Source organism: Bombina bombina, chromosome 3 (assembly GCF_027579735.1).
Source record: "Bombina bombina isolate aBomBom1 chromosome 3, aBomBom1.pri, whole genome shotgun sequence".
NCBI lineage: Eukaryota > Metazoa > Chordata > Amphibia > Anura > Bombinatoridae > Bombina > Bombina bombina.
The window spans coordinates 9,303,792-9,592,149 of NC_069501.1; the positions used below are offsets into that span (position 1 = coordinate 9,303,792).

At 40.8% G+C, this 288,358-nt stretch overlaps 2 protein-coding genes across 3 annotated transcripts in view; both read left to right on the plus strand.

Moving 5' to 3' along the window:
• Positions 1–51,535, plus strand: part of PWP2 (PWP2 small subunit processome component) — a 215,214-nt gene extending 163,679 nt beyond the window's left edge. The window contains exons 19-21 of the mRNA XM_053705710.1: positions 20,398–20,548; positions 50,548–50,622; positions 50,896–51,535. Of these exons, the coding sequence (XP_053561685.1) occupies positions 20,398–20,548; positions 50,548–50,622; positions 50,896–51,043 (374 nt within the window). The 3' untranslated portion in view covers positions 51,044–51,535. The remainder of the gene's footprint in view (positions 1–20,397; positions 20,549–50,547; positions 50,623–50,895) is intronic.
• Positions 51,536–77,680: 26,145 nt separating this feature from the next.
• Positions 77,681–212,024, plus strand: GATD3 (glutamine amidotransferase class 1 domain containing 3). 2 transcript variants are annotated; one of them, XM_053705712.1, is made up of 7 exons: positions 77,681–77,835; positions 83,957–84,009; positions 144,224–144,334; positions 145,459–145,578; positions 146,818–146,910; positions 175,274–175,430; positions 211,646–212,024. In XM_053705712.1, exons 1-7 carry the CDS (start codon positions 77,728–77,730, stop codon positions 211,772–211,774), a joined length of 771 nt encoding a protein of 256 aa, XP_053561687.1. In that variant the 5' UTR covers positions 77,681–77,727; the 3' UTR covers positions 211,775–212,024. The 2 variants fall into 2 exon arrangements, with proteins under 2 accessions (XP_053561687.1, XP_053561688.1); XM_053705713.1 differs by lacking the exon at positions 146,818–146,910.
• Positions 212,025–288,358: the final 76,334 nt, after the last annotated feature.

The window sequence follows — 288,358 nt, forward strand, 5'->3', positions numbered from 1 at the left end:
CGGAGCTGTACGTAGAGCTAAGTAAAGCTTGTGTATAAGGTTGATGCTGTATATCTCTAGTTGCTGTTCTCTGCTAGTCACTGCGGAGCTGTACGTAGTGCTAAGTAAAGCTTGTGTATAAGGTTGTGCTGTATATCTCTAGTTCTCTGCTAGTCACTGCCGGAGCTGTACGTAGAGCTAATTAAAGCTTGTGTATAAGGTTGTGCTGTATATCTCTAGTTCTCTGCTAGTCACTGCCGGAGCTGTACGTAGAGCTAAGTAAAGCTTGTGTATAAGGTTGTGCTGTATATCTCTAGTTCTCTGCTAGTCACTGCCGGAGCTGTACGTAGAGCTAAGTAAAGCTTGTGTATAAGGTTGTGCTGTATATCTCTAGTTCTCTGCTAGTCACTGCCGGAGCTGTACGTAGAGCTAAGTAAAGCTTGTGTATAAGGTTGTGCTGTATATCTCTAGTTCTCTGCTAGTCACTGCCGGAGCTGTACGTAGAGCTAAGTAAAGCTTGTGTATAAGGTTGTGCTGTATATCTCTAGTCTCTCTGCTAGTCACTGCCGGAGCTGTACGTAGTGCTAAGTAAAGCTTGTGTATAAGGTTGTGCTGTATATCTCTAGTTCTCTGCTAGTCACTGCCGGAGCTGTACGTAGTGCTAAGTAAAGCTTGTGTATAAGGTTGTGCTGTATATCTCTAGTTCTCTGCTAGTCAGCTGCCGGAGCTGTACGTAGTGCTAAGTAAAGCTTGTGTATAAGGTTGTGCTGTATATCTCTAGTTCTCTGCTAGTCACTGCCGGAGCTGACGTAGAGCTAAGTAAAGCTTGTGTATAAGGTTGTGCTGTATATCTCTAGTTCTCTGCTAGTCACTGCCGGAGCTGTACGTAGTGCTAAGTAAAGCTTGTGTATAAGGTTGTGCTGTATATCTCTAGTTCTCTGCTAGTCGCTGCCGGAGCTGTATGTAGTGCTAAGTAAAGCTTGTGTATAAGGTTGTGCTGTATATCTCTAGTTCTCTGCTAGTCACTGCCGGAGCTGTACGTAGTGCTAAGTAAAGCTTGTGTATAAGGTGTGCTGTATATCTCTAGTTCTCTGCTAGTCACTGCCGGAGCTGTACGTAGAGCTAAGTAAAGCTTGTGTATAAGGTGTGCTGTATATCTCTAGTTCTCTGCTAGTCACTGCCGGAGCTGTACGTAGAGCTAAGTAAAGCTTGTGTATAAGGTTGTGCTGTATATCTCTAGTTCTCTGCTAGTCACTGCCGGAGCTGTACGTAGTGCTAAGTAAAGCTTGTGTATAAGGTTGTGCTGTATATCTCTAGTTCTCTGCTAGTCACTGCCGGAGCTGTACGTAGAGCTAAGTAAAGCTTGTGTATAAGGTTGTGCTGTATATCTCTAGTTCTCTGCTAGTCACTGCCGGAGCTGTACGTAGTGCTAAGTAAAGCTTGTGTATAAGGTTGTGCTGTATATCTCTAGTTCTCTGCTAGTCACTGCCGGAGCTGTAGTAGTGCTAAGTAAAGCTTGTGTATAAGGTTGTGCTGTATATCTCTAGTTCTCTGCTAGTCACTGCCGGAGCTGTACGTAGTGCTAAGTAAAGCTTGTGTATAAGGTTGTGCTGTATATCTCTAGTTCTCTGCTAGTCACTGCCGGAGCTGTACGTAGAGCTAAGTAAAGCTTGTGTATAAGGTTGTGCTGTATATCTCTAGTTCTCTGCTAGTCACTGCCGGAGCTGTACGTAGAGCTAAGTAAAGCTTGTGTATAAGGTTGTGCTGTATATCTCTAGTTCTCTGCTAGTCCACTGCCGGAGCTGTACGTAGAGCTATGTATAGCTTGTGTATAAGGTTGTGCTGTATATCTCTAGTTCTCTGCTAGTCACTGCCGGAGCTGTACGTAGAGCTAAGTAAAGCTTGTGTATAAGGTTGTGCTGTATATCTCTAGTTCTCTGCTAGTCACTGCCCTGGAGCTGTACGTAGTGCTAAGTAAAGCTTGTGTTATAAGGTTGTGCTGTATATCTCTAGTTCTCTGCTAGTCACTGCCGGAGCTGTACGTAGAGCTAAGTAAAGCTTGTGTATAAGATGTGCTGTATATCTCTAGTTCTCTTGCTAGTCACTGCCGGAGCTGTACGTAGAGCTAAGTAAAGCTTGTGTATAAGGTTGTGCTGTATATCTCTAGTTCTCTGCTAGTCTCTGCCGGAGCTGTACGTAGAGCTAAGTAAAGCTTGTGTATAAGGTTGTGCTGTATATCTCTAGTTCTCTGCTAGTCTCTGCCGGAGCTGTACGTAGAGCTAAGTAAAGCTTGTGTATAAGGTTGTGCTGTATATCTCTAGTTCTCTGCTAGTCACTGCCGGAGCTGTACGTAGTGCTAAGTAAAGCTCTGTGTATAAGGTTGTGCTGTCAATCTCTAGTTCTCTGCTAGTCACTGCCGGAGCTGTACGTAGAGCTAAGTAAAGCTTGTGTATAAGGTTGTGCTGTTATCTCTAGTTCTCTGCTAGTCACTGCCGGAGCTGTACGTAGTGCTAAGTAAAGCTTGTGTATAAGGTTGTGCTGTATATCTCTAGTTCTCTGCTAGTCCCTGCCGGCGCTGTACGTAGAGCTAAGTAAGCTTGTGTATAAGGTTGTGCTGTATATCTCTAGTTCTCTGCTAGTCACTGCCGGAGCTGTACGTAGAGCTAAGTAAAGCTTGTGTATAAGGTTGTGCTGTATATCTCTAGTTCTCTGCTAGTCACTGCCGGAGCTGTACGTAGTGCTAAGTAAAGCTTGTGTATAAGGTTGTGCTGTATCTCTCTAGTTGTCTCTGCTAGTCCACTGCCGGCGCTGCTAGCTAGAGCTAAGTAAAGCTTGTGTGTATAAGGTTGTGCATGTATGTCTCTAGTCTCTGCTAGTCGCTGCACGGAGCAGCCTCTACGTAGAGCCTAAGTAAAGCTCTGTGTATAAGGTTGTGTGTATACTACTCTAGTTCTCTGCTAGTCACTGACCGGGAGCTGAACGTCGAGCTAAGTAAAGCTTGTGTATAAGGTTATGTGCTGTATATCTCTAGTTCTCTGCTAGTCGCTGCTCGAGCTGTACTTAGAGCTAAGTAAAGACTTGTGTATAAGGTTGTGCTGTATCTCTCTAGTTCTCTGCTAGTCGACTTGCCGGTGCTGCTCACGTAGAGCTAAGTAAAGCTTGTGATAAGGTTGTGCTGTATATCTCTAGTTCTCTGCTAGTCACTGCCGGAGCTGATACGTAGAGCTAAGTAAACGCTTGTGTATAAGGTTGTGCTGTATATATCTAGTTTCTGCTAGTCGCTGCCGGAGCTGTACTGTAAGAGCTAAGTAAGCTTGTGTATAAGGTTGTGCTGTCATCTCTCTAGTACTCTGCTAGTCGCTGCCGGAGCGCTGACGTAGAGCTAAGTAAAGCTTGTGTATAAGGTTGTGCTGTATATCTCTAGTTCTCTGCTAGTCACTGCCGGAGCTGTACGTAGAGCTAAGTAAAGCTTGTGTATAAGGTTGTGCTGTATATCTCTAGTTCTCTGCTAGTCACTGCCGGAGCTGTACGTAGTGCTAAGTAAAGCTTGTGTATAAGGTTGTGCTGTATATCTCTAGTTCTCTGCTAGTCACTGCCGGAGCTGTACGTAGTGCTAAGTAAAGCTTGTGTATAAGGTTGTGCTGTATATCTCTAGTTCTCTGCTAGTCACTGCCGGAGCTGTACGTAGAGCTAAGTAAAGCTTGTGTATAAGGTTGTGCTGTATATCTCTAGTTGCTGTTCTCTGCTAGGTCACTGCCGGAGCTGTACGTAGAGCTAAGTAAAGCTTGTGTATAAGGTTGTGCTGTATATCTCTAGTTCTCTGCTAGTCACTGCCGGAGCTGTACGTAGTGCTAAGTAAAGCTTGTGTATAAGGTTGTGCTGTATATTCTCTAGTACTCTGCTAGTCACTGCCGGAGCTGTACGTAGTGCTAAGTAAAGGCTTGTGTATAAGGTTGTGCTGTATATCTCTAGTTCTCTGCTAGTCACTGCCGGAGCTTTATGTAGAGCTAAGTAAAGCTTGGTATAAGGTTGTGCTGTATATCTCTAGTTCTCTGCTAGTCACTGCCGGAGCTGTACGTAGTGCTAAGTAAAGCTTGTGTATAAGGTTGTGCTGTATATCTCTAGTTCTCTGCTAGTCACTGCCGGAGCTGTACGTAGTGCTAAGTAAAGCTTGTGTATAAGGTTGTGCTGTATATCTCTAGTTCTCTGCTAGTCACTGCCGGAGCTGTACGTAGTGCTAAGTAAAGCTTGTGTATAAGGTTGTGCTGTATATCTCTAGTTCTCTGCTAGTCACTGCCGGAGCTGTACGTAGTGCTAAGTAAAGCTTGTGTATAAGGTTGTGCTGTATATCTCTAGTTCTCTGCTAGTCACTGCCGGAGCTGTACGTAGTGCTAAGTAAAGCTTGTGTATAACGTGCTGTATATCTCTAGTTCTCTGCTAGTCACTGCCGGAGCTGTACGTAGAGCTAAGTAAAGCTTGTGTATAAGGTTGTGCTGTATATCTCTAGTTCTCTGCTAGTCACTGCCGGAGCTGTACGTAGTGCTAAGTAAAGCTTGTGTATAAGGTTGTGCTGTATATCTCTAGTTCTCTGCTAGTCACTGCCGGAGCTGTACGTAGTGCTAAGTAAAGCTTGTGTATAAGGTTGTGCTGTATATCTCTAGTTCTCTGCTAGTCGCTGCCGGAGCTGTACGTAGAGCTAAATAAAGCTTGTGTATAAGGTTGTGCTGTATATCTCTAGTTCTCTGCTAGTCACTGCCGGAGCTGTACGTAGTGCTAAGTAAAGCTTGTGTATAAGGTTGTGCTGTATATCTCTAGTTCTCTGCTAGTCACTGCCGGAGCTGTACGTAGTGCTAAGTAAAGCTTGTGTATAAGGTTGTGCTGTATATCTCTAGTTCTCTGCTAGTCACTGCCCGGAGCTGTACGTAGAGCTAAGTAAGCTTGTGTACTAAGGTTGTGCTGTATATCTCTAGTTCTCTGCTAGTCACTGCCGGAGCTGTACGTAGAGCTAAGTAAAGCTTGTGTATCAGGTTGTGCTGTATATCTCTAGTTCTCTGCTAGTCACTGCCAGGAGCTGTAACGTAGAGCTAAGTAAAGCTTGTGTATAAGGTTGTGCTGTATATCTCTAGTTCTCTGCTAGTCACTGCCGGAGCTGTACGTAGTGCTAAGTAAAGCTTGTGTATAAGGTTTGTGCTGTATATCTCCTAGTTCCTCTGCTAGTCACTGCCGGAGCTGTACGTAGAGCTAAGTAAAGCTTGTGTATAAGGTTGTGCTGTATATCTCTAGTTCTCTGCTAAGTCACCTGCCGGAGCTGTACGTAGAGCTGAAGTAAAGCTTGTGTATAACGGTTGTGCTGTATATCTCTAGTTCTCTGCTAGTCCACTGCCGGAGCTGTACGTAGAGCTAAGTAAAAGCTTGTGTATAAGTGTGGTGCTGTTATCTCTTAGTTCTCTGCTAGTCACTGCCGGAGCTGTAGTAGTGCTAAGTAAAGCTTGTGTATTAAGGTTGTGCTGTATATCTCTAGTTCTCTGCTAGTCACTGCCGGAGCTGTACGTAGTGCTAAGTAAAGCTGTGTATAAGGTTGTGCTGTAATATCTCTAGTTCTCTGCTAGTCACTGCTGGAGCTGTACGTAGAGCTAAGTAAAGCTTGTGTATAAGGTTGTGCTGTAATATCTCCTAGTTCTCTGCTAGTCACTGCCGGAGCTGTACGTAGTGCTAAGTAAAGCTTGTGTATAAGGTTGTGCTGTATATCTCTAGTTCTCTGCTAGTCAGCTGCCGGAGCTGTACGTAGTGCTAAGTAAAGCTTGTGTATAAGGTTGTGCTGTATATCTCTAGTTCTCTGGCTAGTCACTGCCGGAGCTGTACGTAGAGCTAAGTAAAGCTTGTGTATAAGGTTGTGCTGTATATCTCTAGTTCTCTGCTAGTCCTGCCGGAGCTGTACGTAGTGCTAAGTAAAGCGTGTGTATACGGTTGTGCTGTATATCTCTAGTTCTCTGCTAGTCACTGCCCGGAGCTGTGTAGCTAAGTTGCTAAGGAAAGCTTGTGTATAAGGTTTTGCTGTATATCTCTAGTTCTCTGCTAGTCACTGCCGGAGCTGTACGTAGAGCTAAGTAAAGCTTGTGTATAAGGTTGTGCTGTATATCTCTAGTTCTCTGCTAGTCACTGCCGGAGCTGTACGTAGTGCTAAGTAAAGCTTGTGTATAAGGTTGTGCTGTATATCTCTAGTTCTCTGCTAGTCACTGCCGGAGCTGTACGTAGTGCTAAGTAAAGCTTGTGTATAAGGTTGTGCTGTATATCTCTAGTTCTCTGCTAGTCGCTGCCGGAGCTGTACGTAGAGCTAAGTAAAGCTTGTGTATAAGGTTGTGCTGTATATCTCTAGTTCTCTGCTAGTCACTGCCGGAGCTGTACGTAGAGCTAAGTAAAGCTTGTGTATAAGGTTGTGCTGTATATCTCTAGTTCTCTGCTAGTCACTGCCGGAGCTGTACGTAGTGCTAAGTAAAGCTTGTATATAAGGTTGTGCTGTATATCTCTAGTTCTCTGCTAGTCACTGCCGGAGCTGTACGTAGTGCTAAGTAAAGCTTGTGTATAACGGTTGTGCTGTATATCTCTAGTCTCTTGCTAGTCACTGCCGGAGCTGTACGTAGTGCTAAGTAAAGCTTGTGTATAAGGTTGTGCTGTATATCTCTAGTTCTCTGCTAAGTCACTGCCCGGAGCTGTACGTAGAGCTAAGTAAAGCTTGTGTATAAGGTTGTGCTGTATATCTCTAGTTTCTCTGCTAGTCACTGCCGGAGCTGTACGTAGAGCTAAGTAAAGCTTGTGTATAAGGTTGTGCTGTATATCTCTAGTTCTCTGCTAGTCACTGCCGGAGCTGTACGTAGTGCTAAGTAAAGCTTGTGTATAAGGTTGTGCTGTATATCTCTAGTTCTCTGCTAGTCACTGCCGGAGCTGTACGTAGTGCTAAGTAAAGCTTGTGTATAAGGTTGTGCTGTATATCTCTAGTTCTCTGCTAGTCACTGCCGGAGCTGTACGTAGAGCTAAGTAAAGCTTGTGTATAACGTTGTGCTGTATATCTCTAGTTCTCTGCTAGTCACTGCCGGAGCTGTACGTAGTGCTAAGTAAAGCTTGTGTATAAGGTTGTGCTGTATATCTCTAGTTCTCTGCTAGTCACTGCCGGAGCTGTACGTAGAGCTAAGTAAAGCTTGTGTATAAGGTTGTGCTGTATATCTCTAGTTCTCTGCTAGTCACTGCCGGAGCTGTACGTAGTGCTAAGTAAAGCTTGTGTATAAGGTTGTTGCTGTATATCTCTAGTTCTCTGCTAGTCACTGCCGGAGCTGTACGTAGTGCTAAGTAAAGCTTGTGTATAAGGTTGTGCTGTATATCTCTAGTTCTCTGCTAGTCACTGCCGGAGCTGTACGTAGTGCTAAGTAAAGCTTGTGTATAAGGTTGTGCTGTATATCTCTAGTTCTCTGCTAGTCACTGCCGGAGCTGTACGTAGAGCTAAGTAACGCTTGTGTATAAGGTTGTGCTGTATATCTCTAGTTCTCTGCTAGTCACTGACCGGGAGCTGTACGTAGAGCTAAGTAAAGCTTGTGTATAAGGTTGTGCTGTATCATCTCTAGTTTCTCCTGCTTAGTACTCGCCGGAAGCTGTACGTAGAGCTAAGTAAAGCTTGTTATAAGGTTGTGCTGTATATCTCATAGCTTCCTCTGCTAGTCCACTTGCGCGAGCTGATACGTAGAGCTAAGTAAAGCTTGTGTATTAAGGTAGTGCTGTATATCTCTAGATCTCTGCTAGTCACTGCCGGAGCTGTACGTAGTGCTAAGTAAAGCTTGTGTATAAGGTTGTGCTGTATATCTCTAGCTTCTCTCGCTAGTCACTGCCCGGAGCTGTCACGTAGTGCTAAGTAAAGCTTGTGTATAAGGTTAGTGCTGTATATCTCTAGTTCTCTGCTAGTCCACTGCCGGAGCTCGCTACCGTAGTGCTAAGTAAAGCTTGTGCTATAAGGTTGTGCTGTATATCTCTAGTTCTCTGCTAGTCCTGCCCGGAGCTGCTACCGTAGAGCTAAGTAAAGCTTGTGTATAAGGTTGTGCTGTATATCTCTAGTTCTCTGCTAGTCACTGCCGGAGCTAGTACGTAGAGCTAAGTAAAGCTTGTGTATAAGGTTGTGCTGTATATCTCTAGTTCTCTGCTAGTCACTGCCGGAGCTGTACGTAGTGCTAAGTAAAGCTTGTGTATAAGGTTGTGCTGTATATCTCTAGTTCTCTGCTAGTCACTGCCGGAGCTGTAGCTAGAGCTAAGTAAAGCTTGTGTATAAGGTTGTGCTGTATATCTCTAGTTCTCTGCTAGTCACTGCCGGAGCTGTACGTAGTGCTAAGTAAAGCTTGTGTATAAGGTTGTGCTGTATATCTCTAGTTCTCTGCTAGTCACTGCCGGAGCTGTACGTAGTGCTAAGTAAAGCTTGTGTATAAGGTTGTGCTGTATATCTCTAGTTCTCTGCTAGTCACTGCCGGAGCTGTACGTAGTGCTAAGTAAAGCTTGTGTATAAGGTTGTGCTGTATATCTCTAGTTCTCTGCTAGTCACTGCCGGAGCTGTACGTAGAGCTAAGTAAAGCTTGTGTATAAGTTTGTGCTGTATATCTCTCGTCTCTGCTAGTCACTGCCGGAGCTGTACGTAGTGCTAAGTAAAGCTTGTGTATAAGTTGTGCTGTATATCTTAGTTCTCTGCTAAGTCACTGCCGGAGCTGTACGTAGAGCTAAGTAAAGCTTGTGTATATGTTGTGCTGTATATCTCTAGTTCTCTGCTAGTCACTGCCGGAGCTGTACGTAGTAGCTAAAGTAAAGCTTGTGTATAAGGTTGTGCTGTATATCTCTAGTTCTCTGCTAGTCACTGCCGGAGCTGTACGTAGAGCTAAGTAAAGCTTGTGTATAAGGTTGTGCTGTATATCTCTAGTTCTCTCTGCTAGTCGTGCGGAGCTGTACGTAGAGCTAAGTAAAGCTTGTGTTATAAGGTTGTGCTGTATATCTCTAGTTCTCTGCTAGTCAATGCCCAGGAGCTGTACGTAGTGCTAAGTAAAGCTTGTGTATAAGGTTGTGCTGTACATCTCTAGTTCTCTGCTAGTCACTGCCGGAGCTGTACGTAGTGCTAAGTAAAGCTTGTGTATAAGGTTGTGCTGTATATCTCTAGTTCTCTGCTAGTCACTGCCGGAGCTGTACGTAGAGCTAAGTAAAGCTTGTGTATAAGGTTGTGCTGTATATCTCTAGTTCTCTGCTATTCACTGCCGGAGCTGTACGTAGAGCTAAGTAAAGCTTGTGTATAAGGTTGTGCTGTATATCTCTAGTTCTCTGCTAGTCACTGCCGGAGCTGTACGTAGAGCTAAGTAAAGCTTGTGTATAAGGTTGTGCTGTATATCCTCTAGTTCTCTGCTAGTCACTGCCGGGAGCTGTATGTAGTGCTAAGTAAAGCTTGTGTTATAAGGTTGTGCTGTATATCTTAGTTCTCTGCTAGTCACTGCCGGGAGCTGTTCGTAGTGCTAAGTAAAGCTTGTGTATAAGGTTGTGCTGTACTATCTCTAGTACTCTGCTAGTCACTGCGGAGCTGTACGTAGTGCTAAGTAAAGCTTGTGTATAAGGTTGTGCTGTATATCTCTAGTTCTCTGCTAGTCACTGCCGGAGCTGTACGTAGTGCTAAGTAAAGCTTGTGTATAAGGCTTGTGCTGTATATCTCTAGTTCTCTGCTAGTCACTGCCGGAGCTGTACGTAGTGCTAAGTAAAGCTTGTGTATAGGTTGTGCTGTATATCTCTAGTTCTCTGCTAGTCACTGCGGAGCTGTACGTAGAGCTAAGTAAAGCTTGTGTATAAGGTTTGTGCTGTATATCTCTAGTTCTCTGCTAGTCACTGCCGGAGCTGTACTGTAGAGCTAAGTAAAGCTTGTGTATAAGGTTGTGCTGTATATCTCTAGTTCTCTGCTAGTCACTGCCGGAGCTGTACGTAGAGCTAAGTAAAGCTTGTGTATAAGGTTGTGCTGTATATCTCTAGTTCTCTGCTAGTCACTGCCGGAGCTGTACGTAGAGCTAAGTAAAGCTTGTGTATAAGGTTGTGCTGTATATCTCTAGTTCTCTGCTAGTCACTGCCGGAGCTGTACGTAGTGCTAAGTAAAGCTTGTGTATAAGGTTGTGCTGTATATCTCTAGTTCTCTGCTAGTCACTGCCGGAGCTGTACGTAGTGCTAAGTAAAGCTTGTGTATAAGGTTGTGCTGTATATCTCTAGTTCTCTGCTAGTCACTGCCGGAGCTGTACGTAGTGCTAAGTACAGCTTGTGTATAAGGTTGTGCTGTATATCTCTAGTTCTCTGCTAGTCACTGCCGGAGCTGTACGTAGAGCTAAGTAAAGCTTGTGTATAAGGTTGTGCTGTATATCTCTAGTTCTCTGCTAGTCACTGCCGGAGCTGTACGTAGTGCTAAGTAAAGCTTGTGTATAAGGTTGTGCTGTATATCTCTAGTTCTCTGCTAGTCACTGCCGGAGCTGTACGTAGTGCTAAGTAAAGCTTGTGTATAAGGTTGTGCTGTATATCTCTAGTTCTCTGCTAGTCACTGCCGGAGCTGTACGTAGAGCTAAGTAAAGCTTGTGTATAAGGTTGTGCTGTAATATCTCTAGTTCTCTGCTAGTCACTGCCGGAGCTGTACGTAGAGCTAAGTAAAGCTTGTGTATAAGGTTGTGCTGTATATCTCTAGTCTCTGCTAGTCTCTGCCGGAGCTGTACGTAGTGCTAAGTAAAGCTTGTGTATAAGGTTGTGCTGTATATCTCTAGTTCTCTGCTAGTCACTGCCGGAGCTGTACGTAGTGCTAAGTAAAGCTTGTGTATAAGGTTGTGCTGTATATCTCTAGTTCTCTGCTAGTCACTGCCGGAGCTGTACGTAGTGCTAAGTAAAGCTTGTGTATAAGGTTGTGCTGTATATCTCTAGTTCTCTGCTAGTCACTGCCGGAGCTGTACGTAGTGCAAAGTAAGCTTGTGTATAAGGTTGTGCTGTATATCTCTAGTTCTCTGCTAGTCACTGCCGGAGCTGTACGTAGAGCTAAGTAAAGCTTGTGTAAAGGTTGTGCTGTATATCTCTAGTTCTCTCGCTTAGTCACTGCCGGAGCTGTACCGTAGTGCTAAGTAAAGCTTGTGTATAAGGTTGTGCTGTATATCTCTAGTTCTCTGCTAGTCGCTGCCGGAGCTGTACGTAGTGCTAAGTAAAGCTTGTGTATAAGGTTGTGCTGTATATCTCTAGTTCTCTGCTAGTCCGCTGCCGGGAGCTGTACGTAGAGCTAAGTAAAGCTTGTGTATAAGGTTGTGCTGTATATCTCTAGTCTCTGCTAGTCACTGCCGGAGCTGTACGTAGTGCTAAGTAAAGCTTGTGTATAAGGTTGTGCTGTATATCTCTAGTTCTCTGCTATGTCACTGCCGGAGCTGTACGTAGTGCTAAGTAAAGCTTGTGTATAAGGTTGTGCTGTATATCTCTAGTTCTCTGCTAGTCACTGCCGGAGCTGTACGTAGTGCTAAGTAAAGCTTGTGTATAAGGTTGTGCTGTATATCTCTAGCTCTAGCTAGTCACTGCCGGAGCTGTAGTAGAGCTAAGTAACGCTTGTGTATAGGTTGTGCTGTATATCTCCTAGTTCTTGCTAGTCACTGCCGGAGCTGTACGTAGTGCTAAGTAAAGCTTGTGTATAACGTTGTGCTGTATATCTCTAGTCTCTGCCTAGTCACTGCCGGAGCTGTACGTAGTGCTAAGTAAAGCTTGTGTATAAGGTTGTGTGTATATCTCTAGTTCTCTGCTAGTCAATGCCGGAGCTGTACGTAGAGCTAAGTAAAGCTTGTGTATAACGGTTGTGCTGTATATCTCTAGTTCTCTGCTAGTCACTGCCGGAGCTGTACGTAGAGCTAAGTAAAGCTTGTGTATAAGGTTGTGCTGTATATCTCTAGTTCTCTGCTAGTCACTGCCGGAGCTGTACGTAGAGCTAAGTAAAGCTTGTGTATAAGGTTGTGCTGTATATCTCTAGTTCTCTGCTAGTCACTGCCGGAGCTGTACGTAGTGCTAAGTAAAGCTTGTGTATAAGGTTGTGCTGTATATCTCTAGTTCTCTGCTAGTCACTGCCGGAGCTGTACGTAGTGCTAAGTAAAGCTTGTGTATAAGGTTGTGCTGTATATCTCTAGTTCTCTGCTAGTCACTGCCGGAGCTGTACGTAGAGCTAAGTAAAGCTTGTGTATAAGGTTGTGCTGTATATCTCTAGTTCTCTGCTAGTCACTGCCGGAGCTGTACGTAGTGCTAAGTAAAGCTTGTGTATAAGGTTGTGCTGTATATCTCTAGTTCTCTGCTAGTCACTGCCGGAGCTGTACGCTAGTGCTAAGTAAAGCTTGTGTATAAGGTTGTGCTGTATATCTCTAGTTCTCTGCTAGTCACTGCCGGAGCTGTACGTAGTGCTAAGTAAAGCTTGTGTATAAGGTTGTGCTGTATATCTCTAGTTCCTTGCTAGTCACTGCCGGAGCTGTACGTAGTGCTAAGTAAAGCTTGTGTATAAGGTTGTGCTGTATATCTCTAGTTCTCTGCTAGTCACTGCCGGAGCTGTACGTAGTGCTAAGTAAAGCTTGTGTATAAGGTTGTGCTGTATATCTCTAGTTCTCTGCTAGTCACTGCCGGAGCTGTGTGTAGTGCTAAGTAAAGCTTGTGTATAAGGTTGTGCTGTATATCTCTAGTTCTCTGCTAGTCACTGCCGGAGCTGTACGTAGTGCTAAGTAAAGCTTGTGTATAAGGTTGTGCTGTATATCTCTAGTTCTCTGCTAGTCACTGCCGGAGCTGTACGTCGAGCTAAGTAAAGCTTGTGTATAACGTGCTGTATATCTCTAGTTCTCTGCTCGTCACTGCCGGAGCTGTACGTAGTGCTAAGTAAAGCTTGTGTATAACGTGCTGTATATCTCTAGTTCTCTGCTAGTCACTGCCGGAGCTGTACGTAGAGCTAAGTAAAGCTTGTGTATAAGGTTGTGCTGTATATCTCTAGTTCTCTGCTAGTCGCTGCCGGAGCTGTATGTAGTGCTAAGTAAAGCTTGTGTATAAGGTTGTGCTGTATATCTCTAGTTCTCTGCTAGTCACTGCCGGAGCTGTACGTAGAGCTAAGTTAAAGCCTTGTGTATAAGGTTGTGCTGTATATCTCTACTTCTCTGCTAGTCACTGCCGGAGCTGTACGTAGAGCTAAGTAAAGCTTGTGTATAAGGTTGTGCTGTATATCTCTAGTTCTCTGCTAGTCACTGCCCGGAGCTGTAGTAGTGCTAAGTAAAGCTTGTGTATAAGGTTGTGCTGTATATCTCTAGTTCTCTGCTAGTCACTGCCGGAGCTGTACGTAGAGCTAAGTAAAGCTTGTGTATAAGGTTGTGCTGTATATCTCTAGTTCTCTGCTAGTCACTGCCGGAGCTGTACGTAGTGCTAAGTAAAGCTTGTGTATAAGGTTGTGCTGTACTATCTCTAGTTCTCTGCTAGTCACTGCCGGAGCTGTAACGTAGAGCTAAGTAAAGCTTGTGTATAGGTTGTGCTGTATATCTCTAGTTCTCTGCTAGTCACTGCCGGAGCTGTACGTAGAGCTAAGTAAAGCTTGTGTATAAGGTTGTGCTGTATATCTCTAGTTCTCTGCTAGTCACTGCCGGAGCTGTACGTAGAGCTAAGTAAAGCTTGTGTATAAGGTTGTGCTGTATATCTCTAGTTCTCTGCTAGTCGCTGCCGGAGCTGTTGTAGTGCTAAGTAAAGCTTGTGTATAAGGTTGTGCTGTATATCTCTAGTTCTCTGCTAGTCACTGCCGGAGCTGTACGTAGTGCTAAGTAAAGCTTGTGTATAAGGTTGTGCTGTATATCTCTAGTTCTCTGCTAGTCACTGCCGGAGCTGTACGTAGTGCTAAGTAAAGCTTGTGTATAAGGTTGTGCTGTATATCTCTAGTTCTCTGCTAGTCACTGCCGGAGCTGTACGTAGAGCTAAGTAAAGCTTGTGTATAAGGTTGTGCTGTATATCTCTAGTTCTCTGCTAGTCACTGCCGGAGCTGTACGTAGAGCTAAGTAAAGCTTGTGTATAAGGTTGTGCTGTATATCTCTAGTTCTCTGCTAGTCACTGCCGGAGCTGTACGTAGAGCTAAGTAAAGCTTGTGTATAAGGTTGTGCTGTATATCTCTAGTTCTCTGCTAGTCACTGCGCAGCTGTACGTAGAGCTAAGTAAAGCTTGTGTATAAGGTTGTGCTGTATATCTCTAGTTCTCTGCTAGTCACTGCCGGAGCTGTACGTAGAGCTAAGTAAAGCTTGTGTATAAGGTTGTGCTGTATATCTCTAGTTCTCTGCTAGTCACTGCCGGAGCTGTACGTAGTGCTAAGTAAAGCTTGTGTATAAGGTTGTGCTGTATATCTCTAGTTCTCTGCTAGTCACTGCCGGAGCTGTACGTAGTGCTAAGTAAAGCTTGTGTATAAGGTTGTGCTGTATATCTCTAGTTCTCTGCTAGTCACTGCCGGAGCTGTACGTAGAGCTAAGTAAAGCTTGTGTATAAGGTTGTGCTGTATATCTCTAGTTCTCTGCTAGTCACTGCCGGAGCTGTACGTAGTGCTAAGTAAAGCTTGTGTATAAGGTTGTGCTGTATATCTCTAGTTCTCTGCTAGTCACTGCCGGAGCTGTATGTAGTGCTAAGTAAAGCTTGTGTATAAGGTTGTGCTGTATATCTCTAGTTCTCTGCTAGTCACTGCCGGAGCTGTACGTAGTGCTAAGTAAAGCTTGTGTATAAGGTTGTGCTGTATATCTCTAGTTCTCTGCTAGTCACTGCCGGAGCTGTACGTAGTGCTAAGTAAAGCTTGTGTATAAGGTTGTGCTGTATATCTCTAGTTCTCTGCTAGTCGCTGCCGGAGCTGTACGTAGTGCTAAGTAAAGCTTGTGTATAAGGTTGTGCTGTATATCTCTAGTTCTCTGCTAGTCACTGCCGGAGCTGTACGTAGTGCTAAGTAAAGCTTGTGTATAAGGTTGTGCTGTATATCTCTAGTTCTCTGCTAGTCACTGCCGGAGCTGTACGTAGTGCTAAGTAAAGCTTGTGTATAAGGTTGTGCTGTAATCTCTAGTTCTCTGCTAGTCACTTGCCGGAGCTGTACGTAGTGCTAAGTAAAGCTTGTGTATAAGGTTGTGCTGTATATCTCTAGTTCTCTGCTAGTCACTGCCGGAGCTGTACGTAGTGCTAAGTAAAGCTTGTGTATAAGGTTGTGCTGTATATCTCTAGTTCTCTGCTAGTCACTGCCGGAGCTGTACGTAGAGCTAAGTAAAGCTTGTGTATAAGGTTGTGCTGTATATCTCTAGTTCTCTGCTAGTCACTGCCGGAGCTGTACGTAGTGCTAAGTAAAGCTTGTGTATAAGGTTGTGCTGTATATCTCTAGTTCTCTGCTAGTCACTGCCGGAGCTGTACGTAGTGCTAAGTAAAGCTTGTGTATAAGGTTGTGCTGTATATCTCTAGTTCTCTGCTAGTCACTGCCGGAGCTGTACGTAGTGCTAAGTAAAGCTTGTGTATAAGGTTGTGCTGTATATCTCTAGTTCTCTGCTAGTCACTGCCGGAGCTGTACGTAGAGCTAAGTAAAGCTTGTGTATAAGGTTGTGCTGTATATCTCTAGTTCTCTGCTAGTCACTGCCGGAGCTGTACGTAGTGCTAAGTAAAGCTTGTGTATAAGGTTGTGCTGTATATCTCTAGTTCTCTGCTAGTCACTGCCGGAGCTGTACGTAGTGCTAAGTAAAGCTTGTGTATAAGGTTGTGCTGTATATCTCTAGTTCTCTGCTAGTCACTGCCGGAGCTGTACGTAGAGCTAAGTAAAGCTTGTGTATAAGGTTGTGCTGTATATCTCTAGTTCTCTGCTAGTCACTGCCGGAGCTGTACGTAGTGCTAAGTAAAGCTTGTGTATAAGGTTGTGCTGTATATCTCTAGTTCTCTGCTAGTCACTGCCGGAGCTGTACGTAGTGCTAAGTAAAGCTTGTGTATAAGGTTGTGCTGTATATCTCTAGTTCTCTGCTAGTCACTGCCGGAGCTGTACGTAGTGCTAAGTAAAGCTTGTGTATAAGGTTGTGCTGTATATCTCTAGTTCTCTGCTAGTCACTGCCGGAGCTGTACGTAGTGCTAAGTAAAGCTTGTGTATAAGGTTGTGCTGTATATCTCTAGTTCTCTGCTAGTCACTGCCGGAGCTGTACGTAGTGCTAAGTAAAGCTTGTGTATAAGGTTGTGCTGTATATCTCTAGTTCTCTGCTAGTCACTGCCGGAGCTGTACGTAGTGCTAAGTAAAGCTTGTGTATAAGGTTGTGCTGTATATCTCTAGTTCTCTGCTAGTCACTGCCGGAGCTGTACGTAGTGCTAAGTAAAGCTTGTGTATAAGGTTGTGCTGTATATCTCTAGTTCTCTGCTAGTCACTGCCGGAGCTGTACGTAGAGCTAAGTAAAGCTTGTGTATAAGGTTGTGCTGTATATCTCTAGTTCTCTGCTAGTCACTGCCGGAGCTGTACGTAGTGCTAAGTAAAGCTTGTGTATAAGGTTGTGCTGTATATCTCTAGTTCTCTGCTAGTCACTGCCGGAGCTGTACGTAGAGCTAAGTAAAGCTTGTGTATAAGGTTGTGCTGTATATCTCTAGTTCTCTGCTAGTCACTGCCGGAGCTGTACGTAGTGCTAAGTAAAGCTTGTGTATAAGGTTGTGCTGTATATCTCTAGTTCTCTGCTAGTCACTGCCGGAGCTGTACGTAGTGCTAAGTAAAGCTTGTGTATAAGGTTGTGCTGTATATCTCTAGTTCTCTGCTAGTCACTGCCGGAGCTGTACGTAGTGCTAAGTAAAGCTTGTGTATAAGGTTGTGCTGTATATCTCTAGTTCTCTGCTAGTCACTGCCGGAGCTGTACGTAGTGCTAAGTAAAGCTTGTGTATAAGGTTGTGCTGTATATCTCTAGTTCTCTGCTAGTCACTGCCGGAGCTGTACGTAGTGCTAAGTAAAGCTTGTGTATAAGGTTGTGCTGTATATCTCTAGTTCTCTGCTAGTCACTGCCGGAGCTGTACGTAGTGCTAAGTAAAGCTTGTGTATAAGGTTGTGCTGTATATCTCTAGTTCTCTGCTAGTCACTGCCGGAGCTGTACGTAGAGCTAAGTAAAGCTTGTGTATAAGGTTGTGCTGTATATCTCTAGTTCTCTGCTAGTCACTGCCGGAGCTGTATGTAGTGCTAAGTAAAGCTTGTGTATAAGGTTGTGCTGTATTTCTCTAGTTCTCTGCTAGTCACTGCCGGAGCTGTGTGTAGTGCTAAGTAAAGCTTGTGTATAAGGTTGTGCTGTATATCTCTAGTTCTCTGCTAGTCACTGCCGGAGCTGTGTGTAGTGCTAAGTAAAGCTTGTGTATAACGTTGTGCTGTATATCTCTAGTTCTCTGCTAGTCACTGCCGGAGCTGTACGTAGTGCTAAGTAAAGCTTGTGTATAAGGTTGTGCTGTATATCTCTAGTTCTCTGCTAGTCACTGCCGGAGCTGTACGTAGAGCTAAGTAAAGCTTGTGTATAAGGTTGTGCTGTATATCTCTAGTTCTCTGCTAGTCACTGCCGGAGCTGTACATAGTGCTAAGTAAAGCTTGTGTATAAGGTTGTGCTGTATATCTCTAGTTCTCTGCTAGTCACTGCCGGAGCTGTACGTAGTGCTAAGTAAAGCTTGTGTATAAGGTTGTGCTGTATATCTCTAGTCCTCTGCTAGTCACTGCCGGAGCTGTACGTAGTGCTAAGTAAAGCTTGTGTATAAGGTTGTGCTGTATATCTCTAGTTCTCTGCTAGTCACTGCCGGAGCTGTACGTAGTGCTAAGTAAAGCTTGTGTATAAGGTTGTGCTGTATATCTCTAGTTCTCTGCTAGTCACTGCCGGAGCTGTACGTAGAGCTAAGTAAAGCTTGTGTATAAGGTTGTGCTGTATATCTCTAGTTCTCTGCTAGTCACTGCCGGAGCTGTGTGTAGTGCTAAGTAAAGCTTGTGTATAAGGTTGTGCTGTATATCTCTAGTTCTCTGCTAGTCACTGCCGGAGCTGTGTGTAGTGCTAAGTAAAGCTTGTGTATAAGGTTGTGCTGTATATCTCTAGTTCTCTGCTAGTCACTGCCGGAGCTGTACGTAGTGCTAAGTAAAGCTTGTGTATAAGGTTGTGCTGTATATCTCTAGTTCTCTGCTAGTCACTGCCGGAGCTGTACGTAGTGCTAAGTAAAGCTTGTGTATAAGGTTGTGCTGTATATCTCTAGTTCTCTGCTAGTCACTGCCGGAGCTGTGTGTAGTGCTAAGTAAAGCTTGTGTATAAGGTTGTGCTGTATATCTCTAGTTCTCTGCTAGTCACTGCCGGAGCTGTGTGTAGTGCTAAGTAAAGCTTGTGTATAAGGTTGTGCTGTATATCTCTAGTTCTCTGCTAGTCACTGCCGGAGCTGTACGTAGAGCTAAGTAAAGCTTGTGTATAACGTGCTGTATATCTCTAGTTCTCTGCTCGTCACTGCCGGAGCTGTACGTAGTGCTAAGTAAAGCTTGTGTATAACGTGCTGTATATCTCTAGTTCTCTGCTAGTCACTGCCGGAGCTGTACGTAGAGCTAAGTAAAGCTTGTGTATAAGGTTGTGCTGTATATCTCTAGTTCTCTGCTAGTCGCTGCCGGAGCTGTATGTAGTGCTAAGTAAAGCTTGTATATAAGGTTGTGCTGTATATCTCTAGTTCTCTGCTAGTCACTGCCGGAGCTGTACGTAGAGCTAAGTAAAGCTTGTGTATAAGGTTGTGCTGTATATCTCTAGTTCTCTGCTAGTCACTGCCGGAGCTGTATGTAGTGCTAAGTAAAGCTTGTGTATAAGGTTGTGCTGTATATCTCTAGTTCTCTGCTAGTCACTGCCGGAGCTGTACGTAGAGCTAAGTAAAGCTTGTGTATAAGGTTGTGCTATATATCTCTAGTTCTCTGCTAGTCACTGCCGGAGCTGTACGTAGAGCTAAGTAAAGCTTGTGTATAAGGTTGTGCTGTATATCTCTAGTTCTCTGCTAGTCACTGCCGGAGCTGTACGTAGAGCTAAGTAAAGCTTGTGTATAAGGTTGTGCTGTATATCTCTAGTTCTCTGCTAGTCGCTGCCGGAGCTGTATGTAGTGCTAAGTAAAGCTTGTGTATAAGGTTGTGCTGTATATCTCTAGTTCTCTGCTAGTCACTGCCGGAGCTGTACGTAGAGCTAAGTAAAGCTTGTGTATAAGGTTGTGCTGTATATCTCTAGTTCTCTGCTAGTCACTGCCGGAGCTGTACGTAGAGCTAAGTAAAGCTTGTGTATAAGGTTGTGCTGTATAGCTCTAGTTCTCTGCTAGTCACTGCCGGAGCTGTACGTAGAGCTAAGTAAAGCTTGTGTATAAGGTTGTGCTGTATATCTCTAGCTCTCTGCTAGTCACTGCCGGAGCTGTACGTAGAGCTAAGTAAAGCTTGTGTATAAGGTTGTGCTGTATATCTCTAGTTCTCTGCTAGTCACTGCCGGAGCTGTACGTAGAGCTAAGTAAAGCTTGTGTATAAGGTTGTGCTGTATATCTCTAGTTCTCTGCTAGTCACTGCCGGAGCTGTACGTAGTGCTAAGTAAAGCTTGTGTATAAGGTTGTGCTGTATATCTCTAGTCCTCTGCTAGTCACTGCCGGAGCTGTACGTAGTGCTAAGTAAAGCTTGTGTATAAGGTTGTGCCTGTATATCTCTAGTTCTCTGCTAGTCACTGCCGGAGCTGTACGTAGTGCTAAGTAAAGCTTGTGTATAAGGTTGTGCTGTATATCTCTAGTTCTCTGCTAGTCACTGCCGGAACTGTACGTAGTGCTAAGTAAAGCTTGTGTATAAGGTTGTGCTGTATATCTCTAGTTCTCTGCTAGTCACTGCCGGAGCTGTACGTAGTGCTAAGTAAAGCTTGTGTATAAGGTTGTGCTGTATATCTCTAGTTCTCGGCTAGTCACTGCCGGAGCTGTACGTAGTGCTAAGTAAAGCTTGTGTATAAGGTTGTGCTGTATATCTCTAGTTCTCTGCTAGTCACTGCCGGAGCTGTACGTAGTGCTAAGTAAAGCTTGTGTATAAGGTTGTGCTGTATATCTCTAGTTCTCTGCTAGTCACTGCCGGAGCTGTACGTAGAGCTAAGTAAAGCTTGTGTATAAGGTTGTGCTGTATATCTCTAGTTCTCTGCTAGTCACTGCCGGAGCTGTACGTAGTGCTAAGTAAAGCTTGTGTATAAGGTTGTGCTGTATATCTCTAGTTCTCTGCTAGTCACTGCCGGAGCTGTACGTAGTGCTAAGTAAAGCTTGTGTATAAGGTTGTGCTGTATATCTCTAGTTCTCTGCTAGTCACTGCCGGAGCTGTACGTAGAGCTAAGTAAAGCTTGTGTATAACGTTGTGCTGTATATCTCTAGTTGTCGTCCTCTGCTCATCGCTGCCGGAGCTGTACGTAGAGCGGTTATTGGTGTTTGTTGCAGCTCAGCTGGAGCGATCACGCCATCTGCAGTTCTACTTGACATGGGCTCATCAGTTGCTCATGCAGCACGGACAGAAGATGAAAACACGGTGAGTGTCCAACTGGATTTGAGGATCAGTCGCCCCTGGACTGACCAGTGTGTCGTGAGCACCATTACTTTAGTCTGTTACAGCTCCTCAATATGCTCAACCATCATTACTGCCTTTATGCCTTTGTCACTACCCCCCTAGCACTTAGTGTCCCCAACTCTACTTGTCACTAGCCCCTCCCACACCAAGTGTCCCCAACATCACTTGTCACTATCCCCACCACACCTTGTGTCTCCAACTTTACTTGTCACTATTTCCCAGCACCTAGTGTCCCCAACTTTACTTGTCACTCTTTCCCAGCACCTAGTTTCCCCAACATCACTTGTCACTATCCTCCCCACACCTTGTGTCCCTAACTTTACTTGTTCCTATCCCCCCAGCTCCTACCATCTCAGTCTTCCCCTCTCAGTAGCCCTCAGCGCCTACTGTCACTGTCTTCCTCTCTTAGTTGTCCTCAGCACCTACTGTCACCGTCTTCCTCTCTTAGTAGCCCTCAGCACCTACCATCACCGACTTCCCTTCTCAGTTGCCCTCAGCACCTACTGTCGCTATCTTCCTCTCTCGGTAGCCCTCAGCCCCTACCATCTTCCCATCTCAGCATCCCTCAGCACCTACCGTCACCGCCTTTCCTTCTCAGTAGCCATCAGCACCAACCGTCACCGTCTTCCCCTCTCAGTAGCCCTCAGCACCTACCACCACCGTCTTCCTCTCTCAGTAGCCCTCAGCACCTACCGTCTTCCCCTCTCAATAGCCCTCAGCACCTACCGTCTTCCCCTCTCAGTAGCCCTCAGCACCTACCATCACCGTCTTCCCCTCTCAGTAGCCCTCAGCACCTACCGTCACCGTCTTCCCCTCTCGGTAGCCCTCAGCACCTACCGTCACCCTCTCTCAGTAGCCCTCAGCACCTACCGTCGCCGTCTTCCCCTCTCACTAGCCCTCAGCACTCACCGTCTTCCCCTCTCAGTAGCCCTCAGCACCTACCGTCTTCCCCTCTCACTAGCCCTCAGCACCTACCGTCTTCCCCTCTCCGTAGCCCTTCACCACCTACCATCTCCCCTTCTCAGTAGCCAGTATCTTCTGCTGTCAACACTTATACCACTGACTATCAACTGCAGTTATGTTTTTGTCTTTATAAGTACTTGGAGAAGATAGTTTGAATATCTTAGGCTGTAAAGTCATCAAAAAACAAACCTTTATTTCATGTAATTGGCAAGAGTCCATGAGCTCGTGACGTATGGGATATACAATCCTACCAGGAGGGGTAGTTTCTCAAACCTCAAAATGCCTATAAATACACCCCTCACCACACCCACAATTCAGTTTTACAAACTTTGCCTCCTATGGAGGTGGTGAAGTAAGTTTGTGCTAAGATTTCTACGTTGATATGCGCTTCTCAGAATTTTGAAGCCTGATTCCTCTCAGAGTACAGCGAATGTCAGAGGGTTGTGAAGGGAGTATCACCTTTTGAATGTAATGGTTTTCCTCACGGGATATCTATTTCATAGGTTCTCTGTTATCGGTCATAGAGATTCATCTCCTACCTCCCTTATTCAGATCGATGATATACTCTCAGATACCATTACCTCTACTGATAACCGTTTCAGTACTGGTTTGGCTATCTGCTATATGTGAATGGGTGTCCTTTGGTAAGTATGTTTTCATTACTTAAGACACTCTCAGCTATGGTTTTGCACTTTATGTATTATTATAAAGTTCTAAATATATGTATTGTACTTATATTTGCCGTGAGTCAGGTTTATGTATATTTCTTTTACAAGATACGACGAGTCCATGGATTTCATCCTTATGGGATATCGCCTCCTGGTCAGCAGGAGGAGGCAAAGAGCACCACAGCAGAGCTGTATATATAGCTCCTCCCTTCTCTCCCACTCCAGTCATTCTCTTTGCCTGTGTTAGTGATAGGAAGAGGTAAAGTTAGGTGTTAATTTAGATTCTTCAATCAAGAGTTTATTATTTCTTCTGTTAAGTGTGATCAGTCCACGGGTCATCATTACTTCTGGGATATTAACTGCTCCCCTACAGGAAGTGCAAGAGGATTCACCCAGCAGAGCTGCATATAGCTCCTCCCCTCTACGTCACTCCCAGTCATTCTCTTGCACCCAGCAACTAGATAGGTCGTGTGAGAGGACTATGGTGATTATACTTAGTTTTATATCTTCAATCAAAAGTTTGTTATTTTAAAATAGCACCGGAGTGTGTTATTACCTCTCTGGCAGAGTTTGAGGAAGAATCTACCAGAGTTTTGCTATGATTTTAGCCGGAGTAGTTAAGATCATATTGCTGTTCTCGGCCATCTGAGGAGTGAGGTAAACTTCAGATCAGGGGACAGCGGGCAGATGAATCTGCATAGAGGTATGTAGCAGTTTTTATTTTCTGACAATGGAATTGATGAGAAAATCCTGCCATACCGATATAATGTCATGTATGTATACTTTACACTTCAGTATTCTGGGAGAATGGTACTTCACTAGAATTACACTGTAAGAAAGACATAAAGCTGTTTAATAACTAGAGATTATGTTTAACGTTTTTGCTGGAATGTAAAATCGTTTTCATTTGCTGAGGTACTGAGTGAATAAATGTTTGGGCACCATTTTTCCACTTGGCAGTTGCTTAAATCTGTTTTTTCTGTCAGTTTCTGTTCTCCCTCACTGCTGTGTGTGTGGGGGAGGGGCGCTTTTACTATGCATCAAATATTTCAGTCAGCAACTCATTGTATTCCCTGCATGATCTGGTTCATCTCTACAGAGCTCAGGGGTCTTCAAAACTTATTTTGAGGGAGGTAATTTCTCTCAGCAGAGCTGTGAGAATTATAGTTTGACTGAAATAAAAACTTTTATTCTGTAATTTGTTTCCTGCTTTCAGAAATTGTTATCTTTGCTAATGGGATTAAACCTTTGCTAAAGTTGTGTTGTTTACAAGGATTGAGGCTATAACTGTTTCAATTTATTAATTTTTAACTGTCATAGATCTTCTGTGCTTCTTAAAGGCACAGTACGTTTTAATATTATTCTATTTGAATTGTATTTCCAAGTTGCAAGTTTATTTGCTAGTGTGTTAAACATGTCTGATTCAGAAGATGATACCTGTGTCATTTGTTGCAATGCCAAAGTGGAGCCCAATAGAAATTTATGTACTAACTGTATTGATGCTACTTTAAATAAAAATCAATCTGTACAAATTGAACAAATTTCACCAAACAACGAGGGGAGAGTTATGCCGACTAACTCGCCTCACGTGTCAGTACCTACATCTCCCGCTCAGAGGGAGGTGCGTGATATTGTAGCGCCGAGTACAGCTGGGCGGCCATTACAAATCACATTACAGGATATGGCTACTGTTATGACTGAAGTTTTGGCTAAATTACCAGAACTAAAAGGTAAGCGTGATCACTCTGGGGTGAGAACAGAGTGCGCTGATAATATTAGGGCCATGTCAGACACTGCGTCACAGGTGGCAGAACATGAGGACGGAGAACTTCATTCTGTGGGTGACGGTTCTGATCCAAACAGACTGGATTCAGATATTTAAAATTTTAAATTTAAACTGGAAAACCTCCGTGTATTACTAGGGGAGGTGTTAGCGGCTCTGAATGATTGTAACACAGTTGCAATACCAGAGAAAATGTGTAGGTTGGATAAATATTTTGCGGTACCGACGAGTACTGAGGTTTTTCCTATACCTAAGAGACTTACTGAAATTGTTACTAAGGAGTGGGATAGACCCGGTGTGCCGTTCTCACCCCCTCCGATATTTAGAAAAATGTTTCCAATAGACGCCACCACAAGGGACTTATGGCAAACGGTCCCTAAGGTGGAGGGAGCAGTTTCTACTTTAGCTAAGCGTACCACTATCCCGGTGGAGGATAGCTGTGCTTTTTCAGATCCAATGGATAAAAAGTTAGAGGGTTACCTTAAGAAAATGTTTGTTCAACAAGGTTTTATATTGCAACCCCTTGCATGCATTGCGCCGATCACGGCTGCAGCGGCATTCTGGATTGAGTCTCTGGAAGAGAACATTGGTTCAGCTACTCTGGACGACATTACGGACAGGCTTAGAGTCCTTAAACTAGCTAATTCATTCATTTCGGAGGCCGTAGTACATCTTACTAAACTTACGGCGAAGAATTCAGGATTCGCCATTCAGGCACGCAGGGCGCTGTGGCTAAAATCCTGGTCAGCTGATGTTACTTCTAAGTCTAAATTGCTTAATATACCTTTCAAAGGGCAGACCTTATTCGGGCCCGGGTTGAAAGAGATTATCGCTGACATTACAGGAGGTAAAGGCCATGCCCTGCCTCAGGACAAAGCCAAGACTAGACAGTCTAGTTTTCGTTCCTTTCGTAATTTCAAAGCAGGAGCAGCATCAACTTCCTCTGCACCAAAACAGGAAGGAGCTGTTGCTCGCTACAGACAAGGCTGGAAACCTAACCAGTCCTGGAACAAGGGCAAGCAGACTAGGAAACCTGCTGCTGCCCCCAAAACAGCATGAATTGAGGGCCCCCGATCCGGGATCGGATCTAGTGGGGGGCAGACTTTCTCTCTTCGCCCAGGCTTGGGCAAGAGATGTTCAGGATCCCTGGGCGCTAGAGATAATATCTCAGGGATACCTTCTGGACTTCAAATACTCTCCTCCAAGAGAGAGATTTCATCTGTCAAGATTGTCAACAATCCAGACAAAGAAAGAGGCTTTTCTACGCTGCGTACAAGAGCTCTTGTTAATGGGAGTAATCCATCCAGTTCCACGATCGGAACAGGGACAGGGGTTTTACTCAAATCTGTTTGTGGTTCCCAAAAAAGAGGGAACTTTCAGACCAATCCTGGACTTAAAGATCCTAAACAAATTCCTAAGAGTTCCATCGTTCAAGATGGAGACTATTCGGACAATTTTACCTATGATCCAAGAGGGTCAGTACATGACCACTGTAGATTTAAAAGATGCTTACCTGCACATACCGATTCACAAAGATCATTACCGGTACCTAAGGTTTGCCTTCCTAGACAGGCATTACCAGTTTGTGGCTCTTCCATTCGGATTGGCTACAGCGCCAAGAATCTTCACAAAGGTTCTGGGTGCTCTTCTGGCGGTACTAAGACCGCGGGGAATCTCGGTAGCTCCATACCTAGACGACATTCTGATACAAGCTTCAAGCTTTCAAACTGCCAAATCTCATACAGAGTTAGTGCTGGCATTTCTAAGGTCACATGGATGGAAGGTGAACGAAAAGAAAAGTTCACTCGTTCCACTCACAAGAGTTCCCTTCCTGGGGACTCTTATAGATTCTGTAGAAATGAAGATTTACCTGACAGAGGACAGGCTATCAAGACTTCAAAGTGCTTGCCGCACTCTTCATTCCATTCAACACCCGTCAGTGGCTCAATATATGGAGGTAATCGGCTTAATGGTAGCGGCAATGGACATAGTACCCTTTGCACGCTTACACCTCAGACCACTGCAACTGTGCATGCTAGGTCAGTGGAATGGGGATTACTCAGACTTATCCCCTTCTCTGAATCTGGATCAAGAGACCAGAAATTCTCTTCTATGGTGGCTTTCTCGGCCACACCTGTCCAGGGGGATGCCATTCAGCAGACCAGACTGGACAATTGTAACAACAGACGCCAGCCTTCTAGGTTGGGGTGCCGTCTGGAATTCCCTGAAGGCTCAGGGACTATGGAGTCAGGAGGAGAGTCTCCTGCCAATAAACATTCTGGAATTGAGAGCAGTTCTCAATGCCCTCCTGGCTTGGCCCCAGTTGACAACTCGGGGGTTCATCAGGTTTCAGTCGGACAACATCACGACTGTAGCTTACATCAACCATCAGGGAGGGACAAGAAGCTCCCTAGCTATGATGGAAGTATCAAAGATAATTCGCTGGGCAGAGTCTCACTCTTGCCACCTGTCAGCAATCCACATCCCGGGAGTGGAGAACTGGGAGGCGGATTTCTTAAGTCGTCAGACTTTTCATCCGGGGGAGTGGGAACTTCATCTGGAGGTCTTTGCCCAAATACTTCGACGTTGGGGCAAACCAGAGATAGATCTCATGGCGTCTCGACAGAACGCCAAGCTTCCTCGTTACGGGTCCAGATCCAGGGATCCAGGAGCAGTCCTGATAGATGCTCTGATAGCACCTTGGGACTTCAGGATGGCTTACGTGTTTCCACCCTTCCCGTTGCTTCCTCGATTGATAGCCAGAATCAAACAAGAGAGAGCATCAGTGATTCTAATAGCACCTGCGTGGCCACGCAGGACTTGGTATGCAGACCTGGTGGACATGTCATCCTGTCCGCCTTGGTCTCTACCTCTGAAACAGGACCTTCTGATACAGGGTCCCTTCAAACATCAAAATCTAACTTCTCTGAAGCTGACTGCTTGGAAATTGAACGCTTAATTTTATCAAGACGTGGGTTTTCTGAGTCAGTTATTAGTACCTTAATACAGACTAGGAAACCTGTTACCAGAAAGATTTACCATAAGATATGGCGTAAATACCTACATTGGTGTGAATCCAAAGGTTACTCTTGGAGTAAGGTTAGGATTCCTAGGATATTGTCTTTTCTACAAGAAGGTTTAGAAAAGGGTTTATCTGCTAGTTCATTAAAGGGACAGATCTCAGCTCTGTCCATTCTGTTACACAAACGTCTGTCAGAAGTTCCTGACGTCCAGGCTTTTTGTCAGGCTTTGGCCAGGATTAAGCCTGTGTTTAAAACTGTTGCTCCACCATGGAGTTTAAACCTTGTTCTTAATGTTTTACAGGGCGTTCCGTTTGAACCCCTTCATTCCATTGATATAAAGTTGTTATCTTGGAAAGTTCTATTTTTAATGGCTATTTCCTCGGCTCGAAGAGTCTCTGAATTATCAGCCTTACATTGTGATTCTCCTTATTTGATTTTTCATTCGGATAAGGTAGTCCTGCGTACTAAACCTGGGTTCTTACCTAAGGTAGTTACTAACAGGAATATCAATCAAGAGATTGTTGTTCCTTCTTTATGCCCAAATCCTTCTTCAAAGAAGGAACGTCTACTGCACAACCTGGATGTAGTCCGGGCTCTAAAATTTTACTTGCAGGCAACTAAGGAATTCCGACAAACGTCTTCTCTGTTTGTCATTTACTCTGGGCAGAGGAGAGGTCAAAAAGCTTCCGCTACCTCTCTTTCTTTTTGGCTTCGTAGCATAATTCGTTTAGCTTATGAGACTGCTGGACAGCAGCCCCCTGAAAGAATTACAGCTCATTCTACTAGAGCTGTGGCTTCCACTTGGGCCTTCAAGAATGAGGCCTCTGTTGAACAGATTTGCAAGGCTGCAACTTGGTCTTCGCTTCATACTTTTTCCAAATTTTACAAATTTGACACCTTTGCTTCATCGGAGGCTATTATTGGGAGAAAGGTTCTTCAGGCAGTGGTTCCTTCTGTATAAAGAGTCTGCCTATCCCTCCCGTCATCCGTGTACTTTTGCTTTGGTATTGGTATCCCAGAAGTAATGATGACCCGTGGACTGATCACACTTAACAGAAGAAAACATAATTTATGCTTACCTGATAAATTCCTTTCTTCTGTAGTGTGATCAGTCCACGGCCCGCCCTGTTTTTAAGGCAGGTAAATATTTTTTAATTTATACTCCAGTCACCACTTCACCCTTGGCTTTTCCTTTCTCGTTGGTCCTTGGTCGAATGACTGGGAGTGACGTAGAGGGGAGGAGCTATATGCAGCTCTGCTGGGTGAATCCTCTTGCACTTCCTGTAGGGGAGCAGTTAATATCCCAGAAGTAATGATGACCCGTGGACTGATCACACTACAGAAGAAAGGAATTTATCAGGTAAGCATAAATTATGTTTTTTAAATGGTACCAGTGTGTGCTATTTTTCTCAGGGCTAGAGCTACAGGCTTTTCAGCAATGGGGACTGGGGAGATTTTCATTCTTTCTGCGACTCCCATACTATTTGCTGCCCTGCTGATGGTCTTAGCAGATATTATCTAAGACCCTGTTTGTTCCCACAGATCTGCTGGAGGTGATGAAAAGAACTTCTTCATTGTGTGGGACAAGTCATGCTGCGCTCAGCATTAAGGTATGTACAGTCGTTTTGCTTCTGGGGAGACTGAGTATCTCAGAACAGACTGGCATTTGTTCCCTATACCGGGAAGGGGTAATCAGTTTGCACAGGATACATAAATTGTGTACATGGGTCTACCCTTTTTATCAGTCAGCTGTGCTATCAGTGGGCTATAATAATTAATTAGCCCGGTGGATACACATAGATTGTGGGAGCTCTTACTCAAGTGTCCTAGCCTTAACTGTTGCTAAGCTAACAGCAGGACAGGGTTGTGTTTTGTTTGTTTGATGGGGCACATTGGTGGTCACGGTACGCTTTCTAAAAGTTTGCGTGGGGACAGGTATTTTATTACCAACATTTTAATTCCCCATGCTGTCTCTACTTTTCTGGAGTTAGTTTCCGCCCACGATGGGCGGGGCTTAGCGTTTCGCGCGCTTAGCCGCGCAGTTGATATCCAGATCCTGACGATTACGGCAGCATGTCTAGAGGCTCCGGTGTGGCCTAAGTCAGCTTGTGTCTGTAATACTCACAAGCGGTCTTAGACACGCCGTTCATGGAGTACTATTAAGGCATTCGTGGGGACAGGTAGGCGCCGCAGCAGAGCTGTGGCGAGGTGCAAGTGCTAATTTGTCCCTAAGGCGTTATGCATAGTTAGAGTGTACATTTATAAGACAGTTGTGCTTTCAAAGACCCCATGGATAAGAAGTTGGAATGTTTTCTCAAAAAACTATATATTCATCAAGGGTTCCTATTGCAACCGGCGGCCTGCATTGTAACAGTCACGAGTGCGGCTGCTTTTTGGTTTGACGCCCAAGAAGAGTCTTTTAGGACTGAGACTTCTTTAGAAGAAATACAGGATAGAATTAAGGCTCTTAAGCTGGCTAATTCTTTTATTACGGATGCCTCCTTTCAGATCACCAAATTGGTGGCTAAGAGTTCAGGATTCTCCATCTTAGCACGAAGAGCCTTATGGTTAAAATCTTGGTCTGCGGATGTGTCCTCTAAATCCAAGCTCTTGGCTATTCCTTTCAAAGGAAAGACCCTGTTCAGGCCTGACTTGAAGGAAATCATTTCTGACATTACGGGAGGTAAGGGTCACCTCCTCCCTCAAGATAAAACATCTAAGCAAAGGGGACGACAGAGTAATTTTCGTTCCTTTCAAAATTTCAAGGGAATCCCCTCTTCCTCTTCCGCTAAACAGGAAGGGACTTTTTCTCAAGCCAAGTCCACCTGGAGACCCAACCAGGCTTGGAACAAGGGTAAACAACCCAAGAAGCCCACTGCTGCTACCAAGACAGCATGAAAGGGAGGCCCCCGATCCGGGACCGGATCTAGTAGGGGGCAGACTTTCTCTCTTTGTCCAGGCTTGGATAAGAGACGTTCAGGATCCCTGGACACTAGAAATCGTGTCTCAAGGGTATCAGTTGGAATACAAAAATTCCTTCCCCAGAGGAAGGTTTCTTCTTTCACGATTGTCTGTAGACCAGATAATGAGAGAGGCGTTCTTACGCTGTGTAATAGACCACTCCTCCATGGGAGTAATTTGCCCCGTTCCAATACAGGAATATGGGCAGGGGTTTTACTCAAATCTCTTTGTAGTTCCCAAAAAAGAGGGAACGTTCCGACCCATTTTAGATCTCAGAAGTCTACACAAGTTTCTCAGAGTTCCATCCTTCAAGATGGAGACTATTCTTCCATTGATCCAGGAGGGTCAATATATGACTACCGTGGACTTAAAGGATGCATATCTTCATATTCCTATCCACAGAGATCATCACAAGTTCCTGAGGTTTGCCTTTCTGGACAAGCATTTTCAGTTTGTGGCCCTTCCTTTCAGGCTGGCCACGGCACCCAGAATTTTCACAAAGGTTCTGGGGTCTTTGCTAGCGGTTCTCAGGCCGCGGGGCGTTGCAGTGGCACCTTATCTGGACGATATTCTGATCCAGGCGTCTTATCAGCTAACAAAGTCTCATACCGACATTGTTCTGTCCTTTCTAAGGACTCACGGGTGGAAGGTGAATCTAGAAAAGAGTTCACTAATTCCACAGACAAGGGTTCCTTTCCTGGGAACTCTAATCGACTCTATCCATGAAAATATTTTTGATGGAAGTCAGAAAGTTAAAGATTCTGAATACATGCCGAACCCTTCAGTCCAATCCTCGGCCGTCAGTGGCTCAGTGCATGGAGGCAATTGGATTGATGGTGGCAGCAATGGACATCATTCAGTTTGCTCGTTTTCATCTCAGACCTCTACAACTGAGCATGCTCAGACAGTGGAATGGAGATTATGCAAATTTGTCTCCTCAAATAGATCTGGATCAGGAGACATGGGACTCTCTTCTTTGGTGGTTGTCGCCAGATCATCTGTCCCAAGGGACGTGCTTCCGCAGACCCTCATGGGTGATAGTGACAACAGACGCCAGCCTGATAGGATGGGGTGCAGTCTGGAACTCCCTGAAGGCTCAGGGTGTGTGGACTCGGTTGGAGTCTCTACTTCCCATCAATATTCTGGAGTTGAGAGCAATATTCAATGAGCTTCAGGCTTGGCCTCAGTTGGCTTCGGCCAAAATCATCAGATTCCAGTCGGACAACATCACGACTGTAGCTTACATCAATCATCAGGGAGGAACAAGGAGTTCCTTAGCGATGACAGAAGTAACCAAGATAATTCAGTGTGCGGAAGCTCACTCTTGTTATCTGTCGGCTATCTACAACCCAGGAGTGGACTACTGGGAGGCGGATTTTTTGAGCAGACAGACGTTTCATCCGGGGGAATGGGAACTCCATCCGGAGGTCTTTGCCAACCTGGTTCTCAGATGGGGCAGACCGGAGCTGGATCTTATGGCGTCTCGTTAGAATGCCAAGCTCCCGAGATACGGATCCAGGTCCAGGGATCCTCAGGCCGAACTGATAGATGCCTTGGCAGTGCCTTGGTCGTTCAACCGAGCTTATGTGTTTCCTCCATTTGCTCTCCTTCCCCGGGTGATTGCTCGAGTCAAACAGAAGAGGGCTTCGGTGATCCTCATCGCTCCTGCGTGGCCTTGCAGGACTTGGTATGCCGATCTGGTGGACATGTCATCTCTGCCACCGTGGAAGTTTACATTGAGGCAGGACCTTCTCATTCAAGGACCTTTCCATCATCCGAATCTAATTTCTCTGCAGCTGACTGCTTGGAGATTGAACGCTTGATTTTATCTAAGCGAGGGTTCTCTGATTCGGTCATGGATACCTTGATTCAGGCACGTAAACCTGTTACTAGAAAAAATTACCATAAGATATGGCGTAAATATCTTTATTGGTGCGAATCCAAGGGCTACTCATGGAGTAGGGTTAGGATTCCTAGGATTTTATCTTTTCTCCAAGAAGGATTGGAGAAAGGGTTATCAGCAAGTTCCTTAACCCCTTAACGACCAAGGACGTACGCCACACGTCCTCAAAAAAAATACAGTTAATGACCGAGGACGTGTGGCGTACGTCCTTGGTCTGGAAAGCAGCTGGAAGCGATCCTGCTCGCTTCCAGCTGCTTTCCGGTTATTGCAGTGATGCCTCGATATCAAGGCATCCTGCAATAACCCCCCTTGGCCATCCGATGCAGAGAGAGCCACTCTGTGGCCCTCTCTGCACCGGACATCGGTGGCCGGTATCGTTGGTGGGAGCAAGTCTGGGAGGCGGGTGGGCGGCCATCGATGTGCCGAGTGGAGTGGAGGGGGGCGGGATCGGGGGCAGGAGCGCGCACAGGAGCGCGCGCGTGCACGGGGGGCGGCAGGTGGGCGCGTGCACGGGGTGGGAGCGGGTGGGAACCGCTGCACTACAGAAAACTAAACTTTCAAAAGTAAAAAAATTAAACGTTTTGAAAGCTGTAAATAAACAGCTAAGAGATCTGGAAGGGGTGGGGGGTTGATCTTGGGGGGGGGGGGAAGCTACACTACACTACAGGAAAGGGCATTTTTTTTAAAAAAAGGCACATTTTTTCACTAAACTGGGTACTGGCAGACAGCTGCCAGTACCCAAGATGGCGCCCATTAAGGCAGAGGGGGAGGGTTAGAGATCTGTTTGGTGGGGGATCAGTGAGGCTGGGGGCTAAGGGGGGATCCTACACAGCAGCATATGTAAATATGCTAAAAAAAACACAAAAAAGCCCAAATATAGCTTTTATTTTAGTACTGGCAGAGTTTCTGCCAGTACTTAAGATGGCGGGGACAATTGTGGGGTGGGGGGAGGGAAGAGAGCTGTTTGGGAGGGATCAGGGGGTCTCGTGTTTCAGGTGGGAGGCTGAGCTCTACACTAAAGCTAAAATTAACCCTGCAAGCTCCCTACAAGCTACATAATTAACCCCTTCACTGCTAGCCATAATACACGTGTGAAATGCAGCGGCATTTGGCGGCCTTCTAATTACCAAAAAGCAACGCCAAAGCCATATATGTCTGCTATTTCTGAACAAAGGGGATCCCAGAGAAGCATTTACAACCATTTGTGCCATAATTGCACAAGCTGTTTGTAAATGATTTCAGTGAGAAACCTAAAATTGTGAAAAATGTAACGTTTTTTTTCATTTGATCGCATTTGGCGGTGAAATGGTGGCATGAAATATACCAAAATTGGCCTAGATCAATACTTGGGGCTGTCTACTACACTACACTAAAGCTAAAATTATCCCTAAAAGCTCCCTAAATGCTCCATAATTAACCCCTTCACTGCTGGGCATAATACACGTGTAGTGCGCAGTGGCATTTAGCAGCCTTCTAATTACTAAAAAGCAACGCCAAAGCCATATATGTCTGCTATTTCTGAACAAAGGGGATCCCAGAGAAGAATTTACAACCATTTAAGCCATAATTGCACAAGCTGTTTGTAAATAATTTCAGTGAGAAACCAAAAGTTTGTGAAAAAATTAGTAAAAAAGTGAACGATTTTTTGTATTTAATCGCATTTGGCGGTGAAATGGTGGCATGAAATATACCAAAATGGGCCTAGATGAATACTTTGGGATGTCTACTAAAAAAATATATACATGTCAATGGATATTCAGAGATTCCTGAAAGATATTAGTGTTCTAATGTAACTAGCGCTAATTTTGAAAAACAATGGTTTGGAAATAGCAAAGTGCTACTTGTATTTATGGCCCTATAACTTACAAAAAAAGCAAAGAACATGTAAACATTGGGTATTTCTAAACTCAGGACAAAATTTAGAAACTATTTAGCATGGGTGTTTTTTGGTGGTTGTAGATGTGTATCAGATTTTGGGGGTCATAGTTAGAAAAAGTGTGTTTTTTTCAATTTTTTCCTCATATTTTATAAAAATTTTTATAGTAAATTATAAGATATGATGAAAATAATGGTATCTTTAGAAAGTCCATTTAATGGCGAGAAAAACGGTATATAATATGTGTGGGTACAGTAAATGAGTAAGATGAAAATTACAGCTAAACACAAACACCGCAAAAATGTAAAAATAGCCTTGGTCCCAAACGGACAGAAAATGGAAAAGTGCTGTGGTCATTAAGGGGTTAAAGGGACAGATTTCTGCTTTGTCTATTCTGTTACACAAGCGTCTGGCCGATGTTCCAGATGTTCAATCCTTTTGTCAGGCTCTGACTAGACTCAGGCCTGTGTTTAGACCAATTGCTCCTCCGTGGAGTTTGAATTTAGTTCTTAATGTTCTTCAAGGGGTTCCGTTTGAACCTATGCATTCCATAGATATTAAGTTATTATCTTGAAATGTTTTGTTTTTGCTATTTCTTCTGCTCGCAGAGTTTCTGAGCTCTCTGCATTACAATGTGATTCTCCTTATCTTATTTTCCATGCAGATAAGGTGGTGTTACGTACCAAACCTGGTTATCTTCCTAAGGTTGTTTCAAAGGTTGTTTCAAATAAGAATATTAATCAGGAAATTGTTGTTCCTTCCTTGTGTCCTAATCCTTCTACTAAGAAGGAGCGGCTGTTACATAATTTGGACGTGGTCCGTGCTTTGAAGTTTTACTTACAGGCAACTAAGGATTTTCGTCAATCTTCTCCCCTGTTTGTTGTGTTTTCTGGGAAGCGTAGGGGTCAGAAAGCTACGGCTACCTCTTTCTTTTTGGCTGAAGAGTATCATCCGTTTTGCATATGAGACTGCTGGACAGCAGCCTCCTGAACGAATTACGGCTCATTCCACTAGGGCTGTGGCTTCCTCATGGGCATTTAAAAATGATGCTTTTGTTGAACAAATTTGCAAGGCTGCAACTTGGTCTTCTCTTCACACTTTTTCCAAATTTTCCAAATTTGATACTTTTGCCTCGTCCGGGGCTGTTTTTGGGAGAAAGGTTCTTCAAGCAGTGGTGCCTTCCGTTTAGGTTCCTGTCTTGTCCCTCCCTTGCATTCGTGTCCTATAGCTTTGATATTGTATCCCATAAGTAAGGATGAAATCCGTGGACTAGTCGTATCTTGTAAAAGAAAAGGAAATTTATGCTTACCTGATAAATGTATTTCTTTTACGATACGACAAGTCCACGGCCCACCCTGTTTTCTCTAAGACAGGTCTTTATTTTTGTTAAACTTCAGTCACCTCTGCACCTTGGCTTTTCCTTTCTCTTCCTAACTTCGGTCGAATGACTGGAGTGGGAGGGAAGGGAGGAGCTATATATACAGCTCTGCTGTGGTGCTCTTTGCCTCCTCCTGCTGACCAGGAGGCGATATCCCATAAGTAAGGATGAAATCCATGGACTCGTATTGTAAAAGAAATAAATTTATCAGGTAAGCATAAATTTCCTTTCTTCTATAAGGTATGACGAGTCCACGGATTCATCCTTTACTTGTGGGATATTATCCTCCTGCTAACAGGAAGTGGCAAAGAGCACCACAGCAGAGCTGTCTATATAGCTCCTCCCTTAGCTCCATCCCCAGTCATTCTCTTTGCCTACTCTAAGTACTTGGAAGGGTAAAGTGAAAGAGGTGATAAAATATTAGTTTTTTATTTTCTTCAAGCAAGAGTTTGTTATTTTAAATGGTACCGGTGTGTACTATTTACTCTCAGGCAGCAGATGGATGAAGACTTCTGCCTGGAGGATGATGATCTTAGCATTTGTCACTAAGATCCAGAGCAGTTCCCACAGAGGCTGAGGGGTACAAGAAACTTCAGTGTGAGGAACGTTTTCATGCTATATAGCAGTGAGGTATGTTCAGTCATTTTTTCTGGAGAGACTGTGTATTTCAGAAAGGCTGACAGTATCCCCATGAGGGTAAGGGTAAGCAGTAATCCTAAAAGCTATAGAAGGGCATTACTAAGCTTGCATAAGGGGCTAATTAAAAAATGGTTGACACTAAGTTTTTGAATGTTTGTGGGCAAACGTTTTGTGAACTGGGAGTGCTGCTAACGTTTTTTGGGCAGTAATGTTTTTTGGCAACTTTATTGAGGGTACACTTGGCTTATTTTTTGGGTCTCAGAACCCACATGGCTAGTTTAAAACCGCTCTGGTGCGGTTCTTTGAGGCTGTAAAAACATCGAGGGAGATGGGCGGGCCTATTTTTCGCGCTTCAGGTGCGCGGTTGTATTCACTTAGCAAGCAGCAAGCTCCTACTCCAGAGGACCCTTGTGGAAGTTTTGGGCCAAATCGAAGCTTTAACCCCATTTCTTCTGTTATGTGTGATCAGTCCACGGGTCATCATTACTTCTGGGATATAACTCCTCCCCAACAGGAAATGCAAGAGGATTCACCCAGCAGAGCTGCATATAGCTCCTCCCCTCTACGTCAGTCCCAGTCATTCTCTTGCACCCAACGACTAGATAGGATGTGTGAGAGGACTATGGTGATTATACTTAGTTTTTATGACTTCAATCAAAAGTTTGTTATTTTAAAATAGCACCGGAGCGTGTTATTACTTCTCTGGCAGAGTTTGAGGAAGAATCTGTCAGAGTTTTTTACTATGATTTTAACCGGAGTAGTTAAGATCATATTGCTGTTCTCGGCCATCTGAGGGAGGTAAAGGCTTCAGATCAGGGGACAGCGGGCAGAGGAATCTGCATTGAGGTATGTAGCAGTTTTTATTTTCTGAATGGAATTGATGAGAAAATCCTGCCATACCGTTAAAATGACATGTATGTATACACTTCAGTATTCTGGGGATGGTATTTCACCGGAACTACTCTGTTAAAGGTCACTAATCCTTTTTAATAACTATTTATCATGTTAAACGTTTTTGCTGGAATGTAGAATCGTTTACATTGCTGAGGTACTGTGTGAATAAATATTTGGGCATTATTTTCCACTTGGCAGTTTTTTTGCTTTATTTGTGACAGTTTCGTTTCTCTTCACTGCTGTGTGGGAGAGGGAGGGGCCGTTTTGGCGCTCTTTGCTACGCATCAAAAAATACCAGTCAGTTACTTTTATTTTTCCTGCATGATCCGGTTCATCTCTGATAGATCTCAGGGGTCTTCAAACTTCTTTGAAGGGAGGTAAATTCTCTCAGCAGAGCTGTGAGAATTCTTATAGTGACTGTGAATAAAAACGTTGCTTTGTATTTTTTATGTCAAATTTAATTATTGTTATTTTACTAATGGGAACAAACCTTTGCTAAAAGTTTTGTTGTTTTAAAGTTTGATGCTATAACTGTTTTTTTCAGTTCACTATTTCAACTGTCATTTAATCGTTAGTACCTCTTTGAGGCACAGTACGTTTTTTGCTAAAAAAGATTATAACCAAGTTGTAAGTTTTTTGCTAGTGTGTTAAACATGTCTGACTCAGAGGAAGATATCTGTGTCATTTGTTCCAATGCCAAGGTGGAGCCCAATAGAAATTTATGTACTAACTGTATTGATGCTACTTTAAATAAAAGTCAATCTGTACAATGTGAACAAATTTCACCAAACAGCGAGGGGAGAGTTATGCCGACTAACTCGCCTCACGCGGCAGTACCTGCATCTCCCGCCCGGGAGGTGCGTGATATTTTGGCGCCTAGTACATCTGGGCGGCCATTACAGATAACATTACAAGATATGGCTACTGTTATGACTGAAGTTTTGTCTAAATTACCAGAACTAAGAGGCAAGCGTGATCACTCTGGGGTGAGAACAGAGTGCGCTGACAATGCTAGGGCCATGTCTGATACTGCGTCACAGCTCGCAGAGCATGAGGACGGAGAGCTTCATTCTGTGGGTGACGGTTCTGATCCAAACAGATTGGACTCAGATATTTCAAATTTTAAATTTAAATTGGAGAACCTCCGTGTATTACTAGGGGAGGTCTTAGCAGCTCTCAACGATTGTAACACCGTTGCAATACCAGAGAAACTGTGTAGGTTGGATAAATACTTTGCGGTACCGGCGAGTACTGACGTTTTTCCTATACCTAAGAGACTAACTGAAATTGTTACTAAGGAGTGGGATAGACCCGGTGTGCCGTTCTCACCCCCTCCAATATTTAGAAAGATGTTTCCAATAGACGCCACCACTCGGGACTTATGGCAAACGGTCCCCAAGGTGGAGGGAGCAGTTTCTACTTTAGCTAAGCGTACCACTATCCCGGTGGAGGATAGCTGTGCTTTCTCAGATCCAATGGATAAAAAATTAGAGGGTTACCTTAAGAAAATGTTTGTTCAACAAGGTTTTATATTACAACCCCTTGCATGTATCGCGCCGATTACGGCTGCGGCAGCTTTTTGGATTGAGTCGCTTGAAGAGAACCTTAGTTCATCTACGCTAGACGACATTACGGACAGGCTTAGAGTCCTTAAACTAGCTAATTCCTTCATTTCGGAGGCCGTAGTACATTTAACCAAACTTACGGCTAAGAACTCAGGATTCGCCATACAGGCACGTAGGGCGCTGTGGCTAAAATCCTGGTCAGCTGATGTTACTTCTAAGTCCAAATTACTTAATATACCTTTCAAGGGGCAGTCTTTATTTGGGCCCGGTTTGAAAGAGATTATCGCTGACATTACAGGAGGTAAGGGCCACGCCCTACCTCAAGACAAAGCCAAAGCTAAGGCTAGACAGTCTAATTTTCGTCCCTTTCGGAACTTTAAAACAGGAGCAGCATCAACCTCCACTGCACCAAAACAGGAAGGAGCTGTTGCTCGTTACAGGCAAGGCTGGAAGCCTAACCAGTCCTGGAACAAGAGCAAGCAGGCCAGGAAACCTGCTGCTGCCCCAAAGACAGCATGAACCGAGAGCCCCCGATCCGGGACCGGATCTAGTGGGGGGCAGACTCTCTCTCTTCGCCCAGGCCTGGGCAAGAGATGTTCAGGATCCCTGGGCTCTAGAGATCATATCGCAGGGATACCTTCTAGACTTCAAATTATCTCCCCCAAGAGGGAGATTTCATCTGTCAAGGTTGTCAACAAACCAGATAAAGAAAGAAGCGTTTCTACGCTGCGTACAAGATCTGTTATTAATGGGAGTGATCCATCCGGTTCCGCGGTCGGAACAAGGACAAGGGTTCTACTCAAACCTGTTTGTGGTTCCCAAAAAAGAGGGAACTTTCAGGCCAATCTTAGATTTAAAGACTCTAAACAAATTCCTAAGAGTTCCATCGTTCAAAATGGAAACTATTCGGACAATCTTACCCATGATCCAAGAGGGTCAGTACATGACCACAGTGGATTTAAAGGATGCTTACCTTCACATACCGATCCACAAAGATCATCACCGGTATCTAAGGTTTGCCTTCTTAGACAGGCACTACCAGTTTGTAGCTCTTCCATTCGGATTGGCTACGGCTCCAAGAATCTTCACAAAGGTTCTGGGTGCCCTTCTAGCGGTACTAAGACCGCGAGGGATTTCGGTAGCTCCGTACCTAGACGACATTCTAATTCAAGCTTCAAGCTTTCAAACTGCCAAGTCTCATACAGAGTTAGTTCTGGCATTTCTAAGGTCGCATGGATGGAAAGTGAACGAAAAGAAGAGTTCTCTCTTTCCTCTCACAAGAGTTCCATTCTTGGGGACTCTTATAGATTCTGTAGAAATGAAGATTTACCTGACAGAAGACAGGTTAACAAAGCTTCAAAATGCATGCCGCGTCCTTCATTCCATTCAACACCCGTCAGTAGCTCAATGCATGGAGGTGATCGGCTTAATGGTAGCGGCAATGGACATAGTACCTTTTGCACGCCTACACCTCAGACCGCTGCAATTATGCATGCTAAGTCAGTGGAATGGGGATTACTCAGATTTGTCCCCTACTCTGAATCTGAATCAAGAGACCAGAAATTCTCTTCTATGGTGGCTTTATCGGCCACACCTGTCCAGGGGGATGCCATTCAGCAGGCCAGACTGGACAATTGTAACAACAGACGCCAGCCTACTAGGTTGGGGCGCTGTCTGGAATTCTCTGAAGGCTCAGGGACTATGGAATCAGGAGGAGAGTCTCCTTCCAATAAACATTCTGGAATTGAGAGCAGTTCTCAATGCCCTTCTGGCTTGGCCCCAGTTAACAACTCGGGGGTTCATCAGGTTTCAGTCGGACAACATCACGACTGTAGCTTACATCAACCATCAGGGAGGGACAAGAAGCTCCCTAGCAATGATGGAAGTATCAAAGATAATTCGCTGGGCAGAGTCTCACTCTTGCCACCTGTCAGCAATCCACATCCCGGGAGTGGAGAACTGGGAGGCGGATTTCTTGAGTCGCCAGACTTTTCATCCGGGGGAGTGGGAACTTCATCCGGAGGTCTTTGCCCAAATACTTCGACGTTGGGGCAAACCAGAGATAGATCTCATGGCGTCTCGCCAGAACGCCAAACTTCCTCGCTACGGGTCCAGATCCAGGGATCCGGGAGCAGTTCTGATAGATGCTTTGACAGCACCTTGGAACTTCAGGATGGCTTATGTGTTTCCACCCTTCCCGCTGCTTCCTCGATTGATTGCCAAAATCAAACAGGAGAGAGCATCAGTAATTCTAATAGCACCTGCATGGCCACGCAGGACTTGGTATGCAGATCTAGTGGACATGTCATCCTGTCCGCCTTGGTCTCTACCTCTAAGACAGGACCTTCTGATACAGGGTCCATTCAAACATCAAAATCTAACTTCTCTGAAGCTGACTGCTTGGAAATTGAACGCTTGATTTTATCAAAACGTGGTTTTTCTGAGTCGGTTATTGATACCCTAATTCAGGCTAGGAAGCCTGTTACCAGAAGGATTTACCATAAAATATGGCGGAAATACCTATACTGGTGCGAATCCAAAGGTTACTCCTGGAGTAAGGTTAGGATCGCTAGGATACTGTCTTTTCTACAAGAAGGTTTAGAAAAGGGTTTATCAGCTAGTTCATTAAAGGGACAGATTTCAGCTCTGTCCATCTTGTTACACAGACGTCTGTCAGAAAATCCAGACGTCCAGTCCTTTTGTCAGGCTTTAGCTAGGATCAAGCCTGTGTTTAAAGCTGTTGCTCCACCATGGAGTTTAAACTTAGTTCTTAACGTTTTACAGGGTGTTCCGTTTGAACCCCTTCATTCCATTGATATAAAAATATTATCTTGGAAAGTTCTGTTTTTAATGGCTATTTCCTCGGCTCGAAGAGTCTCTGAGTTATCAGCCTTACATTGTGATTCCCCTTATCTGATTTTTCACTCAGACAAGGTAGTTCTGCGTACTAAACCTGGGTTCTTACCTAAGGTAGTCACTAACAGGAACATCAATCAAGAGATTGTTGTCCCATCCTTGTGTCCAAATCCTTCTTCAAAGAAGGAACGTCTTTTACACAATCTGGATGTAGTTCGGGCCCTAAAGTTCTACTTGCAGGCAACTAAAGATTTTCGCCAAACTTCTTCCTTGTTTGTCGTTTACTCTGGACAGAGGAGAGGTCAAAAAGCTTCTGCTACCTCTCTCTCTTTTTGGCTTCGTAGCATAATACGTTTAGCCTATGAGACTGCTGGACAGCAGCCTCCTGAAAGAATTACAGCTCACTCCACTAGAGCTGTGGCTTCCACTTGGGCCTTTAAGAATGAGGCCTCTGTTGAACAGATTTGCAAGGCTGCAACTTGGTCTTCACTTCATACTTTTTCCAAATTTTACAAATTTGACACTTTTGCTTCTTCGGAGGCTATTTTTGGGAGAAAGGTTCTTCAGGCAGTGGTTCCTTCTGTATAATGAGCCTGCCTTTCCCTCCCGTCATCCGTGTACTTTTGCTTTGGTATTGGTATCCCAGAAGTAATGATGACCCGTGGACTGATCACACATAACAGAAGAAAACATAATTTATGCTTACCTGATAAATTCCTTTCTTCTGTTGTGTGATCAGTCCACGGCCCGCCCTGTTTTTAAGGCAGGTAAATATCTTTTAAATTATACTCCAGTCACCACTTCACCCTTGGTTACTCCTTTCTCGTTGATTCTTGGTCGAATGACTGGGACTGACGTAGAGGGGAGGAGCTATATGCAGCTCTGCTGGGTGAATCCTCTTGCATTTCCTGTTGGGGAGGAGTTATATCCCAGAAGTAATGATGACCCGTGGACTGATCACACAACAGAAGAAAGGAATTTATCAGGTAAGCATAAATTATGTTTTTTCGCAGGGCTGTGGCGAGGTGCTGGGGTGTTTTTTTCCGGATTTAGGCCTTATTTCAATCCGGTTTGCACAGTAAGGGGTTACATGTTTATTTTTCTTGTGGGGCAAACTTATCTACACAAATTGAGTCTGATATCAAAATTTTGAAAAGTTTGGTGCATTTTAAAGCAGTTTTGCAGAACGTGTATGCTTTTTTTCTCTTAAAGGCGCAGTACCGTTTTTTAAGATTGTTATTTTTTCACTAAATAAAGTGTTTTCAAGCTTGTTTGTAGTCATTACTAGCCTGTTCAACATGTCTGACATTGAGGAAAGTCAATGTTCAATATGTTTAGAAGCCATTGTGGAACCCCCACTTAGAATGTGTCCCACATGCACTGAAAGGTCAATAAATTGCAAAGAACATATTTTAGCTACTAAAAGTATGTTGCAGGATGATTCTCAGTCAGAAGGAAATCAGGTTATGCCATCTAATTCTCCCCAAGTGTCACAACCATAAACGCCCGCACAAGCGATGCCAAGTACTTCTAGTGCGTCTAATTCTTTCACCCTGCAAGATATGGCTGCAGATATGAATACTACCCTCAAAGAGGTTTTATCTAAGCTGCCTGGGTTGCAGGGGAAGCGCAGTAGGTCTGGTATGAGAACAAATGCTGAGCCCTCTGACGCTTTATTAGCCATCTCCGATGTACCCTCACAATGTTCTGAGTTGGGGCTGAAGGATTTGCTGTCTGAGGGAGAGGTTTCTGATTCAGGAAAGATGTTCCCTCAGACAGACTCAGATATGACGGCTTTTAAATTTAAGCTAGAACACCTCCGCTTGTTGCTCAGGGAGGTTTTAGCGACTCTGGATGATTGTGACCCTATTGTAGTTCCAGAGAAATTGTGTAAAATGGACAGATTTCTATAGGTTCCTGCCTACACTGATGTGTTTCTGGTCCCTAGGAGGATTTCGGACATTGTTACTAAGGAGTGGGATAGACCAGGTATTCCGTTCGCTCCCCCTCCTACTTTTAAGAAAATGTTTCCCATATCAGACGCCATGCGGGACTCGTGGCAGACGGTCCCTAAGGTGGAGGGAGCTATTTCTACCCTGGCTAAGCGTACAACTATACCTATTGAGGACAGTTGTGCTTTCAAAGATCCTATGGATAAAAAATTAGAGGGTCTCCTAAAGAAAATATTTGTTTATCAGGGTTTTCTTCTCCAACCTATAGCGTGCATTGTTCCTGTAACTACTGTAACTGCTTTTTGGTTTGAGGCTCTGGAGGAGGCTCTTCAGGTTGAGACCCCATTAGATCAAGCTAGCTAATTCTTTCATTACAGATGCCGCTTTTCAACTGGCTAAATTAGCGGCAAAGAATTCAGGTTTTGTCATTTTAGCGCGTAGAGCGTTATGGCTTAAGTCCTGGTCTGCTGATATGTCATCAAAATCTAAGCTTTTAGCCATCCCTTTCAAAGGTAAGATCCTATTTGGGTCTGAACTGAAAGAGATCATTTCAGACATCACTGGAGGGAAAGGCCATGCCCTTCCTCAGGATAAGACAAATAAGATGAGGACCAAACAAAATTTTTGTTCCTTTCGAAACTTCAAAGGTGGTCCCTCTACCTCTTCCCCTGCTGCAAAACAAGAGGGGAATTTTGCTCAATCCAAGTCAGTCTGGAGACCTAACCAGACTTGGAACAAAGGTAAACAGGCCAAGAAGCCTGCTGCTGCCACCAAGACAGCATGAAGGGGTAGCCCCCGATCCGGGACCGGATCTAGTAGGGAGCAGACTTTCTCTCTTTGCTCAGGCTTCGGCAAGAGACGTTCAGGACTCCTGGGCTTTAGAAATCGTATCCCAGGGGTATCTTCTAGATTTCAAAGATTCTCCTCCAAGAGGGAGATTCCATCTTTCTCAATTGTCTGCAAACCAGACAAAAAGAGAGGCGTTCTTACGCTGTGTAGAAGACCTATATACCATGGGAGTGATCCGCCCAGTTCCGGAAACAGAACAGGGGCAGGGGTTTTACTCCAATCTGTGGTTCCCAAAAAAGAGGGAACCTTCAGACCAATTTTAGGTCCTAAACAAATTCCTCAGAGTCCCATCTTTCAAGATGGAGAGCATTCTGACTATTTTACCTATGATCCAGGAGGGTCAATATATGACCACTGTGGACTTAAAGGATGCGTATCTACACATCCCTATCCACAAAGATCATCACCAGTTCCTCAGGTTTGCCTTTCTGGACAAGCATTACCAGTTTGTGGCTCTTCCCTTCGGGTTGGCCACAGCTCCCAGAATTTTCACAAAGGTGCTAGGGTCCCTTCTGGCGGTTCTAAGGGGCATAGCAGTGGCGCCTTATCTGGATGATATTTTAATTCAGGCGTCAACTTACCAACTAGCCAAGTCTCACACGGACATCGTGTTAGCTTTTCTAAGATCTCTCGGGTGGAAGGTGAACGTAAAAAAAGAGTTCACTTATCCCTCTCACAAGAGTTCCATTCCTGGGAACTCTGATATATTCGGTGGACATGAAAATTTTTCTGACGGAGGTCAGGAAATCAAAGATTTTAACCACCTGCCGAGCTCTTCATTCCATTCCTCGGCCATCAGTGGCTCAGTGTATGGAGGTAATCGGACTAATGGTAGCAGCAATGGACATAGTTCCGTTTGCTCGCTTGCATCTCAGACCACTGCAACTATGCATGCTGTGGAATGGGGATCAGTGGAATGGGGATTATGCAGATTTATCTCCTCAGAGACTCTCTTCTTTGGTGGTTGTCACAGGATCATCTGTCCCAGGGAATGTGTTTCCGCCGGCCAGCGTGGGTCATAGTGACGACGGACGCCAGCCTATTGGGCTGGGGTGCAGTCTGGAATTCCCTGAAAGCTCAGGGTTTGTGGACTCAGGAGGAGGCTCTCCTCCCGATCAATATTCTTGAACTGAGAGCAATATTCAACGTGCTTCAGGAGTGGCCTCAGCTGGCTTCGGCCAGATTCATAAGGTTCCAGTCGGACAATATCACGACTGTAGCATATATCAATCATCAGGGGGGAACAAAGAGTTCTCTTGCGATGATAGAGGTTACCAAAATAATTTGATGGGCAGCGACTCACTCTTGCCATCTATCAGCAATCTATATCCCAGGGGTGGAGAACTGGGAAGCGGATTTTCTAAGTAGTCAGACTTTTCATCCGGGGGAGTGGGAACTCCATCCGGAGGTGTTTGCACAATTGATTCAGCAATGGGGCACACCAGAATTGGATCTGATGGCATCTCATCAGAACGCCAAACTTCCTTGTTACGGGTCCAGATTAAGGGATCCTCAGGCAGTACTGATAGATGCTCTAGCAGTACCCTGGTCGTTCAACCTGGCTTATGTGTTTCCACCATTTCCTCTCCTTCCTCGTTTGATTGCCAGAATCAAACAGGAGAGAGCTTCAGTGATTTTGATAGCACCTGCGTGGCCACGCAGGACTTGGTATGCAGACCTGGTGGACATGTCATCTTTTCCACCATGGACTCTGCCACTGAGACAGGACCTTCTGATTCAAGGTCCGTTCCAGCATCCAAATCTAGTTTCTCTGCGGCTGACTGCCTGGAGATTGAACGCTTGATTTTATCCAAGCGGGGTTTCTCCGAGTCGGTCATAGATACCTTGATTCAGGCTCGAAAGTCTGTCACTAGGAAAATTTATCATAAGATATGGCGTAAATATCTTTATTGGTGCGAATCCAAAGGCTACTCATGGAGTAAGATCAGGATTCCTAGGATTTTGTCCTTTCTCCAAGAAGGATTGGAGAAGGTGCTATCAGCTAGGTCCTTAAAGGGACAGATATCTGCTTTATCAATTTCACTGCACAAGCGTCTGGCAGATGTTCAATCGTTCTGTCAGGCTTTAGTTAGAATCAAGCCTGTGTTTAAACCTGTTGCTCCGCGGTGGAGTTTGAATTTAGTTTTTAAAGTTCTTCAAGGGGTTCCGTTTGAACCTATGCTTTCCATAGATATTAAGCTTTTATCTTTGAAAGTTCTGTTTTTAGTTGCTATCTCTTCGGCTCAAAGAGTTTCTGAACTATCTGCATTGCAATGCGACTCGCCTTATCTTGTTTTCCATGCTGATAAGGTGGTTTTGCGTACCAAACCTTGATTCTTTCCTAAGGTTGTTACTAATAAGAATATTAATCAGGAAATTGTTGTTCCTTCTCTGTGTCCTAATCCTTCCTCTAAGAAGGAGCATCTGTTGCACAACTTGGACGTGGTTCATGCTTTGAAGTTTTACTTGCAAGCGACCAAAGATTTCCGTCAAACATCTTCTTTGTTTGTTGTCTATTCTGGAAGACGTAGAGGTCAAAAGGCTACGGCTACCTCTCTTTCTTTTTGGCTGAAAAGCATCATCCGTTTGGCATACGAGACTGCTGGACAGCAGCCTCCTGAAAGAATTACAGCTCACTCTACTAGAGCGGTGGCTTCCACATGGGATTTTAAAAATTATGCTTCTGTTGCGACTTGGTCTTCGTTTCATACCTTTTCCAAATTTTACAAATTTGATACTTTTGCTTCTTCGGAGGCTATTTTTGGGAGAAAAGTTCTTCAAGCAGTGGTGCCTTTTGTTTAACCATCTGTCTTGTCCCTCCCGTTCATCCGTGTCCTGTAGCTTTGGTATTGTATCCCACAAGTAAAGGATGAATCCGTGGACTCGTCATACCATAGAAGAAATTAATTTATCAGGTAAGCATAAATTTACTTTTTCCTTTTGCAGACTGTCAGTTTCATATTTGGGAAAAGCATATTTAGGAAAATATTTTTTCTTACCTGGGGTATAGTCATTTTTCTATTGACTGTTTTCTCATTAAATTTCACGGTCAAAATTAGGCTCGCCAGGGCGCAAAATGACGAAGTTTATTGCGTAATTTTTGACACAAAGTTACATCCGATGACGCAAATTCGTAATTTCCGGCGTCTTGGTTGACGCCGAGTTCCTTGCTCAAGGTTGCGTCGTCAATGACGCGAGTGTGTCATTTCCGGATGTTGTTAGCGCCAAAAAATTTTCAGTTACGTTGTGTGTCATACTTGGCGCTAAATAATTTCATTATTTAAAACCCCATTCCTATGTGCCTCTTGCCTTTTTCTATGTTAGAGGGCTATGCTGTTTGCATTTTTTTCCCATTCCTGAAACTGCCATGTAAGCAAATTGATAATTTTGGCTTTATATGTTGTTTTTTCTCTTACATTTGCAAGATGTCTCAATTTGTTCCTGTCTCAGAAACGACTGTTGGAACCATGGTGCCTGATAACAGTTCTACCAAAGCTAAGTGCATTTGTTGTAAATTTGTGGAGATTATATCTCCAGCTGTGGTATGTAATAGTTGTCATGATAAGCTTTTACATGCAGAGAATCTGTCCATCAATAATAGTACTATGCCTGTTGTTCTTTCAACATCTAATGTACAAGATATACCTGTAAATTTAAAAGATTTTATTGCTGATGCGATTCAGAAGGGTTTGTCTGCCATCCCGCCTTCTAATGAACGTAAAAGGTCTTTTAAAACTTCTCATAAAGTTGATGAAATTTCAAATGACCGACAACATACTGAATTATCCTCTTCTGAAGAGGATCTATCTGATTTAGAAGATCCTTTTTCAGATATTGACACTGACAAATCTACTTATTTATTTAAAATGGGAGTATATTCATTCCTTGTTAAAAGAAGTGTTGATTACATTGGATAATGAGGAAACTAGTCCTCTTGATATTAAAACTAGTAAACGTTTAAATTCTGTTTATAAAACTCTTGTGGTTACTCCAGAGATTTTTCCATTTCCTGATGCTATTTCTGATATGATTTCTAAGGAATGGAATAGGCCTGGTACTTCGTTTATTCCTTCTTCAAGGTTTAAAAAAATCGTATCCTTTGCCAGCAGTTAGATTGGAGTTATGGGAAAAGATCCCCAAAGTTGATGGGGCTATCTCTACTCTTGCTAAACGTACTACTATTCCTATGGAAGATAGTACTTCTTTTAAAGACCCTTTAGATAGGAAACTTGACTCTTATCTAAGGAAAGCTTATTTATATTCTGGTCATCTCCTCAGCCCTGCCATTTCTATGGCTGATGTTGCAGCTGCATCAAGTTTTTGGTTGGAAAGTTTAGCGTAACAGGATACGGATCCTGATTTTCTAGCATTGTTCACTTGCTTCAACATGCTAATCATTTTATTTGTGATGCCATTTTTGATATCATCAAAATTGATGTTAAATCTATGTCTTTAGCTATTTTAGCTAGAAGAGCTTTGTGGCTTAAAGGTACAGTTCACCCAAAAAAATGTCTCCCCTTTAAATTATTCCCAATGATCCTTTTAACCTGCTAGAGTGTATTAAATTGGTTACAAGTAGCTCCTTTACTCCTATTTCAGCATTTGAAATAGCTGATTTAGCCTGAGGTATCGCCACCTATACTGGAGTATAGGCTATTGAATAGCCTAAGTATACACAGCCAGCAGAAGAGATTACACTCTCATTGGGATGCAGGATAGTTAAGTAATAAAATTATCATTTTCCATTGTTCTCTCTATGTATTGAAAAGATAAGGAAGCAAGTCTGTTTACACAAGCTTAGAACAAAATGAGATCTGATATCACCTTTAAGTTCAACCCATTGTAATAGGCTGTGGTTTCAAAGCACAAAATCAGCTACTTCATATACACAAATAAGCATGAAAATGGAATTTCTCAAAAATTTTATACTCTGCAGTTGGTATAACAAGTCATTTAAAATGCATTAATGGAAAAACAATTTTACAGTGTACTGTCCCTTTAAATATTGGAATGCTTACATGGTATCTAAGTCTAGATTACTATCTCTTTCTTTCCAAGGTAATGATTTATTTGGTTCTCAGTTGGATTCAATTATTTCAACTGTCACTGGGGGGGAAGGGAGTTTGTTTTGCCTAAGGATAAAAAATCTAAGGGTAATTTAAAGCTTCTAACCGCTTTCATTCCTTTTGACAAAATAAGGAACAGAAACCTAACCCTTCCCCCAAAGAATCTGGTTCCAATTGGAAACCTTCTTCAAGTTGGAATAAATCCAAACCATTTAAGAAATCAAAGCCAGGCCCCAAGTCTGCATGAAGGTGCGGCCCTCATTCCAGCTCAGCTGGTAGGGGGCAGATTAAGATTCTTCCAAAACATTTGGGCAGATTCTGTCCAAAATCATTGGAGTATTGTCTCTCAAGGGTACCGAATAGGATTCAGATTAAGACCTCCTGTGAGAAGGTATTTTCTCTCACGCATCCCAGTAAATCCAGTAAAGGCTCAAGCTTTTCTGAAGTGTGTTTCAGACCTGGAGCTTTCAGGGGTAATCATATTAGTTCCGTTTTCTGGAACACGGTCTGGGGTTTTATTCAAATCTATTCATTTTCTTTCAGGCCAGTTCTGGTTCTGAGAATTTTGAATCATTATGTAAGAGTGCCACCTTTCAAAATGGTGACTATAAGGACTATTCTGCCTTTTTGTTTTGCAAGGGCATTATATGTCCACAATAGACTTACAGGATGCTTATCTTCATATTCCGATTCATCCAGACCATTATCAGTTTCTGAGATTCTCTTTTCTAGACGAGCATTACCAATTTGTCGCTCTTCTGTTTGGCCTAGCGACCGCTCCAAGAATCTTTTTGAAGGTTCTCGGTGCCCTACTCAATGTAATCAGAGAACGGGGTATTGCGGTATTTCCTTATTTGGACAATATCTTGGTACTAGTTTAGTCTTTACATTCTGCAGAATCTCACACAAATCAACTAGTGTTGTTTCTTCAGAGACATGGTTGGAGGATCAATTTACCAAAAAGTTCTTTCATTCCTCAGACAAGGGTCACCTTTTTAGGTTTCCAGATAGATTCAGTGTCCATGACTCTGTCTCTGACCAGAGACATTTAAAATTGGTTTCAGCTTGTAGGCACCTTCAGTCTGTCATTCCCTTCAGTGGCTATGTGCATGGAAGTTTTAGGTCTCATGACTGCAGCTTCCGAAAAGTTAATTTCTTTCATATTGGCAAGAGTCCACGAGATCCAACCTTTTTATGGTGGTTATGATTTTTTTGTATAAAGCACAATTATTTCCAAATTCCTTGTTGATGCTTTTTACTCCTTTCTTTTTCACTCCACTACTTGGCTATTCGTTAAACTGAATTGTGGGTGTGGTGAGGGGTGTATTTATAGGCATTTTGAGGTTTGGGAAACTTTACCCCTCCTGGTAGGATTGTATATCCTGTACGTCACTAGCTCATGGATTCTTGCCAATTACATGAAAGAAATGAATTTATCAGGTTAGTTCTTACATAAATTATGTTTTTCCTGTTTTGTGTAAGTGGACAGAAGAAGGTCCTGTTTTACATTAGTATTCCATAAAAGAAATGTGAGTCTAATATAGAATGTTATGGTTTCTTATACTCTTTACTATATTTCTTCAGGTCCATCTCATTGCTCCCAGCCATTCACTCACTACAGAAGAGTCTCCAGAGTCACTTTACACATGTCTCTAAACTGTAAGTATTCATTACATAATCCATTCTTCCCTATACCACACCTGTCTCATGCTATGCTTCTCAGTCACCTCTAACTTGCATCTGCTGTCTCTCCATTGCACACTTGTGCATCACTGAGCTTCCCTCCCTCAACCCGTTGGGCCACCTCTCACTTGTCCAATATCACTGTGATCCAACCCTTGCATGTCTAGCGTCACTCTTGGCCAACCCTCACTCGTCCAGTGTCGTCATGAGTCCTGGGCTTAACCAGTTTAACTGTATTTTCTTTTTCAGATGTGACTGGAATCGATACAACATGAAGTTTGCCGTATGTTTGTCAAAGCAGCGAGGAGTGAAGCACAAACTAGAGGATTCTGACACTTCAGAGTCTGACTCAGAGCTTCTTACTGACAGCCAAGGAGAAGCAGACATGCAGCTTTAAATAACACTTATTAAGCATGGCTCTGCACAATGAACACGGAGTAGTTGCCCAGCAAAGTGCCTCGTGTATGGCAGGAGGGTGATGGGCAGTGAGTGAGACTTCCAGGAACTTATGCTTTGTGATATTTGTTACTTATTCCAACATTTGCTGTTCCAAACATCTCCAAGGGTTTTTAGGTGTAAAAAGGAAGCAATGTGTGGTTGGGCCCAGCCACAGATGTAATAAAACAGAGTAGGATATGTGGGTGCTACTCAGGGCACAGGATGGCTCGCTGAGAAGTATCTGTCAAGCACCTGCTGATCTGCATTCCCAGAATATAATTAGCTGCCACAATAATAATGAGATGTTGATCTATCTGATTCATAAGGTAGAATAACAAATAAAGGTTTATATTTTCACAGACGTTGTTCTTCTGTTATATATTGTGTGGACACCTATGATAGCTATTGTAAAATCGGCTTTTAATAAAAAAAGTAATGTCTGTCTCTGTTACAGATTTGTCCCCTAGTTGGTCACTCGTTAGTCTCTCATCAGTCAAACATCAGTCACACATTAGTCTCACATCAGTCATACATTAGTCTCACATCAGTCATACATTAGGCTCACATCAGTCAGTGACAGTCACACATTAGTCTCTCATCAGTCACACATTAGTCTCTCATCAGTCACACATTAGTCTCACATCAGTCATACATTAGTCTCACATCAGTCATACATTAGGCTCACATCAGTCAGTGACAGTCACACATTAGTCTCTCATCAGTCACACATTAGTCTCTCATCAGTCAAACAGTCACACATTAGTCTCACATCAGTCATACATTAGGCTCACATCAGTCAGTGACAGTCACACATTAGTCTCTCATCAGTCACACGTTAGTCTCACATTAGTCTCTCATCAGTCACACATCAGTCACACATCAGTCACACATCAGTCACACATTAGGCTCACATCAGTCAGTGACAGTCACACATTAGTCTCTCATCAGTCACACGTTAGTCTCTCATCAGTCACACATTAGTCTCACATCAGTCACACATTAGTCTCACATCAGTCACACATTAGTCTCTCATCAGTCACACGTTAGTCTCACATCAGTCACACATTAGTCTCACATCAGTCACACATTAGTCTCACATCAGTCACACATTAGTCTCACATCAGTCACACATTAGTCTCTCATCAGTCACACATTAGTCTCTCATCAGTCACACATTAGTCTCTCATCAGTCACACATTAGTCTCACATCAGTCACACATTAGTCTCGCATCAGTCAAACATCAGTCACACATTAGTCTCTCATCAGTCACACATTAGTCTCACATCAGTCATACATTAGTCTCACATCAGTCAGTGACAGTCACACATTAGTCTCTCATCAGTCACACATTAGTCTCACATCAGTCACACATTAGTCTCGCATCAGTCAAACATCAGTCACACATTAGTCTCTCATCAGTCACACATTAGTCTCACATCAGTCATACATTAGGCTCACATCAGTCAGTGACAGTCACACATTAGTCTCTCATCAGTCACACGTTAGTCTCTCATCAGTCACACATTAGTCTCTCATCAGTCACACATTAGTCTCACATCAGTCACACATTAGTCTCTCATCAGTCACACATTAGTCTCTCATCAGTCACACATTAGTCTCACATCAGTCACACATTAGTCTCACATCAGTCACACATTAGTCTCACATCAGTCACACATTAGTCTCTCATCAGTCACACATTAGTCTCTCATCGGTCACACATTAGGCTCACATCAGTCACACATTAGTCTCTCATCAGTCACACATTAGGCTCACATCAGTCACACATTAGGCTCACATCAGTCACACATTAGGCTCACATCAGTCAGTGACAGTCACACATTAGTCTCTTATCAGTCACACCTTAGTCTCTTATCAGTCACACATTAGTCTCTTATCAGTCACACATTAGTCTCTTATCGGTCACACATTAGTCTCTTATCAGTCACACATTAGTCTCTCATCAGTCACACATTAGTCTCTCATCAGTCACACATTAGGCTCACATCAGTCAGTGACAGTCACACATTAGTCTCTCATCAGTCACACAATCTCACATCAGTCACACATTAGGCTCACATCAGTCACACAATCTCACATCAGTCACACATTAGGCTCACATCAGTCACACATTAGTCTCTCATCAGTCACACAATCTCACATCAGTCACACATTAGTCTCACATCAGTCACACATTAGTCTCATCAGTCACACATTAGTCTCTCATCAGTCACACATTAGTCTCTCATCAGTCACACATTAGTCTCTCATCGGTCACACATTAGTCTCACATCGGTCACACATTAGTCTCACATCAGTCACACATTAGTCTCACATCAGTCACACATTAGTCTCACATCAGTCACACATTAGTCTCTCATCGGTCACACATTTGTCTCTCATCAGTCACACATTAGGCTCACATCAGTCAGTGACAGTCACACATTAGTCTCACATCAGTCACACATTAGTCTCTCATCAGTCACACATTAGTCTCTCATCAGTCACACATTAGTCTCTCATCAGTCACTCATTAGTCTCTCATCAGTCACACATTAGTCTCTCATCAGTCACACATTAGTCTCACATCAGTCACACATCAGTCACACATTAGTCTCATCAGTCACACATTAGTCTCACATCAGTCTCACATTAGTCTCTCATCAGTCACACATTAGTCTCTCATCAGTCACACGTTAGTCTCACATCAGTCACACATTAGTCTCTCATCAGTCACACATTAGTCTCTCATCAGTCACACATTAGTCTCTCATCGGTCACACATTAGTCTCTCATCAGTCACACATTAGTCTCTCATCAGTCACACATTAGGCTCACATTAGTCACACATTAGTCTCATCAGTCACACATTAGTCTCACATCAGTCACACATTAGTGTCTCATCAGTCACACATTAGTCTCTCATCAGTCACACATTAGTCTCTCATCAGTCACACATTAGTCTCTCATCAGTCACACATTAGTCTCTCATCAGTCACACATTAGTCTCTCATCAGTCACACATTAGTCTCACATTAGTCTCTCATCAGTCACACATTAGTCTCTCATCAGTCACACATTAGTCTCTCATCAGTCACTCATTAGTCTCTCATCAGTCACACGTTAGTCTCACATCAGTCACACGTTAGTCTCACATCAGTCACACATCAGTCACACATTAGTCTCATCAGTCACACATTAGTCTCACATCAGTCTCACATTAGTCTCTCATCAGTCACACATTAGTCTCTCATCAGTCACACATTAGTCTCTCATCAGTCACACGTTAGTCTCACATCAGTCACACATTAGTCTCTCATCAGTCACACATTAGTCTCTCATCAGTCACACATTAGTCTCTCATCGGTCACACATTAGTCTCTCATCAGTCACACATTAGTCTCTCATCAGTCACACATTAGGCTCACATTAGTCACACATTAGTCTCATCAGTCACACATTAGTCTCACATCAGTCACACATTAGTGTCTCATCAGTCACACATTAGTCTCTCATCAGTCACACATTAGTCTCTCATCAGTCACTCATTAGTCTCTCATCAGTCACACGTTAGTCTCACATCAGTCACACATCAGTCACACAGTCTCTGATCAGTCACACATTAGTCTCTCATCAGTCACACATTAGTCTCACATCAGTCACACAGGCTCACATCAGTCACACATTAGTCTCTCATCAGTCACACATTAGTCTCTCATCGGTCACACATTAGTCTCACATCAGTCACACATTAGTCTCACATCAGTCACACATTAGTCTCACATCAGTCACACATCAGTCACACAGTCTCTGATCAGTCACACATTAGTCTCTCATCAGTCACACAGTCTCTGATCAGTCACACATTAGTCTCTCATCAGTCACATATTAGTCTCTCATCAGTCACACATCAGTCACACAGTCTCTGATCAGTCACACATTAGTCTCTCATCAGTCACACATCAGTCTCACATCAGTCACACATCAGTCACACAGTCTCTGATCAGTCACACATTAGTCTCTCATCAGTCACACATCAGTCTCACATCAGTCACACATTAGGCTCACATCAGTCACACATTAGTCTCTCATCAGTCACACATCAGTCTCACATCAGTCACACAGGCTCACATCAGTCACACATTAGTCTCTCATCAGTCACACATTAGTCTCTCATCGGTCACACATTAGTCTCTCATCAGTCACACATTAGTCTCTCATCAGTCACACGTTAGTCTCACATCAGTCACACAGTCTCTGATCAGTCACACATTAGTCTCACATCAGTCACACATCAGTCTCACATCAGTCACACATTAGTCTCACATCAGTCACACATTAGTCTCACATCAGTCACTCATTAGTCTCTCATCAGTCACACATTAGTCTCTCATCAGTCACACATTAGTCTCACATCAGTCACTCATTAGTCTCTCATCAGTCACACATTAGTCTCTCATCAGTCACACATTAGTCTCTCATCGGTCACACATCAGTCACACATCAGTCACACATTAGGCTCACATCAGTCAGTGACAGTCACACATTAGTCTCTCATCGGTCACACATTAGTCTCTCATCAGTCACACATTAGTATCATCAGTCACACATTAGTCTCACATCAGTCACACATTAGTCTCACATCAGTCACACATTAGTCTCACATCAGTCACACATTAGTCTCATCAGTCACACATTAGTCTCACATCAGTCACACATTAGTCTCACATCAGTCACACATTAGTCTCACATCAGTCACACATTAGTCTCACATCAGTCACACATTAGGCTCACAACAGTCACACATTAGGCTCACAACAGTCACACATTAGGCTCACAACAGTCACACATTAGTCTCTCATCAGTCACACATTAGTCTCTCATCAGTCACACATTAGTCTCACATCAGTCACACATCAGTCTCTCATCAGTCACACATTAGTCTCACATCAGTCACACATTAGTCTCACATCAGTCACACATTAGTCTCACATCAGTCACACATTAGTATCTCATCGTTCACACATTAGTCTCTCATCGGTCACACATTAGTCTCTCATCAGTCACACAGTCTCTCATCGGTCACACAGTCTCACATCAGTCACACATTAGTCTCTCATCGGTCACACATTAGTCTCTCATCAGTCACACATTAGTCTCTCATCAGTCTCACATCAGTCACACAATCCCACATCAGTCTCTCATCAGTCACACATCAGTCTCTCATCAGTCTCTCATCAGTCACACATTAGGCTCACATCAGTCACACAGTCTCACATCGGTCACACATTAGTCTCTCATCGGTCACACATTAGGCTCACATCAGTCACACATTAGGCTCACATCAGTCAGTGACAGTCACACATTAGTCTCTTATCAGTCACACATTAGTCTCTTATCAGTCACACATTAGTCTCTTATCAGTCACACATTAGTCTCTTATCAGTCACACATTAGTCTCTCATCGGTCACACATAAGTCTCTCATCAGTCACACATTAGGCTCACATCAGTCAGTGACAGTCACACATTAGTCTCTTATCAGTCACACATTAGTCTCTCATCAGTCACACAATCTCACATCAGTCACACATTAGGCTCACATCAGTCACACATTAGTCTCATCAGTCACACATTAGTCTCATCAGTCACACATTAGTCTCATCAGTCACACAGTCTCTCATCAGTCACACATTAGTCTCTCATCAGTCACACAATCTCACATCAGTCACACATTAGGCTCACATCAGTCACACATTAGTCTCATCAGTCACACATTAGGCTCACATCGGTCACACATTAGTCTCTCATCGGTCACACATTAGTCTCACATCAGTCACACATTAGTCTCTCATCGGTCACACATTAGTCTCACATCAGTCACACATTAGTCTCTCATCAGTCACACATTAGTCTCACATCAGTCACACATTAGTCTCTCATCGGTCACACATTAGTCACACATCAGTCACACATTAGTCTCTCATCAGTCACACATTAGTCTCTCATCGGTCACACATTAGTCACACATCAGTCACACATTAGTCACACATCAGTCACACATCAGTCACACATTAGTCTCTCATCGGTCACACAGTCTCACATCAGTCACACATTAGTCTCTCATCGGTCACACATTAGTCTCTCATCGGTCACACATTAGTCTCTCATCGGTCACACATTAGTCTCACATCGGTCACACATTAGTCTCTCATCAGTCACACATTAGTCTCACATCAGTCACACATTAGTGTCTCATCAGTCACACATTAGTCTCTCATCAGTCACACATTAGTCTCTCATCAGTCACACATTAGTCTCTCATCAGTCACACAGTCTCTGATCAGTCACACATTAGTCTCTCATCAGTCACACATTAGTCTCTCATCAGTCACACATTAGTCTCTCATCAGTCACACGTTAGTCTCACATCAGTCACACGTTAGTCTCACATCAGTCACACATCAGTCACACAGTCTCTGATCAGTCACACATTAGTCTCTCATCAGTCACACATCAGTCTCACATCAGTCACACATTAGTCTCACATCAGTCACACATTAGTCTCACATCAGTCACACATTAGTCTCACATCAGTCACACATCAGTCACACAGTCTCTGATCAGTCACACATTAGTCTCTCATCAGTCACACATCAGTCACACATCAGTCACACAGTCTCCGATCAGTCACACATTAGTCTCTCATCAGTCACACATTAGTCTCTCATCAGTCACACATTAGTCTCACATCAGTCACACATCAGTCTCTCATCAGTCACACATTAGTCTCACATCAGTCACACATTAGTCTCACATCAGTCACACATTAGTATCTCATCGTTCACACATTAGTCTCTCATCGGTCACACATTAGTCTCACATCGGTCACACGTTAGTCTCTCATCAGTCACACGTTAGTCTCTCATCAGTCACACATTAGTCTCTCATCAGTCACACATTAGTCTCTCATCAGTCACACATTAGTCTCTCATCAGTCACACGTTAGTCTCTCATCAGTCACACGTTAGTCTCTCATCAGTCACACATTAGTCTCTCATCAGTCACACATTAGTCTCACATCAGTCACACATTAGTCTCTCATCAGTCACACATTAGTCTCACATCAGTCACTCATTAGTATCATCAGTCACACATTAGTCTCACATCAGTCACACATTAGTCTCTCATCAGTCACACATCACTGTCTCATCAGTCACACATCAATCACACATTAGGCTCATATCAGTCAGTGACAGTCACACATTAGTCTCTCATCAGTCACACATTAGTCTCACATCAGTCACACATTAGTCTCACATCAGTCACACATTAGTCTCACCTTAGTCTCTCATCAGTCACACATTAGTCTCACATCAGTTACACATTAGTCTCTCATCAGTCACACATTAGTCTCACATCAGTCACACAGTCTCACATCAGTCACACATTAGTCTCACCTTAGTCTCTCATCAGTCACACATTAGTCTCTCATCAGTCACACATTAGTCTCACATCAGTTACACATTAGTCTCACATCAGTCACACATTAGTCTCACATCAGTTACACATTAGTCTCACATCAGTTACACATTAGTCTCACATCAGTCACACATTAGTCTCTCATCAGTCACACATTAGTCTCTCATCAGTTACACATTAGTCTCTTATCAGTTAGTGCTAGTCACACATTAGTCTCTAATCAGTCACACATTAGTCTCACATCAGTTACACATTAGTCTCACATCAGTCACACATTAGTCTCACATCAGTCACACATTAGTCTCACATCAGTCACACATTAGTCTCACATCAGTCACACATTAGTCTCTCATCAGTCACACATCAGTCTCTCATCGGTCACATTAGTCTCACATCAGTCACACATTAGTCTCTCATCAGTCACACATTAGTCTCTCATCAGTCACACATTAGTCTCACATCAGTCACACATTAGTCTCACATCAGTTACACATTAGTCTCACATCAGTTACACATTAGTCTCTCATCAGTCACACATTAGTCTCTCATCAGTCACACATTAGTCTCTCATCAGTCACACATTAGTCTCTCATCAGTCACACATTAGTCTCTCATCGGTCACACATTAGTCTCTCATCAGTCACACAATCTCACATCAGTCACACATTAGTCTCACATCAGTCACACATTAGTCTCATCAGTCACACATTAGTCTCATCAGTCACACAGTCTCTCATCAGTCACACATTAGTCTCTCATCAGTCACACAATCTCACATCAGTCACACATTAGGCTCACATCAGTCACACATTAGTCTCATCAGTCACACATTAGTCTCTCATCGGTCACACATTAGTCTCACATCAGTCACACATTAGTCTCTCATCAGTCACACATTAGTCTCTCATCGGTCACACATTAGTCTCACATCAGTCACTTATTAGTCTCACATCAGTCACACATTAGTCTCTCATCAGTCACACATTAGTCTCACATCAGTCACACATTAGTCTCTCATCGGTCACACATTAGTCACACATCAGTCACACATTAGTCTCTCATCAGTCACACATTAGTCTCTCATCAGTCACACGTTAGTCTCTCATCAGTCACACGTTAGTCTCACATCAGTCACACAGTCTCTGATCAGTCACACATTAGTCTCACATCAGTCACACATCAGTCTCACATCAGTCACACATTAGTCTCACATCAGTCACACATTAGTCTCACATCAGTCACACATTAGTCTCTCATCAGTCACACATTAGTCTCTCATCAGTCACACATTAGTCTCACATCAGTCACTCATTAGTCTCTCATCAGTCACACATTAGTCTCTCATCAGTCACACATTAGTCTCTCATCGGTCACACATCAGTCACACATCAGTCACACATTAGGCTCACATCAGTCAGTGACAGTCACACATTAGTCTCTCATCGGTCACACATTAGTCTCTCATCAGTCACACATTAGTATCATCAGTCACACATTAGTCTCACATCAGTCACACATTAGTCTCACATCAGTCACACATTAGTCTCACATCAGTCACACATTAGTCTCATCAGTCACACATTAGTCTCACATCAGTCACACATTAGTCTCACATCAGTCACACATTAGTCTCACATCAGTCACACATTAGTCTCACATCAGTCACACATTAGGCTCACAACAGTCACACATTAGGCTCACAACAGTCACACATTAGGCTCACAACAGTCACACATTAGTCTCTCATCAGTCACACATTAGTCTCTCATCAGTCACACATTAGTCTCACATCAGTCACACATCAGTCTCTCATCAGTCACACATTAGTCTCACATCAGTCACACATTAGTCTCACATCAGTCACACATTAGTATCTCATCGTTCACACATTAGTCTCTCATCGGTCACACATTAGTCTCTCATCAGTCACACAGTCTCTCATCGGTCACACAGTCTCACATCAGTCACACATTAGTCTCTCATCGGTCACACATTAGTCTCTCATCAGTCACACATTAGTCTCTCATCAGTCTCACATCAGTCACACAATCCCACATCAGTCTCTCATCAGTCACACATCAGTCTCTCATCAGTCTCTCATCAGTCACACATTAGGCTCACATCAGTCACACAGTCTCACATCGGTCACACATTAGTCTCTCATCGGTCACACATTAGGCTCACATCAGTCACACATTAGGCTCACATCAGTCAGTGACAGTCACACATTAGTCTCTTATCAGTCACACATTAGTCTCTTATCAGTCACACATTAGTCTCTTATCAGTCACACATTAGTCTCTTATCAGTCACACATTAGTCTCTCATCGGTCACACATAAGTCTCTCATCAGTCACACATTAGGCTCACATCAGTCAGTGACAGTCACACATTAGTCTCTTATCAGTCACACATTAGTCTCTCATCAGTCACACAATCTCACATCAGTCACACATTAGGCTCACATCAGTCACACATTAGTCTCATCAGTCACACATTAGTCTCATCAGTCACACATTAGTCTCATCAGTCACACAGTCTCTCATCAGTCACACATTAGTCTCTCATCAGTCACACAATCTCACATCAGTCACACATTAGGCTCACATCAGTCACACATTAGGCTCACATCAGTCACACATTAGTCTCATCAGTCACACATTAGGCTCACATCGGTCACACATTAGTCTCTCATCGGTCACACATTAGTCTCACATCAGTCACACATTAGTCTCTCATCGGTCACACATTAGTCTCACATCAGTCACACATTAGTCTCTCATCAGTCACACATTAGTCTCTCATCAGTCACACATTAGTCTCACATCAGTCACACATTAGTCTCTCATCGGTCACACATTAGTCACACATCAGTCACACATTAGTCTCTCATCAGTCACACATTAGTCTCTCATCGGTCACACATTAGTCACACATCAGTCACACATTAGTCACACATCAGTCACACATCAGTCACACATTAGTCTCTCATCGGTCACACAGTCTCACATCAGTCACACATTAGTCTCTCATCGGTCACACATTAGTCTCTCATCGGTCACACATTAGTCTCACATCGGTCACACATTAGTCTCTCATCAGTCACACATTAGTCTCACATCAGTCACACATTAGTGTCTCATCAGTCACACATTAGTCTCTCATCAGTCACACATTAGTCTCTCATCAGTCACACATTAGTCTCTCATCAGTCACACAGTCTCTGATCAGTCACACATTAGTCTCTCATCAGTCACACATTAGTCTCTCATCAGTCACTCATTAGTCTCTCATCAGTCACACGTTAGTCTCACATCAGTCACACGTTAGTCTCACATCAGTCACACATCAGTCACACAGTCTCTGATCAGTCACACATTAGTCTCTCATCAGTCACACATCAGTCTCACATCAGTCACACATTAGTCTCACATCAGTCACACATTAGTCTCACATCAGTCACACATTAGTCTCACATCAGTCACACATCAGTCACACAGTCTCTGATCAGTCACACATTAGTCTCTCATCAGTCACACATCAGTCTCACATCAGTCACACATCAGTCACACAGTCTCTGATCAGTCACACATTAGTCTCTCATCAGTCACACATTAGTCTCTCATCAGTCACACATTAGTCTCACATCAGTCACACATCAGTCTCTCATCAGTCACACATTAGTCTCACATCAGTCACACATTAGTCTCACATCAGTCACACATTAGTATCTCATCGTTCACACATTAGTCTCTCATCGGTCACACATTAGTCTCACATCGGTCACACGTTAGTCTCTCATCAGTCACACGTTAGTCTCTCATCAGTCACACATTAGTCTCTCATCAGTCACACATTAGTCTCTCATCAGTCACACATTAGTCTCTCATCAGTCACACGTTAGTCTCTCATCAGTCACACGTTAGTCTCTCATCAGTCACACATTAGTCTCTCATCAGTCACACATTAGTCTCACATCAGTCACACATTAGTCTCTCATCAGTCACACATTAGTCTCTCATCAGTCACACGTTAGTCTCACATCAGTCACTCATTAGTATCATCAGTCACACATTAGTCTCACATCAGTCACACATTAGTCTCTCATCAGTCACACATCACTGTCTCATCAGTCACACATCAATCACACATTAGGCTCATATCAGTCAGTGACAGTCACACATTAGTCTCTCATCAGTCACACATTAGTCTCACATCAGTCACACATTAGTCTCACATCAGTCACACATTAGTCTCACCTTAGTCTCTCATCAGTCACACATTAGTCTCACATCAGTTACACATTAGTCTCTCATCAGTCACACATTAGTCTCACATCAGTCACACAGTCTCACATCAGTCACACATTAGTCTCTCATCAGTCACACATTAGTCTCACATCAGTTACACATTAGTCTCACATCAGTCACACATTAGTCTCACATCAGTTACACATTAGTCTCACATCAGTCACACATTAGTCTCACATCAGTTACACATTAGTCTCTCATCAGTCACACATTAGTCTCACATCAGTTACACATTAGTCTCACATCAGTCACACATTAGTCTCACATCAGTTACACATTAGTCTCACATCAGTTACACATTAGTCTCACATCAGTCACACATTAGTCTCACATCAGTTACACATTAGTCTCTCATCAGTCACACATTAGTCTCACATCAGTTACACATTAGTCTCACATCAGTCACACATTAGTCTCACATCAGTTACACATTAGTCTCACATCAGTTACACATTAGTCTCACATCAGTCACACATTAGTCTCTCATCAGTCACACATCAGTCTCTCATCAGTCACACATCAGTCTCTCATCGGTCACATTAGTCTCACATCAGTCACACATTAGTCTCTCATCAGTCACACATTAGTCTCTCATCAGTCACACATTAGTCTCACATCAGTCACACATTAGTCTCACATCAGTTACACATTAGTCTCACATCAGTTACACATTAGTCTCTCATCAGTCACACATTAGTCTCTCATCAGTCACACATTAGTCTCTCATCAGTCACACATTAGTCTCTCATCAGTCACACATTAGTCTCTCATCGGTCACACATTAGTCTCACATCGGTCACACATTAGGCTCACATCAGTCACACATTAGTCTCTCATCGGTCACACATTAGGCTCACATCAGTCACACAGTCTCTCATCGGTCACACATTAGTCTCTCATCGGTCACACATTAGGCTCACATCAGTCACACATTAGGCTCACATCAGTCAGTGACAGTCACACATTAGTCTCTTATCAGTCACACATTAGTCTCTTATCAGTCACACATTAGTCTCTTATCAGTCACACATTAGTCTCTCATCGGTCACACATAAGTCTCTCATCAGTCACACATTAGGCTCACATCAGTCAGTGACAGTCACACATTAGTCTCTTATCAGTCACACATTAGTCTCTCATCAGTCACACAATCTCACATCAGTCACACATTAGTCTCACATCAGTCACACATTAGTCTCATCAGTCACACATTAGTCTCATCAGTCACACAGTCTCTCATCAGTCACACATTAGTCTCTCATCAGTCACACAATCTCACATCAGTCACACATTAGGCTCACATCAGTCACACATTAGTCTCATCAGTCACACATTAGTCTCTCATCGGTCACACATTAGTCTCACATCAGTCACACATTAGTCTCTCATCAGTCACACATTAGTCTCTCATCGGTCACACATTAGTCTCACATCAGTCACTTATTAGTCTCACATCAGTCACACATTAGTCTCTCATCAGTCACACATTAGTCTCACATCAGTCACACATTAGTCTCTCATCGGTCACACATTAGTCACACATCAGTCACACATTAGTCTCTCATCAGTCACACATTAGTCTCTCATTGGTCACACATTAGTCACACATCAGTCACACATTAGTCACACATCAGTCACACATCAGTCACACATTAGTCTCTCATCAGTCACACATTAGTCTCTCATCAGTCACACATTAGTCTCTCATCAGTCACACATTAGTCTCTCATCAGTCACACATTAGTCTCACATCAGTCACTCATTAGTCTCATCAGTCACACGTTAGTCTCTCATCAGTCACACGTTAGTCTCTCATCAGTCACACGTTAGTCTCTCATCAGTCACACGTTAGTCTCACATCAGTCACACATCACTGTCTCATCAGTCACACATCAGTCTCTCATCAGTCACACATTAGGCTCACAGTCTCTCATCGGTCACACATTAGTCTCACATCAGTCACACATCACTGTCTCATCAGTCACACATCAGTCTCACATCAGTCACACATTAGTCTCTCATCAGTCACACATTAGTCTCTCATCAGTCACTCATTAGTCTCACATCAGTCACTCATTAGTCTCTCATCAGTCACTCATTAGTCTCTCATCAGTCACACATTAGTCTCACATCAGTCACACATTAGTCTCACATCAGTCACACATTAGTCTCTCATCAGTCACACATTAGTCTCACATCAGTCACACATTAGTCTCTTATCAGTCACATTAGTCTCACATCAGTCACACATTAGTCTCTCATCAGTCACACATTAGTCTCTCATCAGTCACACATTAGTCTCTCATCAGTCTCACATCAGTCACACAATCCCACATCAGTCTCTCATCAGTCACACATCAGTCTCTCATCAGTCTCTCATCAGTCACACATTAGTCTCTCATCGGTCACACAGTCTCACATCAGTCACACATTAGTCTCTCATCGGTCACACATTAGTCTCTCATCGGTCACACATTAGTCTCTCATCGGTCACACATTAGTCTCTCATCAGTCACACATTAGTCTCACATCAGTCACACATTAGTCTCTCATCAGTCACACATTAGGCTCACATCAGTCACACATTAGTCTCTCATCAGTCACACAATCTCTCATCAGTCACACATTAGTCTCACATCAGTCACACATTAGTCTCTCATCAGTCACACATTAGTCTCTCATCAGTCACACATTAGTCTCTCATCAGTCACACATCACTGTCTCATCAGTCACACATCAATCACACATTAGGCTCATATCAGTCAGTGACAGTCACACATTAGTCTCTCATCAGTCACACATTAGTCTCACATCAGTCACACATTAGTCTCACATCAGTCACACATTAGTCTCACCTTAGTCTCTCATCAGTCACACATTAGTCTCACATCAGTTACACATTAGTCTCTCATCAGTCACACATTAGTCTCACATCAGTCACACAGTCTCACATCAGTCACACATTAGTCTCACCTTAGTCTCTCATCAGTCACACATTAGTCTCTCATCAGTCACACATTAGTCTCACATCAGTTACACATTAGTCTCACATCAGTCACACATTAGTCTCACATCAGTTACACATTAGTCTCACATCAGTCACACATTAGTCTCACATCAGTCACACATTAGTCTCTCATCAGTCACACATTAGTCTCTCATCAGTCACACATTAGTCTCTTATCAGTTAGTGCTAGTCACACATTAGTCTCTAATCAGTCACACATTAGTCTCACATCAGTCACACATTAGTCTCACATCAGTCACACATTAGTCTCACATCAGTTACACATTAGTCTCACATCAGTCACACATTAGTCTCACATCAGTCACACATTAGTCTCTCATCAGTCACACATCAGTCTCTCATCGGTCACATTAGTCTCACATCAGTCACACATTAGTCTCTCATCAGTCACACATTAGTCTCTCATCAGTCACACATTAGTCTCACATCAGTCACACATTAGTCTCACATCAGTCACACATTAGTCTCACATCAGTTACACATTAGTCTCTCATCAGTCACACATTAGTCTCTCATCAGTCACACATTAGTCTCTCATCAGTCACACATTAGTCTCTCATCAGTCACACATTAGTCTCTCATCGGTCACACATTAGTCTCTCATCAGTCACACAATCTCACATCAGTCACACATTAGTCTCACATCAGTCACACATTAGTCTCATCAGTCACACATTAGTCTCATCAGTCACACAGTCTCTCATCAGTCACACATTAGTCTCTCATCAGTCACACAATCTCACATCAGTCACACATTAGGCTCACATCAGTCACACATTAGTCTCATCAGTCACACATTAGTCTCTCATCGGTCACACATTAGTCTCACATCAGTCACACATTAGTCTCTCATCAGTCACACATTAGTCTCTCATCGGTCACACATTAGTCTCACATCAGTCACTTATTAGTCTCACATCAGTCACACATTAGTCTCTCATCAGTCACACATTAGTCTCACATCAGTCACACATTAGTCTCTCATCAGTCACACATTAGTCACACATCAGTCACACATTAGTCTCTCATCAGTCACACATTAGTCTCTCATCAGTCACACGTTAGTCTCTCATCAGTCACACGTTAGTCTCACATCAGTCACACAGTCTCTGATCAGTCACACATTAGTCTCACATCAGTCACACATCAGTCTCACATCAGTCACACATTAGTCTCACATCAGTCACACATTAGTCTCACATCAGTCACACATTAGTCTCTCATCAGTCACACATTAGTCTCTCATCAGTCACACATTAGTCTCACATCAGTCACTCATTAGTCTCTCATCAGTCACACATTAGTCTCTCATCAGTCACACATTAGTCTCTCATCAGTCACACATCAGTCACACATCAGTCACACATTAGGCTCACATCAGTCAGTGACAGTCACACATTAGTCTCTCATCGGTCACACATTAGTCTCTCATCAGTCACACATTAGTATCATCAGTCACACATTAGTCTCACATCAGTCACACATTAGTCTCACATCAGTCACACATTAGTCTCACATCAGTCACACATTAGTCTCATCAGTCACACATTAGTCTCACATCAGTCACACATTAGTCTCACATCAGTCACACATTAGTCTCACATCAGTCACACATTAGTCTCACATCAGTCACACATTAGGCTCACATCAGTCACACAATCTCACATCAGTCACACATTAGTCTCTCATCAGTCACACATTAGTCTCTCATCAGTCACACATTAGTCTCTCATCAGTCACACATTAGTCTCTCATCAGTCACACATTAGTCACACATCAGTCTCACATCAGTCACACATCAGTCTCACATCAGTCACACATTAGTCTCACATTAGTCACACATTAGTCTCTCATCAGTCACACATTAGTCTCACATCAGTCACACATTAGTCTCACATTAGTCACACATTAGTCTCTCATCAGTCACACATTAGTCTCTCATCAGTCATACATTAGTCTCTCATCAGTCATACATTAGTCTCTCATCAGTCACACATTAGTCTCACATCAGTCACACATTAGTATCATCAGTCACACATTAGTCTCTCATCAGTCACACGTTAGTCTCTCATCAGTCACACGTTAGTCTCACATCAGTCACACATTAGTCTCTGATCAGTCACAGAATCGCACATCAGTTACACATTAGTCTCTCATCAGTCACACATTAGTCTCACATCAGTCACACATTAGTCTCTCATCAGTCACACATTAGTCTCTTATCAGTCACACAATCGCACATCAGTTACACATTAGTCTCTCATCAGTCACACATTAGTCTCTGATCAGTCACAGAATCGCACATCAGTCACACATTAGTCTCACATCAGTCACACATTAGTCTCTGTTCAGCCACAGAATTGCACATCAGTCACACATTAGTCTCTCATCAGTCACACATTAGTCTCTCATCAGTCACACATTAGTCTCTCATCAGTCACACATTAGTCTCACATCAGTCACACATTAGTCTCACATCAGTCACACATTAGTCTCACATCAGTCACACATTAGTCTCTCATCAGTCACACATTAGTCTCTCATCAGTCACACAATCTCACATCAGTCACACATTAGTCTCTCATCAGTCACACATTAGTCTCTCATCAGTCACACATTAGTGTCACATCAGTCACACATTAGTTTCTCATCAGTCACACAATCGCACATAAGTTACACATTAGTCTCTCATCAGTCTCACATCAGTCACACATCACTATCTCATCAGTCACACATCAGTCTCTCATCAGTCTCTCATCAGTCACACATTAGTCTCTCATCAGTCACACAATCTCTCATCAGTCACACATTAGGCTCACATAAGTCACACATTAGTCTCTCATCAGTCACACATTAGTCTCACAACAGTCTCACATTAGTCTCTCATCAGTCACACATTAGTCTCACATCAGTCACACGTTAGTCTCTCATCAGTCACACATTAGTCTCACATCAGTCACACATTAGTCTCTGATCAGTCACACATTAGTCTCACATCAGTCACACATTAGTCTCACATCAGTCACACATTAGTCTCTGATCAGTCACACATTAGTCTCACAACAGTCACACAATCTCACATCAGTCACACATTAGTCTCTCATCAGTCACACATTAGGCTCACATCAGTCACACATTAGGCTCACATCAGTCACACATTAGTCTCTGATCAGTCACACGTTAGTCTCACTTCAATCACACAACCTCACATCAGTCACACATTAGTCTCACCTTAGTCACACATTAGTCTCTCATCAGTCACACATTAGTCTCTCATCAGTCACACAATCTCCCATCAGTCACACATTAAACTCTCATCAGTCACACATTAGTCTCACATCAGTCACACATTAGTCTCTCATCAGTCACACATTAGTCTCTCATCAGTTACACATTAGTCTCTCATCAGTTACACATTAGTCTCTCATCAGTCACACATTAGTCTCACATCAGTCACACATTAGTCTCTCATCAGTCACACATTAGTCTCACATCAGTCACACATTAGTCACACATTAGTCTCACATCAGTCACACATTAGTCTCTCATCAGTTACACATTAGTCTCTCATCAGTCACACATTAGTCTCACATCAGTCACACATTAGTCTCACATTAGTCTCTCACCAGTCACACATTAGTCTCACATCAGTCACACATTAGTCTCTGATCAGTCACACATTAGTCTCACATCAGTCTCTCATCAGTCACACATTAGTCTCACATCAGTCTCTCATCAGTCACACATTAGTCTCTCATCAGTCACACATTAGTCTCTCATCAGTCACACATTAGTCTCTCATCAGTCACACATTAGTCTCACATCAGTCTCTCATCAGTCACACATTAGTCTCTGATCAGTCACACATTAGTCTCACATCAGTCTCTCATCAGTCACACATTAGTCTCACATGAGTCACACATTATTCTCACATCAGTCACACATTAGTCTCACATCAGTCTCTCATCAGTCACACATTAGTCTCACATCAGTCTCTCATCAGTCACACATTAGTCTCACATCAGTCACACATTAGTCTCTCATCAGTCACACATTAGTCTCTCATCAGTCACACATTAGTCTCACATCAGTCTCTCATCAGTCACACATTAGTCTCTCATCAGTCACACATTAGTCTCACATCAGTCTCTCATCAGTCACACATTAGTCTCACATCAGTCACACATTATTCTCACATCAGTCACACATTAGTCTCACATCAGTCACACATTAGTCTCTCATCAGTCACACATTAGTCTCACATCAGTCACACATTAGTCTCACATCAGTCTCACATCAGTCTCTCATCAGTCACACATTAGTCTCTCATCAGTCTCACATTAGTCTCACATCAGTCACACATTATTCTCACATCAGTCACACATTAGTCTCACATCAGTCTCTCATCAGTCACACATTAGTCTCACATCAGTCTCTCATCAGTCACACATTAGTCTCACATCAGTCACACATTAGTCTCACATCAGTCACACATTAGTCTCTCATCAGTCTCACATCAGTCACACATTAGTCTCTCATCAGTCACACATTAGTCTCACATCAGTCACACATTATTCTCACATCAGTCACATAGTCTCTCATCAGTCAGTGACAGTCACACATTATTCTCTCTTCAGTGTTCACACAGGCTCTCATCAGTCAGTCACACATTAGTATCATCAGTCACACAATCACATTAGTCTCTCATCAGTCACACATTAGTCTCTCTTCAATTTTCACACAGGCTCTCATCAGTCAGTCACACATTAGTCCGTCATTAGACACAATAATTATTTTATAAAGATAAAAACTTACCAGCTAAATAAGACAAACAAGTTATTTTGCCACACATTAGTCTCACATCAGTCTCTCATCAGTCACACATTAGTCTCACATCAGTCTCTCATCAGTCACACATTAGTCTCACATTAGTCTCACATCAGTCTCTCATCAGTCACACATTAGTCTCTCATCAGTCACACATTAGTCTCTCATCAGTCACACATTAGTCTCTCATCAGTCACACATTAGTCTCACATCAGTCTCTCATCAGTCACACATTAGTCTCACATGAGTCACACATTATTCTCACATCAGTCACACATTAGTCTCACATCAGTCTCTCATCAGTCACACATTAGTCTCACATCAGTCTCTCATCAGTCACACATTAGTCTCACATCAGTCACACATTAGTCTCTCATCAGTCACACATTAGTCTCTCATCAGTCACACATTAGTCTCTCATCAGTCTCTCATCAGTCACACATTAGTCTCACATCAGTCACACATTATTCTCACATCAGTCACACATTAGTCTCTCATCAGTCACACATTAGTCTCACATCAGTCACACATTAGTCTCACATCAGTCTCACATCAGTCTCTCATCAGTCACACATTAGTCTCTCATCAGTCTCACATTAGTCTCACATCAGTCACACATTATTCTCACATCAGTCTCACATCAGTCTCTCATCAGTCACACATTAGTCTCACATCAGTCTCTCATCAGTCACACATTGGTCTCACATCAGTCACACATTAGTCTCACATCAGTCACACATTAGTCTCTCATCAGTCTCACATCAGTCACACATTAGTCTCTCATCAGTCACACATTAGTCTCACATCAGTCACACATTATTCTCACATCAGTCACATAGTCTCTCATCAGTCAGTGACAGTCACACATTATTCTCTCTTCAGTGTTCACACAGGCTCTCATCAGTCAGTCACACATTAGTATCATCAGTCACACAATCACATTAGTCTCTCATCAGTCACACATTAGTCTCTCTTCAATTTTCACACAGGCTCTCATCAGTCAGTCACACATTAGTCCGTCATTAGACACAATAATTATTTTATAAAGATAAAAACTTACCAGCTAAATAAGACAAACAAGTTATTTTGCCACACATTAGTCTCACATCAGTCTCTCATCAGTCACACATTAGTCTCACATCAGTCTCTCATCAGTCACACATTAGTCTCACATCAGTCACACATTAGTCTCTCATCAGTCACACATTAGTCTCTCATCAGTCACACATTAGTCTCACATCAGTCTCTCATCAGTCACACATTAGTCTCTGATCAGTCACACATTAGTCTCACATCAGTCTCTCATCAGTCACACATTAGTCTCACATCAGTCACACATTATTCTCACATCAGTCACACATTAGTCTCTCATCAGTCACACGTTAGTCTCACATCAGTCACACATTAGTCTCTCATCAGTCACACATTAGGCTCACATCAGTCACACATTAGTCTCTCATCAGTCACACAATCTCACATCAGTCACACATTAGTCTCACATCAGTCACACATTAGTCTCTCATCAGTCACACATTAGGCTCACATAAGTCACACATTAGTCTCTCATCAGTCACACATTAGTCTCACATCAGTCTCACATTAGTCTCTCATCAGTCACACATTAGTCTCACATCAGTCACACGTTAGTCTCTCATCAGTCACACATTAGTCTCACATCAGTCACACATTAGTCTCACATCAGTCACACATTAGTCTCTGATCAGTCACACATTAGTCTCACATCAGTCACACATTAGTCTCACATCAGTCACACATTAGTCTCTGATCAGTCACACATTAGTCTCACATCAGTCACACATTAGTCTCACATCAGTCACACATTAGTCTCTGATCAGTCACACATTAGTCTCACAACAGTGACACAATCTCACATCAGTCACACATTAGTCTCTCATCAGTCACACATTAGGCTCACATCAGTCACACATTAGGCACACATTAGTCTCTGATCAGTCACACGTTAGTCTCACTTCAATCACACAACCTCACATCAGTCACACATTAGTCTCACCTTAGTCACACATTAGTCTCTCATCAGTCACACATTAGTCTCTCATCAGTCACACAATCTCCCATCAGTCACACATTAGTCTCTCATCAGTCACACATTAGTCTCACATCAGTCACACATTAGTCTCTCATCAGTCACACATTAGTCTCTCATCAGTTACACATTAGTCTCTCATCAGTTACACATTAGTCTCTCATCAGTCACACATTAGTCTCACATCAGTCACACATTAGTCTCACATCAGTCACACATTAGTCTCTCATCAGTTACACATTAGTCTCTCATCAGTCACACATTAGTCTCACATCAGTCACACATTAGTCTCACATTAGTCTCTCACCAGTCACACATTAGTCTCACATCAGTCACACATTAGTCTCTGATCAGTCACACATTAGTCTCACATCAGTCTCTCATCAGTCACACATTAGTCTCACATCAGTCTCTCATCAGTCACACATTAGTCTCTCATCAGTCACACATTAGTCTCTCATCAGTCACACATTAGTCTCTCATCAGTCACACATTAGTCTCACATCAGTCTCTCATCAGTCACACATTAGTCTCTGATCAGTCACACATTAGTCTCACATCAGTCTCTCATCAGTCACACATTAGTCTCACATGAGTCACACATTATTCTCACATCAGTCACACATTAGTCTCACATCAGTCTCTCATCAGTCACACATTAGTCTCACATCAGTCTCTCATCAGTCACACATTAGTCTCACATCAGTCACACATTAGTCTCTCATCAGTCACACATTAGTCTCTCATCAGTCACACATTAGTCTCACATCAGTCTCTCATCAGTCACACATTAGTCTCTGATCAGTCACACATTAGTCTCACATCAGTCTCTCATCAGTCACACATTAGTCTCACATCAGTCACACATTAGTCTCTCATCAGTCACACATTAGTCTCACATCAGTCACACATTAGTCTCACATCAGTCACACATTAGTCTCTCATCAGTCACACATTAGTCTCACATCAGTCACACATTAGTCTCACATCAGTCTCACATCAGTCTCTCATCAGTCACACATTAGTCTCACATCAGTCACACATTAGTCTCTCATCAGTCAGTCACACATTAGTCTCACATCAGTCACACATCAGTCTCTCATCAGTCACACATTATTCTCACATCAGTCACACATTAGTCTCACATCAGTCTCTCATCAGTCACACATTAGTCTCACATCAGTCTCTCATCAGTCACACATTAGTCTCACATCAGTCTCTCATCAGTCACACATTAGTCTCACATCAGTCACACATTAGTCTCTCATCAGTCACACATTAGTCTCACATCAGTCACACATTATTCTCACATCAGTCACATAGTCTCTCATCAGTCAGTGACAGTCACACATTATTCTCTCTTCAGTGTTCACACAGGCTCTCATCAGTCAGTCACACATTAGTATCATCAGTCACACAATCACATTAGTCTCTCATCAGTCACACATTAGTCTCTCTTCAATTTTCACACAGGCTCTCATCAGTCAGTCACACATTAGTCCGTCATTAGACACAATAATTATTTTATAAAGATAAAAACTTACCAGCTAAATAAGACAAACAAGTTATTTTGCCATCAGTAAAGATGGCGGATTCATCTTTGTGAGGTTACGCGTTTGTAATTCACTATTAAGGCAATATTAACATTTTATCACTAGATGTCGCTGTAGCTGTCAGACTAAAGGTTGCGTTACGTAATTAACTTAAGCTTAGTGAGTCTACATACCAAGTTACGCACACATTTTATGGGGACGATTTCAAAGTTACGAAGTTTACGTGCTCGCGTTATTCGGCCATGCAAGTGTCTGTGCTCGGTGTGAGAGGGTCCCGACTCCTGGGAACCCTTCTGGGGACAAGGGCCCTGCATGTTACTCCTGAAAATGCCTCGGCCAGAGTGGCAGTGGTACATATTGCAGTAGCATTTTATATACCGTTATTTAGCATTAATAGTTTTATATAGGTGTGTGTATAACATGAGGTGTGTGTGTGTGTATAAAATGAGGTGTGTGTGTATAACATGAGGTGTGTATAACATGAGGTGTGTGTGTGTGTGTATATAACATGAGGTGTGTGTGTGTATAACATGAGGTGTGTGTGTGTATAACATGAGGTGTGTGTGTGTATATAACATGAGGTGTGTGTGTGTATAACATGAGGTGTGTGTGTGTGTATAACATGAGGTGTGTGTGTGTATATAACATGAGGTGTGTGTGTGTATAACATGAGGTGTGTGTGTGTGTATAACATGAGGTGTGTGTGTGTGTATAACATGAGGTGTGTGTGTGTATAACATGAGGTGTGTGTGTGTGTGTGTATACCATGAGGGGTGTGTGTGTATACCATGAGGTGTGTGTGTGTATATAACATGAGGTGTGTGTGTGTGTGTATAACATGAGGTGTGTGTATAACATGAGGTGTGTGTGTGTATAACATGAGGTGTGTGTGTGTATAACATGAGGTGTGTGTGTGTATAACATGAGGTGTGTGTGTGTATAACATGAGGTGTGTGTGTGTGTATAACATGAGGTGTGTGTGTGTGTATAACATGAGGTGTGTGTGTGTGTATAACATGAGGTGTGTGTGTATAACATGAGGTGTGTGTGTATAACATGAGGTGTGTGTGTATAACATGAGGTGTGTGTATATAACATGAGGTGTGTGTGTGTGTATAACATGAAGTGTGTGTGTGTGTGTGTATAACATGAGGTGTGTGTGTATAACATGAGGTGTGTGTATATAACATGAGGTGTGTGTATATAACATGAGGTGTGTGTATATAACATGAGGTGTGTGTATATAACATGAGGTGTGTGTATATAACATGAGGTGTGTGTATATAACATGAGGTGTGTGTATATAACATGAGGTGTGTGTATATAACATGAGGTGTGTGTGTGTCTCACATTAGTCTCACATCAGTCTCTCATCAGTCACACATTAGTCTCTCATCAGTCACACATTAGTCTCTCATCAGTCACACATTAGTCTCTCATCAGTCACACATTAGTCTCTCATCAGTCACACATTAGTCTCTCATCAGTCACACATTAGTCTCACATCAGTCACACATTAGTCTCACATCAGTCACACATTAGTCTCACATCAGTCACACATTAGTCTCACATCAGTCACACATTAGTCTCTGATCAGTCACACATTAGTCTCACATCAGTCTCTCATCAGTCACACATTAGTCTCTGATCAGTCACACATTAGTCTCACATCAGTCTCTCATCAGTCACACATTAGTCTCACATGAGTCACACATTATTCTCACATCAGTCACACATTAGTCTCACATCAGTCTCACATCAGTCTCTCATCAGTCACACATTAGTCTCACATCAGTCACACATTAGTCTCACATCAGTCACACATTAGTCTCTCATCAGTCAGTCACACATTAGTCTCACATCAGTCACACATCAGTCTCATCAGTCACACATTAGTCTCACATCAGTCTCTCATCAGTCACACATTAGTCTCTCATCAGTCACACATTAGTCTCTCATCAGTCACACATTAGTCTCACATCAGTCACACATTATTCTCACATCAGTCACATAGTCTCTCATCAGTCAGTGACAGTCACACATTATTCTCTCTTCAGTGTTCACACAGGCTCTCATCAGTCAGTCACACATTAGTATCATCAGTCACACAATCACATTAGTCTCTGATCAGTCACACATTAGTCTCTGATCAGTCACACATTAGTCTCACATCAGTCTCTCATCAGTCACACATTAGTCTCACATCAGTCACACATTAGTCTCACATCAGTCACACATTATTCTCACATCAGTCACACATTAGTCTCTCATCAGTCACACATTAGTCTCACATCAGTCTCTCATCAGTCACACATTAGTCTCACATCAGTCTCTCATCAGTCACACATTAGTCTCTCATCAGTCACACATTAGTCTCTCATCAGTCACACATTAGTCTCACATCAGTCACACATTAGTCTCACATCAGTCTCACATCAGTCTCTCATCAGTCACACATTAGTCTCACATCAGTCACACATTAGTCTCTCATCAGTCAGTCACACATCAGTCTCACATCAGTCACACATCAGTCTCTCATCAGTCACACATTAGTCTCACATCAGTCACACATTAGTCTCTCATCAGTCAGTCACACATCAGTCTCTCATCAGTCACACATTATTCTCACATCAGTCACACATTAGTCTCACATCAGTCTCTCATCAGTCACACATTAGTCTCACATCAGTCTCTCATCAGTCACACATTAGTCTCACATCAGTCTCTCATCAGTCACACATTAGTCTCACATCAGTCTCTCATCAGTCACACATTAGTCTCACATCAGTCTCTCATCAGTCACACATTAGTCTCACATTAGTCTCACATCAGTCACACATTAGTCTCTCATCAGTCACACATTAGTCTCACATCAGTCACACATTATTCTCACATCAGTCACATAGTCTCTCATCAGTCAGTGACAGTCACACATTATTCTCTCTTCAGTGTTCACACAGGCTCTCATCAGTCAGTCACACATTAGTATCATCAGTCACACAATCACATTAGTCTCTCATCAGTCACACATTAGTCTCTCTTCAATTTTCACACAGGCTCTCATCAGTCAGTCACACATTAGTCCGTCATTAGACACAATAATTATTTTATAAAGATAAAAACTTACCAGCTAAATAAGACAAACAAGTTATTTTGCCATCAGTAAAGATGGCGGATTCATCTTTGTGAGGTTACGCGTTTGTAATTCACTATTAAGGCAATATTAACATTTTATCACTAGATGTCGCTGTAGCTGTCAGACTAAAGGTTGCGTTACGTAATTAACTTAAGCTTAGTGAGTCTACATACCAAGTTACGCACACATTTTATGGGGACGATTTCAAAGTTACGAAGTTTACGTGCTCGCGTTATTCGGCCATGCAAGTGTCTGTGCTCGGTGTGAGAGGGTCCCGACTCCTGGGAACCCTTCTGGGGACAAGGGCCCTGCATGTTACTCCTGAAAATGCCTCGGCCAGAGTGGCAGTGGTACATATTGCAGTAGCATTTTATATACCGTTATTTAGCATTAATAGTTTTATATAGGTGTGTGTATAACATGAGGTGTGTGTGTATAACATGAGGTGTGTGTGTGTGTATAACATGAGGTGTGTGTGTGTGTATAACATGAGGTGTGTGTGTGTATAACATGAGGTGTGTGTGTGTATAACATGAGGTGTGTGTGTGTGTGTGTGTATAACATGAGGTGTGTGTGTGTGTGTGTGTATAACATGAGGTGTGTGTGTGTATATGACATGAGGTGTGTGTGTGTATAACATGAGGTGTGTGTGTATATAACATGAGGTGTGTGTGTATATAACATGAGGTGTGTGTGTATAACATGAGGTGTGTGTGTATATAACATGAGGTGTGTGTGTGTGTGTATATAACATGAGGTGTGTGTGTATATAACATGAGGTGTGTGTGTATATAACATGAGGTGTGTGTGTGTATAACATGAGGTGTGTGTGTGTATAACATGAGGTGTGTGTGTGTGTATAACATGAGGTGTGTGTGTGTATAACATGAGGTGTGTGTGTGTATATAACATGAGGTGTGTGTGTGTGTATAACATGAGGTGTGTGTGTGTGTATAACATGAGGTGTGTGTGTGTATAACATGAGGTGTGTGTGTGTGTATAACATGAGGTGTGTGTGTGTGTATAACATGAGGTGTGTGTGTGTGTATAACATGAGGTGTGTGTGTGTGTATAACATGAGGTGTGTGTGTGTATATAACATGAGGTGTGTGTGTGTATATAACATGAGGTGTGTGTGTGTATATAACATGAGGTGTGTGTGTGTGTGTATAACATGAGGTGTGTGTGTGTATAACATGAGGTGTGTGTGTGTATATAACATGAGGTGTGTGTGTGTATATAACATGAGGTGTGTGTGTATATAACATGAGGTGTGTGTGTGTATATAACATGAGGTGTGTGTGTGTATATAACATGAGGTGTGTGTGTGTATATAACATGAGGTGTGTGTGTGTATATAACATGAGGTGTGTGTGTGTGTGTATAACATGAGGTGTGTGTGTGTATAACATGAGGTGTGTGTGTGTGTATAACATGAGGTGTGTGTGTGTGTATAACATGAGGTGTGTGTGTGTATAACATGAGGTGTGTGTGTGTATAACATGAGGTGTGTGTGTGTGTGTATAACATGAGGTGTGTGTGTGTATATAACATGAGGTGTGTGTGTGTGTGTATAACATGAGGTGTGTGTGTGTATATAACATGAGGTGTGTGTGTGTGTGTATAACATGAGGTGTGTGTGTGTGTATAACATGAGGTGTGTGTGTGTATATAACATGAGGTGTGTGTGTGTGTGTATAACATGAGGTGTGTGTGTGTATAACATGAGGTGTGTGTGTATATAACATGAGGTGTGTGTATATAACATGAGGTGTGTGTGTGTGTATAACATGAGGTGTGTGTGTGTGTATAACATGAGGTGTGTGTGTGTATAACATGAGGTGTGTGTGTGTGTATAACATGAGGTGTGTGTGTGTGTATAACATGAGGTGTGTGTGTGTATAACATGAGGTGTGTGTGTGTGTATAACATGAGGTGTGTGTGTGTGTATAACATGAGGTGTGTGTGTGTGTATAACATGAGGTGTGTGTGTGTGTATAACATGAGGTGTGTGTGTGTATAACATGAGGTGTGTGTGTGTATAACATGAGGTGTGTGTGTGTATAACATGAGGTGTGTGTGTGTGTATAACATGAGGTGTGTGTATATAACATGAGGTGTGTGTGTGTATAACATGAGGTGTGTGTGTGTATAACATGAGGTGTGTGTGTGTGTGTATAACATGAGGTGTGTGTATATAACATGAGGTGTGTGTATATAACATGAGGTGTGTGTGTGTATAACATGAGGTGTGTGTGTGTATAACATGAGGTGTGTGTGTGTATAACATGAGGTGTGTGTGTGTATAACATGAGGTGTGTGTGTGTATAACATGAGGTGTGTGTGTGTGTATAACATGAGGTGTGTGTGTGTGTATAACATGAGGTGTGTGTGTGTATAACATGAGGTGTGTGTGTGTGTATAACATGAGGTGTGTGTGTATAACATGAGGTGTGTGTGTGTGTATAACATGAGGTGTGTGTGTGTATAACATGAGGTGTGTGTGTGTATAACATGAGGTGTGTTTATAACATGAGGTGTGTGTGTGTATAACATGAGGTGTGTGTGTGTATAACATGAGGTGTGTGTGTGTGTATAACATGAGGTGTGTGTGTGTGTATAACATGAGGTGTGTGTGTGTGTATAACATGAGGTGTGTGTGTGTATAACATGAGGTGTGTGTGTGTGTATAACATGAGGTGTGTGTGTGTGTATAACATGAGGTGTGTGTGTGTGTATAACATGAGGTGTGTGTGTGTGTATAACATGAGGTGTGTGTGTGTGTATAACATGAGGTGTGTGTGTGTGTATAACATGAGGTGTGTGTGTATAACATGAGGTGTGTGTGTGTATAACATGAGGTGTGTGTGTGTATAACATGAGGTGTGTGTGTGTGTATAACATGAGGTGTGTGTGTGTATATAACATGAGGTGTGTGTGTGTATATAACATGAGGTGTGTGTGTGTATATAACATGAGGTGTGTGTGTGTGTGTGTGTATAACATGAGGTGTGTGTGTGTATAACATGAGGTGTGTGTGTGTGTGTATAACATGAGGTGTGTGTGTGTGTATAACATGAGGTGTGTGTGTGTATAACATGAGGTGTGTGTGTGTATAACATGAGGTGTGTGTGTATAACATGAGGTGTGTGTGTGTATAACATGAGGTGTGTGTGTGTATAACATGAGGTGTGTGTGTGTGTGTATAACATGAGGTGTGTGTGTGTGTGTGTATAACATGAGGTGTGTGTGTGTGTGTGTATAACATGAGGTGTGTGTGTGTATATAACATGAGGTGTGTGTGTATAACTTGAGGTGTGTGTGTGTGTGTGTATAACATGAGGTGTGTGTGTGTGTATAACATGAGGTGTGTGTGTGTGTATAACATGAGGTGTGTGTGTGTATAACATGAGGTGTGTGTGTGTATAACATGAGGTGTGTGTGTGTGTATAACATGAGGTGTGTGTATATAACATGAGGTGTGTGTATATAACATGAGGTGTGTGTATATAACATGAGGTGTGTGTGTGTATAACATGAGGTGTGTGTGTGTATAACATGAGGTGTGTGTATATAACATGAGGTGTGTGTATATAACATGAGGTGTGTGTATATAACATGAGGTGTGTGTATATAACATGAGGTGTGTGTATATAACATGAGGTGTGTGTGTGTATAACATGAGGTGTGTGTGTGTATAACATGAGGTGTGTGTGTGTATAACATGAGGTGTGTGTGTGTATAACATGAGGTGTGTGTGTGTGTGTGTGTGTATACCATGAGGGGTGTGTGTGTATACCATGAGGTGTGTGTGTGTATACCATGAGGTGTGTGTGTGTATACCATGAGGTGTGTGTGTGTATACCATGAGGTGTGTGTGTGTATACCATGAGGTGTGTGTGTGTATACCATGAGGTGTGTGTGTGTGTATAACATGAGGTGTGTGTGTGTATAACATGAGGTGTGTGTGTGTGTATAACATGAGGTGTGTGTGTGTATATAACATGAGGTGTGTGTGTGTGTATAACATGAGGTGTGTGTGTGTATATAACATGAGGTGTGTGTGTGTGTGTATAACATGAGGTGTGTGTGTGTGTATAACATGAGGTGTGTGTGTGTGTATAACATGAGGTGTGTGTGTGTGTATAACATGAGGTGTGTGTGTGTGTATAACATGAGGTGTGTGTGTGTGTATAACATGAGGTGTGTGTGTGTATAACATGAGGTGTGTGTGTGTGTATAACATGAGGTGTGTGTGTGTGTATAACATGAGGTGTGTGTGTGTGTATAACATGAGGTGTGTGTGTGTGTATAACATGAGGTGTGTGTGTGTGTGTGTGTGTATAACATGAGGTGTGTGTGTATAACATGAGGTGTGTGTGTGTGTGTGTGTATAACATGAGGTGTGTGTGTATAACATGAGGTGTGTGTGTGTGTGTGTATAACATGAGGTGTGTGTGTGTGTATAACATGAGGTGTGTGTGTGTATAACATGAGGTGTGTGTGTGTGTATAACAGGAGGTGTGTGTGTGTATAACAGGAGGTGTGTGTGTGTGTGTATAACAGGAGGTGTGTGTGTGTGTATAACATGAGGTGTGTGTGTGTGTGTATAACATGAGGTGTGTGTGTGTATAACATGAGGTGTGTGTGTGTGTGTATAACAGGAGGTGTGTGTGTGTATAACAGGAGGTGTGTGTGTGTATAACATGAGGTGTGTGTGTATAACAGGAGGTGTGTGTGTGTGTGTATAACAGGAGGTGTGTGTGTGTGTGTATAACAGGAGGTGTGTGTGTGTGTGTATAACAGGAGGTGTGTGTGTGTGTGTATAACAGGAGGTGTGTGTGTGTATAACAGGAGGTGTGTGTGTGTGTATAACATGAGGTGTGTGTGTGTGTATAACATGAGGTGTGTGTGTGTGTGTATAACATGAGGTGTGTGTGTGTGTGTATAACATGAGGTGTGTGTGTGTGTATAACATGAGGTGTGTGTGTATAACATGAGGTGTGTGTGTATAACATGAGGTGTGTGTGTATAACATGAGGTGTGTGTGTATAACATGAGGTGTGTGTGTATAACATGAGGTGTGTGTGTATAACATGAGGTGTGTGTGTATAACATGAGGTGTGTGTGTGTGTATAACATGAGGTGTGTGTGTGTGTATAACATGAGGTGTGTGTGTGTGTATAACATGAGGTGTGTGTGTATAACATGAGGTGTGTGTGTGTGTATAACATGAGGTGTGTGTGTGTGTATAACATGAGGTGTGTGTGTGTATAACATGAGGTGTGTGTGTGTATAACATGAGGTGTGTGTGTGTATAACATGAGGTGTGTGTGTGTATAACATGAGGTGTGTGTGTGTATAACATGAGGTGTGTGTGTATATAACATGAGGTGTGTGTGTGTGTGTATAACATGAGGTGTGTGTGTGTGTGTATAACATGAGGTGTGTGTGTGTATAACATGAGGTGTGTGTGTGTGTATAACATGAGGTGTGTGTGTGTGTGTATAACATGAGGTGTGTGTGTGTGTATAACATGAGGTGTGTGTGTGTGTGTATAACATGAGGTGTGTGTGTGTGTATAACATGAGGTGTGTGTGTGTGTATAACATGAGGTGTGTGTGTGTGTGTATAACATGAGGTGTGTGTGTGTGTATAACATGAGGTGTGTGTGTGTGTATAACATGAGGTGTGTGTGTGTATAACATGAGGTGTGTGTGTGTGTGTATAACATGAGGTGTGTGTGTGTGTGTGTATAACATGAGGTGTGTGTGTGTGTGTGTATAACATGAGGTGTGTGTGTGTATAACATGAGGTGTGTGTGTGTGTGTATAACATGAGGTGTGTGTGTGTATAACATGAGGTGTGTGTGTGTGTGTATAACATGAGGTGTGTGTATAACATGAGGTGTGTGTGTGTATAACATGAGGTGTGTGTATAACATGAGGTGTGTGTGTGTATAACATGAGGTGTGTGTATAACATGAGGTGTGTGTGTGTGTGTGTATAACATGAGGTGTGTGTGTGTGTATAACATGAGGTGTGTGTGTATAACATGAGGTGTGTGTGTGTGTATAACATGAGGTGTGTGTGTGTATAACATGAGGTGTGTGTGTGTGTGTATAACATGAGGTGTGTGTATAACATGAGGTGTGTGTGTGTGTGTATAACAGGAGGTGTGTGTGTGTGTGTGTATAACAGGAGGTGTGTGTGTGTGTGTGTATAACAGGAGGTGTGTGTGTGTGTGTGTATATAACATGAGGTGTGTGTGTGTATAACAGGAGGTTTGTGTGTGTGTATATAACGCGAGGTGTGTGTGTATGTGTATAACGCGATTATGTGTGTTAATAAAATGAGACGTGCGTGTGTATAGCAGGAGGTGTGTGTGTGTATAACGTGATTATGTGTGTTAATAAAATTTTGGGGGTGCGTGATTTATGTGACATTTTTATAAAATGTGTTTTATCTGTAGGTTCTCTCTGGCTGTGGCGTTTATGATGGGACAGAGATACATGAAGCGTCCGCGTGAGTCACATTTGTGTAGTGTCACATGGTTGGTTGTTCGTGGATGTCATTTGTTTTTTTTTATTGACGTTTTGTGTGATTGTGTTCAGAAAACATTACTTGAATTAGCCATCAGTTCTGCTGGTGTAACCCGCTTCTTTATTGAAATTAAATTGTTAGGTTTGGTTGGTGGCGAGTGGATGTTGAGTTCCTGAGATAGCAGTATGTCACTCTCACATTTGCTTAGTAAGTGTCTCTTTGTGCAGAGCTCTATATCCTGTAGGCATTGGAGCCAGATGACCAGACACTGGGACAACTGAGGGCCACCGTATAGGCATCATCACCCAAGTAATACCAGAAATCGCAGACAAGACAGGTTTTTATAGGTTTGCTTTCTTTGTTCTCTCTCGCATTTCCCTGATCAGGCATGAAGCGAGCCGGAGAATAAACAGGTGAGCACTAGCTCTAGAGAAAGAAGGGAGCCTGGAGAATAAACAGATGAGCACTAGCTCTGGAGAAAGAGAGCCGGAGAATAAACAGGTGAGCACTAGCTCTAGAGAAAGAGAGCCGGAGAATAAACAGATGAGCACTAGCTCTGGAGAAAGAGAGCCGGAGAATAAACAGGTGAGCACTAGCTCTAGAGAAAGAAGGGAGCCTGGAGAATAAACAGGTGAGCACTAGCTCTGGAGAAAGAGAGCCGGAGAATAAACAGGTGAGCACTAGCTCTAGAGAAAGAGAGCTGGAGAATAAACAGATGAGCACTAGCTCTGGAGAAAGAGAGCCGGAGAATAAACAGGTGAGCACTAGCTCTAGAGAAAGAGAGCCGGAGAATAAACAGATGAGCACTAGCTCTGGAGAAAGAGAGCCGGAGAATAAACAGGTGAGCACTAGCTCTGGAGAAAGAGAGCCGGAGAATAAACAGATGAGCACTAGCTCTGGAGAAAGAGAGCCGGAGAATAAACAGGTGAGCACTAGCTCTAGAGAAAGAAGCGAGCAGGAGAATAAACAGATGAGCACTAGCTCTGGAGAAAGAGAGCCGGAGAATAAACAGGTGAGCACTAGCTCTGGAGAAAGAAGGGAGCCGGAGAATAAACAGATGAGCACTAGCTCTGGAGAAAGAGAGCCAGAGAATAAACAGGTGAGCACTAGCTCTGGATAAAGAAGCGAGCCAGAGAATAAACAGGTGAGCACTAGCTCTAGAGAAAGAAGGGAGCCTGGAGAATAAACAGATGAGCACTAGCTCTGGAGAAAGAGAGCCGGAGAATAAACAGGTGAGCACTAGCTCTAGAGAAAGAAGGGAGCCTGGAGAATTAACAGATGAGCACTAGCTCTGGATAAAGAAGGGAGCCGGAGAATAAACAGATGAGCACTAGCTCTGGAGAAAGAGAGCCAGAGAATAAACAGGTGAGCACTAGCTCTAGAGAAAGAGGGGAGCCTGGAGAATAAACAGATGAGCACTAGCTCTGGAGAAAGAGAGCCGGAGAATAAACAGGTGAGCACTAGCTCTGGAGAAAGAAGGGAGCCTGGAGAATAAACAGATGAGCACTAGCTCTGGATAAAGAAGGGAGCCTGGAGAATAAACAGATGAGCACTAGCTCTGGATAAAGAAGGGAACCTGGAGAATAAACAGATGAGCACTAGCTCTGGATAAAGAAGGGAGCCTGGAGAATAAACAGATGAGCACTAGCTCTGGAGAATAAAAAGGTGAGCACTAGCTCTGGAGAAAGAAGGGAGCCGGAGAATAAACAGATGAGCACTAGCTCTGGAGTAAGAAGGGAGCCGGAGAATAAACAGATGAGCACTAGCTTTGGAGAAAGAAGCGAGCAGGAGAATAAACAGATGAGCACTAGCTCTGGAGAAAGAGAGCCGGAGAATAAACAGGTGAGCACTAGCTCTGGAGAAAGAAGGGAGCCGGAGAATAAAAAGATGAGCACTAGCTCTGGATAAAGAAGGGAGCCGGAGAATAAACAGGTGAGCACTAGCTCTGGATAAAGAAAGGAGCCGGAGAATAAACAGGTGAGCACTAGCTCTGGAGATAGAAGGGAGCCGGAGAATAAACAGGTGAGCACTAGCTCTGGAGTAAGAAGGGAGCCGGAGAATAAACAGATGAGCACTAGCTTTGGAGAAAGAAGCGAGCAGGAGAATAAACAGATGAGCACTAGCTCTGGAGAAAGAGAGCCGGAGAATAAACAGGTGAGCACTAGCTCTGGAGAAAGAAGGGAGCCGGAGATTAAAAAGATGAGCACTAGCTCTGGATAAAGAAGGGAGCCGGAGAATAAACAGGTGAGCACTAGCTCTGGAGATAGAAGGGAGCCGGAGAATAAACAGGTGAGCACTAGCTCTGGAGATAGAAGGGAGCTGGAGAATAAACAGATGAGCACTAGCTCTGGATAAAGAAGGGAACCTGGAGAATAAACAGATGAGCACTAGCTCTGGATAAAGAAGGGAGCCTGGAGAATAAATAGATGAGCACTAGCTCTGGAGAATAAACAGGTGAGCACTAGCTCTGGAGTAAGAAGGGAGCCGGAGAATAAACAGATGAGCACTAGCTTTGGAGAAAGAAGCGAGCAGGAGAATAAACAGATGAGCACTAGCTCTGGAGAAAGAGAGCCGGAGAATAAAAAGATGAGCACTAGCTCTGGATAAAGAAGGGAGCCGGAGAATAAACAGGTGAGCACTAGCTCTGGATAAAGAAAGGAGCCGGAAAATAAACAGATGAGCACTAGCTCTAGAGAAAGAAGGGAGCTGGAGAATAAACAGATGAGCACTAGCTCTGGAGATAGAAGGGAGCTGGAGAATAAACAGATGAGCACTAGCTCTGGAGATAGAAGGGAGCTGGAGAATAAACAGGTGAGCACTAGCTCTGGATAAAGAAGGGAGCCAGAGAATAAACAGATGAGCACTAGCTCTAGAGAAAGAAGGGAGCCGGAGAATAAACAGATGAGCACTAGCTCTGGAGATAGAAGGGAGCTGGAGAATAAACAGATGAGCACTAGCTCTGGAGATAGAAGGGAGCTGGAGAATAAACAGATGAGCACTAGCTCTGGAGATAGAAGGGAGCTGGAGAATAAACAGGTGAGCACTAGCTCTGGATAAAGAAGGGAGCCAGAGAATAAACAGATGAGCACTAGCTCTAGAGAAAGAAGGGAGCCGGAGAATAAACAGATGAGCACTAGCTCTAGAGAAAGAAGGGAGCCGGAGAAGAAACAGATGAGCACTTGCTCTGGAGATAGAAGGGAGCCGGAGAATAAACAGATGAGCACTAGCTCTGGAGAAAGAAGGGAGCCGGAGAATAAACAGGTGAGCACTAGCTCTGGAGAAAGAAGGGAGCCGGAGAAGAAACAGATGAGCACTAGCTCTGGAGAAAGAAGGGAGCCGGAGAATAAACAGGTGAGCACTAGCTCTGGAGATAGAAGGGAGCTGGAGAATAAACAGGTGAGCACTAGCTCTGGATAAAGAAGGGAGCCAGAGAATAAACAGATGAGCACTAGCTCTAGAGAAAGAAGGGAGCCGGAGAATAAACAGATGAGCACTAGCTCTAGAGAAAGAAGGGAGCCGGAGAAGAAACAGATGAGCACTTGCTCTGGAGATAGAAGGGAGCCGGAGAATAAACAGATGAGCACTAGCTCTGGAGAAAGAAGGGAGCCGGAGAATAAACAGGTGAGCACTAGCTCTGGAGAAAGAAGGGAGCCGGAGAAGAAACAGATGAGCACTAGCTCTGGAGAAAGAAGGGAGCCGGAGAATAAACAGGTGAGCACTAGCTTTGGAGAAAGAAGGGACGTCCTCCCACCTCAGGCAGCATCATGGTTCTTCTGTCGTGTGTGCTCATTAACACCTATCTGTGAGCATAAGTACAGACATATTACTGTTTTTTAATTACCACAGTGATGTAGTTTCTTCCCACTGGTTATTAACCCTGTGTCTGTAAGTCTGGCGACTATACACAAGACCTCATGTCACTTATATTGGAGCATCTTAAGTGCTTGGGGCTAGTCTTCTCTCTCGCGCCTTATGGTGCAGGGGAAAGCTGCTCTTTGATTTTATTATTGGAGCATAAGTAGTAAAAAAAAAAAGTACTTAACATTACTTCTCCCCTGTCGGGGGAATCCTTATCTAAGCCTTTGCACCAGCAGCACGGGGTACAGCACCAAGGTCAAAACAGGATAGTAAGAAAAAGTTTTTTGATGCACTCGAAGTTTTGAAATGGCTGCAGTTTGCAAATGTTTACCTGTGCATTTTATGGCCACACCCAACACCTGTATAGCAGGCACCCATCTATGTACGTGGTCTAGGCATGTACAGAGTGACAAAAGGACACCTATGGAAATAAACAGATGAGCACTAGCTCTGGAGAAAGAAGGGAGCCGGAGAATAAACAGATGAGCACTAGCTCTGGAGAATAAACAGATGAGCACTAGCTCTGGAGAAAGAAGGGAGCCGGAGAATAAACAGATGAGCACTAGCTCTGAAGAAAGAAGGGAGCCGGAGAATAAACAGATGAGCACTAGCTCTGGAGAAAGAAGGGAGCCGGAGAATAAACAGATGAGCACTAGCTCTGAAGAAAGAAGGGAGCCGGAGAATAAACAGGTGAGCACTAGCTCTGGAGAAAGAAGGGAGCCGGAGAATAAACAGGTGAGCACTAGCTCTGGAGAAAGAAGGGAGCCGGAGAATAAACAGATGAGCACTAGCTCTGGAGAAAGAAGGGAGCCGGAGAATAAACAGATGAGCACTAGCTCTGGAGAAAGAAGGGAGCCGGAGAATAAACAGGGGAGCACTAGCTCTGGAGATAGAAGGGAGCCGGAGACGAAACAGATGAGCACTAGCTCTGGAGAAAGAAGGGAGCCGGAGACGAAACAGATGAGCACTAGCTCTGGAGAAAGAAGGGAGCCGGAGAATAAACAGGTGAGCACTAGCTCTGGAGAAAGAAGGGAGCTGGAGAATAAACAGATGAGCACTAGCTCTGGAGAAAGAAAGCTGGAGAATAAACAGATGAGCACTAGCTCTGGAGATAGAAGGGAGCCGGAGAATAAACAGGTGAGCACTAGCTCTGGATAAAGAAGGGAGACGGAGAATAAACAGATGAGCACTATTTTAGATCTAAAGAGTCTAAACAAATTTCTCAGGGTTCTGTCCATCAAGATGGAAACTATTCGTTCCATTCTTCCTTTAATCCAGGAGGGTCAATTCATGACCACTGTGGATTTAAAGGATGCATACTTACATGTTCCTATTTACAGGGATCATCACAAGTTCCTAAGATTTGCCTTCCAGGACAAGCACTTCCAGTTCGTGGCTCTTCCTTTCGGACTGGCCACTGCTCCCAGAATCTTCACAAAGGTTCTGGGGTCTCTGTTGGCGGGACTTCGGTCACGGGGCATAGGAGTGGCGCCTTATCTGGACGACATTCTAGTCCAGGCGCCATCTTTTCAACAAGCAAGATCCCACACCAACATAGTGTTATCTTTCCTAAGAACTCACGGGTGGAAGGTAAATTTGGGAAAGTGTTCCCTAGTTTCAGATACAAGAGTCACTTTCTTGGGAACCATAATAGACTCCTTGTCCATGAAGATATTTCTGACAGAAATCAGGAAATCAAAAATTTTCGATACTTGTCGAGTACTTCAGTCCACTCCTCGACCGTCAGTGGCTCAGTGCATGGAGTCAATAGTGCTGATGGTTGCAGCGATGGACATCATCCCGTTTGCTCGTTTCCATCTCAGACCTCTGCAGCTAAGCATGCTCAGGTATACCCTTCAACCACCAGGGGGCAATGAAGAGGTATTTATATATTCACATATTTAACTCTTTCCTGAATATGTCATACAAATCAAGGATTTGTATGACATATTCAGGAAAGAGTTAAATATGTGAATAGGTAAATACCTCTTCACTGCCCCCTGGTGGTTGAAGGGTATATTCGGATACATTGTACCACTATATTTTATGCATGATTACGGTAAGGAGTTCCCGAAACGTCGCATGTTTGCTGTGCTCAATAAAGTAATTTAACTTCACCATTGCTGCCACATTATTTGGAATCTTTTTGGAATTATTGGTAGGGTGTGGTGGTACACCTACGTGGCTTGCAAGTGACCTGGGTGCTGGATGATACTCATTGTTTTGCTGAGATGGCATCTCTACCACCATGGAGACTTCAGTTGAGGAAGGACCTTCTGATTCAGGGGCCCTTCCTTCATCCAAATCTAGTTTCTCTGAAGCTGACTGCTTGGAGATTGAACGCTTAATTTTATCCAAGCGAGGGTTTTCTGATTCGGTCATAGAGACCATGATTCAGGCTTGTAAGCCTGTAACTAGAAGGATTTACCATATGATTTGGCGTAAATACCTTTATTGGTGTGAATCCAAGGGCTACTCATGGAGTAGGGTTAGGATTCCTAGAATTTTGTCTTTTCTCAAAGTGGGTTTGGAGAAGGGTTTATCGACGAGTTCTCTAAAGGGTCAGATCTTGGCTTTATCTATTTTGTTACACAAACGTCTGGCGGATGTTCCAGATGTTCAATCATTTTGTCAGGCCTTGGTCAGGATCAGGCCTCTGTTCAAACCAGTTACTTCTCCATGGAGTCTTAATTTAGTTCTCAAAGTCCTTCAAGGGGTACCATTTGAGCCTATGCATTCCCTAGATATTAAGTTGCTATCTTGGAAAGTTTTATTTCTTGTGACTATTTCTTCCACTCGGAGAGTGTCAGAACTCTCAGCATTACAGTATGAGTTGCCTTAATTTTCATTCAGATAAGGTAGTTTTACGTACAAAATTAGGATTTCTTTCTAAGGTTGTTTCTGATCGGAACATTAATCAGGAGATTGTTGTTCCTTCCTTGTGTCCTAGTCCTTCTTCTCAGAAGGAAAGACTTCTACACAATTTGGACGTAGTCCGTGCTTTTTTTTTTACAGGTGACTAAGGACTTTCGCCAATCTTCTTATTTGTTTGTGGCTCGGGGAAATGTAAGGGACAGAAAGCTACGGCTACTTCTCTTTCTTTTTGGTTGAGGAGTATAATACGCTTTGCATATGAGACTGCTGGACAGCAGCCTCCCGAGAGAATTACGGCTCATTCCACGAGGGCTGTTGCTTCCTCATGGGCGTTCAAAAATGAAGCTTATGTTGAACAGATGGTCCTCTCTTTACACTTTACTCTTTACACTTTTTCAAAGTTCTACAAATTTGACACTTTTGCCTCGGCTGAGGCTGTTTTTGGGAGAAAGGTTCTTCAAGCAGTGGTGCCTTCCCTTTAGGTTCCCTGTCTTGTCCCTCCCGTATCATCTGTGTACTCTAGCTTGGGTATTGAATCCCATCAGTAATTAAAATGATCCTTGGACTTATTGTGTCTTAAAGAAAAGAAAATGTATGCTTACCTGGTAAATTTATTTATTTTTTGACACAATGAGTCCACGGCCCGCCCTGTTCTTTTAGACAGGTTGTGGATATGTTCTAAACTTCAGACACCTCTGCACCTTGACTTTTCCTTTCTCTTCCTAACTTCGGTCGAATGACTGGAGTGGGAGGGAAGGGAGGAGATATTTAACAGTTCTGCTGTGGTGCTCTTTGCCTCCTCCTGCTGACCAGGAGGTGAATATCCCATTAGTAATTAAGATGATCCGTGGACTCATCGTGTCAAAAAAGAAATAAATTTATCAGGTAAGCATACATTTTCTTTTTTTTCCAACGGCAGTCATTTTATTGTTCCAGAATTCATATAGGAAACACAGAAGTGTATATTCAATACTACAAATGTAAAATATAATATATATAATAGTTATACTTTTGATTAAAATTAATTGACATCATATAGTTATTTAAGTCCTATAGCATTACCTAAAACGTACATTTGATCTAAAGGATTAATAGACAACGTTTTAGAAATAAAAGTATGAGTGATTATTAAAACTAATGCAACAAAAGGATTTACTGTACTATAGCACCCTGCTGCATACATCATTTTTATGCATTCTGGTCAGGTATCAGTTACATATAAAAAGCTTAACATATCACATATAAATTATGTTTTTTATGCATTCTGGTCAGGCATCAGTTACATATAAAAAGCTTAGCATATCACATATAAATTATGTTTTTTATGCATTCTGGTCAGGTATCAGTTACATATAAAAAGCTTAACATATCATATATAAATTATGTTTTTTATGCATTCTGGTCAGGTAACCGTTACATATAAAAAGCTTAACATATATAAATTATGTTTTTTATGCATTCTGGTCAGGCATCAGTTACATATAAAAAGCTTAACATATATAAATTATGTTTTTTATGCATTCTGGTCAGGCATCAGTTACATATAAAAAGCTTAACATAACATATATAAATTATGTTTTTATGCATTCTGGTCAGGTATCAGTTACATATAAAAAGCTTAACATATCGTATATAAATTATGTTTTTTATGCATTCTGGTCAGGTATCAGTTACATATAAAAAGCTTAACATATCGTATATAAATTATGTTTTTTATGCATTCTGGTCAGGTATCAGTTACATATAAAAAGCTTAACATATCATATATAAATTATGTTTTTTATGCATTCTGGTCAGGTATCAGTTACATATAAAAAGCTTAGCATATCATATATAAATTATGTTTTTATGCATTCTGGTCAGGTATCAGTTACATATAAAAAGCTTAACATATCATATATAAATTATGAATGAAACTCATATTTTATTTATAAAATAAAGATGAGGATGAAAAATGTTTGCAAATGTAGTTTGATTACTCGGAACGATTGTTACAATAACAAGGATCCAGTAGCACTGCTTTCTCTAACTGCGATGTTCAGGAAACATCAGCTGAGCTACGTAACCAAAAGGGAGTTCCTAGCAGTGTGAGTATCCACCTCTTAGCCCAGCCCCTCCTGCAGCCTGCTTGTACACAGTAACACCCAGCCTGGAACTACTTGACCGTTACTGTGACGTAGTAGTGGGCATGTGCAGGCAGCCATATTTAGAAATGCTAATATGTGCGTACGAACGCACTTATTGGTGCATATCCGCTCATTTTCAGAGGGCTTGGGCTAGATTAAAACCTTGAAGGTAATATATATTTCAAAGCGTACATTTAATTTAATAAATGTCTATGGCAATATATTTTGAAATTTGAGGTTCTGTATGTAGATTAAATAAAAATGAGCAAGTTTACTATCCCTTTAATTCGCTGCTGGAGACGGGGGGGGGGGGGGGGCGAGTCTGCGCATGCATTGGCAATACCTTTGTTTTAATGTGCATGCGGGCGGCCATGATGTTTCTACCTAGGTAGAACATTGTACTAGGCACATATAATGAGCAGAAAATGGGTTTGGAGCAGTATTCATTTTTAAATAGTAATTACAAGGAATGTAAACAAAATTATACAAAGGTACCAATTACAAATGTACTTATTATATAAAGATGTTTTGATTGATTTAAAAATATTTTTTGGGTTTACTATCCCTTTAACCTCTTAAGGACATATGACGGAATTTTTCCGTCATAAAACAATTGAGCAAACTGAAAGCTGTGTCCTTAAAGGGTTAAAGAGCAGGGGTCTTAAGACCGGCGAGCCTGAAGTCGGGGAAACAGATGTATTTAAATTAATACGGGGCTTGATAAATCGGCCCCTTAGCCTTTATAGGGCATCCTGAGTTTATAAAATGTTCAGTTCTCTGTAATGAAACAATTGCAATATAGTTTAATTATTTAGTTTGACCCCTTTTCATGTAATTTAGCTCTGAAAAGAGCTGCACCTGCTGACTTATCAAGGATAACCCTGCTACATATGTGTCCCTAAATTGATTTAACTGATTACAGCTGCAAAACAATTCACTTTACACTGACTGTGACTCAAGTCCTTTCTGACTCTTCCTAATAAGGCAAATGGTGGGTAGGGTTTGGCTATTGAAACGCAGCAAACACGATTTTAAACATGTTAGGACTTGACTGCTATAGTATTCTATGGGAGCACACAGAACTATCTTGTAATTACACTGTTTACTGTCCCTTTATTCAGCGGTACAAGCAGAGGTTGTGGCTTTTCTGCCATATTATATACAACAGTCTGCAGACGGTACAGTGCTGAGCAGACAAACTGGTCATTGTCACCTCATATGGGTTATTATGTAACAGATGAGACATTCAGCGGTACAAGCAGACGTTGTGGCTTTTCTGCCATATTATATACAACAGTCTGCAGACTGTACAGTGCTGAGCAGACGAGCTGGTCATTGTCACCTCATATGGGTTATTATGTAACAGGATGAGGCATTCAGCGGTACAAGCAGACGTTGTGGCTTTTCTGCCATATTGTATACAACAGTCTGCAGACGGTACAGTGCTGAGCAGACGAGCTGGTCATTGTCACCTCATATGGGTTATTATGTAACAGGATGAGACATTCAGCGGTACAAGCAGACGTTGTGGCTTTTCTGCCATATTATATACAACAGTCTGCAGACGGTACAGTGCTGAGCAGACGAGCTGGTCATTGTCACCTCATATGGGTTATGTAACAGATGAGGCATTCAGCGGTACAAGCAGAGGTTTTGGCTTTTCTACCATATTGTATACAACAGTCTGCAGACGGTACAGTGCTGAGCAGACGAGCTGGTCATTGTCACCTCATATGGGTTATTATGTAACAGGATGAGACATTCAGCGGTACAAGCAGAAGTTGTGGCTTTTCTGCCATATTATATACAACAGTCTGCAGACGGTACAGTGCTGAGCAGACGAGCTGGTCATTGTCACCTCATATGGGTTATGTAACAGGATGAGACATTCAGCGGTACAAGCAGACGTTGTGGCTTTTCTGCCATATTATATACAACAGTCTGCAGACTGTACAGTGCTGAGCAGAAGAGCTGGTCATTGTCACCTCATATGGGTTATTATGTAACAGATGAGGCATTCAGCGGTACAAGCACAAGTTGTGGTTTGTCTGACATATTATATACAACAGTCTGCAGACGGTACAGTGCTGAGCAGACGAGCTGGTCATTGTCACCTCATATGGGTTATGTAACAGGATGAGACATTCAGCGGTACAAGCAGACGTTGTGGCTTTTCTGCCATATTATATACAACAGTCTGCAGACGGTACAGTGCTGAGCAGATGTGCTGGTCATTGTCACCTCATATGGGTTATTATGTAACAGGATGAGACATTCAGCAGTATAAGCAGACGTTGTGGCTTTTCTGCCATATTATATACAACAGTCTGCAGACTGTACAGTGCTGAGCAGACAAGCTGGTCATTGTCACCTCATATGGGTTATGTAACAGGATGAGACATTCAGCGGTACAAGCAGACGTTGTGGCTTTTCTGCCATATTATATACAACAGTCTGCAGACGGTACAGTGCTGAGCAGACGAGCTGGTCATTGTCACCTCATATGGGTTATGTAACAGGATGAGACATTCAGCGGTATAAGCAGACGTTGTGGCTTTTCTGCCATATTATATACAACAGTCTGCAGACGGTACAGTGCTGAGCAGACGAGCTGGTCATTGTCACCTCATATGGGTTATGTAACAGGATGAGACATTCAGCGGTATAAGCAGAAGTAGTGGCTTTTCTGCCATATTATATACAACAGTCTGCAGACGGTACAGTGCTGAGCAGACGAGCTGGTCATTGTCACCTCATATGGGTTATTATGTAACAGGATGAGACATTCAGCGGTACAAGCAGAGGTTGTGGCTTTTCTGCCATATTTATATACAACAGTCTGCAGACGGTACAGTGCTGAGCAGACGAGATGGTCATTGTCACCTCATATGGGTTATTATGTAACAGGATGAGGCATTCAGCGGTACAAGCAGACGTTGTGGCTTTTCTGCCATATTATATATAACAGTCTGCAGACGGTACAGTGCTAAGCAGACGAGCTGGTCATTGTCACCTCATATGGGTTATGTAACAGGATGAGACATTCAGCGGTATAAGCAGAAGTTGTGGCTTTTCTGCCATATTATATACAACAGTCTGCAGACTGTGCAGTGCTGAGCAGAAGAGCTGGTCATTGTCACCTCATATGGGTTATTATGTAACAGGATGAGGCATTCAGCGGTACAAGCAGAAGTTTTGGCTTTTCTGCTATATTATATACAACAGTCTGCAGACGGTACAGTGCTGAGCAGAAGAGCTGGTCATTGTCACCTCATATGGGTTATTATGTAACAGGATGAGGCATTCAGCGGTACAAGCAGACGTTGTGGCTTTTCTGCCATATTATATACAACAGTCTGCAGACAGTACAGTGCTGAGCAGACGAGCTGGTCATTGTCACCTCATATGGGTTATGTAACAGGATGAGACATTCAGCAGTACAAGCAGAAGTTGTGGCTTTTCTGCCATATTATATACAACAGTCTGCAGACAGTACAGTGCCGAGCAGACGAGCTGGTCATTGTCACCTCATATGGGTTATTATATAACAGGATGAGGCATTCAGCGGTACAAGCAGAAGTTGTGGCTTTTCTGCCATATTATATACAACAGTCTGCAGACAGTACAGTGCTGAGCAGACGAGCTGGTCATTGTCACCTCATATGGGTTATTATGTAACAGGTTGAGACATTCAGCGGTACAAGCAGAAGTTGTGGTTTTTCTGCCATATTGTATACAACAGTCTGCAGACGGTACAGTGCTGAGCAGACGAGCTGGTCATTGTCACCTCATATGGGTTATTATGTAACAGGATGAGACATTCAGCGGTACAAGCAGAAGTTGTGGCTTTTCTGCCATATTTATATACAACAGTCTGCAGACGGTACAGTGCTAAGCAGACGAGCTGGTCATTGTCACCTCATATGGGTTATTATGTAACAGGATGAGACATTCAGCGGTACAAGCAGACGTTGTGGCTTTTCTGCCATATTTATATACAACAGTCTGCAGACGGTACAGTGCTGAGCAGACAAGCTGGTCATTGTCACCTCATATGGGTTATGTAACAGGATGAGACATTCAGCGGTATAAGCAGAAGTTGTGGTTTTTCTGCCATATTATATACAACAGTCTGCAGACGGTACAGTGCTGAGCAGATGAACTGGTCATTGTCACCTCATATGGGTTATTATGTAACAGATGAGGCATTCAGCGGTACAAGGAGAAGTTGTGGCTTTTCTGCCATATTATATACAACAGTCTGCAGACGGTACAGTGCTGAGCAGATGAACTGGTCATTGTCACCTCATATGGGTTATTATGTAACAGATGAGGCATTCAGCGGTACAAGCAGACGTTGTGGCTTTTCTGCCATATTATATACAACAGTCTGCAGACAGTACAGTGCTGAGCAGACGAGATGGTCATTGTCACCTCATATGGGTTATTATGTAACAGGATGAGAGATTCAGCGGTACAAGCAGACGTTGTGGTTTTTCTGCCATATTGTATACAACAGTCTGCAGACGGTACAGTGCTGAGCAGACGAGCTGGTCATTGTCACCTCATATGGGTTATGTAACAGGATGAGACATTCAGCGGTACAAGCAGACGTTGTGGCTTTTCTGCCATATTATATACAACAGTCTGCAGACGGTACAGTGCTGAGCAGACGAGATGGTCATTCTCACCTCATATGGGTTATTATGTAACAGGATGAGACATTCAGCGGTACAAGCAGACGTTGTGGCTTTTCTGCCATATTATATACAACAGTCTGCAGACGGTACAGTGCTGAGCAGACGAGATGGTCATTCTCACCTCATATGGGTTATTATGTAACAGGATGAGACATTCAGCAGTACAAGCAGACGTTGTGGCTTTTCTACCATATTATATACAACAGTCTGCAGACGGTACAGTGCTGAGCAGACGAGCTGGTCATTGTCACCTCATATGGGTTATTATGTAACAGATGAGGCATTCAGCGGTACAAGCAGACGTTGTGGCTTTTCTGCCATATTATATACAACAGTCTGCAGACTGTACAGTGCTGAGCAGACGAGCTGGTCATTGTCACCTCATATGGGTTATTATGTAACAGATGAGGCATTCAGCGGTACAAGCAGAGGTTGTGGCTTTTCTGCCATATTATATACAACAGTCTGCAGACTGTACAGTGCTGAGCAGACAAGCTGGTCATTGTCACCTCATATGGGTTATTATGTAACAGGATGAGACTGTCATGAGCGCTTCCGTTCATCGCCGTGTCGCCGCGGCTCCCGGAACTCCTCTGTGTCTCTGACGTCATGTTGCTTAGCAACATGACGCTTTCTCTCACACCCCTCTGATGACGGTTACGCTCCTGCCCTTTAAATCTCGGCGGGAGATCTGAATCTGGGCCCGTTTGTTTGTTTCCCTGGATTGTGAGTACCATATCAGTTTTATTCTTCTGTGTACCGACTTCTGCCTGCCTGACCAAGCCTCTTGCCTAATCCCTACTTGCTGATATTTGGACATTGACTTCTGCCTGCCTGACCTTGCCTGTAGCTATTACCCTTTTGCTGTCTCTTGGATGCCGACTTCTGCTTGCCTGACCCTGTCTTTTGCCTATACCTTTTGCTGATATTTGGATGCCGACTTCTGCCTGCCTGACCTTGCTTTGGCCTTTACCTTTAAACCTATTCTTTGTTAAACAAGACCTGCTTAAAGGGACATTTTACTTTTACAAGCTGCAAAAGAGAACTTTGCCTTTCTGTTTGTTATACACCTGCTTAAAAGGGACATTTACTTTTACAAGCTGCAAAAGAGAACTTTGCCTTTCTGTTTGTTATACACCTGCTTAAAAGGGACATTTACTTTTACAAGCTGCAAAAGAGAACTTTGCCTTTCTGTTTGTTATAAACCTGCTTAAAGGGACATTATACTTTTACAAGCTGCAAAAGAGAACTTTGCCTTTCTGTTTGTTATACACCTGCTTAAAAGGGACATTTACTTTTACAAGCTGCAAAAGAGAACTTTGCCTTTCTGTTTGTTATAAACCTGCTTAAAGGGACATTATACTTTTACAAGCTGCAAAAGAGAACTTTTCCTTTGTTTTACAAGCCTGCTAAAGAGGACCTTTTTCAGAAGCTTCAAAGTAAGAGCATTTCCTTTTTGTTCTTTGTACTACTTAAAGGGACGTTTTATCCTTTGTGGCTTTCCTGCATTCTGGAACAATATTCATTTTTGTTATCTTCTAATCTGCTTCCTGAGTGGGTCACGTCCTGGATATTTCTCAGTGTGCTAGCGTGTGCTTTCAATTCACGCTAGCAGTTGGGTTACATCCCGGATTGATTCCAGAGCGGCTGACATTACAAACGGGCCATAAAAATGGACCCCACTGAATTATCTATGGCCGTGGCTCACCAGGGACAGCTCTTGGGTTCTCATGCCACTCACTTGCAGTCTCTGGACACTAAACTTGATCAAATTACTGCTCTATTACAAAATTTGGTTGCTACCGCACCTCCCAATCCTAATCCCAATCCAAATCCGATTGAGGCATTACCTCCTCCGATTCCTAACAATCAGTCTCAGGTACAACTAAGTCCCAGGATTCCTCTTCCGGATAAATATGATGGGAATCCTGAAGAATGTAGAGGCTTTTTGAATCAATGCCGTCTTCATTTCCGAAATAGCCCTACTCTCTTTGCTACTGCCTCTTCTAGAATCACGTTTCTTATTTCCTTAATGAAAGGAAAAGCCTTGGCTTGGGTGTCACCTTTGCTAGAAAAGAATGATCCTATACTGTTGGATGTTGATACATTTCTATCTACATTCTCAAACGTATTCGATAAACCTGGAAGGTCATCCGCTGCTGAAGCAACTCTCCTGGATTTACGTCAAGGAAATCAACCAGTCTCTCAATATGCAATTGAGTTCCGCACCCTTGCCTCTGAAACCACTTGGAATCAGGGAGCACTCAGAGCCGCTTTCCGTAAAGGACTTTCTGAGCGTCTCAAGGATGAATTGGTGTATCGTGAACTTCCAGAGTCCTTAGAAGCCTTAATAAATCTCTGTATCTGTCTCGACGCCAGGTTTCGTGAACGCCAACAAGAAAAGGATAGAACACAGAGGACTGCCACTCGAACTCCTTTTCGTTTAGCTCCTCGTTTTTCTAGTCCAGTCACTCCAGCCTCTCCTACTACTGATCAGGCTGAACCCATGGAAGTAGGAAGTATAAAATTAACTGAGACTGAACGCTTAAGAAGACGGACTCTTGGCTTATGTCTGTACTGTGGCCTTAAAGGACATTTATTAAGGGATTGTCCTACTAGGCCAGTAAAAGCCAGGGCTTAACTCTAGTCCAGGGAACTGAGTTAAGCCAAAATAGTGGTCATTCCCTATACAAGAAACTCTTTGTTCCAGTAACTCTTCTAATTGGACAAAAGAAGATCTATACCCAAGCCCTAATTGATTCCGGTGCTGGAGGTGTGTTCATTGACTCTACATTTGTTTCTACTCTTTCTATACCCTTACTAAAGAAGGAGTATTCCATTTCAGTCTCTACGGTCAGTGGAGATCCTTTGGGTTCTGGATACATTCAGTTTTCTACTCAACCCTTAATCCTCACCGTAGGAATACTTCATTCTGAGACAATTTGTTTCGATGTCATTCCCACTCCGCAATTTCCCATTATCTTGGGATTACCCTGGCTCCAGATTCACAATCCCATTTTTTCTTGGACTTTCGGTGAACTCACTTCCTGGGGATCTACATGCCAGACTAAATGTCTTCAAGAGATTACTAAGTTACCACTCACTATTGCTCTCACAGTTGAAACTCCGGAATCCTTACCTATGCATTACCATGACTTTGTGGATGTCTTCTCCAAAAAAGAAGCGGAACGTCTTCCTCCTCATCGCCCTTTTGATTGTCCCATTGACCTCCTTCCTGGGGCTGCCTATCCTCGAGGCAAAACATATCCACTTTCTAAACCAGAAAACATGGCTCTGGAAGAATATATAAAAGACAATCTGGCTAGAGGATTTATTCGACCCTCCTCTTCCCCTGTAGGGGCTGGTTTCTTTTTTGTGGGAAAAAAGGATGGCGGATTAAGACCCTGTATTGATTATCGTGGATTGAATCAGATTACCATCAAGAACAGTTATCCTCTGCCCCTTATTCCTGAACTTTTTACTTATCTTCAGGGAGCCACCATTTTCACCAAACTCGACCTACGTGGTGCATACAACTTGATCCGTATACGCAAAGGAGATGAGTGGAAGACTGCCTTTAACACTCGATTTGGGCATTATGAATATTTGGTCATGCCCTTTGGGCTATGCAATGCTCCGGCGGTTTTCCAGCATTTTGTAAATGAGATCTTTCGTGATTTTTTGAATATTTTTGTTATCATATACCTGGACGACATCTTAATTTTTTCTCAGAACCACCAAGATCATGTGCACCACGTCAAGAAAGTACTTCAACGTCTAAGAGAATTCCATCTGTTTGCTAAACTGGAGAAATGTTCTTTCCATCAAAAAATCATACCCTTTCTGGGTTATGTAATATCGGCATCTGGATTCGAAATGGACCCTACTAAACTTTCTGCCATTTTGGATTGGCCTAGACCTGATTCTTTGAAGGCTTTACAACGTTTCCTAGGCTTCGCCAATTATTACAGAAAGTTCATCAAGAATTTTGCTACTATTACTTCTCCTCTTACTTCTCTCACAAGAAAAGGACAAAACTGTAAAGTATGGCCGTCTGAGGCTATAGAAGCTTTTGAATCTCTCAAAGAAGCTTTTTCCTCAGCTCCTATCCTTCGTCATCCAAATCCTGAGTTTCAATTTATTCTGGAGGTGGATGCTTCCTCTGTTGCTGCTGGAGCGGTTCTGTCTCAACGAATACCAGAGACTGGAAGGATTCATCCTGTTGCTTTTTTCTCTAAAAAATTCACTCCTTCCGAATTTAACTATGACGTAGGGAATAAAGAGTTACTTGCCATCAAGATGGCATTGGATGAATGGAGACATTGGCTGGAAGGTACTTCTTTGCCATTTACTATACTTACTGATCATAAGAACCTTCTGTATCTCCAAACAGCCAAACGACTAAATTCCAGGCAAGCACGCTGGTCCTTATTCTTCTCTCGGTTTCACTATAATTTGTCTTACATACCTGGTTCAAAAAATATTAAAGCAGACGCACTTTCCAGACAATTTCAAGATACCCCAGTTCCTGAGTCTGGTACCATTCTCCAACCTCATGAAGTCATTGCCCAGTTAACAACTTCTTGGTTACAAGAATTACAGTCCGCTCAAGAGCGTCTTCCTTTGTCCTGTAAACCTCCCAATGGTTTACTCTTTGTTCCTGAACGCCTTCGTTCCAAGATTTTATTTTGGGCTCATGATAGTCCCCTTTCTGGACATCCTGGCATCAGTATTACCACTCGAAACCTCAAACAACATGTCTGGTGGCCTACACTCTCTCAAGATGTGAAGGATTACGTCTCAGTATGCACACAATGTGCCATGAACAAAACTCCACGCCAACTTCCTTCAGGATTACTCCAACCATTGCCTATACCTCACCAGCCTTGGACTCATGTATCCATGGACTTTATTACCGATCTTCCCTTGTCCACTGGGAACAATACTATCTGGGTGGTGGTCGACAGGTTCACTAAGACGGCTCATTTTGTACCCTTGCCAGGATTACCATCTGCCAAAAGACTCTCTGAACTTTTTATTCTACATATTGTAAGAATCCATGGATTTCCTCTTGATATTGTTTCAGATAGAGGGGTACAATTCGTTTCTCGATTTTGGAGGTCACTTTGTAAACATTTTGGTACTACTATATCTCTCTCTACTTCTCACCACCCACAATCGAATGGTCAGACTGAAAGAGTAAACCAGTGTCTTGAAACATATCTTAGACATTATGTGGATCATTATCATTCTAACTGGACTTCTTACCTTCCTTTGGCTGAATTGGCCCATAATGCCCGGTACAATTCCTCCCTTCAGACTTCTCCTTTTCATGCAGCTTACGGATATCAGCCTAGGACGTTCCCTTTGCATACTTCCTCCACAGTGAATCCTGCTTCTGATCTTACAGCCCGAAGATTAACTCGACATTGGCAGAAGATACATCGTATTCTTTCTGTAACTTCTAGACGTTACAAGTTCTTTTCGGATCTTCGACGGAAAAAGGCTCCCAAATATCGCCCTGGTGATAAAGTTTGGATTTCCTCTCGATTTCTTCGCCTGAAACAACCTTCTAACAAATTGGGACCACGATATGTGGGTCCTTTCCGAATACTGGGTCAGGTATGTTCCACTGCTTATCGGGTAGCTTTACCCAAGTCTCTCAAAGTCCATCCGGTATTCCATGTTTCTCTTTTAAAACCTGTGATGATTAACAGGTATTCTAAGCCTTTTTCTAAACCTCCACCGTTATTGGTGCATGGACATCCTGAGTTTGAGATCAGCCATATTCTAGATTCCAAATTGCGGGGCAAGAAATTGTATTATCTCATTCATTGGAAGGGTTATCCAGTCACGGAACGTTCTTGGGAACCTGCTCATCAAGTAAATGCTCCAATATTGGTCAAGACCTTCCACAAGACTCATCCTGATAGACCTGGTCCTGTCCCCCGGAGGGGCCCTTGAGGAGGGGGTGCTGTCATGAGCGCTTCCGTTCATCGCCGTGTCGCCGCGGCTCCCGGAACTCCTCTGTGTCTCTGACGTCATGTTGCTTAGCAACATGACGCTTTCTCTCACACCCCTCTGATGACGGTTACGCTCCTGCCCTTTAAATCTCGGCGGGAGATCTGAATCTGGGCCCGTTTGTTTGTTTCCCTGGATTGTGAGTACCATATCAGTTTTATTCTTCTGTGTACCGACTTCTGCCTGCCTGACCAAGCCTCTTGCCTAATCCCTACTTGCTGATATTTGGACATTGACTTCTGCCTGCCTGACCTTGCCTGTAGCTATTACCCTTTTGCTGTCTCTTGGATGCCGACTTCTGCTTGCCTGACCCTGTCTTTTGCCTATACCTTTTGCTGATATTTGGATGCCGACTTCTGCCTGCCTGACCTTGCTTTGGCCTTTACCTTTAAACCTATTCTTTGTTAAACAAGACCTGCTTAAAGGGACATTTTACTTTTACAAGCTGCAAAAGAGAACTTTGCCTTTCTGTTTGTTATACACCTGCTTAAAAGGGACATTTACTTTTACAAGCTGCAAAAGAGAACTTTGCCTTTCTGTTTGTTATACACCTGCTTAAAAGGGACATTTACTTTTACAAGCTGCAAAAGAGAACTTTGCCTTTCTGTTTGTTATAAACCTGCTTAAAGGGACATTATACTTTTACAAGCTGCAAAAGAGAACTTTGCCTTTCTGTTTGTTATACACCTGCTTAAAAGGGACATTTACTTTTACAAGCTGCAAAAGAGAACTTTGCCTTTCTGTTTGTTATAAACCTGCTTAAAGGGACATTATACTTTTACAAGCTGCAAAAGAGAACTTTTCCTTTGTTTTACAAGCCTGCTAAAGAGGACCTTTTTCAGAAGCTTCAAAGTAAGAGCATTTCCTTTTTGTTCTTTGTACTACTTAAAGGGACGTTTTATCCTTTGTGGCTTTCCTGCATTCTGGAACAATATTCATTTTTGTTATCTTCTAATCTGCTTCCTGAGTGGGTCACGTCCTGGATATTTCTCAGTGTGCTAGCGTGTGCTTTCAATTCACGCTAGCAGTTGGGTTACATCCCGGATTGATTCCAGAGCGGCTGACAGAGACATTCAGCGGTACAAGCAGACGTTGTGGCTTTTCTGCCATATTTATATACAACAGTCTGCAGACAGTACAGTGCTGAGCAGATGTGCTGGTCATTGTCACCTCATATGGGTTATTATGTAACAGGATGAGGCATTCAGCGGTACAAGCAGACGTTGTGGCTTTTCTGCCATATTATATACAACAGTCTGCAGACAGTACAGTGCTGAGCAGACAAGCTGGTCATTGTCACCTCATATGGGTTATTATGTAACAGATGAGGCATTCAGCGGTACAAGCAGAAGTTGTGGCTTTTCTGCCATATTATATACAACAGTCTGCAGACGGTACAGTGCTGAGCAGACAAGCTGGTCATTGTCACCTCATATGGGTTATTATGTAACAGGATGAGGCATTCAGCGGTACAAGCAGAAGTTGTGGCTTTTCTGCCATATTTATATACAACAGTCTGCAGACGGTACAGTACTGAGCAGACGAGCTGGTCATTGTCACCTCATATGGGTTATGTAACAGGATGAGACATTCAGCGGTACAAGCAGAAGTTGTGGCTTTTCTGCCATATTATATACAACAGTCTGCAGACGCTACAGTGCTAAGCAGACGAGCTGGTCATTGTCACCTCATATGGGTTATTATGTAACAGGATGAGACATTCAGCGGTATAAGCAGAAGTTGTGGCTTTTCTGCCATATTATATACAACAGTCTGCAGACGGTACAGTGCTGAGCAGATGAGCTGGTCATTGTCACCTCATATGGGTTATGTAACAGGATGAGACATTCAGCGGTACAAGCAGACGTTGTGGCTTTTCTGCCATATTATATACAACAGTCTGCAGACTGTACAGTGCTGAGCAGACAAGCTGGTCATTGTCACCTCATATGAGTTATTATGTAACAGATGAGGCATTCAGCGGTACAAGCAGAAGTTGTGGCTTTTCTGCCATATTATATACAACAGTCTGCAGACTGTACAGTGCTGAGCAGATGAACTGGTCATTGTCACCTCATATGGGTTATTATGTAACAGATGAGGCATTCAGCGGTACAAGCAGACGTTGTGGCTTTTCTGCCATATTATATACAACAGTCTGCAGACGGTACAGTGCTGAGCAGACGAGCTGGTCATTGTCACCTCATATGGGTTATTATGTAACAGGATGAGACATTCAGCGGTACAAGCAGACGTTGTGGCTTTTCTGCCATATTATATACAACAGTCTGCAGACTGTACAGTGCTGAGCAGACGAGCTGGTCATTGTCACCTCATATGGGTTATGTAACAGATGAGGCATTCAGCGGTACAAGCAGACGTTGTGGCTTTTCTGCCATATTATATACAACAGTCTGCAGACGGTACAGTGCTGAGCAGACGAGCTGGTCATTGTCACCTCATATGGGTTATTATGTAACAGGATGAGACATTCAGCGGTACAAGCAGACGTTGTGGCTTTTCTGCCATATTATATACAACAGTCTGCAGACTGTACAGTGCTGAGCAGATGAACTGGTCATTGTCACCTCATATGGGTTATGTAACAGATGAGGCATTCAGCGGTACAAGCAGAGGTTGTGGCTTTTCTGCCATATTATATACAACAGTCTGCAGACGGTACAGTGCTGAGCAGACGAGCTGGTCATTGTCACCTCATATGGGTTATGTAACAGGATGAGACATTCAGTGGTACAAGCAGAAGTTGTGGCTTTTCTGCCATATTTATATACAACAGTCTGTAGACGGTACAGTGCTAAGCAGACGAGCTGGTCATTGTCACCTCATATGGGTTATTATGTAACAGGATGAGGCATTCAGCGGTATAAGCAGAAGTTGTGGTTTTTCTGCCATATTATATACAACAGTCTGCAGACGGTACAGTGCTGAGCAGATGAACTGGTCATTGTCACCTCATATGGGTTATTATGTAACAGATGAGACATTCAGCGGTACAAGGAGAAGTTGTGGCTTTTCTGCCATATTATATACAACAGTCTGCAGACTGTACAGTGCTGAGCAGACGAGCTGGTCATTGTCACCTCATATGGGTTATGTAACAGGATGAGACATTCAGCGGTACAAGCAGACGTTGTGGCTTTTCTGCCATATTATATACAACAGTCTGCAGACTGTACAGTGCTGAGCAGACAAGCTGGTCATTGTCACCTCATATGGGTTATTATGTAACAGGTTGAGACATTCAGCGGTACAAGCAGAAGTTGTGGTTTTTCTGCCATATTGTATACAACAGTCTGCAGACGGTACAGTGCTGAGCAGACGAGATGGTCATTGTCACCTCATATGGGTTTTTATGTAACAGGTTGAGACATTCAGCGGTACAAGCAGAAGTTGTGGTTTTTCTGCCATATTGTATACAACAGTCTGCAGACGGTACAGTGCTGAGCAGACGAGCTGGTCATTGTCACCTCATATGGGTTATGTAACAGGATGAGACATTCAGCGGTATAAGCAGAAGTAGTGGCTTTTCTGCCATATTATATACAACAGTCTGCAGACTGTACAGTGCTGAGCAGATGTGCTGGTCATTGTCACCTCATATGGGTTATTATGTAACAGGAAGAGGCATTCAGCGGTACAAGCAGAGGTTGTGGCTTTTCTGCCATATTATATACAACAGTCTGCAGACTGTGCAGTGCTGAGCAGACAAGCTGGTCATTGTCACCTCATATGGGTTATTATGTAACAGATGAGGCATTCAGCGGTACAAGCAGAAGTTGTGGCTTTTCTGCCATATTATATACAACAGTCTGCAGACGGTACAGTGCTGAGCAGACAAGCTGGTCATTGTCACCTCATATGGGTTATTATGTAACAGGATGAGACATTCAGCGGTACAAGCAGACGTTGTGGCTTTTCTGCCATATTATATACAACAGTCTGCAGACGGTACAGTGCTGAGCAGACGAGCTGGTCATTGTCACCTCATATGGGTTATTATGTAACAGGATGAGACATTCAGCGGTACAAGCAGACGTTGTGGCTTTTCTGCCATATTATATACAACAGTCTGCAGACGGTACAGTGCTGAGCAGACGAGCTGGTCATTGTCATCTCATATGGGTTATGTAACAGGATGAGACATTCAGCGGTACAAGCAGACGTTGTGGCTTTTCTGCCATATTATATACAACAGTCTGCAGACGGTACAGTGCCGAGCAGACAAGCTGGTCATTGTCACCTCATATGAGTTATTATGTAACAGATGAGGCATTCAGCGGTACAAGCAGACGTTGTGGCTTTTCTGCCATATTATATACAACAGTCTACAGACAGTACAGTGCTGAGCAGACAAGCTGGTCATTGTCACCTCATATGGGTTATTATGTAACAGGATGAGACATTCAGCGGTACAAGCAGAAGTTGTGGCTTTTCTGCCATATTATATACAACAGTCTGCAGACTGTACAGTGCTGAGCAGACGAGCTGGTCATTGTCACCTCATATGGGTTATGTAACAGGATGAGACATTCAGCGGTACAAGCAGACGTTGTGGCTTTTCTGCCATATTATATACAACAGTCTGCAGACGGTACAGTGCTGAGCAGACAAGCTGGTCATTGTCACCTCATATGGGTTATTATGTAACAGATGAGGCATTCAGCGGTACAAGCAGACGTTGTGGCTTTTCTGCCATATTATATACAACAGTCTGCAGACGGTACAGTGCTGAGCAGACGAGCTGGTCATTGTCACCTCATATGGGTTATGTAACAGGATGAGACATTCAGCGGTACAAGCAGACGTTGTGGCTTTTCTGCCATATTATATACAACAGTCTGCAGACGGTACAGTGCTGAGCAGACAAGCTGGTCATTGTCACCTCATATGGGTTATTATGTAATAGATGAGGCATTCAGCGGTACAAGCAGAAGTTGTGGCTTTTCTGCCATATTATATACAACAGTCTGCAGACGGTACAGTGCTGAGCAGACGAGCTGGTCATTGTCACCTCATATGGGTTATTATGTAACAGGATGAGGCATTCAGCAGTACAAGCAGACGTTGTGGCTTTTCTGCCATATTATATACAACAGTCTGCAGACGGTACAGTGCCGAGCAGACAAGCTGGTCATTGTCACCTCATATGGGTTATGTAACAGGATGAGACATTCAGCGGTACAAGCAGAAGTTGTGGCTTTTCTGCCATATTATATACAACAGTCTGCAGACTGTACAGTGCTGAGCAGACGAGCTGGTCATTGTCACCTCATATGGGTTATTATGTAACAGGATGAGACATTCAGCGGTACAAGCAGAAGTTGTGGCTTTTCTGCCATATTATATACAACAGTCTGCAGACAGTACAGTGCTGAGCAGACAAGCTGGTCATTGTCACCTCATATGGGTTATTATGTAACAGGATGAGACATTTAGCGGTACAAGCAGAAGTTGTGGCTTTTCTGCCATATTTATATACAACAGTCTGCAGACGGTACAGTGCTAAGCAGACGAGCTGGTCATTGTCACCTCATATGGGTTATTATGTAACAGGATGAGGCATTCAGCGGTACAAGCAGAAGTTGTGGCTTTTCTGCCATATTATATACAACAGTCTGCAGACGGTACAGTGCTGAGCAGACGAGCTGGTCATTGTCATCTCATATGGGTTATGTAACAGGATGAGACATTCAGCGGTACAAGCAGAAGTTGTGGCTTTTCTGCCATATTATATACAACAGTCTGCAGACGGTACAGTGCTGAGCAGACGAGCTGGTCATTGTCACCTCATATGGGTTATTATGTAACAGGATGAGGCATTCAGCGGTACAAGCAGAAGTTGTGGCTTTTCTGCCATATTATATACAACAGTCTGCAGACGGTACAGTGCTGAGCAGACAAGCTGGTCATTGTCACCTCATATGGGTTATTATGTAACAGATGAGGCATTCAGCGGTACAAGCAGAAGTTGTGGCTTTTCTGCCATATTATATACAACAGTCTGCAGACGGTACAGTGCTGAGCAGACGTGCTGGTCATTGTCACCTCATATGGGTTATGTAACAGGATGAGACATTCAGCGGTATAAGCAGAAGTAGTGGCTTTTCTGCCATATTATATACAACAGTCTGCAGACGGTACAGTGCTGAGCAGACGAGCTGGTCATTGTCACCTCATATGGGTTATTATGTAACAGGATGAGACATTCAGCGGTACAAGCAGACGTTGTGGCTTTTCTGCCATATTATATACAACAGTCTGCAGACTGTACAGTGCTGAGCAGACGAGATGGTCATTGTCACCTCATATGGGTTATTATGTAACAGGATGAGACATTCAGTGGTACAAGCAGAAGTTGTGGCTTTTCTGCCATATTATATACAACAGTCTGCAGACGGTACAGTGCTGAGCAGACGAGCTGGTCATTGTCACCTCATATGGGTTATTATGTAACAGGATGAGACATTCAGCGGTACAAGCAGAGGTTGTGGCTTTTCTGCCATATTATATACAACAGTCTGCAGACTGTACAGTGCTGAGCAGACGAGCTGGTCATTGTCACCTCATATGGGTTATGTAACAGGATGAGACATTCAGCGGTACAAGCAGACGTTGTGGCTTTTCTGCCATATTATATACAACAGTCTGCAGACTGTACAGTGCTGAGCAGACGAGCTGGTCATTGTCACCTCATATGGGTTATTATGTAACAGATGAGGCATTCAGCAGTACAAGCAGACGTTGTGTCTTTTATGCCATATTATATACAACAGTCTGCAGACGGTACAGTGCTGAGCAGACGAGCTGGTCATTGTCACCTCATATGGGTTATTATGTAACAGGATGAGGCATTCAGCGGTACAAGCAGACGTTGTGGCTTTTCTGCCATATTATATACAACAGTCTGCAGACAGTACAGTGCTGAGCAGACGAGCTGGTCATTGTCACCTCATATGGGTTATTATGTAACAGGATGAGACATTCAGCGGTACAAGCACAAGTTGTGGCTTTTCTGCCATATTTATATACAACAGTCTGCAGACGGTACAGTGCTGAGCAGACAAGCTGGTCATTGTCACCTCATATGGGTTATGTAACAGGATGAGACATTCAGCGGTACAAGCAGAAGTTGTGGCTTTTCTGCCATATTTATATACAACAGTCTGCAGACGGTACAGTGCTGAGCAGACAAGCTGGTCATTGTCACCTCATATGGGTTATTATGTAACAGATGAGGCATTCAGCTGTACACGCAGACGTTGTGGCTTTTCTGCCATATTATATACAACAGTCTGCAGACGGTACAGTGCCGAGCAGACGAGCTGGTCATTGTCACCTCATATGAGTTATTATGTAACAGATGAGGCATTCAGCGGTACAAGCAGACGTTGTGGCTTTTCTGCCATATTATATACAACAGTCTACAGACAGTACAGTGCTGAGCAGACAAGCTGGTCATTGTCACCTCATATGGGTTATTATGTAACAGGATGAGACATTCAGCGGTACAAGCAGAAGTTGTGGCTTTTCTGCCATATTATATACAACAGTCTGCAGACTGTACAGTGCTGAGCAGACAAGCTGGTCATTGTCACCTCATATGGGTTATTATGTAACAGGATGAGACATTCAGCGGTACAAGCAGAAGTTGTGGCTTTTCTGCCATATTATATACAACAGTCTGCAGACTGTACAGTGCTGAGCAGACGAGCTGGTCATTGTCACCTCATATGGGTTATGTAACAGGATGAGACATTCAGCGGTACAAGCAGACGTTGTGGCTTTTCTGCCATATTATATACAACAGTCTGCAGACGGTACAGTGCTGAGCAGACAAGCTGGTCATTGTCACCTCATATGGGTTATTATGTAACAGATGAGGCATTCAGCGGTACAAGCAGACGTTGTGGCTTTTCTGCCATATTATATACAACAGTCTGCAGACGGTACAGTGCTGAGCAGACGAGCTGGTCATTGTCACCTCATATGGGTTATGTAACAGGATGAGACATTCAGCGGTACAAGCAGACGTTGTGGCTTTTCTGCCATATTATATACAACAGTCTGCAGACGGTACAGTGCTGAGCAGACAAGCTGGTCATTGTCACCTCATATGGGTTATTATGTAACAGATGAGGCATTCAGCGGTACAAGCAGAAGTTGTGGCTTTTCTGCCATATTATATACAACAGTCTGCAGACGGTACAGTGCTGAGCAGACGAGCTGGTCATTGTCACCTCATATGGGTTATTATGTAACAGGATGAGGCATTCAGCAGTACAAGCAGACGTTGTGGCTTTTCTGCCATATTATATACAACAGTCTGCAGACGGTACAGTGCCGAGCAGACAAGCTGGTCATTGTCACCTCATATGGGTTATGTAACAGGATGAGACATTCAGCGGTACAAGCAGAAGTTGTGGCTTTTCTGCCATATTATATACAACAGTCTTCAGACTGTACAGTGCTGAGCAGACGAGCTGGTCATTGTCACCTCATATGGGTTATTATGTAACAGGATGAGACATTCAGCGGTACAAGCAGAAGTTGTGGGTTTTCTGCCATATTATATACAACAGTCTGCAGACAGTGCAGTGCTGAGCAGACAAGCTGGTCATTGTCACCTCATATGGGTTATTATGTAACAGGATGAGACATTTAGCGGTACAAGCAGAAGTTGTGGCTTTTCTGCCATATTTATATACAACAGTCTGCAGACGGTACAGTGCTAAGCAGACGAGCTGGTCATTGTCACCTCATATGGGTTATTATATAACAGGATGAGGCATTCAGCGGTACAAGCAGAAGTTGTGGCTTTTCTGCCATATTATATACAACAGTCTGCAGACGGTACAGTGCTGAGCAGACGAGCTGGTCATTGTCATCTGATATGGGTTATGTAACAGGATGAGACATTCAGCGGTACAAGCAGAAGTTGTGGCTTTTCTGCCATATTATATACAACAGTCTGCAGACGGTACAGTGCTGAGCAGACGAGCTGGTCATTGTCACCTCATATGGGTTATTATGTAACAGGATGAGGCATTCAGCGGTACAAGCAGAAGTTGTGGCTTTTCTGCCATATTATATACAACAGTCTGCAGACGGTACAGTGCTGAGCAGACGAGCTGGTCATTGTCACCTCATATGGGTTATTATGTAACAGATGAGGCATTCAGCGGTACAAGCAGAAGTTGTGGCTTTTCTGCCATATTATATACAACAGTCTGCAGACGGTACAGTGCTGAGCAGACGTGCTGGTCATTGTCACCTCATATGGGTTATGTAACAGGATGAGACATTCAGCGGTACAAGCAGAAGTTGTGGCTTTTCTGCCATATTATATACAACAGTCTGCAGACGGTACAGTGCTGAGCAGACGAGATGGTCATTGTCACCTCATATGGCTTATTATGTAACAGGATGAGACATTCAGCGGTACAAGCAGACGTTGTGGCTTTTCTGCCATATTATATACAACAGTCTGCAGACTGTACAGTGCTGAGCAGACGAGATGGTCATTGTCACCTCATATGGGTTATTATGTAACAGGATGAGACATTCAGTGGTACAAGCAGAAGTTGTGGCTTTTCTGCCATATTATATACAACAGTCTGCAGACTGTACAGTGCTGAGCAGACAAGCTGGTCATTGTCACCTCATATGGGTTATTATGTAACAGGATGAGACATTCAGCGGTACAAGCAGAAGTTGTGGCTTTTCTGCCATATTATATACAACAGTCTGCAGACGGTACAGTGCTGAGCAGACGAGATGGTCATTGTCACCTCATATGGGTTATTATGTAACAGGATGAGACATTCAGCGGTACAAGCAGAAGTTGTGGTTTTTCTGCCATATTATATACAACAGTCTGCAGACGGTACAGTGCTAAGCAGACGAGCTGGTCATTGTCACCTCATATGGGTTATTATGTAACAGGATGAGACATTCAGCGGTACAAGCAGAAGTTGTGGCTTTTCTGCCATATTATATACAACAGTCTGCAGACGGTATAGTGCTGAGCAGACGAGCTGGTCATTGTCACCTCATATGGGTTATTATGTAACAGGATGAGACATTCAGCGGTACAAGCAGAGGTTGTGGCTTTTCTGCCATATTATATAAAACAGTCTGCAGACTGTACAGTGCTGAGCAGACGAGATGGTCATTGTCACCTCATATGGGTTATTATGTAACAGGATGAGACATTCAGCGGTACAAGCAGAAGTTGTGGCTTTTCTGCCATATTATATACAACAGTCTGCAGACGGTACAGTGCTGAGCAGACGAGATGGTCATTGTCACCTCATATGGGTTATTATGTAACAGGATGAGACATTCAGCGGTATAAGCAGAAGTAGTGGCTTTTCTGCCATATTATATACAACAGTCTGCAGACGGTACAGTGCTGAGCAGACGAGATGGTCATTGTCACCTCATATGGGTTATTATGTAACAGATAAGGCATTCAGCGGTATAAGCAGAAGTAGTGGCTTTTCTGCCATATTATATACAACAGTCTGCAGACTGTACAGTGCTGAGCAGACGAGCTGGTCATTGTCACCTCATATGGGTTATTATGTAACAGGATGAGGCATTCAGCGGTACAAGCAGAGGTTGTGGCTTTTCTGCCATATTATATACAACAGTCTGCAGACGGTACAGTGCTGAGCAGACGAGCTGGTCATTGTCACCTCATATGGGTTATTATGTAACAGGATGAGACATTCAGCGGTACAAGCAGAAGTTGTGGCTTTTCTGCCATATTATATACAACAGTCTGCAGACGGTACAGTGCTGAGCAGACGAGCTGGTCATTGTCACCTCATATGAGTTATTATGTAACAGATGAGGCATTCAGCGGAACAAGGTGAAGTTGTGGCTTTTCTGCCATATTATATAAAACAGTCTGCAGCTCCTCCTTATTCCTCAAACCACAAGGCTAAGATTGTCAAAACTAAGATCTGGAAGTCAAAATGTGTTTCTCTTATGAATTTTATCAGCTTGTCCATACTAGAAACTGTATGGAGAGAACGGATGGCAGCAAATAAACACTGAGACATGATCCCATATCCACTTCTGTAATACACAGGGTAATGATAGAACATGCACTGATAAAGCACACGTTTGTCCCTGATGATCAATGACAATATCATACATAAGAAAGAAATACAGAAAACCCAGAGTGGTAAAGCTAAGCTGGGTGAGGTTTATCTGCAGTTGTGCAGTTACAGTGACAACTGCCCATGAACTACCACTGAAGATGACTTGTATAGTTACTAGTGGAAGGTAATAGAGAGACGTATGCTCATATTTGTTTGTAATTAACCTCTTCAAAGTAATAATCAGCCAATTGTTAGCACAGCAAAGATAATTACTCATAACTGAAATGTTAAAGTGATGGTAAAGTTTCCAATTCGTAAAATCAGATCCAGAATGGAAAGAATATTTTAGATGGGCTTTTATTCATCCATTCTAATGAATATGCGTTATAACGTACTTTTTAATATAACAATTGGAAAACAGTTCAAACAGTTAACTCACAAAACAAAAATACTCTTGAATTTCATCACTTTATTAAAAAGTTATTTATTGCTCATCTTCATTAGAATGGAATTATTAAAGTCCAGCTAAAATATCTTTTCCATTTTGATTATACGAGTTTGAAACTTTACCATCACTTTAACATTACATTTATGAGCGTCAAACTTTTGCACGTAGCAACGCACGGGGAGCTTATCTGCAAGAAACTATAGATTCCTTAAAATGTTTTGTTGGCCAGTCTATAACCTCCTTTCCTTGCTCAGATGAGATTGGATATAGGAAAGCTGGTGGCTGGGAAGCACTTTGTCTTTACATACTGTTTCATATCTCCCTGTACTGACACTGTTGGTGAGCAGTAAATCTGTATAAAACAAAAAGAGAAGCGCAGCTTCAACTCAAGTGAGTTTATTACACCAATCAAGTGAGCCCAACACCTAAAACTACTCACAAGAACACAATTTAAAAACGCAGATCAGTCCTTAAAGCCAGTAGGTTGCTCACTGTTTCTAGAGACTGTCCTCTCCCACGGTTATATCAACGTGTTTTCTTTCCAATGGCATGGAGAGTCCACGATTCCATACAATTACTAGTTACTAGTGGGAATTTAACTCCTGGCCACCAGGAGGAGGCAGACACACCCCAGCAAAGCTTAAGTATCCCTCCCACTTCCCATACTCCCCAGTCATTATTTGCCTCCGTACAAGGAGGAAGCGAAGATAGTGCTCTGAATAAAAATTGAACTTAGTCCTTTAATGGGTATTTTTCCTTCAAGTAGGACTGGGGTAATGCTGTGTCCATGTAATCCTCTTGAGTAAGAGTTTTGGTAGCTGTTGGAGGTCGCAGGGAGGTTTCTCTGTTCTCTCTCCAACAACCTATGCTAACCCCCAACCTGGAAACCAAGGTTAGTTACACTGATTTCCTTCTACTTCAGGTCCCTGTCAGAAGTCTGGATGGATCTGTCAGACCTGAACGACTGTGCCTGCCCCACAGCAGATGTTCCAAGGTAAGTGCTCTTTCCCTTCACAGGTTGGAAGGTATAAGGCACCTTGCGGGTTAAATAGCCCTCTTATTTCCTAATGGAGCCTGGGGACTTGTTAAGGATTCCTTTTAATAGCTGGGAATTGTACAGGGCATGATTATTTCTGGGGCACTGCTGTCTAGGGACTGAGGCTGTCAGGGTTAACGTTTAGGAAATTTACAGATTCTGTATGCTCATTATGTGTGTAAGTAGAATATCCCCTAATACATTGTATTTTTCTTTATGGTATGATGGATCATGTTGTTTTTATTTGCGAAGGGTATGTTCTTTACACGCTGTACATCGCATGTCAGTTCCCTTTCTGTCAGAGAAGCGCCGCAAGTTTTCGCATGCTTCTCTGTGTATATTCTTCTCTCCTCTATTGCGGTCACGTGAACGGCCACATGGCTCTCTTCCTCCGATACTCTGAAGTGTGGCAAGCCGTGTGCTGCTAGGCGTTCAGATTCTTGCTGTCTAGGAGGTGGTGAGTGTCCCAGCACTAGCTGGGTTATAGAGGTGCCTTTTTATTTTTTCTTGGGAGTTTTTTTCGGTTTTTATTTAGTGTGTCTCCGGATTCAGCCTCCTTAAACTTAAGCAACATTTTTTCTAAGTATTTTTTTATGTGATCCGGTTTGACTTGCTCTGGATTTCTTAGTTACAATATTTCATTACAGTTTTATAGAAATAGATATTGTGGTGTGTTTTTTGTGTGGGGATTTTTCCTTTACTCCAGTATGGAGGACAGTTTGGAAAGGGGCTCTAGTTTATCTTTACATTTAGACAAATGTTTATTTTGTGAAGAGGCCCATTTGATTCAATGATGTTCCTCCCATGTTACAGATAAAGTCTGCTGTTGCTAAAAAAGTTAACCCCTCAGAGCCCTCTACCTCCCAAGACACCATTGTTCTTGACATGCCTCAACTTTCTCCTTAGTCCCTAGTAATTACGCCGGCAGTGCCCTGCGGCTCAGCTCAGTCTTTTTCTGGGGGTGTATTTTTACCAGGAGACTTTGCAGCACAGCTTAAAGGGCCACTAAACCCAAAATCTTTCTTTCATGATTCAGATAGAGAATACAAATTTAAACAACATTACAATTTACTTCTATTATTTATTTTGCTTCATTTTTTAGATATCCTTAGTTGAAGAAAAAGCAATGCACATGGGTGAGCCAATCACACGAGGCTTCTATGTGCAGCAACCAATCAGCAGCTACTGAGCATATCTAGATATGCTTTTCAGCAAAGAATATCAAGAGAATAAAACAAATTAGACAATAGAAGTAAATTAGAAAGATGTTTAAAATTGCATTCTCTTTCTAAATCATGAAAGAAAAAATGTGGGTTTCATGTCCCTTTAACTCAGCCGTTTCTGCTGCGCTGAGTACCTTGCCTATTGCAGGTAAGAGAAAAAAAAAAAGACTAAAGATATTTCCTCTGAAACAGGAATATCGTCTAACGCCAAGGCTGCTTTAGTCAGTTTATCTCAAATATCTGAGGATGACCATTCTTCTGCGGCCTCTAAAGGTGAGATCTCTGATTCTGATCCTGCTTCAGACAGTCCTGTAGAATCAGAGGACGTTAGTTTCAGGTTTAAGCTTTAGCACCTCCATTTACTACTTAACAAGGTTCTAGCTACTCTGGATGTCTCAGAGCCCACAACAACTGAGGCTCCTAAAGCTTCTAAGCTGGACAGGGTTTTTGATGTCAAGCTAAAGTCTCTGGAGGTTTTTCCAGTTAAGACTCGTATTTCTGATATTTCTAAGAAATGGGAGAAGCCAGGTTTTCCCTTTTCCCCCGTCTCCTATTTTTAAGATGTTTCCAGTCTCTGACTCTGCCTTGGATCTATGGATTACCGTTCCTAAGGTGGATGGAGCTATCGCCACCCTGGTCAAGAAAACTACTATTCCTCTGGAGGATACTACCTCTTTTAAGGGCCCCATAAATAGGAAATTGGAGGGGTATTTAAGTCTCATCAAAATTTGTTATGGATGCCTGTGGCAGGCATAGCGGCGGTCGCTAGAGCGGCTTCATATTGGTATGACTCCTGATCTGATTATAGAGGAGACTCCCTTGACAGAGATTCAGGACAGAATTAAGGCTTTCAAATTAGCCAATTCCTTTATTTGTGATGCCAGGATGCAGGTTGTGCGTCTAAAAGTGCAAAGACCTCGGGTCTTGCTTTTCTGTCTAGCAGAGCCTTGTGGCTAAAGTCTTGGTCAGCAGACATGGTTTCCAAATCTAGACTCCTTTCCTTACCTTTCAAGGGAAAGACTTTATTTGGTCCTGGACAGGATTCTATTATCTCCACTGTGACTCGAGGGAAGGGGGCCTTCCTAAGTCTAGGCCTAAGCAGGACCAATCTAATTTCTTTCATGTAATTAGCAAGAGTCCATGAGCTAGTGACGTATGGGATATACATTCCTACCAGGAGGGGCAAAGTTTCCCAAACCTCAAAATGCCTATAAATACACCCCTCACCACACCCACAATTCAGTTTTAAAAACTTTGCCTCCCATGGAGGTGGTGTGGTGAAGTAAGTTTGTGCTAGATTCTACGTTGATATGCGCTTCGCAGCAGGCTGGAGCCCGGTTTTCCTCTCAGAGTGCAGTGAATGTCAGAGGGATGTGAAGAGAGTATTACCTATTTGAATTCAATGGTCTTCCTCTAGGGGATCTATTTCATAGGTTCTCTGTTATCGGTCGTAGAGATTCATCTCTTACCTCCCTTTTCAGATCGACGATATACTCTTATATACCATTACCTCTACTGATTCTCGTTTCAGTACTGGTTTGGCTGTCTACTATATGTAGATGAGTGTCTTAGGGTAAGTAAATCTTATTTTTTATGACACTCTAAGCTATGGTTGGGCACTTTATATGTAAAGTTCTAAATATATGTGTTCAAACTTATATTTGCCATGATTCAGGATAATCAGTATTCCTTATTTCAGACAGTCAGTTTCATTATTTGGGATAATGCATATGAAATATTTTTTTCTTACCTTAAAAGAATTTTTTCAATTGACTTTTTTTCCCTGTGGGCTGTTAGGCTCGCGGGGGCTGAAAATGCTTCAATTTATTGCGTCATTCTTGGCACGGACTTTTTTGGCGCCCTAATTGACGCCGGAACTTTGTGCATGGTTGCGTCATTTTTGACGTTCAGATGTTTTTTTGCGCCAAAATTGTGGGCGTCGTTTTTTTCGACGTCACAGGATGTGGCGTCATATTTGGCGCCAAAAAATATAGGTGTTGTACTTGGCGCCAATAATGTGGGCGTCATTCTTGTCTCCACCTTTTTTTCACATTATTTCAGTCTCATTTTTCATTGCTTCTGTTTGCTAGAGGCTTGTTCATTTGGCATTTTTTCCCATTCCTGAAACTGTCATTTAAGGAATTTGATAATTTTGCTTTATATGTTCTTTTTTCTATTACATTTTGCAATATGTCTCAACATGACCCTGGATCCGAATCTACTTCTGGAAAGACGCTGCCTGATGCTGGTTCTACCAAAGTTAAGTGCATCTGTTGTAAACTTTTGGTAACTGTTCCTCCGGCTGTTGTTTGTGATAACTGTCATGATAAACTCTCTAATGCAGATTGTGTTTCCATTAGTAATAATCCATTACCTGTTGTTGTTCCTTCAACATCTAATGTTCAGGATGTCCCTGTTAATGTAAAAGAATTCGTTTCTAAATCTATTAGGAAGGCTCTGTCTGTTATTCCTCCTTCCAGTAAGCGTAAAAAGTCTTTTAAAACTTCTCATATTTCAGATGAATTTTTAAGTGACCGTCATCATTCTGACTTATCTGTTACTGATGAGGATCTATCTGGTTCAGAAGATTCTGCCTCAGGTATTGACACTGATAAATCTTCATATTTATTTAAGATGGAGTTTATTCGTTCTTTACTTAAAGAAGTGTTAATTGCATTAGATATGGAGGAGTCTAGTCCTCTTGATACTAAATCTACTAAGCGTTTAAATTCGGTTTTTAAACCTCATATAGTTATTCCTGATGCTATTTCAGAAGTAATTTCTAGGGAATGGAATAGTCTGGGTACTTCTTTTACTCCTTCTCAAAGGTTTAGGAAATTGTACCCTGTGCCATCTGATAGATTAGGGATTTTATCCCAAAATTCTAAAGTTGATGGGGCTATTTCTACTCTTGCTAAACGTACTACTGTTCCTACGGCGGATAGTACTTCCTTTAAGGATCCTTTAGACAGGAAGCTTGAATCCTTTCTAAGGAGAGCTTATTTATGTTCAGGTAATCTTCTTAGACCTGCTATTTCTTTGGCTGATGTTGCTGCAGCTTCAACTTTCTGGTTGGAGGCTTTAGCGCAACAAGTGTCAGACCATAATGCTTATAGCATTGTTAAACTTCTTCAACATGCTAATAACTTTATTTGTGATGCCATTTTTGATATCATTAGAATTGATGTCAGATATATGTCTTTAGCTATCTTAGCTAGAAGAGCTTTATGGCTTAAATCTTGGAATGCAGATATGACTTCTAAGTCAACTTTGCTTTCTCTTTCTTTCCAAGGTAATAAATTATTTGGTTCACAGTTGGATTCTATTATTTCAACTGTTACCGGGGGGAAAGGAACCTTTTTGCCTCAGGACAAAAAATCTAAAGGTAAATACAGGGCTGCTAATCGTTTTCGTTCCTTTCGTCAGAATAAGGAACAAAAGCCTGACCCTTCCCCTAAAGGAACGGTTTCTGTTTGGAAACCTTCTCCAGTCTGGAATAAATCCAAGCCTTTTAGAAAGTCAAAACCAGCTCCCAAATCCGCATGAAGGTGCGGCCCTCATTCCAGCACAGCTGGTAGGGGGCAGGTTACGATTTTTCAAAGATATTTGGATCAATTCGATTCACAGTCTTTGGATTCAGAACATTGTTTCACAAGGGTACAGAATAGGTTTCAAGGTAAGGCCGCCTGTGAGAAGATATTTTTCTCTCACGCATTCCAGTAAACCCAGTGAAGGCTCAGGCATTTCTGAAATGTGTTTCAGACCTAGAGTTGGCTGGGGTAATTATGCCAGTTCCAGTTCTGGAACGGGGTCTGGGGTTTTACTCAAATCTATTTATTGTACCAAAGAAGGAGAATTCCTTCAGACCAGTTCTGGATCTAAAAATATTGAATCGTTATGTGAGAATACCAACATTCAAAATGATGACTATAAGGACTATTCTGCCTTTTGTTCAGCAAGGGCATTATATGTCCACAATAGATTTACAGGATGCATATCTTCATATTCCAATTCATCCAGATCACTATCAGTTTCTGAGATTCTCTTTTCTAGACAAGCATTACCAGTTTGTTGCCCTTCCGTTTGGCCTAGCAACAGCTCCAAGGATCTTTTCAAAGGTTCTCGGTGCCCTTCTCTCTGTAATCAGAGAACAGGGTATTGCGGTATTTCCTTATTTGGACGATATCTTGGTACTTGCTCAGTCTTTACATTCTGCAGAATCTCATACGAATCAACTTGTGTTGTTTCTTCAAAAACATGGTTGGAGGATCAATTTACCAAAGAGTTCTTTGATTCCTCAGACAAAGGTAACCTTTTTGGGCTTGCATATAGATTGTGTCCATGACTTTGTCTTTAACAGAAAAGAGACGTCTGAAGTTGGTTTCACTTGTCGAACCCTTCAGTCTCAATCATTCCCTTTGGTAGCTTTTTGCATGGAAATTCTAGGTCTCATGACTGCTGCATCGGACGAGATCCCCTTTGCTCGTTTTCACATGAGACCTCTTCAGCTTTGTATGCTGAACCAGTGGTGCAGGGATTATACAAGGATATCACAAATAATATCCTTAAATCCCAATGTTCGATCTTCTCTGACTTGGTGGTTGGATCACCATCGTTTAATTCAAGGGGCCTCTTTTGTTTGTCCAACCTGGACTGTGATCTCAACAGATGCGAGTCTTTCAGGTTGGGGAGCTGTATGGGGATCTCTGACAGCGCAGGGGGTTTGGGAATCTCAGGAGGCGAGATTACCAATCAACATTTTGGAAATCCGTGCGATTTTCAGAGCTCTCCAGTTCTGTCCTCTTCTGAAGAGAGAATCGTTTATTTGTTTTCAGATGGACAATGTCACAACCGTGGCGTATGTCAATCATCAAAGTGGGACTCACAGTCCTCAAGCTATGAGAGAAGTATCTCGGATACTTGTATGGGCGGAATCCAGCTCCTGTCTAATTTCTGCGGTTCACATCCCAGGTGTAGACAATTGGGAAGCGGATTATCTCAGTCGCCAGACGTTACATCCGGGCGAATGGTCTCTTTACCCAGAGGTATTTCTTCAGATTGTTCAGATCTGGGGACTTCCAGAAATAGATCTGATGACCTCTCATCTAAACAAGAAACTTCCCAGGTATCTGTCCAGATCCAGGGATCCTCAGGCCGAAGCAGTGGACGCGTTGTCGCTTCCTTGGAATTATCATCCTGCCTATATCTTTCCGCCTCTAGTTCTTCTTCCAAGAGTGATTTCCAAAATTCTAATGGAACGTTCGTTTGTTCTGCTGGTGGCTCCAGCATGGCCTCACAGGTTTTGGTATGCGGATCTCATCCGGATGGCCAGTTGCCAACCTTGGACACTTCCGTTAAGATCAGACCTTCTTTCTCAAGGCCCATTTTTCCATCAGGATCTCAAATCATTAAATTTGAAGGTATGGAAATTGAACGCTTGATTCTTAGTCATAGGGGTTTCTCTGACTCAGTTATTAATACTATGTTACAGGCTCGTAAATCTGTGTCTAGGAAGATTTATTATCGAGTCTGGAAGACTTACATTTCTTGGTGTTCTTCTCATAAATTCTCTTGGCATTCTTTTAGAATTCCTAGAATTTTACAGTTCCTTCAGGATGGTTTGGATAAAGGTTTATCTGCAAGTTCTTTGAAAGGACAAATCTCTGCTCTTTTCTTTTTCACAGAAAGATTGCTAATCTTCCTGATATTCATTGTTTTGTACAGGCTTTGGTTCGTATCAAGCCTGTCATTAAGTCAATCTCTCCTCCTTGGAGTCTTAATTTGGTTCTGAGGGCTTTACAGGCTCCTCCTTTTGAACCTATGCATTCTCTGGATATTAAATTACTTTCTTGGAAAGTTTTTTGTTTCTTTTGGCCATCTCTTCTGCTAGAAGAGTTTCTGAGTTATCTGCTCTTTCTTGTGAATCTCCTTTTCTGATTTTTCATCAGGATAAGGCGGTGTTGCAGACTTCATTTCAATTTTTACCTAAGGTTGTGAATTCTAACATGTTATATAATAAAGATAGGGATAGTGGTAATGGAAGTTGTATTTAATGATTCCCCGTCAAGTATTAGCTTACCACAATTTAACCAATAAAGGTAGTCACCCAAATTGGGGACAATAATACTAATATCTGATATAATGAAGTATAGACTAGTAATACCAGGGGAGGGTGCTCACTGTTCAAGTAAATGTAGAAAAAATAGGAGACAAGCGAACAGAAAGTAGAGCACTCGCAAAGGGAGACTAGTATAAGTGGCTATTCAGTGGGTATATAATATTAAAACTTAACATTTATTATTCAAAAAAATGATAAAAAAACCTACTATATAAGTAGTGATTAATACTTAGATTAAAACACAAACAAATAGTAAACGGCTGTATATCCACAATGACCCCAGAATGTATACCATAGAAACTCAGAATAGAGTAGGAGGGATTTTTAGGCAGATATACACCAAAAAATGGTTCACGGATTGCACCAAAATCTATCTAAAAAAGAGGATTGACCTCAAACAAAATTATACTATCTAGTGCAATACTGGACCGGTGTAGGTCTGTCCAAAATATTCCCTATGACAAAATTAGTATAGTGACTAAGAGGGGAAGTGTAGGTAGCAAGATTCACATAGTCCATACATTCAGCATATTACACAGACCCATTTGTATAGGCAAGAGTGAAGTGTTCACAAACACAAATTAAACCAAAAATATGATCAATGAAAGGTAATATGATTCTATAGATATGTTAGAATAAACACATTGACTAGTGAAATGTGACTTGCATAGTTACACTTAGTGGTTGATACAGCCATAGGAAGAGTGCCTGATGTACATTTCGCCTGGCTTGGCTTTCTCAAAGGCCGTTGAGAAAGCCAAGCCAGGCGAAATGTACATCAGGCACTCTTCCTACGGCTGTATCAACCACTAAGTGTAACTATGCAAGTCACATTTCACTAGTCAATGTGTTTATTCTAACATATCTATAGAATCATATTACCTTTCATTGATCATATTTTTGGTTTAATTTGTGTTTGTGAACACTTCACTCTTGCCTATACAAATGGGTCTGTGTAATATGCTGAATGTATGGACTATGTGAATCTTGCTACCTACACTTCCCCTCTTAGTCACTATACTAATTTTGTCATAGGGAATATTTTGGACAGACCTACACTGGTCCAGTATTGCACTAGATAGTATAATTTTGTTTGAGGTCAATCCTCTTTTTTTTAGATAGATTTTGGTGCAATCCGTGAACCATTTTTTGGTGTATATCTGCCTAAAAATCCCTCCTACTCTATTCTGAGTTTCTATGGTATACATTCTGGGGTCATTGTGGATATACAGCCGTTTACTATTTGTGTTTTAATCTAAGTATTAATCACTACTTATATAGTAGTTTTTTATCATTTTTTTGAATAATAAATGTTAAGTTTTAATAGTATATACCCACTGAATAGCCACTTATACTAGTCTCCCTTTGCGAGTGCACTACTTTCTGTTCGCTTGTCTCCTATTTTTTCTTCTTGTGAATTCTAACAACATTAGTAGAGAAATTGTTGTCCCTTCATTGTGTCCTAATCCTAAGAATTCAAAGGAGAGATCTTTACATTCTTTGGATGTAGTAAGAGCTTTGAAATATTATGTTGAAGCTACTAAAGATTTTAGAAAGACTTCTAGTCTATTTGTTATATTTTCTGGTTCCAGGAAAGGTCAGAAGGCTTCTGCTATTTCTTTGGCGTTTTGGTTAGAGTCTTTGATTCATCATGCTTATATAGAGTCGGGTAAGTCCCCGCCTCAAAGGATTACGGCTCATTCTACTAGGTCAGTTTCTACTTCCTGGGCTTTTAGAAATGAAGCTTCTGTTGATCAGATTTGCAAAGCAGCAACTTGGTCTTCTTTGCATACTTTTACTAAATTCTGCCATTTTGATGTTTTCTCTTCTTCTGAAGCAGTTTTTGGTAGAAAAGTACTTCAGGCAGCTGTTTCAGTTTGATTCTTCTGCTTATGATTTCAGTTTTTTTCATTATCAAGATTAAAACTTTTTGATTTGGGTTGTGGATTATTTTTTCAGCGGAATTGACTGTCTTTATTTTATCCCTCCCTCTCTAGTGACTCTTGCGTGGAAGTTCCACATCTTGGGTATCTGCTATCCCATACGTCACTAGCTCATGGACTCTTGCTAATTACATGAAAGAAAACATAATTTATGTAAGAACTTACCTGATAAATTCATTTCTTTCATATTAGCAAGAGTCCATGAGACCCACCCTTTTTGTGGTGGTTATGATTTTTTTGTATAAAGCACAATTATTCCAATTCCTTATTTTTGATGCTTTCGCTCCTTTCTTATCACCCCACTTCTTGGCTATTCGTTAAACTGAATTGTGGGTGTGGTGAGGGGTGTTTTTATAGGCATTTTGAGGTTTGGGAAACTTTCCCCCTCCTGGTAGGAATGTATATCCCATACGTCACTAGCTCATGGACTCTTGCTAATATGAAAGAAATGAATTTATCAGGTAAGTTCTTACATAAATTATGTTTTTCATTCCTTTTCGCAATTTCAAGGGACAGAAATCTTCGGCCCCCTCCAAGTCCGACCAGACAAAGAGTTCCTGGAAACCTAACCATCACTGGATCAAAAGCAAACAGTCCAAAAAGCCTGTCTCTGAAAATAAGTCAGCATGAAGGATCGGCCCCCGATCCGGGACTAGATCGTGTAGGGGGCAGACTTCCCTTCTTTCAGGATGCCTGGATTTGCGATGTTCCGGATCCTTGGGCAGTGGATTTTGGCTCCCATGGATACAAGATAGATTTCAAGTCTTGTCCTTCAAAAGGTAGATTTCTCTTATCAAGATTATCATCAAACCCAGTAAAAAGAAAGCCATTCTTAAAGGGACAGTCCACACCAGAATTGTTTTTGTTTAAAAAGATAGATAATCCCTTTATTACCCATTCCCTAGTTTTGCACAACCAACACAGTTATATAAATAAACTTTTTACCTCTGTGATTACCTTGTATCTAAGCCTCTGCAAACTGCCCCCTTATTTAAGTTATTTTGACAGACATCCATTTTAGCCAAACAGAGCCTGCGCATCTGAACTCCACGTGCGTGAGCACAGTTCTATATGACACACATGAACTAACACCCTCTAGTGGTGAAAAACTGTAAAAATGCCCTGAGAGAAGAGGCTGCCTTCAAGGTCTTAGAAATTAGCATATGAACCTCCTAGGTTTAGCTTTCAACTAAGTATGCCAAGAGAACAAAGCAAAATTGGTGATAAAAGTGCAGGGGTTAGGGTTTTATTCCAACCTTTTCATCGTTTTCAAGAAAGAGGGAACCTTCCGCCCTATCTTGGATCTAAAGTGCCTCATCAAATTCCTCAAGGTTCCGTCCTTCAAGATACTATCTTATCCATTCGTCCTTTGGTCCAGGAGAGTCAATTCATAACCACTATAGACCTGAACAACACTTACCTCCATGTTCCTATACGCAGGGAACATTTTAAATTTCTATGATTTGCCTTTCTAGATGAACACTTTCAATTTGCAGCCCTTCCTTTTGACCTGGCTACAGCTCCCAGAATCTTAACAAAAGTGTTGGTAGCTCTTCTAGCGGTGGCCAGATATCAAGGAATCGCTGTGGCCCCGTACCTGGATGATATCTTGGTTCAGGCTCCATCTCTTCTTTTGGCGAAATCTCACACAGACTATGTTATCCCTTCTTAGCTCTCACGGGTGGAAGGTGAATCTATGAAGATCTTCCTAACCGATGTGAGACAGTCCAAACTTCTCTCTGCCTGCTTTTCCCTCTAGTCCTCTGTTCGCCCCTCAGTAGCGCAGTGCATGGAGGTAATTGGTCACATGGTGGCCTCCATGGACATTAATCCTTTTGCTCGCTTCTATCTGAGACCTCCAACTATGTATGCTCAGACAATGGAATGGAGATCATTCAGACCTATATAAACGCATCATCCTAAACAAACGTGAGATATTCTCTCTTTTGTTGACTGTCAGGATCATCTGTGCTTTTTGAGACCATCTTGGGAGATTGTGACTACGAATGCCAGGCTTTCAGGCTGGGGAGCAGTTTGGGGTCCCTTAAGAGCTATGGGATCCTGGTTACTGAAGGAACAATATTCAGGAGTTGGGTGGCGGAGCTAGCGAGCCTCAAGTATGGCCGCATGATCTTAAAGCTCCGTAACACACTGCAGAAAAAATCGTCCACACCAGAAGATAAAGAGCAACAGAGGGGCGAAAAGATTCAGGAGAATGCTGGGGAAGGATCGATCGTTGTCCAAGGGCAATATAAAGGCAAAAGGCAGTAATTTTAAAAAGAAACCGGCGCCGCACATATAGGCCTACAGCTTCACTTATTTTTTTACTGCGCAACAGGCGGCTAAAACCTCTCACCTCACGGAAGTGGGGGAATTGCTGAAAGTCGCAGAAAAAGACCCAGCACTGCACCAGATCACTATAGAAGGAATGTGAGTACTATACTCCTGAATTAAAACCTTTCCCTGTACAGCAGGATAAGAAACACTTAGGTTAGTGCTATTTACACACAATCGAACAGGGAGATAGTGACACCATCTCAAGTAACCAGCCCTACACGTAACCCTCAAAGGACAGCTCTAAGAAAGGGTCACATAAAGAAACATACCGCATCTCTAAAGAATACTAAAACATACATTAAGATAAAGGCAGTGTTATAGCAACACACAAATTGCCATATACAGCTAATAAATTTTGGACTCAAAAATATTGAAAGGCAAATTTTTTCACTCTTCCAATAGAGGAAACTGTTGGACTGACTGGAACTAATACCTTTTAAGCACCTACTGAGCATTGAAGGCACAATAGACCAAAGGTGCTATATTTTTCAAGTTTGCAAATCCCCTCACTGGAGCTCATTAACTACCTCTCTGCCTGGTCTATAGTACCATCACTTCAATGGCAACTAGAAAATCAGTTAAATCTGACAATACAAACAAACCGGTGCATCAAACAACCCTCAAGCACTCCCATAATGAACTCATTTTTCAAGACCCTGGAAAATACAGCAGATACTTCTGTACCCTTACCTAACAGGTTGATCATACAAATGACCAAAAAGATACCTCTGCACCACTAACAAAAGCAGACCTTATGCACCTTCCAACTAAGGAAGATTTTTCTCAGTTAATCACCCAAGTTTGAAAACTTATAAAAGATGGACTAGCGGAGGTAAAAGCGGATGTATAACAGCTAGGATACAGATTGGAACAATTAGAAGAAGATACAGAAACACTGACAACAGACCGTGATTTGCTGACAGAACTGCAATCTCAAAGTGAGATAATTTACCAGCTACAAACTCAAATAGAGGACCTTCATAATACAGGGTGCAGACAGAATCTCGGAATAAGGGGCATCCCTGAAAAAATAACTCAACCTCAATTAAATGAATATCTACAAAATCTTTTTCTCTCAGTGGTGTAAGACACTGCTGAGAAAAGATTTATTCTAGATAGAGCCCATAGAGCTTTGCGACAGCCACCTAGAAACACAGCTCCCCCGAGAGATGTCATTCTCTGATTTCATAGATATGAAGATAAAGAGAAAGTACTAACAGCAGCCAGAAAGATAAAGCAAATCACCTTTGAGGGAGACCCGATTCAAATATTCCCCGATCTCAGTCTCCAAACCTTAAACAGAAGAAGAGAGGCTAGATACCTCACACTACACCTACAAGAATTGGGGATTGTCAGGGTGCCAGGAATCAGACTGAGACAAGAAGTGCAAAAATAATCACACCTTAATTTATAGCAAAAAATAATAAAAAGTCCACAAGTCAAATAACAAGCCAGGAATCATAACCAGAACTGGTAGTCAGACGAGCCGAGTCAGTAGCCAAAGCGAATAGTCAGATGAGCCGGAATCAGGAAGAAGGAGAACAGCAGAGTCAGGAACAAGCCAGGGATCAGGAACCAGGAGGGACGTCAGACAGCCAGGTAATACACAGGAGCTCACACTAACAGGTCTGAGACAACGCAAGGGCAAAGCTTACTGAACAGAGGCCCTTTAAATAATAAGTGATGACATCACAATTCTGAGACTGCATCCTGTCTCACACGGATGATGTACACCAGTCTGGCCATAAAAGGAAGTGCAGGAAATGAGCAGCATCACACAGTATGCACCAGAGTCGGGAAGAGAGGTGAGTAAAATGGCTGCCAGCAGCACATGTCAAACAGATCAGGGAAAAAACCCTGACAGGGATAAAATACAGATGGGGCTTTCCTTTCTGTCTTAAAATTGAAAAAGATAATCAGACTGCCATCTACCAGCCCCCATCCGATTTGGAGGACTTTTGCAAAAAATTAAACATTGATGCACCTTCTCTTCCATCGATGTTTGATGAGGAACTAACTACAGATCAATCATCAAGCCGCCCTAATCCTCAAAGACCCAATTAGACCAAAGTGACAAGAAAGAGACCCAGGAATCAAGTGGACGCCTCCACAAAGCCAACTCTAAGCTCGGAACCAGCAACATGAAAGTATACAGTAATGACTTGTTAGCTATATACCAGTAATAGTTGTTACTATTAAAGTTTCTAAATTTAACCACTAATGACTATAACAACCTAGCCCCTACTCTTAGGGCAGTATATATATATATATATTCCAGACAGTGTGCACTCCTGAACAACGTAAGGAACAGCCTTGGGTGCAGCCAAACAACAACAAATAGCTCCGCACTCCACAGGTCTTAGCAAACAAGTAGTCACTTTATTGTGAATGTTTTCGGTTTTAACAAACCGTCCTCAGACAAATAGTGAGAAAAGAAAGAGCACTTACGCACCACCAGACATATACCCTCTAGTGTAACAAACTGTCCGACACTACGTTCTCCCCAGTAGCTCCGCCCCTTCCATGCGCGCGAACATCCAGGGCAGCGTATGTCGGTTCTGGAAACTGTTAAAAACATAAAAAACAGCAAAACTTAACAAGTATTTGAATACACAGAGATAATATCATACACATTGTGCTTGTAGTAACAAGCACACAGGGGACCGGTGTATCATATTGGTAGCGCAAGGTCTCAAGGGTTACTATGGTAATGCATACAACAAATGCCAATAGGCAGAGACAACAAGTGCAATCGATATGATCAGCCAAAAGACTGTGCCAAGGGGTTATAGTAGAAAAGCACAGTAATATAACATAAATAAAGCAATAATAAGCAGCAATAAACCATTTAGATCTGTGTTAAGGTAAGCCATATATGGGAGATCTATTGAAACTAAACCCCACATTATCAAATGTCATTTATTCTTGGCTACAGCAGCAAGATAGAGATTACTGCCTGTGCTTAACCCTTAAAAAGCACAGATATACATGGATCCAAAACACTAATTGCTCTCCCAAGCAACAGGTGTTGTCCACTAGAAACAATGAACAGTTTTTTTTAGGCAGTAAATCTTCAAATATAAGTTATATGCATAACGATTTCTTACTCCTTGTCAATTCTGTGATTGTCTGTGAGCTGTTAATCCGACTTGTAACAATGAATAGTTCAAACACTCTGGTCTTTTAACAGTAAAACATAACCTTTATTGGATAAAAAGTAGATAAAAGTTCACAGACCTTGGTGTTGTCGGTGCATATAGCGAATAATGCAAAACTTTACCTCCGACCCCCTTAGACGCGTCAATGGTATCACCATCTATAAAGCTGCGGCGAAACACGTCTGGTGACGTGTCTAAGGGGGTCGGAGGTAAAGGTTAGCATTATTCGCTATATGCACCGACAACACTGAGGTCTGTAAACTTTTATCTATTTTTTATCCAATAAAGGTTATGTTTTACTGTTAAAAGACCAGAGTGTTTGAACTATTCATTGTTACAAGTCGGATTAACAGCTCGCAGACAATCACAGAATTGACAAGGAGTAAGAAATCGTTATGCATATAACTTATATTTGAAGATTTACTGCCTACAAAATACTGTTCATTGTAAACCCCACATTGTTAGAAATGGAATAATCCAATAACTGTCAAGTTGGATCCCTAACAAAAAGGGACAGATAAGATAATTACATCTACCAATTCCTAAGTATAGAAATAAGCACGTATGTATCGTTGGTCTCATTAAATATATATTGTTATTTACAAGAACACCTGCCAATCAAGATGGGTGTTCAAACCCTTGGGTATCAATGTGTCCAAATAAAAGGTCCATTTAGCTTCTCTCTGTAATAGAATTCTATTACGGTCACCCCCCCTAGGCATAGGGGGAACGTGATCAATGATAGTATATTTTAAGTCTGTTACTTTATGTTGTAAATCCACAAAATGCCGTGCCACAGGCTGCTCGGAAGTTCCATTCTTTAGGGCCGTCCGGATGGCAGAACGATGGTTCGCCATTCGTGTCCGTAAGTCGTCGGAGGGCTTTCCTACATAGTATAGGCCACAAATGCAATGTAGAAGGTAAATAATGTGGGTAGTAGTACAGGTCAAACGGTACCGGTGTTTGTACATTTTTATCTTATGGGGATGCGTGAAGGAGGTGCCTGTGATAAGACCCCCACAAGTCACACACCCCAAGCAGCGGAAGACCCCTGGTTTGTTAATGTCCATCCATGTAGTCTTTCTATAGCACTGTACTGGATCAGTTTTTACAAGAAAATCCCTTACGGATCTGGCCCTCCTATATCCCATCCATGGAGGTGATGTCTGTAACAACGGTAGAGCTTTATCCGTGTTGATAATCTGCTAGTGTCTATTAATAATATCAGGTAATGCCTTCTTATTGCTGGAATAAGTAGTCACAAATGTCATCCTATTGGTATCAGGGGCCCTCACAGTTTTTTTGTCCCCCAGCAGTTCAGCACACCGTCTGTCCAGAAGCTTATTAGGATAGCTACGTGTCTGGAACCTTTCTTTCATTTCACTCATTTGTTCTTCTCTGTTGCTTTCCTCCGTATTATTCCTCAGTACTTCTAAGAAATTGAGACTTGGGTAGTACGGTTTTAAGTGTTGGTGGGTGACAACTTGAAAAATGTAGGAGTGCATTACGGTCAGTATCTTTGCGATACAGAGTTGATTGTAATCTGTCCATGTTCTTATACAGCTTCACATCCAAGAAATCAATCTGTTGGATATTAGATTGCATCTTGAATTTTAATGCATGGTGTGTGGTATTCAACTTTGCGAACCAAACTTCCAATTCCTCCATAGATCCTGTCCATAATAGAAACAGGTCATCAATGTACCTTTTGAAGAAGATGATATTCTCCACCCTAAACAGTTCGGTACCAAACTCCTCAAAAAAGGCCATAAATAAGTTTGCATAAGATGTGGCCACATTGGACCCCATCGCTGTCCCGGTTAGTTGTAGAAAGAATTGTTGTTCAAATTTGAAATGATTTGTAGTAAGGCAGATTTCCAACAGCTGTAAAAGTACTTCAGCAGGAGGTCCCACATATGGGTATCTGTTGAGATAGAAAGCAACAGCTTGTATCCCCTCCTGATGGGGAATTACAGTATATAGACTCGTCACATCCAACGTGGCAAGTAGGACATCTTCACCGGTCTCTTCTATGTCTGCTAAAAGCTCAAGTAGGGTTGCGGAGTCTCTTAGATAGGAGGACATATGCATCTACATAAGTAGCTACAGGTTGTTGTAGAGAACCAATGGCTGACACTATAGGCCGACCTGGAGGGTGTCTGAGACTCTTATGTATTTTAGGTAATGCATAAAAAACGGGAATGCGGGGATGTTTGACTGTCAAGAAGGCCAAGACATCTTTATCAAAAAAGCCTTCATCATAACACAAGAGTTTTGCAATCAATCTGTTGCTTAAAGATTGTTATTGGATCCATATGTAACGATCTATACGTACTTTTGTCTGAGAGTTGGGACATAATCTCATTTTTGTAATCCACATAGTTCAACAAGACTACTGCTCCACCCTTATCCGCTTCGCGGATGACAATCTCAGTATTCTTGCCCAAATTCCTTAGAGCAGACCATTCCTTAGATGTGAAATTAGGCTTTTTTGATAAAGATGTCTTGGCCTTCTTGACAGTCAAACATTTTCACATTCCCGTTTTTTATGCATTGCCTAAAATACATAAGAGTCTCAGACACCCTCCAGGTCGGCCTATAGTGTCAGCCATTGGTTCTCTACAACAACCTATAGCTACTTATGTAGATGCATTTCTGCAACCACTTGTAAAACATATGTCCTATCTAAGAGACTCCGCAACCCTACTTGAGCTTTTAGCAGACATAGGAGAGACCGGTGAAGATGTCCTACTCGTACGTTATGGACAGGATCTATTGAGGAATTGGAAGCTTAGTTCGCAAAGTTGAATACCACCCACCCTGCATTAAAATTCAAGATGCAATCTAATATCCAACAGATTGATTTCCTGGATGTGAGGCTGTATAAGAACATGGACAGATTACAATCAACTCTGTATCGCAAAGATACTGACCGTAATGCACTCCTACATTTTTCAAGTTGTCACCCACCAACACTTAAAAGCGCACTTCCCAAGTCTCAATTTCTCAGAGTACTGAGGAATAATACGGAAGAAAGCAACAGAGAAGAACAAATGAGTGAAATGAAAGAAAGGTTCCAGACACGTAGCTATCCTAATAAGCTTCTGGACAGACGGTGTGCTGAACTGCTGGGGGACAAAAAAACTGTGAGGGCCCCTGATACCAATAGGATGACATTTGTGACTACTTATTCCAGCGATAAGAAGGCATTACCTGATATTATTAATAGACACTGGCAGATTATCAACACGGATAAAGCTCTACCGTTGTTACAGACATCACCTCCACGGATGGGATATAGGAGGGCCAGATCCTTAAGGGATTTTCTTGTAAAAACTGATCCAGTACAGTGCTATAGAAAGACTACATGGATGGACATTAACAAACCGGGGGTCTTCCGCTGCTTGGGGTGTGTGACTTGTGGGGGTCTTATCACAGGCACCTCCTTCACGCATCCCCATAAGAGAAAAATGTACAAACACCGGTACCGTTTGACCCATACTACTACCCACATTATTTACCTTCTACATTGCATTTGTGGCCTATACTATGTAGGAAAGACTTCCGACGACTTACGGACACGGATGGCGAACCATCGTTCTGCCATCCGGACGGCCCTAAAGAATGGAACTTCCGAGCAGCCTGTGGCACGGCATTTTGTGGATTTACAACATAAAGTAACAGACTTAAAATATACTATCATTGATCACGTTCCCCCCCCAATGCCTAGGGGGGGTGACCGTAATAGAATTCTATTACAGAGAGAAGCTAAATGGACCTTTTATTTGGACACATTGATACCCAAGGGTTTGAACATCCATCTTGATTGGCAGGTGTTCTTGTAAATAACTATATATTTGATGAGACCCACGATCCATCCGTGCTTATTTCTATACTTAGGTATTGGTAGATGTAATTATCTTATCTGTCCCTTTTTGTTAGGGATCCAACTTGACAGTTATTGGATTATTCCGTTTCTAACAATGTGGGGTTTAGTTTCAATAGATCTTCCCATATATGGCTTACCTTAACACAGATCTAAATGATTTTTGCTGTTTATTATTGCTTTATTTATGTTGTTATATTACTGTGCTTTTCTACAATAACCCCTTGGCACTGTCTTTTGGCTGATCATATCGATTGCACTTGTTGTCTCTGCCTATTGGCATTTGTTGTATGCGTTACCATAGTAACCCTTGAGACCTTGTGCTACCGATATGATACACCGGTCCCCTGTGTGTTTGTTACTACAGGTGCAAGGTGTATGATAATATTATCTCTGTGTATTCATATGCTTGTTAAGTTTTGCTGTGATTTATGTTTTTAACAGTTTCCAGAACAGACATACGCTGCCCCGGATGTTCGCGCCCACGGAAGGGGCGGAGCTACTGGGGAGAACGTAATGTCGGTTTGTTACACGAGAGGGTATATGTCTGGTGGTGAGTAAGTGCTCTTTCTTTTCTCACTATTTGTCTGAGGACGGTTAAAACCGAAAACGTTCACAATAAAGTGACTACTTGTTTGCTAAGACCTGTGGAGTGTGCTTTATCCGGAGATATATAGAGATATATAGATATATATATATATATATATATATATATATATATATATATATATATATACACACAATTCTGAACACAGCTACATCCCCAGTTATAAAAGGGTGTTCACACTTATGCAACCATATTATTTTAGTTTATTTTTATTTCCCTTTTACCTAAAAAAAATCAGTTTGTTATTCAATTGAGTTGTACAGTTTATAGGTCACATTAAAGGTGGAAAAAGTTCTGAAATGATTTATCTTTGTCTCATTTTTTTACATCACAGAAACCTGACATTTTAACAGGGGTGTGTAGACTTTTTATATCATATATATATATATATATATATATATATATATATATATATATATATATATATATATATATATATATATATATATATATATACACACGTTATCTTCCCTAGATATATTCACGACTGCCGGTCGTGTTTTTCCTAAATTCAGATAACCCCATTGACTTACCACCCACAAGCCCCCATATTGCATTCTACAATGTAATAGTGTCTAATAAATTGAGTATCATCCTTCTAAGCATAGCTAACACTAGAGGGGTTTTATTGTTCTCAAGTTTGTTATATAATGTTTTTGAATTATATTGTTTCTCTTATTATTTTTACTTAGATGGTCATGGCTCCAGCATTTTAATACATATTCACGACTCTGTCTCTCTCCCTCTAATGCCCCTTCTATCCCTGTCCCCTTCCAGATGGATGACCCACCCAACTGATTCGGTGAGTGACTGGTATCCAGCTAACCTTGCCCTGCCCCACATGGAAACACCCCAATATTTTAGGAAACCACAACACCAAATAAGACTAATTTTCATATACAATGCATACACAAAGACTTAAAATCTTGACACAGAATGTCAAAGGACTAAATTCACCCCACAAGAGATCAATAGCCCTTAATTGGTTTAAATGCTACCACAGAGATATATTGTATTTATGCAAGAGACACACTTTGCTCTAAACTCTCAACCTAGATGTAGCTCCAGGGATTACCCACTAGGGTACTTAAGCTTGGCACAAACGAAACATAATGGAGTAGTTATTCTTTTCCACAGAAAAATCCCTTTCCACCTCATCCACAAAGAAATAGATGACGAAGGCAGGTTCATCATTCTAGTAGGCCTGTTATACAGCAGACCAATAACCTTAATAAATGTATACAGTCTGAACACGAGGCAAATACCATTTATTAGCAAAATATTACAAAAAATCTGGACTGTTAAGAAAGGCACAATAATTTTAGGGGGAAACCGTAATGTAGCACTCGAACCCTTGCTAGACTGCTCCCACCAAAGGAATGCACTAACACAAACAGCCCTCTCTAACTTGAAAAAGAAACTATGGGAACTAACACTAATAGATACCTGCAGAATTCTGCACCCCAAAATAAAAAATTATACGTTCTATTCATACCCGTGTCAGGTGTAATCTATAATTGATTATATTCTCATAGACCAAAATAGCCTATCTATGACACTAGCGACGGACATAATTCATACGTCTTGGTCAGATCACTCCATGGACTTGACTTGGTCCTCAATACCTATTACTCCATACTAGTGGAGGTTGAATGAAGCTCTGCTTCACAAAACTGAAGTGAATAATAAGATCTCCCTAACACTACAGGACTACTTCTCACATAACACCACAGAATTGCATAATCCACAACTGATCTGGGATGCCCATAAATCAGTGAGGGGAGAATTTATTAAAATACAAGCTACTACTAAAAAAAAACAAATAATAAAAAAATATGATCAACTCTTACTACAACTTAAATATCTAGACATAGCACATAAAAAAGATCCTACGAACATAAGCCTACAAACAACCCGGACAGAAGCAAGAGAGTCACTTAACCACCCTTTGAAGGAAGAGGCCTATAAAAAAGCTTTTTATTTAAATAAAACTTACTTTGTAGAAGGCAATAAGGCAGGCACCCTTTTAGTTAGTGTTAAAACAAAAATAAAACGTAATTACCATGTACAAAAAATAGAACCCAAAATTGGGGAACCCACTTCTGATAGCGATAAGATAGCTGAAACGTTCCGCACATATTGCAAAGAATTATATCAATTGCCCAATAACTTATGAACAGATACACAAGAAGAAATGTTAACATACGTCATTAAGGCTGAATTACCTAAAATAGAACAGGAACAGCAAACAGATCTAGACTCAACGATCACCTTGGAAGTCCTACATACCATAGAATAACTGCCACCTAGGAAGAGCCCAGGACCAGATGGTCTTAGTAATAAATATTACAAAACATTTAAACAAATGTTCTCTTTTTAATTACATTGATGATCCCTATGCCTAACAAACAAACATTGCGTAATTATAGACCCATTTCCCTATTAAACACGGATTTAAAAATATATTCTAAAATACTAGCCACAAGAATCAACAATATTCTTCCAGAGGTGATACATGTTGACCAGGCAGGATTTGTTCCCCATAGAGAGGCCAGGGATAACCCTATTAGGGTGCTTCAGTTAATTGATTATATAAAACTTCAAGATATCCCCGCCATCATGATCTCAACTGACACTGAAAAAGCAATTGATAGGCTTAGTTAGGGTTTCCTATCAATAGTTTTAAAACAAATCAGAAATGCTTAATATTCAGAAATGCTAAATATTACACTATGCCCAAAAAACATTTCCAAACATAGCCAATATATGCACATATAAAAGGAACAACACTTTAATTCAATATTTGGGCATTGAGCTAACAGCACAACTATCCACATTTTTTTACCTAAATTATAGGAAATTATTGAAAACCATTGACTCAGACTTCTTTTGTGGTGGGAGAAAATACAAAGGTAAAAATAAATATATTACCTAGAATACTATATTTACTCCAATCGGCACCAACCCCACTGTCACCAATATTCCTTAAAAATATGCAAAAAAATATTAATACATACATCTGGGGAAACACTATACCACGAATTAATAGCACTACAATGGATAGATCCTTAGATGAGGGTGGCCTGGGAGTTCCTAAATCACATTGTTACGACAAGTCTTTCGAAATTGGGATAAACTAATTACTAATTTTAAAGGCCTATCTACACTCAAATCCCCATTGTCCCCTTTAGCAATATAAGCAGAATTCACTGGTGGAATAGATATTGGGGTGGGAGTAGGCGGAGGAACTGGATGGTCAATACCAATACATTCTCTCATAGAAAACCACAAGTTAAAACCCAGACAAGAATTAGAGACCGTAGCAGGTGGAATTTTCACTAAATGGCTGAAATACTCCCACAATATTTTTTAAAATATGTACCATTGGGTCCCCAATACCAAAAACACTCTCAATTGCTAGGAAATTACTGATTGGTCTCAAAAGCTCGCTACTCCCCACTTACACAGAAAAATGGACAAAGGAATTGAGTGAAAATAGACAATAAAACCTGGAAATACATATTTCAACGCACACATAAATCATCGGTTTCGGACCAAATTTTAGAACTAAACTTCAAAATTTTGACAAGATGGTATCTTACACCAAATAGACTACGGCCATCTTTAAACACAATAGACTATGCTGGTGAAATTGTGGGTCGGCAGGTAACATGACACACATATGGTGGAAATGTAGTAAGATTAGAACTTTGTGGGAGGAGGTGGAAAAATTGGGGAAGAAACTATTTGGAGCAGAATATGTAATACACCCTAACCATGCTCTCCTCAACATGAAACCCAGTAAACAATGCAAAATCAGAATGGCAGTGTTTTAAATAGCAATTAATGGAGCTAAATCCATCTTCTCCCAAAACTGGAAATCCCTCACCACACTTACAAAACAGATGTGGTTGGCACAGGTAGACAAATTGTTCACACTAGAGGGTTATGGGTACTATAAATAACAGAAAATGGAATTATTTTCCATCTCATGCAATTCTATTCGGATGAATATAAATTTACCCCCTCACAAATGAGATAAGAAAGTGTAACAAAATCGGAAATGGGTCCTCCATTATATCAACATACCATCAATCCTTCATTTACTCATGCAACACTTATCAATTATCATTTCCAAATCATCTCACATCTTTTTACCATTCCTCCATCACATGCCCATCCTTGCCCCACTCCGACATTCCCTACCTCTCACACCCATAAATAACAAAACCCTAAGAACCTAATATCCTATCTGACAATTCAGAATGCCTTCTCTGACACTATGAATATCTATAAATTTCCTGAAATGTCAGTTCCCTTTTTAGTCCCTGAAGAAGATGATCTATCATTTTATGGATAAACCATGACCTATTTCATTTTATTTTACTTTGTTGTTTTTATTTTATTTTTACTTTAATTTTAATTTATTCCATTTTATATTATTATTATGTTGTTCAATTACTTGTGTTCATATATTTGTTAGTTTACTATTGTTGAATGCAGTTTAAATCAGACAAAGAAATTAAAAAAAGGCACATTTCAGTATCATTAATAGTTTTTTTTTCCAACAATGCATAAACAGGACTTATTAGGATATAGTTCATACAAGGAAATTCCGACGGACTGAAAACTCAATGTATCCTATTGCTTGGCTTTATACTGTATATTTCATGTTAATACTATGTTTTACAATGTCTTGAAAAAAGATAAATAAAAAATATTCTGGAGTTGAGAGCAATCTACACTGCCCTGGTAGTGTGGCCTCAACTGAGTTCTGTTCGGTTTATCAGATCAGACTACATAACATCTGTGGCTTATATCAACCATCAGGGAGGAACGAGGAGTTCCTTAGCCATGAAGGAGGTCTTGCACATCCTTCAGTGGGCAGAATCCCACAATTGCCACATTTCGGCCATTCATATCCCATGTGTGGACAACTAGGAAGCTAACTGAGCAGACAGACGTTCCACCCAGGGGAGTGGGCTCTTCATCCGGAGGAGTTTTCTGAGTTAACCCTCAGGTGGGGTGTCCCAGGAAATAGATCTAATGGCGTATTCGATCTGATGTATCTGTTTCCTCCGTTTGCCCTTCTTCCCAGAGTCATAGCCCACATCAAGCAGGAGTGGTCCGCTGTTATGCTATTTGTCCCGGCTTGGCCCCGCAGGACCTGGTTTGCGGACATGTTGAAGATGTCGTTGTCCTCCCCTCCGTGGAGGTTTGCCGCTGAGGAAGGACCTTCTACTTCATGGTCCGTTTCTTCATCCAAACCTAGATTCTCTGAGGCTGACTGCATGGAGATTGAACGCTTAGTTTTGTCTAAACAAGGTTTTTCAGATAGGGTCATTGACACTTTGATGCAGGCTAATAAGCCGGTGACTTGCCGGATATTTCATAAGGTCTGGCACACTTATTTAGTCTCGAGGTTTCCCTTGGCACAAGGTGAGAGTTCCTTGTATATTGTCTCTCCAGGAGGGTTTGGAGAAAGGTGTGTCAGCCAGTTTTCTGAAGGGACAGATCTCTACCCTTTTGGTTTTGTTGCACAAGAGGTTAGCTAATCTGCCAGCCGTTCATTCCTTTGTTCAGACCCTGGTTAGAATCAGGCCTGTGTTTAAACCTGTTACTCCTCCTTGGAGCCTTAATTTAGTTCTTAGTGTTCTGCAGCAGGCTCCGTTTGAGCCTATACATTCTATTGATTAGGTATCTTAGAAAATGTTATTTTTGTTAGCTATTTCTTCTGCTCATAGAGTTTCAGAATTATCTTGCAGTATTTTTCTCCTTATCTTATTTTCCATGCGCATAAGGCGGTTCTATGTACTAAATTGGGATTTCTTCCCAAGGTGGTTTCGGACCGCAATATCAATCAGGAAACTTTAGTTCCTTCCTTGTGTCGTAATCCTTCTTCTCAGAAGGAACGTTTGCTACACAACCTGGATGTGGTTTGTGCTCTAAAATTCGTGCTACTAAGGATTTCAGACAATCTTCTGCCCTTTTTGCGGTGCACTCCGGTAGGCACAAGGGTCAAAAGGCCACTGCAACTACTCTCTCTCTTTTTGGTTGAGGAGTGTCATTCATTTTTCTTATGAGACAGCTGGAACAGCCTCCTGAGAGGATTACGGCTCACTCTACCCGTGCTGTTTATTCTTCCTGGGCTTTTAAGAACGAAGCTTCCATAGGACAAATTTGCTAGGTGCCAACTTGGTCCTCTTTACATACCTTTTCTAAATTTTACAAATTTGATGTTTTTGCCTCGGCTGAGGCTTCCTTTAGGAAAAAGGTGCTTCAAGCTGTGGTGTCCTCAGTTTAGGTCCACCTGCCTCTAGTTCTCCCTCCCTTTCCATTCTGTGTCCTGGGTATTGGTTTTCCACTAGTAATTTAATGGAATCATGGACTTTCCATGCCATTGGAAAGAAAACAAAATTTATGCTTACCTTGTATGATTTTTAAGGTGTTTTTTGTTTTTCCCTAAACTTCAGGCACCTATATACCGCTTGAGTTCCTCTTTCTCTTTCCTTATTCCCTTGACTGAATGACTGGGGAGTATGTGAAGTGGGAGGGATACTTAAGCTTTGCTGGGGTGTCTTTGCCTCCTCCTGGTGGTCAGGAGTTGAATTCCCACTAGTAATTGAATGGAATTGTGGACTCTTCATGTTAGAAAGAAAATAATTTATCATATCAATACACATATTTACCTACATACCCACCTCCCTCTGGATGTTCACCTATCCGCTTTCAAACATTATTGCAGAGGGGACTTCCTGTGATTTATGTCTTAGATCGTATCTTACGCTTCACTTGGCTAATATTTAGTGCCTGTTAAACATCTGTTCCACTATCTTTATATTTGTGTTTAAATAAAAATTTCTAAAGTTTGATCTTTGGCCATCCAAGTGAAAAAACTCCTGTGTGTTCTGACTGGACCACTGATAAAATGTATAGGTATAGGGGTCCATCTATCAAACATCCGCAATATGGGCATTTGATTGTACAGTGATAACTGCAGGCAACCGAGAAGTTGTGGTTTGTCATTGCTCTGTAACTCATGTGCTCTCAATAGCTACACCGTCCTTGCTCTCTGACACATGTGCTCTCAATAGCTACACAGTCCTTGCTCTCTGACATGTGCTCTCAATAGCTACACCGTCCTTGCTCTTTGACACACATGCTCTCAATAACTACACTGTCCTTGCTCTCTGACACACGTTCTTTTAATAGCTACACCGTCCTTGCTTACTGACACATGCTCTCAATAACTACACCGTCCTTGCTCTCTGACACATGTGCTCTCAATAGCTACACTGTCCTTGCTCTCTGACACATGTGCTCTCAATAGCTACACCGTCCTTGCTTACTGACACATGCTCTCAATAGCTACACCATCCTTGCTCTCTGACACATGTGCTCTCAATAGCTACACCGTCCTTGCTCTCTGACACACGTGCTCTTAATAGCTACACTGTCCTTGCTCTCTGACACGTGCTCTCAATAGCTACACCGTCCTTGCTCTCTGACACATGTGCTCTCAATAGCTACACCGTCCTTGCTCTCTGACACATGTGCTCTCAATAGCTACACCGTCCTTGCTCTCTGACACATGTGCTCTCAATAGCTACACCGTCCTTGCTCTCTGACATGTGCTCTCAATAGCTACACCGTCCTTGCTCTCTGACACGTGCTCTCAATAGCTACACCGTCCTTGCTTTCTGACACATGTGCTCTCAATAGCTACACTGTCCTTGCTCTCTGACACGTGCTCTCAATAGCTACACCGTCCTTGCTCTCTGACACATGTGCTCTCAATAGCTACACCGTCCTTGCTCTCTGACACGTGCTCTCAATAGCTACACCGTCCTTGCTCTCTGACACGTGCTCTCAATAGCTACACCGTCCTTGCTTTCTGACACGTGCTCTCAATAGCTACACCGTCCTTGCTTTCTGACACATGTGCTCTCAATAACTACACCGTCCTTGCTCTCTGAAACATGTGCTCTCAATAGCTACACCGTCCTTGCTTACTGACGTGCTCTCAATAGCTACACCGTCCTTGCTCTCTGACACATGCTCTCAATAGCTACACCGTCCTTATTCTCTGACACGTGCTCTCAATAGCTACACCGTCCTTGCTCTCTGACAAATGTTCTCTCAATAACTACACCGTCCTTACTCTCTGAAACATGTGCTCTCAATAGCTACACCGTCCTTGCTCTCTGACACATGTGCTCTCAATAGCTACACCGTCCTTGCTCTCTGACACGTGTGCTCTCAATAGCTACACCGTCCTTGCTCTCTGACACGTGTGCTCTCAATAGCTACACCGTCCTTGCTCTCTGACACGTGCTCTCAATAGCTACACCGTCCTTGCTCTCTGACACACGTGCTCTCAATAGCTACACCGTCCTTGCTCTCTGACACACGTGCTCTCAATAGCTACACCGTCCTTGCTCTCTGACACACGTGCTCTCAATAGCTACACCGTCCTTGCTCTCTGACACATGTGCTCTCAATAGCTACACCGTCCTTGCTCTCTGACACACGTGCTCTCAATAGCTTCACCGTCCTTGCTCTCTGACACGTGCTCTCAATAGCTACACCGTCCTTGCTTTCTGACACATGTGCTCTCAATATCTATCCTGCCCTCGATCTCTGATGCGTGTGATTTCAGTTGCTTGTTTGTATTTGCTCTGTGATGTTTATGCTCTTCATAGCTGCCCCCTGACAGCCCTAACTGTTTTCAGGATGCTGGTTCATCTGAGTCGTGCAGGAGCTGAAGTGAAGATGTTTGCTCCGGATGTCGCTCAGATGCATGTTATAGATCACAACAAAGGCCAGCCTGCAGAAGAGAGCAGGTACTACGACTCTTAGGTCCCCCTGTAGGTGTGTGAAGTAAACCTATAATATTACCCCTGCTAATCACAAACACCACATGTGCCACTGTTCCCAGGATGAGCAGATACCCTACACAGCTCTTTGATTGAGAATGTAGTTACTGTGTGTGTATGTATATGAGTCCAAGAAAGTTCGCTTTCACCCATTATATAAACATCCACCAGGGTGCCAGCCTCTTTATATAAAATGAAGACAATTAGGTACTTGCTAGTCCTTTTAAAGTGGTAGATTTAATGTGAGTTATGTTTTGAGGATACTCTCCCCTTCATCAGACCTGGTCTTAACAAAAAGCAAAATGGAAGAGTTAGTTATAGCATTTGGCCAAATGGTGAAAGGCCCAGGACCACGTCAAGGTCTTTTCCTCCCTGGGTTCCTAACCTACAGCCACATAATGCATCCCTTCAACTAAACACACTGAGATACAAGCAAGGGGGACAGCTGCACAGCTTTTAGGGACGCAGTTAATACCTGACAAGCCTAGCAATGCATGCCTTCACCTAAACACACTGAGATACAAGCAAGGGGGACAGCTGCACAGCTTTTAGGGACGCAGTTAATACCCGACAAGCCTAGCAATGCATCCCTTCACCTAAACACACTGAGATACAAGCAAGGGGGACAGCTGCACAGCTTTTAGGGACGCAGTTAATACCCAACAAGCCTAGCAATGCATCCCTTCACCTAAACACACTGAGATACAAGCAAGGGGGACAGCTGCACAGCTTTTAGGGACACCTGACAAGCCTAGGGATAATTACAAAGCAAAATTATTAACACAATACATAGAAAGTCTGGCACTCTTGTAAGCACACAGCTAGACTAAAAGCAACATAGAAGAGTTAGTTACAGCATTTGGCCAAATGTAGGCTAATTGGGTCCTTAGCTTACAGCCATGCAATGCATGCCTTCACCTAGGACTGTGAGGCTTGCAGGGTGAAATAACCCCCCCCCCCCCCCACGTCCCTAAAAAACACTACACTAAAACTAAAGTAACCTCACAAATAAAAATAAAAAAATATTCTAAAACACTTTTCTAAAATAAAATTAATATATATAATGTGTGAAGTCCATTTCTCTCTCTTAGGAATGTTCTTGTGGAGTCAGCCCGGCTTGCAAGAGGTGACATCACGGCCTTGTCACAGCTGAAAGCACAGGATCATGATGCTGTCATATTCCCTGGCGGGTTTGGGGCAGCCAAGAACCTGTAAGTCTGTATTGGGGGTTTGTTTCATGTAATGAAGTCTGCATGATGGTGCATGGATTGTTTTAGTTTTACTTTCTGTAACGGGGTAATTCTGTAACTGGGAGTATGTGTGTAGCTTGGTTTCTTGATGCCTTTGGTGAGTTGGGTGTGTTTGTGTACCACATGTTTGTGTATTTTTACTTTCTGTAACTGGGAGTATGTGTGTAGCTTGGTTTCTTGATGCCTTTGGTGAGTTGGGTGTGTTTGTGTACCACATGTTTGTGTATTTTTACTTTCTGTAACTGGGAGTATGTGCGTAACTTGGTTTCTTGATGCCTTTGGTGAGTTGGGTGTGTTTGTGTACCACATGTTTGTGTATTTTTACTTTCTGTAACTGGGAGTATGTGCGTAGCTCGGTTTCTTGATGCCTTTGGTGAGTTGGGTGTGTTTGTGTACCACATGTTTGTGTATTTTTACTTTCTGTAACTGGGAGTATGTGCGTAGCTTGGTTTCTTGATGCCTTTGGTGAGTTGGGTGTGTTTGTGTACCACATGTTTGTGTATTTTTACTTTCTGTAACTGGGAGTATGTGCGTAACTTGGTTTCTTGATGCCTTTGGTGAGTTGGGTGTGTTTGTGTACCACATGTTTGTGTATTTTTACTTTCTGTAACTGGGAGTATGTGCGTAGCTCGTTTTCTTGATGCCTTTGGTGAGTTGGGTGTGTTTGTGTACCACATGTTTGTGTATTTTTACTTTCTGTAACTGGGAGTATGTGCGTAGCTTGGTTTCTTGATGCCTTTGGTGAGTTGGGTGTGTTTGTGTACCACATGTTTGTGTATTTTTACTTTCTGTAACTGGGAGTATGTGCGTAGCTTGGTTTCTTGATGCCTTTGGTGAGTTGGGTGTGTGTGTGTACCACATGTTTGTGTATTTTTACTTTCTGTAACTGGGAGTATGTGCGTAGCTTGGGTTCTTGATGCCTTTGGTGAGTTGGGTGTGTTTGTGTACCACATGTTTGTGTATTTTTACTTTCTGTAACTGGGAGTATGTGCGTAGCTTGGTTTCTTGATGCCTTTGGTGAGTTGGGTGTGTTTGTGTACCACATGTTTGTGTATTTTTACTTTCTGTAACTGGGGAGTATGTGTGTAGCTTGGTTTCTTGATGCCTTTGGTGAGTTGGGTGTGTTTGTGTACCACATGTTTGTGTATTTGAGTGGTAGGTGTTTATGGCCTGTGACATTATTGTGTGTCTGTGTTGCAGATCCTCATTCGCTGTAGATGGGGAATCTTGTTGTGTTCACCAGGATGTTGAGCGTGTTCTACAGGAGTTTAGCAAAGCTAAGAAACCTATTGGGTGAGTGACCCCCGTGGGGACTCAAGTAGTCACATGTCTGTCTGATTATAATTCTGTTTCCGTTTATTTGCATGTTTATTGTTTATCAGATGTGTAAAACAATATGTGCTTGTTCATGGGTTTAAATAAAATATTTTTAATTAAAATGTCACTTTCTTTCATACAGGTGGTGAGAGTCCACAATCCATTACTCCTGTAAATTACTCTTCCCTACCACTAGGAGACAGCAGATTTCCAAACCTTAAGAGCTCTATAAAACCCCTCTCACCTCACTGGTAAACTAGTCTTGTCTTTCCCTCTACTGGAAGAAAGTGAAGAATGAAGATGTTATTCTTCAGAGATAGGGGTTCTCAGACTGAGTTGAAGGCCGTTTTCCTTCAGATTACAGTGCTTGTCAGGGGGTTGTGTATGGAGTATGGTAGTGTCTTGTTTTTCACCTCATGGGAAATTTGTCACAAGCCTTCCACAGGTGTTGCAGGGACTTGTCCTTTGCCTCTTCCTGCTGGGTCTTTAGTATACTCCTATTCTATATCCTCTGCTATGTTTCAGCACTGGTTTGGCTTTCTACTGTTTTTTTCAGTAGATGAGTGTCTTTTGGTAAGTAGTATATGCTTCTTTTTTTGCACTCTATAAGCCCTTTTGGGTATTAAAGTATATATGTTCTTATTTTTTTCCAATGGCATGGAGAGTCCACAATTCCAATCATCACTGTTGGGAAATTCACCACCTGGCCACCAGGAGGAGGCAAAGACACCCCAGCCAGAGCTTAAGTATCCTCCCACTACCCATACTTCCCCAGTCATTCTTGGCCTCTGTAACTAGGAGGAAGTGAAGATGGTGCTCTGAAGAAATGTAAGTCCTTTAATGGGTAGCTTCCCTTCAAGATAGGACTGGGGTAATGCTGTGTCCATGTAATCCTCTTGAGTAAGCGTATTGGTAGCTGTTAGCTGCTTTCCTTGTACTTCAGGTCCCTGTCAGAAGTCTGGATGAAGCTGGCAGACCTGGGCGTGCTGTGACTGCTCCATAGCAGAGAGCCTGGAGGGTAAGTCTTTTTCTTATATATTTCTGGACACTAATATCCTTGAGAACACACAAGAAGAAAATGACTAATATTTAATTCAGGGACCTGGTGGGACCTGCTAACCCTCATAAGGTGTGACTCTTAATTTTCTATATATCCGCATGTCTGGGATATTTGGCGGCTGGTGCAGATACCTGGTCTTTTGAACAGAGTCAGGGACTTTGCTGTGATAGACAGCCATTCCCCGGTTCTCCTTTGTAAGACCGGGTCAGACCTGATATGGTTAGGAAAGGGGAACTCTGTTTTTTTAAAGCCCGGCTGCAGCCTGTTAGCGGCGCATTTTCGTGCTCTACACTACCGCTGCACACCTCTCCACTCTGTCAGGTTCGTTCACGGGCTTTAAAGGCCTTTATTTGTGGACCGGAGAGTAGTATGTGGCGAGTAGAGGCAGAGTGCGACAAACTGTAAGCGCTTGGGCTTTGGAGTTTGTTGTGAGGTTCCTTCCATCCCTCTCTTTCTGAGAGGGAGTTTTCTCGTTTCCCGCCTGTCTGTGGACACCTGAGAGGTAGAACGAATTTGGCGGGAGTGAAGGAGAATGTCTCTGTTGGGGCATTTTTGAGCACGATTCTGTACAGGAAGGCAGTGTAAAGAAAGCAGTGGTGGCTGAGGAGCTGAGTGGTGACAGCAGGTACCCATCTCCTTGTCTCACTATTATTACACGCTCTGTAATCTGGCACTTTCCGTTTAGGTGTGGGTTTTTCTCATTGTCCCGGGCCGCCTACACACTTGATTGTGCGTCTCTCTCCACTTCGAGGCTGCTGAGCTCAAGGAGAAACGTGTATGCTTTTTCGAGGAGATATGTCTATTGAGGCTGCATGTTCGGCTCTTTGAGCTTTTTTGAGGCTGGGCGTGACATGGTGTAGAGCAAAGTGCGAGTTAAGGGATTGCAATTTTTACCACCGTGGGAGGTTAGATTTTATACCATTAGCACTGGTGGGAGGTTAGATTTTATACCGTGGGAGGTTAGATTTTATACCGTTAGCATTGGTATAGGAGTGGATGAGGCTAGGATATATATATAATATATATTTATGCCTCTTTGGAGTCTCCCTTAGCTCTTGGGTTGTTTAGATAGTCTTGCATATCTTATTTTTATATATTTGTGGGATTTCTGTTTTCACTTGCCCCTTTCATCTTAGCAATAAACATATTTTTAAAAGCCTAATCAGACTGGGGGTATATTTACCACTTGGGATTTGCCATTATTGGATCATTAAAGTCCTGTCACCAGTGTGAGTCATTTTCTCTGAGACATTTTATCCTATGTTCTAGAGCAGGGGTGAGCAATTATCAACCAGATGTTATGGACTACATCTCCCATAATGCTCTTTCAGCCATAATGCTGGCAATGCATCATGGGAGATGTAGTCCATAACATCTGGAAGGCCGATTGTTGCCCACCCCTGTTCTAGGGGATCTGGACAAATGGGTATATTTGTCCAGTAGTGGCATATTTTCAGCTAGTGATGTATATATCTGGGTCTCGTGGTAATTGCCTTTACCTGGTAATTCAGAGAACCAGTTCAATCCCTCATTGGAATATTTAAGTGGCAGCATATCTTTGTTCTATGTAACATACATATTTTATTGCTGATTCTTATGTCCCCAGTATGTTTATTTCATACTTGCATCTTTTATGTACATGGGTTCCATAACTGATCTCTCTGAGTGAGGAGATTTTTAGCATGTTGCAAGTGTGTGTTAACAATTATACACAGATCTGGTGATATTGCTGTATATAGTATATATCACATATATAAATGTGTTTTTATTTATATGTACCATTTAATTTCTAACCTTATAAATCTGCTCGCCATGCCGTGTATTTAGTTCTGCTCTACAGTGTCATTCTTATAGTGATATTCACTAGAGTTATGTGTTTTAGTCCTCTTTTTTTTTTTCAGATGCTGACACAGATGGGGTTTGAAGCAGTGTGTGTATAGGGACTTATTCTATATAATTCTCCCTCTGGCTGTATTGTGTACTTATCTTTTAGCTGATATGGGTTATCCCAGTGGGTGAGGTTTACTCACTTTATCAGTGTAGGGTTTTGCAGTTTATTCATTATGAGAATCGTTCTGTTGTCTCTAGAATTCTCTAGACAAGTAAATCTGCATGGCACTGAGAAAAGCTATTGATGTCATTTTTTCTCCAGACTTAAAGGGACACTCAATCAAACTTAAACTTTCATTATCCAGATAGAGCATGCCATTTTAAACAACTTTCCAATTTACTTCCATTAACAAAATGTGCACATCCTTTTTATATTTAAAAGTTTTGAGTCACCAGCTCCTACTGAGCATGTGCAAGAATAAGTGTTTATGCATTTGTGAATGGCTGATGGCTGTCACATGGTATGTGTATGCATTTGTGAATGGCTGATGGCTGTCACATGGTACAGGGGGAGTGGAAAAAGACACAACTTTTAAATTGTCAGAAAAAAAATCTACTACTCATTTGAAGTTCAGACTAAGTGCTATTGCATTGTCTTATCTTGCATTTGTTAATTATGCAAATCTACTGTGTTGACTGGTCCTTTAAAGGGACAGTCTACCATAGAATTGTTGTTTTAAAAGATAGATAATCCTTTTATTACCCATTCCCCAGTTTTGCATAACCAACACAGTTATATTAATACACTTTTTACTTCTGTGATTACCTTGTATCTAGGAACCTTCTTCCAGCCCCCTGATCACATGACTGTGACTGTTTATCATCTATTGTCTTGCAGTTAGCATTGTGTTGTGCTAGATATTAAATAACCCCCTGTGCCTGAACACAGTGTTATCTATATGGCCCATATTTAAAAAGCATGTGATAAGAGGCAGCCTCAAGGGCTTAGCAATTAGCAAATAATACCAAGAGAAAAAAGCAAATTTGATGATAAAAGTAAATTGGAAAGTTGATTAAAATTAAAAGTCCTATCTGAATAATGAAAGTTTAATTTTGACTAGACTGTCCCTTTAAGATCAGGGTTAAAACTCAATGTATTAGTTTTTTTCCTGTTCAGCAGGGATTCCCTGATAAAGCTGATATAGTAACACTATAGGTGTTACCCCTTTTTTGTGTTGTGTTTATTTCTGGGCAATAGTACATTTATTTCCCCTATGGGAATAATTCATATGTTGTATGTGTACTGTGTGTGTACTGTGTGTGTACTGTGTGTGTACGTACTGTGTGTGTACTGTGTGTGTACTTTGTGTGTACTGTATGTGTACTTTGTGTGTTCTCTGTGTGCTTTGTGTGTGCTTTGTGTGTGCTTTGTGTGTTCTTTATGTGTACTTTATGTGTACTTTATGTGTACTTTATGTGTACTTTATGTGTACTTTATGTGTACTTTATGTGTACTTTATGTGTACTTTATGTGTACTTTATGTGTACTTTATGTGTACTTTGTGTACTTTGTGTGTACTTTGTGTGTTCTTTATGTGTTCTTTATGTGTACTTTGTGTACTGTATGTGTTCTTTATGTGTACTGTATGTGTTCTTTGTGTGTTCTTTATGTGTACTTTGTGTACTGTATGTGTTCTTTATGTGTACTGTATGTGTTCTTTGTGTGTTCTTTATGTGTACTGTATTTTTTCTTTGTGTGTTCTTTGTGTGTACTGTATGTGTACTTTGTGTGTTCTCTGTGTGCACTTTGTGTTCTTTGTGTGTTCTTTGTGTGTACTTTGTGTGTACTTTGTGTTCTTTGTGTTCTTTATGTGTACTTTGTGTTCTTTATGTGTACTTTGTGTTCTTTATGTGTACTTTGTGTTCTTTATGTGTACTTTGTGTTCTTTATGTGTACTTCGCGTGTTCTTCGTGTGTTCTTCGTGTGTTCTTCGTGTGTTCTTCGTGTGTTCTTCGTGTGTTCTTCGTGTGTTCTTCGTGTGTTCTTTGTGTGTTCTTTGTGTGTTCTTTATGTGTACTATGTGTACTTTATGTGCTATTTGTGTGTTCTTTGTGTGTACTTTGTTTGTACTTTGTGTGTTCTTTGTGTTATTTATGTGTACTTTATGTGTACTTTGCAGACATCTGGTGTCTTTGGCGTTTTTAAAACTCCCTGACAGTTTTTGGTCTATCTATTATGAATATATTCAGGATAACCGGCTCCTTGTATGTGCAATGAAGAGAACTTCACCTGTTTCTTATATAAAAACAGTTTTATTTTTCACAACACGTTTCATCCCCATGCCGTTCTTGATATTTCTCTGCCTTCTTTTTTCTTTAGTAAGAGGAGCGGCGCCATTTTGGGCTATTCTTAGCAAGCGCTCTGATTTTCATGTAGCCCCGCCTTGGCTTTGGTTGTGATCGGAGCGGCGATCTTTTGTGTTTGTGTCTGAGTCGACTCCGTTACAGAGTCAGTTTAGACACAGGTTTTCTTGTGCAGTTCCATAAGTTGTTTCCGATGTTTAGAGTTAGTCACACATTCTTAAGAGGTGTTTACTCTAATGTATTGTTGTAGTACGGTCCGTTTTGGAGAGTTTACTTGCACTAAGTTGTTAATCCTTTTTTAGGTATCCTCCTGTAGTTAGTGGATAAACAGCCAGGGTGGATTTTATTTTTCTTAGGCTAAAATTAATGCAGGGCATATTTATGTATATGCTAAGTTTTGTTCAGGGATCTGTTTCCAAGAAGAGGTATTTTCTTGTCCCATATATATTTTTTCAACAATACAGTTTTTCTAATACTCTGCAAGTTTTAACTATAAGTATATATTTTATTAGTGCTACAGGAATATGCTTTTCAGGGCTTTTTATACTGGGTGGGGGAATTTTAAAAGTTAATTCTCCCTGAGTCTCATGTCTCCCAGGATGATGCTGTTCAGGCGATGCCACAGCTTCTCCTTAATTGTCCCTAGCCTATATGGCGTCACATGCAGTGCTCTGTGGTTCCTCTCTTTCTCCTGGAGGAGTGTTTTTGCTTAGAAGTTTGCAGCTCAGGTATCTTTTGTGATATCTGCAGCTTTCTGTTTTTTCATACATACAGGGAAAATGCAAGAGGACGTTTGCTTTTTCAGATAGTAAGGTTTCTGCTCATTTTATAATTCATATCGCCTCCTCTTTTAGACTGGTGACGAGGTTCCGCTGGTGGTTCCTGGTGGGAATTTCAGTTTTGAGCGGTATTTCTTCTGTTAAGTGTGATCAGTCCACGGGTCATCATTACTTGTGGGATATTAACTGCTCCCCTACAGGAAGTGCAAGAGGATTCACCCAGCAGAGTTGCTATATAGCTCCTCCCCTCTATGTCACCCCCAGTCATTCTCTTGCACCCAACGACTAGATAGGATGTGTGAGAGGACTATGGTGATATATTTAGTTTTTATATCTTCAATCAAAAGTTTGTTATTTTATAATAGCACCGGAGTGTGTTATTCCTTCTCTGGTAGAATTTGAAGAAGAATCTACCTGAGTTTTTCTATGATTTTAGCCGGAGTAGTTAAGATCATATTGCTGTTTCTCGGCCATCTGAGGAGAGGTAAACTTCAGATCAGGGGACAGCGGGCAGATTAATCTGCAAAGAGGTATGTAGCAGTTTATTATTTTCTGACATGGAATTGATGAGAAAATCCTGCCATACCGTTATAATGTAAACTCAGCCTTGAATGCAGTAGATGTAGCTGATATCAGGCTGTCATGTATGTATATTTTACACTTCAGTTTTCTGGGAAATGGTACTTCTCTGGCTTTTAAACTGTATACATAGACTTAACCTATTTTGCAGGGACTTGCAATAGGTTTTAAATGACAATTAATTATTGAGGTAAAACGTTTTTTTGCTGGCATGTAAAAACATTTTTTTCTCTGAGGTACTGGGTGAAAAAATGTTTTGGGCACTTTTTTTCCACTTGGCAATAGTTTTGATTTAAATTAGAGCAGTTCACTGATCCCTCTCACTGTTATGTGTGTGGGGGAGGGGCCATTTTGGTGCTTTCACTATGCATCAGAAAAACTCAGTCAGAGGTTCATTTTCTTCCTGCATGATCCGGTTCATCTCTACAGAGTTCATGGATCTCAAGAGTCTTTTTTGAGGGAAGTAATCATTCACAGCAGAGCTGTGCTGATTGTATTGACTGTGATATAAAAAACGTTTATTTGTGTATTTTTTTCTGCTGCCTGGGTTAGTTATCATTTGCTGAGGGGAACAATCCTTTGCTAAAACTGTATATTCTGACAAAGATTGATGCTATAACTTAATTATTTTATCTGTTATAATATTTTCTGTGCTTCTTAAAGGCACAGTTCGTTTTCATATTATTTGTAAATTACTTTGAAAAGTATTTCCAAGTTGCTGTTTATTTGCTAGTGTGTTAAACATGTCTGATTCAGAGGAATATCTCTGTGCTATATGTGTTAATGCCAAAGTGGAGCCCAATAGAAATTTATGTACTAAATGTATTGATGCTACTTTAAAAAATAGTCAATCTGTACAAATTGAACATATTTCACCAAACAACGAGGGGAGAGTTATGCCGACTAACTCGCCTCACGTGTCAGTACCTGCATCTCCCGCTCAGGAGGTGCGTGATATTGTAGCGCCGAGTGCATCTGGGCGGCCATTACAAATCACATTACAAGATATGGCTACTGTTATGACTGAAGTTTTGGCTAAACTACCAGAACTAAGAGGTAAACGTGATCACTCTGGGATGAGAACAGAGTGCGCTGATAATGCAAGGGCCATGTCTGATACTGCGTCACAGTTTGCAGAACGTGAAGACGGAGAGCTTCATTCTGTGGGTGACGGTTCTGATCCAAATAAACTGGACTCAGACATTTCAAATTTTAAATTTAAGCTTGAGAACCTCCGTGTGTTACTAGGGGAGGTATTAGCGGCTCTGAATGATTGTAACACAGTTGCAATCCCAGAAAAAATGTGTAGGTTGGATAAATATTTTGCGGTACCGACGAGTACTGACGTTTTTCCTATACCTAAGAGACTTACTGACATTGTTACTAAGGAGTGGGATAGACCCGGTGTGCCTTTCTCACCCCCTCCTATATTCAGAAAAATGTTTCCAATAGACGCCGCCACACGGGACTTATGGCAAATGGTCCCTAAGGTGGAGGGAGCAGTTTCTACTTTAGCTAAGCGTACCACTATCCCAGTGGAGGATAGCTGTGCTTTTTCAGATCCAATGGATAAAAAATTAGAGGGTTACCTTAAGAAAATGTTTGTTCAACAAGGGTTTATATTGCAACCTCTTGCATGTATTGCGCCTGTCACGGCTGCAGCAGCATTTTGGTTTGAGTCTCTGGAAGAGACACTTCAATCATCCACACTAGATGACATCACACACAAACTTAAATTCCTTAAGTTAGCTAATTCATTTATTTCAGATGCCGTAGTACATTTAACTAAACTTGCGGCTAAAAATTCAGGATTCGCCATTCAGGCACGCAGAGCTCTGTGGCTAAAATCCTGGTCAGCTGATGTTACGTCTAAATCTAAATTGCTTAATATTCCTTTCAAAGGGCAGACCTTATTCGGGCCCGGCTTGAAAGAGATTATTGATGACATTACAGGAGGTAAAGGTCATGCCCTGCCTCAGGACAAGGCCAAAGCCAAGGCTAGACAGTCCAATTTTCGTTCCTTTCGTAATTTCAAAGCAGGAGCAGCATCAACTTCCTCTGCACCAAAACAGGAAGGAGCTGTTGCTCGCTACAGACAAGGCTGGAAACCTAACCAGTCCTGGAACAGGGGCAAACAGGCCAGAAAACCTGCTGCTGCCCCTAAGACAGCATGAATTGAGGGCCCCCGATCCGGGACCGGATCTAGTGGGGGGCAGACTTTCCCTCTTCGCCCAGGCTTGGGCAAGAGATGTTCAGGATCCCTGGGCGTTAGAGATCATATCTCAGGGATACCTTCTGGACTTCAAATCCTCTCCCCCAAGAGGGAGATTTCATCTGTCAAGGTTGTCAACAAACCTAACAAAGAAGGAAGCGTTTCTACGCTGCGTACAAGATCTTTTATTAATGGGAGTGATCCATCCAGTTCCGCGGTTGGAACAAGGACAAGGGTTTTACTCAAATCTGTTTGTAGTTCCCAAAAAGAGGGAACCTTCAGGCCAATCTTGGATTTAAAGATCCTAAACAAATTCCTAAGAGTTCCATCGTTCAAGATGGAAACTATTCGAACAATTTTGCCCATGATCCAAGAGGGTCAGTACTTGACCACAGTGGATTTAAAGGATGCTTACCTTCACATACCGATTCACAGAAGTCATTACCGGTATCTAAGGTTTGCCTTTTTAGACAGGCATTACCAGTTTGTAGCTCTTCCATTCGGACTGGCTACGGCTCCAAGAATCTTCACAAAGGTTCTGGGCACTCTTCTGGCGGTACTAAGACCGCGAGGAATTTCAGTAGCTCCGTACTTAGACGACATACTGATACAAGCTTCAAGCTTTCAAACTGCCAAATCTCATACAGAGATAGTACTGGCATTTCTAAGGTCGCATGGATGGAAAGTGAACGAAGAGAAAAGTTCTCTCTTTCCACTCACAAGAGTTCCCTTCCTGGGGACTCTGATAGATTCTGTAGAAATGAAGATTTACCTGACAGAGGACAGGTTAACAAAACTTCAAAATGCATGCCGTGTCCTTCATTCCATTCAAGAGACCAGAAATTCTCTTCTATGGTGGCTTTATCGGCCACATCTGTCCAGGGGAATGCCATTCAGCAGGCCAGACTGGTCAATTGTAACAACAGACGCCAGCCTACTAGGTTGGGGCGCTGTCTGGAATTCTCTGAAGGCTCAGGGACTATGGAATCAGGAGGAGAGTCTTCTTCCAATAAACATTCTGGAATTGAGAGCAGTCCTCAATGCTCTTCTGGCTTGGCCCCAGTTAGCAACTCGGGGGTTCATCAGGTTCCAGTCGGACAACATCACGACTGTAGCTTATATCAACCATCAGGGAGGGACAAGAAGCTCCCTAGCAATGATGGAAGTATCGAAGATAATTCGCTGGGCAGAGTCTCACTCTTGCCACCTGTCTGCAATCCACATCCCGGGAGTGGAGAACTGGGAGGCAGATTTCTTAAGTCGTCAGACTTTTCATCCGGGGGAGTGGGAACTTCATCCAGAGGTCTTTGCCCAAATACTTCGACGTTGGGGCAAACCAGAGATAGATCTCATGGCGTCTCGACAGAACGCCAAGCTTCCGCGCTACGGGTCCAGATCCAGGGATCCGGGAGCGGTCCTGATAGATGCCTTGACAGCACCATGGACCTTCAGGATGGCTTATGTGTTTCCACCTTTCCCGATGCTTCCTCGATTGATTTGCCAGAATCAAACAGGAGAAAGCATCAGTGATTCTAATAGCGCCTGCATGGCCACGCAGGACTTGGTATACAGATCTGGTGGACATGTCATTCTGTCCACCTTGGTCGTTACCTCTGAAACAGGACCTTCTGATTCAGGGTCCTTTCAAACATCAAAATCTAACTTCTCTGAAGCTGACTGCTTGGAAATTGAACGCTTGATCTTATCAAAGCGTGGTTTTTCTGAGTCAGTTATTGATACCTTAATACAGGCTAGGAAGCCTGACACCAGAAAGATTTACCATAAAATATGGCGTAAATACCTATATTGGTGCGAATCCAAAGGTTACTCTTGGAATAAGGTTAGGATTCCTAGGATATTGTCTTTTCTACAAGAAGGTTTAGAAAAGGGGTTATCCGCTAGTTCCTTAAAGGGACAGATCTCAGCTCTGTCCATTCTGTTACACAAGCGTCTGTCAGAAGTTCCAGACGTTCAGGCTTTTTGTCAGGCTTTGGCCAGGATTAAACCTGTGTTTAAAGCTGTGGCTCCACCATGGAGTTTAAACCTTGTTCTTAACGTTTTACAGGGTGTTCCGTTTGAACCCCTTCATTCCATTGATATAAAGTTGTTATCTTGGAAAGTTCTATTTTTAATGGCTATTTCCTCGGCTCGAAGAGTCTCTGAGTTATCAGCCTTACATTGTGATTCTCCTTATTTGATTTTTCACTCGGATAAGGTAGTTCTGCGTACTAAGCCTGGGTTCTTACCTAAGGTAGTCACTAACAGGAATATCAATCAGGAGATTGTTGTTCCATCCTTGTGCCCAAATCCTTCTTCGAGGAAGGAACGTCTTTTGCACAATCTGGATGTAGTTCGTGCCCTTAAATTTTATTTACAGGCAACTAAAGATTTTCGACAAACGTCTTCCCTGTTTGTCGTTTACTCTGGTCAGAGGAGAGGTCAAAAAGCTTCTGCTACCTCTCTCTCTTTTTGGCTTCGTAGCATAATTCGTTTAGCTTATGAGACTGCTGGACAGCAGCCTCCTGAAAGAATTACAGCTCATTCCACTAGAGCTGTGGCTTCCACTTGGGCCTTTAAGAATGAGGCCTCTGTTGAACAGATTTGCAAGGCTGCAACTTGGTCTTCGCTTCATACTTTTTCCAAATTTTACAAATTTGACACTTTTGCTTCCTCGGAGGCTATTTTTGGGAGAAAGGTTCTTCAGGCAGTGGTTCCTTCTGTATAAAGAGCCTGCCTATCCCTCCCGTCATCCGTGTACTTTTGCTTTGGTATTGGTATCCCACAAGTAATGATGACCCGTGGACTGATCACACTTAACAGAAGAAAACATAATTTATGCTTACCTGATAAATTCCTTTCTTCTGTAGTGTGATCAGTCCACGGCCCGCCCTGTTTTTTAAGGCAGGTAAATATTTTTTAAATTATACTCCAGTCACCACTACACCCTTGGCTTCTCCTTTCTCGTTGGTCCTTGGTCGAATGACTGGAGGTGACGTAGAGGGGAGGAGCTATATAGCAACTCTGCTGGGTGAATCCTCTTGCACTTCCTGTAGGGGAGCAGTTAATATCCCACAAGTAATGATGACCCGTGGACTGATCACACTACAGAAGAAAGGAATTTATCAGGTAAGCATAAATTATGTTATTTCCGTGGGTTACTTCAGATGTATGCTTGCACACCTTGTGTACTGTTAAAGGAGGTTTTAGCTACTTGGACGACACCGATACTCCTGTTGTTGTCTCTTTTGGAAGTTTGGTAAACTTTATCAGTTTCTATGATTTTCCTTCCTAGGTGGAAGTGTTTCTAGTCGTGCTATGGAGATTCCTCAGGAATAGGAGGTTCTGGGGATTCCTTTTCCTCTGTCTTCTGTCCTTTAAAGGATTTTTCTGTAACTGACTCCCTTTAAAAGCATGGTGCAATTCGTAGAAGCTTTTCTCCTGGGGCCAGAGAGCCTAGACCCCTATGGAGGGTAGTTGCTCCTTTTGGATCCTTAGATAAAAGGTCAGATAGCTCAGCATGCTAGTGCACTGTGGCTGAGCTCCGTAGCAGCCAAAGGGTTTCAGGTTTGATCCCCGGTGAGATCCCCTCAGCGTTTCATCCTTCCGAGGTCGAAGAAATGAGCAGCGCCTTGAGATCCTTACGGGGGATTAGGCGGCGGCGCGCCTTACAAGTTCTTTCAGAGCAATGCATTGTCGTCCTATACTTGCTGTGCTAGCCCGCTGGTGGCAGTTATAGCTTAGTGGTTAGCAAGCCTGGCTTGAAGGCTCATGGTTCAGAGATCAAGCCCGGTCATGGGCCTTTGTGTCCTTCTTTCAATACTTAACAAAGCAGCATATCTTTTAAAGCATTGTGGCTGATTCTTGGTCAGAGGAGGAACCTACCTGTTCAGCCTAGGTTTATTGCTCTGCAATGGCAGTTTTTTTTTTTTTGTTTTTTTAGGTTTCTGCAATTCCACCCTTCTGGTTTTTCCTTTCAAGGATGAGACCATTGTTGGATTTGGTCTGGCAGAATTATCTTTCTACCACAGGTCAAGAGTGGGACTAATGGAAAGTTTTTTTTCTTTTCCTTTTTCTGCAGGATTTGTCAGGTCTTGGTATCCAACTAATCTTAGTTTAATCTAAGATTTTCTTCCGTAGGCAGACTTTTCCTTCAAGAGTATCTGCTGTCCAGTTTTTATAAGAAGTTTTCCTTAGCCTGGGTTCAAGATCTTCATCTCTGGGAGTGATTGTTCCAGTCTGGGAACGAGTTCTAGGTTTTTCGTCAAGTTCTCTCAGGTTCTGACCTTTGAAGTAGTATCTATTTTCCTGGATTCAGGAAGGGTCTGTTCATAGCGAACATAGACATGAAGGATATGTATTGTTTGTTCCCAGGATCGGTATCCTCAAGTTTCTGAGTTTTTTGTTATCCTAGAAGGACTTTTAGGTGTCGGAATATTGCTAGGGGGATTTTGGATTATATATGATCAGTTGTCTTTCTTCCTTTGAGCAGTTTCTTTTTCAAGAGATTTTGTCCAGTCTTCTTTCCTAGGCTTGGGAAATGATTATGGGGAAGAGTTCCTTTGTTCCATCTGCATGGGTGTTTTGTGGGGACTTTCATAGCTGCTTTATCTAGTAGAAGTTTTCTTTCTGGGTCTCCCTGCTGTCTTTTGTCCGGCCATCAGCAATCTCTGGTAGTTCGGTAGGTAGCTTATTAGTTTTGTATTCCGAAGGGATTTGGTCTGATGAGTTCTGTAGATATCATTCCCTTTGCTATTTTATCTAATATGAAGATTGTTAGGATCTGTTTCAGTGGATAGATCTAGATCAGTAGATAATAGTCTCCCTCCGGTACTGGTTTTCAGGAGTACTTGTCAGAGCGTGCTTCTGGAAACATTTCTGGGAGGTATGGGGATTTTGGAAGTGTCTGCGTTCCTCTTTTACAGTTGAGGGCGAGTTGTTTTACTCTGCTGGTTTGGCCTCAGTTGTCATTAAATTGACATTTTCGTCTCTTTGACTTACATCATCTACTAGGGTGGAACTCAGTGTTCCTTAGTCTTGTAAGATGTGGTTTGTGGTTCAGTAGCATCTCACAATAGCTGTCTGTTTTCCTCTCTTTAGGGGTGAATAATTGGATTTTTGATCAGACAGATTTTTCACTCTGGGGAGTGGTTCTCCGTCTGGAGGTGTTTTTCAGGTAAACCCTAAAAATGGGGGGTTCTGGAGTTGGCTTCTGTCATTTCGGCAGACTGCCAAGCTTATGTGGTTAGGTTCATGATCAAGTGTCGTAGACCGCCTTGATAAATGTTCTGGTGGTAATTAGTCTTGCATAACTATTCCTATCCTTTCACAAGTTATTTTTTTTTTTTTTTGGTTTTTTTTTGTGTTTTTTTTTAAATTTTATTTTTATTGTCAGTGCAAATAATACATACACAATAAATGTTTAAACAGAAAAGTGAGCCTTGCAAGGCTGTCATATCTCCCATGCTAGGTTACAATTGAGGGGACTGGATAATCAAAACAAACTTATACATAAACTTCAAAAGATACTAGAATCCATTTCTACTTGTTGCCCACAACTAATATTCACAATCCTCTCCAGTTTATACTTATACAACCTTGACTGGATCCTCCGTCTGCTTACATTCTTTTAATCCAACAAACACATAAACATAAAATACATTTGAGGAGAGAGAAGAAAAAAAAAATATATATATATATATATATAATCCTCTCCCCCTCTGCGCCCCTCCGGCCCCCCACCCGCTCCGGTCCCCATCCTCTCAATTCGTACCTAGCCTAATCATGGCTAGGAAATTCATTTCTGGCAACCGCGTTAGTCAGAGTTTCTGAATTCCTAAAAGGATATATTAACCGTACTTGTACTTCTTCGGAGAATGATTGAATAAACTTTTTCCATTTTCTAAAGAAACGTTTAATTTGCGATTCGGAATTAACTGAAGTGTCATATTGTTCCACTATCAATTGTCCCTTAATCTTATTAATACATTCTAACAAATTGGGACATTTTTTGGCTTTCCAATATTTCAATATTAATGATCTCCCTACTAGTATTACCGTATTCACAAAGCTAGAGTTTACTTGTGAATTAGGGGTTTGAAACATAAACAAAATATCATCTTTATCTAATTTAATCTCTTTCTTATTAATTTTGTTCAACCAGTAATTCAACTTACCCCAGAATTTTTGAATTTTTGGGCATATCCACAAGCAATGAACTAGGTCTGCTAGTGGCAAGCTGCATTTGCAGCATTTATTTTCCCATTTTGCTTTTACAGCTGGAGTAATATATGCCTTATTTACTACTTTAATATGAGATTCTCTCCATCCCATAGACAAAGTTGCTTTTTCTACCATGTCAAAGCTCTTTTGTAGCTTCTCCACTGACCGACCCCAACTCGCTGCCAATGCCCCTATTCTTGTTATCTCCTGAAACTTTGTAATAGTTTTATAAAAGAAAGATATAGAGTGGGTTCCTTGACTATACAGATTTATAACCATTTTAATCCGTCCACCCCAATTATCTTCTTTAAAATCTTTATTTAGTTCCTGAAAGAAGTGCCGCACTTGCAGGTAGGCAAAAAAACTCCTTTATTAGGGATTTAAAATTCTCTTTTGAGTTCTTGAAATGTTCTACATCCTCTTGTTTCTTTATCTCTTAATTGATACACGGAGGTCAAACCCTTGATTTTCCATCTATGGAAGATTTTAGATTCTATTGCCGGTATAAACTTAGGATTCCCCGTTATTGTCAAATATTCTGAATATTCAGAGTTTATTCGCAGAATTTTCAGAAGTTTATGCCATGCCAGAATTACATTCTTTATCACGGTAATTTTTTTAACCTTATCTGGTAATTCCCCTTTACAATGTATTAGTGCTTTTAACTTATATGGGGCCACTAAATGTTCTTCTAATTCTGTTGTGGCATAATAATTTGCCTCCGTTAACCATTCAAGTCCGAATTTCCCCATACATATTAGGTTATATAATTCAAAATCTGGGAGCGACAAACCTCCCCCTGTTTTAAGCAGGGTCAGATTATGTAAAGCCATTGCCTTGCATTTCTTCCCCCATAAAAACTTTAAGCAGTCCCGTCTAAACAATATAAGATCTTTGCGCTTAATAAATATGGGTAAATTTTGTAGGAGGTATGGAATTTTGGGCAATAAGACCATTTTAATTAAATTAATTTTGCCAGACAAAGTCAGTGGAAAATTGGACCAATTTGACAAATCTTTGGACATTTTTGTCCATATTTGGGAATAGTTGGATATATACCATTTCTCTGAATCCCTGGTCAATACAATGCCCAAATACTTCAACTTTCCATTTGCTTCTTTAAATGGGGAATTCTTATAACTGTTTTTATGTTTCTGCAGCCATAAGATCTCTGATTTATTAAATAACTTTATATCCTGCAAACATACCAACATTTTCTAATATCTGGATTAATACTGGGATATTTCTGTTAGTATCTTTTATGAAAACTAGCAAATCTTCTGCATATAATAATAATGTAGTTCTTCTCCCCCCCAATCAAAAACCCTCGATTTCCTTCCTTAAATATACAGCTAATGGTTCAATAGCTAGGTTGAACAAGTAAGGGGAGAGTGGACATCCTTGTCTGGTTCCCTTTTGAAGTATAAGATTTGGTGTTATGCTACCATTTATTAGAATACTAGCCCGGGGTTCTTTATAGATCATCTGTACCAATCTGAGGAAAGGGCCTGAAATTCCAAATTTCCCAATTGTCGTGAATAAATGATCCCATGTAATCATATCGAAAGCCTTTTCAGCGTCAATAGATGTAATTGCCATGTCTGTTTCCCAGATTCACTTTTTTTGGTTTTTCCTTGGTTCCAATATGACTCGATTATTAATTGCAATTTCCTCAGATTGGTTGTTGAACTTCCATTTGGCATAAAGCCTACTTGGTCTTTGTGAATTAATGGCACTATCGCCTTTTTTAATCTTTGAGAAATCACATTCGTAAGTAATTTATAATCATTATTTAATAATGAGATGGGTCTATATGACCCCATATCTTCCGGGTTCTTGTCTTTTTTAAGAATAAACGAGATTATTTTATAGAATACTATCGGGATCTGATCAGAGCCAGGTGCATTACTTGATGCCGTATTCCGGATAGCTTTCTTTATCTCTTCTTGTGTTAATGGCTTATTTAATTCTTCTAAGTCTTCTCTGCCTACCTTAGGTAGTCTGATTTTCTCCCAGAATTCTGCCTTCGCTTCCAAATTTATATTATCTGCTGTATAAATTTTTTGGAAATATTTATATATGCTGTCATTTATTTCTTCATTATTTGTCACTCTCTCCGTTCCCTTGCTAATGGCTTCTATAACTCGTTTTTTCTTCCTGATTTTAACCAAATTTGCTAGAAATTTTCCTGATCTCCCAGTGTGTCTATAAAAAAAAAGGCCCTCATTCTGATATCCTCCTGTTTTAATTTTTGCATCAAGAAAATTTCTCTTACTTGTCTGGCTTTCATGTATTTATCCCACAATTCATCTGACCTATCACTTAAAAATGTGTTATAACAATTACGCACCTGCCCAGCTAGCTGCAAGTCTTTCTGTTGTGTTATTTGTTTATTTCTAACTAGATAGGCCTTTATTTCACCTCTAATAAATGCTTTAAACGCTTCCCAGAATATTTCATATTTAGTTTATCCAAAGTTGGATACATTACCATATTTAAGTCGCCTCCCAGAATTATATTTTCCACCCCAAAATTCATTAATTTAACTTGAAGTTTATTCCAAAAACTTTTATCTAAATTATTTTCCCATATATATTACACAGAATAAGCAATCTTTCCTGAACTTCAATACACAAAATTATAAATCTCCCTTCCACATCTAACTCTTTTGCCACAATTTTGTAATCCAACTGATATCGCCACTCCTCTTTTCCTTGCTATACATGGAGTTGCGAGCACCTCCCCAACCCAACCTACTTGCAATTGACCAATTTCTTGTTCTTTTAAACGGGTTTCTTGTAACATAACTATGTCTGCTGAGTGTTTTATACATTGCTTCAAAATATTCTTTCTTTTCCATGGGGAGGATATCCCGCCCACATTCCATGATATACATTTTAATTGTTCAACCATTTAATGAATCAAGTATTTCGATCCACAAGAACAACAAGGGGCAGGGGAGCGCAGAAAAAGAAGAGAAAAAACAAACAAAAAAAAAAAAAAAAAAAAAAACACCTTTATACATATCACATAAAAAGAGCGTATGGAGGAAAACACCCCCATGCATCTCTTGCACATCAGATTGATCGTATTTCAAATAAAAACTGATATAAACCACACCTCTTGAGGGAATTACCCTCCTAAACCTTTGGCATATTGCCTTAGTCTTATCTTGAGCCTCCATATCTCATATTTAAATTAGTAACTCATCGTACTATTTATTTCGAACCATGCCCTACGCATTCTGTTTTGTACACAAAAATGCTTTAGCTTCCTCATAGTTGTTCAGCACAATGTTTCCTTGCTCACTGAAGATTTTAATTTTGGCCGGGTATATAATTGTAGCTTTAAAACCTATTTTGATTAGATTTGTGCATATAGGTACCATTTCTTTCCTTTTTCTGGAGGTTTCTATTGAAAAATCCTGAAAAAGTAGTATATTCTGTTCTCCAATGGCTAATGGTAATTTTTTTTGTAATGACTCATGATATTAACTTTATCTTGATGGTTCAAGTATTTAACAATAATTGGCCTATTTCTAATCTTACCATCTGCAAGGGTTCTAACATTACCTACCCTATGTGCTCTTTCTACTTGTAACCCCTTTGGCGGAATTTGCATACCTATGGATAAGGGCAGTTTAACTGCTGTAACCTGAATTAAGTCCTGGAATTCTACTGATTCTGGTAGCCCTATAATTCTAATATTATTGCGCCTTGCGCGATCTTCTAATTCCTACACTTTGTTCTGTAATACATGTATCTGACTGGTCTGTTCTTTGATTCTTGCCTCATGCTGCTATCTTCAATATCTGATACTCTGTTTTCTACCTCCACCAATCTCTCTGAGAACTCTTTTACTTCTGATCTTAGCTCTGAAATATCTTTTTTGACCTGGTGAAATTGTGGTAGCATGATATCTGAGAGTTGTTTTACCAAATCCTGAGACTCTATTGTTTGCATATTTGGACTTATTGTTTCCACCATACTTCCATTAGCTGTATCTAGACTGTTCCATTTCATTTTTTTCTTATCTTTCCCTTTGGGTGGCATTGCCGGTGATTTATTTTTAATAGTGACAAATTTTTCCATAAGTCTATATTTTGGACTGTGAAGTAAATTGCGGGCCTCTACTGGCCGTGTGTGAAAAACACAAGACGAAGGGAAAGGGATTAATAAACTATAAGGGGATAATCCCTACGTGTACGCTAGTGATTTCTTGTGCAATATAAGTCTAAATGGCAACACCCCACTTATAACCAGAACAGTTAAACTTATTGATCCTTAAAACCTTTCCTTAGATACAAGAATACACTATAGTTAGCAGCTATGGCTTATTAAGTAAACCTTTATCAAGACTGCCTGAGATTCAGCAACTGGTATTTACAGCGTATAATGCCTGCAGTATCTTATTTTGCCCTTCTAATATCTCTACAAGCAGAGCAAAGAACTCTTATTGTTATCCCAGCTGACGTATTACTTTGTCATATTATCATCAGCAAAATATCTTATTCCAGAAATAGCAAATTTCCAGAAGGACCTATAACACAAATTATATCTGCATAGCTATACACATTTTTAAAGCAAACATCTCCTTAATTCCAGCTGTATTTTCACATATGAGCCTCTGAAATCTGTTTTGTTATGGAAGAAAACAGGGCCGAACTATGAAGGCCTTATTAATGAATGTCACCTTCAAGTATTTTTATAACAATTATTTTGCTTTCTAGCAGAGTTTTATGGACCATGTATCTTGGTAGTGTCCCCTTTGTGCCACTTTTAGAACACCTAGCAGCTTCTTCCAGGACACTGTATAAGATTGTCCTGTGTTAAGCGACCATTGCACCAGTTATCTCACAAAAGCAATTCATATTTTCCACAGGATTATTGCTTACTTGCTCTGCCATTACTTCTAGCAGCCAGGCTGCCCCTTTTATTGTAAATGTTAGCTCCACTTATATTAGAGCCACTTCAACTCTGTCAAACTCCTTAGCTTATACCATTTAGCCAAATAGTTCTTTATCTTCAGTTCATTTCTTCCCTTGTTTCAAGCTTCTCCTTACAATACACTGTATATATTACTGCCGATACTCTAGATGTCCAGACCAATTGGCCAACATAAAACAGAGCACACCAGGTCTTCACCCACTGTGCGGTACCTGGCTCCAAATAATGTACCCTCTATATCCTTTGGCTTGCCGGATGAGGAGCTTATATATCTCCTTCTCAAATTAAGGTTCACCTTTAGAATAGGAAACTGCCAGAACAGACAGACGATTAATTATTTGCCACAATTTTGGCTACAGGTTTTTTTGTTTATTTTTTATGAGGGGGGGACACTTATCCTAGAACAAGGAGACCACTTTTCTCTGCAGTTAGACTTAATTTTCTGTTTATAGATTCTTACCTGAGCCTTACAGGTCTATCTTCGCCCAACAAGAGAGAGAAACAAGAAGAGCACTCTGCTCCGGTTTTATTCTGAACTGTCAGTCCAATATCTCAGCTTTTTTGTACAGTTCTTGCTGCCTTATCTTCGTTCCCCCCACTCACCTTAACTTGCTTCCCTGTCTGTTACCTTGCTCCACAGTTTATTTACGTTGTTCTGGTCCTGTATTTGGATGACCTGTGCAGCCTCTCACTTCGGCTCCATTCAGTACTTCCTCCAAGAGGTGACCCAGGCAACGGGTCAAAGAAAAAAACGCCTGTTGAGTGGCGGCCGTGGTGTTCCCCACCTCACGGGTGTCAAGCGTTCCCGCTGCAAACACGGGTACCAGACACACAGAGTGCCTAAAGGTTCAGCTTGGATCGATTCCTCGGAACACTTGGGGCCTGTTACACGCTCTATCCCTGTCAGAGCGCTTGCTGCACGCTGCCACCGTGTAGCTCCTCCCCTTCCGGCTGCCGTCTCGATCACATCTACAGGAGTGCTACTGTCAAATTAGCAAACTGATTCTGGAAAAGTCATGTAGCATCCAGTCACAAGTTATTTTGTATCAGACAGGAGAGAGTTGGTTAGTCTACTAGCTCTTGCGTGGCTTTGCAGGATCTGGTATGCAGACCTGGAGGAATGGTTTCCTCTCCCTCCTTGGTGACTGTCTCTGAGGAAGGGATTCCTTCTTTCATTTTATTTGTATTTTTGTTTCTCTAAAGCTGACTGCTTAGATATTGATCGCTTAGTTGGTCTAAGCGTGGTTTTTCTGACTTGGTCTTTGAGAACATGTCAGGTGTTTTTGCCAGTTACTGGAAAGTTTTCCATAAGATTTAGCGATGGAATCCAAGGGTTTCTCTTGGAGTACGGTCAGGATTCCTGGGCGTTGTCTTTCTCCAGGAAGGCATAGAGAAGGGGTTTTTGATTAGTACCCTCAGGGGTCAGGTCTCTGCCCTATCCATTCCGCTGTACTGGCGTCCCATAGACGTGCCACATGTCCAATCCTTTTCTCAGGCCTGGGTCAGCAACAGGCCTGTTTTTTATTAGTTGCTCCATTTTGGAGTTCGTACCTTGTTCTTTTAGCCTGCTTCAGGCGTGGTTTGAGCCTATACATTCCTTAGATATTAAGATGTATCTTGAAAGGTTTTGTTTTTGCAAGAACAGTCTCTGAATTCTCGGCATTGCAGTATGTTTCCCCTTATCTTATCTTTTGTTCGAATAACGTGCTTATTGCAGGAGCAGGATACATCAGTATATAACGTGCTTATTGCAGCAGTGAGATACATCAGTATATAATGTACTTATTGCAGTAGTGAGATATATCAGTATATAATGTACTTATTGCAGGAGCAGGATACATCAGTATATAATGTACTTATTGCAGCAGTGAGATACATCAGTATATAATGTACTTATTGCAGGAGCAGGATACATCAGTATATAATGTACTTATTGCAGCAGTGAGATATATCAGTATATAACGTACTTATTGCAGCAGTGAGATACATCAGTATATAATGTGCTTATTGCAGCAGTGAGATACATCAGTATATAATGTACTTATTGCAGCAGTGAGATACATCAGTATATAACGTACTTATTGCAGCAGTGAGATACATCAGTATATAACGTGCTTATTGCAGCAGTGAGATACATCAGTATATAACGTACTTATTGCAGCAGTGAGATATATCAGTATATAACGTACTTATTGCAGCAGTGAGATACATCAGTATATAACGTGCTTATTGCAGCAGTGAGATACATCAGTATATAACGTACTTATTGCAGCAGTGAGTTACATCAGTATATAACGTGCTTATTGCAGCAGTGAGTTACATCAGTATATAACGTGTTTATTGCAGCAGTGAGATACATCAGTATATAACGTACTTATTGCAGCAGTGAGATACATCAGTATATAATGTGCTTATTGCAGCAGTGGGATACATCAGTATATAACGTGCTTATTGCAGCAGTGAGATACATCAGTATATAATGTGCTTATTGCAGCAGTGAGATACATCAGTATATAATGTACTTATTGCAGCAGTGAGATACATCAGTATATAACGTACTTATTGCAGCAGTGAGATACATCAGTATATAACGTGCTTATTGCAGCAGTGAGATACATCAGTATATAACGTGCTTATTGCAGCAGTGAGATACATCAGTATATAACGTACTTATTGCAGCAGTGAGATACATCAGTATATAACGTACTTATTGCAGCAGTGAGATACATCAGTATATAACGTACTTATTGCAGCAGTGAGATACATCAGTATATAACGTACTTATTGCAGCAGTGAGATATATCAGTATATAACGTACTTATTGCAGCAGTGAGATACATCAGTATATAACGTGCTTATTGCAGCAGTGAGATACATCAGTATATAACGTACTTATTGCAGCAGTGAGTTACATCAGTATATAACGTGCTTATTGCAGCAGTGAGTTACATCAGTATATAACGTGTTTATTGCAGCAGTGAGATACATCAGTATATAACGTGTTTATTGCAGCAGTGAGATACATCAGTATATAACGTACTTATTGCAGCAGTGAGATACATCAGTATATAACGTACTTATTGCAGCAGTGAGATACATCAGTATATAACGTACTTATTGCAGCAGTGAGATACATCAGTATATAATGTACTTATTGCAGTAGTGAGATACATCAGTATATAATGTACTTATTGCAGCAGTGAGATACATCAGTATATAACGTGCTTATTGCAGCAGTGAGATACATCAGTATATAACGTACTTATTGCAGCAGTGAGATACATCAGTATATAACGTACTTATTGCAGCAGTGAGATACATCAGTATATAATGTACTTATTGCAGAAGTGAGATACATCAGTATATAATGTACTTATTGCAGGAGCAGGATACATCAGTATATAATGTACTTATTGCAGCAGTGGGATACATCAGTATATAACGTGCTTATTGCAGCAGTGAGATACATCAGTATATAATGTACTTATTGCAGCAGTGAGATACATCAGTATATAATGTACTTATTGCAGCAGTGAGATACATCAGTATATAACGTACTTATTGCAGCAGTGAGATACATCAGTATATAACGTACTTATTGCAGCAGTGAGATACATCAGTATATAACGTACTTATTGCAGCAGTGAGATACATCAGTATATAACGTACTTATTGCAGCAGTGAGATACATCAGTATATAACGTGCTTATTGCAGCAGTGAGATACATCAGTATATAATGTGCTTATTGCAGCAGTGAGATACATCAGTATATAACGTGTTTATTGCAGCAGTGAGATACATCAGTATATAATGTACTTATTGCAGCAGTGAGATACATCAGTATATAACGTACTTATTGCAGCAGTGAGATACATCAGTATATAACGTACTTATTGCAGCAGTGAGATACATCAGTATATAACGTACTTATTGCAGCAGTGGGATACATCAGTATATAACGTGCTTATTGCAGTGGTGAGATACATCAGTATATAACGTGCTTATTGCAGCAGTGGGATACATCAGTATATAACGTACTTATTGCAGCAGTGGGATACATCAGTATATAATGTACTTATTGCAGCAGTGAGATACATCAGTATATAACGTGCTTATTGCAGCAGTGAGATACATCAGTATATAATGTACTTATTGCAGCAGTGGGATACATCAGTATATAACATGCTTATTGCAGCAGTGAGATACATCAGTATATAACGTGCTTATTGCAGCAGTGGGATACATCAGTATATAACGTACTTATTGCAGCAGTGGGATACATCAGTATATAACATACTTATTGCAGCAGTGAGATACATCAGTATATAACGTGCTTATTGCAGCAGTGAGATACATCAGTATATAACGTGCTTATTGCAGCAGTGAGATACATCAGTATATAACGTGCTTATTGCAGCAGTGGGATACATCAGTATATAATGTGCTTATTGCAGCAGTGGGATACATCAGTATATAATGTGCTTATTGCAGCAGTGAGATACATCAGTATATAACGTACTTATTGCAGCAGTGGGATACATCAGTATATAACATACTTATTGCAGCAGTGAGATACATCAGTATATAACGTACTTATTGCAGCAGTGGGATACATCAGTATATAACGTGCTTATTGCAGCAGTGGGATACATCAGTATATAACGTACTTATTGCAGCAGTGGGATACATCAGTATATAATGTACTTATTGCAGCAGTGAGATACATCAGTATATAACGTACTTATTACAGCAGTGAGATACATCAGTATATAACGTACTTATTACAGCAGTGAGATACATCAGTATATAATGTACTTATTGCAGCAGTGAGATACATCAGTATATAATGTACTTATTGCAGCAGTGAGATACATCAGTATATAACGTACTTATTGCAGCAGTGAGATACATCAGTATATAACATACTTATTACAGCAGTGGGATACATCAGTATATAACGTGCTTATTGCAGCAGTGAGATACATCAGTATATAATGTGCTTATTGCAGCAGTGAGATACATCAGTATATAATGTACTTATTGCAGCTTTGGGATACATTGGTATATAACGTACTTATTGCAGCAGTGAGATACATCCGTATATAACGTACTTATTGCAGCAGTGAGATACATCCGTATATAACGTACTTATTGCAGCAGTGAGATGCATCAGTATATAATGTACTTATTGCAGCAGTGAGATACATCAGTATATAACGTGCTTATTGCAGCAGTGGGATACATCAGTATATAACGTACTTATTGCAGCAGTGGGATACATCAGTATATAATGTACTTATTGCAGCAGTGAGATACATCAGTATATAACGTACTTATTACAGCAGTGAGATACATCAGTATATAATGTACTTATTGCAGCAGTGAGATACATCAGTATATAATGTACTTATTGCAGCAGTGAGATACATCAGTATATAACGTACTTATTGCAGCAGTGAGATACATCAGTATATAACATACTTATTACAGCAGTGGGATACATCAGTATATAACGTGCTTATTGCAGCAGTGAGATACATCAGTATATAATGTGCTTATTGCAGCAGTGAGATACATCAGTATATAATGTACTTATTGCAGCTTTGGGATACATTGGTATATAACGTACTTATTGCAGCAGTGAGATACATCCGTATATAACGTACTTATTGCAGCAGTGAGATACATCCGTATATAACGTACTTATTGCAGCAGTGAGATACATCCGTATATAACGTACTTATTGCAGCAGTGAGATACATCAGTATATAACGTGCTTATTGCAGTAGATGGTGTGATGCATCAGTATAGGGACCCTTCAGTAAATAACATGATATGCTGTGGAAAGAAGAGTGGAGACAGCGCAATCTCGATTCAAGGTAGAATTTATTAAAACATAACACGCTATTAGTAACACACTTACTAGACATAGAATAAAAATAGGCACAACAGCATGAATCTCAGAAGGTGCAGAGTGGGTCCGTATCCGTGCGTTCAGCGGTTGTGCTCTAAGCCTACTGAAACTGTTCTGTTTAAAATTCGTGGCTTCCGGCACTTCCGTACACGCTGACGTCACTCTCCTACGGATGCTTGCACTGAACAAAAGTAATCAACGCGTTTCGCTGGATGAACGCCCGACTTTGTCAAGAGTGTATTAGTTCTTGCCAAGAGATTTCCTTTATTTCAAGGAGGTCTGCAGGGGGTATTGGTTTAACCGTGATTAGGGCGAACACATAAACCACAGTTAATGATTCTGCAAGTCCATATTTGAATAGGACAAGCAATGAAATGTACAAAAGAGAAACAACATTAATATGGATATCAATACATCAGTAATTTACATAAAATCATGTTAACTTGATCTAGATTTAAAACATCTTAAAATGTAATAAATGTGCTACAATAGATACTCATATAAAACATATGTACACAATGATTAAAAACATGCTTTTCAAATACGGATATGCACATAAGTTCATCATATAATTAGTAAATGAAAGACATACTAAATTAATCACTATAATAAAAATAGGGTTCTATACTAAAAAACATACCTAATTTTAAAAACACAACCCTATAATATTGTAATAACAACGATGCATCACATAATATCGATGTATTATTAGAAAATGTACAGGCGCACTGTGCTTATCAAAGCCTATTTTGATGTTATACAAAATCTTTTGCTGGTTTTTCTTTTAGTTATTATTGATTATTTGTAGAGCGCCATTTAGTTTGACCAATGTAAATTAAATTGCATTTACAAGATAATAGATACACTGTATAAGTAGTTTGGCAATTGCTTCTGTCTCATGCTAAACTGTTCTGACACCCATTAAAGTTGAAAAAAGTATCTCCCCCCCTTAACGTATGAACACATACTACATTTATGTTTATTACATTTGAAAGTCCCTCTAGGGGCTAATAACCAGTTACATAAATATTTTTTATGTTCAATCTCACCAGGTTCAGCTGTACGTAATTTACTAGGTGCCAGATGGTTCTTTAAATTCTTATTCTTCTTAAACATAATAAATGTTTTTTCACTAACTTCATTGTGTAGAACGGGATCAGATTTAAGGATACCCCAGTGTTTGAGGATCTTTCTAATGATTGGAGCCCCCTCGTTATACTTTGTAATAAAACGGGTGTGACCCTTTTTCACTTCATTATTATTGTTTGAAGAAAGCTGATTAGTTTTTAGATTTACTAATCAAAATATTTACTCTATAACATTCTATGGCTCTATTTGACTTTTTCAAGGGTTTCCCTATCCTTTCTTTTGAAATGTCTCATCTAAAATGGATGCTTCTTTGTTAAAATCTAAAATATTGGTGCAGTTGCCGCTAATGCGTATATATACCGACTCACTGGTATGTTCTCTTTCCAGCTTTTCAAATGTGCGCTATCTGCATTTATAAAGCTATTTCTATCCACTAATTTTCTAAAATTACAAACAATAACCTTATTATTTGCATCAATCAGAAGTTGTATATCCAAAAATTCTATACTCGTACTAGAATTACTGCCACTACATTTTAAATTAAAATTATTGTTAATATACTCCGTAAAGCTATCAAGAGTCTCCTCTGGGCCCTTCCAAAGTATAACAACAACATCATCAATGTATCTAAAGTATTTAATAAGATTGTTCTTAAAGGGATTGTTGTTCCAAATACATTTTTGTTAAAAATTATCCACAAAAAGATTTGCATAAGAAGGGGCAAAGGTGGTGCCCATCGCAGTCCCCTTTAACTGCAAATAAAATTTAATTTTCAAAGTAATTGTGAGATAAAATGAACAAAATCGAGGATAAATTTAAGATGGTTATCAGGGATGTCATACCATTTAAATGCTACTTCAATTGCTTCCAAACCTTTACCATGGGGAATAACTGTGTATAGTGATGTGATGAAGCAGTTTTACGTACTTGAACAAGTTGATGCCATTTTGAGTACCGAGTGTAGTATGTAGATCATCTCTGTGAGTACAGGTTTATTGCACTATGTCATATTGTGCTGCGTGATGGATTAAACGTTTTATAGAAGGGGACAAGGCAAAGCCTGGGATGTTCCCACTTCCCAATACTTAGTTTGTTGTGTAAGAACAACAATAAATCATACTTTTTTTAAATAAATGAATAAACAACCTTGCATGATTCCATCATATACTGAGGATTTTACCCCTAAAGTCATTATACTGGTACCCTGTAAATACCACTTTTAGCTGCTGAAGTCCTGTGCACATCCTCAGTATGCACTAAATGTTATAGGAACCCTATCTGCAGTATTGTACGCTCTTCATATGATGAACATGCTTAGTCTATTTATTGTGATTATTGTGTTCCAGGTTGTGTTGCATCGCCCCCGTGCTTGCAGCTAAGGTGCTTCCTGGAGTGGAGGTGACAGTGGGGCAGGAGGATGAGCAGGGAGGAAAGTGGCCATATGCAGGAACCGCAAAAGCCATTTCTGCCCTAGGAGGGAAGCACTGCGCCAAGGAGGTGCATATATCCTTTGTGATACATACTGTGATATTCAGTTGGTTATGTGTGCTAGTGTGTACAATACTCACCAGTCTGTGTGTGCTAGTGTGTACAGTACTTGCCTTTGTGTGTACACTAGTGTTTACAGTACTTGCCTCTGTTTGTGCTTGTGTGTACAATACTCACTTCTCTATGTGTACACTAGTGTTTACAGTACTTGCCTCTGTTTGTGCTTGTGTGTACAATACTCACCTCTCTGTGTACACTAGTGTTTACAGTACTCACATCTGTATGCGCTAGTGTGTACAGTACTCACCTCTCTATGTGTACACTAGTGTTTACAGTACGTGCCTCTGTTTGTGCTTGTGTGTACAATACTCACCTCTCTGTGTACACTAGTGTTTACAGTACTCACATCTGTATGCGCTAGTGTGTACAGTACTCACCTCTCTATGTGTACACTAGTGTTTACAGTACTTGCCTCTGTTTGTGCTTGTGTGTACAGTACTCACCTCTCTATGTGTACACTAGTGTTTACAGTACTCGCATCTGTGTGTGCTAGTGTGTACAGTACTCACCTCTCTATGTGTACACTAGTGTTTACAGTACTCGCATCTGTGTGTGCTAGTGTGTACAGTACTCACCTCTCTGTGTGCGCTGATGGGTATGTTGTTCACCTATCTGCATTCGCTAGTGTCTACGGTATGTACGGTATTCACTTGCCTGTGTGCACTAATGTGTGTGGAAGTTACTTGGTTCAGTGCGCTAGTGTGTACGGTATTAACCTGGCCACGTACACTAGTGTGTGTGTGGTATTCACTTGGTTTAGTGCACTAGCATGTGTGGTTTTCACCTGGCTTAGTGCGCTCAAGTGTACGTTTCTCAACTGGCTGTGTGAGCTAGAGTGTAGGGTATTCACCTGGCTGAGTGCACTAATGTGTACGGTATTCACCTGGCTGCGTGCACTAGTGTGTATGGTATTGACTTGGTTGAGTGCGCTAATGTGTATGGTATTCACCTGGCCGCATGCACTAGTGTGTATGGTATTCACTTGGTTGAGTGTCATGTGATAGTAATATGCACTAGTATGTGTGTGATATTAATATGCACTAGTGTGTATGGTATGTCTGTGATAGTGATATACACTAATGTTTATGGTATATGTGTGATGGTAATATGCACTTGTGTGTATGGTATGTGTTTGATAGTGATATGCACTTGTGTGTATGGTATGTGTTTGATAGTGATATGCACTAGTGTGTATGGTATGTGTTTGATAGTGATATGCACTAGTATGTATAGTATGGGTGTGATATTAATATGCATTAGTGTATGGTATGTTTGTGATAGTGATATGCAGTGGTGTCCTGTGATAGTAATATGCACTAGTATGTGTGTGATAGTAATATGCACTAGTGTGCATGGTATGTGTGTTATAGTGATATGCACTAGTGTATATGGTGTGTGTGTGATAGTGATATTCACTATTGTGTATTTTATGGGTGTGATAGTAATATGCAGTAGAGTGTATGGTGTGTGTGTGTGATAGTGATTTGCACTAGTGTGTATGGTATGGGTGTGATAGTAATATGCACTAGTGTATGGTATGTGTGTGATAGTAATATGCATTAGTGTGTATGGTATGTGTTTCATAGTGATATGCACTAGTATGTATAGTATGGGTGTGATAGTAATATGCAATAGTGTGTATGGTATGGGTGTGATAGTGATATGCACTGGTGTGTATGGTATGGGTGTGATAGTGATATGCACTAGTGTGTATGGTATGGGTGTGATAGTAATATGCGCTAGTGTGTATTGTATGGGTGTGATAGTGATATGCACTGGTGTGTATGGTATGTGTGATAGTGATATACACTGGTGTATATGGTATTTGTGATAGTAATATGCACTACTGTATATGGTATGTGTGTGATAGTTATATGCACTAGTGTGAATGGTATGTGTGTGATAGTGATATGCACTGGTGTGTATGGCATGGGTGTGATAGTGATATGCACTGGTGTGTATGGTATTCACCTGTCCATATTCACTAGTATGTATGGTATTCACCTTGCCACGGCTTTAGGATAGTGGTAAGTGTGCAAAAGTTTAGTTTGAAGATTCTCAGGAACAAAACACTTACCACTAGGTTTCTCAGGAGGTGCATTGATTTGTGCAGCCAGGATCTCCTCCCCCAAGGGAGAAGTCAAATTAGTATGTATGGTAGCCAAAATATGGTCAGGAGGTATAACAGGAGTAGGTACAGGCTCCTCCTTGGACAGAGGCGAAAATTGTCGAGAGAGGGCATCAGCCCTAACATTCTTACTACCAGGCAGGTAGGAGTACACATAATTAAACCGAGACAAAAATAGCGCCCATCTGGCCTGTCGGGGTGACAAACGTTTTACTTCAGATAGATAAGTTAAATTCTTGTGGTCAGTAAGAATGAGCACTGGCACGCTAGTACCCTCAAGAAGAGGCCTCCATTCCTTGAGTGCCAAAATTATGGCCAGTAATTCCGTCTCCAATTTCATAATTGCACTCCGCTGGAGACATTTTCTTAGAGAAGAAACCACACGGATGCAAGGAACCTTCAGGCGTAGGACGTTGAGACAAGAGGGCACCTACTCCAGTCTCAGACGTATCGACCTCAAGAACGAAAGGCAAGACAAGGTTAGGATGAGCCAGAACTGGAGCGGCAGCAAAGGCAGTCTTAAGACTATCAAAGGCCTTAATGGCAGTAGGTGACCAATGGAGTGGATCATTCTCTTTACGGGTCATGTCTGTGATAGGTTTGACCAAGGAAGAAAAGTTTTTAATAAACTTTCTATAGTAATTGGCGAACCCCAAAAAACATTGAATAGACCGAAGAACAACTGGGCGAGCCCACTGCAGAACTGCAGATAACTTGTCAGGATCCATGGAGAACCCTGCAACGGATATAACATAACCTAGGAAGGTTACTTGAGTCTGATGGAACTCACATTTCTCAAGTTTTCAAAACAGGCCGTTCTCACGTAGTCTCTGAAGAACCGTGTAACATCAGAACGATGAGCCTCAAGTGTGGGTGAGGGTATGAGGATGTCGTCTAAGTACACCACAACACACAGTTGCAACATATCTCATAGGACATCATTAATAAATTCCTGAAAAACAGCAGGAGCATTACATAAGCCAAAGGGCATTACAAGATACTCATAATGCCCGCTCCTGGTGTTAAATGCTGTTTTCCATTTGTGACCCTCCTTAATCCTAATGAGATTGTACGCTCCTCTCAAATCAAGTTTAGTAAAGACCGTAGCTCCCTTGAGGCGGTCAAAGAGTTCCTTAACCCCTTAATGACCACAGCACTTTTCCATTTTCTGTCCGTTTGGGACCAAGGCTATTTTTACATTTTTGCGGTGTTTGTGTTTAGCTGTAATTTTCCTCTTACTCATTTACTGTAACCACATATATTATATACAGTTTTTCTCACCATTAAATGGACTTTCAAAATATACCATTATTTTCATCATATCTTATAATTTACTATAAAAAAATTATAAAATATGAGGAAAAAATGGAAAAAAACACACTTTTTCTAACTTTGACCCCCAAAATCTGTTATACATCTACAACCACCAAAAAAAACATATGCTAAATAGTTTCTAAATTTTGTCCTGAGTTTATAAATACCCAATGTTTACATGTTCTTAGCTTTTTTTGCAAGTTATAGGGCCATAAATACAAGTAGCACTTTGCTATTTCCAAACCACTTTTTTTCAGAATTAGCGATAGTTATATTGGGACACTGATATCTTTCAGGAATCCCTGAATATCCCTTGACATGTATATTTCTCCAACATAGGTGTGTCCGGTCCACGGCGTCATCCTTACTTGTGGGATATTCTCTTCCCCAACAGGAAATGGCAAAGAGCCCAGCAAAGCTGGTCACATGATCCCTCCTAGGCTCCGCCTACCCCAGTCATTCTCTTTGCCGTTGTACAGGCAACATCTCCACGGAGATGGCTTAGAGTTTTTTAGTGTTTAACTGTAGTTTTTCATTATTCAATCAAGAGTTTGTTATTTTCAAATAGTGCTGGTACGTACTATTTACTCAGAAACAGAAAAGAGATGAAGAATTCTGTTTGTATGAGGAAAATGATTTTAGCAACCGTAACTAAAATCCATGGCTGTTCCACACAGGACTGTTGAGAGCAATTAACTTCAGTTGGGGGAACAGTTTGCAGTCCCTTGCTGCTTGAGGTATGACACATTCTAACAAGACGATGTAATGCTGGAAGCTGTCATTTTCCCTATGGGATCCGGTAAGCCATGTTTATTACGATTGTAAATAAGGGCTTCACAAGGGCTTATTTAAACTGTAGACTTTTTCTGGGCTAAATCGATTGATTATTAACACATATTTAGCCTTGAGGAATCATTTTATCTGGGTATTTTGATATAATAATATCGGCAGGCACTGTTTTAGACACCTTATTCTTTAGGGGCTTTCCCAAAGCATAGGCAGAGTCTCATTTTCGCGCCGGTGTTGCGCACTTGTTTTTGAGAGGCATGGCATGCAGTCGCATGTGAGAGGAGCTCTGATACTTATAAAAGACTTCTGAAGGCGTCATTTGGTATCGTATTCCCCTTTGGGTTTGGTTGGGTCTCAGCAAAGCAGATACCAGGGACTGTAAAGGGGTTTAAAGCTTAAAACGGCTCCGGTTCCGTTATTTTAAGGGTTAAAGCTTCCAAAATTGGTGTGCAATATTTTCAAGGCTTTAAGACGCTGTGGTGAAAATTTGGTGAATTTTGAACAATTCCTTCATGTTTTTTCGCAATTGCAGTAATAAAGTGTGTTCAGTTTAAAATTTAAAGTGACAGTAACGGTTTTATTTTAAAACGTTTTTTGTACTTTCTGATCAAGTTTATGCCTGTTTAACATGTCTGAACTACCAGATAGACTGTGTTCTGAATGTGGGGAAGCCAGAATTCCTATTCATTTAAATAAATGTGATTTATGTGATAATGACAATGATGCCCAAGATGATTCCTCAAGTGAGGGGAGTAAGCATGGTACTGCATCATTCCCTCCTTCGTCTACACGAGTCTTGCCCACTCAGGAGGCCCCTAGTACATCTAGCGCGCCAATACTCCTTACTATGCAACAATTAACGGCTGTAATGGATAATTCTGTCAAAAACATTTTAGCCAAAATGAACCCTTGTCAGCGTAAGCGTGGCTGCTCTGTTTTAGTTACTGAAGAGCATGACGACGCTGATATTAATATCTCTGAAGGGCCCCTAACCCAATCTGAGGGGGCCAGGGAGGTTTTGTCTGAGGGAGAAATTACTGATTTAGGGAACATTTCTCAGCAGGCTGAATCTGATGTGATTACATTTAAATTTAAATTGGAACATCTCCGCATTTTGCTTAAGGAGGTATTATCCACTCTGGATGATTGTGAAAATTTAGTCATCCCAGAGAAACTATGTAAAATGGACAAGTTCCTAGAGGTGCCGGGGCTCCCAGAAGCTTTTCCTATACCCAAGCGGGTGGCGGACATTGTTAATAAAGAATGGGAAAGGCCCGGTATTCCTTTCGTCCCTCCCCCCATATTTAAAAAATTGTTTCCTATGGTCGACCCCAGAAAGGACTTATGGCAGTCAGTCCCCAAGGTCGAGGGAGCGGTTTCTACTTTAAACAAACGCACCACTATTCCAATAGAGGATAGTTGTGCTTTCAAAGATCCTATGGATAAAAAATTAGAAGGTTTGCTTAAAAAGATGTTTGTTCAGCAGGGTTACCTTCTACAACCCATTTCATGCATTGTCCCTGTCACTACTGCCGCATATTTCTGGTTTGATGAACTGCTTAAGGTGCTCGATAGTGACTCTCCTCCTTATGAGGAGATTATGGACAGAATCAATGCTCTCAAATTGGCTAATTCTTTCACTCTAGACGCCTCTTTGCAATTGGCTAAGTTAGCGGCTAAGAACTCTGGGTTTGCTATTGTGGCGCGCAGAGCGCTTTGGTTGAAATCTTGGTCGGCTGATGCGTCTTCCAAGAACAAGCTACTAAACATTCCTTTCAAGGGGAAAACGTTGTTTGGTCCTGACTTGAAAGAGATTATCTCTGATATCACTGGGGGTAAGGGCCACGCCCTTCCTCAGGATCGGCCTTTCAAGGCAAAAAATAGACCTAATTTTCGTCCCTTTCGCAAAAACGGACCAGCCCAAGGTGCTACGTCCTCTAAGCAAGAGGGTAATACTTCTCAGGCCAAGCCAGCTTGGAGACCAATGCAAGGCTGGAACAAGGGAAAGCAGGCCAAGAAACCTGCCACTGCTACCAAGACAGCATGAAATATTGGCCCCCGATCCGGGACCGGATCTGGTGGGGGGCAGACTCTCTCTCTTCGCTCAGGCTTGGGCAAGAGATGTTCTGGATCCTTGGGCGCTAGAAATAGTCTCCCAGGGTTATCTTCTGGAATTCAAGGGACTTCCCCCAAGGGGGAGGTTCCACAGGTCGCAGTTGTCTTCAGACCACATAAAAAGACAGGCGTTCTTACATTGTGTAGAAGACCTGTTAAAAATGGGAGTGATTCATCCTGTTCCATTAAGAGAACAAGGGATGGGGTTCTACTCCAATCTGTTCGTAGTTCCCAAAAAAGAGGGAACGTTCAGACCAATCCTAGATCTCAAGATCTTAAACAAATTTCTCAAGGTCCCATCGTTCAAGATGGAAACCATTCGAACTATCCTTCCTTCCATCCAGGAAGGTCAATTCATGACCACGGTGGATTTAAAGGATGCGTATCTACATATTCCTATCCACAAGGAACATCATCGGTTCCTAAGGTTTGCATTCCTGGACAAACATTACCAGTTCGTGGCGCTTCCTTTCGGATTAGCCACTGCTCCAAGGATTTTCACGAAGGTACTAGGGTCCCTTCTAGCGGTGCTAAGACCAAGGGGCATTGCAGTAGTACCTTACCTGGACGACATTCTGATTCAAGCGTCGTCCCTTCCTCAAGCAAAGGCTCACACGGACATTGTCCTGGCCTTTCTCAGATCTCACGGCTGGAAAGTGAACGTGGAAAAGAGTTCTCTATCCCCGTCAACAAGGGTTCCCTTCTTGGGAACAATTATAGACTCCTTAGAAATGAGGATCTTTCTAACAGAGGCCAGAAAAACAAAGCTTCTGGACTCTTGTCGGATACTTCATTCCGTTCCTCTTCCTTCCATAGCTCAGTGCATGGAAGTGATCGGTTTGATGGTGGCGGCGATGGACATAGTTCCTTTTGCGCGCATTCATCTAAGACCATTACAACTGTGCATGCTCAGTCAGTGGAATGGGGACTATACAGACTTGTCTCCGAAGATACAAGTAAATCAGAGGACCAGAGACTCACTCCGTTGGTGGCTGTCCCTGGACAATCTGTCTCAAGGGATGATGTTCCACAGACCAGAGTGGGTCATTGTCACGACCGACGCCAGTCTGATAGGCTGGGGCGCGGTCTGGGGATCCCTGAAAGCTCAGGGTCTTTGGTCTCGGGAAGAATCTCTTCTACCGATAAATATTCTGGAACTGAGAGCGATATTCAATGCTCTCCAGGCCTGGCCCCAGCTTGCGAGGACCAGGTTCATACGGTTTCAATCAGACAACATGACGACTGTTGCGTACATCAACCATCAGGGGGGAACAAGAAGTTCCCTAGCGATGGAAGAAGTAACCAAAATTATTCTTTGGGCGGAGTCTCACTCCTGCCACCTGTCTGCTATCCACATCCCAGGAGTGGAAAATTGGGAAGCGGATTTTCTGAGTCGGCAGACATTGCATCCGGGGGAGTGGGAACTCCATCCGGAAATCTTTGCCCAAGTCACTCACCTGTGGGGCATTCCAGACATGGATCTGATGGCCTCTCGTCAGAACTTCAAAGTTCCTTGCTACGGGGCCAGATCCAGGGATCCCAAGGCGGCTCTAGTGGATGCACTAGTAGCACCTTGGACCTTCAAACTAGCTTATGTGTTCCCGCCATTTCCTCTCATCCCCAGGCTGATAGCCAGGATCAAGCAGGAGAGGGCGTCGGTGATCTTGATAGCTCCTGCGTGGCCACGCAGGACTTGGTATGCAGATCTGGTGAATATGTCATCGGCTCCACCTTGGAAGCTACCTTTGAGACGAGACCTTCTTGTTCAGGGTCCGTTCGAACATCCGAATCTGGTTTCACTCCAGCTGACTGCTTGGAGATTGAACGCTTGATTTTATCGAAGCGAGGATTCTCAGATTCTGTTATCGATACTCTTGTTCAGGCCAGAAAGCCTGTGACTAGAAAGATTTACCACAAAATTTGGAAAAAATATATCTGTTGGTGTGAATCTAAAGGATTCCCTTGGGACAAGGTTAAGATTCCTAGGATTCTATCCTTCCTTCAAGAAGGATTGGACAAAGGATTATCTGCTAGTTCCCTGAAGGGACAGATTTCTGCCTTGTCGGTATTACTTCACAAAAAGCTGGCAGCTGTGCCAGATGTTCAAGCCTTTGTTCAGGCTCTGGTTAGAATCAAGCCTGTTTACAAACCTTTGACTCCTCCTTGGAGTCTCAATTTAGTTCTTTCAGTTCTTCAGGGGGTTCCGTTTGAACCCTTACATTCCGTTGATATTAAGTTATTATCTTGGAAAGTTTTGTTTTTAGTTGCGATTTCTTCTGCTAGAAGAGTCTCAGAATTATCTGCTCTGCAGTGTTCTCCTCCTTATCTGGTGTTCCATGCAGATAAGGTGGTTTTACGTACTAAACCTGGTTTTCTTCCAAAAGTTGTTTCTAACAAAAACATTAACCAGGAGATTATCGTACCTTCTCTGTGTCCAAAGCCAGTTTCAAAGAAGGAACGTTTGTTGCACAATTTGGATGTTGTTCGCGCTCTAAAATTCTATTTAGATGCTACAAAGGATTTTAGACAAACATCTGCCTTGTTTGTTGTTTATTCAGGTAAAAGGAGAGGTCAAAAAGCAACTTCTACCTCTCTCTCTTTTTGGATTAAAAGCATCATCAGATTGGCTTACGAGACTGCCGGACGGCAGCCTCCCGAAAGAATCACAGCTCATTCCACTAGGGCTGTGGCTTCCACATGGGCCTTCAAGAACGAGGCTTCTGTTGATCAGATATGTAGGGCAGCGACTTGGTCTTCACTGCACACTTTTACCAAATTTTACAAGTTTGATACTTTTGCTTCTTCTGAGGCTATTTTTGGGAGAAAGGTTTTGCAAGCCGTGGTGCCTTCCATTTAGGTGACCTGATTTGCTCCCTCCCTTCATCCGTGTCCTAAAGCTTTGGTATTGGTTCCCACAAGTAAGGATGACGCCGTGGACCGGACACACCTATGTTGGAGAAAACAGAATTTATGTTTACCTGATAAATTTCTTTCTCCAACGGTGTGTCCGGTCCACGGCCCGCCCTGGTTTTTTTAATCAGGTCTGATATTTTATTTTCTTAACTACAGTCACCACGGTACCATATGGTTTCTCCTATGCAAATATTCCTCCTTAACGTCGGTCGAATGACTGGGGTAGGCGGAGCCTAGGAGGGATCATGTGACCAGCTTTGCTGGGCTCTTTGCCATTTCCTGTTGGGGAAGAGAATATCCCACAAGTAAGGATGACGCCGTGGACCGGACACACCGTTGGAGAAAGAAATTTATCAGGTAAACATAAATTCTGTTTTTTTTTTTAGAAGACAACCCAAAGTATTGATCTAGGCCCATTTTGGTATATTTCATGCCACCATTTCACCGCCAAATGCGATCAAATAAAAAAAAATTGTTCACTTTTTCACAATTTTTTTCACAAACTTTAGGTTTCTCACTGAAATTATTTACAAAAAACTTATGCAATTATAGCATACATGGTTGCAAATGCTTCTCTGGGATCCCCTTTGTTCATAAATAGCAGACATATATGGCTTTGGTTTAGCTTTTTACTAATTAGAAGGCTGTTAAATGCGACTGCGCACCACATGTGTATTATGCCCAGCAGTGAAGGGGTTAATTAGGGAGCATGTAGGGAGCTTCTAGGGTTAATTTTAGCTTCAGTGTAGTGTAGTAGACAACCCCAAGTATTGATCTAGGCCCATTTTGGTATATTTCATGCCACCATTTCACCGCCAAATGCAATCAACTTAAAAAAAACGCAAAATTTTTCACAATTTTAGGTTTCTCACTAAAATTATTTACAAACAGCATGTGCAATTATGGCACAAATGGTTGTAAATGGTTCTCTGGGATCCCCTTTGTTCAGAAATAACAGACATATATGACTTTGGCGTTGCTTTTTGGTAATTAGAAGGCCGCTAAGTGCTGCTGCGCATCACACGTGTATTATGGCTAGCAGTGAAGGGGTTAATTAGGTAGTTTGTAGGGAGCTTGCAGGGTTAATTTTAGCTTTAGTGTAGAGATCAGACTCCCACTTGACACATCAGACCCCCTGATCCCTCCCAAACAGCTCCCTTCCCTCCCCCACCCCACAATTGTCCCCGCCATCTTAAGTACTGGCAGAAAGTCTGCCAGTACTAAAATAAAACGTTTTTTTTTTAAAAAAAAAAAAAAATACATTTTTAGCATATTTACATATGCTACTTTGTAAGATCCCCCTTAGCCCCCAACCTCCCTGATCCCCCCCAAAACAGCTCTCTAACCCCCCCCCCTGCCTTATTGGGGGCCATCTTGGGTACTGGCAGCTGTCTGCCAGTACCCAGTTTGCAAGAAAAATGTTTTTTTTTTAATTATTATGTTATGTTTCTGTAGTGTAGCTTCCCACCCCCTGATTAATGTATTTTATATATATAAATACTATTTTTTTATTAACTTTTTAACTTTTAATACAACCTTTTTTTCTGTAGTGTAGCGGTTCCCACCCGCTCCCTCCCCTTGCACCCGCCCGCCCCCGCCCTCCCGTGCATGCGCACGCGCCCGTGCGCACCTCCGATCACCCCCGCCCCCCTACACATCATTAAGGCCATCGATGGCCGCCACCCGCCTCCCGAACCGGCTCCCACCCACCAACGAATTTAGCCGGTGATGTCCGGTGCAGAGAGGGCCACAGAGTGGCTCTCTCTGCACCGGATTGCTAAAAAAGGTTATTGCAGGATGCCTCAATATCGAGGCATCACTGCAATAACCGGAAAGCAACTGGAAGCGAGCAGGATCGCTTCCAGCTGCTTTCCAGACCAAGGACGTACGCCACACGTCCTCGGTCATTAAGTGTATTTTTTTTGAGGACGTGTGGCGTACGTCCTTGGTCGTTAAGGGGTTAATGAGCGGAATAGGGTAAGCATTCTTTTTTTTTTTTTTTTATATCTTTATTTTATACCAGCATGAATATATACAATGACAACAAAAGAAAATCAATTTTAGAGCCATTATACAGAGTATTGAAACCTTATATAAATCCTAAACATCTCAAAACAAAAACCAGACATTTAATTAAACCAACTAAATCCGTGTCTTCTTATTGCTCTAAATAATAGGAAAACAAAACAACAAAAATATCCATATGTGTTCCATTACTCTAATGCTAGAGCTAGCCATGCTGGTAATTTTCTGAATTCTATAACACCCACTAAAACAATATAAAAATAAAGAGAACAACAAAACAAAGAAGAAGAAGAAAAAAAAAAAAAGGGAGAAAAGAACAAATAATCTCAGATGCTATCCTTTCATCATAATTTCCTAAACCTTTATGTCTCCGGCTACCTAATAGCTGCTGTCATGTTTCTAAATGGATACATTATCTGTTCCTGTTGTATTTTACCCAGGGATCTTATCAATGGATCCCACTTTTTAAGAAACAATTTTACCTCATTTTCTTTGAAAGCTTGTGTTGCGTGTTGTTCTAAGATCAACTGTTTCATAAGGAAATTCTTCCATTCCGGGAAACTAGGTTTTTTTTATTTTTCCAATTTTTAAATATGATATTTCTAACCGTTAACACCACTATGTTAACTAGATTAATATCTTGAATCCAAACCTCTTTCTCAACCAAAAAAAATAATTTGCTCTAAGTTGAAATGAATCTGTCTATCAAGAATATTAGAGAGCCAAAATTCAATCTTTCGCCAAAATTGTTTGATGATAGGGCACTCCCATAACATGTGAATAAGATCCACTGCTAGCATTTTACATTTGGGACATTTATCAAACTCTTTATTTCCCCAATCTGAACCTTTCTTGGGAGTATAATAAGCTTTATATAGTAACTTTATATGCGCCTCCCTCCACGTCTCTGATAACGTTATTTTAGCCACACTTTGTATTGATTTTTTTAAATAGTCTGGATCTGTCTGAAAGTGGGAACTCCACTTTCCAGCTATATACTCTAAGTTAGCAAGACCTTCTTGTATTGATAACATTTTATACCATGGTGAAATTGAATAGATTCCATGCTTAACCATTCCTATCCAAGATTGGATTTTCTCCCAATTCCAATCGTATCCGTTATTTTTAGCCAATTTATCTGTATAATGTTTCACTTGTAAATATGCATAGAAATTTTTGTTAAGTAAGCCGAACTCTTCTTTTAACATCTCAAAGGATTTCACTAATTTACTCTCTAAGTTTAAAATTTGATGTATATATTTGAGACCTTTTCTTTCCCAATTTTTAAATATTGCAGAATTTATGGCTTCAGGAAAAGCCGGATTATTCTGAATTTCCAAATATTTAGATATCTTAAATTGAACTTTAAGCTTTTCACATATTTTTTGCCATGCCCATATAGGATAATATATCGTTTTTAACCTCTTCAATTCTATTGGTAGTTCTGGTCCTGCTATGTGCAAAAAATTTATCATTTTAAATGGAGGGAAAAAATATAATTCTATTTCGGGTATTGTATAATATGCAGCTTTTGTGATCCACTCTATCACTATCCTACTCAAAACTACCCAGTTATAATATTCTAGATTCGGGAGTGCCAAACCCCCGCTTTCCTTCTGTAAAGATAATTTTTTCATTGAAATTCTAGATTTCTTTCCATTCCAGATAAACTTTTGAATGTCTGATTGTAATTTTTTTAAATCTTTTTTAAAAATTGGTATTGGGATACTTTGCATAGTATAAAGTATTTTAGGGAAGGTTATCATTTTGTATAAATTTATTCTACCCACAATAGAGAGAGGTAGCTTAGACCAAAATTTAAGCTCTTCACTAATTTTTTTAAACAGAGGAGTAAAATTCATGCTATACCACCTGTCTTCCGAGAGAGAAATATGTATTCCTAAGTATCTTATACCTTCAGGTGAATTTTTAAAATATTCCTTAATTTTAGTATTAATTTGCCCTTTGATCATCATTAATTCCGACTTACTTGAATTTATTTTATAACCAGAAAACGTGCTGAAATGATTTATTATTTCCATTATTATAGGAATATTTTTTTCTAAATTACTTACAAACAAAAGCAGATCGTCTGCATATAGGGCGATCTTGCATTCATGCTGCTCTATTTTGATTCCCTCTATCATCTCTCTTAAAACACATGCTAAAGGTTCTATGACAATGTCAAATAACAAGGGTGACAAAGGGCATCCCTGTCTAGTACCTCTCTTTAGGATGATATCACCCGAAATTTGACCATTAACTAATAACGCTGTGTGAGGAAAATTATATAACTTTTCAATCAGCTTAATTATCCTTTCATGAAAGCCGAACTGCCTTAAAGAAGTATATAGATGGTTCCAATCTATAGAATCAAACGCTTTATGAGCATCTAATGCGATAATAGCGGCATCACAGATCCTATCTCGTATCTTCATATTACTTTGCTTTTTAAAGTGATCTAAGACAAGAAAAACTTTTCTAATATTGGATGCAGAATTTCTACCTTTCAAAAAACCTGTTTGGTCTTTATGTATTACATGTTTAAGTACTGTTTGGAATCTCTCCGCTATTATACCAGTTAACAACTTATAATCTACGTTTAGTAGAGATATAGGTCTATATGAATCCATTTGATCACTTTTTTTATTTGGCTTTAATATTAAAGAGGTCCAAGAGGCCGTAAAGTTAGTTGACATTTCTTTTCCCTCACAGAAATAAGAGTTAAAAAGGGACTTAAGATTAGGTATTATGTGCTCCGATAAAATTTTATAATATTCATTTGGCAATAAATCTGGCCCGGGTGACTTATTATTTTTGAGATTTTTTATTGCCTCTTCGATTTCTTTCTCTGTAATTGGTTCTATTATTTTGTTCATCTCGTCCTTATCTACCATTGGAATTTTTAGGTTAGACCAAAATTTTTCTTTATTACCGAGGTTTAAATTTTCAGCACTATATACCTTTTGGTAATATTCTTCTAATGCTTTCATGATCTCCTCCGTTTTAGTCAATATTACCCCTTCTTTGTTTAAAGTGGCAATAAATTATCTAGATTTATTAGCTAATTTCGCTAATATTTTTCCAGATTTATTCCCATACCTAAAATACTTTGAACTAACTTTAATTTCTTGTTGTGCGGTGTTGTTTAATAACCACATATCTCTTGCTTCTTTGGCCTCTCCATACTTCTTCCAATTAGTTTTGGAAGGTTCACTTATAACTTTATTATATGATAGCGTGAGTCTTCTAGAAATTTCCTTCTCTCTTTTTTTTGTTTTTGTTTTGATCATACATAGATATGCTATGATTTCTCCCCTTAGCACAGTTTTAGAAGCCTCCCAAAAAAGTTCAGGTCTGTTAAAATATTCATAATTATTATGTACATAATCTTGCCATTTTGCAGCTAAAAATGTTTTGAACTTCACATTCTCCAATAAATATGTTGGAAAACGAAATCTTTTAATTATAGAATTGTACATATTTATCTTCAAATTTAGTGTTATCGGGGCATGATCTGACAAAATTATGTCTCTTATTGTAGTATCTGCCTCAATATCAACCAATTTTTCCGAAATCATAAACATATCTATCCTAGAGAGGGTTTTGTGTGTTTTCGACATGCAGGTATACTCTTTACTCACTGGGTTATTTTCCCTCCATATATCTTTAATATTTAGATTATTCATAAGTTTTTTGAGAAGTTTGGATTCGAGATTATCCCTTTTACTCTTTTTAATAATTTCGCCATCTTTAAATCTATCAATTGGTACTTGACAGGCCATATTAAAATCTCCGCCCAATATAAGTGTGCCCTCTGATTCCATCAGTATATGTGTCTGGAGATCTGCCAAGAATTTGGGGGAATGCTCATTTGGTCCATATACATTACAAATAGTGATAGTCTTCCCCTTAAATTCTATTTTTAAGAGTATATATCTCTCATTTGGATCTAAAAAACAAGTCTAAAAAAAAAACAAGTTTAAAATCTAATTTTTTTTTTTATTAAAATAGCTACACCTCTCTTTCTACTTTTACAGGGAGTTCCTGACATCGTTCCTACCCAATTAGTTTTCAGTTTTTCCAATTCCAATTTCTTTAAATGAGTCTCCTGTAATAATGCTATATCCGTTCCTATTATTTTAAGTTGTTGAAGGATTGCTTTCCTTTTTAGTGGTGTGGTTATTCCACCTACATTCCAGGAGGTAAATTTAATTAAACCTGACATATTTTATATAAGGGAAAGATACCGAGATATAGGATCTGAGAGGGAAAAAAAAAAGGAAAAAAAACAAAAAACCCTGAATTCTTAAAATTCTACTAGGTGCAGGGATAAGTGGAAATTTCCATAGTAATACGACTTTCACTTTAAACAAATCTGACAGTTGAGTTCTAACTTGTAGCCAATACACATTAATTTTGCTTTATTTCCTTCATATATAATTCAGCCTGATTTATATTTTCTAACATTTTAATTCCCTTTGTCTCTTGTATTCGAATCCTGGCAGGATACATTAAAGTAGCGTTCAACCCACTGTTTATTAATTGAGTGCATATCGGTGCCATCTCTCTTCGCTTATTAGAAACTTCAGCGGAGAAGTCTTGGAAAATGAAAATTTTTCTATCCTCAATAATTACTTCCTTTTTCTTCCTGTAATAGTAGAGCATCTTTAACTTATCTTGGAAGTTCAGGAATTTGGCAATTATGGGTCTCGGTCTATCACTACTTCTTTCTTCTCTCAGTGGGCCTATCCTATGACTTCTCTCAATTAGAAAGGGTAATTTATTAGCAGGGATTTCTAATATCTCAGGGAGAATGATAGATATAAATTTATAAGTTTACATAAATTTAAGTTTCACTATTTCCTTTGTTTTTCTTATCCCTATTTCTGGCTGCCATTGCTGGAGATTTGTTCTTTGTCTGTGCCATAAATTTATCCATGTATGTGTGTATTACCCTGACTCCTCAATCATGCAGGGTTGTATGTGTAAAAAAAAAAGAAAATTAATAAATCAACCAAAACTTTCAAACAGTGGAATATTATATTCACAGTGCCCACCCTCCCCCTGTGACCCTCCCCTTTTTTTTTTTTAAAAGTAAATTCAAATATATGATTGCTTACAATTCAGTATGTGGAAATAAGACCAGCCTCTGTCAGCCAGACAGGAACACTTGCTAATCTAATATAGTAAATTATCTTAGACAATTAGCCTTATCCAGATCCTATCATAACCATTATCATGTATTTCTTTTTTCTGGGAAAGAGAATTTTTTTTTCTCTTTCCTTTCCTCTCTCCCTTTTCTTTCTTTTATCAAATATACAATTCAGGTAACCCAGAAAGAAAAGAAAAAGAAAAAAAATTTGAGATATTACTTCACAAAAAACAAATATAGATACAAAGTTATTTTTTCTCCTTGATATGATTCTTAGATCACTAGTTGAACTTTTGCCAGAGACAGTGTATCAATCACAGCCCATTGTTATCTTAGGGTTGCATGTTCTTTCTGTCCAAAGACAATTTAATAAAGAGCCAGAGTCTTTGATTCTTATAACCAAAATTGAGTCACTTTAAACTGAAAGTCCAATCCATCCAATTTCTCTTACAGCAATTCTTTTTTTTTTCCCCCAGCCTTCCCTTCTCTTTATTTCCACCTTTCTCTATCTCTTCCTTTCCCCCTTGTAAACTTTACTTGTGTCCGGGAGAAATATGGAGGGGGATATAAATAGAGAGAGCCTTCAGCTCAAAAGAATTTTCAGTTTAATTCCCTGATAGCCGACCTATCTCCAGCCAAATATACCTTTGTCTCAGCCCCATCGAAAAGTCCTTTTTGTAAAGTATGGGCTTACCGTACTTCTCGTTGTCTGTACCGGTGTGTTCCTCTCATGGGATATGGAGCCGATCACACTTTGTTTCCTCTGGGGTACCGAAGGCACTCCATACACTGAAATCTTTGCTGGGCTGAGATTGTCGAGGCGGCTGCGGATGATGACGTAGAACGATGCGGCCTCTCTCTCTCCTCCTGTAAGCCGCACCGCGTCCCAGAGACCTAGATTCGCTTAATGAAGATGGGGAGAAAAAAAAGACACCGCCGCTGGCACTCAGACCTCTATTCACCTGATCCGACCCTGAACCAGGCGGGCCGCTTCACAGGTAAGTCCGTACTTTGTCCAGCGTAAGGGAAACTCTGCAGGTCAGTAAGCCACTCCACCTTAAACTGTTTCTCCGCAGTCTTCCTTCTTTAGGGCACTTCACTTCAGCATACGGTGCCTGAGTGATGCGCCCACTTCTTAGCTTCTTCTTTTTCCAAACCGGACACCCGGCATCGCTGTCCGTCCTGTGAGTGCTTTAGCTGTTGAGACAAGATACCATGTACCCAGTCTCCTGATTTCAGGCTTTATGTATACCACTCGCTGTCTTGTAATTCATCAGCCATATATTGTCATTCGTTCCAGCCTTATACTTTTTCCACTCTCCAGCCAGTGAATTCTTTTATCCTGGATTCAAGCCCCAATCCTAGGCTAAGGTTACAGCGTTGAGGGGGAAGGGGATGGTTTCCTTCTAACAAAAGCCTACACGGAGCAGCAGCACACCTACACCTTTCTCCACCCCTCTGCCACACCTGACCAACATTCAGGGTAAGCATTCTTAATGGTAAGACGATTAAGACCCCTATAATCGATACATGGTCTTAACTCGCCACCCTTTTTCTTCGCAAAGAAGAAGCCAGCCCCTGCAGGAGAGCAGGATTTGCGGATGATCCCCCGCGACAGAGCATCGGCAACATACTCCTCCATAGCACAATTCTCTGCAACAGACAGAGGGCACACCCGGCCCCGAGGAGGAATGGCTCCGGGTTGCAGGTCTATGGCACAATCATAAGACCAGTGAGGAGGCAACGTACCGGCACGCACCTTGTCAAATGTGTCTAGGAACTCTCGGTACTCCTCTGGCAATTGAGATACGAAGAAGTGCACAAGACTTAAACTGGTTTCCGAAGACAAGTGGAAATACATTGCGGGGACCACGGCAAAATTTCAGACCTGCACTAGTCGAGACTGGGATTGTGCTTTTGGAGCCAGGGATAACCCAGAACAACTTGAAAATGCAGAGAGTTTATCACCTGGAACTGGAGGGTTTCAAAATGGAGAGCCCCAACAGCCATGGATAACGGAGCAGTTTCGTGAGTAACGAGTGCGGGTTGAAGGGGCCTGCCATCAATGGCCTCAATAGCAAGCGGAACGGACAGAGGCAAAACAGGAATGGAGTGCTTTGATACAAAAGCACTGTCAATGAAATAGCCCGCAGCACCGGAGTCAACAAGAGCCTGGGTGACTATGGAGGTGTCCATCCAGGAAAGGACAACTGTGACTAAAGGTTTCTCCTTTAGCGGTTCCGGGGACGAGGATAAACCACCCAAGGTCTGCCCCGACAGGACCTTAGGTGTGAGCGTTTCCCAGCCGTGTAGGACAAGACTTCAAAAGGTGGCCCTGTAACCCACAATAGAGGCAGAGCCCCTCCCTCCTCCTAAAGGCCCTCTCCGCCGCGGAGAGACACGTGAATCCCAACTGCATTGGCTCAGCAGTACCTGATGGCTCGGGACCAGGAGGCATGGGAGGAGAGGGAGGCATGGGTGGGAACGAACACGTAGGAGACAACGGAACAGGAGGCTTCCGCAAGCGCTCCTTGAAAGAGGGCCTCTCTCTGAGTCTGATGTCAATTAGGATAAAAAAAGACACCAATGCCTCGAGATCCTCTGGTAAATCTCTGGCAGCAACTTCGTCTTTAATCGCATCATAGAGCCCATGAAAGAAGGCGGAAACAAGGGCTTTGTTGTTCCAACCTACCTCTGCGGCAAGCGTACGGAACTCAATAGCATACTGAGCTACAGATCTTGTACCTTGCTGAATGGACATGAGTCGTTTAGCAGCAGAGGAGGAGCATGCCGGAACATCAAATACCCTTCGAAAAGAGGCCACAAATTCAGGGTAATTTGAAATCACAGGTTTATTAGTCTCCCACAAGGGATTAGCCCAGGCAAGAGCTGTGTCAGAGAGTAACGAGATGAGAAATCCCACCTTAGCTCTGTCAGAGGGAAACGCCTGAGGTAACATCTCAAAGTAAATGCCCACCTGGTTCAAAAACTCTCTGCACTGAATAGGATCGCCTCCATATCGCTGAGGTAGAGGTGCAGAACTGGACATGCACCTGGTAGGCATAGGTGCAGCAGAGGAAACAGGAGCAACCATAACTTGCGGGACACTTTGGTCCAAATGTGCAGTGCGAGTCAGCAGGGTTTGCAGGGCTAGTGCAAATTGATCCAAGTGGTGATCCTGTACATCCATCCTGGAAATGATGGCAGGTAAAGGTGGATTATTAGCAGCATCAGGATTCATGGCCTTTGCGTAATATCAGGGTGCCAGGAATCAGACTGAGACGAGAAGTGCAAAAATAATCACACCTTTATTAATAGCAAAAAATAATAAAAAGTCCACAAGTCAAATAACAAGCCAGGAGTCAAAACCAGAGCTGGTAGTCAGACGAACCGAGTCAGGAGCCAAAGCAAATAGTCAGACGAGCCGGAATCAGGAACAAGCCAGGGATCAGGAACCAGGAAGGACGTCAGGCAGCCAGGTAATACACAGGAACTCTCACAAACAGGTCTGAGACAACGCAAAGGCAAAGCATACTGAACAGAGGCCCTTTAAATAATAAGTGATGACATCACAATTCTGAGACTGCATCCTGTCCCACATGGATGATGCACACCAGTCTAGCCATAAAAGGAAATGCAGGAAATGAGCAGGATCCCCCACAATGCACCATAGTCGGCAAGAGAGGTGAGTAAAATGGCTGCCAGCAGCACATGGCAAACACAACAGGGAAAAAACCCTGACAGATATAAACTGGTGTGTATGGTATGGGTGTGATAGTGATATGCACTAGTATGTATGGCATGGGTGTGATAGTGATATGCACTAGTGTGTATGGTACGGGTTTGATACTTATATGCACTAGTGTGTATGGTATGTGTGTGATAGTGATATGCACTAGTGTGTATGGTATGTGTGTGATAGTGATATGTACTAGTGTGTATGGTATGTGTGTGATAGTGATATGCACTAGTGTGTATTGTATGGGTGTGATGGTATCTGGTTTTGATATGCACTAGAGTGTATGGCATGGGTGTGATAGTGATATGCACTAGTGTGTATGGCATGGGTGTGATAGTAATATGCACTTGTGTGTATGGTGTGTGTGATAGTAATATGCACTTGTGTGTATGTTATTGGTGTGATAGTAATATGCAGTAGTATGTATGGTATGTGTGTGATAGTGATATGCACTAGTGTATATGGTGTGTGTGTGTGAGATAGCGATATGCACTTGTGTGTATATTATTGGTGTGATAGTAATATGCAATAGTGTATGGTATTTGTGTGATAGTAATATGCACTAGTGTGTATGGTATCTGGTTTTGATATGCACTAGTGCACTATATGGTGTGTATGTGTGTGATAGTGATATGCGCTAGTGTATGGTGTATGTGTGTGATTGTAATCCACTAGTGTGTATTGTATGGGTGTAATAGTAATATGCAGTAGTGTGTATGGTATGTGTGTGATAGTGATATACACTAGTGTGTATGGCATGGGTGTGATAGTGATATGCACTAGTGTGTATGGCATGGGTGTGATAGTGATATGCACTAGTGTGTATGGTATGGGTGATAGTGATATGCACTAGTGTGTATGGTATGGGTGTGGCAGTAATATGCACTAGTGTGTATGGTATCTGGTTTTGGTATGCACTAGTGTATATTGTATGTGTGTGATAGTGATATGCACTTGTGTGTATGGTATTTGTGTGATAGTAATATGCACTAGTGTGTATGGTATGTGTGTGATAGTAATATGCACTTGTGTGTATGGTATTGGTGTGATAGTAATATGCAGTAGTGTGTATGGTATGTGTTTGATAGTGATATGCACTAGTGTGTATGGTATTACTGTGTGATAGTAATATGCATTAGTTTCTATGGTATGAGTGTGATAGTGATATGCACTAGTTTGTATGATATGGGTGTGACAGTTATATGAACTAGTGTGTATGGTATGTGTGTGATAGTAATAAGCACTAGTGTGTATGGTATGGGTGTGATAGTAATATCCACGAGTGTATGTGGTATGGGTGTGATAGTAATATGAATTAGTATGTATGGTATGGGTGTGACAGTTATATGTACTAGTGTGTATGATATGTGTGTGATAGCAATATGCACTAGTGTGTATGGTATGGGTGTGACAGTTATATGTACTAGTGTGTATGGTATGTGTGTGATAGTAATATGCACTAGTGTGTATGGCATGTGTGTGATATTAATATGCACTAGTTTGTATGGTATGTGTGAAAAAAGTCAGTAGTTAAGAGCTTTAAGAGTTCAGTAGTTATAGTAATATGCACTACTTTCTATATTATGTGTGTGATAGTTATTTGCACTAGTGTGTGTGGTATGTGTGTGATAGTAATATGCACTAGTTTAGTTTATTTAATTGTATGTAATTGTAGTTAATTTATTTAATTAATTTATTGATAGTGTAGTGTTAGGTTTAATTGTAACTTAGGTTAGGATTTATTTTACAGGTAATTTTTTAATTATTTTACCTAGGTAGCTATTAAATAGTAAATAACTATTTAATAGCTATTGTACCTAGTTAAAATAAATACAAAGTTTCCTGTAAAATAAATATAAATCCTAAAATAGCTACAATGTAATTATTGGTTATATTGTAGCTATATTAGGGTTTATTTTACAGGTATTTAGCTTTAAATAGGAATGCTTTATTTCTCCAACATTGGTGTGTCCGGTCCACGGCGTCATCCATTACTTGTGGGATATTCTCCTCCCCTACAGGGAATGGCAAGGAGAGCACACAACAAGAGCTGTCCATATAGTCCCCCTCTGGCTCCGCCCCCCCAGTCATTCTCCTTGCCGCTCTGAACAAGCAGCATCTCCACGGGGATGGTGGAGGAGTTTGTGGTGTTAGTTGTAGTTTTTTATTCTTCTATCAAGAGTTTGTTATTTTAAAATAATGCTGGTATGTACTATTTACTCTGAAACAGAAAGAGATGAAGAGTTCTGTTTAAAAGAGGAAGTATGATTTTAGCAGCAGTAACTAAAATCAATTGCTGTTCCCACACAGGACTGTTGAGCTGAGAGAACTTCAGTTGGGGGGAACAGTTTGCAGACTTTTCTGCTTAAGGTTTGACTAGCCATTTTTCTAACAAGACTGTGTAATGCTGGAAGGCTGTCATTTTCCCTCATGGGGATCGGTAAGCCATTTTCTTAGACTCAAACAGAATAAAGGGCTTAGTATGGGCTATAAACACCTTTAGGGGCTAAATCGATTGCTTTATTTAAGTATTATATGCAGTTTGAAGTGAATTTCACACTTTTTTAATATTGGGGAACGTTTTTAGCACCAGGCACTTGTTAAGACACCTTCCCAGTCAGGAAGGGCCTTTCTCTGTAGTATGCAGAGCCTCATTTTCGCGCCATTACTGCGCAGTTACTTTTGAGTTCAGTACATGCAGCTGCATGTGTGAGGGTCTGGTATCCACTGAAAACGTTCCTAGAAGGCTTCAAATACCCCCCTGGGATTTGTGAAGTCGCAACAAAGGCTGTGGCTGGGACTGTAGGGGGGTTAAAATTGCAAACGGCTTTGGTTTCCACATTTTAAGGGTTAACAGCTTGAAAATTGGGGTGCAATACTTTGAATGCATTAAGACACTGTGGTGAAAATTTGGTAAAGATTGGATAATTCCTTCATAGTTTTTCACATATTCAGTAATAAAGTGTGCCCTGTTTAACATTTAAAGAGACAGTAACGGTTTTGTTTTAAAACGGTTTTTGTGCTTTATTAACCAGTTTAAGCCTGTTTAACATGTCTGTACCTTCAGATAGATCATGTTCTGTATGTATGGAAGCCAATGTGGTTCCCCCTTCAAATATATGTGATAATTGTGCCATAGCGTCCAAACAAAGTAAGGACAGTACTGTCACAAATAGTAAAGTTGCCCAAGATGATTCCTCAGATGAAGGAAGTAGACATAGTTCTACATCATCTCCTTCTGTGTCTATACCAGTTATGCCCGCGCAGGCGACCCCTAGTACTTCTAGCGCGCCAATGCTTGTTACTATGCAACAATTGACGGCAGTAATGGATAACTCCATAGCTAATATTTGATCCAAAATGCCAGCATTTCAGAGAAAGCGCGATTGCTCTGTTTTAAACACTGTAGAGCAGGAGGGCGCTGATGATAATTTTTCTGTCATACCCTCACACCAATCTGAAGTGGCAGTGAGGGAGGGTTTGTCAGATGGGGAAATTTCTGATACAGGAAGAATTTCTCAGCAGGCAGAACCTGATGTTGTGACATTTAAATTTAAATTAGAGCATCTCCGTGCATTACTTAAGGAGGTGCTATCTACTCTGGATGATTGTGACAATCTGGTCATCCCAGAAAAATTGTGCAAGATGGACAAGTTCCTTGAGGTCCCGGTGCACCCTGATGCTTTTCCGATACCTAAACGGGTGGCGGACATAGTGAATAAGGAGTGGGAGAAGCCAGGCATCCTCCTATATTTAAGAAATTGTTCCCAATGGTCGACCCCAGGAAGGACTTATGGCAAACAGTCCCTAAGGTCGAGGGGGCGGTTTCTACACTTGCCAAACGCACGACAATTCCTATTGAGGACAATTGTGCTTTCAAAGATCCTATGGATAAAAGATTGGAGGGTTTGCTTAAAAAGATTTTTGTACAGCAAGGTTACCTCCTTCAACCTATTTCGTGCATTATTCCTGTCACTACAGCGGCGTGGTTCTGGTTTGAGGAACTGGAAAAGTCGTTCAGTAGGGAGACTCCGTATGAGGAAGTCATGGACAGAATTCACGCACTTAAGTCATTTTATTTTAGACGCCGCTTTGCAGTTAGCGAGGTATAGCGGCAAAGAATTCAGGGTTTGCAATTGTGGCGCGCAGAGCGCTCTGGCTAAAGTCTTGGTCGGCGGATGTATTTTCCAAGACAAAATTGCTTAATATCCCTTTCAAAGGTAAGACCCTTTTTGGACCAGAATTGAAAGAGATTATTTCAGACATCACTGGGGGAAAGGGCCATGCCCTCCCACAAGATAGACCTTTCATGGCTAAGAATAAGTCCAATTTTTGTTCTTTTCGCAATTTCAGGAACGGACCGGCTTCCAACTCTGCAGCCTCTAGACAAAAGGGTAACGCTTCCCGACTAAACCAGCTTGGAAACCAATGCAAGGCTGGATCAAGGGTAAACAGGCCAAGAAGCCTGCTGCTGCTACCAAAACAGCATGAAGGGGTAGCCCCCGATCCGGGACCGGATCTAGTAGGGGGCAGACTCTCTCTCTTTGCTCAGGCTTGGGCAAGAGATGTTCAGGATCCCTGGACACTAGAAATAGTTTCTCAGGGTTATCTTCTAGAATTCAAGGAACTACCCCCAAGGGGAAGGTTCCACATGTCCCACTTATCTTCAAACCAAATAAGGAGACAGGCATTCTTACATTGTGTAGAAGACCTGTTAAAGATGGGAGTGATACACCCAGTTCCAACTGTGGAACAAGGTCAGGGATTTTACTCAAATCTGTTTGTAGTTCCCAAAAAAAAAAGAGGGAACTTTCAGACCAATTCTGGATTTAAAAATTCTAAACAAATTTCTCAGAGTTCCATCGTTCAAAATGGAAACCATTCGAACAATTTTACCTACAATCCAGGAGGGTCAATTTATGACTACCGTGGTTTTAAAGGATGCGTATCTACATATTCCTATCCACAAAGATCATCATCGGTTCCTAAGGTTCGCCTTTCTGGACAAGCATTACCAGTTTGTGGCTCTCCCATTCGGGCTAGCCACTGCTCCAAGGATTTTCACAAAGGTGCTCGGGTCCCTTCTAGCGGTTCTAAGACCAAGGGGTATTGCAGTGGCACCTTATCTGGACGATATTCTAATCCAAGCGTCGTCTCTTTCCAAAGCAAAGGCTCATACAGACATTGTTCTAGCCTTTCTCAGATCTCACGGGTGGAAGGTGAACGTAGAAAAGAGTTCCCTGTCTCCGTCGACAAGAGTTCCCTTTTTGGGAACAATAATAGATTCTTTAGAAATGAAGATCTTCCTGACAGAAGTCAGAAATTCAAAGCTTCTAAACGCTTGTCAAGTTCTTAACTCTATTCTGCAGTCTACCATAGCTCAGTGCATGGAAGTAGTAGGGTTGATGGTTGCAGCAATGGACATAGTCCCTTTTGCTCAAATTCATCTAAGACCATTACAACTGTGCATGCTCAAGCAGTGGAATGGGGACTATACAGACTTGTCTCCAATGATTCAAGTAGACCAGACAGGGAATGAGTTTCCGCTGACCAGAGTGGGTCATTGTCACGACCGACGCCAGTCCATTAGGCTAGGGCGCGGTCTGGAATTCCCTGAAAGCTCAGGGTCTATGGTCTCGGGAAGAGTCTCTTCTCCCGATAAACATCCTGGAACTGAGAGCGATATTCAATGCTCTCCGGGCTTGGCCTCAACTAACGAAGGCCGGATTCATATAGACAACATGACGACTGTAGCTTACATCATCCTTCAGAGGGGAACAAGGAGTTCCTTGGCGATGAGAGAGGTGTCCAAAATCATCAAATGGGCGGAGGATCACTCCTGCCACCTATCTGCAATCCACATCCCAGGAGTAGACAACTGGGAGGCGGATTATCTGAGTCGTCAGACTTTCCATCCGGAGGAGTGGGAACTTCACCCGGAGGTGTTTGCCCAGTTGACTCAATTATGGGGCATTCCAGACATGGATCTGATGGCGTCTCGTCAGAACTTCAAGGTTCCTTGCTACGGGTCCAGATCCAGGGATCCCAAGGCGACTCTAGTGGATGCATTAGTGGCGCCTTGGTCGTTCAACCTAGCTTATGCGTTTCCACCGTTCCCTCTCCTTTCCAGGCTTGTAGCCAGGATCAAACAGGAGAAGGCCTCTGTGATTCTGATAGCTCCTGCGTGGCCGCGCAGGACTTGGTATGCAGACCTGGTGAATATGTCATCGGCTTCACCATGGAAGCTACCTTTGAGACAGGATCTTCTAGTACAAGGTCCATTCGAACATCCAAATCTAGTTTCTCTGCAGCTGGCTGCTTGGAAATTGAACGCTTGATTTTATCCAAGCGTGGGTTTTCAAATTCAGTGATAGATACTCTGGTACAAGCCAGAAAACCTGTGACTAGAAAGATTTACCATAAAATATGGAAAAAATATATCTGTTGGTGTGAATCCAAGGGATTCTCCTGGAGTAAGATTAAAATTCCTAAGATTTCTGCTTTACACAAACGACTGGCAGCTGTGCCAGAGATACAAGCTTTTGTACAGGCTTTGGTCAGAATCAAGCCTGTTTACAGACCCATGACTCCTCCTTAGAGTCTAAATTTAGTTCCTTCAGTTCTTCAAGGGGTTCCATTTGAACCTTTACATTCCATAGATACCAAATTACTTTTCTTGGAAAGTTATGTTTTGGTTGTTATTTCTTCTGCTAGAAGAGTTTCTGAATTATCTACTTGTTCCTTCTCTGTGTCCGAATCCAGTTTCAAAGAAGGAACGTTTGTTACACAATTTAGATGTATTTCGTGCTTTAAAGTCCTATTTAGAAGCCACAAAGGATTTTAGACAAACCTCATGTTTGTTTGTCGTTTACTCTAGTAAGAGGAGAGGGCAAAAAGCTACTGCTACCTCTCTTCTTTCGAGAAAAGTATTATCAGATTGACTTATGAGACTGCCGGACGGCAGCCTCCTGAACGAATCACAGCTCACTCTACTAGGGCTGTGGCTTCCCATGAGCCTTCAAGAACGAGGCTTCTGTTGATCAGATATGTAAGGCAGAGACTTGGTCTTCTCTGCACACTTTTGCCAGATTCTACAAATTTGATACTTATGCTTCTTCGGAGGCTATTTTTGGGAGAAAGGTTTTGCAAGCTGTGGTGCCTTCTGTTTAGGTAACCTGATTTGCTCCCTCCCTTCATCCGTGTCCTAAAGCTTTGGTATTGGTTCCCACAAGTAATGGATGACGCCGTGGACCGGACACACCAATGTTGGAGAAAACTGAATTTATGCTTACCTGATAAATTACTTTCTCCAACGGTGTGTCCGGTCCACGGCCCGCACTGGTTTTTTAATCAGGTTTGAAAAATTTTCTTTCTCTATACACTACAGTCACCACGGCACCCTATGTTTTCTCCTTTTTCTCCTAACCGTCGGTCGAATGACTGGGGGGGCGCAGCCAGAGGGGGACTATATGGACAGCTCTTGCTGTGTGCTCTCCTTGCCATTCCCTGTAGGGGAGGAGAATATCCCACAAGTGATGGATGATGCCGTGGACCGGACACACCGTTGGAGAAAGTAATTTATCAGGTAAGCATAAATTCTGTTTTAATAAGAGTTAATTTATTTCGTTAGAATAAAATTATATTTAACTTAGGGGGGTGTTAGGGTTAGACTTAGCTTTAGGGGTTAATACATTAATTATAGTAGCGGCGAGGTCCAGTCGGCAGATTAGGGGTTAATACTTAAAGTTAGGTGGCGGCGATGTTAGGGAGGGCAGATTAGGGGTTAATACTATTTATTATAGGGTTTGCGAGGCGGGAGTGTGGCGGTTTAGGGGTTAATAACTTTATTAGAGTGGCGGCGAGGTCCAGTCAGCAGATTAGGGGTTAATAAGTGTAGGTAAGGTAGCGGCGACGTTGGGGGGGGCAGATTAGTGGTTAATAAATATTATGTAGGTGTCGGCGATGTTAGGGGCAGCAGATTAGGGGTACATAGGTATAATGTAGGTTGCGGCGGTGTCTGGAGCGGCAGATTAGGGGTTAATAGTGTAATGCAGGGGTCAGTGGTAACGGGGACGGCAGATTAGGGGTTAATAAGTGTAAGGTTAGGGGTGTTTAGACTTGGGGTACATGTTAGGGTGTTAGGTGCAGACTTAGAAACTGTTTCCCCATAGGAAACAATGGGGCTGCGTTAGGAGCTTAATGCTGCTTTTTTGCAGGTGTTAGGTTTTTTTTCAGCCCAAACTGCCCCATTGTTTCCTATGGGGGAATCGTGCACGAGCACGTTCTTCCAGCTAGCCGCTACCGTAAGCAACGCTGGTATTGAGAGTTGAAGTGGATGTAAATTATGCTCTACCCTCCCTTTTTGGAGCCTAACGCAGCCCTTCAGAGAACTCTAAATACCAGCGTTGTCTTAAGGGTGCGCTGGAAAAAAAGCAGCGTTAGCTACGCGGGTCTTTACCGACAAAACTCTAAATCTAGGCGTATGTTATCTGTGTGATAGTAATATGCAGTAGTTTCTATGGTATGTGTGTGACAGTAATATGCACTAGTGTGTATGGTATGGGTGTGACAGTTATATGGACTAGTGTGTAGGGTATGTGAGTGATAGTAATATGCACTAGTCTGTATGGTATGTGAGTGATAGTAATATGCATTAGTTTCTATAGTATGTGTGTAATAGTTATATGCACTAGTGTGTATAGTATGTGTGTAATAGTTATATGCACTAGTGTGTATGGTATGTGTGTAATAGTAATATGCACTAGTGTGTATGGTATGGGTGTGATAGTAAAATGCACTAGTTTGTATGGTATGGGTGTGACAGTTATATGCACTAGTGTGTATGGTATGGGTGTGACAGTTATATGGACTAGTGTGTAGGGTATGTGTGTGATAGTGATATGCACTAGTGTGTATGGTATGGGTGTTATAGTAATATGCACTAGTTTCTATGGTATGTGCCTGATAGTAATATGCACTAGTGTGTATGGTATGGGTGTGATAGTTATATGCACTAGTTTGTATGGTATGGGTGTGACAGTTATATGGACTAGTGTGTAGGGTATGTGTGTGATATTAATATGCACTAGTGTGTATGGTATGGGTGTTATAGTAATATGCACTAGTTTCTATGGTATGTGCCTGATAGTAATATGCACTAGTGTGTAGGGTATGGGTGTGATAGTAATATGCACTAGTTTCTATGGTATGTGTATGCTAGTAATATGCACTAGTGTGTATGGTATGTGTGATAGCTATATGCACTAGTTTCTATGGTGTGTGTGATAGTAATATGCACTAGTGTGTATGGTATGGGTGTGATAGTGATATGCACTAGTGTGTATGGTATGGGTGTGATAGTAATATGCACTAGTTTCTATGGTATGTGTGCGATAGCTATATGCACTAGTGTGTAGGGTATATGTGTGATAGTAATATACACTAGTATGTATTGTATGGGTGTGATAGTAATATGCACTGGTGTGTATGGTATGTGTGCGAGTAATATGCACTAGTTTCTATGGTATGTGTGTGATAGTAATGTGCATTAGTGTGTATGGTATGTGTGTCATAGTGATATGCATTAGTGTGTATGGTATGGGTGTGATAGTAATATGCACTAGTGTGTATGGTATGTGTGTGATAGTAATATGCTCTAGTTTCTATGGTATGTGTGCGATAGTAATATGCACTAGTGTGTAGGGTATGTGTGTGATAGTGATATGCACTGGTGTGTATGGTATGTGTGTGATAGTAATATACACTAGTGTGTATTGTATGGGTGTGATAGTAATATGCACTGGTGTGTATGGTATGTGTGCGAGTAATATGCACTAGTTTCTATGGTATGTGTGTGATAGTAATGTGCATTAGTGTGTATGGTATGTGTGTGATAGTGATATGCACTGGTGTGTATAGTATGGGTGTGATAGTGATTTGCACTAGTCTGTATGGTATGGGTGTGATAGTAATATGCACTAGTGTGTATGGTATGGGCATGATAGTAATATGCACTAGTGTGTATGGTATGTGTTAGTAATATGCACTAGTGTGTATGGTGTGTGTGATAGTAATAAGCATTAGTTTCTATGGTATGGGTGTGATAGTGATATGCACTAGTTTGTATGGTATGGGTGTGATAGTGATATGCACTAGTGTGTATGGTATGGGTGTGACAGTTATATGCACTAGTGTGTATGGTATGTGAGTGATAGTAATATGCACTAGTGTGTGTGGTGTGTGATAGTGATATGCATTAGTATGTATGGTATGGGTGTGATGGTAATATGCACTAGTTTCTTTGGTATGTGTGTAATAGTAATATGCACTAGTTTCTATGGTGTGTGGGATAGTAATATGCACTAGTGTGTAGGGTATGGGTGTGATAGTGATATGCACTAGTATGTATGGTATGGGTGTGATAGTAATATGCACTAGTGTGTGTGGTATGTGTGTGATAGTGATATGCACTAGTTTCTTTGGTATGTGTGTGATAGTAATATGCACTAGTGTGTATGGTATGTGTGTGATAGTAATATGCACTACTGTGTATGGTATGTGTGTGATAGTGATATGCACTAGTGTGTATGGTATGGGTGTAATAGTGATTTGCACTAGTGTGTATGGTATGGGTGTGATAGTGATATGCACTAGTGTGTATGGTATGGGTGTAATAGTGATATGCACTAGTGTGTATGGTATAGTTGTGATAGTGATATGCAGTTATATGCACTAGTATCTATGGTATGGGTGTGATAGTAATATGCATTAGTGTATTTGGTATGTGTGTAATAGTGATATGCACTAGTGTGTATGGTATGGGTGTGATAGTAAAATGCACTAGTTTGTATGGTATGGGTGTGAGTTATATGCACTAGTGTGTATGGTATGTGTGTTATAGTAATATGCACTAGTTTCTATGGTATGTGCCTGATAGTAATATGCACTAGTGTGTAGGGTATGGGTGTGATAGTAATATGCACTAGTTTGTATGGTATGTGCCTGATAGTGATATGCACTGTATGGGTGTGACAGTTATATGCACTAGTGTGTATGGTATGGGTGTGACAGTTATATGGACTAGTGTGTAGGGTTTGTGTGTTATAGTGATATGCACTAGTGTGTATGGTATGGGTGTGATAGTGATATGCACTAGTGTGTATGGTATGGGTGTAATAGTGATATGCACTAGTGTGTATGGTATAGTTGTGATAGTGATATGCAGTTATATGCACTAGTATCTATGGTATGGGTGTGATAGTAATATGCATTAGTGTATTTGGTATGTGTGTAATAGTGATATGCACTAGTGTGTATGGTTTGTGTGTGATAGTAATATGCACTAGTGTGTACGGTATGTGTGTGATAGTAATATGCGGTAGTTTCTATGGTATGTGTGTGATAGTAATATGCATTAGTTTCTATGGTATGGGTGTGATAGTGATATGCACTAGTTTCTATAGTGTGTGTGATAGTGATATGCACTAGTGTGTATGGGATGTGTGTGATAGTAATATGCACTAGCGTGTATGGTATGTATGTGATAGTAATATGCACTAGTGTGTATGGTATGTGAGTGATAGTAATATGCACTAGTGTGTGTGGTATGTGTGTGATAGTGATATGCATTAGTATGTATGGTATGGGTGTGATAGTAATATGCACTAGTGTGTATGGTATGGGTGTGATAGTAATATGCACTAGTGTGTATGGTATGGGTGTGATAGTAATTTTATGCACTAGTGTGTATGGTATGTGTGTGATAGTAATATGCGCTAGTGTGTACGGTATGTGTGTGATAGTAATATGCGGTAGTTTCTATGGTATGTGTGTGATAGTTATATGCACTAGTGTGTATGGTATGTGTGTGATATTAATATGCACTAGTGTGTATGGTATGTGTGTTATAGTAATATGCACTAGTTTCTATGGTATGTGCCTGACAGTAATATGCACTAGTGTGTAGGGTATGGGTGTGATAGTAATATGCACTAGTTTGTATGGTATGTGCCTGATAGTGATATGCACTGTATGGGTGTGACAGTTATATGCACTAGTTTGTATGGTATGGGTGTGACAGTTATATGCACTAGTTTGTATGGTATGGGTGTGACAGTTATATGCACTAGTTTGTATGGTATGGGTGTGACAGTTATATGGACTAGTGTGTAGGGTTTGTGTGTTATAGTGATATGCACTAGTGTGTATGGTATGGGTGTGATAGTGATATGCACTAGTGTGTATGGTATGGGTGTAATAGTGATATGCACTAGTGTGTATGGTATAGTTGTGATAGTGATATGCAGTTATATGCACTAGTATCTATGGTATGGGTGTGATAGTAATATGCATTAGTTTCTATGGTATGGGTGTGATAGTGATATGCACTAGTTTCTATAGTGTGTGTGATAGTGATATGCACTAGTGTGTATGGGATGTGTGTGATAGTAATATGCACTAGCGTGTATGGTATGTATGTGATAGTAATATGCACTAGTGTGTATGGTATGTGAGTGATAGTAATATGCACTAGTGTGTATGGTATGTGAGTGATAGTAATATGCACTAGTGTGTGTGGTATGTGTGTGATAGTGATATGCATTAGTATGTATGGTATGGGTGTGATAGTAATATGCACTAGTGTGTATGGTATGGGTGTGATAGTAATATGCACTAGTGTGTATGGTATGGGTGTGATAGTAATATGCACTAGTGTGTATGGTATGGGTGTGATAGTAATATGCACTAGTGTGTACGGTATGTGTGTGATAGTAATATGCGCTAGTGTGTACGGTATGTGTGTGATAGTAATATGCGGTAGTTTCTATGGTATGTGTGTGATAGTTATATGCACTAGTGTGTATGGTATGTGTGTGATAGTAATATGCGGCAGTTTCTATGGTATGTGTGTGATAGTAATATGTGGCAGTTTCTATGGTATGTGTGTGATAGTAATATGCACTAGTGTGTATGGTATGTGTGATAGTAATATGCGCTAGTGTGTACGGTATGTGTGATAGTAACATGCGGTAGTTTCTATGGTATGTGTGTGATAGTAATATGCATTAGTTTCTATGGTATGGGTGTGATAGTGATATGCACTAGTTTCTATGGTATGGGTGTGATAGTAATATGCATTAGTATGTATGGTATGGGTGTGATAGTAATATGCACTAGTGTGTATGGTATGTGTGTTTTAGTTATATGCACTAGTGTGTATGGTATGGGTGTGATAGTGATATGCATTAGTATGTATGGTATGGGTGTGATAGTAATATGCACTAGTTTCTATGGTGTGTGTGATAGTAATATATGCACTAGTATATATGGTATGGGTGTGATGGTAATATGCACTAGTTTCTTTGGTATGGGTGTGATAGTAATAAGCACTAGTGTGTATGGTATGTGTGTGATAGTGATTTGCACTAGTGTGTATGGTATGGGTGTGATAGTAATATGCACTAGTGTGTATGGTATGTGTTAGTAATATGCACTACTGTGTATGGTATGTGTGTGATAGCGATATGCACTAGTGTATTTGGTATGTGTACGATAGTAATATGCAGTAGTGTGTGGTTTTTGTGTGATAGTTATATGCAGTAGTGTGTATGGTATGTGTGTGATAGTAATAAGCACTAGTGTGTATGTTATGTGTGTGAGAGTGATATGCACTAGTGTGTATGGTATGTGTGTGATAGTGATATGCACTACTGTGTATGGTATGTGTGTGATAGCGATATGCACTAGTGTATTTGGTATGTGTACGATAGTAATATGCAGTAGTGTGTGGTTTTTGTGTGATAGTTATATGCACTAGTGTGTATGGTATGTGTGTGATAGTAATAAGCACTAGTGTGTATGTTATGTGTGTGAGTGTGATATGCACTAGTGTGTATGGTATGTGTGTGATAGTAATAAGCACTAGTGTGTATGGTGTGTGTGATAGTAATATGCACTAGTGTGTATGGTATGTGTGTGATAGTAATACGCACTAGTGTGTATGGTATGTGTGTGATAGTAATACGCACTAGTGTGTATGGTATGTGTGTGATAGTAATAAGCACTAGTGTGTATGGTATGTGTGTGATAGTAATAAGCACTAGTGTGTATGGTATGTGTGTGATAGTAATAAGCACTAGTGTGTATGGTATGTGTGTGATAGTAATAAGCACTAGTGTGTATGGTATGTGTGTGATAGTAATACGCACTAGTGTGTATGGTATGTGTGTGATAGTAATAAGCACTAGTGTCTATGGTATGTGTGTGATAGTAATAAGCACTAGTGTGTATGGTATGTGTGTGATAGTAATAAGCACTAGTGTGTATGGTGTGTGTGATAGTAATATGCACTAGTGTGTATGGTATGTGTGTGATAGTAATACGCACTAGTGTGTATGGTATGTGTGTGATAGTAATAAGCACTAGTGTATATGGTGTGTGTGATAGTTATATGCACTAGTGTGTATGGTATGGGTGTGATAGTAATGAGCACTAGTGTGTATGGTATGTGTGTGATAGTAATAAGCACTAGTGTGTATGGTATGTGTGTGATAGTAATATGCACTAGTGTGTATGGTATGTGTGTGAGAGTGATATGCACTAGTGTGTATGGTATGTGTGTGATAGTAATAAGCACTAGTGTGTATGGTATGTGTGTGATAGTAATATGCACTAGTGTGTATGGTGTGTGTGATAGTAATATGCACTAGTGTGTATGGTGTGTGTGATAGTAATATGCACTAGTGTGTATGGTATGTGTGTGATAGTAATAAGCACTAGTGTGTATGGTATGTGTGTGATAGTAATAAGCACTAGTGTGTATGGTGTGTGTGATAGTAATATGCACTAGTGTGTATGGTATGTGTGTGATAGTAATAAGCACTAGTGTGTATGGTGTGTGTGATAGTTATATGCACTAGTGTGTATGGTATGGGTGTGATAGTAATAAGCACTAGTGTGTATGGTATGTGTGTGATAGTAATATGCACTAGTGTGTATGGTATGTGTGTGATAGTAATATGCACTAGTGTGTATGGTATGTGTGTGATAGTAATAAGCACTAGTGTGTATGGTATGTGTGTGATAGTAATAAGCACTAGTGTGTATGGTGTGTGTGATAGTTATATGCACTAGTGTGTATGGTATGTGTGTGATAGTAATATGCACTAGTGTGTATGGTATGTGTGTGATAGTAATAAGCACTAGTGTGTATGGTATGTGTGTGATAGTAATAAGCACTAGTGTGTATGGTATGTGTGTGATAGTAATATGCACTAGTGTGTATGGTATGTGTGTGATAGTAATATGCACTAGTGTGTATGGTATGTGTGTGATAGTAATAAGCACTAGTGTGTATGGTATGTGTGTGATAGTAATATGCACTAGTTTCTATGGTTTATGTGTGATAGTAGTTTGCACTAGTGTGTATGGTATGTGTGTGATAGTAATATGCACTAGTGTGTATGGTATGTGTGTGATAGTAATAAGCACTAGTGTGTATGGTATGTGTGTGATAGTAATAAGCACTAGTGTGTATGGTATGTGTGTGATAGTAATATGCACTAGTTTCTATGGTTTATGTGTGATAGTAGTTTGCACTAGTGTGTTTGGTATGATTTGATAGTAATATGCACTAGTTTCTATGGTTTATGTGTGATAGTAGTTTGCACTAGTGTGTTTAGTATGATTTGATAGTAATATGCACTAGTTTCTATGGTTTGTGTGTGATAGTAGTTTGCACTAGTGTGTATGGTATGTGTTTTTATAGTATGCACTAGTGTGTATGGTTTGCACTAGTGTGTATGGTATGTGTTTTTATGGTATGCACTAGTGTGTATGGTTTGCACTTATATAATTGGCATGCACTAGTGTGTATGGTATGGTTGTGATAGTAGTGTATCTGGGATTTATGTGATAGCAGTATGCACGATTGTGTAATATACATGTAACTGTGCAGCCTTATCCCAAATTTCCCTTGACTTCCTCTTCCATACGAGGTGCATGTAGATGTTAAGCACCGCGTGGTCAGCACCCCAGCCTTCATGTGTAACGCCCCCCTGCACAAAATCTTTGATGGAATCGGTGCAATGGTCCAGGGGGTGCTCAGACTCACAGGGAAGTGATGTGCGCACACAGCTTTGTTCTGTTAATAAGCACAGCAGCTGTAAAGTGACTGTAATATGCTATTGCACACACCGTGCTTCTGATGACAATAATAATAATACAAAGTGATGACACCCACGCTGTCGGTGAATATGACAGACAGACACTGGGAACCCCCATCTGCCCAGCAATAAATGCTACTTTTGTGTGTGCATACTCTGTGATTTCTGCTCAGCACCTCATCCAGTAGAATAAAAGGCAAATAGCTTACTGATGTGTTTTAAGTGTTTATTGCTCAGTAAACAAATCTGTGATTAAAGAAATATAATTTTCTTTCTAATGGCAGTGGGAGTCCACGAAATCCATTCATAACCTATGGGAACTACTTTACCTGGCTACCAGGAGGAGGCAGACACACCCCCAAATAGAACTTTGAAATAACCTCCCTCTTACCTTCCCTCCCAGTAATTCTTTGCCTCGTTTCATGGAGGTAGGCAGAGAGAGGTGCTTTGCTGAAGATTCTGATGTTATTGTCCTCAATGGATTGTTTCCTGCAAGAGAGGGCAGGGGAGTAGTTGATGTATGCTCTTGGTAGAGTTTTGGCGTATGCTAGCTTCTGGATGTCGCTGGGAAGTTTCCATGCCTCCTCCAATGTGTTTCAGCTTTCATCCCCTCTAGCAAACAGTCACCTAGATTACAAGTTTTGCGTTATGGTGCGGTACAGCTATACCGCTGAAAAATTGGCCATTACGCGTGGAATGACAAGTCTCCTGTATTACAAGTCACACCGGTATAGCTATACCACAAGCATTTTAGCCTGTAACGCATGATCCATTCCGCACTCAAAAAATGACGCTTGAGTGTGGGATTTTCCATTGCGCCGTATTACAAGTTGTGCATTCTGGCTAAAATGCTTGCGTTCTAGCCTATACCAACACAATCCATTCCGCGATCTGAGACCAGTAGTTATGGATTTTGCAAAACAAAAATGTTTCACAAAGTTCATAACTATAAAATGTTACAAAGTACACTTACACCCATAAACTACCTATTAACCCCTAAACCGTCACCCTCCCGCATCGCAAATACTATATTAAATGTATTAACCCTTAATCCACCGCCCACCTACATTGTGACTATTAAATAAACCTATTAACCCCTAATCCACCGCCCACCCACATAGCCAACACTATATGAACCTATTAACCCTTAAACCACCAGCCCCCCACATCGCCAACACCATAATTAAGTATTAACCCCTAAACCGCCAGCCCCCCACAGCGCAACTAATAAACTAAACCTATTTACCCCTAAACCGCCAGCCCCCCACAGCGCAACTAATGAACTAAACCTATTGACCGCCTGCCCCCCCACATCGCATAACACTAAATTAAACTATTAACCCCTGAACTTATCACCCCTAACTTTAAATTAAATTTACAATATAACTATCTTTAAATAAATAAAAACTAACCTGTGAAATAAAAAAAACTAAGATTATAAACTATAAATTAACCTAACATAACTATTCTAATAAAATAAAATAAACTACAAATTAAAAATCCTAAATTACATGATTAAAAAAACCTAACGCTACGAAAAAAATAAAAAATGTAAATTAGAAATTGAAATAAACCTAACACTACGAAAAAATTAAAAAAAGTCTAACATTACAAAGAAAAAAAAATGCTAAAATTACGACAAATAAAAAACATTAACATTACAAAAAATAAAAAACAAAATTATCCAAAATAAAAAAAATTACACCTTATCTAATAGCCCTATAAAAACAACAAACCACCCCAAAAAAAACCTAACCTAACAATAAACTACCAATAGTCCTTAAAGTGAAATGTCAATTTTGAAGAATTAGTGCCCAGATTTTAATAATCCTATTAAACACAATGGCACTTTAATTCATCAAAATTGACATTTCACTTGTTTTCTTCAAAAATCATGACAGCTGCTACAGAGCTTCCTCCGCCCATCGCGTATGAGAACATCAGCTACATACATCCTCTAACAATGTTTATAAAGCGTATGAGATCATCAGCTATATACATCCTCTAACAATGTTTATAAAGCGTATGAGATCATCAGCTATATACATCCTCTAACAATGTTTATAAAGCATATGAGATCATCAGCTATATACATCCTCTAACAATGTTTATAAAGCGTATGAGATCATCAGCTATATACATCCTCTAACAATGCTTATAAAGCTTATGAGATCAGCTATATACATCCTCTAACAATGTTTATAAAGCTTATAAGATCATCAGCTATATACATCCTCTAGCAATGTTTATAAAACGTATGAGATCATCAGCTATATACATCCTCTAACAATGTTTATAAAGCTTATGAGATCATCAGCTATATACATCCTCTAACAATGTTTATAAAGCTTATGAGACCAGCTATATACATCCTCTAACAATGTTTATAAAGCTTATGAGATTATCAGCTATATACATCTTCTAACAATGTTTATAAAGCCTATGAGATCATCAGCTATATACATCCTCTAACAATGTTTATAAAGCTTATGAGATCATCAGCTATATACATCCTCTAACAATGTTTATAAAGCTTATGAGATCATCAGCTATATACATCCTCTAATAATGTTTATAAAGCTTATGAGATCATCAGCTATATACATCCTCTAACAATGTTTATAAAGCTTATGAGATCAGCTATATACATCCTGTAACAATGTTTATAAAGCGTATGAGATCATCGGCTATATACATCCTCTAACAATGTTTATAAAGCGTATGAGATCATCGGCTATATACATCCTCTAACAATGTTTATAAAGCTTATGAGATCAGCTATATACATCCTGTAACAATGTTTATAAAGCGTATGAGATCATCAGCTATATACATCCTCTAACAATGTTTATAAAGCTTATGAGATTATCAGCTATATACATCCTCTAACAATGTTTATACATCTTATGAGATCATCAGCTATATACATCCTCTAACAATGTTTATAAAGCTTATGAGATCATCAGCTATATACATCCTCTAACAATGTTTATAAAGCATATAAGATCATCAGCTGTATACATGCTCTAACAATGTTTATAAAGCTTATGAGATCATCGGCTATATACATCCTGTAACAATGTTTATACAGCTTATGAGATCATCAGCTATATACATCCTCTAACAATGTTTATAAAGCATATAAGATCATCAGCTGTATACATCCTCTAACAATGTTTATAAAGCTTATGAGATCAGCTATATACATCCTGTAACAATGTTTATAAAGCGTATGAGATCATCGGCTATATACATCCTCTAACAATGTTTATAAAGCATATGGGATCATCAGCTATATACATCCTCTAACAATGTTTATAAAGCGTATGAGAACATCAGCTATATACATCCTCTAACAATGTTTATAAAGCTTATGAGATCAGCTATATACATCCTCTAACAATGTTTATAAAGCGTATGAGATCATCAGCTATATACATCCTCTAACAATGTTTATAAAGCGTATGAGATCATCGGCTATATACATCCTCTAACAATGTTTATAAAGCGTATGACATCATCAGCTATATACATCCTCTAACAATGTTTATAAAGCGTATGAGATCATCAGCTATATACATCCTCTAACAATGTTTATAAAGCTTATGAGATTATCAGCTATATACATCCTCTAACAATGTTTATAAAGTTTATGAGATTATCAGCTATATACATCCTCTAACAATGTTTATAAAGCGTATGAGATCATCAGCTATATACATCCTCTAATAATGTTTATAAAGCGTATGAGATCATCGGCTATATACATCCTGTAACAATGTTTATAAAGCTTATGAGAACATCAGCTATATACATCCTCTAACAATGTTTATAAAGCCTATGAGATCATCAGCTATATACATCCTCTAACAATGTTTATAAAGCTTATGAGAGCATCAGCTATATACATCCTCTAACAATGTTTATAAAGCATATAAGATCATCAGCTATATACATCCTCTAACAATGTTTATAAAGCTTTTGAGATCATCAGCTATATACATCCTCTAACAATGTTTATAAAGCTTATGAGATTATCAGCTATATACATCCTCTAACAATGTTTATAAAGCTTATGAGATCATCAGCTATATACATCCTCTAACAATGTTTATAAAGCGTATGAGATCATCAGCTATATACATCCTCTAACAATGTTTATAAAGCGTATGAGATCATCAGCTATATACATCCTCTAACAATGTTTATAAAGCTTATGAGATCATCAGCTATATACATCCTCTAACAATGTTTATAAAGCTTATGAGATCATCAGCTATATACATCCTCTAACAATGTTTATAAAGCTTATGAGATCATCAGCTATATACATCCTCTAACAATGTTTATAAAGCTTATGAGATCATCAGCTATATACATCCTCTAACAATGTTTATAAAGCTTATAAGATCATCAGCTATATACATCCTCTAACAATGTTTATAAAACGTATGAGATCATCGGCTATATACATCCTCTAACAATGTTTATAAAGCTTATGAGATCATCAGCTATATACATCCTCTAACAATGTTTATAAAGCTTATGAGATCATCAGCTATATACATCCTCTAACAATGTTTATAAAGCTTATGAGACCAGCTATATACATCCTCTAACAATGATTATAATGCTTATGAGACCAGCTATATACATCCTCTAACAATGTTTATAAAGCATATAAGATCATCAGCTGTATACATCCTCTAACAATGTTTATAAAGCTTATGAGATCAGCTATATACATCCTCTAACAATGTTTATAAAGCTTATGAGATCATCGGCTATATACATCCTCTAAAAATGTTTATAAAGCTTATGAGATCATCAGCTATATACATCCTCTAACAATGTTTATAAAGCTTATGAGATCATCAGCTATATACATCCTCTAACAATGTTTATAAAGCTTATGAGATCATCAGCTATATACATCCTCTAACAATGTTTATAAAGCTTATGAGATCATCAGCTATATACATCCTCTAACAATGTTTATAAAGCCTATGAGATCATCAGCTATGTACATCCTCTAAGAATGTTTATAAAGCTTATAAGATCATCAGCTGTATACATCCTCTAACAATGTTTATAAAGCTTATGAGATCATCTATATACATCCTCTAAGAATGTTTATAAAGCATATAAGATCATCAGCTGTATACATGCTCTAACAATGTTTATAAAGCGTATGAGATTATCAGCTATATACATCCTCTAAGAATGTTTATAAAGTTTATGAGAACATCAGCTATATACATCCTCTAACAATGTTTATAAAGCCTATGAGATCATCAGCTATATACATCCTCTAACAATGTTTATAAAGCTTATGAGATCATCGGCTATATACATCCTCTAACAATGTTTATAAAGCTTATGAGATCATCGGCTATATACGTCCTCTAAGAATTTTTATAAAGCTTATAAGATCATCAGCTGTATACATCCTCTAACAATGTTTATAAAGCTTATTAGATCATCTATATACATCCTCTAACAATGTTTATAAAGCATATAAGATCATCAGCTGTATACATGCTCTAACAATGTTTATAAAGCTTATGAGATCATCGGCTATATACATCCTCTAACAATGTTTATACAGCTTATGAGATCATCAGCTATATACATCCTCTAACAATGTTTATAAAGCTTATGAGATCATCAGCTATATACATCCTCTAACAATGTTTATAAAGCTTATGAGATTATCAGCTATATACATCCTCTAACAATGTTTATAAAGCTTATGAGATCATCAGCTATATACATCCTCTAACAATGTTTATAAAGCTTATGAGATCATTAGCTATATACATCCTGTAACAATCTTTATAAAGCTTATGAGAACATCAGCTATATACATCCTCTAACAATGTTTATAAAGCGTATGAGATCATCTGCTATATACATCCTCTAACAATGTTTATAAAGCTTATGAGATCATCAGCTATATACATCCTGTAAAAATGTTTATAAAGCTTATGAGATCATCAGCTATATACATCCTGTAAAAATGTTTATAAAGCGTATGAGAACATCAGCTATATACATCCTCTAACAATGTTTATAAAGCTTATCAGACCAGCTATATACATCCTCTAACAATGTTTATAAAGCTTATCAGACCAGCTATATACATCCTCTAACAATGTTTATAAAGCTTATGAGATCATCAGCTATATACATCCTCTAACAATGTTTATAAAGCTTATGAGAACATCAGCTATATACATCCTCTAACAATGTTTATAAAGCTTATGAGATCATCAGCTATATACATCCTCTAACAATGTTTATAAAGCTTATGAGATCATCAGCTATATACATCCTCTAACAATGTTTATAAAGCTTATGAGAACATCAGCTATATACATCCTCTAACAATGTTTATAAAGCTTATCAGACCAGCTATATACATCCTCTAACAATGTTTATAAAGCGTATGAGATCATCTGCTATATACATCCTCTAACAATGTTTATAAAGCTTATGAGATCATCAGCTATATACATCCTGTAAAAATGTTTATAAAGCTTATGAGATCATCAGCTATATACATCCTGTAAAAATGTTTATAAAGCGTATGAGAACATCAGCTATATACATCCTCTAACAATGTTTATAAAGCTTATCAGACCAGCTATATACATCCTCTAACAATGTTTATAAAGCTTATCAGACCAGCTATATACATCCTCTAACAATGTTTATAAAGCTTATGAGATCATCAGCTATATACATCGTCTAACAATGTTTATAAAGCTTATGAGATCATCAGTTATATACATCCTCTAACAATGTTTATAAAGCTTATGAGATCATCAGCTATATACATCCTCTAACAATATTTATAAAGCTTATGAGAACATCAGCTATATACATCCTCTAACAATGTTTATAAAGCTTATGAGATCATCAGCTATATACATCCTCTAACAATGTTTATAAAGCTTATGAGATCATCAGTTATATACATCCTCTAACAATGTTTATAAAGCTTATGAGATCATCAGCTATATACATCCTCTAACAATGTTTATAAAGCTTATGAGATCATCTGCTATATACATCCTCTAACAATGTTTATAAAGCTTATGAGATCATCAGCTATATACATCCTCTAACAATGTTTATAAAGCTTATGAGAACATCAGATATATACATCCTCTAACAATGTTTATAAAGCTTATGAGCTCATCAGATATATACATCATCTAACTATGTTTATAAAGCTTATGAGATCATCGGCTATATACATCCTCTAACAATGTTTATAAAGCTTATGAGATCATTGGCTATATACATCCTCTAACAATGTTTATAAAGCTTATGAGATCAGCTATATACATCATCTAACAATGATTATAAAGCTTATGAGACCAGCTATATACATCCTCTAACAATGTTTATAATGCTTATGAGATCATCAGCTATATACATCCTCTAACAATGTTTATAAAGCTTATGAGATCATTGGCTATATACATCCTCTAACAATTTTTATAAAGCTTATGAGATCATCAGCTATATACATCCTCTAACAATGTTTATAAAGCTTATGAGATTATCAGCTATATACATCCTCTAACAATGTTTATAATGCTTATGAGATCAGCTATATACATCCTCTAACAATGTTTATAAAGCTTATGAGACCAGCTATATACATCCTCTAACAATGTTTATAAAGCTTATGAGATCATCAGCTATATACATCCTCTAACAATGTTTATAAAGCTTATGAGATCATCAGCTATATACATCCTCTAACAATGTTTATAAAGCTTATGAGATCATCAGCTATATACATCCTCTAACAATGTTTATAAAGCTTATGAGATCATCAGCTATATACATCCTCTAACAATGTTTATAAAGCTTATGAGATCATCAGCTATATACATCCTCTAACAATGTTTATAAAGCTTATGAGATCAGCTATATACATCCTCTAACAATGTTTATAAAGCTTATGAGATCAGCTATATACATCCTCTAACAATGTTTATAAAGCTTATGAGACCAGCTATATACATCCTCTAACAATGTTTATAAAGCTTATGAGATCAGCTATATACATCCTCTAACAATGTTTTTAAAGCGTATAAGATCATCAGCTATATACATCCTCTGTAGACAATTGATAGGTGTTCTTCCAAGTGAGGCTCAAGGTGTATGGCGAGGGGATCCCAGTATAAGCAAAATTCGGCTATAATCACAAGTATCGATGTAAGCGAATAAAGGCAAGCAACTTCGAATAGGTTTAAATAATTATAGAACTTCAGAGCTTAACAGTCAAATTTGCGGAAAAAGCATACGAGGTAACGGCTCAAAGCGGAAAAGGGACACAACTCACCAAGTTGTATTGGATTCCTCCCTCCGGTCACTCACCCCTGCCTCTCAATGGGCCTTGCTTCTCCGCATACACTGTTGGTTTCTTCGGCGTCTGTTGCAACAGTGTGTTACACTGCTGTGCTGGGCATCCGTGCCGTATACTTCCGGTCTGTGCCGTAAGCGGTCCGTTCAGCCAATGGGATCCCCTACTACGTCTCCGTAGCCCCTGACATTGCTGTGACCACCGAAAATCTAACCCGGTAAGCTTCACTAATAGTATATATACAAATAACCGGGTGAGTCTCAAGGCACAAAGTTGTTTAAAAAAACTTTCAGCTTTATTTGGAAACCATTTTCATATCAGGAAAAATTGATTCACTCTCTTTAAAAACGAAAAAAGTTCATAAGATCAGTTGGGGCAGTACTGTCTTGCACGTTTCGGCTAGATATCAGCCTTATTCATAGACATATTGATGTGGCTAAACGCCGGGCTTAAATAGCCCTGCGTCAACCCCAACCTACTACTCAAGCTGTACATAATTAAATACCATAATTAAACTTATGAGATGTGATACAAAGTTGTGATGGATAACAATGGAAGTACATAGATTTTAAGAAGAGTACATACACAAAAACGAAGCGCAACTTAACACAATTCAGTTAGGAAGTGATCTTGCTATTAGAATGTGAAGTAAATATGGGAAAAAATAACTAAAGGGGTATTTACAAAGCCACTATGCATATATAAATAAACAATTAATTATATTTACATTACAGTACTGTCTAGCTTAAAAGGGGGGGCTGGTTTAACTCGTTATTATGATATTCAAATTGACACTTCAATCTCCACAGAAACCAGAGGAGCCAAACGATGTATATATATATAATAATATCACAGTGGCTCATGTGTTGTGTCAATTCAAATTTGCAATCTAATGCTAAACCTAGTATTCTAGAGTGCTTTAAAGGTACGTGCCTACTCAATGAGTGTCTAGCAACTAAAATGCAGGCTATAATTGCCTGTACTGGTAACATAAAATTATTTAAAAATATTCGCACAGTAAACTTGGCATAGATAACCTCAACTTTAGTTAACCCTTATTTCTTTCATGTAATTAGCAAGAGTCCATGAGCTAGTGACGTATGGGATATACATTCCTACCAGGAGGGGCAAAGTTTCCCAAACCTCAAAATGCCTATAAATACACCCCTCACCACACCCACAAATCAGTTTTACAAACTTTGCCTCCTATGGAGGTGGTGAAGTAAGTTTGTGCTAGATTCTACGTTGATATGCGCTCCGCAGCAGGTTGGAGCCCGGTTTTCCTCTCAGCGTGCAGTGAATGTCAGAGGGATGTGAGGAGAGTATTGCCTATTTGAATTCAATGATCTCCTTCTACGGGGTCTATTTCATAGGTTCTCTGTTATCGGTCGTAGAGATTCATCTCTTACCTCCCTTTTCAGATCGACGATATACTCTTATATATACTGTGACAAAACCAATCTCGCCACTGTACATTGGAGGGCCTGTTATGGAACATTCTTTGGGCTGGAGGTACATGGGCTTAAGGATACCCAGAGACTGCATGGAAATATGGAATTTTATATGCTGGACACCCCATGTACTTTCATAACTCTGTCTTATGTCTATGTCACCCTGTATCCATAAATACAGGATGGGTACAGGGTGTGAGTGCCCCTTGTGGGAGCAATTGTGACTCTATAAGCCAAGTGGGCATAAAAGACTTTATAGCTAATAAGAACTGTTCCTATATTCTGTAATAAGATGTATTCTATGTATGTTTAAGATCTGATTGTGTCTCAGGAGTCTGTCTAGGTAAACTGATTGGGTTTTGTGTGATTATGTTAACTAGACTGCCCAACATCAGATTGTCTGAGTACTTAATATGTTAATCTGTTTTACCTGTGAATAGACAATTCTTAGAGGTTTGATGAATTGTTCATATGTTTGCTTTACTGTTTAACCAATGCCCTCTGTAACCTGAAGCCAGGGTTATATTCAACCCCCCCATCTGGGGTCAAAACCTGTATAAATACTAGGCATTCAGCCTTTAATAAACATATTATTTTTTAAACCTGAAATGTGGAGCTTGGTCTCATGTTTGCAGGGAAACTGATCGAGGTTGTGAAGTGCTGATTCTGTATGCAGGACATTGTTCCCTGGTATTAACCCTTGGTATCCTGTTGGTACCGTAACAATTGGTGGCAAGCGACGGAATGAACCTTATCGCCCAGAAGAGCAACTACACAAGCCAGTAACCTCAGGAAGAGGGGGATTATTACAATACTGACTAAGATGGAAAAGAGAAAAGTAAATTTTGCAGCTTTTAAAAACTTCCTGGAAACAGAAGGAGAGATTGATGGGTACCTTGCGGATTTTGAGAAGCAATGTGCACTACACAAGGTACCCGCAGAGGACTGGGTCACGATATTATCTGGAAAATTATCCGGCCGGGCCAGAGAGGCTTTTCGGGCCATTCCAGATGAGGAAGTCAGGGATTATTATACTGTAAAAGAGGCTCTGCTCTCCAGGTATGCGGTTACACCGGAGGCATACCGGAGGCGGTTCAGAGACACTGTTAAATTAGCTGGAGATTCCTACCTTGAGTGGGCATGTAAGGTGCACCGCACAGCAGCTCACTGGATAGCGGGGTGCCAAGCCATATCTGGGGAAGAGGTGCTGCAGCTATTCCTGTTGGAACATTGCTTCGACAAGTTACCCGCAGGAGTTCGAGAGTGGGTTCGGGACCGTAAACCCTCCACCCTGCAGGAAGCGGCTCGCTTGGCAGATGAGTATACGGATGCCCGCAAACTGGACACTGCTACCACTAAGCCCCCTGCTAGAGTGGAGTACAGACCCCCAGTCACCCCAGCAGCTGCCAGTTACCAAACCCCGGCGCACCGCTATACCACACGGCCTCCGGCCACGAACTACCCTCAGAGAGCCCTGTTCAATTTGCGGTGCTACTCACAACCTGTTCGGTGCTTTAGATGTAAGCAACTAGGGCACAAAAGACCAGAGTGTCCCCTAAACGCAGTGAACCAAGCGCAGTCCTGGAGAAGACCCGCCGGCGGAATCCCACGTAATCCTCAGCCTGCGGCCCGCTACGTAGAGGCGCAAGAATGCTGGAGCATCCTACACGAGGCAGACCTTGTGCAAGCTGCCCACCGGAATAACCGGCAACTGGTTAAAGTGAATGGGAAGAAGGTCAGTGGTCTACGGGATACTGGTGCTACCATGACCTTGCTTCAAAAGAACTTGGTGTCTGAGAAACAGTACACTGGAGACACTGTGGCTGTGAGGGTAGCAGGGGGCGATGTGTTCAGCCTACCTGTTGCCAGGGTACATTTGGATTGGGGAGTGGGCGCTAGACCTGTGAATGTGGGGGTCAAGAAGGACTTACCTGCTGATGTTCTTCTTGGAAATGACTTGGCCCCCCTTGTTTCTGCCTACGCTCCTATGGGTCCCGCTGATGTTAACCCTGTGACTACCCGTGCCCAGATCCGTGCAGCAGAGACTGACCCACCTGCTGCTAAGCCCCAGGACGCTGAGCTCAGTAAATCTCTATCCGCTATTGATATGTGGAGGTCCCGTTACAATGCGCTGATGAAGGAGAAGAGGAGCGCAGAGGAAAAAGCATGTTTAGAACGTGAATCTCTGCTAGACAAGCTGCACCGACAGACTGCAGAAAACACCAGCTTGAGAGTGGGACATGAAACCTTAAAGACAAACTTAGTGACACTTGAGGAGAAGCTGACGCTGGCTCATAGTGAGGTGCAGCAACTCAAGGGCACCCTATGTCAGTATGAAGGGATTGTGGATACCTATAAAGAGCAGGTACAGAAAACTCGTAAAGAAGCTGATGGGATTTTGAAGGACTGTTTGGCCCTGGTCTGGGCACTGAGGAATTTGAACCCTTGTTTGTATGGACAGGAATTCTCTCTCATAACGGGAATACAGATGGATTGTCCCAGCAAACTGACATGCCTACCAGGCGCTCTGGTGGTATATGGCACAGTATATACCCTGGACAGCTGAGCATGACAAACCAGAGGGAGAGGAGTTTGATGGTCCTGGCTTGTTATGGGAGTCCTTTGCAGAGCCTGACTTTGGGAGCCCTGCGCAGACCAGACTTCAGGACATTTTCTATGAGAGGGAGGCTAGGCATGACTGGGCTGACCCCCATGAAGTAGAGACAGACCTGGCTCACTTAGCAGCCCTGGAGTGGGAACTGGAGCAGGACTACCGAGATCTCTTCCACTCCATTGGGAAGGCTCAGCAGGACAGCAAGGTGAAAGACCCAGATCCAGACCCATCCAGCTGGGAAGATATTGTGGAGATTTACTGGGAAGGACCCCAGGTGGCCGGTGGAGATGGGACCGAGGTCTCTCCACCGGTCCTGCAGGGAATTGGGAGCCCAGACTCCATTCCCCAGCTGCAGGCTGAGTTACAGGGGGCAGAGACAGTTGGTCCTGTCCCCCAGCAGCAGAGTGATATGCAGGGAATTGGGAGCCCAGACTCCATTCCCCAGCGGCAGGCTGAGTTACAGGGGGCAGAGACAGTTGGTCCTGTCCCCCAGCAGCAGAGGAATATACAGGGAATTGGGAGCCCAGACTCCATTCCCCAGCGGCAGGCTGCGTTACAAGGGGTAGGGACAGTTGGTCCTGTCCCCCAGCAACACGGCTGTTTAGCCAAAGGGGAGACGATTGGTCTCCCCCTACAGCAGCACAGCTATGTATCCAAAGGGGAGACAGTCGGTCTCCCCCTCCAGCAACCAGGCTCCCACCAGGCTACTTCCATGGTAGTGCTGGCACCCGGGCAGAGTACAGCTGGTCTCTGCCCACCTCGCAACCCACCAATTCAGCGTACCAGTCCCCCACACAGCTGTGGTGAGGCACCTGGACATGGACAAGTTTTCCCCGTACTCAGGTGTAGTAACCATTTATTGTGGGTGGGCTGTACTACTAATTGTGTTTTATGGGTGGGTTGCTGGACTAACCAGGGCACTGACCGGCAGGAGGTCAGATACCCTGTTAGTCTGTTTGGAAAAGGGGAGAGATGTGACAAAACCAATCTCGCCACTGTACATTGGAGGGCCTGTTATGGAACATTCTTTGGGCTGGAGGTACATGGGCTTAAGGATACCCAGAGACTGCATGGAAATATGGAATTTTATATGCTGGACACCCCATGTGCTTTCATAACTCTGTCTTATGTCTATGTCACCCTGTATCCATAAATACAGGATGGGTACAGGGTGTGAGTGCCCCTTGTGGGAGCAATTGTGACTCTATAAGCCAAGTGGGCATAAAAGACTTTATAGCTAATAAGAACTGTTCCTATATTCTGTAATAAGATGTATTCTATGTATGTCTAAGATGTGATTGTGTCTCAGGAGTCTGTCTAGGTAAACTGATTGGGTTTTGTGTGATTATGTTAACTAGACTGCCCAACATCAGATTGTCTGAGTACTTAATATGTTAATCTGTTTTACCTGTGAATAGACAATTCTTAGAGGTTTGATGCATTGTTCATATGTTTGCTTTACTGTTTAACCAATGCCCTCTGTAACCTGAAGCCAGGGTTATATTCAACCCCCCCATCTGGGGTCAAAACCTGTATAAATACTAGGCATTCAGCCTTTAATAAACATATTCTTTTTTAAACCTGAAATGTGGAGCTTGGTCTCATGTTTGCAGGGAAACTGATCGAGGTTGTGAAGTGCTGATTCTGTATGCAGGACATTGTTCCCTGGTATTAACCCTTGGTATCCTGTTGGTACCGTAACATATACCATTACCTCTACTGATTCTCGTTTCAGTACTGGTTTGGCTTTCTACTACATGTAGATGAGTGTCCTGGGGTAAGTAAGTCTTATTTTCTGTGACACTCTAAGCTATGGTTAGGCACTTTTTTAATAAAGTTCTAAATATATGTATTCAAACATTTATTTGCCTTGACTCAGGATGTTCAACATTCCTTATTTTCAGACAGTCAGTTTCATATTTGGGATAATGCATATGAATAAATCAATTTTTTCTTACCTTAAAATTTGACTTTTTTTCCTGTGCGCTGTTAGGCTCGCGGGGGCTGAAAATGCTTTATTTTATTCCGTCATTCTTGGCGCGGACTTTTTTGGCGCAAATTTTTTTTTCTGTTTCCGGCGTCATACGTGTCGCCGGAAGTTGCGTCATTTTTTGACTTTTTTTGCGCCAAAAGTGTCGGCGTTCCGGATGTGGCGTCATTTTTGGCGCCAAAAGCATTTAGGCGCCAAATAATGTGGGCGTCTTTTTTGGCGCTAAAAAAATATGGGCGTCACTTTTGTCTCCACATTATTTAAGTCTCATTATTTATTGCTTCTGGTTGCTAGAAGCTTGTTGATGCTAATTGGGTGTGTGGTGATATATGTGCAGGACTCAACTGGGCAACCCCTAATTCTGATATGCTCCCAGTATCAGAAAGTGTAGAAATCTAAAGCAAATGGGGGAGGGGTGCGCTCAAAGGACAGAGCAGTGAGTGGGACTATCTATAATAGCTGAAATGGCTGGAAAAAATGGATCCAATCCGTTAATACACTGTGTTAGTTGAAAAAAATTATAATAGAATAAATTTAAAATATAATATTTAAAAGCTCATTGAATAATGACAACCTATGTATAACCTATATTAGGTACTATCATGTGAGTGGTTTGCCGTGATATATGGCAATTAATATGGTGGCGGATATTATACTAGTGAGTCCTCAATAGGTGGTGTACGATTGGATGTGATACAAATTAGTGTATAGATACACTGTGATTAAATACACTGTAAAACAAGATAGCAATAATCATAAAAAGCAATATTCAAATTGTAGAAAAAAGCAATATTCAATGTGTAGAAAAAAAGACAGGTGCATATAATGAGTAAAATATATTTTACTACAAAAGGTTAGTAAATCTGTTATACAAATATGTGTGTATAGGTAAATACATCCAGGTTATTTAAAACAAATATGCAATTTGTATATATGTTGACACATATTAATACATAAACGAATAAAATGAACAAATCAAATGATCAAATCAAATGAACATATCAAATGATACACTGTGTCAATAAAATTATGTCGATAAAATTGGCTTGTCAGCATAGACAGAAAAAGCGATAAGAATGGCTGATATATTAAAGGACACTCTTGTCCGTATAATTAAAGTCCTTGAAAAGATATCACGATTGCAGTTCAGCGTGGAATATAAAAGTTTAAAAGTTGTGGCCACAACTATTTGTATGGGATCCAAGGAGCTAACTTCCAATATATGTAGCTTGTCGTATCCCGTAATTAAAATAGAGTTATACAAAGTTATTAGGATGCTCACCCCTACCGGACTACCGATATCCCTTACCTCCTCTTCAAATTTCGTGGGTTATGGGAAGGCTGTAACTGACCCGGGATGGTGTCTCTGTTCGGCGTGTTGCCGTGTAACTGTGATGGTTTGTAAGCGTCTCACCCTTGAATTTCCCGGTCAGTCCTTCCTACCCTGATGTTTACACAGAGTAGTCACGTGGTCCTCAGTGGTCCAATCGGATAGCCGGGTCGTTGGGGGAGTGTTGCAATAGCGGTTCTGTAAGGTTTTCTCGCTGGAGCCAAATTCGGTCACACTAGATTGTCAGAATCTACGCGTTTCAGCGCTGGGTATGCGCCTTTATCAAGACTTGATAAAGGAGCATACCCAGCACTGAAACGTGTAGATTCTGACAATCTAGTTGACCGAATTCTAATTATGAGCTTATTCTTGAGTTCTTCCCAAGCCTGAAATTAAATACTGATGCGAATATGGTATAGAAAAAGCAATTAGTCTTTTTGAAAAGTTTTATTTTCCAAATATGTTGACAGAGGTGGCTGATATTGTATTAACCACAGTTACTCTGTGCAAAAGTTAGTATCATTATGATATACATATTTTTTTATCCTGAAGTATTATTATTTTGTTACTAAACCTAACTATACCTATGATTGTGATCTATGTGAAACCCAATATATAGTATATGGGGATGATTATATTGTGAACTAACGTGTTGCATCGTGATTCCAAACATAAGATGACAAATAATAAATAAAAGGATTCATCAATACAGTACAGGAATGAATCAAAAAAAGGGGGGAGGGAGAATGTGTATTATGACATCAACCTGACTGGAATTGCTGTGTACATTATATTGTGAACAGGGGGGATTTTAATCTCATGTGTGGTTATAATCATTGTAGAGGAGATATGAAATAAAGGGAATATATACAATAGTATAGGGGCGTGAAAAAACCATAATAAAAAATCATAATAAAAAATCACTTTCCGTGGTGTTGAAGTGAGTGCACCATCACTTGTCTAGTGACTTAGTGTGTGAGTGTATATTACGTGTAACGTTGACAACGTACTGTTTCTGTGATTCGCTGTCTACCTTCCATAGACAATCAGATTTTACAAAAAAGGGGTAAAATTATTTACTTCATTTAATCCATATGGTTGGACTGAGTTCAAGAGAAAGATCCATTTGCTCTCTGCTCTGAGCAGGACGTCCTCTACATTACCACCTCTTATGCCCAAATGTATTTTCTGGATCCCAAAGCATTTTAGATCCGACTGTTTGGAATTATGTCTTTTCAAGAAATGTCTGGCTACAGATGTCAAATTTTTCCCTTCTTGCAGATCTTTAGTTGCATTTTTTATTTTTTATATTCCTCAGATGTTCTTGGAGTCTTAGTCTTATTTTTCTTGTTGTCATACCAACGTATACCAGGTTACATTTGCATTGTAAGACGTATATGACTCCTTCTGTATGGCAATTGATGTAGGATTCAATTTTATGGATTTTCCCAAAGTGGTCAGTGATTTCTTGTTTGTTGACCATGAAGCTACAGGTGCTGCATGTTCCGCATTTAAATGATCCTTTCTTGAAGGCTCCCACAGTTCTTGGTCCCTGTAAGTGGCTGGGGCTAATAAGATCCTTTAGATTACGAGTCCTTCTGAAACCAGTTTGTACTTTTTCTCCTACGATTTTGGAGATTACAGGATCAGAGGTTAGGATGTGCCAATTATTCTGCATAATATTAAGAACTTGAGAGCTTTTGGGGTTGTAGGTGGAGATAAATCTCACTTGTTCCTGTTTTGATTTAGTTTTCGTTTTCAGCAGTTCATGTCTCATGGTATTTTTAGCTCTAAATTCTGCTTTTTTTATTGTTCTTTTGCTGTAACCTCTTGAGATTAGTCTCTCCGTTAGTTCTTTTGCTCTTATTTTGTAATTCTCTTCTGTGGAGCAATTGCGTCTCATCCTGAGGAATTCTCCTGTGGGGAGCGCTTTTACTGTGTTGGGGGCATGAGCACTTGTACTAAAAAGTAGACTGTTGGTAGCAGTTTTCTTACGATGGACATCTGTTTCCACTGTGCCTGTTGTTGTTTTTGTAATTTTTAAATCCAGAAAGTCTATACTTTTTTGACTTGCTTCATAGGTCAATTTGATGTTTAGTGTGTTGGTGTTCAATTTGGCCATGAATTGGTCCAATTCTGCACGAGTGCCCTCCCATAGGAAGAGCACATCGTCTATGTATCTCATCCATAATGGTATTTTGTTTAAATCCTCAGTATTGTCATCTGAGAACACATGTTTTTGCTCCCACCAGCCTAGAAAGAGATTAGCATAGGTGGGGGCACAGGCGGTGCCCATTGCCGTGCCTCTGGTTTGAAGGTAAAAGCCATTATCAAAAGTAAAGAAATTGTGTGTTAAAATGAATTTTAACAATTGTAGAATAAAACTGTCATGAGCTGGGTCTTCCTCAGATCCCATGGAGAGAAACCACTGTACAGCTTCTATACCAAGATTGTGATTTATACAGGTATATAGTGATTCAACATCAGCTGTAACTAACCAAGTAGATGGTAAAAGGTGTACATTTTGTAGCTGAACCAAGACATCAGTGGTGTCTTGTACATAAGATGACAATTGACGGAGATAATTCCTGAGTCTGAAGTCAATGTATCTGCTCGCTTTTTCCGTAAGGCTGTTAATGCCAGATACAATTGGCCGTCCAGGGGGTTGTTGTTGATTTTTGTGAATTTTAGGGATTAGGTAGAAAGTTGCTACTGTTGGTTCCTTCACTTTGAGATATTGGTATTCTTTGTTTGTGAGTAGATTATCGAATTTAGCCATTTCTATGATATTCATATATTCAAGGAGAAATGTTTTATTTGGATTAAAACTTAACTTCTTATAGCACGATGTGTCCTTGAGTTGTTTGTCTGTTTCTTTCTTGTACATATCAATGGGCCACAAAACTATATTTCCCCCCTTGTCTGAGTTTCGGATGATGACATCATCCCAGTTTCTCATGTCATTTAATGCCTTTTGTTCCTGAGTTGTCAAGTTTTTTTCAATTACTTTATCTGATAGCTGCAGTATTTCATTACAAACTACATCAGTGAACACCTGCAGTTGAGGGCATTGATTTATCTTGGGCATAAAAGATGACTTATTTATTATCTTATCTCGCCATTTTCTTTCTGTCAAGGAATCAGCTGATTGATCTTGTCCAGACGTATTCTCTGTCAATAGATTTTCTAGTATTTCTAAAGTTTCTCTCTCATCTTCTGTCCAGTGTTGTGTTAAGATTGCTTCTGTAGGTTCTGATTGAGTTTTATTTCTACTGTAGATTCTCTTTAGTGCTATTTTACGAACAAATAGGTGTACATCTTTGATTAATTCGAATTTATCAAGTTTTGGTGTAGGGCAGAATGACATACCTTTGGATAAAACTTGGGTATGTGCTTCCGATAGAAGTTTTTGTGATAAGTTTATAATTCTCAGTGAGTCATTTTGATTTGCGAGAAGGGGCTGGGAGCCCTTTGATAGGGTTTCCAGTTTTTCTTGTTGGTTCTGTTTGATGTTTGACTTTTGTTTTGTCTTTTTGGTTTTCCCCCTGCCTCTTCTGGTGTATCTCCGCTCGAAGAGGCTCCTGCCCCTAAAAAATCTTTCCTTTTTCCTCTTGTTATTCTTATATTTCTCTCCAAGTTTGGTGTTTGTGGTTCCACATCTGATTCTAGGGTTTCAGATTCTTCTCCCTCTGTGTCTGAGACATCACTTTGAACCAAGTTTACCCTAGATTGTCGCCCTTTGTTAGTATTGGTTCTAATTTTCCATTTATACACCTTTTGATTTGCATAATCTGTTTTATCTCTGCTTAGTTTGCCTTGTTTTGTTTGTTTTATTTCATTTTCGTACTTATCCAGTTCCTTTTGATATTGTTTGTATGTTTCTTCAAAATTGGATAGAGATTCAAATTCTTCTAATTGTTTATTTAATTCCTGAACTTTGATTTCCAAACAGTCATATTCTTCCTTATCATGTTTTATGAGTATTTTCATCAATTTTCCTGAGCATTCTGTTAATGCTTCTTCCCATTCAATATTGTGTGATGGGTTACGGAACTCGAATGCTGGGAATAATTGTATTCTCAATCCTCTTGGGATTAACTTTAATTCTATATATTTCTCGAAGAAATGATGATTCCACCATAACTTATCTTGTTTAAACATTAATTTGTGTACTTCCCTGAGGGTTGAGTTCATTTTATCTTGTATATTTGAGGCATTAGTGGGTGGATTTTTGAATACATCATTAAGGTCTGTTTCTCTTTTTCTTTGTCTAGATTGTCTGTCTTGCTCCCATTTTGAAGACATGATGGTAAGTTAGATTAAATAGTGTGTGTGCTCTATTGGTAAGAGGCCTGAGAATCAGGTATTGGAATTATCGAGATTTGAAAGGAAACCAATGGCACTACTAGCGTATATGACCTTATTCCTACACTTATTTAATAATTTGTCAGGATGTGGGTGCTGTGTATAAAACCGTATTTAGCAAACATATATATACATATATACATATATTGGAAGTTAGCTCCTTGGATCCCATACAAATAGTTGTGGCCACAACTTTTAAACTTTTATATTCCACGCTGAACTGCAATCGTGATATCTTTTCAAGGACTTTAATTATATGGACAAGAGTGTCCTTTAATATATCAGCCATTCTTAGCGCTTTTTCTGTCTATGCTGACAAGCCAATTTTATCGACATCATTTTATTGACACAGTGTATCATTTGATATGTTCATTTGATTTGATCATTTGATTTGTTCATTTTATTCGTTTATGTATTAATATGTGTCAACATATATACAAATTGCATATTTGTTTTAAATAACCTGGATGTATTTACCTATACATACATATCTGTATAACAGATTTACTAACCTTTTGTAGTAAAATATATTTTACTCATTATATGCACCTGTCTTTTTTTCTACACATTGAATATTGCTTTTTTCTACAATTTGAATATTGCCTTTTATGATTATTGCTATCTTGTATCACAGTGTATTTAATCACAGTGTATCTATACACTAATTTGTATCACATCCAATCGTACACCACCTATTGAGGACTCACTAGTATAATATCCGCCACCATATTAATTGCCATATATCACGGCAAACCACTCACATGATAGTACCTAATATAGGTTATACATAGGTTGTCATTATTCAATGAGCTTTTAAATATTATATTATAAATTTATTCTATTATAATTTTTTTCAACTAACACAGTGTATTAACGGATTGGATCCATTTTTTCCAGCCTTTTCAGCTATTAGCTATTATAGATAGTCCCACTCACTGCTCTGTCCTTTGAGCACACCCCTCCCCCATTTGCTAGAAGCTTGTTCACTGGCATTTTTTCCCATTCCTGAAACTGTCATTTAAGGAATTTGATCAATTTTGCTTTATATGTTGTTTTTTCTATTACATATTGCAAGATGTCCCACGTTGAAACTGAGTCAGAAGATACTTCTGGAAAATTGCTGCCTGGTGCTGGATCTACCAAAGCTAAGTGTATCTGCTGTAAACTTATGGTATCTGTTCCTCCAGCTGTTGTTTGTACTGATTGTCATGACAAACTTGTTAATGCAGATAATATTTCCTTTAGTACTGTTACATTACCTGTTGCTGTTCCGTCAACATCTAATACTCAGAGTGTTCCTGATAACATAAGAGATTTTCTTTCTAAATCCATTAAGAAGGCTATGTCTGTTATTCCTCCTTCTAGTAAACGTAAAAAGTCTTTTAAAACTTCTCATTTTTCAGATGAATTTTTAAATGAACATCATCATTCTGATTCTGATAATGGTTCTTCTGGTTCAGAGGATTCTGTCTCAGAGGTTGATGCTGATAAATCTTCATATTTATTTAAAATGGAATTTATTCGTTCTTTACTTAAAGAAGTCCTAATTGCATTAGAAATAGAGGATTCTGGTCCTCTTGATACTAAATCTAAACGTTTAGATAAGGTTTTTAAATCTCCTGGAGTTATTCCAGAAGTTTTTCCTGTCCCTGATGCTATTTCTGAAGTAATTTCCAGGGAATGGAATAATTTGGGTAATTCATTTACTCCTTCTAAACGTTTTAAGCAATTATATCCTGTGCCATCTGAAAGATTAGAGCTTTGGGACAAAATCCCTATGGTTGATGGGGTTGTCTCTACTCTTGCTAAGCGTACTACTATTCCTACGGCAGATAGTACTTCCTTTAAGGATCCTTTAGATAGGAAAATTGAATCCTTTCTAAGAAAAGCTTACTTGTGTTCAGGTAATCTTCTTAGACCTGCTATATCTTTAGCGGATGTTGCTGCAGCTTCAACTTTTTGGTTAGAAGCTTTAGCACAACAAGTAACAGATCATAATTCTCATAGCATTGTTAATCTTCTTCAACATGCTAATAATTTTATTTGTGATGCCATCTTTGATATCATTAGAGTTGATGTCAGGTATATGTCTCTAGCTATTTTAGCTAGAAGAGCTTTATGGCTTAAAACTTGGAATGCTGATATGTCTTCTAAGTCTACTCTGCTTTCCCTTTCTTTCCAGGGTAATAAATTATTTGGTTCTCAGTTGGATTCTATTATCTCAACTGTTACTGGAGGGAAAGGAACTTTTTTACCACAGGATAAAAAATCTAAAGGTAAATTTAGGTCTAATAATCGTTTTCGTTCCTTTCGTCACAACAAGGAACAAAAGCCTGATCCTTCATCCTCAGGAGCGGTATCAGTTTGGAAACCATCTCCAGTCTGGAATAAATCCAAGCCTTTTAGAAAACCAAAGCCAGCTCCTAAGTCCACATGAAGGTGCGGCCCTCATTCCAGCTCAGCTGGTAGGGGGCAGATTACGTTTTTTCAAAGAAATTTGGATCAATTCCGTTCACAATCTTTGGATTCAGAATATTGTTTCAGAAGGGTACAGAATTGGCTTCAAGATAAGGCCTCCTGCAAAGAGATTTTTTCTTTCCCGTGTCCCAGTAAACCCAGCGAAGGCTCAAGCATTTCTGAAATGTGTTTCAGATCTAGAGTTGGCTGGAGTAATTATGCCAGTTCCAGTTCTGGAACAGGGGCTGGGGTTTTATTCAAATCTCTTCATTGTACCAAAGAAGGAGAATTCCTTCAGACCAGTTCTGGATCTAAAAATATTGAATCGTTATGTAAGGATACCAACATTCAAAATGGTAACTGTAAGGACTATCCTGCCTTTTGTTCAGCAAGGGCATTATATGTCTACAATAGATTTACAGGATGCATATCTGCATATTCCGATTCATCCAGATCACTATCAGTTTCTGAGATTCTCTTTCCTAGACAAGCATTACCAGTTTGTGGCTCTACTGTTTGGCCTAGCAACAGCTCCAAGAATTTTTAAAAAGGTTCTCGGTGCCCTTCTGTCTGTAATCAGAGAACAGGGTATTGTGGTATTTCCTTATTTGGACGATATCTTGGTACTTGCTCAGTCTTCACATTTAGCAGAATCTCATACGAATCGACTTGTGTTGTTTCTTCAAGGTCATGGTTGGAGGATCAATTTACCAAAAAGTTCATTGATTCCTCAGACAAGGGTAACCTTTTTAGGTTTCCAGATAGATTCAGTGTCCATGACTCTGTCTTTGACAGACAAGAGACGTCTAAAATTTATATCAGCTTGTCGAAACCTTCAGTCACAATCATTCCCTTCGGTAGCCTTATGCATGGAAATTCTAGGTCTTATGACTGCTGCATCGGACGCGATCCCCTTTGCTCGTTTTCACATGCGACCTCTTCAGCTCTGTATGCTGAACCAGTGGTGCAGGGATTACACAAAGATATCTCAATTAATATCTTTAAAACCGATTGTACGACACTCTCTGATGTGGTGGACAGATCACCATCGTTTAGTTCAGGGGGCTTCTTTTGTTCTTCCGACCTGGACTGTAATTTCAACAGATGCAAGTCTTACAGGTTGGGGAGCTGTGTGGGGGTCTCTGACAGCACAAGGGGTTTGGGAATCTCAGGAGGGGAGATTACCAATCAATATTTTGGAACTCCGTGCAATTTTCAGAGCTCTTCAGTCATGGCCTCTTCTGAAGAGAGAATCGTTCATTTGTTTTCAGACAGACAATGTCACAACTGTGGCATACATCAATCATCAAGGAGGGACTCACAGTCCTCTGGCTATGAAAGAAGTATCTCGAATTCTGGTATGGGCGGAATCCAGCTCCTGTCTAGTTTCTGCGGTTCATATCCCAGGTATAGACAATTGGGAAGCGGATTATCTCAGTCGCCAAACATCAGTCGCCAAACGTTACATCCGGGCAAATGGTCTCTTCACCCAGAGGTATTTCTTCAGATTGTTCAAATGTGGGGACTTCCAGAAATAGATCTGATGGCCTCTCATCTAAACAAGAAACTTCCCAGGTATCTGTCCAGATCCAGGGATCCTCAAGCGGAAGCAGTGGATGCATTGTCACTTCCTTGGAAGTATCATCCTGCCTATATCTTTCCGCCTCTAGTTCTTCCAAGAGTAATCTCCAAGATTCTGAAGGAATGCTTGTTTGTTCTGCTGGTAGCTCCAGCATGGCCTCACAGGTTTTGGTATGCGGATCTTGTCCGGGTGGCCTCTTGCCAAACGTGGACTCTTCCGTTAAGACCAGACCTTCTGTCGCAAGGTCCTTTTTTCCATCAGGATCTCAAATCCTTAAATTTAAAGGTATGGAGATTGAACGCTTGATTCTTAGTCAAAGAGGTTTCTCTGACTCTGTGATTAACACTATGTTACAGGCTCGTAAATCCGTATCTAGGGAGATATATTATAGAGTCTGGAAGACTTATATTTCTTGGTGTATTTCTCATCATTTTTCCTGGCATTCTTTTAGAATTCCGAGAATTTTACAGTTTCTTCAGGATGGTTTGGATAAAGGTTTGTCTGCAAGTTCCTTGAAAGGACAAATCTCTGCTCTTTCTGTTCTTTTTCACAGAAAGATTGCTAATCTTCCTGATATTCATTGTTTTGTACAAGCTTTGGTTCGTATAAAACCTGTCATTAAGTCAATTTCTCCTCCTTGGAGTTTGAATTTGGTTCTGGGGGCTCTTCAAGCTCCTCCGTTTTAACCTATGCATTCATTGGACATTAAATTACTTTCTTGGAAAGTTTTGTTCCTTTTGGCCATCTCTTCTGCCAGAAGAGTTTCTGAATTATCTGCTCTTTCTTGCGAGTCTCCTTTTCTGATTTTTCACCAGGATAAGGCGGTGTTGCGAACTTCTTTTAAATTTTTACCTAAGGTTGTGAATTCTAACAACATTAGTAGAGAAATTGTGGTTCCTTCATTATGTCCTAATCCTAAGAATTCTAAGGAGAAATCATTGCATTCTTTGGATGTAGTTAGAGCTTTGAAATATTATGTTGAAGCTACTAAGAATTTCCGAAAGACTTCTAGTCTATTTGTTATCTTTTCCGGTTCTAGGAAAGGTCAGAAGGCCTCTGCCATTTCTTTGGCATCTTGGTTGAAATCTTTAATTCATCATGCTTATGTCGAGTCGGGTAAAGCTCCGCCTCAAAGGATTACAGCTCATTCTACTAGGTCAGTTTCTACTTCCTGGGCGTTTAGGAATGAAGCTTCGGTTGATCAGATTTGCAAAGCAGCAACTTGGTCTTCTTTGCATACTTTTACTAAATTCTACCATTTTGATGTGTTTTCTTCTTCTGAAGCAGTTTTTGGTAGAAAAGTACTTCAGGCAGCTGTTTCAGTTTGAATCTTCTGCTTATATTTTCAGTTTTTTTCTTTATAAGATTTAAACTTTATTTTTGGGTGTGGATTTTTTTTCAGCAGAATTGTCTGTCTTTATTTTATCCCTCCCTCTCTAGTGACTCTTGCGTGGAAGATCCACATCTTGGGAAGTCATTATCCCATACGTCACTAGCTCATGGACTCTTGCTAATTACATGAAAGAAAACATAATTTATGTAAGAACTTACCTGATAAATTCATTTCTTTCATATTAGCAAGAGTCCATGAGGCCCACCCTTTTTTTTGTGGTGTCCAAAGTCTCAAATGACCCACGCACCAGTGGTTAGGTGTGCAAAGCTGGAGGAGCCACTGCTCAAAAGACTCCCAAATATCCAGAAACAAAGAAAGTCCAGCAGCACCACAGTAGTTTATCTTTTTAAAGCTTTATTAGTACCTGGAGGTAAAAACCATGACGTTTCGGGCCTAATAGCCCTTAATCATATGACCTTCATGCTGTATACAACATCCTTAAATACCCCACACCACAGGTGTGTATAATCACATTCAAATTTTATACCTGTTACAATTCTATACTACTATCGCCACCTAGTGGTTAAATTTATTATTACATCAAATAAATTCTATAAAAAAGTCTAACAGTGTTACATAAACGTATTTCAACTGCATCTTACATTTCATTTCAAAATTACAAGACAATGCGCTATTTTAATATTTATAATTGTCAGGAATGGGACAGAGGGATAATTCTTCAACTTGGTCCTTTATATCAAGAAAATAGAATATGGTAGAATCTGCAAAATCACAAAAAGATATTAAAATCAATTTCACGGTTCATTCCCTTTGGATACAGACAATCTAGCCTATAAATCCACATAGATTCTCTCTTTTTTAAGATCAGTTCTCTGTTCCCACCTCTCCGTGGGACAGGGACATGATCTATAATTATCTTTGTTTCAGAGTATAGCAATCAAAGTTATAAAATACAAAGAATTGTGAACAAATATTGGTTTTTACTAAGAGAGTGTCATCAAGACTGTAAGATTTTTTCTAATGGACCAATGCCGGCATATAGAAAAGGCACCAGTATCAAGGATAAACTGGTAAGAGCAGATGTAGGGAGTAAGAAAATGAAACAAAGTTTTATCTCTGGAAAGAATTTGGGTTGTTATCCCTGTCTAGGGTGTGGTAATTGTAATAACATGGCTAAGGGCTGTAATTTCACACATCCTTTAACTGGTAAAGTATTTAAAATTAATGGCTTCTATACTTGCAATACAGAATATGCTATTTACTTAATTAAATGCCCATGTGGGTGGATTTATATTGGAGAGACCACCCAAAGGGTGAGGGACAGAATTGTACAGCATAAGTCCAACATTAGGTGTAAAGATTTTAATGCCCCTGTCTCCAATCATTTTCTGACCTTTGGACATTCAATTGCACAATTGAAATTCCAAATTATAGATCATGTCCCTGTCCCACGGAGAGGTGGGAACAGAGAACTGATCTTAAAAAAGAGAGAATCTATGTGGATTTATAGGCTAGATTGTCTGTATCCAAAGGGAATGAACCGTGAAATTGATTTTAATATCTTTTTGTGATTTTGCAGATTCTACCATATTCTATTTTCTTGATATAAAGGACCAAGTTGAAGAATTATCCCTCTGTCCCATTCCTGACAATTATAAATATTAAAATAGCGCATTGTCTTGTAATTTTGAAATGAAATGTAAGATGCAGTTGAAATACGTTTATGTAACACTGTTAGACTTTTTTATAGAATTTATTTGATGTAATAATAAATTTAACCACTAGGTGGCGATAGTAGTATAGAATTGTAACAGGTATAAAATTTGAATGTGATTATACACACCTGTGGTGTGGGGTATTTAAGGATGTTGTATACAGCATGAAGGTCATATGATTAAGGGCTATTAGGCCCGAAACGTCATGGTTTTTACCTCCAGGTACTAATACAGCTTTAAAAAGATAAACTACTGTGGTGCTGCTGGACTTTCTTTGTTTCTGTTTTTTTTTGTGGTGGTTATGATTTTTTTGTATAAAGCACAATTATTCCAATTCCTTATATTTATGCTTCGCACTTTTTTCTTATCACCCCACTTCTTGGCTATTCGTTAAACTGATTTGTGGGTGTGGTGAGGGGTGTATTTATAGGCATTTTGAGGTTTGGGAAACTTTGCCCCTCCTGGTAGGAATGTATATCCCATACGTCACTAGCTCATGGACTCTTGCTAATATGAAAGAAATGAATTTATCAGGTAAGTTCTTACATAAATTATGTTTTATCGTGGGATGGGGGGGATAGAAAACCCATATATATATATCATTATTTAGGGTGGGGAAAAGAAGTATATGAATATACAAGGTTATTTGTAGTATTCCATTGTATAAATACCTAATGGTCATATCCATTCCAATTGCATATAGAAGTTAACAGCGAGATGACAAGATTCTAGAATCATCGTTAGTTACTCTCTTTGCCAGAAGTTGATAACATCTCCTTCAATATTAAAGCCCTCTGGTCTACGTGTTTTTAATTGAAAGATCCAATAGGCCTCTTGATAGAGTAGCTTACTGGTAATGTCACCCCCTCTATTTGGGGTTCTGATCTGCTCTATTATCTGCAATTGAAAACTCTTTACATTCTTGCCATGTACATGTATAAAATGTCTTGTTAGATCTGAACATTCTATATTTTTGTCTATGTTGTTCAGGTGTTCACGTATATGGGTTCGTGCCTCCCTAGTGGAACAGCCCACATACTGTTTCTTGCACAAGGTACAATTCACCAGATAAATGACATTGTGGGTGCGACAGTTAGTACAGTTTTTTAACAAATAAACTTTCTGTGTAACTGTGATGTCCTGTTTTATGCAGGAACTTATGCAGTGTTTTTAAGCTAAGGATTTGTTGCTCTTTTAATGAATAAAACAGGCAGTATGGTTTGAACTACCTGTTAAATCACTGGTGAGACTTTTACTGAAAGAAAACTTCGTAGATGCCAAGCAGAAGCAAGGAATATTTGAGTAGAAACAATTGTTGCAATATAGGTAAGGATCATAAAGCAAACAGTTCAGAGATATGATAGAGTAAATATGTATTTTGATACACTTAGTAAAACATCAGTAGTTGATTCTTGTAGCAATTCTCAGGAATGACTTCACGCACTCACACACTCATACATAAAATATATACAGCACAGTCAGACTATGGTAGTAACTGGTAGATTCAGCATGGTAATGCGGATACTTTCCAGAGAGTGACAAGGTAAGAACAGATCCTTTGTAATTGGATTAAATATTACCTTAGGTTTGAGGAGAACGGTTTTACCTCTGTGACCGGTATACTGCGTTGGTGTGAGTGCGGCTTCCGGGACGCTGCAAGTAGATCCGGTGGCTCCTTCATCCGGTTTGATGAAATAATAGGATTCCGGTAGAATTGGAGAAATAATGAAATACTTTTGAAAGTAAAGTGTACAGCAAAAGATCCTCGCTTACTACTGCTGTTCAGAGAGAAAGTAACAATGAAGCAAGTTAGGAATTATCAAAAGTAGAATCACAACATGAGGGATGCGATCAGATAAGCTCCAAAGAGAAAACAATTTTCAGGCAAGGAATGATGGTTCAGGTGTGCCTGATATAGGGTGGAGGAAAGGTAGGCGGGATATACCTTAAAGGTATATCACACACTCCCCCTGCTAAGGGGTCCCCCAATTGACGAGAGGGATGGCTTCAAAGGATACCTGCGATGAAAGGATCTAATCAGACGGGGAGCAGAAATGTCAGTGCTACGATGCCAAGAATTGTCCTCAGGACCAAAACCTTTCCATTTTAACAAGTACTCTAGGTGACAATTCTTGATCCTAGAATCTAGAATACGGTCCACCTCAAATTCGTCGTGGTCATCTATTTGTAACGCAGTTGGAGTCTGAAGACCGGATTGTACAGTAGAAGTATAAGGTTTAATCAGAGATACATGTATAGTGGGATGAATCCTATAAGCTGCAGGAAGAGTTAAACATACCGTCATAGGGTTCAAAATTTTATTGATTACAAAAGGTCCAATGTATTGGTTCCCCAATTTCTTAGAGGGTACATGTAGTTTTAGATTCTTTACAGATAGTAACACTTTGTCACCCACTTTATAGACTGGACTGGGTCTATGACGTTTATCATAATAAGCTTTCTGATAATTCTTTGCATCAGATAAGTGTTTTTTGACTAGGGCTAGTCTTGCTTCAAGTTGTAAAGAATAGTCCTTAGCAGCTGGTGAGTTTACGTCAGTTTTAGATAGTGTCAAAGTTGTCGGATGATATCTATAGGTTACATAGAACGGTGTCATTTTTGTTGAGGATGATACCGAATTGTTGTAAGAGAATTCCGCCATTGATAAATAATCTATCCAATCATCCTGCAAATGGGAAATGTAACAACGAAGATATTGTTCTAATGTTTGATTTAGTTTCTCAGTCATCCCATTGGTTTGGGGATGGAAGGCTGTTGAGTATCTTGGTGTGATTTTTAACAATTTGCATAATGATCTCCAAAAGGATGAGGTGAATTGTGTACCTCTATCTGTTATTATATCAGTGGGTAGTCCGTGGAGTTTCACTATGTGGTTAAGAAAAACATTTGCTGTAGTAAAAGCTGAGGGTAAGCTTTTTAGGGATATAAAATGTCCCAATTTTGTTAGATGATCTATGACAACTAATATAGTGTTAAAGTTCCTTGATTTTGGTAGCTCTACAATAAAGTCCATCGAGATCATGGACCAGGGTTTATCCGGAACTGGCAATGGGGTCAACAATCCGATGGGCCCTTTATGATCTATTTTATTTCTAGCACAAGTGTCACAGGAATTGACATAATCTTGGATGGTTTGATTCATTTGGGGCCACCAAAAGTTTCTTCTTGTTTTTTCAATGGTTTTTTGTATTCCGGTATGACCGGATAAAGGTTCATCATGAGTGTGTTTCAATATTTGTTTTCTTAATGAACAGGGTATATACAATTGATCTTTATGGTTTATTAAACCAGTATTTAGGTTTTTGTGACAGGATTTAGGTGTATTGGTTTCTTTTTCTTGTGCCCTTTTAATCTCTTCCTCTAAAGGTGTTAGGACTCCAATAAATTTTTCGATTGGTACTATTGGAGTCAGGGTCTCTTGAGGTGTCATTTCCTGTACTCTGGATAATGCATCAGCCTTGGTATTCAGGCTTCCTGGTCGGTAAGTGATCAAGAAATTGAACCTATCTAAGAATAATGACCACCTTACTTGTCTGGAAGTTAGAGTTTTGCTTTTCTTCAAATATTCCAGATTCTTATGATCTGTGAAGATTTTAAATGGTTTTTGTGTACCTTCCAGTAAGTGCCTCCATTGTTCAAGGGATACTTTGATAGCAAGGAGTTCTTTATCTCCTATACTATAGTTATTTTCTGCAGGTGTGAATCTTCTTGAATAATAAGCTACAGGAAATAATTCTGATTTGTTGTCTACTTGTTGAGATAGAACTGCTCCTATACCTGAACTTGAGGCGTCTACCTCTAACACATATTGTAGCTTAGGATCTGGCATGTGTAAAATGGGGCTTTGGAAAATTGCCCCTTTAAGTAGTCAAAAGCTAATTGGGCCTGTTCGGTCCATTTATATCTTTGTTTCTTACTAGTCAACTGAGTTAAGGGCTTTACTATATCAGAAAAGTTTTTTATAAACTTTCGATAGTAATTGGCAAAGCCAATAAAACGTTGTAGGGCACGAACCGATTTTGGTGTGGGCCATTCTAGTACAGATGAAACTTTCTCTGGATCCATTTGGATCCTGTTAGGAGTTATTATGTATCCCAGGAATTTGATTTTGTTCACATGAAATAAACACTTTTCATGTTTGGCATATAACTTGTGTTCCTTCAAGCGCATTAAGACCCAACGTACATGTCTTTCGTGTTCCTGTTCTGTCTTGGAATAAATTAGAATGTCATCTAGATACACTATAACACAGATATCCATTAGATCTCGGAAGATTTCATTAATAAAGTGTTGGAAAGTAGCTGGGGCATTGCTCAATCCAAAAGGCATGACGTTATATTGATATAACCCATATCGAGTCCGAAAAGCGGTCTTCCATTCGTCACCTTTCTTCATTCTGATAAGGTTATATGCCCCTTTTAAATCTAGTTTAGTAAATATTTGTGCTCCTTTTAACCGTTCTATTATCTCTGGTATTAGTGGTAATGGATACCTGTTCTTTATGGTTATGGAGTTTAAAGCCCTGTAATCAATTATAGGCCTTAGAGTGCCATCTTTGTTTTTTACCAAAAACATGCCTGCTGCAGCAGGGGATGTGGAGTGAGATATGAATCCCTTTCTCAGGTTGTCATCCAAATAGGACCTTAAATACACTAACTCATCTTGTGATAAAGGATAGATCTTCCCATGTGGTATTGGTGACCCTGGAATTATATCTATAGGGCAATCAAAGCTTCTGTGGGGTGGTAAATTCTCTGCTTCTTTCAAATTGAAGACCTCTGCCAAATCCTGATATATCCCTGGTATCCCTGTCTCAGATGATGTTAAAATACTATGAGGGTAACAGGTGTTTAGGCAATATGTTGAGTCTAGTGTAAGTTTTGAATGTTCCCAATCTATTTTGGGATTATGTTTTTGCAACCAACTATATCCTAAAATGATAGTATGCAGTGATATGGGGATCACATCAAATGTAATATATTCTGTGTGCCCATTGTTTATCATTATAAGCAAAGGTATTGTCTGGTGTGTAATGGGTCCCTTATTTATTAAAGTACCATCAATTGATTTAACAAACACAGGGTTCTGCTTGCACACCAGAGGAATTTTATTATTTACAATATATACAGAATCAATGTAGTTCCCAGATGCACCTGAGTCAATCAATGCCTTGGAGTGTATATTTTCCTGATCCCACTGCAAAGAGAGAGGTAAAGTCAATTGCATTGTATCTGAGATATGATATATGTTTTTAGAACCGGTTTTCTTACCCTTCTTTTGTCTTTGTAATGAAGGACAGCTTGAGACGGTGTGTTCCTTTTGTCCACAGTATAAACACAAGTTTTCTAACCTTCTTCTCATTTTTTCCTCATTACTTAGTGGCCCCTTGATAGTGCCTATCTCCATAGGGGTTACACTACCTTGAGATTTCTCAGATGTTGTAGGATAAGTGACCTGACGTCTGGGTATTGTGTCTGAAGTGAATCTCTCTGCTCGCCGTTCCCTGAGTCTTCTATCTATGGATGTGCTTAATTTAATAAGTGCTGGAAGAGAATCAGGCATTTCCTGGCGAGACAGTTCATCCTTAAGGTTTTCAGATAGGCCCAGCCTAAACTGATTCTTAAGGCTAACTTGGTTCCATAGTGAGTCTGTTGCCCACATTTGAAATTCAGTTGTGTACTCCTCCACCGTGCGCTTACCCTGTTTGAGTGCGCGTAGTTTAGAGTCTGCAGTTATTTGCGTATCTGTATCTTCATATAAATTAGACATAGCTTGAAAGAAATCCTGTAGTGAATCCAAAATTGGGTCATTATTTTCATAAAACCTGTTAGCCCAGGTTCTGGGCTCTCCCTGTAGAAATGAAATAGTGGTGCAAACCCTGATGCGGTCTGAATAATATGTGCGGGGTCTCATGGTAAAAAGAAGTTTACAAGCAGTTTTGAAATCTCTGAATTCATGTCTTTTACCAGTGAAAGGTTGAGGGTATTGAATATGGGGTTCAGGTACATCAGTACTTTTGTGAGACATATATTCTTTAACAATAGCTTTTAATGCGGTATTATCTGCTTGTACTTCTGTTAAGCCTTGTGCAAGATAATCTAATTTTCTTTGTATGTTAGAGAACTCAGTTTTAATTTCATTTGCATCCATATTAACAAAGTTTTGTTTACCAGTAACAAACCCTTAGAACACTGTGGCCTGAAAATTATGTGATGTCCTGTTTTATGCAGGAACTTATGCAGTGTTTTTAAGCTAAGGATTTGTTGCTCTTTTAATGAATAAAACAGGCAGTATGGTTTGAACTACAGTACAACTCCAAAAATCCGGACCCCGGAAATCCGGACAACCTGAGAATCCGGACTCTGGAGTGATTACAACTTCCGGGGGTTGGTTTGTCACTGCACATGCGCAAATTGACATTCAGAGCTGCAACAAGCAACGGCACGCAAAGGCAGTGAGAAATCTGAGCTCCACAACTGTGCACTACAGTTTGCCATACATGACCGGTACCTGTGCAGGTATTTACCATCTTTACATTGCACAGTACTGTTATACCTGTATACTGTACTGTAGTACTGTATTTTACAGTAGTTTACTGTACCAATGTTTCCTAAAGTAGATAAGGGGTCTAAACAGAAGCAGAGGAGAAACACTCTGAAATCACTGGGCACAGCAGAAGCTCCATCCATAAGCGGTTCACCGGGCGCAGCAGATGCTAGCGCTCCGTGAAAAAGCAGTTCAGCATGTATGGAGAATTACCTGTAAAGGAAAGGAATGTACATATGCAGGTGCAGTACTCTATTTTAATAAACAAGGTGATCTGTACAGTATTTATTTATAATAAAAAAACATTAGCACGTCTTCTTTTTTATTTACAGGTATTTTATCAGCAATGTCCGAGAATCCGGAAAATCCGAAAATACGGACCAGGCAAATCCCCAAGCAGTCCGGATTTTCGGAGTTGTACTGTACCTGTTAAATCACTGGTGAGACTTTTACTGAAAGAAAACTTCGTAGATGCCAAGCAGAAGCAAGGAATATTTGAGTAGAAACAATTGTTGCAATATAGGTAAGGAACATAAAGCAAACAGTTCAGAGATATGATAGAGTAATTATGTATTTTGATACACTTAGTAAAACATCAGTAGTTGATTCTTGTTGTAGCAATTCTCAGGAATGACTTCACGCACTCACACACTCATACATAAAATATATACAGCACAGTCAGACTATGGTAGTAACTGGTAGATTCAGCATGGTAATGCGGATACTTTCCAGAGAGTGACAAGGTAAGAACAGATCCTTTGTAATTGGATTAAATATTACCTTAGGTTTGAGGAGAACGGTTTTACCTCTGTGACCGGTATACTGCGTTGGTGTGAGTGCGGCTTCCGGGACGCTGCAAGTAGATCCGGTGGCTCCTTGATCCGGTTTGATGAAATATTAGGATTCCGGTAGAATTGGAGAAATAATGAAATACTTTTGAAAGTAAAGTGTACAGCAAAAGATCCTCGCTTACTACTGCTGTTCAGAGAGAAAGTAACAATGAAGCAAGTTAGGAATTATCAAAAGTAGAATCACAACATGAGGGATGCGATCAGATAAGCTCCAAAGAGAAAACAATTTTCAGGCAAGGAATGATGGTTCAGGTGTGCCTGATATAGGGTGGAGGAAAGGTAGGCGGGATATACCTTAAAGGTATATCACAGTAACCATGGATTGAAAGTTTTGGGTTATTTTGGTACAACCACAGGCAATGCATTTATTAAAGTGACACTTATAATGTCCCTTCACTTGTAACCAGCTGCTAGTACTGGGCGGTTTCCTAAGCATACTTGGGGACAGTATATTGCCAAGTGTACAGCCCCTCCTAGCTACAAACTTACACCCAAATTGAACAAAATCTTTCAAACTGTCTTCTGCAGTTAGTATTGGGATGTCCTTGTCTATGATACCACAGATTTCCCTGTACTGCGGGCTGTAGGTGGTTATAAAAAGAGGTTTAGGATCATCAAAAGTATTTCCTTTCTGCTATTAGCTAGCAGCATCTCTGCCCTGCCCATGCGTCTGACTTCTAAAAGAGCTCTGTTAACAGTTTTCTTAGGATAACCTCTTTCTAGCAATTGAGTTTTTAAGGTGTCACTATGCTTCTCAAAATCTGCATCACTGGTGCAATTGCGCTTTATGCGTATAAACTGCCCCTTAGCAACTCTGAACCCCGTATGTCTTGGGTGATTGCTATTTGCGTGCAAGATGGCATTAGATGAAATAGGCTTATGATAAAGACTGGTAATAACCTGACCTGTCTCTATATCACCTATTAAGTTTAAGTCAAGATAAGGAATTTGCAATCGATCAGTTTGAGATGTAAACTCAAGTCCTACCTCATTGCAATTTAACATAGCAATGAAATCGGTTTTATCTTTCTCGTTCCCTGTCCAGACGATCAAAAGATTGTCTATATATCTTTTATATGCTTTTATGCAGCCTCTATATGGGTTCCTCTCTCCATAGACGTGGGACCGCTCCCACCAAGCCATATAGATGTTTGCATATGAAGGTGCAAATTTGGCACCCATGGCGGTCCCACGTCTCTGGAGAAAGTACTCACCTTCGAACTTAAAATAATTGTGGTTTAGAAGGAAATCAAGGACCCTCACCACAAAGTCCTTAAGGGGCTCATCATAATTGCTAAGATTGTCCAAAAGGCATCTGACTGCTTCAAGCCCTAGGTGGTGTGGTATTGCTGAGTAAAGACCTACCACATTGATGGTTAGCCAGGAACATTCCCTGTTCCATGCTACCTGGGTAAGACAGTTGAGGAGGTGTTTAGTATCCCTCAGGTATGAGGGAATCTGAAGGACTATGGGCTGGAGGAGGGATTCGACCCAACTTGATAAATGCTCAAAAAGTGAGCCTATACCTGAGACTATAGGTCTCCCTTTCACCACCTCCAAGGATTTGTGTACCTTTGGGAGGTGGTGAAAGATAGGTACCACAGGTCTAGAGACATACAAAAATTCAATTGTTTCTTGGTCTAGAATCCCCTCCTCCAGACCGTCGTCCAGCAAACTCCATAACTTCCTCTTAAAAAGCTCTGTTGGATCTGATTTCAAAACTTTATACACTTCACCATCATAAAGCTGCCTATGGGCTTCTGCTATATAATATGCCCGGTCTAGCACGACAATACTGCCCCCCTTGTCTGAATCCTTAATGGTTATATTGTCCCTTGATTTAAGTTTTGTCACAGCCTCCCTCTGCGTTGCAGTAAGATTAGGATAGGTTCTCATGGGGTTATTAAAAAGTTTGATTAAATCCTGCTCGACCCTCTTGTGAAAAGCCTCCAAGAATGGCCCCCTTTCACGTGTAGGATAAAACACGGATTTGGGTCTGTAACCTCCATGAGAAGTCTTAAACCCCTGTGTTACTATATGTGATTCAGAGTCTAGGTCTTGAAGACTCAGGATGTCGCATGCTTCCTGAAAATCTACAACATCAAGAATCTGTGGCTCTGCTGGGGTTGCAACTGGGTCTGGGACAGAGGCATGTTGACTTGTTGTATCCTTATCCCAAAAGAAATTTTTCAATGTTAAGTCTCTAATTAGTTTGTTGACATCCACGATGGTGTTAAAAAGATTAAACTTCTTACTTGGTACATAGCCCAAGCCCAAACTTAATACCTCTATCTTAGGCCCAGTTTGAACCGTGCTTGACAAATTAATGATTTTTATAAGGTGTACTTGTTCCTTCCCCTCCCCCTGTTTCTTCCCCTTCTGCCTCTTGCCCCTCTTTCTCCTCCTCCTCCTACTTCGGTGGCCCTGATGGCATCCTGAAAACCCTGAGTACCTATAGTATTATCTGAGGGTATAGAGGTGGCAGTTTGTCTGGGGTCTGTCCCATAGTCATTAAGAAACTCATTATTCCTTTGATCATTAGCTGTTAAGTTTGTACTGGAATTGCCTTTTTTATACGAGTTTCTTGTGACAATTGGGTCTGACCTCACATTCTTAATAATTGGTCTAAGTGTTTGTACATCTTCATCAGACAGACCACTCAAATCAAATCTAGTGTCATTGTCAGAACGATCCTCATCAGAGGTATCGTTATCTGAAAAAGTAACCCTTTTGTCAGATTTCTCTTTGTTGGAGAATTGGTTTGAACCAGACTTTGACCTTTTCTCTTGTTAAGTGTATCCAGTCCACGGATCATCCATTACTTATAGGATATTCTCTTTCCCAACAGGAAGTTGCAAGAGGATCACCCACAGCAGAGCTGCTATATAGCTCCTCCCCTAACTGCCATATCCAGTCATTCTCTTGCAAGCCTCAACCAAGATGGAGGTCGTAAGAGGAGTGTGGTGTTTTATACTTAGTTTATTTCTTCAATCAAAATTTTGTTATTTTTAAATGGTACCGGAGTGTGCTGTTTATCTCAGGCAGTATTTAGAAGAAGAATCTGCCTGCATTTTCTATGATCTTAACAGAAGTAACTAAGATCTATAGCTGTTCTCACATATTCTGAGGAGTGAGGTAACTTCAGAGAGGGAATGGCGTGCAGGTTTTCCTGCAATAAGGTATGTGCAGTTAATATTTTTCTAGGGATGGAATTTGCTAGAAAAATGCTGCTGATACCGGATTAATGTAAGTAAAGCCTTAAATGCAGTGATAGCGACTGGTATCAGGCTTATTAATAGAGATGCATACTCTTATAAAAATGTAATATAAAATGTTTGCTGGCATGTTAATCGTTTTTATATATGTTTGGTGACAAAACTTATTGGGGCATAGTTTTTTTCCACATGGCTGGTTTGATTTCTGCCTAGAGACAGTTTCCTGAAGTTTTCCACTGTTGCAATATGAGTGGGAGGGGCCTTTTTTAGTGCTTTTCTGTGCAGATAAAAATACTGACAGAGACATTCAGCTTCCCTCTGCATGATACAGGACATCTCTGAAGAGCTCAAAAGGCTTCAAAGTCGTGTTTGAGGAGGGTAACAATCACAGTAGACTGTGGCAGTTGTTGTGACTGTGTTTAAAAAACGTTTTTGTCATTTATTATTCTGTTTTTGTTATTAAGGGGTTAATCATCCATTTGCAAGTGGGTGCAATGCTCTGCTGACTTGTTACATACACTGTAAAAATTTTGTTAGTGTAACTGCCTTTTTTCACTGTTATTTCAAATTTTGTCAAAATTTGTTTCTCTTAAAGGCACAGTAACGTTTTTTATATTGCTTGTTAACTTGCTTTAAAGTGTTTTCCAAGCTTGCTAGTCTCATTGCTAGTCTGTACAAACATGTCTGAAACAGAGGATACTTGTTCATTATGTTTAAAAGCCATGGTGGAGCCCCATAGGAGAATGTGTACTAAATGTATTGATTTCACCTTAAACAGTAAAGATCAGTCTTTATCTATAAAAGAATTGTCACCAGAGGGGTCTGTCGAGGGGGAAGTTATGCCGACTAACTCTCCCCACGTGTCGGACCCTTCGCCTCCCGCTCAAGGGACGCACGCTAATATGGCGCCAAGTACATCAGGGACGCCCATAGCGATTACTTTGCAGGACATGGCTGCAATCATGAATAATACCCTGTCAGAGGTATTATCCAGATTGCCTGAATTGAGAGACAAGCGCGATAGCTCTGGGGTTAGATGAGATACAGAGCGCGTAGGTGCTGTAAGAGCCATGTCTGATACTGCGTCACAATATGTAGAACCTGAGGACGGAGAGCTTCAGTCTGTGGGTGACGTCTCTGATTTGGGGAGACCTGATTCAGAGATTTCTAATTTTAAATTTAAGCTTGAGAACCTCCGTGTATTGCTTGGGAAGGTATTAGCTGCTCTGAATGACTGTGACACAATTGCAGTGCCAGAGAAATTGTGTAGGCTGGATAAATACTATGCAGTGCCGGTGAGTACTGATGTTTTTCCAATACCTAAAAGGCTTACAGAAATTATTAGTAAGGAGTGGGATAGGCCCGGTGTGCCCTTTTCCCCACCTCCTATATTTTGAAAAATGTTTCCAATAGATGCCACTACACGGGACTTATGGAAGACTGTCCCTAAGGTGGAGGGAGCAGTTTCTACTTTAGCAAAGCGTACCACTATCCCGGTTGAGGACAGTTGTGCTTTTTCAGATCCAATGGATAAAAAATTAGAGGGTTACCTTAAGAAAATGTTTATTCAACAAGGTTTTATTTTACAGCCCCTTGCATGCATTGCGCCTGTCACTGCTGCGGTGGCATTCTGGTTTGAGGCCCTGGAAGAGGCCATCCATACAGCTCCATTGACTGAAATTGTTGACAAGCTTAGAACTCTTAAGCTAGCTAACTCATTTGTTTCTGATGCCATTGTTCATTTGACTAAACTAACGGCTAAGAATTCCGGATTCGCCATCCAGGCGCCTAGGGCGCTATGGCTCAAATCCTGGTCAGCTGATGTGACTTCAAAGTCTAAATTACTCAACATTCTTTTCAAGGGGCAGACCTTATTCGGGCCTGGTTTGAAAGAAATTATTGCTGACATTACTGGAGGTAAGGGTCATACCCTTCCTCAGGACAGGGCCAAATCAAAGGCCAAACAGTCTAATTTTCGTGCCTTTCGAAATTCCAAGGCAGGTGCAGCATCAACTTCCTCCGCTTCAAGACAAGAGGGAACTTTTGCTCAATCTAAGCAGGCCTGGAAACCTAACCAGTCCTGGAACAAAGGCAAGCAGGCCAGAAAGCCTGCTGCTGCCTCTAAGACAGCATGAAGGAACGGCCCCCTGTCCGGCGACGGATCTAGTAGGGGGCAGACTTTTTCTCTTCGCCCAGGCTTGGGCAGGAGATGTTCAGGATCCCTGGGCGTTGGAGATCATATCTCAGGGATATCTTCTGGACTTCAAAGCTTCCCCTCCACAAGGGAGATTTCATCTTTCAAGGTTATCTGCAAATCAGATAAAGAAAGAGGCATTCCTACGCTGTGTGCAAGACCTCCTAGTAATGGGAGTGATCCATCCAGTTCCGCGGATGGAACAAGGACAGGGTTTTTATTCAAATCTGTTTGTGGTTCCCAAAAAAGAGGGAACCTTCAGACCAATTTTGGATCTAAAGATCTAAAACAAATTCCTCAGAGTTCCATCTTTCAAAATGGAAACTATTCGGACCATCCTACCCATGATCCAAGAGGGTCAGTACATGACCACAGTGGACTTAAAGGATGCCTACCTTCACATACCGATTCACAAAGATCATCATCGGTTCCTAAGGTTTGCCTTTCTAGACAGGCATTACCAATTTGTAGATCTTCCCTTCGGGTTGGCTACAGCCCCGAGAATCTTTACGAAGGTTCTGGGCTCACTTCTGGCGGTTCTAAGACCGCGAGGCATAGCGGTGGCTTCTTATCTAGACGACATCCTGATACAGGCGTCAAGCTTTCAAATTGCCAAGTCTCATACAGAGATAGTTCTGGCATTTCTGAGATCGCACGGGTGGAAAGTGAACGAGGAAAAGAGTTCTCTATCCCCACTCACAAGAGTCTCCTTCTTAGGGACTCTTATAGATTCTGTAGAGATGAAAATTTACCTGACGGAGTCCAGGTTATCAAAGCTTCTAAATGCTTGCCGTATTCTTCATTCCATTCCGCGCCCTTCGTGGCTCAGTGTATGGAGGTGATCGGCTTAATGGTAGCGGCAATGGACATAGTGCCATTTGCGCGCCTACATCTCAGACCGCTGCAATTATGCATGCTCAGTCAGTGGAATGGGGATTACACAGATTTGTCCCCTCTGCTAAATCTGGATCAAGAGACCAGAGATTCTCTTCTCTGGTGGTTGTCTCGGGTCCACCTGTCCAAGGGTATGACCTTTCGCAGGCCAGATTGGACAATTGTAACAACAGATGCCAGCCTTCTAGGTTGGGGTGCAGTCTGGAACTCCCTGAAGGCACAGGGATCGTGGACTCAGGAGGAGAAACTTCTTCCGATAAATATTCTGGAGTTAAGAGCAATATTCAATGCTCTTCTGGCTTGGCCTCAGTTAGCAACACTGAGGTTCATCAGATTTCAGTCGGACAATATCACGACTGTGGCTTACATCAACCATCAAGGGGGAACCAGGAGTTCCCTAGCGATGTTAGAAGTCTCAAAAATAATTCGCTGGGCAGAGACTCACTCTTGCCACCTGTCAGCAATCCATATCCCAGGCGTGGAGAACTGGGAGGCGGATTTTCTAAGTCGTCAGACTTTTCACCCGGGGGAGTGGGAACTCCATCCGGAGGTGTTTGCTCAGTTGATTCATCGTTGGGGCAAACCAGAGTTGGATCTCATGGCGTCTCGCCAGAACGCCAAGCTTCCTTGTTACGAATCCAGGTCCAGGGACCCAGAAGCGACGCTGATAGATGCTCTAGCAGCGCTTTGGTTCTTCAACCTGGCTTAGGTGTTTCCACCGTTTCCTCTGCTCCCTCGACTGATTGCCAAAATCACCAGGAAGAGAGCATCAGTGATTCTAATAGCGCCTGCGTTGCCACGCAGGACCTGGTATGCAGACCTAGTGGACATGTCATGCTTTCCACCATGGACTCTGCCTCTAAGACAGGACCTTCTAATACAAGGTCCTTTCAATCATCCAAATCTAATTTCTCTGAGACTGACTGCATGGAGATTGAACGCTTGATTCTATCAAAGCTTTGCTTCTCCGAGTCAGTCATTGATACCTTAATACAGGCACGAAAGCCTGTTACCAGGAAAATCTATCACAAGATATGGCGTACATATCTTTACTGGTGTGAATCCAAGAATTACTCATGGAGTAAGGTTAGGATTCCTAGGATATTGTCCTTTCTCCAAGAGGGTTTGGACAAAGGATTATCAGATAGTTCCTTAAAGGGACAGATTTCTGCTCTGTCTATTCTTTTGCACAAGCGTCTGGCAGAAGTTCCAGACGTCCAGGCATTTTGTCAGGCTTTGGTTAGAATTAAGCCTGTGTTTAAACCTGCTGCTCCCCCATGGAGCTTAAACTTGGTTCTTAAAGTTCTTCAAGGAGTTCCGTTTGAACCCCTTCATTCCATTGATATTAAGCTTTTATCTTGGAAAGTTCTGTTTTTGATGGCTATTTCCTCGGCTCGGAGAGTCTCTGAGCTATCTGCCTTACAATGTGATTCTCCTTATCTGATTTTTCATGCAGATAAGGTAGTTCTGCGTACCAATCCTGGGTTTTTACCTAAGGTGGTTTCTAACAAGAATATCAATCAAGAGATTGTTGTTCCATCATTGTGTCCTAATCCTTCTTCAAAGAAGGAACGTCTTTTACATAATCTGGACGTAGTCCGTGCCTTGAAGTTTTACTTACAAGCTACTAAAGATTTTCGTCAAACATCTTCCCTGTTTGTCGTTTATTCTGGACAGAGGAGAGGTCAAAAAGCTTCGGCAACCTCTCTTTCCTTTTGGCTTCGGAGTATTATACGCCTAGCCTATGAGACTGCTGGACAGCAGCCCCCTGAAAGAATTACAGCTCATTCTACTAGGGCTGTGGCTTCCACCTGGGCCTTTAAAAATGAGGCCTCTGTTGAACAGATTTGCAAGGCCGCGACTTGGTCTTCGCTTCACACTTTTTCAAAATTTTACAAATTTGATAATTTTGCTTCTTCGGAGGCTGTTTTTGGGAGAAAGGTTCTTCAGGCAGTGGTTCCTTCCGCTTAATCCCTGCCTTGTCCCTCCCATCATCCGTGTACTTTAGCTTTGGTATTGGTATCCCATAAGTAATGGATGATCCGTGGACTGGATACACTTAACAAGAGAAAACATAATTTATGCTTACCTGATAAATTTATTTCTCTTGTAGTGTATCCAGTCCACGGCCCGCCCTGTCATTTTAAGGCAGGTCTAAAATTTAATTAAATTACAGTCACCACTGCACCCTATGGTTTCTCCTTTCTCTGTTTGTTTCGGTCGAATGACTGGATATGGCAGTTAGGGGAGGAGCTATATAGCAGCTCTGCTGTGGGTGATCCTCTTGCAACTTCCTGTTGGGAAGGAGAATATCCCATAAGCAATGGATGATCCGTGCACTGGATACACTACAAGAGAAATAAATTTATCAGGTAAGCATAAATTATGTTTTTTTCTTTTATCTTAAACCTGAAAAGTGGGAACGTAGGTGCCAGGTGTACACTCTATTGTTAGTGTGGTCAGCATAATCTCTATTATATTTCTTGAGTTTAAAATTATCAAGATCAATTCTAAACTTTTTTATCGTATCCTGCAAGATTTTATCAAACTCAGTGTATTTGGGGTGATCTGTAAAATTATTCAAGTGTTTCCTCTAACAATGTTTATAAAGCTTATGAGATCAGCTATATACATCCTCTAACAATGTTTCTAAAGCTTATGAGATTATCAGCTATATACATCCTCTAACAATGTTTATAAAGCTTATGAGAACATCAGCTATATACATCCTCTAACAATGTTTATAAAGCATATAAGATCATCAGCTATATACATCCTGTAACAATGTTTATAAAGCTTATGAGAACATCAGCTATATACATCCTCTAACAATGTTTATAAAGCATATAAGATCATCAGCTATATACATCCTCTAACAATGTTTATAAAGCGTATGAGAACATCAGCTATATACATCCTCTAACAATGTTTATAAAGCATATAAGATCATCAGCTATATACATCCTCTAACAATGTTTATAAAGCATATGAGATCATCAGATATATACATCCTCTAACAATGTTTATAAAGCATATGAGATCATCAGCTATATACATCCTCTAACAATGTTTATAAAGCGTATGAGATCATCAGCTATATACATCCTCTAACAATGTTTATAAAGCTTATGAGATCATCTATATACATCCTCTAACAATGTTTATAAAGCTTATGAGATCATCAGCTATATACATCCTCTAACAATGTTTATAAAGCGTATGAGATCATCAGTTATATACATCCTCTAACAATGTTTATAAAGCGTATGAGATCATCAGCTATATACATCCTCTAACAATGTTTATAAAGCTTATGAGAGCATCAGCTATATACATCCTCTAACAATGTTTATAAAGCTTATGAGATCATCAGCTATATACATCCTCTAACAATGTTTATAAAGCCTATGAGATCATCAGCTATATACATCCTCTAACAATGTTTATAAATTTTATGAGATTATCAGCTATATACATCCTTTAACAATGTTTATAAAGCTTATGAGATCATCAGCTATATACATCCTCTAACAATGTTTATAAAGCGTATGAGATCATCAGCTATATACATCCTCTAACAATGTTTATAAAGCGTATGAGATCATCAGCTATATACATCCTCTAACAATGTTTATAAAGCTTATGAGATCATCTATATACATCCTCTAACAATGTTTATAAAGCTTATGAGATCATCAGCTATATACATCCTCTAACAATGTTTATAAAGCGTATGAGATCATCAGTTATATACATCCTCTAACAATGTTTATAAAGCGTATGAGATCATCAGCTATATACATCCTCTAACAATGTTTATAAAGCTTATGAGAGCATCAGCTATATACATCCTCTAACAATGTTTATAAAGCTTATGAGATCATCAGCTATATACATCCTCTAACAATGTTTATAAAGCCTATGAGATCATCAGCTATATACATCCTCTAACAATGTTTATAAATTTTATGAGATTATCAGCTATATACATCCTTTAACAATGTTTATAAAGCTTATGAGATCAGCTATATACATCCTCTAACAATGTTTATAAAGCGTATGAGATCATCAGCTATATACATCCTCTAACAATGTTTATAAAGCTTATGAGACCAGCTATATACATCCTCTAACAATGTTTATAAAGCTTATGAGATTATCAGCTATATACATCCTCTAAAAATGTTTATAAAGCTTATGAGATTATCAGCTATATACATCCTCTAACAATGTTTATAAAGCTTATGAGAACATCAGCTATTTACATCCTCTAACAATGTTTATAAAGCTTATGAGATCATCAGCTATATACATCCTCTAACAATGTTTATAAAGCTTATGAGATCATCTATATATATCCTCTAACAATGTTTATAAAGCTTATGAGATCATCAGCTATATACATCCTCTAACAATGTTTATAAAGCGTATGAGATCATCAGTTATATACATCCTCTAACAATGTTTATAAAGCGTATGAGATCATCAGCTATATACATCCTCTAACAATGTTTATAAAGCTTATGAGAGCATCAGCTATATACATCCTCTAACAATGTTTATAAAGCTTATGAGATCATCAGCTATATACATCCTCTAACAATGTTTATAAAGCCTATGAGATCATCAGCTATATACATCCTCTAACAATGTTTATAAATTTTATGAGATTATCAGCTATATACATCCTTTAACAATGTTTATAAAGCTTATGAGATCAGCTATATACATCCTCTAACAATGTTTATAAAGCGTATGAGATCATCAGCTATATACATCCTCTAACAATGTTTATAAAGCTTATGAGACCAGCTATATACATCCTCTAACAATGTTTATAAAGCTTATGAGATTATCAGCTATATACATCCTCTAAAAATGTTTATAAAGCTTATGAGATTATCAGCTATATACATCCTCTAACAATGTTTATAAAGCTTATGAGAACATCAGCTATTTACATCCTCTAACAATGTTTATAAAGCTTATGAGATCATCAGCTATATACATCCTCTAACAATGTTTATAAAGCGTATGAGATCATCAGCTATATACATCCTCTAACAATGTTTATAAAGCTTATGAGATCATCAGCTATATACATCCTCTAACAATGTTTATAAAGCTTATGAGACCAGCTATATACATCCTCTAACAATGCTTATAAAGCTTATGAGATCAGCTATATACATCCTCTAACAATGTTTATAAAGCGTATGAGATCATCAGCTATATACATCCTCTAACAATGTTTATAAAGCTTATGAGATCAGCTATATACATCCTCTAACAATGTTTATAAAGCGTATGAGATCATCAGCTATATACATCCTCTAACAATGTTTATAAAGCTTATGAGACCAGCTATATACATCCTCTAACAATGCTTATAAAGCTTATGAGATCAGCTATATACATCCTCTAACAATGTTTATAAAGCTTATGAGATCATCAGCTATATACATCCTCTAACAATGTTTATAAAGCTTATGAGATTATCAGCTATATACATCCTCTAACAATGTTTATAAAGCGTATGAGATCATCAACTATATACATCCTCTAACAATGTTTATAAAGCTTATGAGAACATCAGCTATATACATCCTCTAACAATGTTTATAAAGCTTATGAGATCATCAGCTATATACATCTTCTAACAATGTTTATAAAGCGTATGAGAACATAAGCTATATACATCCTCTAACAATGTTTATAAAGTGTATGAGATCATCAGCTATATACATCCTCTAACAATGTTTATAAAGCTTATGAGATCATCAGCTATATACATCCTCTAACAATGTTTATAAAGCGTATGAGATCATCAGCTATATACATCCTCCAACAATGTTTATAAAGCTTATGAGACCAGCTATATACATCCTCTAACAATGTTTATAAAGCGTATGAGATCATCAGCTATATACATCCTCTAACAATGTTTATAAAGCATATGAGATCAGCTATAAACATCCTCTAACAATGTTTATAAAGCGTATATACATCCTCTAACAATGTTTATAAAGCTTATGAGATTATCAGCTATATACATCCTCTAACAATGTTTATAAAGCTTATGAGATTATCAGCTATATACATCCTCTAACAATGTTTATAAAGCTTATGAGACCAGCTATATACATCCTCTAACAATGTTTATAAAGCTTATAAGATTATCAGCTATATACATCCTCTAACAATGCTTATAAAGCGTATGAGATCATCAGCTATATACATCCTCTAACAATGTTTATAAAACTTATGAGATTATCAGCTATATACATCCTCTAACAATGTTTATAAATTTTATGAGATTATCAGCTATATACATCCTTTAACAATGTTTATAAAGCTTATGAGATCAGCTATATACATCCTCTAACAATGTTTATAAAGCGTATGAGATCATCAGCTATATACATCCTCTAACAATGTTTATAAAGCTTATGAGACCAGCTATATACATCCTCTAACAATGTTTATAAAGCTTATGAGATTATCAGCTATATACATCCTCTAAAAATGTTTATAAAGCTTATGATATTATCAGCTATATACATCCTCTAACAATGTTTATAAAGCTTATGAGATTATCAGCTATATACATCCTCTAACAATGTTTATAAAGCTTATGAGATCATCAGCTATATACATCCTCTAACAATGTTTATAAAGCTTATGAGATCATCAGCTATATACATCCTCTAACAATGTTTATAAAGCTTATGAGATCAGCTATATACATCCTCTAACAATGTTTATAAAGCTTATGAGATCATCAGCTATATACATCCTCTAACAATGTTTATAAAGCTTATGAGATCAGCTATATACATCCACTAACAATGTTTATAAAGCTTATGAGATCATCAGCTATATACATACTCTAACAATGTTTATAAAGCTTATGAGAACATCAGCTATTTACATCCTCTAACAATGTTTATAAAGCTTATGAGATCATCAGCTATACATCCTCTAACAATGTTTATAAAGCTTATGAGATCATCAGCTATATACATCCTCTAACAATGTTTATAAAGCCTATGAGATCATCAGATATATACATCCTCTAACAATGTTTATAAAGCCTATGAGATCATCAGCTATATACATCCTCTAACAATGTTTATAAAGCTTATGAGATCAGCTATATACATCCTCTAACAATGTTTATAAAGCTTATGAGATCATCAGCTATATACATCCTGTAACAATGTTTATAAAGCTTATGAGATCAGCTATATACATCCTCTAACAATGTTGATAAAGCTTATGAGATCATCAGCTATATACATGCTCTAACAATGTTTATAAAGCTTATGAGATCATCAGCTATATACATCCTCTAACAATGTTTATAAAGCTTATGAGAACACCAGCTATGTACATCCTCTAACAATGTTTATAAAGCTTATGAGATCATCAGCTATATACATCCTCTAACAATGTTTATAAAGCTTATGAGATTATCAGCTATATACATCCTCTAACAATGTTTATAAAGCTTATGAGATTATCATTTATATACATCCTCTAACAATGTTTATAAAGCTTATGAGAACATCAGCTATATACATCCTCTAACAATGTTTATAAAGCGTATGAGATCATCCGCTATATACATCCTCTAACAATGTTTATAAAGCATATGAGACCAGCTATATACATCCTCTAACAATGTTTATAAAGCATATGAGAATATCAGCTATATACATCCTCTAACAATGTTTATAAAGCGTATGAGATCATCAACTATATACATCCTCTAACAATGTTTATAAAGCTTATGAGAACAGCAGCTATATATATCCTCTAACAATGTTTATAAAGCTTATGAGATCATCAGCTATATACATCCTGTAACAATGTTTATAAAGCTTATGAGATCAGCTATATACATCCTCTAACAATGTTTATAAAGCTTATGAGATCATCAGCTATATACATCCTCTAACAATGTTTATAAAGCTTATGAGATCAGCTATATACATCCTCTAACAATGTTTATAAAGCTTATGAGATCATCAGCTATATACATCCTCTAACAATGTTTATAAAGCTTATGAGATCATCAGCTATATACATGCTCTAACAATGTTTATAAAGCGTATGAGAACATCAGCTATATACATCCTTTAACAATGTTTATAAAGCGTATGAGATCATCAGCTATATACATCCTCTAACAATGTTTATAAAGCCTATGAGATCATCAGCTATGTACATCTAACATTGTTTATAAAGCGTATGAGATCACCAGCTATATACATCCTCTAACAATGTTTATAAAGAGTATGAGATCATCAGCTATATACATCCTCTAACAATGTTTATAAAGCATATGAGATCAGCTATATACATCCTCTAACAATGTTTATAAAGCGTATATACATCCTCTAACAATGTTTATAAAGCTTATGAGAACATCAGCTATATACATCCTCTAACAATGTTTATAAAGCTTTTGAGATCATCAGCTATATACATCCTCTAACAATGTTTATAAAGCTTATGAGATCATCAGCTATATACATCCTCTAACAATGTTTATAAAGCTTATGAGATCATCAGCTATATACATCCTCTAACAATGTTTATAAAGCCTATGAGATCATCAGCTATATACATCCTCTAACAATGTTTATAAAGCTTATGAGATCATCAGCTATATACATCCTCTAACAATGTTTATAAAGCGTATGAGATCATCAGCTATATACATCCTCTAACAATTGTCCAAACTGCCAGGATTACAAGGAAAGCGAGACAGCTCTGGGGCTAGAACAAATACAGAGCTTTCTGGCGCTCTTTTAGCTGTGTCCGATTTACCCTCAGAATGCTCCGAAACTGGTGTAAGGGAGTTTCTATCTGAGGGTGACATTTCAGATTCAGGGAAGTCTTTATTTCAATCCAATTCTGAAATGACAGCGTTTAAATTTAAGCTCGAACACCTCCGCTTATTGCTCAGGGAGGTTTTAGCGACTCTGGATGACCCCCATTGTAGTTCCAGAGAAGTTGTGTAAAATGGACAAATACTTTGCAGTGCCTGTTTACACTGATGTTTTGCATACAAAGAGAGAAGCGCTCTACCAGGAACGAACAACAGCTCAGTGGCTTGTTCTATGGCGATTTACCACCCGGAAGCAGCCTCTTTTAGACCAGTGTGCTTTTCACAGAAGAAAACTTTCCTGAAGTATATCAGTCTGATCCTGCCAAGTAAGGTCAGTCCAGCCCCGAAATACCAGGCAATTCTCCTCTGAACAAGGAACATGACAACCCCAGATGATCGTTTCGGCCTCCTATGGGCCTCGTCAGTGAGGTGCAGCCACATTCCTCTAAGCACACTGGGCAAGGAGTCCACGTCTGGTTTCCCCCATCACCCATAGGGAGACTTCCCCAGGGTCATAATAATTTGCATACAAAGAGAGAAGCGCTCTACCAGGAACGGACAACAGCTCAGTGGCTTGTTCTATGGCGATTTACCACCCGGAAGCAGCCTCTTTTAGACCAGTGTGCTTTTCACAGAAGAAAACTTTCCTGAAGTATATCAGTCTGATCCTGCCAAGTAAGGTCAGTCCAGCCCCGAAATACCAGGCAATTCTCCTCTGAACAAGGAACATGACAACCCCAGACGATCGTTTCGGCCTCCTATGGGCCTCGTCAGTGAGGTGCAGCCACATTCCTCTAAGCACACTGGGCAAGGAGTCCACGTCTGGTTTCCCCCATCACCCATAGGGAGACTTCCCCAGGGTCATAATAATTTGCATACAAAGAGAGAAGCGCTCTACCAGGAACGAACAACAGCTCAGTGGCTTGTTCTATGGCGATTTACCACCCGGAAGCAGCCTCTTTTAGACCAGTGTGCTTTTCACAGAAGAAAACTTTCCTGAAGTATATCAGTCTGATCCTGCCAAGTAAGGTCAGTCCAGCCCCGAAATACCAGGCAATTCTCCTCTGAACAAGGAACATGACAACCCCAGACGATTGTTTTTCCAGTCCCTAAGAGGTTTTCGGAAATTATTACTAAGGAATGGGATAGACCAGGTGTGCCGTTCTCTCCCCCTCCTGCCTTTAAAAAGATGTTTCCCATAGATGTCGCCATACGGGACTCGTGGCAGACGGTCCCTAAGGTGGAGGGACTATTTCAACCCTAGCTAGGTGTACAACTATCCCGGAAGAGGACAGTTGTGCTTTCAAAGATCTTATGGATAAAAAATTGGAGGGTCTCCTTAAGAAAATTTTTATACATCAAGGTTTTCTTCTCCAGCCTCTTGCATGCATTGCCCCAGTTACTGCTGCAGCGGACTTTTGGTTCGAGTCTCTTGAGGAGGCTCTACAGGTGGAGACCCCGTTAGATGATATTTTAGACAGGATTAAAGCTCTTAAGTTAGCTAATTCCTTTATCTCTGACGCCGTTTTTCATTTAACTAAGTTAGCGGCTAAGAATTCAGGTTTTGCCATTCTGGTGTGTAGGGCGCTATGGCTTAAGTCCTGGTCAGTAGACGTTACTTCAAAATCTAAGCTTCTTAAAATCCCCTTCAAAGGACAGACCCTATTCGGACCTGGCCTGAAGGAGATAATTTCTGATATTACCGGGGGAAAAGGTCACGCCCTTCCTCAGGATAGGTCCAATAAATTAAGGACAAAACAGAATCATTTTCGTTCCTTTCGAAACTTCAAGAGTGGTGCAGCTTCAGCTTCCTCTAATGCAAAACATGAGGAAAATTTTGCCCAGTCCAAACCAGTCTGGAGACCTAACCAGCCTTGGAACAAGGGGAAGCAGACCAAAAAACCTGCTGCTGCCTCTAAGACTGCATGAAGGAGTAGCCCCCGATCGGGGACCGGATCTAGTCGGGGGCAGACTTTCTCTCTTCGCCCAGGCTTGGGCAAGAGACGTTCAGGATCCCTGGGCAGTAGAGATTGTTTCCCAGGGATATCTTCTGGAATTCAAAGGTTCATCCCCAAAAGGGAGATTTCTCCTCTCACAATTATCTGCAAACCAGATAAAGAGAGAGGCATTCTTAAATTGTGTTCAAGACCTACTCGTTATGGGAGTGATCCACCCAGTTCCAAGAGAGGAACAGGGGTAGGGTTTCTATTCTTCAAACCTGTTTATAGTTCCCAAAAGAGAGGGAATTTTCAGACCAATCTTGGATCTCAAGTTCCTAAACAAATTCCTTAGGGTCCCATCCTTCAAGATGGAGACAATCTGAACCATTCTTCCTATGATCCAGGAGGGTAAATATATGACTACCGTGGACTTAAAGGATGCTTATCTGCACATCCCGATTCACAGAAATCATCACCAGTTCCTCAGGTTTGCCTTCCTAGACAGGCATTACCAGTTTGTGGCTCTTCCCTTCGGGTTTGCCACGGCGCCGAGAACCTTTACGAAGGTTCTAGGGTCCCTTCTGGCGGTCCTAAGGCCATGAGGCATAGCAGTGGCGCCTTATTTAGACAACATCTTAATCCAGGCGTCGACTCTTCAACTCGCCAAGTCCCATACGGACATTGTTCTGGCCTTTCTGAGGTCTCACGGGTGGAAGGTGACATGTCATCCTTTCCACCATGGACTCTGCCGCTGAGGCAGGACCTTCTACTCCAAGCTCCATTCAAACATCCAAATCTAATTTCTCTGCGTCTGACTGCTTGGAGATTGAACGCTTGATTTTATCAAAACGTGGTTTCTCTGAGTCGGTCATTGATACCTTGATTCAGGCTCGTAAGCCTGTCACCAGGAAAATCTATCATAAGATGTGGTGTAAATATCTTAATTGGTGTGAATCCAGGGGTTACTCATGGAGTAAGGTCAGGATTCCTAGGATATTATCTTTTCTCCAAGAGGGATTGGAAAAGGGATTATCAGCTAGTTCCTTAAAGGGACAGATTTCTGCTCTGTCTATTCTTTTGCACAAGTGTCTGGCAGATGTTCAAGACGTTCAGGCATTTTGTCAGGCTTTAGTTAGAATCAAGCCTGTGTTTAAACCTGTTGCTCCGCCATGGAGTTTAAATTTAGTTCTTAAAGTTCTTCAAGGGGTTCCGTTTGAACCTTTGCATTCCATAGATATCAAGCTTTTATCTTGGAAAGTTCTGTTCTTAGTAGCTATCTCTTCGGCTCGAAGAGTTTCAGAATTATCTGCCTTACAGTGTGATTCCCCTTATCTGGTCTTCCATGCATATAAGGTAGTTTTGCGTACCAAACCTGGTTTTCTTCCTAAGGTGGTTTCTAATAAGAATATCAATCAGGAAATTGTTGTTCTGTCACTGTGTCCTAATCCTTCTTCAAAAAAGGAACGTCTGTTACACAATCTTGACGTGGTTCATGCTTTAAAGTTCCATTTACAAGCTACTAAGGATTTTCGTCAAACATCTGCATTGTTTGTTGTCTACTCTGGAAAGAGGAGAGGCCAAAAGGCTTCGGCAACTTCTCTTTCTTTTTGGCTGAGAAGCATAATCCGTTTAGCTTATGAGACTGCTGGACAGCAGCCTCCTGAAAAAATTACAGCTCATTCTACTAGAACGGTAGCTTCCACATGGGCTTTTAAAAATGAGGCCTCTGTTGAACAGATTTGTAAGGCGGCGACTTGGTCTTCGCTTCATACTGTTCCTAAATTTTACAAATTTGATCCTTTTGCTTCTTCGGAGGCTATTTTTGGGAGAAAGATCTTACAGGCAGTGGTGCCTTCCGTTTAAGTTCCTGCCTTGTCCCTCCCTTCATCCGTGTCCTAAAGCTTTGGTATTGGTATCCCACAAGTAATGGATGAACCCGTGGACTGGATACACCTTACAAGAGAAAACAAAATTTATGCTTACTTGATAAATTTCTTTCTCTTGTGGTGTATCCAGTCCACGGCCCGCCCTGTCACTTTAAGTCAGGTGTTTTTTTTTGTTATTTTTAAAACTACAGTCACCACTGCACCCTATAGTTTCTCCTTTTTCTTACTTGTCTTCGGTCGAATTACTTGAGGTGGGGGTTAGGGGAGGAGCTATATAGACAGCTCTGCTGTGGGTGTCCTCTTTGCAACTTCCTGAAGGAGAATATCCCACAAGTAATAAATGAACCCGTGGACTGGATACACCACAAGAGAAAGAAATTTATCATGTAAGCATAAATTTTGTTTTCTTCTATAAGATACGACGAGTCCACGGATTCATCCTTTACTTGTGGGATATTATCCTCCTGCTAACAGGAAGTGGCGAAGAGCACCACAGCAGAGCTGTCTATATAGCTCCTCCCTTAGCTCCACCCCCCAGTCATTCTCTTTGCCTACTCTAAGTAATAGGAAGGGTAAAGTGAAAGAGGTGATAAAATGTTAGTTTTTATTTTCTTCAAGCAAGACTTTTTTATTTTAAATGGTACCGGTGAGTGCTAATTTTTTCCCAGGCAGCAGATGGATGAAGACTTCTGCCTTAAGACTGATGATCTTAGCAGTTTTTACTAAGATCCAGAGTAGTTCCCACAGAATGGCTGAGGAGTACTTAAGAAACTTCAGTGTGAGGAACGTTTTTCATGCTACAAGTATTGAGGTATGTTCAGTCATTTTTCTCTTGTAAGATGTATCGAGTCCATGGATTCATCCTTACTTGTGGGATATTCTCCCCTACAGGAAGTGGCAGAGAGAGCACCCACAGCAGAGCTGCCTATATAGCTCCCCCCTTACTCCACCCCCCAGTCATTCTCTCTGCCTGCTTAACTGCTAGGAAGGGCAAAGAGGAGTGTGGTGATAAAAATGTTAGGTTTTTATTTTCTCAAGCAAAAGTTTGTTATTTTTAAATGGTACCGGTGTGTACTATTTACTCTCTGGCAGAAAAGGGATGAAGATTTCTGCAAGGAGGATGATGATCTTAGCATTTTGTAACTAAGATCCACTGGTGTTCTCACAAGGGCTGAAGAGTACAGGAAAACTTCAGTTGGGGGAACGGTTTGCAGGCTAAACTGTATTAAGATATGTTCAGCCTATTTTTTTCTAGACAGACTGTGTTATTTCTAGAAAAGGCTGGCAATATCCCCATGAGGGAAGGGTAAGCTGTATTCAGACACTTGGATAGGAATTTCAGCTTGCATGAAGGGCTCATTAGTTACTGGTGACACTGTTTGGTAAAAACGTTACGTTTGTTTATTCAGTGAATGATGCAATTATAACATTTTTTTTTAAAGGGACTAAAGGGGTCATTGTGGCTTGTTTTTGAGTTTTCTAACCCACATGGTTCATTTAGAGACACTCTAGTGTTTGTCTGTTAGGCCTCAAAACATTGAGTGAGGTGGGAGGGGCCTATTTTCGCGCCTCAGAAGTCTCAGAGGAAAAGAAACTGCACAACTAACTGCTTCTCCAGAGGTTCCTGCCGTGTTTGAGGGCTTTGTGGGGAAAAAGAAGTTTTTCCCCACAAATTGTTCTGAAGGGCAGGTAGGAGCCACAGCAGAACTGTGACAAAGTGCTGAAAGTCTTTTTTACTGGTTTTGATGTTTTTTCAATCCGGTTTTGCCATTAAGGGGTTAATTGTTTATTTGCATAGCTGTGCAAAGTTACTAAGGCTATATGATACTACTGTAAACATTTTGTTATGTTTACTGCTTTTTTACACTGTTTTGCAGAATTTGTGCAGCTTTTTTTCTCTTAAAGGCACAGTACCGTTTTATTTCTAAGTGTTATTTACTTTGATTACAGTGTTTTCCAAGCTTGCTTGTTACATTACTAGCCTGTTTAACATGTCTGACACCAAGCTAAATCCTTGTTCAATATGTTTGGAAGCCATTGTGGTACCCCCTCTTAGAATGTGTCCCAATTGTACTGATATGTCTATAAACGATAAAGAACATATATTAGCACTTAAAAATAGAGCAATAGATGATTCTCAGTCAGAAGTAAATGAGGGTTTAGCATCTTGCTCTCCCCAAGTGTCACAACCAGTAACGCCCGCACAAGTGACGCCAAGTACCTCTAGTGCGTCGAATTCATTTATTTTACAAGACATGGCCATAGTTATGAATACAACCCTCACAGAGGTTTTATCCTGACTGCCTGGTTTTCAAGGAAAGCGGGACAGCTCTGGGTTAAGGAAAAATGCTGAGCAGTCTGACGCTTTAGTAGCCGTATCTGATATGCCCTCACAATGCTCTGAGGTAGGGGTGAGGGATTTGTTATCTGAGGGAGAAATTTCTGATTCAGGACAGACGCTTCCTCAGACAGATTCTGATATGACGGCCTTTAAATTTAAGCTTGAACACCTCCGCTTATTGCTCAGGGAGGTATTAGCGGCTCTAGATGATTGTGACCCTATAGTAGTCCCAGAGAAATTGTGTAAGATGGATAAATACTTAGAGGTTCCTGTTTACACTGATGTTTTTTCCAGTCCCTAAGAGGATTGTGAATATTACTAAGGAGTGGGATAGACCAGGTATTCCGTTCATTCCCCCTCCTGTTTTTAAGAAAATGCTTCCCATATCTGACACCATGCGGGACTCGTGGCAGACAGTTCCTAAGGTGGAGGGAGCTATTTCTACTCTTGCTAAGTGTACAACTATACCTATTGAAGTCAGTTGTGCTTTCAAAGATCCTGTGGATAAAAAATTAGAGGGTCTCCTGAAGAAAATTTTTGTTCATCAAGGTTTTCTTCTTCAACCTATTGCGTGCATTGTTCCTGCAACTACTGCAGCTGCTTTCTGGTTTGAGGCTCTAGAAGAGGCTCTTCAGATGGAGACTCCATTAGAAGAAATTTTGGACAGAATTAAGGCCCTTAAATTGGCTAATTCTTTTATTACAGATGCCGCTTTTCAACTGGCTAAATTAGCGGCAAAGAATTCAGGTTTTGTCATTTTAGCACGCAGGGCGTTATGGCTTAAATCCTGGTCTGCTGATGTGTCATCTAAAACTAAACTTTTGAACATCCCTTTCAAAGGAAAGACCCTATTCGGGCCTGAACTGAAAGAGATTATTTCAGACATCACTGGAGCATCTATGCATGCTCAAACAGTGGAATGGGGATTATGCAGATTTAAATAAATGATGAGAGACAGCTCCTTTTCAAACAGGGGCACAGGAAAGGGTTAGCCAAACCCCAATATCAATTTCAAAAAGGTAATTTTCCAGCCTCCAGTAGATTTTTAAAAGACCTTTATTAACATAACATGATTAAGAACCTGGTATAGGTTCGAAACGTCGTTGTTACAATGGACCCTGTAAGAAACTAATAAAGGTCTTTTAAAAATCTACTGGAGGCTGGAAAATTACCTTTTTGAGATTATGCAGATTTGTCTCCTCAACTGCATCTGGACCAGGAGACCAGAGATTCTCTTCTCTGGTGGTTGTCTCAGGACCACCTGTCTCAGGGAATGTGTTTCCGCAGGCCAGAGTGGCTCATTGTAACGACAGATACCAGCCTGCTAGGCTGGGATGCAGTCTGGAACTCCCTGAAAGCACAGGGCTTATGGTCTCGGGAGGAATCTCTTCTCCTGGTAAATATTCTAGAACTGAGAGCGATATTCAATGCGCTTCAGGCGTGGCCTCAGCTTGCTGCGGCCAAATTCATCAGGTTTCAGTCGGACAACATCACGACTGTAGCTTATATCAATCATCAAGGAGGAACAAGGAGTTGTCTAGCGATGATGCAGGTAACCAAAATAATCCGATGGGCAGAGGATCACTCTTGCCATCTCTCAGCAATCCACATCCCAGGAGTAGAGAACTGGGAGGCGGATTTCCTATGTCGTTAGACTTTTTATCTGGGGGAGTGGGAACTCCATCCGGAGGTATTTGCCCAGCTGATTCAGCTATGAGGCACACCAGAATTGGATCTGTTGGCGTCCCGTCAGAATGCCAAACTTTCTCGTTACGGGTCCAGGTCCCGGGATCCCAAGGCGGTACTGATAGATGCTCTAGCAGTGCCTTGGTCTTTCAATCTGGCCTATGTATTTCCTCTCCTTCTATGTCTTTTTTTTTTTTTTTTATTGATTTTTAAAGAAACTCTCCATAATTACAAATTCCACAATCTGTAGGTGGTTTACCTACTCGAAAACAACATTCCATCAAACTACTACTAATTACAAAGCCAAGATACAGTCCAGTGAAGTGTGACTCCTTCTATGTCTAGTTGCCAGAATAAAGCAGGAGAGAGCTTCAGGGATTCTGATAGCACCTGCGTGGTCACGCAGGACTTGGTATGCAGACCTAGTGGACATGTCCTCGGTTCTACCATGGACTCTGCCAATGAGGCAGGACCTTCTAATCCAAGGTCTGTTCACGCATCCAAATCTAATTTCTCTGCATCTGACTGCTTGGAGATTGAACGCCTGATTCTATCAAAGCGTGGTTTCTCTGAGTCGGTCATTGATACCCTGATTCAGGCTAGAAAGCCTGTCAGCAGGAAGATCTATCATTTGGCGCAAATATCTTTATTGGTGTGAATCCAAAGGTTACTCATGAAGTAAGATTAGGATTCCTAGAATATTGTCTTTTCTCCAAGAAGGTTTGGAGAAGGGATTATCAGCTAGTTCCTTATAAGGACAAATATCTGCTTTGTCTATTCTTCTACACAAACGTCTGGCAGATGTCCCAGACGTTCGAGCATTTAGTCAGGCTTTGGTCAGAATCAAGCCTGTATTTAAACCTGTTGCTCCGCCATGGAGCCTAAATTTAGTTCTTAAAGTTCTTCAAGGGGTTCCGTTTGAACCTATGCATTCCATGGATATTAAGCTTCTATCTTGGAAAGTTTTGTTTTTAGTAGCTATCTCTTCGGCTCGAAGAGTTTCTGAGCTATATGCTTTACAGTGTGATTCCCCTTATCTTATTTTCCATGCAGATAAGGTGGTTTTGTGTACCAAACCTGGGTTTCTTCCTAAGGTTGTTTCTTATAAGAATATCAATCAAGAGATTGTTGTTCCTTCACTGTGTCCTAATCCTTCTTCAAAGAAGGAACGTCTGTTGCACAATCTTGATGTGGTTCGTGCTTTAAAGTTCTACTTACAAGCAACTAAAGATTTCTGTCAAACATCTTCATTGTTTGTTGTTTATTCTGGTAAGCGGAGAGGTCAGAAGGCTAAGGCTACCTCTCTTTCCTTTTGGCTGAAAAGCATCATCCGTTTGGCTTATGAGACTGCTGGCCAACAGTCTCCTTAAAGAATTACTGCTCATTCTACTAGAGCTGTGGCTTCCACATGGCTTTTAAAAATGAGGCTTCTGTTCAACAGATTTGTAATGTGGCGACTTGGTCTTCGTTTCATACTTTTTCCAAATTTTACATATTTGATACTTTTGCTTCTTCGGAGGCTATTTTTGGGAGAAAGGTTCTACAAGCAGTGGTGCCTTCCGTTTAAGGTCCCTGTCTTGTCCCTCCCTTCATCCGTGTCCTAAAGCTTTGGTATTGGTATCCCACAAGTAAGGATGAATCCGTGGACTCGATACATCTTACAAGAGAAAACATAATTTATGCTTACCTGATAAATTTATTTCTCTTGTGATGTATCGAGTCCACGGCCCGCCCTGTTTATTAAGACAGGCATATATATATATATATATATATATATATATATATATTTTTTTTTTTTTAAACTTTCAGTCACCACTGCACCCTATAGTTTCCCCTTTTTTTCCTAGCCTTCGGTCGAATGACTGGGGGGTGGAGCTAAGGGGGGAGCTATATAGGCAGCTCTGCTGTGGGTGCTCTCTCTGCCACTTCCTGTAGGGGAGGAGAATATCCCACAAGTAAGGATGAATCCGTGGACTCAATACATCACAAGAGAAATAAATTTATCAGGTAAGCATAAATTATGTTTTTTCTGGAGAGACTGTCGCCTAGATTTAGAGTTCTGCGTTAGCCGTCCAAACCAGCGTTAAGGGGTCCTAACGCTGGTTTTGGCCGCCCGCTGGTATTTAGAGTCAGTCAGGAAAGGGTCTAACGCTCACTTTCCAGCCGCGACTTTTCCATACCGCAGATCCCCTTACGCCAATTGCGTATTCTATCTTTTCAATGGGATATTTCTAACGCTGGTATTTAGAGTCTTGGCTGAAGTGAGCGTTAGAACTCTAACGACAAAACTCCAGCCGCAGAAAAAAGTCAGGAGTTAAGAGCTTTATGGGCTAACGCCGGTTCATAAAGCTCTTAACTACTGTGCTCTAAAGTACACTAACACCCATAAACTACCTATGTACCCCTAAACCGAGGTCCCCCCACATCGCCGCCACTGTAATAAAAATTTTTAACCCCTAATCTGCCGACCGCACACCGCCGCAACCTACATTATCCCTATGTATCCCTAATCTGCTGCCCCTAACATCGCCGACACCTACATAATATTTATTAACCCCTAATCTGCCCCCCCATGTTGCCGATACCTAACTACACTTATTAACCCCTAATCTGCCGACCGGACCTCACCGCCACTATAATAAATGTATTAACCCCTAAACCGCCTCACTCCCGCCTCAAAAACCCTATAATAAATAGTATTAACCCCTAATCTGCCCTCCCTAACATCGCCGCCACCTAACTTCAAGTATTAACCCCTAATCTGCCGACCGGACCTCGCCGCTACTCTAATAAATGTATTAACCCCTAAAGCTAAGTCTAACACTAACACCCCCCTAAGTTAAATATAATTTAAATCTAACGAAATAAAATAAATCTTATTAAATAAATGAATCCTATTTAAAGCTAAATACTTACCTGTAAAATAAACCCTAATAGAGCTACAATATAACGAATAATTATATTGTAGCTATTTTAGGATTTATATTTATTTTACAGACAACTTTGTATTTATTTTAACTAGGTACAATAGCTATTAAATAGTTAATAACTATTTAATAGCTACCTAGTTAAAATAATTACAAAATTACCTGTAAAATAAATCCTAACCTAAGTTACAATTAAACCTTACACTACACTATCAATAAATTAATTAACTAAACTATCTACAATTATCTACAATAAAATCAACTAAACTAAATAACCAAAAAAACAAACACTAAATTACAAACAAAAAAAAAGATTACAAGAATTTTAAACTAATTACACCTACTCTAAGCCCCCTAAAAAAATAACAATGCCCCCCAAAATAAAAAAATGCCCTACCCTATTCTAAAATAAAAGGTTTACAGCTCTTTTACCTTACCAGCCCTTAAAAGGGCCTTTTGCGGGGCATGCCCCAAAGAAATCAGCTCTTTTGCATTTAAAAAAAACATACAATACCCCCCCAACATTACAACCCACCACCCACATACCCCTAATCTAACCCAAACACCCCTTAAAAAACCTAACACTAAGCCCCTGAAGATCTTCCTACCTTATCTTCACCACGCCGGGTATCACCGATCCGTCCAGAAGAGGGTCCGAAGTCTTCATCCTATCCGGCAAGAAGAGGTCCAGAAGAGGGTCCGAAGTCTTCATCCTATCCGGCAAGAAGAGGACATCCGGACCGGTAGACATGTTCATCCAGGCGACGTCTTCTATCTTCATCCATCCGGCGTGGAGCGGGACCATCTTGAAGCAGCCGACGCGGATCCATCCTCTTCTTCCCGGCGACTCCCGACGAATGAAGGTTCCTTTAAGTGACGTCATCCAAGATGGTGTCCCTCGAATTCGGATTGGCTGATAGGATTCTATCAGCCAATCGGAATTAAGGTAGGAAAAATCTGATTGGCTGATTGAATCAGCCAATCAGGTTCAAGTTCAATCCGATTGGCTGATCCAATCAGCCAATCAGATTGAGCTCGCATTCTATTGGCTGATCGGAACAGCCAATAGAATGCGAGCTCAATCTGATTGGCTCAATCTATGTTGGGAGTTAAAGATAACGTTTTTTGTGGCAAACGTTTTGACTTTATTTTAACAAGGGGTACACATGGCTTCACTTAGATGGGTATATGAACCAACATGGCTAGGTTTTTTTAGACTGCTCTGGTGCGGTTATTGTAAGGCTGTGAGACATCAAGTTAGATGGGCGGGGCCTATTTTCACACCTCAGTTGCGCAGTTGTTTTTCCCATGCAAGCAGCAAGCTCCAACTCCGGTGGGTCTTTCAAGAAAGTTTGGGCCTTATCGAAGGGTTAATCCGATTTTGCAGACCCCTGAGGGCAGGTAGGCGCCACAGCAGGGCTGTGGCGAGGTGCAGGGGGTGTTTTTGTTTAACTATAACGTTTTTGGTACAACGTTTTTTGTTCTTAAGGGTTAAGTATTCCTTTCCTTGTGGGGCAATCTTAGCTGACAAGTTGGGATACATTTATCATAAAATTGAGATAATTTTATTGTTTTAAAGCAGTTTTGGAAAAATTGTATGCTTTTTTCTCTTAAAAGCACAGTACCGTTTTTTCAGATTCTTATTTTTTTCACAAAATAAAGTGTTTTCAAGCCTGTTTGTGGTCATTACTAGCCTGTTTTAACATGTCTGACATTGAGGAAAGACAATGTTCTATGTGTTTAGAAGCTATTGTGGAACCCCCACTTCAAATGTGTCCCTCATGTACTGAAAGGGCCTTACATTGCAAAGAACATATTTTAGCTGATAAAAGTATGTCTCAGGATGATTCTCAGTCAGAAGAGAATCAGGTTATGCCATCTACTTCTCCCCAAGTGTCACAACCTTTAATGCCCGTCCAAGCGACGCCAAGTACTTCTAGTGTGTCTAATTCTTTCACCCTGCAAGATATGGCTGCAGTTATGTCTACTACCCTTACAGAGGTATTATCTCAACTGCCTGGTTTACAGGGTAAGCGCAGTAGGTCCGGTATTAGAGTAAATGCTGAGCCCTCTGATGCTTTATTGGCCATCTCCTATGTACCCTCACAGTGTTCTGATTTGGGGGTGGGGGAATTGCTGCCTGAGGGAGAGCTTTCTGATTCAGGAAAGATGTTGCCTCAAACAGACTCAGATATGACGGCCTTTAAGTTTAAGCTTGAACACCTCCGTTTGTTACTCAGGGAGGTTTTAGCAACTCTGGATGATTGTGACCCTATTGTCATCCCGCCAGAGAAACTGTGTAAAATGGATAAATATCTAGAGGTTCCTACTTACACTAATGTTTTTCCAGTCCCTAGAAGAATTTCGGACATTGTTACTAAGGAATGGGATAGACCAGACATTCTGTTCTCTCCCCCTCCTACTTTTAAGAAAATGTTTCCCATATCTGACACCATTTGGGATTCATGTCAGACGGTCCCTAAGGTGGAGGGAGCTATTTCTACCCTGGCTAAGCGTACAACTATACCTATTGAGGACAGTTGTGCTTTCAAAGATCCTATGGATAAAAAATTAGAAGGGCTTCTAAAGAAGTTGTTTTTTCATCAGGGTTTTCTTCTGCAACCTATAGCGTGCATTGTTCCAGTAACTACTGCAGCAGCTTTTTGGTTTGAGGCTCTAGAGGAGTCTCTTAAGGTTGAGACCCCATTAGATGATATTTTGGATAGAATTAAGGCTCTCAAGCTAGCTAATTCTTTTATTACAGATGCCGCTTTCCAAATGGCTAAATTAGCGGCTAAGAATGCAGGCTTTGCCATTTTAGCGCGTAGAGCGTTATGGCTTAAGTCATGGTCTGCTGATGTGTCATCTAAATCCAAGCTTTTAGCTATTCCCTTTAAGGGTAAGACCCTATTCGGGCCTGAACTTAAGGAGATCATTTCTGACATTACTGGTGGTAAGGGTCATGCCCTTCCTCAGGACAAGACAGTTAAAATGAGGACCAAACAGAATCATTTTCGTTCCTTTCGAAACTTTAAAGGCGGTCCCTCTACTTTCTCATCCGCCTCCAAGCAGGAGGGGAACTTTGCTCAATCCAAGTCAGTCTGGAGACCTAACCAGACCTGGAATAAAGGTAAACAGGCCAAGAAGCCCGCTGCTGCTACCAAGACAACATGAAGGGGCAGCCCCGATCCAGGACCGGATCTAATAGGGGGCAGACTTTCGCTCTTCACTCAGGCTTGGGCAAGAGACGTTCATGATACATGGGCATTAGAAATTGTGACCCAGGGGTATTGTCTAGAATTCAAAGATTCTCTCCCAAGTGGGAGATTTCATCTTTCACGTTTGTCTGTAAACCAGACAAAAAGAGAGGCGTTCTTACGCTGTGTAGAAGACTTATATACCATGGGTGTAATCTGCCCAGTTCCAAAAGTAGAACAGGGGCAGGGGTTTTACTCCAATCTGTTCGTGGTTCCCAAAAAAGAGGGAACCTTCAGACCGATTTTAGATCTCAAAACTCTAAACAAATTTCTCAGAGTCCCATCCTTCAAGATGGAGACCATACGAACAATTTTGCCAATGATCCAGGAGGGTCAATATATGACCACCGTGGATTTGAAGGATGCATATCTTCACAAGATCATCACCAGTTCCTCAGGTTCGCCTTCCTGGACAAACATTACCAGTTTGTGGCCCTTCCTTTCGGGTTGGCCACAGATCCCAGAATTTTCACAAAGGTGCTAGGGTCCCTTCTGGCAGTTCTAAGGCCGCAGGTCATAGCAGTGGCGCCCTATCTGGACGATATTTTTATTCAGGCGTCAACTTACCATCTAGCCAAATCTCACACGGACATCGTGTTGGCTTTTCTAAGAACTCACGGGTGGAAGGTGAACATAAAAAAGAGTTCACTTGTTTTCTCTGACAAGAGTTCTATTCCTAGGAACTCTGATAGACTCGGTAGACATGAAAATTTTTCTGACGGAGGTCAGAAAATCAAAGATCTTAACCACTTGCCGAGCATTTCATTCCATTCCTCGGCCATCAGTTGCTCAGTGTATGGAGGCAATTGGACTAATGGTAGCGGCAATGGACATAGTTCCGTTTGCTCGCTTACATCTCAGACCACTGCAGCTGTGCATGCTCAGACAGTGGAATGGGGATTATGCGGATTTATCTCCGCGGATAAATCTGGATCTAGAGATCAGAGACTCTCTTCATTGGTAGTTGTCACAGGATCATCTGTCCCAGGGAATGTGCTTCTGCAGGCCAGCATGGGTCATAGTGACGACAGACGCCAGCCTCTTGGGCTGGGGTGCAGTCTGGAATTCCCTGAAGGCTCAGGGTGTGTGGACTCAGGAGGAGTCCCTACTACCAATAAATATTCTGGAACTGAGAGCGATATTCAACGTGCTTCAGGCGTTCATATAAATTCATAAGATTCCAGTTGGACAATATCACGACTGTAGCATATATCAATCATCAAGGGGGAACAAAGAGTTCTCTAGCGATGATAGAGGTTTCCAAAATAATTTGATGGGCAGAGACTCACTCTTGCCATCTATCAGCAATATATATCCCAGGAGTGGAGAACTGGGAAGCGGATTTTCTAAGTCGTCAGACTTTTCATCCGGGGGAGTGGGAGCTCCATCTGGAGGTGTTTGCGGCATTGATCCATCAATGGGGCACACCGGAATTGGATCTGAAGGCATCTTGTCAGAATGCCAAACTTCCTTGTTACGGGTCCAGATCAAGGGATCCTCAAGCAGTACTGATAGATGCTCTAGCAGTACCTTGGTCATTCAACCTGGCTTATGTGTTTCCTCCTTTTCCTCTCCTACCTCGTCTGATTGCAAGAATCAAACAGGAGAGGGCTTCGGTAATCTTGATAGCGCCTGCGTGGCCACGCAGGACTTGGTATGCATACCTGGTGGAAATGTCATCTCTGCCACCGTGGAAACTACCACTGAGACAAGACCTTCTCATTCAGGGTCCGTTCCAACATCCAAATATAGTTTCTCTGCAGCTGACTGCCTGGAGATTGAACGCTTGATTTTTTTCTAAGCGGGGATTCTCTGAGTCGGTCATTGATACCTTGATTCAGGCTCGAAAACCTGTCACTAGGAAAATTTATCATAAGATATGGCGTAATGATGTTTAAACCTAAGTTTAAGAGCCTTGAAGCGTTCCCAGTATCTTCATTGGTGGCGGACATTATATCTAAGGAATGGGAGAAACCTGGTGTTCCCTTTTCCCCTTCTCCAAGTTTGAAGAAAATGTTTATGGTTTCGGAGGTCTATCTCCACTCTGGTACTATCTCCACTCTGGCAAAGGGTACTAATATTCCTCTAGAGGACAGTTCTTCCTTCAAGGACCCTATGGATAGAAAACTAGAGGGTTATCTGAAAGAGGTTTTTCTTCAAGGGGGTTGCTCTTTCAGCCTGCTGTAGGTATTGCGGCGGTGGCCAGACAGGCCACATTCTGGTGTGACTTCTTATCTGAATTGATTTTGGTAGAATCTCCTTTAGGGGATATTCAGGACCGTATATGGGCCCTAAAAAAGTAAAAATGTCTTAATTTGTGATGCTATTATACACATAATTTGTCTTAACGCTAAGATCTCTAGTTGTGAGACTCATTTCTCTTGCCTTCTAAAGGGAAGACCTTATTTGGGTCAAGTTCAGATTCCATTATTTCTATGGTCACTGGTGGTATAGGAGCTTTTCTGCCACAGGGCAAGAATGTTTAATCTAAAGGACGTTCTACAGGACAATTTTGTTCCTTTCATCAGAACAGGACACAGAGGAGCACAATCACTTCTCAAGGCGGACCCTTCAAAGAATGCCTAGATGCGTAAGTCAGCGTGGAACAAGCAGCCCAAGAAATCGTCCCAGGACAACAAATCTACATGAAGGGTTGGCCCCTGACCTGGGCTCAGTTCAAGTAGGGGCAGATTAACTGAATTCCAGGAAGTTTGGGCTCAGTCGGTTCAGGACCCTTGGGTTCTAGATAGGGTTGCACCGATACCATTTTTTTCTCACCGATACCAATTACCGATACTTTTTTATGTCATAACAGTTTACCAAGCACAATACAGACTAATGATTTAAGATCGCTTCTTTATAATTATGGACTGTATCTTAAAAGACATTTTAAAATAATAAAACCGTTTTATATGCTTGTTGTCACAAAGTTCACAGAACATGTTTATAAATAAAATTATTACAATAACATATATTAATGACGAGCAATAAATAACAGCTGGGGCTGGAAAGCTACAATTTAAAGGGGCGATTACTGGATGCAATTGGGTTGTAGGGTGCCTATATAACTGATAAATCTGACACTTGTACTTAATACAAAGTCGTATAATTTAATTCTGAAAATAATATTGGGGAAGGAGTATCCCAGTAATCCCCTTTGAGAAAAATGGGGCATTTGTATTCTACTGACTCAACAGAAAATATGGCTGTTCTTCATATTTTTCCAGGGCTGCTTTTTATTCCCAGTCCAGCCCTGGCTAAGGGTGTTCCTCAGAGTACAGTATGTTTTGAGCTTAATTGTGCAAGATGAGAGGCCTCCAGATGTAAAGTAGCAGCTTTTAAAGCACTGCTCTGACGTAAAATAATACAAATAACAGCAATTTGTATTGGCAGAACAGAAGTGAACAATTTTTAGTTAAGTCTCCACTCCAGCTTAAACTGAAATGGGAACATACAGTTTGAAAAATGCCACAAGATGGCATATGGGTAGGAATTGGAGGTATCGGTTTAAGTATCGGTGCATTTGCATGAGTACAAGTACTCATGCAAATACTTGGTATCGGCACCGATACCGATACTAGTATCGGTATCGGTGCAACCCTAGTTCTAGATATTGTATCCCAGGGATACAAAATAGGTTTTCGATCTTGCCCTCCGAGGGGCAGGTTTCTCCTATCAAGAGTTCAGCTGATCTGGAAAAAGGAAGGCCTTTCTAAGCTGTGTGGAGGACTTATTGCCCATGGGAGTCATTGTTCCAGTTCCCATGCAGAAAGGAGACAGATTCTATTCAAATTTATTCATAGTTCCCAAATAGGAGGAATCTTCTAGAACTAAAATGTCCAAACAAATTCTTGAAGGCTACTTCCTTCAAAATGGAGACCATCAGGTTCAACCCCCCCCCCCCCCCCTTGTTCAGGAGGGACAATGCATGACCACTAAAGATCTAAAGGTTTTGTAACTTCAGATTCACATTCATCTGGATCATCATCAAGTCATCCGCTTTACCTTCCTGGACAATCATTTCTAGTTCATAGCTCTCCCATTTGGTTTAGCTTCGGCCCCAAGAATTTTTACAAAGGTGCTAGAGGCCCTTCTGACAGTAGTCAGACTCCAGGGGATTGCTTTGGAGCCTTATTTGGACGACATCTTGGTTCAAGCGCCATCTTTACATTTAGCTGACTCTCACAAAGAGAAGTTACTCTGGTATCTTCAGACTCATGGCTGGAATGTGAATCAGGAAAAGAGCTCTCTCGTTCTTAAAGGGACAGTCAAGTCCAAAAAAAACTTTCATGATTCAGATAGGGCATGTCATTTTAAACAACTTTGCAATTTACTTTTATCACCAATTTTGCTTTGTTCTCTTGGTATTCTTAGTTGAAAGCTAAATCTGAGGTTCATATGCTAATTTCTTAGACCTTGAAGGCTGTCTCTAATCTAAATGCATTTTTAAAGTTTTTCAACACTAGAGGGCATTAGTTCTTGTGTTTCATATAGATAACATTGAGCTCATGCACGTGAATTTACCATGGAGACAGCTCTGATTGGCTAAACTACAAGTCTGTCAAAAGAACTGAAATAAGGGGGAAGTCTGCTGAGGCTTAGATACACTGTTGGTTATGCAAAACTGGGGAATTGGTAATTAAGGGATTATCTATATTTTTAAACCACAAAAATTCTGGTGTTGACTGTCCCTTTAACATGAGTGTGAGTTTCCTAGGAACTATAATAGATTAGGTCAGCATGCAAATTTACTTCACAGATCAGCGAAGAGAGAAGCTTCAGTCAGCCTGTCATCTTCTTCAAACCACTCCTCGGCCTTTGGTGGCTCAATATATAGAGGTGGTAGGTCTTATAGTAGTGGCTTTGGATGCTATTTCATTTGCACGCTTTCTTCTGAATCCTCTACAGTTATATACGTCAATGGAATGGAAATCATTTAGACCTGTCTCAGGAAATTTCCCTAGATCCAGTGATGAGAGAGTCTCTTTCCTGGTGGATGCCTTCGTCCCTCCTGGGAGATTTTAACGACAGATGTGAGTTTGACAGGCTGGGGCGCTGTTTGGGTTCTCTAAAGGGCTCAGGGGACTTGGTGTCTAGAGGAAGCGAGCCTGCCTATCAACATTTTGGAATTGATGGCCATCTTCAACGCTCTACAGTCATGGCCTCAGTTGCATTCCATCCATTTTATTGAATTGCAATCAGATAATATAATTTCGGTGGCTTATATCAATCACCAGGGCGGCACTCGCAGTACTGTGTTGATGAAGGAAGTATCTTGTATTAATGTCAAATTTCAACCATCCACATTCCAGGAGTGGACAATTTTGAAGCAGATTTTCTAAGCACACTAACAATGCATTCAGGGGATTGGTCCCTGAATCAGGAGGTGTTTGGCGAGATCACTCGCAGATGGGGGTGTCCAGAAATAGATCTGATGGCTTCCCGCCTTAATGCCAAACTACCAAGATACGTATAGAGAGATCATCAAGCAGATTTGGTGGATGCATTAGCAGGTCCATGAATTGCAGTCTAGTGTACCTTTCTCCTCTAATTGATCTTCTTGCTCTAGTTATACCTCGAATCAAATGGGAAGGAATTCCAACAATCCTGTCATTTGCTCCGCCATGGCGGTTGCCTCCGAAGCCGGCGCATGGTCCTTTCTTCTATCAAAATCTAGATTCTATGAGGCTGACTGCAAGGAGATTGAACGCATAGTGTTGTTTTTGAGTGGATTCTCTGAGATGGTTATCGATACTTTAGTTCAGACCAGAAAACCTTTTACTAGGTGGATTTAACACAAAGTATGGAGAACCGGGGATTCCATTGGCATAAGGTGAAGACTTTGCTTGCTTGTTTCTTCAGAATGGTTTAGAGAAGGGCCTGTCAGCTAGTTCTTTTAAAGGTCAGATTTCTGCTCATCCTAATTTGTTACATAAGAAGTTGGCTCCTTTGCCAGATGTTCAGTCGTTTGTTCAAGCTATTGCTAGAATTAGACCAGTTTTTAAACCCATTGCTCATCCATGAAACCTTAATCTTGTTCTTAAAGTTCTTCAACATGCTCCGTTTGAGCCTATGGGATAGATTTATTATATGGCGGGCGGACATGATTTGCTTTAGCAAATTATGTCCGCCCAAAATCGCTAAATGCCGACAGCATATGCTGTCGGTTCTTGTAAAATGCTTGTGCAATGCCGCCCCCTGCGCATTTGCGGCCGCTCTCAGAGGGTGTCAATCATCCCGATCGTAAAAGGTTGCAGACAAGTTAAGGAGCAGCGGTCTTGCGACCGCTGCTTCTTAACTTAAGTTTTCTTCAAGCCGAAAACTTCAGGGGTAGATTGCAGCATCCACTGCTTGTTAAATCTACCTCTATGTATTCTATTGATATTAAGCTTCTAACTTTGAAAGTGGCAATGTGTGCAATTTAATAACACTCTGAACTATATCATTTGCAAAGGATAATATATATTAAACCTGAATCCTTTTAGTTCTGATTTGTCTATTAATTAAACTGAGACCAGATCAATAAGCAAACTTACGCCTAGATTTAGAGTTGGGCGGTAGCCGTCAAAACCAGCGTTAGAGGCTCCTAACGCTGGTTTTTACCGCCCGCTGGTATTTGGAGTCAGTCAGGAAAGGGTCTAACGCTCACTTTCCAGCCGCGACTTTTCCATACCGCAGATCCCCCTACGCCATTTGCGTATCCTATCTTTTCAATGGGATCTTTCTAACGCCGGTATTTAGAGTCGTGGCTGAAGTGAGCGTTAGAAATCTAACGACAAAACTCCAGCCGCAGAAAAAAGTCAGGAGTTAAGAGCTTTCTGGGCTAACGCCGGTTCATAAAGCTCTTAACTACTGTGCTCTAAAGTACACTAACACCCATAAACTACCTATGTACCCCTAAACCGAGGTCCCCCCACATCGCCGCCACTCTATTAAAATTTTTTAACCCCTAATCTGCCGCTCCGTACACCGCCGCCAGCTACGTTATCACTATGTACCCCTAATCTGCTGCCCCTAACATCGATCGATCGGTGAACCCGGCGTGGTGAAGATAAGGTAGGAAGATCTTCAGGGGCTTAGTGTTAGGTTTATTTAAGGGGGGTTTGGGTTAGATTAGGGGTATGTGGGTGGTGGGTTGTAATGTTGGGGGGGGGTATTGTATGGTTTTTTTTTACAGGCAAAAGAGCTGAATTTTTTGGGGCATGCCCCGCAAAGGGCCCTTTTCAGGGCTGGTAAGGTAAAAGAGCGTTGAACTTCTTTAATTTAGAATAGGGTAGGGCATTTTTTTATTTTGGGGGTCTTTGTTATTTTATTAGGGGGCTTAGAGTAGGTGTAATTAGTTTAAATTGTTGTAATATTTTTCTAATGTTTGTAAATATTTTTTTATTTTTTGTAACTTAGTTAGTTTATTTAATTGTAGTTATTTGTAGGTATTGTATTTAATTTATTTATTGATAGTGTAGTGTTAGGTTTAATTGTAGATAATTGTAGGTAGTTTATTTAATTTATTTATTGATAGTGTAGTGTTAGGTTTAATTGTAACTTAGGTTAGGATTTATTTTACAGGTAATTTGTAATTATTTTAACTAGGTAACTATTAAATAGTTCTTAACTATTTAATAGCTATTGTACCTGGTTAAAATAAATACAAAGTTGCCTGTAAAATAAATATTAATCCTAAAATAGCTACAATATAATTATAATTTATATTGTAGCTATATTAGGGTTTATTTTACAGGTAAGTATTTAGATTTAAATAGGATTAATTTATTTAATAAGAGTTAATTTATTTCGTTAGAATAAAATTATATTTAATTTAGGGGGGTGTTAGGGTTAGAATTAGCTTTAGGGGTTAATACATTTATTATAGTAGCGGTGAGCTCCGGTCGGCAGATTAGGGGTTAATAATTTAAGTTAGGTGACGGCGATGTTAGGGAGGGCAGATTAGGGGTTAATACTATTTCTTATGGGGTTATTGAGGCGGGAGTGAGGCGGATTAGGGGTTAATAACTTTATTATAGTAGCGGTGAGATGCGGTCGGCAGATTAGGGGTTAATTATTGTAGGTAGCTGGCGGCGACGTTGTGGGGGGCAGATTAGGGGTTAAAAAATATAATATAGGGGTCGCGATGTTAGGGGCAGCAGATTAGGGGTACATAGGTATAATGTAGGTTGCGGCAGTGTACGGAGCGGCAGATTAGGGGTTAATAATAATATGCAGGGGTCAGCGATAGCGGCGGCGGTGGCAGATTAGGGGTTAATAAGTGTAAGGTTATGGGTGTTTAGACTCGGGGTACGTTAGGGTGTTAGGTGCAGACTTAGGAAGTGTTTCCCCATAGGAAACAATGGGGCCGCATTAGGAGCTGAACGCTGCTTTTTTGCAGGTGTTAGGTTTTTTCCAGCTCAAACTGCCCCATTGTTTCCTATGGGGGAATCGTGCACGAGCACGTTTTTGAAGCTGGCCGCGTCCGTAAGCACCGCTGGTATCGAGAGTTGAAGTGGCGGTAAATTATGCTCTACGCTCCTTTTTTGGAGCCTAACGCAGCCATTCTGTGAACTCTAAATACCAGCGGTATTTAAAAGGTGCGGCCAGAAAAAAGCACGCGTAGCTAACGCACCCCTTCTAACGCAAAACTCCAAATCTAGGCCTTAGTTTATTAAAATAATTATTAGAAATAATAAGCAATATTTGAATAAAGCAAATCAATAAGCAAACATCATTACAATGATTTAATCATTATCAGGTTAAAACAAATGAAAACAGTCACTAAATTATTTTATTTGCAGTAGCTTGCGTGTATAATAGAGAAACATAAATGTTTGTTATTTAAATTCTCAGTATAGCTGGCAAGAATCAGGTAAACTAATAATCCTGGCAAACCATAAGAAAATTATATTATTACCAGATTCCTGATTGACAGATAAGACCGGGTTAACAGGAATTACCAAACAAAATATTTGTGACTATAAAGGGCAAACCAGAATTGATTAACTCACCTGATTCAATAATAAAACTTTGAATATAAATATAAAGAGCATAAATCATATTAATAAAACTATTTTATATAGGTTTGTTTCATACATTGTGGGATCCTTCACTGGGGTTCAGTGTAAAAAGACCCTCCTAGGTTACCCCTGGACCCTCTGTTGCCATTATCCTGACTTGTCTGGTCAGCTTAGCCTTCCATCTGGATAGGGTGTGGTCATCATGCATGCTCAGTGTGGCCCCTTGTGCCGTCTGCTTGTGTTCCCCTCCCCCCTTTTGTGGGTGAGTGTGTATTTTATGGAAAACGCTTAACTCCACCCCAACTGATAAGGTTAGGTTCACATAACACTAACACTAATTACAGATTAATTAACATTTTTGTTAATAAGCTAAGATTTAGTAATTAGAATATTTTCCCTCAGAAGATGGCACTCGTCACTAAGCTATAACAGACAAATATGTATTTTGTAAATATATTCTGAAAAACAAGTCAGTATCTCTATTTGACCATTAACCAAGGTTGAACCCCACTAATGTTTATAGAAAAGAGACTTACTGGAACCATGTATGACAAACATGGGGATATTTATACCAGTAATATAATGATAGGAATCGTGCAGCTATGTTGGGGACCTTGAATATCATAGTAACTAAACATGGATTATTTTGATAAAGTACAAAAACTTCACAGTAAGCAATTATATACTGACAAGCAGCACTAGCTAATAGCTACATATTAATACTGATAAATAATATATATGTGTATGTGTACCTGAATATATAAGTAATTATATACTGACAAGCAGCACTAGCTAATAGCTACATATTAATACTGATAAATAATATGTATGTGTATGTGTACCTGAATATATAAGTAATTATATACTGACAAGCAGCACTAGCTAATAGCTACATATTAATACTGATAAATAATATATATGTGTATGTGTACCTGAATATATAAGTAATTATATACTGACATGCAGCACTAGCTAATAGCTACATATTAATACTGATAAATAATATGTATGTGTATGTGTACCTGAATATATAAGTAATTATATACTGACAAGCAGCACTAGCTAATAGCTACATATTAATACTGATAAATAATGTGTATGTGTATGTGTACCTGAATATATAAGTAATTATATACTGACAAGCAGCACTAGCTAATAGCTACATATTAATACTCATAAATAATATATATGTGTATGTGTACCTGAATATATAAGTAATTATATACTGACAAGCAGCACTACTAGCTAATAGCTACATATTAATACTGATAAATAATATATATGTGTATGTGTACCTGAATATATAAGTAATTATATACTGACAAGCAGCACTACTAGCTAATAGCTACATATTAATACTGATAAATAATATATATCTGTATGTGTACCTGAATATATAACTAATTATATACTGACAAGCAACACTAGCTAATAGCTACATATTAATACTGATAAATAATATATATATGTGTATGTGTACCTGAATATATAAGTAATTATATACTGACAAGCAGCACTAGCTAATAGCTACATATTAATACTGATAAATAATATATATCTGTATGTGTACCTGAATATATAAGTAATGATATACTGACAAGCAGCACTAGCTAATAGCTACATATTAATACTGATAAATAATATATATCTGTATGTGTACCTGAATATATAAGTAATGATATACTGACAAGCAGCACTAGCTAATAGCTACATATTAATACTGATAAATAATATATATGTGTATGTGTACCTGAATATATAAGTAATTATATACTGACAAGCAGCACTAGCTAATAGCTACATATTAATACTGATAAATAATATATATGTGTATGTGTACCTGAATATATAAGTAATTATATACTGACAAGCAGCACTAGCTAATAGCTACATATTAATACTGATAAATAATATATATGTGTATGTGTACCTGAATATATAAGTAATTATATACTGACAAGCAGCACTAGCTAATAGCTACATATTAATACTGATAAATAATATATATGTGTATGTGTACCTGAATATATAAGTAATTATATACTGACATGCAGCACTAGCTAATAGCTACATATTAATACTGATAAATAATATATATCTGTATGTGTACCTGAATATATAAGTAATTATATACTGACAAGCAGCACTAGCTAATAGCTACATATTAATACTGATAAATAATATATATGTGTATGTGTACCTGAATATATAAGTAATTATATACTGACAAGCAGCACTAGCTAATAGCTACATATTAATACTGATAAATAATATATATGTGTATGTGTACCTGAATATATAAGTAATTATATACTGACAAGCAGCACTAGCTAATAGCTACATATTAATACTGATAAATAATATATATCTGTATGTGTACCTGAATATATAAGTAATTATATACTGACAAGCAACACTAGCTAATAGCTACATATGAATACTGATAAATAATATATATGTGTATGTGTACCTGAATATATAAGTAATTATATACTGACAAGCAACACTAGCTAATAGCTACATATTAATACTGATAAATAATATATATCTGTATGTGTACCTGAATATATAAGTAATTATATACTGACAAGCAGCACTAGCTAATAGCTACATATTAATACTGATAAATAATATATATGTGTATGTGTACCTGAATATATAAGTAATTATATACTGACAAGCAGCACTAGCTAATATCTACATATTAATACTGAAAAAATAATATATATGTATATGTGTACCACCTGAATATATAAGTAATTATATACTGACAAGCAGCACTAGCTAATAGACACATATTAATACTGATAAATAATATATATGTGTATGTGTACCTGAATATATAAGTAATGATATACTGACAAGCAGCACTAGCTAATAGCTACATATTAATAAATAATAATATAAATATATGTGTATGTGTACCTGAATATATAAGTAATTATATACTGACAAGCAGCACTAGCTAATAGCTACATATTAATAAATAATAATATAAATATATGTGTATGTGTACCTGAATATATAAGTAATTATATACTGACAAGCAACACTAGCTAATAGATACATATTAATACTGATAAATAATATATATGTGTATGTGTACCTGAATATATAAGTAATTATATACTGACAAGCAGCACTAGCTAATAGCTACATATTAATACTGATAAATAATATGTATGTGTATGTGTACCTGAATATATAAGTAATTATATACTGACAAGCAGCACTAGCTAATAGCTACATATTAATACTGATAAATAATATATATGTGTATGTGTACCTGAATATATAACTAATTATATACTGACAAGAAACACTAGCTAATAGCTACATATTAATACTGATAACTAATATATATGTGTATGTGTACCTGAATATATAACTAATTATATACTGACAAGCAACACTAGCTAATAGCTACATATTAATACTGATAAATAATATATATGTGTATGTGTACCTGAATATATAAGTAATTATATACTGACAAGCAGCACTAGCTAATAGCTACATATTAATACTGATAAATAATATGTATGTGTATGTGTACCTGAATATATAAGTAATTATATACTGACAAGCAGCACTAGCTAATAGCTACATATTAATACTGATAAATAATATGTATGTGTATGT

What these genes read in the sequence shown, in the direction of transcription:
- GATD3 (XM_053705712.1), top strand. Translation starts at nt 77,728, where the DNA reads ATGCAAGTGTCTGTGCTCGGTGTGAGAGGGTCCCGACTCCTGGGAACC. An exon ending in GAGATACATGAAGCGTCCGC is followed by an intron (nt 84,010 to 144,223) that starts GTGAGTCACATT and finishes AACTGTTTTCAG; the next exon opens with GATGCTGGTTCATCTGAGTC. An exon ending in ACTGCGCCAAGGAGGTGCAT is followed by an intron (nt 175,431 to 211,645) that starts ATATCCTTTGTG and finishes CCTCTTCCATAC; the next exon opens with GAGGTGCATGTAGATGTTAA.